We start from the raw sequence: 288,358 nt of genomic DNA on the forward strand, positions 1-288,358 counted from the left end.
TTATTTTGTCTTGCCATAAGTTAGTCTCTCTGCGTTTGTGCACTGGGTGAATGCTAATGCTAATAATGCTAATGCAAGGATAATAAAATGGCGGCTCTACAAAACATTTCAGCGTTTTACGCGGCGTGGTTTGCATTTCGCCCAGCCAATCAGAACTGGGGCACTTTTTTCCCCCAGGAAAGTACCATCTCTCAGCAGGCACTAAAAATGGGGGTAAAAGTTCCCGGCACTCAGTAGGCCTACTCTTTTTGGTGTGAACGCGACATAAGGGGTACTAACGGAACTAAACGCGAAAAGTACGGGGAAAAGTACTCCGGTGTGAACGCGGCTAATGTATAATTTTCAACTTGAGGGAAAAATGCATTCTGGCCTTCACTTGGTAGGATTATTAGAAAATAGTTACGCCATCATAATAAAAATAATATGTATTTATCAAATAAAAAAAATTAGACAAAGTTCAGTATTATATTACAATTCTAGAGTTGAATAGATCAGTCAGTCATCATAAGACACACAAACAAGCATGGTATGAACAAACACCTTTATTAACACTCAGAGCATGCACTCATGTGACATAGTGAGAATCTTCGTTACCAGGAAGTATAAAGGAGAAAACAAAACAAGCAGTAGTCATGATAGGCCTTTTAGACTGAAAGATGAAGGAAACATTGCTGGGACCAAGCTTATAAAAGGAGTCCAAATGGAAGATATTGGTTAGTTAGAATGACTTCTTTAGCTTAGAACTCTCAACTTAATTCTCTTTTCAATTTCTGTGTGTGCACATGGCCATTCATTCATGTATTTTTCAAATGGGGAAAAAGTAAGTCTCTTTTTTTAAATACGGTAGTATTATTTAATAACACAAATGCACACACATCACTTGTAAATAGTTTCACCTATGGGGAGAACATCACACACACTCACATGCGCACAAAAACACACATTTGAATATCATGTGGCAGCTGCCCTTTAATGTGGAAATGTCAATATGCCACTAAAGGATATCGTAACACACACACACACTCACGTATACACCCTCACACACCACTACAGTTAATTATTCTGCCTGGAGCCACAATAGATTGTCTACGGGATATGAGTCGCGCTGCCCTCACAGTAGCACACACACTATATCAATGAATGCACATTCACCCTGTTTGTAAATCAGGCGCTTTTGAAAGGTGTTTTATCTTCTGCTGCTTTAAAAAAACGTTTATTCTGTAACAATCCTGTGTGTCCGTCTAACGCGGGCGGGTTGTGACTCGTTAATGTTTGGAGACTATGCAGACCTGCCTGTTCAGACGTGAGTCACCATCACAGGTCAGCAGAGCTTTTAGATCTCTGTAATGTGCGCTGGTCTGTGAGCTGACACGCTGACGTCCGAGCAACACGGTGGAACGCTCCCTGACTCCATTCTGTTGGTTTAAGAGATCCGGATAGAGAGGAATATAGGGGCTTTGTCTCTGCTTGACAAACATTATTTTGATCAGCAAGGACACACAAGAGCAATGTGTTATATTAAACAAGAGGAACAGCTGGAGGCTTTACGTAGTTCTTTCAAAATGTAGAGGGGTTTATGAAATGAGTACGAGAGAAAAATGCAAATGATATACACAAAGGGTTATTCCCCATCTTTGTTTTTTATGTTAATTACCCAATTTAACAAAAAGACAGTTAAATGAAAAAGGCCATGTTGTGTTCTTTGGAGTATTCTCTTTCCTGTGTTTTTGTAAATGGTCTTCAAAGGCTAAAATCCCAAAGTTCCCTCTAGACGGAGTTTCTTCTATTGATTTCAAATTAAATGTTTTAATTTAAAAAACTTAAAACCCTGTTTTAATCAGTAACCCGTTAAGGGGAGCCTTGAACCACAGTTTTGAAATAGCTCAATACATTTTGATCCGAGAACCAAAATAGTATAACTAATAAGTACAATGCACTACTGCACATGGAAAAGAACATTGAACTCTGATGTAACACAAGTTACTGTAAACTGCGATCAAAGTGACCTCAGTGTCGTTACATCACGCAATCCAAGGAAGTCATTGTTACAAACCACAGACACGCACACACACACACTCATGATTGGTTTAGTCATGCAATCATTGTTGCAATTTGTGTGTTTGTGACAAACTCCATGTTACTTTATGCTTTTGTTTGTTGTTTGGGCAAAGGTGAGACGATCTAATATGTGTGTATCCGTAACAACTCTGCACACACTCAAGCTTGTGTGTGTGTGAGAGACTGAGAGAGCTGCCGTTTGGATTGCGCAGTGAATCCCTCTCTCCCTCGTTAGCACATGACGTGAATGACTCCATATGGCGTGGTGACGTTCATACTTCCTAGTCTCTCTCTTTCTCGCCCCTTTCCTCCCCGAGGCTTTATAGGCAGCAGTGAACCGTGAAAGGGCATTCTTTTAAACAAATACACATCTGTTTCCAGTTTCAGAGAAAACCCTGTCAGCTCTCACTGTCTTCAGTTTCAGAGAAAACCTTTTCGGCTCAGACAGGAAACCTAAACCAGTAAACAAACCTTGTCTTTAAAAAGGGTATTGCCGGTGTTTAAAAGGAGGCATTACAAACAAACTCTGTTCAGAGTGGACATAGCCGTGGACATAGCCGTGGACATAGCCGTGGACATAGCCGTGGACATAATGGACACTATTGGTAAGAGGCAGCTATTCTTTCTTTTACTGTGACCTCGGCAAACTGCCAGTCTGTAAACCTACAATTTCAAATTGAAAGTTGCCTCCTTAAAGTGCTGTTCTCATATGCTGCCTGGTTTACAAACTGTATGGGATCAGTGTTGAAAAGCATTGTTATCAACATTATACAACATAGTATTCATATTCCTTGTAATGTGTTCTAAAGGTTTTTGTGCATGTAAATGGTCTGCAAAGGCTAAAATCCCAAAGTTCGCACCAGAGGGCGTTTCTCTAACCTTGAGTTCTAGTGTTAGTACATATGGCTGTCTGTACGGGAGATCCTGTGTAAATGAATAATGTTATTTTACATTTTACTTTGAGTAACAAGGAAGTTCTTTCAGTTTGAGCGCATGAACACAAAACTACTTGATTTAATGGACTGGAGGTGTTAACATTTTTGACGATCCACCAATGTGTCATTACATTTACAAAATGCTGAATGTTTTTCTCCATCCTCACACACCTCACCATCTTGTTCTTCCTCTCAGTGTGTCCGATGGGTGGGGGGGCCACCAGGCTGTACAGCGCCCTGACTCCGCCCCTCAGCAGCTCTCCTCTCCCCCCACCTGCAGTCACAAACCTGGATCCAGCGTTCTGTCAGGTCAGTGGCTCCTCCTCCTCTGCTCACTGTACAAATGTAAACAAAAAGTGACTCAGTAAATGCTGTCAGCAGTTTTGTAGGCAAGTTATTTACATAGTAACTGACATAATGGGGTATAAATACTGTGCCTCCAAAACATTGTACTGCTGAATGATGATTCTTGACATTTTACTTTTTGCTGGCAAAATAATGTCTTTTTACACAATGAAAACCCCCATGCGTACTATTTGTTGATAAAGGAAGAGGATAAGGGCCACATGTGAGATATTTATTTGAGATCTGACCATGAGTTCATCTTCTTTTTTCTTTTTTTTCTGAGATTAAAGTCAGAATTCTGAAAAAAGTCAGATACAGAGAAAAAAGTCAAACTCCTCGTAACAATTTCAGATACAGAGAAAGAGGTCAGATACAGAGAAAATATTCAGACACAGAGAAACAAATCAGTTACGGAGAAAGAGGTCAGATACAGAGAAAGAGGTCAGATACAGAGAAAGAGGTCAGATACAGAGAAAGAGGTCAGATACAGAGAAAGAGGTCAGATACGCAGAAACATGTCAGATACAGAGAAAATATTCAGACACAGAGAAACAAATCAGTTACGGAGAAAGAGGTCGGATACGGAGGGAAAAGTCAGATAAGGCCAGGCAAGTTTATTTAAATAGCACCTTTCAACCCAAGGCAATTCAAAAAGTTTACAAAAAATGAAATAAACATAAAATAGAATAACATAGGTATACAATACATGAGTCAAAGTTACAGTGCAGTCTAATTTAAAAGGAAAAGGAAAAGCCTTCAGCCTGGATTTGAAAGCAGGATTCTGGGAGTTTGTTCCAGATATTTGGAACATAATAACTGGAGATAAGGAGAAGATTGTCAAGAGGTCAGAATCCTGAGAATTGTGACTTTAATCTCAGAACAAAGAAAAATCATGACTTTTGGTCAGATCTCAAGAAAAGAGTCACATGTTGATTCTCTTCCAGTCAATACATTATTATCTTCCTTTATTAGTTTAAAAACTGTCAATCGCATCTGTAAACAATTCTAGAGGAGAAACATTACAGCCTATTAAAAGAGCTGGTTCTATACTTCATGTCAAATATTATGTAGACATACGTTTGCCTCGATTTGTGGGAAGACGATTAGGAAAATAATAATTGCCAACATGGTGTACAAAAATGAAATGTGAAAATGTACATCATGCGAAGAACATGTATTTGTTATCTTATTCTGTGAGCAATGCTCATGCTCAGCTCTCTAAATACACATTTGTGCACAGCCCTCCCTCCACTTTAAAGTACAACACACTGTAGTTTGTAGTATATTTTCATATATTAATTGTCCTGAGTGTTTTAGTTTATTAGCTTGTAAGGTTCTTTGTATATTTAAATGTTCTGTATGTTTGTTTCATCTTATATGGATGGCTGGAAACATTTATAAAAAGCTGGTAAAAAAAGAATGGTGTCACAGCAGTGATGTGTGTGTGTGTGTGTGTTGCAGGAGCAGAAGGGGGCCCCTGTGTGTCCCGCAGAGCTGCTCAGACAGTGTGAGGAGGCCCTCAGGGGCCGAGCGCCTCGCTTCCACAGGAAGTTCACTCAGTTGCAGGATGGAGGCGGCGCCCCCAGCAGCTCCATCAGGGTGATGCAGTGGAACATACTGGCCCAAGGTACACTGCTTCAGCCTGAATAATACACACACTCGAGTTTAGGCTCAGATTTATCTACAGACAAAATCCAGCTTTACTCAGTTCCCACGGTCATGGAATTGATTTGTGTTTACTGAAATTGTTACAGTTATATAAGGGATAATGGGCATTGAGGCGCTCATTAATGAAAAGGGAACACCAGAGGGCAAAGGTGTTCTTTTTTCCTGCTTATTACCATGAGATACTAAATAAAACAACAACTTCATTCAAAATATTGATTTAAATGAAAGTTGTTTAAAATGATCCGTTGCACTGCGTACCAACAGCTAGAACTACTGCGACAACAACTTAAAATGAAGGCAGCACTGTTCGAGGTTTTCTGTAATTGTCCAAGTCTGTTACATTTTCTTACCTTTAACCAGTCCTTAAACTCTGCTAGAGCCCATACCATCTTCCTGTTTACTTCCTGTTTGTCTTCTTCTGCTGATTTCCCTGACGTCCAGCGCTCTATAGTTTAACCTCTTTCCCTTTCTTGTTTTCTTTTTTTTCTTTACTGGGGACAGTTTATCAGGAATTGAAAGTTTAGTGCTCTCTGCAAATATCAAAATGAATATTCAAAAAGTAATCCATGGATAAAAAAACTTGTTGCAGGATAGAAACTCTGGACCAATTCTGAACTGGGGTTAGAGCTGCACAATTCATTGTATTCTTATCAAAATCGCTATATGGACTTGTGTAATATTCAAATAGCATGAGGCACAATACTTCTTAAAGGCAAAACATTCCCTAAAATACCATTCTTAATTAAATATTGTTGAACTGCAGAGATGAGACCTACCAATCATATTCTACAGACTTAACAAAACATCAATCCTAAGACGACACATTCTGCTCATTTCCAGGTTCATATCAGTACGTAGTGTCTCTCCTGGGACATGACTCCATGCTTTGATGTTCACAAAGATCCTGCTTTTTCTCATACTGCCTGTGCTGCAGCACCTCTTTTCACCCTCTGTCTGAAACCAGAGCCCAGTCTGCTCTGATTGGTTAGCTGGCTGGCTCTGTTGTGATTGGCCACTATTTGTAGCACTTTATTATAATTATTATATCATATGTTTGTCCAAGAGATGCTCATTTGCAATGACTTTAAGAAAAGTCAGTAACTTTTCCTGCCTGAGAGAGGGGAAGCGTCCCGCTGTATTTCCTCCCTCCACCTTAACGGAGCCTCATTCAGCAGAGTGTGACTACAGGCGGTGTATTCTCCGGTGTGTAGGGATCGGTTTTGGCATTTGTCCCCTTTCTGGCTAACTGTTGTTCAGCTCCTCCAGGTTATCTCCACCCTAATACTCTTCCCTCCCCCCCCCCCCCGTCTGGCAGCTCTTGGCGAGGGGCTTGACAGCTTCGTCCAGTGTCCCCCGGAGGCCCTCAGCTGGTCCCGCAGGAAGTACCTCATCTTAGAGGAGATCCTCACCTACCGCCCTCACATCCTGTGTCTGCAGGAAGTGGACCACTACTACGACACCCTCCAGCCGGTCCTCGCAGGCCTGGGCTACAGCAGCAACTTCTGCCCCAAGCCCTGGTCTCCCTGCCTGGATGTGGAGGGCAACAACGGCCCCGACGGCTGCGCGCTGTTCTACGACGAGTCGCGTTTTGAGTTCCTGGACAGCGTCAACCTCCAGCTCTCCGCCATGAGGATTCCAACCAATCAGGTGGGTGGAATTTAAAGCCACACTTGGAAACATAAAAAGCGAAAATACACAATTTGTACCCAGCTCTTTGTGTTGTTAGTTTGTTTGTTTTGCAAGTGGGGATGCAATATTATTGTTTTTTATCTCTTTCAATGTTTTTCTTTAATTTAAATATATTTTATTCTTTAAATGTTTTTTAATGTATTTTTTGGGGGGGAGAGATTCCTTTTTTTAATATTGAATATTCAAAGCCCCGCACACTCAATACAAATACAATTATTTATTAAAAAAAGGACATTTAAAAAGCTTCTCGTCAGTGCGTGGTTGGCTGGTTTTACTTCCAGTCATAGTCCTTTGAGATTTCTGTATGTATATTCTTTACATTTTATTTGTATATACTGCAGCATCTTTTTGTCTCAAAAATGTTATGGTTTAGTATGGGATAAAGAAAAGTGCATGTCAAACAAATGTCCTAAAAGGCATAGTAAAGTAGGCACTAAAAGGTTTATATAATGAACTTATTGCAGGTCGCCGTGGTGACGATGCTGCGCTGCCGTAGCTCGGGGAGATGTGTGTGCGTGGCGGTGACCCACCTGAAGGCTCGCTCCGGCTGGGAGTGGCTCCGCAGCGCGCAGGGCTCCGACCTGCTGAGACAGCTCCAGACTCTGGTCCAGAAACACGCCCACGACTCTGCAGGCGCCCAGACTCTGGACATTCCTCTGCTCATATGTGGAGATTTCAACGCCATCCCGACTGAGGAGGTGTACCGACGTTTTGCCGCATCGCCTCTTGGTTTGGACTCCGCCTACAAGAGGCTCAGTGAGGACGGTTCCACTGAGCCGGAGTACACAACGTGGAAGATCCGTCCTACGGGTGAGTGCTGCGCAACCCTGGACTACATCTGGTACAGTCGGGACACACTGAGGGTGGACGCAGTTTTGGACATGCCCACAGAGGAACAGATTGGGCCCAACAGGCTTCCGTCCTTTAGCTATCCGTCCGACCATCTCTCTCTGGTTTGTGACTTCAGCTTTAAGGAGAAGGAGTGAGGTGAAGCAGAAGATGAAGGGACGACACTGAGAAGAGAAACTGTGGCTCCTGGTTGGCTTCTCTCCACAAGAAAGCTTCAGGATGTGACGCCACGTGGGAGCGATGATGGAGACAGGACACGGAGAACTAGAGGGGAGGTTGGGAATTGCAACTGGAATTGAAAAGTCTGATCACTTTACACACAGAAGTTGCGGAGATACACACTGCAAAAAAATGCAGATGCAAATCTACCTCTTCAAAGTGTAACACTATGCGATATCTGCACCAGGTTACTGATCTGGACCTTCATCAGTACTGAAACACACATTTAAAAATGTACCAGTATTGACGATAGCGGTGATATTTAAATAGTATTGGATGGTGATTGTTCTTGCATTTATATTGTGCCTTTTATAGTCCTCCTACCACTCAATGCGCTTTAACACTACCCATTCACACACTCTTTCAGACGCTAATGGCAGATCTAGCCACACACCGATGGCTATATCTTGGGGGGATTTGGGGCCCAAGGACACTTCCACATGTGGATTTAAAGAGCCGGGTATTGAAACTGTCACACACAGAGGACTGTAACTTCATTACCAAAAAAGAGAAAATACAATAAAATGTAAAGAGGAATTTGCTTGTTTTATTTTTATAATATATAAGATATTTTGCCCACGATAATTGTGTAGTGAAAATCTCATATCGTGTCATTCCTAACACAACACTAAAAACTAGTAAATGTTGTGTTTCACACTGCCATTGTACTACAGAGTGAGAATAAAGTTTTCTTGCTGTGTGGTTTATATTGAGGATGATGTTTCTTTGCAGAATAGTGTCATGTTGATTACTCGTCTCCCCAATCTGCCTCTGTCTGGTTGGCTTGCCTATCACGTGGTAGGTTGGTAATGAAAGGGATGTTCACCCCAATCATTCAGTGATTTTTAAAGGTCCCATGTCATGGCCATTTCTACTGATCATAATTCCATTGTTGAGGTCTACTAGAATAGATTTATATTGTGCAATTTTCCAAACTCACATTGGTTTCTCATACAGCATCTCTGTATAGTATGTGTATTCACCAGGTATTCACTCTCTGTCCTAAACGGCTTGTTGGAATTCCTGCCCCCCCCCTCCCTATAAGCCCAGTGTGCTCTGATTGGTCGGGACGTTGCGAGGCTCGCTGCTGCGAGGAGCGGACAGGCTTCCGGGTCGGCGATACAGTGAGAACAAGCGAAACTCATCCTGAGCACACACAAACACTCACAGCCGAAGTAAAAACAATAAGTGTGGCTTGATATTGAGTAAGAAAAAGGTTTATAGCGCTGTGAGAATGGGTCTGCGGAGAGCATTTCTCCGCCATCCCAACTCGTCTATTACCAGCGTTCAGGGAGCTCTATGCAAGTCAATGGGGACTCCCTGTTAGTTAGCCAAGGGATCCTGGTGTGTGAGGTGCTCCGCGGATTGGTCCATTTGGGCCAATCCGGTCATTTGTTGTTGATTTGGGTGTTCACACGTCAAGCAAACAATGGAAAATGAGAAATCTCCAACGAGGCGTTTTGGGTTAGCATAGACAGGTCTTTTCTGTGTTAGAGTTTTACTCGCTACAGGGTGTACTTTGAGGGGTTTTGACTCTGCAGACCGTTCACATGCATACAAACCTTCATAACACACAAGGGGACGGGTAATAACCAGAAAAGCATGACATGGGACCTTTAAAGCAGATAGTTCAGGTTTTAGTTCTAATAATTTTTAACTCGTATAGTATGAAGGAAATATGAACGAAAAAACGTAGTATAGTATGTAGAAAACTTCCAAAAACGACATATAGTATGTCGAAAATATGCAAAGAACAACATAGTATAGTATGTCAAAAATATGTTAAAACGTAGTATAGTATGTCAACATTTTCTGAAAAAAAAACATTGTGTTTAGAAAATATCAGAAAAAACGACATAGTATATGGCATGTCGATAAATATTTGTTTAAAACTACATATTGTATGTCAAAAAGGACACAGTATAACATTTAAAACATATCAGATAAGACGACACAGTATAGAATTGTTTCAGAAATGTCACTTCCACACTGTTCTTTTCCTTTAATCAGTTTAGATATTATACTGTACAGGTGTGGTATAAGGTTTATATAAAGTTAAGTTAAGAATATGGACCAACTTATGTTACTTTTTTAAATGGAATGATTGGATCACATAATTACTGTACTATTAAATACATTTTAAAGAGGCCCAATTGTGCTTTTTGGGTTTCCCTTTCCTGAAGTGTGTAATATAGGTTTACCGTGTAAATGGTCTGCAAAGGCTGAAATCCCAAAGTTCCCTCCAGAGGGAGTTTCTCTCCCACACACTCCCCCCACCTGCCTGAAACGCCATGATGATCCTTTGTTTACTTCCATAACAAAACGACACCACAATGTAACACTAGCACGTGATAGGCTAAGGGGCGGGACATCTCTAGCAGTTGACCAATAACATCAGAGCCGGCAAGCTAACCAATCAGAGCAGACTGGGCAGCACAGGCAGTATGAGTGAAAATAAAGAGCTTTTTGAACATTAAAGCATGACAACATGTCACAGTAGAAGCACATAATACAAACATGAACCTGAACATTCACAGAATAGGGCCCCTTTAAAGGTAAAAAGGTTTTAGAATTAAATGGCCTTCCAAAAGTCCTGACTTTAACTTTTGAACTATGCTGACGAATGTCAATTTCATGAAGCGGACAAATTCAGTTGAACTGCACTAATTCTGTCAAGAGGATTTGTCAAATATTTAACCAGAACCATGTGTATGGCGGAAATGCAATCAAAACATTAACATTGAGTAATGTATATGATGGACATGTTTAGAACAGCCATATAATATTCCTAGAAGAAAAACAATTCATAAATGTTTTTTGTGTCAAAGTTACAGCAACAAGAGTTAAGGAATTATTTGTAAACTGATTTAAAAACGGTTTTGTTTTTTCTAACAGTTGCATTTCAACTTTTGACTTTTGAACTGTGTGCTCAACTTAAAATAACGCAGATTAATACTTTTAATCCCGCAAATTGAAAGGCCTTTTCAATCAATTTCCAATACCAAGTTTGTTCGGGAGAGAAACTCCCTCTGGAGGGAACTTGGGAATGTTAGCCTTTGCAGACCATTTACATGCACACAAACATATATCACACACTACACGCAGGGCTCTCAAACTCAAGACCCGGGGGCCAAATCCGGCCCGCGACTTCATTTTATGTGGCCCGCAAGAGCTTGCAAAGAATATAATATGTTTATTATATGGTTACATGCATCTCGTTTTGTGACATGCGCACTGAAGAGACTTGCAATTATTTGCCCTGGACTTCTGCTTTCAGACGTAGTTAATTACTAAGTTATTATCCTATGCGATAATAATCCAATTCAGAGGCAATAATGTAATATATATTATATATAATTATATATATATATAGTATATAATATAATATATATATATATATATATAATATGATATATAATATATATATAATCATATATAAATATATATATATATATATCTATATTATATCTATCATCTCTATATACATATAATCACTATCAATATATCGATATAGCCTAATAATATAAATCATATCTATACTATTATATATCTATCTCTATCTATAGCTATCTACACTCTATACAATATATCTACTCTCTATCTATCTAATCTATACACTATATAACATCTAATATAGATATCAGTTACAAAAACAACCGGCCCTTTGAGTGCAACCTTTATGCGAATGTGGCCCACGATGAAATCGAGTTTGACACCCCTGCACTAAAGGAAAGGGAAACCCCTAAAAGGATAATAGGGCCTCTTTAAACTATTGTTGATATTTACAGGGATGGATGACATGACCCTGTGTAGATCAAAAGCACACACACACAATGAAAAAAATAAATCAATAACACCACAATGGAAACAACTGGAGTTAGGTTTCAAATGTCTTTTTATATGTCAGTAAAATCTACTTTAATACACTTTGAAACAAGAGTACAACAAAATAGAATATACTTCAAATGTTGAATATACAAACAGTTCAGTCTGAACAAACAGCTTTCTCTCTGTACATACAAATAAAAATGAAATGTAGGGGCGGGGCCAAAAAGGGCAGTAAAAAAAGTGTGCTGGCAAATTGACCCTCTGTTTTAAGTAAAGTGACCTGGATGCACAGTGGTTTCCTATTTATAGATGTTACAGTCATTTTGCATATCATTTTGATTTCCAATGTCTGTCTTTAATCATTATTTTAATTCCTTCTTGATACTTTTTGGGTGACCTTTTTAAAGACATGGCATCATGCATCAGCACTGAGTCGCATTTCCGTGCAGCCAGATAGTAAGGTTTGTAAAAAGAGGAAAACATTTGTCAACATTTTTTTAGAAATATCCGAGATGCTTTTGTCGAATAAATGTGAAAATCAAGTCTAGAGATTTCCCTAGACGCTGGAGGACACACTGTTTCAACCAATATGAGCGTGTAACAGCCTGATAGTGACAGAACTCATATTAATAATACAAATACTAGTTCTTCTTAGTTTGAATAATACTGTGCTTGGTACAAGGTATCAAAACACACAAAAAAAACAGCTCATTGTTCAGACGTTAAATGAAAAAGAAAACATTGAAATCTAAGGCGGTTCTGTTAACTTTAGCTCCGTAAACTGAATATAGTAGATATATATTTAAATATGTACATACATGACCACTTTCTGTCTGATATTGTTCCTTCTTAGAGCTCATCGCAGCTCTGCCTTCTGTCTCGCTGTTAGCAATAGTAGCACCACCCACACTTCTGCACAGTGATAGAAGTATTTAACAAAAAGAAAAAGGAAGGTTGCTGGTTGTTTAACATCAGTAGAGGCAGAAGTATAAACACATGGTCTCCACAAAAGTTGTATTACACCCCTCACTGCGTTTTACTGTGATTTCAAAGTTCATATTCTGGTAAGCGGAAATTATTTGCCTCCATATGTAGTGTTTCTACTTATTTTCAAGGTTCCCAATTGCAGTCAGTGACGGCGATCCGTTTGGAAAAGGCATACGTTGTAGTGATCGAGGTTGGTCCCGTTTACCTTTTATCCAACAAGTCCCTTTTAAAGTCTGTGTGCGTTCCTATGATGCAGAGACACTTGGAGAGGTGTCGGGGGGGTTGCAATCGGTAAAGTTTGGGGGGGGGGGTGAAGTCGAGTTTTGGGACTAAAAAAAACTGGCCCTTAAGAGTCTTTAAAGTCTCTCAGACGGCTGCTGGTTATTAAAAGAGTAAAAACAACGTCAAAGTAACTCTGAAATGTTTCAGCACTCGATCTCTTCAGTCTTTATCGTCACGTCGGGGGTGTCCAGTTGGACGAGCATCTCCACGCCGTCCGACTTGGCGTGGTTCTGCTGGACAGCGAGCGTTTGGATGTGGACTCCAGCAGCCTTCAGCTTCTCCATGGTGACGCCCCCGCTCCCCGGCGCTCCGATCACCAGCTCCGACCCGTTAAAGATGCCGCTTATGATCCGAGGCTGCGTCGTCATCGCGTGATTGGACGTCGATAATGTCACCACCCCCCCCCGCGCTGCCCGCCTGCGACACCACCAGAGTCTGTTGCTGCCCCTGCGTCGGCACGGTGAGCCTCATCACCTGCGTCCCCGGGCCCACGCTGACCGGCCCGAGGGCCCGCACCGTGAGGGGGCTCCCGAGGAGGCTGAGGCCCCCCGGGGGGCCCCCCATGCCGGGCTTGTGGGAGGTCTGGAGGTGGCACTGAGCTAGCTGGTGGGCGGGGATGGTGATGATCTTGGCCAGTTGGACGGTGATCTTGTCCCCGTTCTCTGCTGTGGCCGGGACCATGGTGGGGATGGTCTGGATCACAACCTACACAAAAAGAAAACAGCATGATGTTTTATCTTCTAGATTAATCCTTGAGTCTATAAAAAAGTTGCTCAAAGTACAAGGTGATATCTTGTTTCAACAGGGATAGGCAGGACATTTTCATTAAATCAGCATAAATATTGGCTGAAAGTAGCATTTTCTAGAATTGTTGCATGAGGAATTACTCTGCGCATTTCTTTTAAATAATTGGTTAATGGTTAGATTACTTTTCCATCAACTATTCCTTGCAGTTCTAGTTAACTTGTCTTAAACAGAAAAAAGACTAAAAACCAACAATGAATATAAAATAAAATGCAGTACAATGCCAGTTTCAAAATCCTAATATATATATATATATATATATATATATATATCTCCAATGATATAGTACTGTTGATATGGGCTAGATGTATTTATTATTATTTAACATGGGCGACAGAAAAAGGATGGATGGTTGGAATATTTCAAATAGATTGAAATATTCCAACCATCCATCCTTTTTTTAAATAGATTAAAAAATGTATTAACATATATAATGCTCTCCACACACCTTCTGCTGTGAGTTGGTGTTCCCGGCAGCGAGGGCGGAGGAGTTGGTGAGGAGGGTGGTGTGTCCGGCTGGCCCCATCATTCCTGTCTGCTGCTGCACGGCAACCGTGGAGATCTTCTGACCCATCGATGTCGTCATGACTACAGGCATCTGCATCGCCACTCGCACAGTCCTGTGAACCAAAGGAAAGGGGGCACACAGTCAGAAGTGAATCCTGGGAGAAGATGTAGCATTAGCACGTTAGCATCTCTCCGCAGAAGTCTCACCTGGGCCCGGATGCCGTGGGGATGATAGCCGTGTGAGAGTGCTGCGTCTGACTCCTGTCCGACGCTCCTGACATGGACACTATCCTCTGTAAGCCCGTTACCATGGCTGCAGCACCTCCCGTCATGGCCTTGTTGCCCGTGGTGACAGTGGCGTGGACCACGTTGGCCCTGTTGGCGCCCCGCAGGATGTTGGGCTTCTTGGAGGACGTCAGCTCGGAGGCGTGCAGCAGCATGTCTGAGGGGGGGGGGCACTCGCTCGTAGGACACGGTCTCAGAGTCCATCAGGTCCTCGGGAGAAGGCAGGTCTGCCTTGTCATCGTCGATGATCACGATGTTTTTGGGCATGTCTTTGAACTGGTACACCAGCCGCTGGCCCTCCACCTTGGCCAGGATGCCGCGCTGGTAGTAATATCTGAGGGGGGGAGGGAAATCAGGAGTTACAAGTCTATTCCAGGACCTTACAGCTCTGGTAAACTATATATTTCTTAGGGACGTCAATCCATTAAAACAATTCATCAAGCTTAATCACATTAAGATATAAGATTAAAAGAATGTGCAGTCAATTAGGGTGGTTTATCGCAATTAATGAAAAAAATAAAAAAACTATTATAAACATGGGAGTAGACAGATATGATTGATTAATACAAATTGTATTAATCAAAACAAAGATGCATTTAAGCGAATTGAATTGATTCGTCTGAAAGCTGCTCCGTCATCACATCTAGTCCATTTGCTATAAACAACCAGAATGAGTTTCATGATAACTTTGAATGTGATGCGCCGGTGAAGATGGCCGCATCGTCTTTGTGCTCCCCTCCAACTCTGCCCCTTTTCGTATGTTGTACATATTTATTTTACTTTTGCCGTTTTACTTTTAACATGGTTCGCAACATGCAAGCCGACCGCACCTACTCTGCCATACAATATAGCAGAGAGGAACTTCTTCAATTGCAAAACTTCGTGGACAATAATAACCCTCCGACAGACAATGGAGATTCGCCATGGCTACCTGTTGCTGTCCTACCTGAGAGACGCAAGAAGAAGACAAAGCGAGGGTCCCGCGCCGGGCTGCTGGTCAGACTGAGGAAACGAGAGAATCGACCCCCTCTTCCAAGTATTCTTCTGGCTAATGTTCAATCCATTGAAAATAAGCTAGATGAACTCAGAAGCCGGATTGCTTTTCAACGGGACATTAAGAACTGTAACGTGTTAATTCTCACTGAGACTTGGCTCAACCCCGCTATCCCGGACTCCGCCATTGTTCCTGATGGATTCTCTATTTTTCGTCAGGACCGGACTGCTAACTCGGGGAAAAGTAAGGGAGGCGGTGTGTGTGTAATGACTAACAACAACTGGTGCTCAGATGTGAAGATTATTTCTTCGGACTGTTCCGCTCATCTAGAGCATCTCATGATCACATGCCGGGCTTTTCATCTGCCGAGGGAATTCACATCTGTTGTGATAACAGCAGTGTATATCCCCCCGCAGTCGCTCGCCGACAACAACACGGCACTCGATCAGCTGTTTGGGATTATTGATAAAACCGAGACTTCACGGCCAGATGCGGCGTTCGTTGTGGCCGGAGATTTCAACACCGCCAACATGAAGAAGGTCTTGCCAAAATATTATCAATACATCAGCTGCCCGACGCATGGGGGAAACATACTGGACCATGTTTATTCCCCTTTTCGAAATGGATATAAGGCTCTCCCTCGCCCTCCCTTCGGCAAATCAGACCACATCTCTCTGCTGCTGCTGCCTGCTTACAAGCAGAAACTTAAAAGGGACAGACCGATAACAAGGACAGTACAGCGATGGAGTGAGGAGTCAGATGCAGCACTGCAGGATTGCTTTGCATCTACGGATTGGAGTGTGTTTGAGGACAATAACATCAACACACACACGGACACTGTCATCTGCTACATTGGGAAATGCATCGATGACGTGGTACCGAAGGTTTCTGTACGGACATTCCCAAATCAAAAGCCCTGGATAAACGGCGAGGTGCGCGGCAAACTGAAAGCGCACAGAGCTGGAGATTTGGAGGAGTACAGGAAATCTAGGTATGATCTCCGGAGAGCAATCAGCAATGCAAAGAGACAGTACAAAGAAAAGGTGGAATCTGACTTCAAAGGCTGTAACACCAGGAAAATGTGGGCGGGACTAAGGACAATGACTGACTACAAAGGAGCAGCGGGGGGGTGCTGCGGGAGTGTCTGCGTGCGCATCTCTCCCAGATGAGCTGAACAGTTTTTTTGCACGCTTTGAGAGCAGCCAGGCTATGGAGGTACAGAGGGACCAGGAGCTACACTGCCCTTTTGTTTTAAACAGGGCAGATGTGTGTAAATCCTTTAAAAGGGTTAACCCACACAAGGCTCCTGGACCTGATGGCATCCCTGGCCGTGTTCTCAGGGTGTGTGCAGTTCAGCTGGCAGAGGTGTTCACAGACATCTTCAACAGGTCCCTGCTGCAGTCTGTAGTCCCCACATGTTTCAAACACTCCACTATCGTTCCTGTCCCCAAAAAGACAATAATCACCTGCCCCAACGACTACCGCTCAGTAGCACTCACCTCCATCATCATGAAGTGCTTTGAGCGGTTAGTCAAATCATTCATCACCTCCTCCCTCCCTGAATCTCTGGACCCCCTGCAGTTTGCCTACAGAGCAAACAGGTCCACAGACGACGCCATAGCCCTCACCATCCACACTGCCCTCTCACACCTGGACCAGAGGAACACATATGTGAGAATGCTGTTCATTGACTACAGTTCAGCATCCAATACCATTGTGCCCTCCAAGCTGGCCATCAAGCTCAGAGACCTCGGGGTCAACAGCGCCCTCTGCGACTGGATCCTGAACTTCCTGACGGGCAGACCCCAGGCAGTGCGGGTGGGAAACATCACATCCTCCACCCTGATTCTCAACACCGGTGCCCCTCAAGGCTGCGTGCTCAGCCCTCTCCTCTACTCCCTGTTCACACACGACTGCGTGGCCACACACAGCTCCAACACCATCGTGAAGTTTGCTGATGACACGACCGTCATCGGCCAGATCACAGACGACGACGAGACGGCGTACAGAGAGGAGGTCGAAAACCTGACATCTTGGTGCCAGGATAACAACCTCCATCTCAACATCAGCAAAACTAAGGAGCAGATTGTGGACTACAGGAAGCAGCAGAGAGAGGGACACGCCCCCATCGCCATCAATGGGACTACGGTGGAGAGAGTCAAAAGCTTCAGGTTCCTTGGGGTCCACATCACTGAGGACCTGACATGGACTCTTCACACCACCACCATCACCAAGAAAGCTCGACAGCGGCTCTTCTTCCTCCGCAGGCTGAGGAGGTTCAAAATGGATTCCAGGATACTCTGCAACTTCTACAGGTGCACGATAGAGAGTATTAGGGGTGTTATAATAAATAATAGTTTCTACGATGCATTGCGATGCGGACGATTCGGTATCGATGCAGTGACGGAAGATAACCGATTATAGCGTAGTAACGTTGCTTCCTGATTTTCCGGCCGCGGCTTTACTATAACGTTTTTTTTTCTGTCACTTTAATATCAAATCGGTCGGTGACGCAGAGATCAGGGAACAGACGTGACAGCGGCACCAAACACGGAGCAGTCTGCTTTATCCACCAACACAAGAACACCAGTCCAGAACCAACAGCAGAAGGACCCGCTCTGAATCACTCCGTGTCGCTGCGGCTCAGAGACACAAGGATTTATGTTTTTCAAAAATAATCGCGTTACAATCATGTCAGGTTTTTGGTGGATTTAATTAAGTCTTGGATTGCAGAGTATGAATGTCCTCTAGCAATTTTTAGACGATATATATATATATATATATATATATATATATATATATACACACACGTGTGTAAAGTTTGTGAAGGCAGGAGGAAAAAAGCTTCCGCGATCACCGTCTCCTCTCCGTTCCTCCAAACCCCGCCCCCTCCCTGAAAATAATGAGTGACAGGCTGATAGTAACCTGATAGAAACTTTATTATTCACTTAATCACTGATTGAGATATGATGAAGCTAACTTAACTTCATGGGATTTATGTAACAGTAAGACAGAGAATGTAAGTGTGCACCCACATGCACTATTTTTGTTTGTATATGCTGTTGTAAATACTCCTGTTGTCTGCTGTGTTCAGACTCAAGTCCTGTGTGTGATGCCACATTCAGGACCTTCAGTGTCCTTTTTTTAACAGAAGACCATTGCTAGAAGCTGCAGCTAGACTGCAGAAGCATTAGTTTTTTGTTTTTGAGGATGGAACAACTTCACACACAGATATAGGGAGGCTAGACCTATACAATTAATTTATTTTGGTTTATAAATTAATGTCAAGACATTTATGTTATTGATTTCTGAAGCACTTTCTAAATAATAAAAAGAGAGTTCATATGTATTTACTGCATGTATGCATTGATGAAAAATAAGCCATGTGCAGTAATATAGAAAATTGAGGATGCAACGCATTGGTATGAATCGTGATGCATCGTGATGCATCACGATATCGAATTGAATCGAATCGTTGACAGGATAATCGTAATCGAATCGAATCGTGAGACCAGTGAAGATGCACAGCCCTAGAGAGTATCCTGACTGGCTGCATCACGGCCTGGTACGGCAGCTGCACCGACCTCGATCGTAAGGCTTTACAGAGGGTGGTGAAAACTGCACAGCACATCACCAGGACGGAGCTGCCATCCATGGAGGACCTTTACTCCCAGCGGCTCAGGAAGAAATCACTACGGATTATCAAAGACCCCCATCCCCCCAGCCACAAACTGTTCTTTCTGTTGCCGTCTGGCAGACTTTACCGCAGCATCCTGGCAAAGACAAGAAGATTCGGAGACAGTTGCTTCCCGCGGGCAGTGAGACTGTTAAACAATTGAACTGCTGAAACAACTTCAAAAACATTCATCTGCTACTCAGTAGTATGTATCTAATATATATCATTCCAATAACTTGTATATAGACTTGTACTGCACTATTCCACATGCTCACTTTTTTTTAGAACTATTTTTCTTTTTGTATTACTCTTGCTCTTATTGTTATTATGTTATTATGTTGCATTGTTGGAGAAGCCTGTGACATAAGATTTTCAACAACATAATTACTCTGTAGCTATGTCAGTTTGACAATAAAGAACCTTGAACTTTCTGCAGCGGAGTAACACATTAAAAAGGAAAACAGCACAAAGTTTCAAAAAAGTTTCACCAGTATGTTACCTGGCAATGCATCTTATCCTATGTTGATTTTATTCATATTTTACGTATTTTTATTAATGTGTTTTTTTGGTAAACATTCCTATTCAAATGTCTCACCATTCCTTTAACTTAAAGTGCATTGCTCTTGAAAAGGTGTACTTGCATTATTATACCAATATAATATTATTTATTTGTATTAGTACTATACTATATCAGTGGCATAAAACTGCGTTATAAAACTGAACATTGGTCTTTGAATTTTGCAGTCTACCAATCAGCTCATTGGTCTTTTTTCAATAAAATATATCTAAAGTAATGTGCAAATGTAAGTCCAATCGTTTTAAGCACGTTACAGCTTTAGTATTTACACACACGCTCACCTGAGTGCCCGCCCCATGGTCTCGTAGTTCATGTCCGGCTTGTTCTTGTGTTTGCCCCACAGCTTGGAGACGGCCTTGGAGTCCACCAGTTTGAAGATGCCCTTCTCCCTCTGGGTCCACTTGATGTAGCGGGGGCAGGTGTTCTTGTCCTGGAGGAGGTCCAGCAGGAACTCCCAGAGGTAGGTGGTGCTTCCTGCTGGAAAGCAAGCTAATTCAATGCACTGAAAACCAAAATGTATCTGTGCTCTACAAATGCTACTGGCAAAATAATTCTGTCTATGAGTGTTTATCACAGTAAGGAAAAAAATGTGTCTGACTTAAACGGTGCTTAAAACAGCATTTGTTGATATGTTGAAGCTTGAAAATACGAAATGGCCTGGGACAAACACGTTACTCTACTCTGAACTGCATTTAAAGAGGACATATTATTCTCATTTTCAGGTTTAAATGTGTGTTTTGTGCAGGGAACTTTGGGATTGTACTCTTTGGAGACCATTTACAGGCACAAAAACCTAAACAAGAACACACTACAGGAAAGGGAAAACCCCCAACAAGCATAAAAGGGTCTCTTTAATTTATACCATTATTTTCCCATTTTCATATATTGTGTTTATTATATCTTATCTATTTCAAACCAATTAAATTAATGTTTTTTAAGCTTGTAATGTTTATGAACCCTCTCCAATACTAGTAAGATATATTGTTCCGTTTAGTCTCTGAACCCTTATTCTAAAGCTTTGCATAGATCATCTGGGTGTCCCATTTCACACATCTCCATAATGTCTCATGATTGTACTTGTAAAGAAATGAATTGAAATGAAATGTAAGTTACCTTTCCCTTCTCTTGGTTTCTTCTTGATGCCGAGGTCCAGGGAGCCATTGGATATAGCCGACTGATGTGTCTTTGGCTTCCGTCCAGCTGTTACAAGAAAACATTTGAAATAGGGCTTAATCGTTTGCTTAAATTGAGTCCCTGATTAGTGAATATACACCCAAAGGTCTACTACTTAATAACTATAATCAAACAGGGTAACTCAATGTTTTGGGTTGACGTTTGCAGCCTAGCTTGTGACAGAGCGGCCAGTTGTTTTACAAACGTTTGTAGTATTTTGCAACCACAAGCTCTACATGTCTTACCCCTCCTCTTCCTGACAGGCTCGTGTCCTGGCTCTGGTTCTTCCAGCAGGGTGACCATCTCCTCGTCTTCGTCCTCGCAGCACTCCTCCGTGGATATCTCCACCTCTGTCTCTGTAATCATGTCTGGACGCATGGCAGCGTGAAGGAAGTCTGGCGTGACGATGCAAGGCCGGACGTAAGAGTCTGGTTGGAGGATATAATGGGGAAAATCTAAGAATTATGCATTGAGGCAACATTATGACGCTTTAATACCAGTTTGATAAATGATCATATAAGAGGTCAAGAAGCATTATTATTATTATTATTATTATTTCACTGGCAAAAAATGGCAAAAGGCACTTTCACACCAAGTACTTTGCCGTACTTAGTTCCCAGAACTTAGTTCATCAGAACTCTTTAGTTCCCGGAACTAAAGAGCAGATCGCGTTCACACCGGAATAAGTCCCTGAGGGAGGATTAGTCAAATGAAGCCGCTGACGTCACTTCTTCTTCTGCTTTGGGTTTACTGGCAGGCTGCAAACAACTTCACGGCGTATACTGCCACCCGAAGTCCCCGGCCGGAAGTCCCCGGAGTTGGGGACTGGCTTCAGTAGAAGCTGCTGGGACTCCCAGCAGCTTCTACTGAAGCCACGGCGGTTCTACTGAAGCCACGGCGGTGAGGTGACGAACAGGTACAGCCAGGGCCGGACCGAGACAATAAGTCAGGCCGGAAATTATACACCCAGCCAGGCCACTACCAGTTTTATTTTGTGGAGATAGAATCAATTACTTTCTGCAAGTACAAACTACAGAAAAGATAACAAGCCCCAACAATTATTATTTGACAACACAATCATGTTGGATAAAAAAAAAAATGACAAGTAACTATAATTATTTCTACATTTTGGTTGTGAAGTGTTATGAGTTAGTGTGTGTTACCTGGGCTACGGTCTTCTCTGATGCTGGAAGCTGAGTCCATGCGGAGCAGAGCCTCTGCAGCCTCGATGGTCTTGTCAGAGCAGTACACATGGTTGCCATGGACAGAAGCCTCCACTGAAACACAAACGTACAGAATCAATTAGCAAATAGTTAAAAAAAAATAAGAAGTTTGAACCCAGTGGAGCCTGTCTAAGCTAAATATATAAGTTACTCTTTAATTATCCCCACGGTAAAAGCCTCTGTCCTGCTCAAGGAAACTACACCAGCTTTCTTTCACATACCTAAGCCATAGTTTACAGAATAATAGTTTACATAATAACTTCCTTAAAAGGCAAATTAATTACTAGCAAATGAATGAATTATCCCAGTATTTAAACAGTGCATCATTCAAGATGCAACTATATGGCGCCTCCTAGTGAAATAAATAAATTCCCAAAATTGATGGCAATTTTAGTTGACAACAAATACTGATCTGATCTAAGCATTGTATGCTTTTAAAGGTCAAAGTTCACAGTGGGAAATGTGTTCATGAATTTGGCTCTTTATTTGTGAAACAAGTTAACAGTTTTTACATGGCACGTTCAATCTTTTTTGGAAGTGGCAAGATATCAGGATTGGTTCTGGATATTGAGTGACAGGAGTTATATCATCCTTATTAACTATCTAAAATATGGCATTTTATAGACACAATCTAGTTTAAAAATCATCCTGAAGCTAATGGTGAGTTGCCACGTAGGGCACCTGCTGTCGGTGTCAATCACTGGTGGGAAACACAAGATCCCGTTACACCCTGACCTGTCCATGTTTGGCTATCTCAGTGAGGCAACCGACACAGCATAGGGGAGACATGGGCTATCTTTAGATTTCAATTCCTTTCAGAAACAAACAGGACATGTTGGTGGCCATCACAGCACAGACCCTATAGCTTACTGAGCTCAGCTGCCCTTGAAAACAGGCAGCCATACTTTTATAAGACCACAAAAAGGTGTGATGTCAAAGAGCTGCAGCTTTGCTTGACCTAAACAACCACAAATACACTTCGGCCATTAGTTAGTCGTCCCAAATGTTAGTATTTTGATTTATCATTAGTTATTCAATATTAAGAAATTAATCACATAGATATGCGCATAATAAATGTGCATTGTGTGTAGGTAAAACATAGAAAAAGTACTCGAATATGTTCAAAAGTGGAAAAGAAATAGGCTTTTATAAAGACATTCAACTGTGTAGGGGCGCCAAGAATAGCAGCAAGTCCGACAAAAAGTAGTGCGGCCTCTGATGACTTCCGTGTTTACAGTCTTCATCCTTTCCCTCCAGTTCTCTTCGAAGAAGCTCACAAATCCTCTTGTCACTCAACAACCTCCTTACCTCCTATTGGCCAACTACTCGGTTGACACTCCGCCTCAGGTTAAATCTGATTGGACATGTGCTGACGTAATAGAGCCGCTTTCACGCTATTGGACCAAAGGGTAATCACTCAACAACACACCACGCCCTCTCCACACACAATGCTTCCGCCATCGAGAAGGGACAAAAATACTTTAAAATATGTTAAAAACAGAGGTGAAAACGACACAATGTTCACACTATGTGCTCATTATCGATTTGTAAATATGTATGATCGAAGACTGAAGCCGCCCGCACCAGAAACAACTACAGAGAATAAAGCGAGTGAGGCAGGCCGTCCCACGCTTCAGTCAGCAGCTGCACACCACGATAACGGAAACCCACATATATAAAAATAAAAGAAAACAACTTCACAAGAAATGTGGAAAATGGACCCCCAACACATACAATTCACAATAATAAATTAGTATGGTTAAAACTTTTTCATGACTGATGGACTTCTATTAAGGGAAAATGTGTGAAGACCGTTACAGCCCACCATTCCCACAAACTTATGACAACCACAATTAGATACACCAACACTCGTCAGTCATAACACCAAAGTAGATATTTCACGGTGTGCACCACATTTATGCTAGTGAAAATAAACCCACATGTCCTTCCGACTCAGACAGCGTGGCAAAGACGTAGGAAAGACAACATCTTTACACTTCCTGGTTGTGCAGAGCCGACCCGCAGACCGTTATTCAAGCTCACACAGCGGTGGGAAAAATCTGCTCCTACATGCAAAACACACTTCGTGCAGCCATTGTTCGGTTTGTGCAGACTGGAAAGCCCTGCGGAAGTTTTTCATATCTTTTAAATCGGGTTTAGTAAACCGTGTAGCAACGCCATGCAGGTTGCTAACCAAGGTGATCACTTCCTGATTGCCCTCCATTAATTTAGCACACTACTGAGCGGACTGAGGCGCAGCGGTCGAGCTTACAAACACACCCCACAAGTAAAAGTTATCTCCCGGATTGATTTTATAAGTACATAAAAATACGTTACCGGCTCTGATGAGCAGATCGAGCTGGTTTGCGTGCCCCTCATGCTGTGAAGTCGCCATGTTTTCCCCCTTGCTGCAGATTCACATTGACTCCTCACTGAATTGTATAGGAAGCTACAAGCTCAGATCACTCCGCCGCTAATGGGAAATCTCTTCGAATTCAACTAGACACACTACAGCGGCAGTACGGTATCCCTCCGCGGCCGACACAGGAAATCCTTCCTTCGCCCTCCCTCATTGCGTAGTGACAACGTCAAATAAAGCTGTACTGTGATTTAAATAACTCACTCAACACAAATCGAAATATCAGAGAACAAGGTTGCAGTTTGCAAAGAAATTGCCGGATAAAGGTAGTAAACTTCAACTCAAACTTCAACAAGACAGCCCTTCTAATCAACTTCTGCTCAAAACAATGATATGTATAACTGATTTCCTAGATCTCCCGTTTGTTGCTTTGTCAGAGCAGAATTTTATCTACACAATAAAAAAATAAAAACATTTTTAAGAAGCATTTTTGAACAAGTCGAATGCACTTACAACAAATAATGAAAATATTACAGTCCGGGTCATTATTAATTAGATCATTTAAATGGCTTCTTTTGCCATTCCTAATTGTCTGAGGAATTATATACTATAATTTATGAAGAGCAAAGGTTAATTATGTTGTAAAATATTATTGTCAACAATAACTCAACAACTGCTCAGTGCAAACAGTTAGCTTTTAAACAAAATATTATTTAGGTTGCTATAACTTTGTGTAAAATGTCATTTAAGGTAAGCAGACACAATTAAATGAATTACACAAAAAGAAAAAACAGTGAGCATTTTGAACACTAGTTTATTCTGCTATGGATCACTATTGTTCATCCATGGAACTGCCCCTCCCTACCTCAAGGAACTCCTCACCCCTCATACTTCCTTGCAGACCTCCCGCTCCAGCAAAGCCAACCTCCTCAAACCCCCCAGGACCAAGCTCCGTACTATGGGAGACCAGGCTTTCTGCTCGGCTGCTCCCAGACTGTGGAACGCTCTCCCCGACCACATGAGAGCACCACAGACCGTGGATGCTTTTAAAAAAGGCCTCAAAACCCATCTGTTCAATAGAGCCTTTTCCTAGACCTTTTCTTTGATTTATTACTACCCTTTTATTTATTTGTTATTGTTCGTTTTTACTGCTTTTTTATTAAATTCTACCGTGTTGTGTACTGTTTTATATTGTTCCATGCTCACTGCTTGTAGCACTTCGGGATTTGAACTCAAATATGAAGTGCGTTATAAATGAAACCCATTATTATTGTTGGTGGTAGATACCAAGTATTATAACATTTCTAGTTTTGCATGTAATCACTTCATCCATCTGCTTTAAACAGCATTTTATATTTGGATCCAGATTGAACAATACAGTAAACTATATGTACTATGTATGTATACTATATGTACAGTATCAAGTGAATACTCTGTGATCAGAAACATTTACTGATAATGATGACAATATCTTCATCCTGTTGAAAATTCAGTTTAACAATTGAAATGTGGGACAGTGAATGAATGCAGCTTGTATTACTTTAGAATACAGTGCACCAGAATGGACACTGGTCACCATTAATAAGAGATTACCGGACACCAAAATAGTTTATGTAATAGTTCATTTTCAAAAAACACCCACAAGGTGGCAGTGTGTGAACATAGAGGCCTCACAGCACACAAATATGTGATGTTGCACAACAAATTAAAGAGACACTTGAATTTATAATAATCTAATTTATCCAGTAATTTGCTTACTTATTGCAAAACATGCACTTTTTCTCTAAAACATTATTATTTAAAAAAATCATTCTCATAGAGAGTCTCACGGGTATGCAGGCGCCCTACTCGTCCTGACTCCAGCAATGTTTTATTGGAAATGCATGTGATTCATTGATAAACAAATGGTAATTGTAGGGGTTCCTATGAAGCTAAATTGGTTTCTAAAATATGCAACCCATAAATGATAACCCAGAGTAAAAGGGAACTGCGAGTCAAATATCTCAGCACGAAACAGGTAGCTTATTGACCAAGGTTTGGCAGTGGGGTGTGTTAAAGAGGCTGGATGATAGTCATTAGATAACCCACCCACAGCGCCAAAAGGATATTAAACACAGGAGTATTTCTGTCTCACCTGCCACCACTTCTGTCTCCACCTCCTGCTCATCCCCCACTTCCTGCATCTGGTAGACCTCGTCGTCGTACACCAACACCTGGGCGGAGTAGCCCTGCTCCTCAGCCATGCTGGCGCCGGGCACCTCCTCCACAATGACTGCTGGGAAGTACTCAGCCTCCTCTCTGTCCTGCACCTCTTCATAGGCCTCCTCATCTTCACACTCGCCTTCTCCCTCTCCTTCCAACTCCAGGTCCCCCTCCCCCTCTCCCTCTCCCTCCTGCAGGGGAAAGGTATGGAAGACAGCGAGACATTAGAAAAACAAGATAATACGACAGTTGCAAGAAAAGAAGAGAGAATTATGTTGTGACTGCAGTTGCAGTGTAACTCTTGCTTATGTCTGACCCAAGGTAAATGTAGCTGCGAGTTTATTAACATTTCTTTGACTTGCTATCAGTTTAAGGTAGCATCCAGTGTGTCTGTTCATTTAGTTTCTGTTTTCCGGAAAAAGTTTGCACTTGATTCTATGGTAGTTTTTGTCGTTTTGTTTTGGGATTGCTTGTGGGGCAATTGCGACGTAGCACCTTCTGAGTTTCTGTGGTTCAATAAGAAGATAGTTGAAGGATATTCATGCCATCTCCTTTTCTCTCTAGTGACATATTATTGCTAAATAAGTGTTAAAACCAGGCAATAAGGTTTAGGTTTCTGGTGTCGAGTCCGAGCCGAGTCCTCATTACCTATGCTCGAGTCCGAGTCTAAGTCACCCAAGAAGAATCCATGTTGAGTCCGAGCCGAGTCGTCATTTCCTGTGTTCGAGTCAGAGTCACAAGTCTGAGTCATCATGTATTCATCGGAGTAGATATATTTGTATTTGTTATTGTCTACATTGCTTTTTTCCTTTTATTTGCTGCATTGCTTTTATTCTGTCAATTGTATACTTATTTGTATATTTAACTACTGTCCCCAGAAAAGAACAGAAAAAGAGTGCAAGAGAAGGAGAGAGGTTTAAAGACAGAGGCTGCGTTTCACTTCGGTTAAATGGATTCCTTGCGTCCCTCACTTGCGTCGTTTCCCTGCGTCTAGTCCCTCCCACCAGGGAAGCATGGAGAGACGCAAGGAAACCACGAGAAGCAGGGAAATGAGTTTTTAGAGCAATGGGACGTCGTTTCCTCCGGAGCGTCACGTGAAGCGACGTCCGTTTGTGATGACGCCGCACAGCTGTTCGTCTGACAGCAGCTCTGTCCCCGTTATTTTCACAAACACCCCCGCCTCTGTTAGTACACATTTACTGACACAAACATTTGTATCATCTGTTGTAGACCCAAATACATTAAATAAAATAAGAACTCATTCTCAAAAAAGATAAACGCCATTCTTAAAATGTATAAACGAACAATAGTTGGATTAATATTGATTAGAGTGCACAATAGAAATAAAATAATTCAGAGAAGAAAAAGAGATATGTTATCTATCAAAACCCAGTTAGATTAACATTCATTGGATTGCACACTTTGTTTGTTTGTGTGGATATTTAGCAAATTAACATGTTAAATAGCACTTAAATGACTGACTGAATGGAAATGACAATAAATGAACATGTAAAGAAAACTGAAAAAGCGATCATGAAAATGTTTCCAATAAATGAATAAAATAAATTTTCACCACTTTGTTGTTCAGATATATCACATATTTGTAACTGAATGATGCATTCATTGAAACAAAACACAGTATAAACTGAGGAGTGAGTCCCGTGAGTTTCATGTGTTTTCTTCACTCCGCTGGGAAACTCTGCTCTCATGTCAAGAAGCATCAGATCAGTGCATGCGCTGCATCGTCCAATCAGTGAGCGATACACAGTAAGGGGGCGGAGCGAGTGTCTGAGGATTTCATCGAAGGATGGTCTGGTGGTTCCTCGATTATAGCTCCTCCATTATCGCTCCTCGCTCCTCGCTCCTCGCTCCTCCGGCAAAAATAAGGCCATTGGGACGCTACTCAAGATGGCGCAGACAAATCAACTTCCGGTGAGACCGAGACCGAGGAGCGAGGAAATGAAAAATAAGAGAAGTGAAACGCAGCCAGAGTGCTGGATGGCAGAGAATCAGCAGAAGACAGAGACAGGAAGTAGAACTAACAGGAACACCGTATGTGCTTTACAGTGTTTAAAGACTGGTAATGGAAAAGAAAATGTGAACAGACTTGGACAGCTCCAGGAAAACTCGATCAGTGCTGCTGTCTTTTTAAGTTACGTTGTTGTCGCCCCAGTTCAGCCGTTGGTACAGCAGAAGCAATACAATACTTTTGGAATCAATTCAATGATTTTTAAATTGTGAATCCAGTTGTTGGTTTATAGTATGTAGCCGTGTAATTAGCGGGATTATGTGCAGCAAGACGCTCAATGATCGACTCGCTGCACAATATTTATAGTATAAGTTTTAGTTTAGAATATAACTCTGGTCTGACCCACCTGTTGAGGGTCCTCCTCTTCAGCTGTGACATACTCCACCACCGTCCCACCATTATCGACCAGCACCACTGAGGTCATGACTCATGCTCCTCCGGTATCAGCCGTTCCAGTACCCCGTCGGTCTGCTGGACTGCACCACTTTGGAGAGCAGAGGGCCCTGGAGACAGAACACACACTTGGTAAACAACATTTTGCTCAACACAATAAAGTTTGTGATTCAGATTGGGCAAACGTGGGTTTGATGATGATTTGATAATGATAGTCTTCCTATTACTATATGTCACACCTGTCTAGTGTTCTTGATAATAATAATAAAAAACGCCCACCACCTCAAGAGCTGCTGAGAAATACTTTGACCCTTTAAAATAATGCTTTCTCACCAATATAAGTAAGCTGTCAAAGGTGCTGTTAGATTGATTTGTTAACTTTGGAGATAGCTACTTTCCTCTGTTTCCCGTCTTTATGCCAGGCTGAATGCTGTAAATAAGTGAGAGTGGTATTATCTCCTTATCTAACTTTTGGCAAGAAAGCTAACAAGAATATTCCCAAAAACTGTCAAACTATTCCTTTAAAGTATTGTGAATCCGGTTGCTCTACTGAAAGAGTTGTAGGAACATTTACAAAACTTCACTGCTCTCACTCAACAACCTGAATAATCCCTTACAACCTCCTCCATCTGTCCCAACTTCAGATCTTGTAAAAAGAGACGGCTTCTCCCGTATCTCTTCCATCTATTTCCTTCTAGCTTTGGTCCCCAGGAAGTGCCTGTCTGCTGTTACAGGAAGAAATGCACTGACAGGAAGTCAGTCCCTTGAACTAGCACGCAGTGTCCAGTGGAAGATCTAGGCAGGGCGGCCTGGAGTCATGGTAACTGTTGCTAGCAACCACAGGACCCTCAGTCCCTATTCAGGATACGAGGCAAAGCAGAGACAGACAGATATACACAAACTGATTGATGCTGTTTAAAGGGGCCCTATTATGCTACATTTCAGGTTTATATTGGTATTTTGTGCCTCTTATGTGACATGTTTACATGCTTTCATGTCTTAAAAAGTGTTTGTTTTTTCTCATACAGCCTGTGCTGCAGTACCTCTTTTCTGTCTGAAACTCGAGCCCAGTCTGCTCTGATTGGTTACACATATTTAGCCTTCAACAAATATTGTGCTTCCTGCAATTTGCCCTAGAAAAAAATGGGCTGTTCATGACTGGCACGTCCACTGTCAAGTCCGTTAGGGAACTTCAAGTTGTTGTTGTTGTTGTTGTTGTTCAGGTCAGAAGAGGTGACTAAGGAGACAGGGTTTGAAATTCTCACTGCAAGCTTCCTATTGACCAAATGCCATTACTGAGGAGAACCTATAAGTTGAAGTTTCTATTCCTCCAATTCTTTGCATCTTAGCCCTCTCTCTAGCCAGATTTTCATCAAAATGTTTACCATATTCCAAAATGCAGACTATTCTCGTTTCTATCCACTACAGTTATGCAATTATTAGGAGCTGGTTCGTGGAGATAAGCAGCAGGTGGCGCCAACTCTTCAGATGGAAAACCATTATAATTGTAGCGACAAAATTCCCAATAAGTTATGTCGCTACAATTAGGTCAACAGAAAAATGTCAGAGCCAGCTCAACCTCTTTGTTTTCTCACACAAGCCCAGCACACAACAGGTGGACTAAATACCTTAAACCACATCTGTGTGATAATTGCCGGAAGTGACCAATTACACCTGTGTGCGGTGTAAACAAATAATTATAATAATAGATGCAACGGCAAAATTAGCATTTTGTGTCCTACAATAACTAAGCAGAAGAAGAGGATGCAACAACATTACGAAATCAGAAGACAGCCAGGTGACCTGAAATGGTGAAAAACAATGTGAAAACTCAATGGATATACACATTTGTATTCGCTTCATGTATTAATGTGAGTAAGGGGACATCAATTTTTATGAAATTCCATGTCACATTTTGCGCTTATCGATACACCAATTTTTCCACTTAAGCCAAGCGGAAATGTTTTTGCGATTTCTCAAGAATTTTTTCACATTTCTGAATAATTCTACTTAGGTGTTTTTATGTTTTTGGATGAAAATTAGTATGACACTTTTTTAAACATCCACAACCTCCTGATCAAACACAGCACATCTCCCCACTTGGAAGGATTAGCAATAACTTTCTCATCAAAACATACATTATTCGTAATGACACATTTTATAGTCAAAACCCAATGTAGAATCCATCAATGACGATCTAGAGCAGTGGTTCTCCTCTGGTGGGTCGCGGATCCATTTTGAGTGGGTCGAAATTATTATTAATAATAATAATGTTTTAATTCTTTTTTTTTTCAAACTTTTATTTTGAAGGCCCGTGAAAAACAAACAATGGCAGAAAATATTATTAATATGTCGGGTAGTAATAGATGTATTTATTTTCTTCTCAGAGTGTACCAGAATGCATAGTTTATTTGTTAGTATTTCTAAAAATCTCCTGGGGGAGAATCCCCCCAGACCCCCTTCTGGGGTTTTCAGCATGTGGGCCTTTTGATGTTATACAGTTCAGCTTTGATTCCATCATCTCATTAAACCTTTTTTTAAAGCATACTTTAGTTCTGTGAAGCGATATAAGGGATATATGTAGTGTACTTCACTTTAATTCATATTGTATGCTGAAAAGCGTATATATATATTACAGCACGATTTTTTGTTGAATAGATTTGAGTGGTTCAAAATGGTGGGTCGCGATTTATTGACAAAGTAAAAAGTGGGTCCCGAGGCCTGACCAGTTGAGAACCACTGATCTAGAGGACTCTTTCATTTTGTATAAACCTACTGACCATCAACGTCCTGTAACACAGAGTGTATGAAGCCATGCTCTGTTACCCTAACTGCTGCATAATAGATGAGCCATGCTGTGCTGGTGTTCCCTCGCTACCGAGACCAACAGGATATCTGCCCGGATGCAAATCCTCTCTCTTTATTTATTCAACAGCGTGGAGCAGACACTCATGTACAGAGCTGTGTGTTGATTTGGAGAGCTAGATTCATTTGGGTGTGCAGTATGTATGCAGGGGTGATGATTAATATACATGTCAAACATCCACAGGTCTCCCAGAGGGGCATGTAACGGACATGTGGTGCTTCAGAGACCCAGGAAATCAGGACGGAGTGATAATGTATTTTAGCAGTTTCATTTTCTCTCAAAACTATTCTCCTCCATTTATTCTCAATATGTGAGAATACTCTATATTTCACCTGTTGTGTTATGCCTTTTACTCTCTGGCACAGAAACAGTGGTGCGCTACGTGTCGTTATATTGCTGTTTAACTGACAGAAGCTGTGATGTAAGCTCATGGAACAGTTGGAGATTGTGACACACTTGGCTTTTGTAATGTATCCGGAGCATTAAAGTAACTTAATTAGAAAGCCATAGAGAGATTAAGTGAAATACAGGTACAGCATGCACAGACCTGTTTGTGGTGTATGTGTACTCGGTCAGTAGAATGATTTGGCACTAAAAAAACAACATGCATTGAATGACAATAAGATCTCATAGGTGCACTGCATACGTTCTTTTTCTCTTTAATGCTATTCCAAGAGTTGTGAAGTAATGACATCTTTTTGTCGGCCGTAACTGAAGTGAGCATCCCTAGATTAAAGTCAACAGAATTTTGGAAAATTGCAGTAAATAAGATCTGTTGCAAAAACATGTTTATGACACGCATGTTCTTCAGCAGGATCATCTCCACATATTAACACCACTGTGATGATTTTTGAAGAACAAACAAACTCGGCAGAAGTAAATAGCTAACGCAATGATATAAACAAAGTACATGAAGTTTGCATCACGCCTACACCGCTAAACTAAAGGCGGACTCATGTTCGTGTGCTGGCGTTAAGTTGTCTCATTTAGCCACTTGTTAGCAGCCGCTGTTTCTAAGACATGTAAAAGCTTCAGAAGTTCACACAACACTCGCGCTTCTATTGGCTAGTGCTCCAACACATTGTACTTGATAGGCTAGGTGGCATATATCCAAGCGGTTGACCAATCACAACAGAGCTGGCCAGCTAGCCAATCAGAGCAGACTGGGCTCTGGTTTCAGACAGAGGGTGAAAAGAGATGCTGCAGCACAGGCAGTATGAGAAAAATAAAGAGCTTTTTGAACATTAAAGCATGGAGACATGTCACAGTAGAGGCACAAAATACAAATATAAGCATGATATGTCCTCTTTAAAAACCACCATCTATGAGGAAAATAGTTATGCACCTCACAACACAATGTGAAGCTAAAGGCGGGGGTCAAATGAAACATGCTGCAGGCCGAGTTCACAAATGGGTTAATAACATGCGAGCACAGACACACCCACACGAACCAAACGGACAAGATCTGTTAGGAGTAGAGTCTCTCAGGCAAGGTTGAATTGATTTAAAACAGGTATAACAGGACCTGCTGGACCACTGCTAACACATGGCTGCCTGTTCCCTTCTCAGCGTAAACATTTATGAGTGCCATTGCAGCCAACCATTGAATCCAGAAACTACAAGAAGATACAAGGAAAGTAATGAATCCTTTAAATATAGTCAAAGTCATTAACTGAGCTGCACACTTACCCTGCCCCAGTCTTACTAGTCATGTTGGTATGCCAGAAATTGAAAGTATTTTTGCTGCAATGTAAAGAATATTGGACATACAGCTAAACCACTCTTTAAAAACGTCCATGATAGGGTGGAACTACACAATTAGCTTGCTCTACTCTTGTTTTGGTTCATGGTGAATAAGTAGCAGTCTCAAGACATTACAAATTACAGCAGAGTCATCCTGACAGGCCCACTTTTCCCCCACTATGAAATCCCAACAAACACATCCAAACTAATAAGAAGGAAAACAGTCCTAACTTGCCTTGCTGCAGTAAAGTTGAAGCTTGCATCTTTACTTGGCTGCCACTTAGAATCCACCAAGAGACACCAGGAGAGTGAAATCATTCCAGTGGTCTTTTTCTTGTAGCGCAAGGAAAAGCAACAGGGCTTTTCCTGCACCCTTCTCTGTCTCTCCACCTGTATTTGACCCTCTTCCACACTTCCTGTCAGTCTGACATCCATCCATCCATCCATCCATCCATCCATCCATCTGGTCGTTCATCTCCCCTCTCTGCCTGCATGCTTGCTGCTTGTCTGTGGAAGAACCCTCTCAGGGAGAGTCAGCATTTCAGACCCTGCCCTGAGCTCAGATCACATGACAAGGGTGGAACACTCTCACACACACACACACACACATATATATAGTCACATGATCCTTCAACAACAGAGCTTTTGTTCCAAGTAACTGGGGCTGCTGGTAAAGATACAGCGCCCTGCCTTGTGCCCTGCTAACACACACACAGAGACACAAAGATGACACAACGTGCACATACATCTCAAGCATGACCTCAGGATTTACTTGACATTCACCCTCCTCATACACACATAAGCAAGTTCCACTATAATTCATGCTCTACATGATATGGTCTTGTACTATTTTTTATTTGTATTTTTGTATTATATCATATATGTTGCATTGTTGGAGGAGCTCGGGTCAGAATAATTTCATTGTCATTTCTACACTGCAGCTTATGTGCATATGACAATAAAACCTTGAATTTGAATTGAATAAATTATCTGCAGTGTTATAGTGTCTGTTGTCGGAATAAGTCTGGAACTGTACCGTTTTTTTTCTACAAAAACGCGATCTTCTTGCCTTATATGTCAGCATTGAGATGCGTTGAGTGGGGAGAAATGGCAGCAAATTGTGTTAGATTTACTTTACTCTAACATACACAAAATAATATATATAAAATGGAATTATGAGAGCCATTCAGGAGCATATTATTGAATACAAAATGTTTTTACCTTTGGCCTTTACAATTACATTTTGTGCTGAATATATTAGTCCATTAATTGAAAACCTTATCAACATGAAATGATTTGGTCTTGGATACATTGACAATGGAAACATCCCTACAAGTCCTTTATCAAGCAGAACATGCCTAATGCAAGCAGGATCAAGCCTTTCAAAATGGAACATTTTAAAGGGGCTCTGTAAGGCTCATTTTCAGGTTTCAAATGTGTATGTTGAATGTTCAAAAAGGTCTTTGTTTTTCTCATACTGTGCTGCAGCACCACTGTTCACCCTCTGTCTGAAACCAGAGCCCAGTTTAGTTATTTTGTTGAAACCCTCTGCAGAATTTCAAAAGGAAATCAACAGTTGTGGACCTGCAAATGTGTTTTTTTTAGATAAAAACAACAATGAAGGGAAGTGTATAAATGACCACCAGCCTGCCAATGATTACAGTGCATTCTGCTACACCCAGCCACCCCACCCCCCCCATATCTCTATCTCGGTGGTACCACTCCCTTCTCTCAGAGCCTAGTCTTTTCTCTTCAGGCCTCATATGATTGAGCCTCATAGTCATAGCAGAGCATAGGGCAGAAACCTTCACACAGCTTCATGTGTTGGTTTAACCTGCAGGATATACAGCTGATCAAAAGGCAGGCTGCTCAATCATTAACCAGCACTTCAGTACAGCTCACAAAACAACCTCAAAACTACCTCTAAGGCATGAAGAGCAGTAACTTAAAAAATCAAACTTAGATTTTGTTACACGTTGGTTCTATCAGCTGCATTTTGGACATTTTAAAACCATACTTTCCAGTTCTATAGTTTTACCCACTTTATTTGTTTCTTATTATCCATTTATGTATGCTCCAACGCGCTTGGTCATCTGATTTTGATTTAGAAAAAGTAATCAAAATTATAATTCCAAAAAATATAATAATACAAATTGTACACTTTCTGAATAAACGTAATAATATGCATTTTTTTAAAGTAGAATGAGGGGTGTGCATCTTTACATCGGTAATTATTATGTATATTCCATTTTGTTTAAACAAGCCATTAGAACATTGATAACGCTTCAAACAAGGTTGACAGCATGGCAGCAGCATGACCTACTTCCCACCACCTGATACTACAGTACATCACACATCAGGGTTACAATAACATGCACTCATTTCATCCTACAATGCCAATATATGTTCAGTGGGTTGACACCAAGTTTGTCAGCTTGTAGTAATGCCACTGACACATACAGATCCTTAATCAAAGCAATGTAAGATCACACAGTTGGTTGGCCGCCTGTTTGCAATCCTTACAAATGAAGAGATATGGAAGACTGTCATTTTGTCAGGCAAACAGTCACACTGTTGCAATGATACCTTTGCTCCTCACTACGCTTACCAATTAATTATTAGCCAGCTCTTGCATCATTTACGTCGTTTTATTTATTAACAAACTGTGCCATAAGACGCATTGCACAAGCACGTCGCACTCGAAAAGCGATAAGAAACAGGACATGAACGTTGACATTAACTTGGCTAATGTTAGCTAGCTCAGTTAGCATTATGAGAACAACAAGCTGTCAGAAAACAAACACAACAAACCATGTGGCTAATGCTGGCTAAAGTAAGCTCAGCTCACTTACCGTGTGGTTCTTCTTCGTGCTCCGTGCTGGTAACCAACTTAGTTTAAAGACGGTAACTTGACGTTATCTGGCTGGCTAAAGAGAGTTTGCTGTGTGTGACACCCACTCCTCCTCCCGGGCGGCTTTGCTATGATCCCGCGGCTGCTGCTCTCGACTGTCGGGCTGACGAGTCCCGCTGCTAACGGTAACACAAGCTAACCAAATGTTAGCTGTTTGTATACACAGTGAGGAGCCCGGAGCCTGCGGACAGATGAGTGTATAGTCCTCGGTGCTCTGGTTGTTTCATGTGGAGAATGCAGCTGGTAGAGGACAGGCTGCTCCTCTGTTAATGGAGACGGACTCGGGTTGTCAGTTTACTCGTTCAGGCGAATTAACCCCGTGACGTCACGCCGTACAATAAACAGTCCCAGAATAAACCGAATAAACTCATGCATTTCAGTGTCACTTTTTTATATAAAGTTGAGTTTTTTTCTTTGTTGATAAAACTAAAAGTCCTTAATAAATCCCTGTCCCATTCAGTTATAGAAGAGGATGTATATTGTTTGATTAGGAATTCATTTCCTTGCTTTTCTTCCCTTATGACAACTAAATACATTTAATAATTGTACTTCCTTTGAATATTTCCATTCAATGTCAGTTTTTACTTCCACTCCACTATATTTATAGAAGGGAATTTATGTTTTTTTTACAACAATGCATTTATTTTATAGCTTTCATATTTTAAAATTAAGATTTAAAATTAAAGAACATGATCAACTTTTAAAATGATCCAAGTCTAAAGAAACCAGTGGAACAACAACCAAAACGTTGTTTGTCTACATCTGTGCCACTATTTTGAATGCAGGACTTTAATGGAATATTTGAACATTACACTTTTGGTACTTTTACTTTCTGATAATTCCTTCCACAAATGATCTCCTAGCAGTTATCTATCTCCATCAAGTGGTCAGTGTACGGACATATCACTGTGCATTACTATGTTAACATCAATTAACACTATATGGTTGGAAACGTTATTTCGATCTCTCTGTCTGTACAAACACACAGAAAAATGTACATTAAAGTTGACTTTGAGACTTTGACTTTGAAATAATGTTATGCACAGCTAAACTGAGTTAAATTTGTTGTCACTTTATTTCACTTTATTTAAAGTGAGCACATTATCATGACAAAAGGACATCGGAATGAACTAAATATAAATCGGTATAGTAAATGTAGGCTACTGTATTCATATATAGTTAATATATTTACAAAGCTCAGCATCCCATCCATCTACAACTCTTAAGATTTGTAGGCATGTTACTTTTAACATTATTAAGTTAAATGGTACAAAATCAATTCGGATCTTTATATATTACACATTTGTTGCTGTTGAAGGTAACAATTGACACCAATATCTTCAATATATACATTTTATATACACACCAACGTATGGTTTTACTACATCTTTAAAAGTAAATATCAGCATTGGTGCCTTATGTATTACTGGTATATTTTCAAGTTTTCTTCTAGGACTGCATGACAATACTTAAGATAGTTCAAGATACATTTGCACTATGACAGAAATGCGTATCTTATGGCTATTATATTAGCTTGAAGAAAACACATGGGTGTTTTAAATCTCATGGTGCAGTTTGAAGAAAGTGTTAGGTAGATTACATTTACAATAACCCCCTCCAATCCACTTCCTTCTAAAAAAGAAAAGTCTCCATTTAACTAGCATTAAAAGCTTTGCAACAGGGGCCCCTAATGGACATAAAGGGAATAACTCCCCACATGCTAATATGATCAGAAACAGATGGGTAACATCATAAAAAGACTTCTGATAACATTTCTTAAAGGACACCTTAGCTAAACATTGTTTGCTCAGCTCCTGTTTCCATCAGTGGTCCTGGCTCGAGTGTTGTGGAAGGCACGCGTCTGTCTGTCATGACTGGGCTGCCACCACCAACATAGTCTCTGTTGCTGAAACACACAAGCACAACACCAGTTTGTATGGTACACATCAACACACTCAGTGTAAGTGACTATGTCATTTACCAGCTTGTTGTATAGTTGAAGTTAGTAGAATGGACATGGGCAGCAGCATAGAGTGAAGTGATCAATTCAATCAGGGCTTTTTAAACATTTGTTTTACTTTCCAATAAGAGATGCATATTTTCTTTTTATCTTTGATTACATTTCTTAAAAATGTTTCCCATTTTTCTTAAAGTCTCATTTTTTCATTTTTGAAAACATAAATCTAGTTGCCTTTTGTCTGAATTCAGTTCTATAAATTACACAAAATGTGGCTTTCTGAGAATATCCTCGAGATGTCCATTCTACTGACTGTCGCTCTACTCTTCTTATAGCTGTGCTGCTTTTTACCTTCTTAACTGTACTATTACATCACTGAGCAGCTTTTTACAGTCCAGAAAGACCCCTTTGGTTCTGTGGATACAGGCAGAAATACATGTGGTCAGAGCCAAATACAGGGAAGACTCAGATTGTTTGTTTTTTTAAATAATAGTTTATTTTGTATTGTGTAAATGGGACTCTCAACAATTCAAGGTGTATTTGAATTCAATTCAATCTAGCAGCATTTACTGAGTAAGTCCCTTACATGTGCACCTCTGAGTAATGGCATGCAATGTGTAAACAAATGATGTAGACATTTTTTAATATGATGCAAACTCAGTTTCTAATGTTTCTACGTAATTTGGTTTTATGAGGTGGTCTTCATAGACCACTAATTAAAAGTCCTCAGTTTTCCAAATTAAAGCCTTTCAATATAAAGATGTCATCAATAAAGATGTTAGCTTAAAAAAAAGGAGACACAGGTTGTAAGTCAACAGAAGAAATTGTCATCCTCCACACTGAATTTATTTTGGGAGGCGTGGGTCCTGTTGCCCATTTATTAGAGACTAATCATTACGTTTATTGATAATTGAATGTGACAATGTTTGTTATTTTCAAACTAACAAATCCAATTTAAGTGTGTGATCAAGCCATGTTAGTAAGCCAGCATTTACAATACTGACACACTTAAATATAGTTGATTCATTATTGGTATTAGTTATACCTGTCTACGGAAGCACTCAAAGGCAATTTAGTCATTTCAATGGAAGTAGAAAACACACATTACATCCCAGTTTAAAGATGGATCACCAGAAAAAACGCACTTGCTTTGGGGGTCCTTCCGTGCTTATGGATTTCGTGCAATTGTGCTGGCATTTAGTTTCCTTTAATTTGTAGTGTCAGCACAGTGAGGAAGTTCAGAGGGGAACTCTTCCTCACCATACCCTACTTATCCTACTCAATTACATAAGTATAATACATGTATTGTCAAACATGTGGATACATGTCTACATTGAAATGTTATGTGTTATTCAAGCCTCAGGGGAAGTAGATTTTCCAAAACAGATGATTGCAAAAGTATTTGTGTTGTTGTAATGCTGATTTCAGCCACAAGGGGCTGAAGTGCACCATGATGTTCGAAATAGGCTTTCAGGTTTTCTAGCCAAAAGAAAGAGAGACAGTAATGTTCCATAACTTGCTAACACACAATGTATGTACCTCATGTCTGGACATTTAAAGTCAGCTGGATGAAAACATAAATTATTTCTGTCCTATTCCTAAATGTTCCTGCCAAAAAATGATTTCACCCCTTTCTCCAACTATTTTAACTGTTGTTACAAAAATAATAAGGATTTCAAAAGATTATCCTGAAAAAGAAAAATAGTGTTTTAATATATTCTAAAATCATTAAAGAAGGAGAGAAAACAAATTGGTGGAGATCAGACTTAGAAAAATTGATTATCAGAATAATTTGTTCTCACTTGCCTCTCAGTGCTTCCATAGAGAGGGTTTGATTCCATACCATTTCTTTACTTTAAATACATCGACAAAGAAACAAGTGTAACTATCATGCTGCATCATAGACAACACATACTGTACGTAGGTATGTGGTGTTCAAACACTTCTGACCAGCACTTCATACAGTATGTTCTTACCTTGTCCTTCCACCAGGGACACTTCTTCCTTTACGTCATGTGTAAAATCCACAGCTTCCTCACTGGACAGCTGCTCTCCCGAAGCAGCAGGTGGCGCCACCTCCTCCGCTTCGGATGGAGCGGAGTCGCAGGAGTGGCAGTGCTCTGCCTCTGGTTCTGCGGCCTCTGAACTGACTGTAGACTCAGCTTCAGCAGCAGGAAGGACCTCCAGGTCCGACCCGGAGGAAGCTGCTGCTGTGGCCTCCTCAGATTCCATCGTCTCCTCTGCTGCTGCCTCCTCCTCCTCCACTGGTGTCTCAGCAGCAGGCGTTGTCTCCTCCTCTGGAGCAGCTTCTGCAGTGGTGGCCTCCTCACTTGGTACAGCTTCTTCCTCAGCTGGAGCCGCATCTTCAGGTGAGGGTTCTGGGGAGGAGACGTCCTCTTCTGGAGCAGCTTCCTCAAATTCAACTTCACTCACCTCCTCCACTACTGCTGCCGGTTCCTCAGCCACCTCCTCTACCATCAGGGCTGAAGCTGTAGGTTCCTCAGCCACCTCCTCCACAACCGCTGCCGGTTCCTCAGCCAACTCCTCCACCATTGGGGCTGAAGCTGCCGGTTCCTCAGCCACCTCCTCCATCGTGGTTGCTGAAGCTGTAGGTTCCTCAGACAGAAGCACCTCCTCGTCCTCTGGTGCTTCTACAGGAGCAGGCGTCTCCTCTTGGATCAGCTCCTCAGCAGCAGGAGATTCAGCATCTTCTGCACCAACCTCTGCAGCCTTCAGCTCCTCCTCGTTCTCCACAACGGATACCTCTTCAGATATGTCCTCTGGGATTGTCTCCAGGACTTCTTGCTTCACCTCCTCCAGTATGGCTTCCAAACTTTTTATGTCCTCTATATTCTGAACAGCTTGCACCAGACGCGTCTCCCCAACAGAAGCCGCTGCGATCTCCACTGAAGAGCTGGCCCAGACCTTCACAGCTGAGAACCGGTCGGGGGAAGACTCTGAAGGACAGGAAGTACTTCCTTAAATATATGTCCAAACATTCCAACAGCTCTTAGTATTTCAGCGTAAATGAGCCTCATTTGCAGTGAAGTTGTTCTATTATAAATGTATTATCCTTTATTGGAATCCTGGTAATACACAGGATTACTGTTGTACATTTGACTGTGTGTTCCAGTGCTGTACAATTTCAATTGTGAATGTCATCAATTTGATGAAATCAAATTGGGTTCTAATTTACTGGGCAAAAGTAAATGCCAGAACAACCAGTAATAAAAATGACTATGTTGCAGCCCTTGAATGTAAACTGCGAGAAGGCCATTGCAGCACTAATCCTGGTATATGAAGTGCTTGCTGTGTGAGTTCCACTTACCTTGATCATTTTCTATCTGCAGGGTCTACAGTCACCACAGGTTCAGGGAGTACTCTACAGGAGACTACCTGCCCAGTTCACACTGCTGCTGTAACCTTTTCTAGACAAAAACAGCATTTCAAACATTTTATATCTTAGTGAATGCATTAAAGTCTTTTTGGAGAGAATTGGATTGAAAGACCTCAATTTCAATACAAAAGCCTAAAAAGGGAAAATCAGATTAGCCCTTTTGTTTGACCTGTAGTGCTCTTTATTAATGTAGATTGTTTAGGTGTGAGCTGCCGGGTGTTAGAGATATCTGCTGCAGAAATGTATGCCTTCTCTCAAATAGAATATGGCTAGATGGCACTCTGCTTGTGATGCTCAAAGCACCAAATGATTGCATTTAAAAACTCAGCAGCAATGTCTTTTAACGGAAATCCGGACCCAGTTAAAATAGATAATCCCAAAATTTGATTTGAGGAGTTTCATTTAACTGTTGTCTTTCTAAAAAAAAAACACCACCAACCAAGTAACACTGCGCATAAAGAATAGTATAATATCTACACCTGGAGGAGCTCATGATAAAGCCATCGCGATTAATGGCTTGCTCCTCGGCTGAGATATAACTGCAGCCAACTCAGGATAATGGTCGAGAGATGCAAGCAGGGATTTGATAGAAAGTAAATCGTTTCTAGGTGAAACTCCAAAAAAAGGTTTTAGGATTTCTGGAAAAACACATTGACGATGAGGTTTTCTCAGCACCATAAGCCGATTAGTTCCATATTAGTCATGAGGTAGACATCTCTGCAACTCATACCAACATTAGATTGATAAATAGCACTATAGGTAAGAGAACAAATATTTACTTTTGATTTTGGGGTGAAACCTTAGAGACTTTTAAAAAGTTGTTAAAAGTATGTGTTGTTCACTAGCAAACATCCCTGAACTGCAAACAACTTCCCATGAGCCCATCTGTTTTCCTGCTCAGCTACTATAGGACACCCTAAAACAAGCTTAATAATCTAGGATTAGTCCTAACCCGTCTGCAAGGGATTAAACTGTACAATTAAGACTCAAATCTGAAGGCCATTTAAAAAAAGAAAGTTAGAGCTGTATGCATTAAGCTAAGTGCTTGCAGGTTTCTTTTTCCTTAACTTGTCCAGAACTTGCCACATCCATCTGACAGGATCTTTAGCGAGCTCTGCAAGCACGTCCCTGACATTGTGAATATTTCAGATCAATGCATTACATACAATTTGTAGGTAAATATTTCGCTTAGATTTCAGTATGCTGTCTTTTATCCCGTGTAGAAATCACACGCTAGCTCTTAACGGGCCCCATTATGCTCATTTTCAGATTAAATTGTGTCTTTTGTTTCTACTGTGACATGTTTACATGCTTTACTGTCCAAGTGTGTGGGAGAGACACTTTGGGATATTAGCCTTTGCAGACCATTAACATGCACTTAAACCTATACAACACACTACAGGAACGGGAAACCCCCAGGCGCATAATGAGGCCTCTTTAAAATACTTTGAGCAATGTGAATAAAAACAATAAACTTGACCCTCAGCTTGATCTTACAGGCACAGGAGCATGAACATGGCACAGGGATTCTCCAGGAAATTAAGCATTTCTACAGGAAGTGGGCGTTTCTACACCTACAAGATGTATGGGATAAGGGAGATGCCGAAAATAAGCATTGGACAAATACAATTATTATTCTGAACAACCCATTTAACACACAAGATAATGTTAAGCTTAAACAAATACAACCTAAATTGTTTAAACTATACATTTACCGCACAACCATAATATAGTAATTTAAAAAATGCAATAGGGAGACACTCAATTCTCATCCAGTGATGTTTTATTCTTTGAATAACTCGACTGTATTAATCACAACTTGCTCAAAAACAGGTGAATGCATTTTCCGCAGTGTTCCCTGAAACAAATTCACATTAAAAGAACAAAGTAGGAGAAGTGAGTTGGCTGGCAAATTGTGTGTTTGAATGTGCAAGAAGAAAAATGATCATAATGGGGTAGAAATTAAAGGAGATGTGCAAAAGAATTGAAGAAAACTAGTCAAGTGCTGCAGCCAGGAAAAGAGCAAACTGTTTTTTGGTCAAACGCAATGTGAGACTGTCAAAACAAAATGTGCGTCAATTGGGTTTCTCCCTGTTTGCATGATAATCCTTTCATAAGCAATGAGGCATGGGACTTAGCTGTAAGTGAGTCTTTTTTAGAGTAGACCAAGTGCAAATGAGACTTACACAATATGTCAAATGGACTACATTCATTCACCATGCGGACATATTTAGATAAAGAAAGAGGCCGTCCTGTTTTAAGGGCACTTTAGAACACCAATTCACATAAACATAACTCTTTTCTATCCCTTAAATCACCTGGTTCAACACTCCCATTAACTGTACATCTTCCAAACCATTAATTGCATTTGCTCTTGTTATTTAAAAAACAATTCCTATGGGAAATGGGTATTTCCAAACTGAATCTCAACAGCCTTATGCCGAATGTTCTGGTTTGGGTCAGAAGGTTGGGGTGATGTAAGGGAAGGAAGGCACCTGAAAAACTGGACTGATGAACCTCTATGGTAATTTATTGAGCAACTGGAAGAGAAATCTAGTGGTTCACGAGTCCTTTTTTCCTGGGCCAGAGAGGCGGGACACGGCACAACTAACGAGGAGCAACTATGGCACCGTCAGATCTTTATGCAGCCAACTCTGCAGCAGGGGCGGCCTCAGCCTCGGGGGCCACAGAGCCCGTCTCTGCCTCAGCGGGGGGGGCAGGAGGGGCTTCATCTACTGCTGCCGTACCAGTGCTCTCTGCTGCGGGAGCTTCTTCTGCGACCGGGGCCTCTACTGCGGGGGCTTCTTCTACGGGTGCTTCTTCTACGGGTGCCTCAGCAGCAGGGGCCTCTGCTGGCGTCTCCTCAGCAGCGGCGACTTCGACAGGAGCCTCGGCCACAACAGGAGCCGCTTCTTCTGCAGCTGCAGGCTCAGCTGCCACCTCGGCGACGACCTCAGAGGCTGCAGCGGGGGCTTCTTCAGGTGCGGCCTCGACAGCAGGTTCTGAGGCAGGTTCTGCGGCGGTCTCTGCGGCGGTCTCTGCCACTGGTTCTGCAGGAGCAGGCTCGGCGACGACCTCTGCGACAGCTTCTGTGACGACTTCTGCCACCACCTCTGCAGCTGGAGCCTCCTCCACTGCAGCGGGCTCAGCAGCGGGGGCCGTTACTTCTGCTGCTGGCTCTGCCGAGGGAGCTGCAGATAGGGTGAAAGAAAAACATTTTTTTTTTTATAAACACTTCTTCACTTTTTTGTCTTTATTATTGTTATGGGCGTCAGCAAAAAAATGTTTTGTGTAAAAGATCTCTGGATTATTTGCCAAAGATATTTGGTCATTAGAGTAAATTATAGCTCAAGCACAGGAAATTCAAACTAGGGCTGCCCAAGTAGGTCAAATTATAACTATCATTTCTGGTCAATATAGAGTTAAAGATTATTTATTAATGCTCACCTTGTAATTATGAAAACATTTCTCATCCAACAAGCCTACTTGAGAACTTGTCATAACCCAAATGCACTTTCAAACTTCCCACTACCCTGTCCACAAACTCACATTTTCATATATGTAAAAGGAAAGGCACGGTTTGCTGGATTTATAAACATAAAACGTATTCTTTTTAAAATGCGTCACGATTTGTTTTATTTATTCATTAATCCCACCACCCCATAATTGAAACGGAAATAGACTTCAGATTTTTTTAACACTATTGATAAACCCCTTTAAAAATAAACAAGTGGTTGATGTAATATAAGAGATGCGTCTCAGTAATCCGCTCTAGGTGACTAAGGTCAAATTCTTCCTCCAATCCCCTTAACTTCTTCTGATGACCCGTCTTAATCTTTCATGGCCCTCGAAACCCAACATATTAGGGACACAATATTAAAGTATGGCTACATACAGTCTTTAACGATATCGGGCAAAAAAGAAACACAAATAAACTAGTTATCGGTCTTTTAGTTTAGGTCTTAAAAAGCAAAGCGGTGTGTTGCAAGTGAAAGAGAAAGGTAATCCTTAAGCCCAACAGGTGATGACCTCACTGAACGTCTTTTTAAGAAACTGTTTAATTTTAGCTCATACACATGTTAAGGTTTGCCTCTCATGGTTTAAGTAGTGCAAATGCTAAAAAAAAAAACTAAATTACACTGTAATGACACTCAGTGATGTGTACTCAGATCTACGTGTCAGCACAAGTTAATGTTGATCACAATCACTTTAATCTGCATCGAGAGGTTTGTGCGACTCTGTTTAAGACATCCATTACATAATGTGATACAAACCCAGTTTAAAGCCATAACAGTTCATTCTCTGGTGCTGGATGGAGCGGAGCTTTATACTTTGACCAAAAACAAAACATTTGCAGGGCTGCATGAACACAACCGGACCAGAGAAAGCTTTTCCACATTACAGGATGGTTTGCTGCTCTAGGCGCTGAGCCACTCTATCCAGGCTTGTACCGGCTGAATAGACAAATCAATCTCAGACAGAAATCAAAACAGACAGGCAAGATCAAGCTATTGAGAGTGATCATGCAACCATGTTTGATATGTGGGCGGTGAAGCCAGAACCAACTCGGAAATGCAGCAAGATCTGCCTTATTTTGCCTTCCATATCTCAGAACAGCAGTTCTTAAAGTACTCGGTACATGTTCATTGAGCAAAATTAAACTCCCTTTATCACATATCTATTGAGTCCAAAGTTTTTTTTGTCCTGGGTTATTTCTGTCAATACCTCAAGGATACACGTCAATTCCATCCACAGTTGTGTGATTATGCAGTTGGTTATCCTAGTCTAGTCTTTTCAAATTAATTAATTCTTAAGGGACGATGAAGATTGTCTTTCCAAAAAGGACTAACTAGATCAGATAAAAAAATGTATCCAATCATTTGCGACTGATCAAATACTTGCAAAACTGATGTACTTTAAGCTTAGTGCCAACAGACTAAACTTTTATGGTGAACATCTCTGCCTAACATGATAATGCATTGCAGTAATCAAGGAGTTTGTTGTAGACTAGTTTCGGAATCCATTAGCTATTAGTTAAACGACAATGAGCCTCTGCAGGCAACTGCCAATATTTTGGGGGTGTAGCCAGCAGATATCTAGAGTACCTTCATTTTTGCACCAGTCATCATATACTGTCCAATAGCAACTTGAGATATAAGAATGTAGATGAAGTCTAAAACCTGAGTAGACAAGCCAGTTTTCTAAACTAAAGTACGCTTGAAGTGATTGTAGTCCAGTGAGGTAATATTGACCAAACGTAAACATGATTGCTTCCGATACCAATATCTATTCACGTTGCCTACAAATACTCTATTTATGTGGACATATGTTAATTGGGATTAACTCTAGTCATTGTTTGAAATGTACTTATGCATGTTACGAGATATGCATGTTTTTATACAACTTCTTGTAGAACTATTTGGAAATACAACCTAAGGAGGTTGAGTAATGGTAAGGTGTGAGTGTTTGTGCACAACTGACCTTTTGCTGTGGATTCAACGCTGACGACTTTTTCCTCAACACCACCATTGACTGTCTTGTAGGCCTGATAGAAAGAGGGCAGATATGCAAGCATTAGATTCCAACAAAGCAAATTATTAAAGCAAAAAAGATAGTAGCTTAAACTGACATTTTGTCTAACATAAAAGCTGATATACACTTGTGTTTTGCAAAGAGCCTGCTAGTTGTTGTCTTGGGGAGCAGACTTGTTCTTGTTTACTGTGTGTAGAATGCACAAAGAACGTTCTATGTCCCTTCCATTGTCAGAGTTGTGGCGATGTCTGCTCCACACAGTTTTAGCTCTCAGTATACACCAGCCAAGAAACCACATAACTTTGGATTGTTGTACCTTGTTTTTTTATTTAAATATTCTATTGTGGTTTGAACTAAGCTTTCAATGTTTGTCAGAATGTGTGACTTCTAAAACATTTTTAGGTTCAAGAAGAACTTAAAAATTGAATAAATTGGTATTACTTTTCATTACATCAATCCTACGCAGCCACCACTTGAATATGTGGTATCTCAATGTAATGTACTCTCCTTAGTACACTACCATGTTGTACACTTTAAACACTTGCAGTGTATGACTTGTGTGGTTCAAACTGCACAAGGCTGCTGTGCCCTGCAGAAACTGACAATCGTTGCTGCTAACTAGCAAGCTATAATTTGCAGTAGCAAATGATTGACTGCAACTTCCGTTATCCAAGATGGCGGTTGTTGAATGTGAAAAGTGTCCAGCATTCCACACTCAACCTTTTAAATGTTTCAGTGAGTCACGTGGATTTTACCCAGGCTTGGCATTGGGAAACACACATGTATGTTTCGGCATGTATACTTGCTGCTTTAAATAATAAAAAAGGTCATACGTAGAAAAGGGACAAAGTTATTACCCTCTAGAAATATTCCTTCAAAATCGTTGAATTACACTCAGCACTGATAATGAGGACAGATTTTGAGTGAAACTGCACTTTAAAAAAAAAAAATCACAGCAGAACCACAAAAATGCAGACCAGGCTGTTTAGAGTGGAGGAATCTCACACAGATACTCACATAGACGACTGCAGCAGTGAGGCCTCCTCCACACAGGACAATGTATGCCATGTTGCTGGAGCCCCCGGGGACCCCGAAGGCCATGTGTCGCACTGGAGCTGCTGAGAAACACAAGAGGGCAGAGGTACAGGGTTAGCTTAGAAACATGATTGGAAGCCGAAAGCAAACATTTTACTCTTGGAGTTTATATATTAAAGAATCAACCGTAATATTGGATGGAGTGCATGCACTTTACCACTAGTTGAACATATAAAGGGCATTTGCTTTTTGTCACTTGAGATACAAAATGAGCACGTCAAGAAATGATAATCAAAGAGAAACTACAATAAACATGTGGTCGTTATTGAGGCAACTCTGCCATCAGAAGTTGGACTTGGCACAAAGTCTAGTGCCTTCCGACAGCGTCAACATGTCCCTATCCCTTAATCCAGTTACACAATACAGCCCTGGTCATTAGAAGAGGAGTTGGAAAGATTTGGCAGCAGCCTGGTTAAACACCAAATTGTCCTTCAAGTTAATTCCACAAAGAAAACACTTCCCGTTTCACAATCTAAGAATTTCCTCAAAAAGATTTTTCTTTTTAATTATCTAAAAGGGCTTCAAGTCATGTGGATAAGTCCTTTGACACGCATGTCAAGCGTTACTAAGGATCTGTCAAATGCTTCTTAATAGGCTATTTGTGGTGGTAATTGCTGCAGCCGGTAAAAGATTTGCTTGCGTTTTAAAACAGGATTGACAGTGGTGCATGCAGAGAAGGTCGTAAATAAAAACCACCCTGCATCCCAAACACTGCCTCAGCCTAATCTCTTTCTACCTAGATCTCACACATACAAAGAGTGTACGTGCACACAGCTACAGTACATACATTATCTCAAGCATGATTCACGCCCTCTGTGTGTGCACGCATGTGGTTTACCCAGCAACCCGAATAGGCCATCTGAAGCGGTGAAAGAACACAATGTACAGCCCAGCACGCCCCTTTTCGTCCTTCCCATGTTCCATGTGTGTCAAATCACAACTCTTCCTGTGACTTTCCCAATGACTCCACACATTTACATACAGATAATCTTTCCCCTGTTGCAGTCACTATAGCCGGTCAAAGAGGTACAGATGATTTGAATTAGTTTAAACAATTAAAGATTTAGTATTAAAGATGACCTCTCTGACCTTAATTCAGCTTGAATGATTAATTAAAAAAGATATATACAGATGTTGGTGTTAGGCAAAAGGTAATCATTTTCTTAGCGCATTACTATTAAATCGGTTACATTTTCCCTTTAATTAATAGGTCATGGTAGCATAATGACGATGTGGAAACAATAGGGATGTTGTCGCTCCTCAGAATTACCTACAAAGAATTGATACCCAAATCTGCCGCTTCCCTCGGATAACCGCTGTCGTGGTACCACACATATTGGGGCTTTATGCTATGTCAGGCCATCAAATGCAAAGAAAGCCAGGCTTTGTCAAACTTGCTTCCTTGTACAACCATCTGCTAAAGCCTGCAAGCAGTTAGCTTAGCCTAGCATGCAGACTGGAAACTAGCTAGACTAGCTCTGTGCAAAGAGAGAAAAAAATGAACCTACCAGCACCACTAATTTTTTTATTTATTTACAAGAAAAAAAAACTTTAATAGATGGTTATGGGACAAACTATTTCTTGGCAGTGGCGGTTGAAAAAACAAAAAGGGATAAAATATACACATGTTAGTTAGCATTAGAAGTTCCCCATGGCAGATATTGCTACCGTTAACCAAAGTTCTAGCATGATTGGTTGCTGGCCCAAGTAACTTATTCCTTGAAATAGGCTACCACTTAAATTAAAAGTGACTATGGATGGAAATCAAGATTATATTCCTTTCAATAGTATGTCTGTGACTATTGATTCCTCAGATGATGCAAACTTTTTTATTTTTTTAACAATTGATCAGGAATCAATAGTCACAAATAAATCTACAAACAGATACATTAAAAACAAGAACAAACAAAAACAGAGCTGGACATTGTCCTGTTGTGGATACTGAGCCAATGTAACAGTAAGTCCTCTAATACCGATGACACAGCAGCGTCATGAAGGGACAAAGCCAAGTACAGGTTATTTATACAGGTAATCAGTTAATCCCTGCAGAGGTTCAAGCCTGTAAGAAAAATGGACACGCTCATCAGGCAACAACACACAAGATGGCCGCCATGATGACATGGGTTAACTCCACATGCATGTTGCACCCCTTTCAGCTGACATGTGCTCAGGCATGGGGGAGGGGAATGGTTATGCAGACCTGTAGGACAACCAGGTCAAAGTTTGGCCCTGTCAGACATGAAGTTTTAGTTTAACTTTTGCACAATTCAGCAATCAAGATACAACTAACTGTTGCAGGTTGCTGTTACAATGTATCTTGTGTGCTATAGCTTTGAGCAGAAATGTGTTTGGTTTTCAAAACAGGAAATTAAAGCAGCAGTTTGACCTCAGGCTAGATTCCACAAACTCAGATCCCAAAGTTAAAGGATTATCTAGGGCAAGGACTCGTGAAAAGAGAAAGTCATGACATTTACAGCCTTAAATTCTCTTCAATTTAACATAGAACCACTTTGAGTGAGGTTTAAAAATACAAATGCATTGGCAAAATAAATGTCCATGTTGATTCAAGTTTTTTTAATCAACATGGAAAAGGTTATTGGCATTAAATTGTAGTTTTTGGGCGTTTTTTCCCCCATCCTCATTTTTACGAGGGGTTGAACGTATGCATTGCATATAGCTGAACTCCATGTGGCCACTTGAAAAATTCCTAGGACAACATGTAACCAGGACAAAGAAAAGCTAATAAATCGTTATTCCTTTGCAAACACTTCACTAAATGCTTGATGATTGACTGCATGTTTAAAAAAAAAATGTAGTGCACTTGATGCAACTTGGTTATTTAACGTTAAATCACCAAATCATTCTTGTCGTGTGTGGTGCGCTCTTTCATAACCAGAGAGTGGAAGAACGGTGTGTTCCCAAAGCAGGACACACCTCCTCCCACTGCTACTCTGCACAATGGAAACCCTAAGAATGAATAGACCTCTGAGACTTTTACTAAAATTGTCAAGATTTAAAAAGGAATCCTTACTGCAAATGTAACTTATTTTTATTTTGTAACTCTGTACATGTATGTTTAACCACGTTTTCAACTGTTTGACTTGGGAGACAGTCATTCAGAAAACGTTTAAATAAATCAATTCATTTTAATCCAGAAGAGCTGGTAAATGCATAAGACAGGCCTTTAGATTTTACTTCTACACATTTGATAGCAAATCCTGTAAACTCCATTCAGAATGAACATTAAATAACAATCTTGGAGCTACTTACCATTTCTGGATGTTGGTGCGAAAGCCCTCCGTGCCAGCGGCCCGACTCTCTGCAATGCCCGTCTGCAGAACATCTTCTCTCGGCTATTAGCAGCAGGTAAATGAATGCTTGTTCGTGGGTTTCGAGCAGGTTTTAAAGATGTTTGAAGCGAGGAGGAGCACTCAGCTCAGCTGCTGTCCAATGCTGATTGCAGAGAGGACGCCCCCCTTTCCAAAACCAGGACACTAGCACCCCCCCCTGCTGGCCACATTGAGATATTACACCCATGGGTTTGCTGTGAGTTTTGCACAAGCATTCTTTAACCAGTCAATGAATGGGCATACCGGGCACAGACCCAGCGACACCCCTAGCTTTCATTTACAAAATCACCAAGAATGATACTTAAAGGCCATACGACTATTAAACAGCTGAACTGTTTAAAGAACATCCATAAACATTAATCTGTGCATCTTGCAAATTATTTATCTATAAATCACATTACATTTGCGTGTATATAGACTCTTTTTGCACTATTTCAATTTTTTTTGTATTGACTTGCACATCTCAAAACATTCTCTATAACTATTTTTTTTATGTCCTTTATATATTGATGTTGCATTGTTGGAGGAGCCTGTGACTTAAGTTTTTCATTGCCATATCTACACTGTAGCTACTGTGCACATGACAATAAAGCCTTGAATCTTGAAAATTACCACAAACAAACACAACAAGACTAAAAAGAGACCAAAGAACTACAAGGAAGGCAAAACAGCTGCAAAGAGACAAGACATAGACTCAAAACAACTACAAATACATGTTTTCTGTTGTTTTTATGTGTAACCAATGTACTGCAGGTCTCCCTTGACAAAGAGATCGTTGATCTCAATGGGATTTTTCACCTGGTTAAATAAAGGCTACAAACACAAAACAACTACGAAGAATCTCAAAAATAAACACGAGACACAACAAAACTACAAAGAGACAACAAAGAGTTTTAAAACTACCAAATCAAACAAATCAATTACAAAGAGGCTCAAAATAATCTCAAAGAGATACAAGACAACCACAAAGAGATTCTAATTAACCACAATCAAAACAGGACACTACTACAAAGAGACCAAAAAACAAAAAAGGCAAAACAGCTGCGAAGAGACTAAGAGGCTCAAATCAACTACCAAGACTCAAAATGACTATATAGAGGCTTAAAATGACCACAAAGAGACACAAACAAATCCAAAGAAACCACAATCAAAACACAACAAGACTACAAAGAGGATTACAAACTACAAAGAGAGGCAAACAGCTGCAAAGAAATACAAAGAGACTAAAATGAGGGTCAACATTACCACAATCAAAACTCAAAAAGACCACAAAAAACAACTACAGAGAGTCATTTCAAGGGACGAAACATAGAGGCTAAACAAGTTAAGGTTCCGTTTATCTTGCTTCTATGTAGCAGAGGAAGTGATCTTTTGCTTTTTGTGACAAAATTACAGATTACTCTTTGTTTTGTTTGGAGTATGTTGCACGCTGTATAACGTGAGATAATCATGTTGACTGTGCTGTGGAGGATCAGACATCCTCACGCTGGTTTGTTTCAAGTGGATTACAGTCCCATGTGGTGGCACGGATAGAGACACTGAACTGTGGTTGCATAATGTACACTGTCCCAGAGCTATTGTTGGCCTGCACCAAGCATGGTTCTAAATGGCAGAGCCCGAATAATACAGTGTAGTATTAAGATGGCCTCACCCATCAATGTGTCAACACAGATCTTTTTAGACAGCAAGTTATTGTTTTAGCTCATCAACAACATTTAAATATGTTATTTAGAAAATCTTTAGACTGAAGGGAGCAGTGTGTAGGATTAAGTGGCATCTAGTGGCCAGATTCCAGATAACAGATTCCAAATACTTTTCCAAGCGTGTAGAGAACATACTCCTAACATTTGAAAATGGTCATAAGTCGAACTGCTTGGACGCCAAAAAGTATTAAACCGATTGCCAGCATGAAGTGTATCCCAGAACACTGTATGTGGGGCAGTTTACAGTATCATTGTTTGGGAGGTTGCGACTTGAAAATGTTGAGAACTACAGCTCTGGAGCCTGAGTTCTGTTTGTCTGTCCTGGGATACTCTAGAAACGTGGCAGACTCCCAATGTAGAATCGAGAGGCCCATTCTAAGCTAACAAAAGCAACATTTTTATGTGATTTTACACTAATAAAAACATCCTAATGCACTTTGTATTTTGTTTCTGCCATTAGATCTCTATAAACCATTACACTATGGACTTTAAAGAAACATTTCAGACTTTTTAAGAGGTTAAACGTGTCTATCAAAGGTCACCTAGTCTAACATTAAGTGATAAATGTTATGCTTCATATTTATTGCTCTTTCACAACGTGGGACTCGCAAAAGAATGGTCCATAGCAAAGCAGCAGAGGAGGAGATATCCTATAATATCAAATTACCTAGTCTCTGGGTGTTTCTCAATGTTGAGTAAAGCTGCTGCAGAGCCACTATTTCAAGTATACTACGTCATCGAGTGGCGCCGAAGGACTGTTTAAATGCCCAGCATACATGTGCTACCAAGCAAGCCTCCTCGACATTGAGAAACGGCCTCTGTATAGCCCTAAAAATCCTTGACCCGCCATTTCCCATAATTCAACTCAGGCATCTTTTCTGTAGTCGGCATGCGTGAAATTGGTGGAACACCCCTTTGAAATAACTTACTCTGTATTATTGCTATACTTTGCTTTTACAGTATATATAGACTATAGTTTATAAACTTGAGATATTACCCCTTCTCCATGCACCTTGGAAGTAGATACAATTGTGCTGTAAATCTAAACTCTGCTTCTACAAACATTAAATCATAAATGATGTTGTAGTTCAAAGTAAACGGTCAGCAAAACTGAGATATTTTAACTGTTCATTCGTTTTTTCCACCTCATAGCATTTATTCATTGTTTGTGCAATGGTAAATAAGACACACATTTTTCCTCCAGATTATTATATTATGCTCATTTTCCGGTTAATATTTGTTAATCTGTGCCTCTACTGTGACATGTTTGCATGCTTTAATGTTTAAAAAGCCTTTTCTGCTCTGATTGGTTAGCTGGTCGGCTCTGCTTAGAGATATCCAGCCCTTAGCCTATCAGTACAATGTGTCAATAGAACCTCGAGTGTTACAGAATTAAACAAAGGAGTCAAATTGAGGTGTTTCAGGCAGGCTGGGGCGGAGGAGGAGTGTGGGAGAGAAACTCCTTCTGGGGGGAACTTTGGGATTTTAGCCTTTACTGAACATTTACATTCAGAAAAACCTATACAACACACTACACCAATGGCCCTCGGGCCGCTTATTGCCAACCCATGCACTACAGGAAAGGGAAAACCCCCAAAAAGCATAATAGGGCCTCTTTAAGTCTAGAGAAACACATCTACCAGATTGCTGCTGAATGTTGCACCAACGTGACACATGCATGTGCACACACACAACACACTCATGCACACACACTCAGCTGCCCGTACCTCTGGTGTGTTGCAGGATCTACAGTTGTCATCATGTGACGTCCTATGAATCATCGATTCGACACAAAATCACAACACATGTGATGCATAACGCCCACACAGCTGCAGTCATCCAGCAGACCGGTCATGGTGTTTGTCCATCTGGACACGGTGCTGTGGTGGGAAACAGCCACCCCACTGCACTAAAGTTACTCATAAAGCAACCCTCTACTAAATAATGTTTACATTCACAGTCTTTATTTCGCACCCATTGGAAACAATAAGATAAAAATATACACACATTTCAAACAAGGACGTCTCACATTATTAAAGAGTTTAAATATTAAAAGTTCTGTGTGGGATTAACTTAATTTTCCCAAAAAAAACAGTAAAAAGTTTTAGATTTGTCTTTGGTCAAAAATGTACATTATGCACAGTATGGTCATCTCTCTCACACACGTTCACACACTTAAAAACATTCTTCCATCTGAAAAGGCCTCTGTGTCTCAGCAGCAGGTCCACATGTCTTTCTCGTGTCTTCTATTGTTCGGGATTTTAAAGGACCCGTTCATGGGGGGGCTTGCAGGTTTCTTCTGTCTCCTTAGTTTGGCAGCGAGAGCAAAAACGATGTCCTCCACCTTATCCTGCTGATACGGCACTTCCTTGTCACTCGTTTGACTGTTGCCGCTATTGTTTGGAGAGTTCTTGGCGGACGTCTCGAAAAACATCATGCCATGAGACTTGGCGAAGGTCATCGACAACTCTTGGCTCACCTGGTTGTCAGCCCAGCTGGGGTCACGGAGATCACTCTTATTACCCACCAGGAACCTGGGAGCAGAAGAGGCAAACAAAGGAGGATGTTATAAGAAAGTCACTCAGAAAATAAGCGCCACAAAGATCATTTTTGAAAAACTCTACAGTAATGTCTTTTTCAGAAATCATGACCCCGATACTTAGATATACAACTATACGTATTTTCATGTTGGAACTATTTTCTTTCTACCAACATTTGAGCACTAGCCTCTGGTCCATGAGTAGATACATGCAATTATACCGTTAGTGGATGTAGTTCGGTATGATTTGTTTGCTGCTTTGTGTAAGACAAGCCATCTAGATCAGTGGTTCTCAACTGGTCAGGCCTCGGGACCTACTTTTTCCTTTGTCAATAAATCGCGACCCGAAATTTTGAACCATTCAAATATATTCAACAAAAAATCGTGCAGTAATATATACGCTTTTCAGCATACAATATTAATTAAAGTAAAGTACACTGCATATATACCTTATATCGCTTCACAGAACTAAAGTATGCTTTTAAAAAAGGTTTAATGAGATGATGAAATCAAAGCTGAACTGTATAACATAAAAAGGCCCACATGCTGAAAACCCAACCCCAGAAGGGGGGTCTGGGGGGATTCTCCCCCAGGAGATTTTTAGAAATACTAACAAATAAACTACGCATTCTGGTACACTCTGAGAAGAAAATAAATAAATGTATTACTACCCGAAATTTTTATAATATTTTATGCCATTGTTTGTTTTTCACTTTGTTCTGACAGCTTGCTGCTCCACACAGAGAGAAGAGCAAAGAGGAGATAGTCTGTGTGAATTACTTTAAATTGTGGGTAAGGGTAGATAGCTCCCATTGTTCTGTGACCTGTCAATCATCAAACCGGGGGTCATATTTAATTATGTGTTCATTTTCATCTGAAGTTGTACCCATGGATGTAAAAAGAATAGTTCTACCGCAAGTTATTCTCCGTGGGGACTTCCGGCAACAATCTTGATTCTGATTGGCCAGAAGACTCGAAAAAACATCAGCAAAGATGTTTTATTGAGAAGATGATCACTACGTGACAGAAGTTTTCAAAACCGTTTACGCAGCATCCACACGGCGGCGTGCATTGAAGCTTGCCGGTGAGCTTGTCTGAAACTCGACCAACAACCAATCACATGAATCTCCCGCCCTGGACACACAAGCACGCGTTTTGATTGGCTAGAGCGTGACGTCACCCCATTCAAAGTGAAGCTTCAACGCACGCCGCCGTGTGGACGGGCCGTTATGGTCTCCGGTACTTCCAGTCCAACGCTTACTGCATGCACAGCGTTAGAAAATCGGGCCTTCACTTATGTCTTCACTCACACATCTGCGACCCACTTTTGGGTCGCGACCCACCAGTTGAGAACCACTGATCTAGATCCATTATATTGGAGAGAAGTTCAACATCTCCACGGTCAATCCATTTCCAGATATCATGACTATGTTACAAAAGATACACTGTTTTGAGGAGTGTCACGTAGGAACTATATTTCTTTCTATCAAACTACACCCACCAACAAGTGAGCACAGGCCTCTTAAGGCCATGAGCTGAAGCTTCTTCTGCATGACGATAAAGTTGGTGGCTGTAGTTTGGTAGAAAGAACGGTTTTGAGCGGTTTCCCCCAGGAAGTTTTCTTTCTCAACTGAATTAAAACCAACAACCGTGTCACTGCGCAGGAGGAACCGGGCATCTTTGGACAAGAGGTTCTCCTGAGCTAGCTAACCTGCAACTTGTACCATTAGCTAGCTAGTTACAACGATAATTATTCGCGGGGAAACGGCTGGCAGGTGTAGTTTGGTAAAAAGAAAATAGTTCCTACATAAAACTCCTCAAAACAATCTGTGGATTGTCTCGATTAAGCGAGTCAGGATTCCTTAAAAAAATACTTTGTTGTTGAGTTTTTTTAAATGTGGTTTTTGGGGCTTTGAGAACCACAATCCCAGTGCCATCTAGGTCCAATACATTGGAGAGAAGGCAGACATCTCTACGGATAAGATCTCCAATACTTTGCAATTAACACCAAAATTATGTGTTATTTGATTTGGGGGGAAAAAGTTCACAAAAAAGGAAATATGGTTGTAGGATGGAGGACTAGAAAAGTTGTATATGATTATAAAAACGAATTCTCCTGTGTTTTATTAGGAGTAGCAGTACATTACCTAGGGATATCCTGCCCGAGGGAGTTCTGCCTGCACTCCTCGATCCACGAAGCCAGGCCGCTGAAGCTGTTAGGACGGGTGACGTCGTACACGAAGAGCACAGCGTGCACGTTACGGTAGTAGTGGTGCACCATGGACTTACGGAAACGCTCCTGCCCTGCCGTGTCCCACAGCTGGAGCTGGTGGGGAGGGGGGAGATAAAAAGGAGAAAGGGAGAAAATGACATTTAGTCAATTCATTCACATTAGGCGGAGTTGGTAGAGGTAAACATGTGCAAAAGAGGAAATGAATGAGAGGGAAGGCACGGAGAGGGAAATGAACCATGTGTTGAGACACCCCAAACCAGACCGAGACACATGCAGTGATTCATCACTGAGAGGACACAAATCAAAATAAGTTAGTCAGTTGATCTAATCTTTAGAAAGTCCGATCTCTTGTTTTGTTATGTCCTGTGAGATTATTTCTGTCTTGCAATTGACAAAGAAACCTAAAATAGTTTGCACTCATTTATGTCTTTATGCTCAAGGACCTCAGCTGGCTTCAAGGATTAACAATTTTGTGACATTTGTATTGATTCTTTTTAGCAGCAACTTCTGTTTTCTCTTAACCGTCCGGTAGGAGCAACAACTGCTTTAGTAGCATTAGGCTCTTCTGACAATGAGCTAGCCTCAAACACCTCTGCGGAGTCTGATGCAGGCCACATGTTGGCCTTTGTCATATCTCAAAAACCGACATCAAAAGAAGAGGTTCTCCTTATTTTTGACCTGGACCATCTGTAGAGTAATTCTGTACCAGATATTTTATTATCATCTGAAGTTAGGCACAATAAATGGTAAAATAAATATCTGTTTGTTTGTTTTGTTGCTGCAATCTTGTCTATAAGGAAGAGCGAGGGTCCTGACATGATCTGACATTTTTCCCCAAAAAATCTGATTTGTTTTCTCTTTGTCATACTCTACTTGAATATGATAAATTAAGTGCTAGATTCCATTTCAACGATGTGTCACTCCCGCTAAAAAAATATCAGATGCAACAGAGGCAACATGATAAATGAACATACAGAATAACAAAATAAAATAACATATTGGATCACTAGGTCTATGCTTTGAAAGGACTTCAATTTGCAACTGACTTTGAATTGGTTTAAGATGACTTTTGTATTGACTTGAGCGCCATGAAAGTTGACTTGACAATTGATCTGAATGGAGACACCTGTCATTAACTCACCTCAGGGTCAAATTAACAGCCCTGGTAGAAAAGTGACTTTGCAGAAGAAAAAAAACACGTTATCAACATCCACTTACATTTTAGAAGATATTTCTTTAACTACAAGCTCACTCTGAAAAGGAGCATATGATTTTGTCCCATTCCATTATCAAAGGTAACAAAGCGTGAAACCTCTAAAGTTATAAACACATCCTCAGTCACCGCTTACTGACACTTCCTCCATCATGTGGTTGTTTCAAAACAGTCAGGAAGTAGATCAACACCCACAGATTGAATATCATCGCATAAACAGAGTCACTAATGTGTTTACACGAGGGGCTCAAATGAAGCTTGTTGATGTAAAAGCTCACATGCCACAAGAATCAAGTATGTGATCTTCACAGTGATTTACATGCTGCGTTAGTTCTGCAAACCAGCAGCTCTGCTCATTTCCTTTCATCCAGAGGATTCTCTGCTGTTCAGTGTGGGACAAATAACTCAGCAGAGCCACACTGCAGAAAAGTACATTACTAAAGAACCTAGGAGTGTTAAAAGTAAATAAAAAAGCAGTAGAAAACATGATAAAGTCACAGTTAAAAGGCTGAGGCAGTCTCAAATAACCTGCAGGAATATTACATCCTCTATTACTTGCAGAGTTGTTCCTCAGCTGAATTGGGCCCCTGAAGAGCACTGCATTTGTTGTGATCTAGTAATGGATGGAATACTGAATGTGCTATGGAGCACAGGCCATGGGGCCCAACGTGTGAGGGGCCCCCCTGTCCTTTATTTACAAAATGTCACTAAAATAGACACGCACCTACCAGGAACAGACCTAAAATGACTACAAAAAGATGCAAATGGGATGCAAAGAGACATCAAGACTCCAGAGAGAACGATTATGTAAAAGTTCCAAACAAGACACACAAAATGATTACAAAGACACACAAAATAGACACTACAAAAAGACTGAAAACCACAGAGACACTAAATGACAACATAGTGACAAAATTACTACTAAAATACACAAATAAACTATACAGACACAAATAATGATTTTATAGACACAAAAAGATAAAATAATATAGGCCTACTGAAAACATTGGAAAAACGACCACAGACAAAAATAACTACATAATATGAAAACGACTACACAGAGACACACAACTACAAAAAGAGGCTATAACGACTGTAAAGTATGTGTCTTACTCCCATGTAGGAGAGGTGGTGGTGCCTTTTGCACTTTGTTCCCAACTTAAGAGCCAACAACGTTGATAACTAATCTGTTTATTTTCGTGTCAAAACAAAAGAACGGCGTACCATTGTGTTTCTGCATTCCTGTGCACTGTTAGTCTGTTGTATGGTCCACAGGTCTTTTTTTTTCTTTTTTTTTTAATATTATGACTTCCCTAGCTACCTTAATTCTCTCTCCGTTGATATCCAGCAGCCTCTCGCGGAAGTCCACGCCGATGGTGGCCTCCACTCTGCTGGGGAAGTCTCCGGCGCAGAGTCGGTGTGTGAGGCAGGTCTTCCCCACCCCGGAGTCTCCTATCACAAGCACCTTAAAGGTCCGACAGCGGGTCAGCATCGAGGACACACTGCCCAAAGAGCTGGAAAACTCCAGAGAGGACTCCATTTTGCCGAGGGAAATTCTCTCAAAAACACCCAAAAAGGTTTTATAAATCTGCAGCCTCACAGGGTCTAAAACAAAAAAATAAAGTAGAGCCTCAGGGGTTCAAACACTTTCTTCAGGTAGTTTAGTGTATCCTTCCGCCGGGGAGCTAGTTGCACAGTGTTCGCGGAGCTGAGCAGTGAATGAGAGGAGCCTCTAGTCTAGCTGCTAAAGCCTGGTGCCTGCTCGTCACCTGATGAACTCCCTCCCTCAGACTGACACCACCATGCTGTCAAATGAGGCTCCAGAGGCTCCTCGTCACCTGATTACTAGGTATGCTGAGTGAAGTAACTAAGTACATTTACTCAAGTAGTGTGCTTAAAGGTGGGGTAGGTAAGTTTGAGAAACCGGCTCGAGATACACTTTTTGTTATATTCCATGGAATGCTCTTAACATCCCGATAGCAATGAATATCTTAAGTGCTTTGACAAAAAATCCATAACAAAATTTCATCTGTGGAAGCCGTAGTACTGTAAAAAGTACGACCAATCATTTTAGCCGGCCCGGCTAAAATAACTGGATGGCCTACCTGCCTGTCAGCCTTCCATGTGTGCACAAACTTATTTCGTGCCCTCATTGGTCATGTGCGCGTTCGTGTGTGTTGGAGGAGGGGCTCTGTAAGGAAGTGGCAGATCTTTTCCGGTTGTGTATTTTCTAGCGCACTCGAGCTGGTTTCTCCAAAATTACCTACCCCACCTTTAAGAAAAATGTTGAGGGACTTAAGTTACTTTGCAAAATTGGATTAATGATGTAAAATATAATCAACACTTAAATCAGACTTAAGTTACACCTGGAGTAAATTCACAAGCTACCCTGCATGCAGCATCCAAAGTAAATAAAACTAGCTGCACCTTTACCAGCTTTGATAAACACACGAATGCATCAATAATAAAAACATATGATATATATTATTCTGAAATGGATCAATCTGCATAATAAGTACTTTTGACACTGCTCGGGCTGGCAGCAACGGTTTTCTTTGAAGGATCTACTTCAGACAGCTTCTCCGTTCGCAGTGGAGTCAAACAAGGCTGCGTGTTAGCGCCCATGCTCTTCGGCATCTTCTTCTCTGTTGTGCTGCATCATGCATTCAACGATCGCGTGGACGAAGACGGCGTTTTCCTGCACACGCGGTCAGATGGGAAGCTGTTTAATCTGGCCCGACTGCGAGCGAAAAGAAAGGTATGGAAGGTGCTAGTTCGTGAGCTCTTATTCGCGGACGACGCAGCTCTGGTGTCTCACAGCGCAGCTGGTCTACATCGCCTGATGGACAGATTCAGTGCAGCATGCTCTGAATTTGTACTGATCATCAACATCAAAAAGACAGTTGTTATTCCAAGCGGGAAGCGCAGTGTCGGTGGTAATGGTGAACGAGCATGTGCTGGAGACTGTTGACCAGTTCACGTATCTTGGCTCAACAATCAGCAGTGACCTGTCATTAGTTAAGGAGATCCAGACTCGTATCGGCAAAGCCGCAACGTCTTTCAGTCGTTTGCGCTCAAGAGCCTGGAGCAACAAATACCTCACCGAGCCCACTAAGACACGTATCTACCAATGTTGCGTGGTCAGCGTCCTGCTGTATGGTTCCGAGGCGTGGTCAACTTACGCGCGGCATGAAAGAGAACTAAATGCTTTTCACATGCGGTGCCTGCGCAACATCCTCGGGATCACATGGCGGAACAAGGTCACGAACGAGGCGGTGCTGGCGCGTACGGGCAGAAAGTCAATGTTCCAAACACTGAAGGTCAGGAGGCTGCGGTGGCTCGGTCACCTTCGCAGAATGCCAGATGGCCGCCTGCCAAAGGACATCTTATACAGCGAGCTGAGCGCTGGTTCCAGAGGCAGAGGACGACCACTGCTGCGCTTCAAGGATGTCGTAAAACGTGACATGAAGGCCCAGGACATTGCGACGGACAATAGGGAGAGGCTGGCGGAGGACCGGACGAAGTGGCGCCAGCAGCTACTCAAAGGTGGTGACAGACTTGACAAAGACTGGATTCGTGGACTTGCTCAAAAACGTGGACATACTGTATCTCTCTGATTGCACTGTACAATCTCTTGTAGATTTTCTTGCCAATATATATATAATATATATATATATATTATACTGTTTTTCATCAATATCAGATATACGAAACATGTCTCTGAAGTGTTTGGCTCGAAATACCAAACAGATCGTGCATTGTAGCATCCCATAAAGGTCCGTGTACGGGTCAGTAATCCGTGTATCTACCGTCCAATTGTTTTTCTTTATTAAACAAGTAAACGGAAGAGCGTCTGAGAGACGTTTTTGCTTTTTACCTTACTAAATGGTCTAATGGTCATTGGAGCGAGGCGAAACTCACAGAAGTGATTTCAAAACAAAAGCACTCGTTTTCTTGGAACGGTGATAATATTATAAACAAGGGGAAACAAGGTGAATTTAGCGATCACAACGAAAACAGCCAAGACACATATTGAGCCCAGAAAATGAATGTTATTACGGGCTGTAAATATAATAAGCCTGTGTCTAAAATGGACAACTTTTACGGTGTACTTTGTGAATAATCCTCTGTCAGAGTCCCCTCCATAGTAGCCTACATAATGCATGTTTTCTGCTATCTTTGATGAATGATACAAATAAAATGTTACCATTAGTTCTTAAGGATATTCATACTGTTTGACTGTGTATTGGTTAGCCTGCTACTAACAATACATTGAAGTACTTTTACTGTGTATTCTTTTAGTAATCCTCTGCCAGAGTCCCCTAGTACATAATGCATGTTTTCTGCTATCTTTGATGAGTGATACATTTTACCATTAGTTCTTAATGATATTGATACTGCTGGACTCAGTAGTCTTACACCTACTACCACAATACAATGAAGTACTTCTAGTGTGTTGTTTAAAAAATCCTCTGTCAATGTCCCCTCCTGAGTACAAGAATGCATGTTTCTCTGCTATTTTGAATCAGCGTTAAAACACCTTTCTTCATGAGACTTATATTGTTGGACAGAGTATTTTAAGAGGATATGACATGATATCAGCAATACTTCCAGTCAGTACTCCGGCAGCAGCATTTTACACCTTGGAAAGTCTTTAGAGACTGGCCTTCAGCAAAGTGACAAACCCTTGTGACTCTTGTTGGCCTCTTATGACAATGCTGTCTTTTAAATAGGACTATTTCTCTACTCCTAGTTCATTCCTCACAGATTCTTCCATCAGTCAGGCAGGTGTTGTATTTGGCAGGGATTTTAATGGTAAGAAGTGTGAAACTGAAACAAAATACATTTCTCCATAAGTACACATAAAACAATGATATGTTCTTAACATTTACAGAATAAATGTACTTTTTACAAGAACAGGTTATTGCAGGTAAATATGCAATGCAACATTACACAGCATTACGTAACACACTATAACACAGCAACAAGTTCTTACAAAAATAATAATTATCCTTACTACAAAATTATATTACCACAAATAATATCAAACACTTGTAGCTAAGATAATAATTAGTAACTTGACTTACTGATAATGCCACGTTTTGGGCTTAGAACGAAGGATGGATGGGGATTCTGCAGTGAGTGCTCCCATTACATGCTTATTGCTTGATTAGTGTCCATAGCTGCGTTCACACCAAGTACTTTGCCGTACTTAGTGCCGGCACATATGTCGCGTTTCCACTACACGGCCTCGCTCGGCCCCGCTCGGTATGGCTGGGCCTCGTTAGGACTGGCTCACTTTATGGCGCATTTCCATTACAGTTTAGGAACTGGGGCAGTATCTATAGTAACGCAGTGTAGGCGGAGCCGTGACGTGATCTTCAGAAGACCCCAGAAAAACAACACAGCCGTTAGCTGTTAGCACTCAGAGCTCACAGCTCCTCATATATGTTCAGAAACTAGACAAAAGTTAAACAAGTACAAACCACAGACTGCCTGTGTCATGGTGAATACAGTCGCTGCTTTATTTATGTCTGTATAGGCCGTTGTTGTGAGTGTGGACGGTTGGAGCATATACTGCGTTAGCTTAGCCAATCTCCATTTAGAAAACAAGCATTTTAAAAGGTTTTTCCCCTGCCGTCTGTCTGCAAACTTGACAAAGCATTAATTCATGGTTTTTACTAACCGGTATCAGTATGTTGTTACTTCGGCATCATTTTGAAACGTGTATTACAATTAAATCACGGTCAAATATGTCCATCTTGTTGTAGTTGTTGCCCCCTTGCCAGCGACGCTCTCTCTAGTTTAGCATACTCAGCCCGACTCAGCCTCGTTGTCTCTGGCCCTGGACCCACGATTTTATGAGGCCAGAAAAACTGTGAATTAGGACCCGCCGGCCGGTACTAGGCCAAGTGGAAACGCAACCAAAGACGGGCCGCTGACGTCACAGCCCTCTTAAACCGGGCTGCGGGCTGTAGTGGAAACGCGCCATTAGTGCCCCGGCACTTAGTGCCCCGGCACTTATTACCCCAGGGCACTAAGTACAGATCGCGTTCACACCGGAATAAGTTCCCTGAAGGAAGATTACGCAAATGAGCCGCTGACGTCACTTCGTCTTCTTCTGCTTTGGGTTTACTGGCAGACCACTTCACGGTGTATACTGCCACCCGAAGTCCCCGGCCGGAAGTCCCCGGAGTTGGGGACTGGCTTCAGTAGAAGCTGCTGGGACTCCCAGCAGCTTCTACTGAAGCCTTCCGAGTAAATCGCCAGAACGCCGACACCTCCTCATCACTCCACCGCTCCCATGTTTTTTTTTGTGTTGCCATAAGTTATTCTCTCTCCGTTGGTGCGCGGGGCGAATGCTAATGCTAATAATGCTAATGCCAGCAAATACAATGGCGGCTTCAAAACACTTTTCAGAGTTTTACGGGGCATGGTTTGCAATTCGCCCAGCCAATCAGAACTGGGGCACTTTTTTCCCCCAGGATAGTACCACCTCTCAGCAGGCACTAAAAATGGGGGTAAAAGTTCCCGGCACTAAGTACTCTTTTTGGTCTGAACGCGACATAAGGGGTACTAACGGAATTAAACGGGAAAAGTACGGGGAAAAAGTACTCCTGTGTGAACGCGGCACATGTGTAAAAGGACTTCCTGGAACTTAAGGAAGTGGTCATAGCCACAAAGGAAGTGCCATCTCTTTCAAAGTACATTTCAAAATAAAAGCTGCCTTCTAACTGCTAATACATTCTTATTTGTGTTCCATGACAGTCAATATATACGTTTTTCTGCCTAAAATAGTTGAAATTCAACGTAAACTATATCAAACACCACATGCATGGCAATTAACCCATTTTTGCCCACTATTTAAATTGACTTTGGTTGAAGTTAACAATATTGATATTATATAGATATATAGATATATAGCATATCATTGATGCAGTCTTTCTGAACACTTTTAAAATAAAATACTGCAAATGAAGAATATTTGTAATGTTCTGCAGAAGTTTTGAATTTGAAAACACGTGGCAACTTTATTAATACAGCAGATGAAAAGATTTGTGGAAGGATAAATTCTTCATTGGCTTCAATGGCTCTCTAGATAAAGGGCGTTTTATGGTTGCTTGTATTATCCTCAGATAGTGGTTTGTTTAAAAAACTAGTGACATTTTAATAAATATTGAAAAAAGGCATATATAACCTGGCCGGCTTAGCCAGTGTGTATTTCTTCAAGCACCAAGATTCATAGTTTATAAAGTACAATTCTGGGCCATTGATTGTGTTATTTCTCCAAACACATACAGTAAAAATGCCTGTTTTGAAGCCTTAAAATGGTGCAGGAAAAGGACTTTACATTGTATTATACTTAAAGACAGGACTATTCAGTTAAGAGAAGAGAAAAAAAGGAAAGAAAATTGTTATAATGGGTGATGTAACATCACAGACATAATATGAGGTCCTTGGCACTCAGACTTTAGAGGGGTCATTTTGTGATCATGGGGCATCATCACCCTTACAGCATCAAGACAATATCATATGGAGTCAGACACTGGAAGTGTGCTGGAGGCTGATGCGTTGACTGGGACTGATGGAAGGATGAGGCTGATGAGAATGAAGAATCTGCGAGGAACGAACTAGCGGCAGAGGAATAATTATATATTAAAAGACAGCAACATCATAAGAGGCCAACCAGAGTGACAGAGTGTGTCACTTTGCGGAAGGATATTTGTGACCAGCTATCCAGGCCAGTCTCTAAAGACTTTCCAAGGTGTAAAAATGCTGCTGCCGGAGTACTGACTGGAAGTATTGCTGATAATATTATGTCCACCATATCCTCTTAAAATACTCTGTCCAACAATATCAGTCTCAGGAAGAAAGGTTTTTTAATGCTTATTAAAAATAGCAGAAAAACATGCATTCTTGTACTAACAATACCTGTCTTTCTGCTATATGTGATGAGCAATACAAATTCTTTTACGTTCTTAAGAAGACTGATCATTTTGGACCCAGTAGTTAGACTACTAGCAAAGACTATAAAATACTTTTGTGTACTTTCAGAGAAATCCTCTGTCAAAGTCCACCCTGAATACCCCAGTGCAGATGCTCCTGTTGTCTCTCAAACACAAGCAGACACATTACTTTCCAAAAATGGAAAGTTATCTTGGTCCCGCTCCCCACGTGAAGAACAGGGTAGGTTTAGTGCTGCTAATGTAATGAAAATGGCTCCAGGCCCCACAAGATACGCTGTCAGCCATGTCTAAGACCTGAAGTTAGCATTGAGCTCTTCATAACACCATCAATAGAGGATTGATGAAACAATATACTTGAGATTATGAATTTAAAGGTGAGGTGCATGCATGGGGACAGTTAGGAGTTGGGTGGGAACCACTTATGGCGCATTTCCACCATGGCGCGGAGCGCGGTTTAAGCGTGCCGTGTCGTGCCGTGCCCGTTTTTGGTTGCGCTTCCACTAGGCCTAGTTACGGCCCGGCCCGGCCCGGGGCCACTTTTTCACCTCTTTTCTGGCCCGACAAAATTGTGGTTCTATCGGGGCCAACAAACAGGGCTGAGTCGGGCTGAGTATGCTAAACTAGAGAGAGGATCGCTGGCAAGGGGGCTACAACTACAACAAGATGGACATATTTGACCGTGATTTAATTGTAATACACGTTTCAAAATGATGCCGAAGTAACAACATACTGATACCGGTTAGTAAAAACCATGAATTAATGCTTTGGCAAGTTTGCAGACAGACGGCAGGCGAAAAACCTTTTAAAATGCGTGTTTTCTAGATGGAGATTGGCTAAGCTCCGACCGTCCACACTCACAACAACGGCCTATACAGACATAAATAAAGCAGCGACTGTATTCACCATGACACAGGCAGTCTGTGGTGTGTACTTGTTTAACTTTTGTCGAGTTTCTGAACATATATAAGGAGCTGTGAGCTCTGAGTGCTAACAGCTAACGGCTGTGTTGTTTTTCTGGGGTTCTCAATGAAGATGACGTCACGGCTCCGCCTACACTGCGTTACTATAGTAACTACCCCAGTTCCTAAACTGTAATGGAAGCGCAGCATGAAGTGAGCCGGCCCTGTTAAGGCCCAACGCGGCCAAGCAGTACCGAGCGTGGCCGAGGCCGACCGTGTGGTGGAAATGCGCCATTACAAGCCCACATTGGTTTGTTCATTTTGGCAGGAGTGTAGAAATCAAAAAGGGAAGCAACGGCATGCCTTTGGAATGCTGACACTGGAAGGGAAATATGATTGACCCCAAACACAATACATGTTACTATCCTTGATAATATACTGTACATTTCTTAAATGCCAAAATTGTACTTGGAAATAATATAGATCCTTTAACAACAGCAAAAAGATCATCCTTTAAAATGTTACGTCAATCAGTGAGATTTTATGGTGATTTATATATTTTACAATGGTCACATAATAGGAATTATGGATGTATAATGCTGTGGGTGGAGGGGGAGGTGGGGGTAGTGTTTTATTTAAATGGATATTTAGATAGTCAACAAAGAACTCAGGTATTTGAAACATACATTTTGGTAACAATTTTGGATATGATCATTTTCTTGAGCTTTAAACTCCTGGGGTCAAAATGACCACCAAGGATAAAGGGTGTAAAGCAAATGTGAAGATAAAGGAGGGTTAAGAATACATTATATAGCAGTTTTTTGATTTACAATATCCTAAAGTCTATTTTTTAACACACTATTGAGTTGGCTTTTTCATTACATTTAAAATATAAATTGTACCTAAAATAACACTGAGTGAAGGGTATACATATTCACACCATATGCAATCATAGGATATTTTTTGTTCGAAAGATATTTGTCCAAATTGAATACAAATTAATACAAATGCAAAACATTAAAACAAATGTCCAAAGCCATATTATAGATTATTTGATTGTGTAATTACAAGGTGAGAGAAAATAGATCCACATCGTCAAACACCACTCCTGAAATTGACTTTGGTTGAAGTTTATTATAATATTGACATTATATAAAGATCTATATAGAACATTGATTAAGCCTTACGGGTCCCTTTTAAAATATATATATTTTTTGTTTAATGTTCTGGGCTGATAGTGCCTTATTTTCAATTTGAAAACACAGGATCAATTCTTCATGGATAAAAGCAGTATCTGTTTGCTAACCTTAGATATTGATTTATTTAAATAACTACTGACCTTTGAATACACATTGCAAACATAGCCTTAAAAAGGTGCAGGAAAAGGACTTAAAATGGTATTACTTAAAGACTGGACTTTTTAATTCAGTCGAGAAGAGAAAAGAGAATAAAGGAAAGAACCTTGTTATAAGGGGTAATGTAACATTAATGACAGACATAATATGGCTAGGGAGGCTGTGGCTGATCGTGCGTTGATCTTCGGATCAGGGGGGAACTGGTTCAATCCCCACTGCAGTCAGCATGTCGTTGTGTCCCTGTCCCATGGGCTTCACCCCAAATAGCTCCTGTGAGGATTGTCCACAGTATTGAGTGTAGTCGCTTTAAGGTAAAAGCAACTAACAAGTGACATGTAGTATGAGGTCATTGGCACTTGGCATTCTGTGATCATGGGGCATCACCCTTGTACAGCATCAGGACAATATCTCTATGGAGTCAGACACTGAAAGTGTGCTGGAGGGTGATAAGTTGACTGGGACTGATGGAAAGATGAGGCTGATGAGACTGAAGAATCTGCGAGGAAAGAACTAGGGCAGAGAAATAATCATATTTTAACACTTTAATTGCCAGACCAAGAAGAAATCTATGGACAAATTATTTCTTTGCATTTTTTTATCAAATAGGACAAATAACCACAAACCATCTTTTATTTTTTTTACTGACCACACTGATTTTAAGAGCCTCTACCAACTGGTCGAGCTGGCCTTGGTAAAAGTGCATTTTCAACAATCATCATACAGTACAGTGTATGCCTCAAACTCAAATAAAACACAAACTGAAATACATTTTTTTCTTTTATGGAAGATGAGCAATATATACAACGAGATATATTCATTAAAAAAAAATTATAATTGTAAAAAAAAAAAGAAATGGAAAAAAGTAATGTAAAGTGTTTTTCATAATAAAAAAAATACTTGCTCATCTTACTGTATATGCTGAATTGGCCTAACAACAAACAACTGGCCTAACAGGCCGGCGTCCTTCGTTGCGGGAGATTTCAAGGCTGCACATGTGTATCCTCCGCGGTCTTAAAATCCCCACAATGCTTTGCGCAGGGACCAATTTCCAAATCTTTGGCGGAAATCACGCTCCATTTAAGGCGGAGCCTCGCATATGACGCACACCTGTTAGCCTGTTCCACAATTCTTCGTTTTTCGAGGCTAGGAAGGATTCTAGCCTCGCTTCTGAAGGACCTGACTCGGAAGACATGTCCTACCAAGGAAGCGTCCTCGACATTGAGAAACACCCTCTGACTGGTATACTTGTTTTAGTAAGAACTTGAAAAACAAAGGGTTAAAACGTACCTTGGTCGGACCACCGGTCTTCGTTTTTAATGTTGTTTAGCTGATTAGTTAGTTTTAAGACAAAGCAACACTTCAACCTACATGCTGAATTTAACTATTTGTTTCTTTGACTCCACACAGGGCCGGATCGTGGCATAGGCAAATGCTAAGAGTGCATCCATCCATGTTGAGTTTTCAGTTATTCTTTATATTGTGTATTCCTTGGATACTGTGTTGATAGAAAATATATATTTTGTACTGTACAATTTTCAGGCTGGGGTGGGGGGCACCACCTAAAATCTTGCCTATAGGGCAGCAAATTGTTCAGAGCCGGCCCTGACTCCACCCCTGCTTCTCCCTCATCCACTCACCTGCTGTTAGAGGCGTCGTGCTGCCCTCTACTGGTGGAATTACCTCAGTCATATTTTTGTCTTTCCAAGTCAAGTAGCGAAAGGAAACATGGATGCAATTATAGGGCTATATGAAAATGAGTAGTGTGATTTTTTTAACAATTTGCAGCAAAAAAAGATTTAAAGGTTCCCCATTATACTGTTTTTCATCAATATATAAGTCTCAGATATATACAAACATGTCTCTGAAGTGTTTGGCTCAAAATACCAAACAGAACATGCATTGTAGCATCCCATAAACCCCTCTGTTTCAAAAGTGCTGATTCTGTGTCTGTTACTTTAGATGAAAAATAAGGAGCCACTCATAAAGTGGCCAAAATCTGATCAGCTCATTGTCAGACAGGTTTAAATGGATCAGGACAAAAAGTGAGCGAATCTCTCTTTTCCCTCTACACAGAGGACACACACTTATGTACAAAATACATGAAAAGTAGATTTTGCACAATAGGTGACCTTTAATTAAAACTGTAAATACAGATAAAAAAACAGTAGATTGTTTTTTTCTTTCGTTTGGTTTTAATACAAAAATCCAGATATCATACATCGCCATCTCAGATTTCATCTTTCACATTAGAACCCAAATTAGAGGAAAAAGGGGAAGAAAAGAGATTATTGGGGGGGAAAAAGAAAAAGTAAAACAACAAATTTCAGATGCTCAGACGTTTACTTGCCTTGTAACCTGTTCACTTCCGTCACCTTGGGAAACGGGCCTGGATGCTGAACTCTGACCTCTTGGAGCAATTTTAACTAGCAGAGTTCCCGCTCTAAGTGATAGAATCCCTGTGTGCATGCAGATAAAACCATTTCTAACAGTGACAACAGCAACACCACAAGTGACTCTGCCAGGAGGCTCAGTGGAATCACTTCAACCAGATCTACAAATGATTATCATCAATAATACGTTTATTTGATCCATTATGGACAGGAAGGTGTCTACGGTATTGCTTAGATCTATCCAACTCTCAGAACTTGTTAGAATGTTAGAACAGCAGTGTATTTGAAAAGGAGCACTCCACACAACCTAGAGTTTTTAAATATGCTCCATATGAACAGACAGGGAACAATTTCCGAAGTTTAACCAGGAGCGAAAGCACAGTCTGACCAAAAAAAACAGAACAAAAACATGTGCGGTGACGTTCTTTGTGCCGGGCCTCTGCAGAGATCAGGCTTCCTCACTCACTCCATTGCACTGCCACTTGTAGATCGGCGGAGATCGGCGGTTACTGGAGCGTTACAGCAGATTGGCGTGTGGTCGCTGGATGTCCTCGGTGTGTACTTCTGTTCCTCAGTAACTCTTCCTGCTCAGCTTCCTACAGATCTGTCAGAGATCAGATCCACTCAGCTCAGTCTCCTGTCCCCCAGTGACAGCTGTGTCCTTTTAAAATTTAAATAACCTTTTTAAAATAAGGGGAACCGTTATTGATCATCGAGGAAAACCGGCAGTCCATGTCAGTCCATCGCGGTTTCTCCAGACAGTTTGCCAATAACTAAAGTGTATTTTCCTACTCAGCTTGGTTGTCAGCTTTATTTAAAAAAGAAAAAAAGAAGTAAAATGGCCATTCTGTTATCTTTCTCTTCCCCCCCTCTTTCCCACAAATATACACAACCGCACACATGCTCTCAACACACACACACACGCGCACACACAGTCCTGATTTTCACCAAGTGGGAGAGCCAGGCCATGCCAGACCCAATTTAAGCGGAGCCAAAAGAATGTAACACCCATTTTCGCTTCCTGTGACTGGCTCTTAACAAAATGGCTGCCAGGCGTACCACAAGGCTCAGTGCTCGGCCCAATTCCTTTTGTCATCCGCTGTTGATCTGTAGCATGCTCACATCTCGTTGGCTAGCTCTTCCGTCTCCGTGGAGACATCTCCGTTGGCGATCTTTGTGTTCTCCTCATACCCGGGAGGTGTGAAAGCTAACGTGTAGGGGTAAAGCTTGTGACACTCTGCACGGTACGACTCTGCATGCTCCTTACAGTCGCCCAGCAGGCCGCCTCGGAGACAATCCAGGACCTCTGTGCAGATCTGAAGAGGGGAGCAAAGAGAGGAAGAATTATAAAAAAACAGCAGTTCCATACGTTTTGAGATTTTTGTTTCTTAAAAGTATTTTTAAAGGCATAGTTCAGATTCTTTTTAAAAAGGGGTAGTTTTTCTCTAAATGTATTTTGTGCTGTTACACGTTTCCATGCTTAAATATTAAAAAAAGGGCTATATTTTTCCTTGTGCTGCAGCACGTGATAAGTGAACCGCTTAGAGATGCTTAGGAAATGTAATTTAATTACAATAGTCATATTTATTAAACATTCTCGGTGTTCATTCACATTATTGTTAGGATAATTTAATATCAGTCTTAAACACACACACCTTCCAAAAAAAGTGTTGACAAATAATTCAATTGTGTAGCTTTTAAGGCCTTTTCCTTTGTATTATTACTGACATTAGCATTGATGCGTACCTGTATGGTTCTGTTGTTGAGCGACTCATCTAGTGCAGTGGCCAGCTCTGTCGCCTTTGTTTCCGTCGATGAGTCCAGATACACCATCATCTTAGCAGCTGCAGGAGGGAGGAGTTTGTTAAAAAGGTGGATCAAACCCTCAAAAGTTAAATGACATGGTTCCAGACAGAAAAAACCTTGCAAATGTATGACCATTAAACAAGTGTTTGTTTTTTTCTTGTAAATGTACCACCTGGCCATTCTGTGTTTCTTTATTGGAATAAGACAGGCCTCTGTAATTGTTTGAAATGTTTAACTACAGTGGCTCTTATATGCCTTCATATATTGAGTATTAAATGGGAACCCGACCTTTTATAACAGATTGTATGTACTTGTGTGTGTGTGAGTCCTACCAGCCAGTCGGTGTGGTATGGAGTTGGAGTGCTTGGTGAGGTAAGCCTGGTTGAAGCTCGTTGCGTTGCTGTCTCCGAACAGCCGGGTGATCTCCTGCTTCAGAACCGTCCTGACCGTCTCCGGCAGCTCCGTGCTGTCAGACACTGAAGGAATGGAGGAGGGGGAGAGATGTGAGCAATGGTGTGAAGAATGTAGAAACAAACTGTGTAGTAGGTAAGACTAAAATGCTATGTAACAAAGTGGAACCCTCTCGTACCTCCTTTAAAGAAGCGTACTAGACACTGGTGTAACCATGGGTGGTCTGGGTCAATGGCCAACGCCCTCTTCACGGATTGGAGCATCAGCAGGTATTTTTCTGGAGAGAAAAAAAGACCAAATGCAAGGTAAGACGTGAGTTTCAACATGGTAAGAACTAAAGAAAAGTCACTGAATTTAAATGCTCTTGCCAACCTTTCCTGAAGTAGATCTCGAAGGCCATTAGGTGCGTGTCGATTTTGTCCTTGACCAGGTGTTTGAGAGGCATCAGGAACTTGACAGCTTCCTCCAGTGGATTTTCTACCTATAAACAGGAAGTGACAGCAAGGGAACACACATCAAATCACTGATTGCTTGCTATTCTATGTGTAGATATGTGTGCAGCATCAAAGACAAATTGCCTCGTCACTGACACTTTAGGTCTTTAGGATTTGTCATGCTCTTCTTTCTAACCTTGACCAGCTTGTCAGGTATTAGCTCCTCCTTAGGCCCGCCGATCTCCTCATCATCATCCTCCTTCTTCTTCTTCTGGTTCTTAAGCTGCTTCTCCTTTTCAGCAATCTTCTTCTCCTCCTCTAGCTGGGCCTTCTTCTGGGCTCTCCGCTGCTTGTTCCTCAGCTTCTTCAGTTCTTTGTCCGAGAGGTTAGCTAGAGAAGAGAACGGGGCGTTAACGTATGGATAAAAGCATTTTCTTTTTTCTTTTGGCCCAGGAAAGTTTTAAAATGTAAATAAAACCAGTGTGGGACTTACCGGTGTCGGCCTGCAACTCCTTGCTGTCGTCAGTCAGCGGATTGTCGTGCAGGCTCAGGTAGATCTGGATGGCGCTGGTGGCAGCCTTGTAGTAGAAGGGATGCATTCGCAGCACGTCCTCCAGCTTCAGTAGGTCCACGTAGGAGCGTAGCGTCATCTTCCGCATGCAGTAGGTGTGGAAATCAAACTGGTCGTCCGTGATCTCCACAAAATGCTGATAAGAGATGGGAGAAAAAAGGAGGAAGATGTAACAAAAAAAAAAATACAAGGATTTGACCTGTTCATGACATTTAATTTGGGTAGCTAAGGAGTTTTGCGCAAACATTGCTAGGAAAAATACACCAAGTACACTCCCTGATAATAAGGGCTCACCCTTTCAATCTCGTGGCACTTCTTGAGGGCATCCCCAAACTTGTTCATGGACTTGTAAGCGAGTGCACACTCTGTCTGGAACCACATGCACTGCATCTCGTTCAGGTTCTCCACTGCTGACGCTCCCTCCTGGACAAAGAAGCAAAAAACACATGCATGAGCAAAGTCAATTACAAAACAGGGGCATGCTCTATTGTCATGTGAGGTCAACTGCTGCAAACGGATTTGGCAAGTCAGTGTGTGTCACTGTGAACCTAATACTCCCAGGGATGTTAGGTTTGGCCATGTCAGCAGGATTTCTGAAAAACTACTGCAACAACTTTAGTGACATTTGTTGTAAGGCTGTAGCACGGGCAAAGAGAGAACTCTTAACATTTTGAAACGGATGCAATTCATGGATACATTAAATATTGTGCAGTTCCGTTAACCTTGTGGGACTGGGCATTTCATTTTATTCTACATTCATGCTTTGGTAAAATGCGTTTCCAAAGTAAATTCATAGGAAATGTTTTATGTTGTACATGTGTTAAAACAATTCTTTCTGATATTTTCAGAACCTTATCTCAGCACAGTTTGTACTTTTCTCACCCTAGTGAACTTGGAGCACATTTCCTCTGCCTCTTTCACCATGCCGGCCTTCAGCATGTACTTAGCACACTTGGAGTTGATGAATCTGTCGGCGGTGTCCAGAGCCTGGGCCTCGTCCATCCACTGAGCAGCTTCTTTGATGTTGCCAGCATGCTGTGGGAGGCTAAAGGTCAATACGGCAGTCATGACACTAACACAGCTACTCGGTAAACACTTGGACTAATGTGTGCCGTGCGTTACCTTGTAAATCTTGGCTTTGATGAGGAAGAGCTCGATGAGCGTGGGAGTGCTGTCGATGGCGGCGTTGATGTAATCTAGAGCCAGAGTCTGTTGGTCAATCATGTCGTAATGCTGAGCCAGGAAGTACTGTACCCAGAGCAACGTGGTCGGAGGTTCCTCTTTACCGTCATCTGCCACAGTACAGGAGAGATTGCGTAAGTTCACGTCTTTACGATTACTAAGAAAAAAACTACAGTTAACCTTGTAAGTTATGAATGCAAATGAGTAAACTTGGTTGTAATCCCTAAGATTTTATAGAAGTCAACCCCATTTTTGTTGCATTTTATCTGCAACATTCCTTTAATGGATTTAAGTTCTGAAATGTCCTCTTGTAATTATTTATTTAACATTATAAGCAGTAGAATGTACCATTCAATGCTATGGATTCATAATAACTACCTATGCAGGAAGGATTCACAAGTACATTTTCAATATGCAATTCAAATTGTTAGATATCAGCCTCGCCATTTACTGTTTGATCAAAAAGAAAACTTCTGAAAAAATATATTGATATCGAATCATTGTTGATGTTATGCTATTCAGTTGAGAGAAAGCTTGTTCTTGGCATCTCAAATTAGGAGTTGAATATGAATATGAATATGAATGTTGTTCTGGCTGATTTAGATGTGATTATTCGTGCCTGTGTCAGAAGATGGGGCACCCCTGCACATGGAGGCATTGCTGGCTCAGCTCTGCAAGCATGGCTTTATACTCTTGGGTGAGTCATTTTTTGATTCAATTGCCTGAACGACATTGACATTGCTTGGACATTAACATAAAAGGAGGTAGGGCTGCTCAATTAATCATATTTTAAATCGCAATTACGATTATGGCTTGCAACGATTACGAAAACAACGTAATCGAAATAAAACGATAATTTTTTTATTATTATTATTACTTTTTTCAAATTAAATTATTTTTTTATTGGTTTTTCAGTTGAATTATACTTAAAGTTCAGGGTAATCGACTGTTAAAAACATACTGTTCAAATTTGTTTTCTCCAATAAATGGATGTTTTCAAAGTAAATGGATAATCGTTTTTAATAATCGTGATATCAATTATTGACCCAAATAATCGAGATTATGATTTTTGCCATAATCGAGCAGCCCTACAAGGAGGCAATTCATTCAGGAAACGGTTGACCAATCATAACAGAGCCAGCCAGCTAACCAATCAGAGCAGACTGGGCTCTGGTTTCAGACAGAGGGTGAAAAGAGGTGATGCAGCACAGGCAGTATGAGAAAAATAGAGACCTTTTTGAACATTAAAGCACGTAAATAAAACATGAATAACAGAAAAAGCACAAAATACAAATATGAACCTGAAAATGAACATAATTCGTCCTCTTTAAAACAAAAGTTAAAAACTGTCTTTTACGCTACACTGCACACACAAGTTTAGAAAGACATTCATTCATTATCATCCTGATTTATTCCTCACCGTTCTGGTTGAACATTCGACAGCTCTTTAATGTGGTTTCATATCCGACCACCAACTCCTCTATTATTGCCACCTGCAAAGAGAAAGAGGACAGAGTACATTAGATCACCTGCAGAAACCTTGGGAATAACTTAAATCTAGCACACTAGAATCTTTCCTTCAGATTGACCTCGCTTGCTTCAGTGCATTATGTAAGCTGGTTCAAAGTGAGGTGAGGATAAAAGTGTCTTTGTGATTTAGATCAGTTATCCGACATGTCTTGCAGCAGTGCTGTCACCTTTTCTTTGTTGATGTACAGCGACTTCAGGGTGGTGAAGACGGGCGGGCAGCCCTTACTGAAGTTCAGCCGCAGATACCTGTCCAGACACTCTCTGAACTTCTCGCCTGCAGAAAAAAATTAAACGAGATGGAGAAGAACAGAAAACTGCACTTTGCAACACACGGGAAGAAAATAAGGTAATCACTTAAAGTGGAATAAAAACTGGGAACACAAACAGAGTGGTGCAGTGATGACGTTACCATCTCAAAAGGCTCCCTTGACTAAAAGTGGGATTTTTCAAATTTTGGAGCAATGAAGAAAATAAGATATTTGGCAAACACGTTTATTATACTAAAATGTTTTGTTCAGCAGGATAATCTAAATGTATTAACACTACTTATGATTTTTAAAGCATAACATTTAATGGGCAGAAGTAAAAAGCTAACGGTTAGTTAAAAACGACATCATGGTTGCGAATCACCACTGTTAAGCTAAAGGCAACTGATGTTTAGTCGTCTAATTTATTTAGTATCTTACGTTTTTATGACACATAGGAACTTCGGACATTCAATGTGGTGTGATAACTGATGTATTATATGTCGTAGGACAAAACCTGAAAAATGTTTTAACCACAGACCTTATTTTAGTAATCTAACCACCAACAATACAAACAAAAAAAAGCCGACTTTTGCCCTTTTCAGACCAACGCGGTTCCAGGGCCGGTTCGGAGCTAGAGCCTGATAAGCACCGTTTTTTCCTGTTCACACCGCAGCGGAGCCGCCTCTTTTCCCCGTAAACCGGTTCTTACTTAGCACGAAAAAAGTAAGAAGCAAGAACCGTATACGTCACACTTAAGTCGGAGGGGGGCGAGATTAACCTGAGCTAACAGTTTATGGCGAGAACGGCAAATAAAAGTAGTAACAAGCAGTAGCGCTGAGCAAAGTGACTAGAAGGCAACCACACACTTATAAAAAAAAAACACACTTTATAAAGTCAGGCAACACTAACCAGGCTTAGTGTGATTCTGTTTATTTGTACCTTACTTTGACCATCCGTTCGCTGTTATTGATCATTGTGGAGAGCAGGCAGACGTTTTGTATTATAGCAGCTATCGGATGGAATCAATACATGGGCTGCACAGGTTGTCATGTCCGACTATCACAAGTAGAATCATAATGAAAAATACGCCGGTAAAATGTGCCTGTAGAAAACGGCTTATGCCACAATAGGATAGCAACAAATAGTAAAGATAGTCAGTTTAGCTTCGGTTGCTATGCTAACATCACCCATTTTATACCAGAGAAACTTTCATAACAGCTTTGTGATGCCAAACAGCGTCAATTCAGACTGACACACATTCACTTAAGGGGAATTGGGGATATGTATCAGCTGCTTGTGTGACAGTCAGACAGTGAAGACTTTACAGCGGCCGCTGCCGTGAGTTAACGGGAGAATAAACTCCCGTGGAAGAGCAGCCAGCACTGCAGCGGTCGGTAAATGCCGCTGAAACACATTAATAAACAATGAACCACGGCACTCTGGAGAAAAGTATAAGGTTGGAGAAGTAGTTATTTAATTTAATCTGGCTTCGTATGATTAAAAGCAACACGATCATCGACCCAACGCATCCCCCATTGTTGTTGTTGTGAGCGCCGTTGGGGAGAAAATCAGCGACGTAAACGGTGACGTCATGACGCAGCCGCGGCAGCACCAGTCGGGCTCTGGGCGGTGTGAACAAAACGGGGGCTGAAAATAAAAACCGGTTCCGAACCAGAAGAGCGCAAGCACGGAGCTAGAACGGGAACCGCCTTGGTGTGAAAGGGGCATTAGAGACAAGGGAACTGGAAGTTCTAAAATGCTAACTCCGTTTTTAGAACTCATTCCTGCACCACGAATACAATCAAACAACGATAGCTTTAGTGAGCTGTTAGCTAATTATTTTATTGCTTGGACATGGATGACTGAAGTCACTGTTGAAGTTGATAGGAGATTATTGGCCTTACCCAACAGGAAGTTAAGGGGGAGCCGGCGAGGAACCAGTCCTTTGGGGAACTTCTCCCAGGCGTCTTCATAGATTTTTTGTCTCTCTTCTATACTGCCTGGAGTTAAAGAAAAATGTAATGTTGACAATTGTAGCTTTTACAATGAATGTGGACATTTTAATATTCCGTCAATATGGTGTTTCAAACAGAAAGCATAAAGTGTCCTACCTGGCTTCAGGGCACCTTCCAAGCCTCGGTAATAGGCCCAGTTCTCGGGATTCCTCTCCTGCAGACGGCGGTAGACTTGTGTCGCGTCATCGAGACGCTCCAACTTCAACAGGATCTCTCCTATAGAAACATGACAGAAGGGTGTTAAAGTACATAAAAAGGGTCACAATATGTAGGATTTCCACTGACAACTCAACGTTAAAGCTGGAGAAATGTATGAAGTATGAATTGGAATCTTGGAAAAAAATAAAAAATGCCATCTTCGTATCACTTCTCACAGGCAGCAGATAAAACGTGTTGCCTGTTCTGTTGAGCATTAAGATATCTCATAACATGAACAAACATCATTTTGTGTTTTCGTCCATGCTGATTCTGCTCAAGCTGTATATTCAAAGTCTGAGTAACAGAGTGCTTTGCAAGGTTATCTCGTCAAATTGCCCATCATGTTTCATATTCTTTGCCAGAACAAAGGGCAGAGATTGCTGAAGGACTCAATGTAATGGGCATATCGACTATTGTATAATAACATTATTAGTGCGAATGCTGTGCAACAGCATTCCACTATAGTTCTTCAAATCTTTATCTATATATATCTATATATATCTATATATATATCTATCTATATATATATCTATCTATCTATATATATATCTATATATATAGATATATATCTATATATATATATATATATATATATATATATAGATATATATATATCTATATATATATATCTATATATATAGATATATATCTATATATATCTATATATATATATATATATATATATATATATATATATATAGATATAAAGATTTTCAGCACATGATGGGAAACTTTCATATATTAATATTTTATACTGAAATATTCAGCTTTTTAAACTCTTTTTTTTAACATGTAACTCAATGGGAGGAACCTTCAAATCCTCTTTTACCTACACCTTACGCCAAATGCTTCTCCTTCCACATACTTTCAGCTAGAGACTTAATTCCAACTTTAAAATGATCACAAGACCTTCAGCTATCAAGTTCTTTAGATTTTTCATATATGTTATACTTTTTGAGATATTTAACTTAGTTTGGAGCTTGGTAAAGAGGCCTTCTTCAGATTTTAACATTAGTGTGTATTGCGCAGCTCGTTGTCTAGAGTGCTTTGATCTCAAAACAGAGTGGAGGAGTGCTTGAAATTCGCCCAAAAATAAACCTGCCATAATTCCCAAACCCTACACTCCTTGGACATCATCATGAAAAACGTAGGAAAACCTCTCCTACGTTGAAAAAATAAATAAAAATGAAGCAAAAAAATTAAACAAAATGTCTCTTGAGGGCATGAAGTGACAAAAACGTTCAATGTGTCTCCATTAACCTGTTAACCCCCGAGCCTGTTTTCCAGGTCTCAGGCTCGAAAATGACATTCCCAGAACAAATGACCATAACTTCACTTCTAAAAGGGGAAAATTAATAATCTTTTTTCTCAAAGCAATGATAAACCTGTGAGTTGGATGTAGAAGAGTCAGAATCAATATAGATGTTTTTTATTTTAAAGTAAATTCAGATTGAACATAGTAAAAAAATGTAAATTATTGTGTCCGTCCAAAAAAAACACATTACTTGTAGTCAAAACCACCTTTGAAAGGTAGACTAAAAGCTTTAGGAATCCAAACTATAACATATATTAAGTACCCTGTATCAAGATTGATGCAAAACAAGTGAAATTTGACCTTTTTAGAGAGATTTAGCAACAAGGAAACCACTTCTGGGGTCATTTGGGTGGATTTGACCTATCTCTGGCCCCCCTTGGTCGATTTTGATGGTTGACATCTCTTTTTAACCGCTAGAGCCAATGGAATCGAGGGAAAGTTCCACATACACACACACACACGTTACCAAATAAGAAGTGAGAGTGACACGTAGCCAAAACCGGAGCTGCGACACACTCTGGTAATGTGGAGTTACCATGGCAACGCATCCCTCGCCAAAAAACACGATGTCGCTGTAACTCAAATTGACACGGTCCGATCGCCCCCCAATCTTCACTTGTATATCAACGGTCCATGCCTTAACAGCTCTACGCCAAATCTGACATCTCACCATATGCCGTTTCCATGGAAACGCATCCCTCGCCAAAAAACACGATGTTGTCGTAACGCCTAAGAAAAGGGTCAAAACAGCACCAGACTTCAGATAATGGTTAATGGTCCAGCCCTCAACATGTCTATGTGCCAATAGTGAGTTTTCCTCAAAAGCTGTTGCCATGGCAACGCATCCCGTGCCATAAAACACGATATTGCTATTTATGACCATTTTCATAGGAGTTATCCTATGAAAATGGTCAAAAAGTGCTCAAACTTCACGTGTGCTAACAGTCCAGCCGTGAAGACATCTACGTGACAGTTTTGAGATTTCTTCAAATGCCGTTGCCATGGCAACACAATGCTCACCATGAAACACGGTTCTCATAACTTCAGTGAAAATGCTCCAAACGGCCCAAAACTTCACAGGTTTGGTAACGATGCAGCCATCAACACATCTACACGTATTATGGGGTTTCATCAAATGCCGTTGCCATGGCGACAGATCACTCGCCATCAAGTTAGTTAAAAAGTTTGCAGTTAAAATATTTTGATGCTTTTCAAAGCCTTTTTACTTTCTTTTCTTCTCTTATCACACATTCCTTCACTACTACCATAGACTGTATATATAAATGGACGTAGTTTCCGTGACGTCACCCATAGGATTCTGCAGAGTGGCCGAGAAGCCCTTAGTAGGCGGAGTCGGCCACTAACCTCTCGACAGTTACGTCAGAGTCTAACTCCCACCTGATCCAAATAATGGCAAAGAGGCAGAGCTGAGGCGGGACCTGCTGCCACCGAGCTGGAAGTTCCAGAGCTAGCTCAGAAGCTAAGCTAACATGAAATACATGCATACCAAGTTACTGCGTGGCACTTTGGTTTTGATAAAACAGTGTAGTTCCACTATATAAACGTTACATTCATAATCAAACGAGACGATCTGCAAGAGAATTAGCTATTTTTTGTTATTCTTAATGCTTGTCATTCACACGTTAATAAAATAAAATAAGTACCGATACATAGCAGAACAATTGTGGCGATGTTCAGCTTAATAAGCCTTGTTCAACATAATTTATTTAGCCAATACTACAGCGGGCTGCAGGCGAACCAAGTCCGCGTTTCGCTGCATTCCTTGATCTCCAGTTATAACGCCGGACTCCGCCCCGGAGCTAACGGAGCCACCACTGGGATAATAGGGTCCCCTTTTAACATTTGCTCCCATTTAGCATTATGGGCGTCATAGCCATAGACTATAAAAGTCTTACCCAAGGCTGAATCATAAACTAAACTGTATGTATGTATGTATGTATGTATGTATGTATATATATATATATATATATATATATATATATATATATACACACATGTATAAAGGGTTACGTCCTTAGCTGGCTAATAAGCTATATAACAAGCTAAGCTAACAAGCACACAAACACCTGATAACGGGGTTAACATGTATAATATTATCATTTTAGACTTCTTGGAAGTTCTGTTAGTACATTCAACCGCACAGCACGACATTTTAATTGTCTGGTATTTGTAATAACATTCCCTAAAAGGCACCATCACCACGAACACGGCTAAAGGGTCAAGTACAGTAACTACAACTAGCTAATGTTGTAGCCTAGCAGAGTGGACAAGTTGCTGTTAGTTGACAGTGAGGCACGTACCTGTCCATCAAAGTGACCACGCCCTAATTTATGTAAAAACTTTAAGACCTAATATAAATAAAAGGGTCGCGTTATAAAACAATTCACTCAACAATTAATAATCATTAAGGTGGAATCTAACTATATCTCGAATACATTTTATTGCATCATGGGGTAGAAACATGTTTATTTCTGCTGTAAAGTTGGGCATTTTAACATGGGGGTCTATGGAAATTCATCCTTTCTGCAGTCATCGCCTATCGGCCAATAGATGAACTGTAGTTTGTGGCACTTCCTTATTGACCTCCCGGCTCTGCCCCAGAGTTTGCCGCTTGACTACTATCTGATATTGAACTCCTTCAGCCTACTTTCAGCTACAGAAACCATTCAACTATTACATTATTCAGCTATTTCAGGACATTGAGGCTATACATTTTGTTGTTTATACCTTTTAAATATTAAGCTTCTTCACCATTTGTCCTACTCTTCCAGTTTAACATTTCAATTTCAAGTTTTCAACAAAGTCATTGCAATGCATTTGAGCTGTACACATTTTGATTCAAATAATTTCACTTTTCTGCATTTCTCCACTATGTTCAGCAACACACTTACTTGGTTTTTGTAGCTAAAAGCAGCTACAGAGACCATTCAACTAATAACATATTCAGCTTTTTCAGCTAAATTCAGCAACAAATATACACAGTTTGCAGCATTCGCACGCATTTTCAGCAGGAAATGCATTTTCTAGTTACATCTCATGTTATTACTTGGATTACGCTTTTATCCACCGCAACCTAAATACACTTCAATACCGTGGACATGCCATTCAGAGCAATTAGGGGTTGACCAAGGACACTTCTACATATAGACTGCAGGGGTTGGGATCAGCCACTGACCCTCTGATTGGTAGATCAGCACTTTGAACCCCTGAGCCATTGCCGCCTCAGTAGGTGTACAACATGCACCCAGGAAGTGCGCCGGACGCTGGTGGTAAAACTTCTGTGTCAGTCAATGACTTACATAGGGAAAGAGACGTATGTATATCAGCAAATACTTTTTTTGAAGTAAATTAGCTACCCAGTACCAACACTTTTAAAGCCTTTATTAAACCATTAGGGTCTTAAGGTTGTAAAATGCGCTAATAGTCAAATCCAGAGTTGTTTCCCTCTCCATTTACCCAACTGAGCAGTGAGAGTGCGCATGCTCTATGAGCCCAGATACGATTACTTTTGCCCCTCGAGAGGCAGGCCATTTTGGCTTTACGCACCACTGAGCAACTTTCATAGGAATGGCGTCCCGGATCCAACCACCACCCTTCTTTGTTGGACAGCTTCTCTACCCCACTAGTAAACACGCGTTTACCCTGATATGCTCGTGTTTTAACAAGAGACTTCCCAGGTGAGACCTCAGTGACCCACCTCGTGTCTCCTCCACAGCCAGTTTGTCACAGATCTGCTTCTCATAGTTGTTCAGATGCTCCAGGGCCTCCTTGTAGAGGCCTGCCTCCCTCAGCACCTGGTTCTGGTACAGCAGCAGCTCGCTGTACTCGTAGTCTACTTTGTCCGGAGACGTCTGGAGAAACAAATGGGCGTGAAATCAATATTATTAACGGTTGCCTAGTCACGCCAACCTGTTGTGTAATATGTAATATATATATATTAATATGTAATATATATATATATATATATATATATATATGGCACAAAGACAGGAAGCAGAATGGTCTTATCAGGAGCGAGCCAGAGAATGGGAGCTTTATTGTAGTAATATATTTAAAACCTTTGGGAAAAAAGACTGCCAGGCTTAAAAGCACATATTAAAGTCTTTGATCAATAATCAAGTTTGATAGATGTGATGACAAAATGACAAGAAAACCACAGTTTTTTTTAGACACAAAGGCTTCAGAGGTTCACCAGTGGGGCATTTACTCATGTATATAATGCTGTAGATCAAAAACGAGAAATCTCCTAAACCAACTCATCTCTGGGTTTAGGACTCATTCTTGCACCACTCCATTGGGTCTAACCTGTTGTGTTTTCCGGAACTCCTCAATGATCTTTGCGGCCATCTCGTAGTCTTCCAGGAGGTGATAGGCGATGGCGTAGCCGATCCAAGAGGCCCGCTGTGCTGGACGCAGCTGCAGCAGCTGGTACCGTGTCTCCTAAAAAAGAAAGAAAGATATACAAATGCAGGTTTATCTTGCCATGCTTACCTTTGATCTTCATACCTCTTACTAATAAGCATCTAAATCCCAGGCTGTGTCCCGCGAGAGCTGTTCTACATTGTGAAGCCTGGCTGTAACCTGCTGATGTGCTCAGTCCTCCCCTAAATCAGTGCCAAACTTGGTCCTGGATAAGGCAGAGCGACAGATGGGAGTGTGTATTCCACAAAGTTCTTTTATTCTCTTATTACAAAGTAAAGTTGCCAAGTAAGGGATAATGTGAAACGAGGTGGTCATTAACTAATACAACATTTTAAGCCACTTAAATTAGACTTTCACTAACTCTCGTGTGCAAGTGAGCCATGCGTATTGGGTGTGTGTGTACTTGTATCCTGAGGGAAACAGGGAAGGAGCCTGGGAGGAGCAAAAGTGAAGTGCCAAGGCAAGTTTACATAAAAATGTAAAGCAATCTGAAAAGTCATTTTTGAGCTGTGTTCCCTATACATTTTGATGAGGTCACTAGAATGATGCTACGATCATAAGCATCACAGGATCAAATCCGAAAGCACCGCTCATGAACCCCCTGTCAGCTCACCCTGTAGCCCTCCAGGTCTCTCATCTGGATCTGCAGCAGGGACAGGTCTCGGAGGATCTGCAGGTTGTCCTTGTCCCACTTCAGAGCGTTGCGGTAACACTTGATGGCTTCGTCATACTTCTTGTCCGAGCGCTGCAGTAGGCCGTAAACGTGCCAGCCTGGTGCACGAGGAGTTAAGGAATAATCTCCATTGATTCTGATGAAATCAAACTATTATTAAAAAGGTTATAAACAAGAGTTGTGATCACTAATGAAGCTCTCCTGGTTAGAGTGGACAATCAATTTGACTTAAACCTCTGTATATAATGTAATCTGTTGCAGTGTCTGTATTGTAGCACAATGTGTAGATTATAACTTCAACTTCCTATGTTTATATACATAATTGTATTATATTTGATCATTTACATGACATTTTACATGAACTACGTTTTTTTTAACAGATTATTTTATTTTTCCTTTTAAAATTGAGCAACTGTCACAAAACCCAATTTCCACCGGGATAAATCAACTATTCTTATTGTGTTAATCACTTCATAATGATTATTTAAAATAAAAGAAATACATTTTCACAAGTGATATTATGCGAACAAATTGCCCACATTTTTTTGTCTAAATAGAGCTTGACCTAATCAACATTTTTTTATTATTATATGGTTGAATTTAACTTTAATCTATAAATAGGTCAGAAACATTTCCATCACACTTCCCTGGAGGACCAATTGATCAAAATGTCTTCTGATTAATATTAATGTTGATTTGCTGTCTAGTCTCTACCACAGGTTCTTAAGCTAAAGAGTGACTGGTGAGGTTAAAAACGACAGCAATGTGTTTCCTGCTCAGAGAAGAGTTGACATTGGGATTAGGCGGCCCAGCACTATCTGCTGGAAGAATGAACAGATTTCCCTTCGGCCTGGGAGTCACAGGGAGAGACAGAAAGAGAGAAAGAAAGAGAGCAGCGAACAGAGGAAGTGCTGACTCTACTTCACAAAGAACAGAGCTCCACAATGTGTGGCATCTCAAGGTCCTTCATTTTACAAAAGACACACGAGCTCATGGTTTTACCCACTTAACCTGGAGCATATCTACTTTAATAACACACAAATGATGACGTGGGTAAGGATACAGACGTGGCTCTTGAGGTCATTGCGCAGGCCTCTTCTCACCAGGTCGTAGGCCTCCTCCTTCTTCCCCAGACAGTTCAGGGTCAGTCCCTTCATTGCCAGGGTCTCTGCAGGGGGACAGTGAAACACCACACAGTGAGAAATATGGAACATAATATTGCCTGCTTTTCATCCATCTATCCATTCAAACGTCTGATGCTTACCTCCATGCTCTGCAAACTTGGGGTTGGACAGGATTTGTTTGCAGAACTTGAGCCCGTTTCTGTACTGCTTGTGTTCGTAACATCGCTGTCAAAGGAAGGAGAAAAAAAGTCACAATAAGCCAAGAGAAGTAGAGTGACATTTCAGAGAGACAGAAGTAATGTAATACTCAAAGAAACTAGCTCAGTAGCAAAAAGGAAAAACCATGAAAGACACATTATTTCACTTTTTGTGTGCAAAAGAAACTCCCATTGGAGGGAACTTTGGGATTTTAGCCTTTGCAGACCATTAACATGCACAAATACCTATATAACACACTACAACAAAGGGAAACCCCAATAACGCATAATAGGGCCTCTTTAAAATACCATATTCAAGTCTTGAAGTAAGAAGTTTAAGAGTTGTGGTCACAAATTCAGAGCTGGTCATAGTTGTTCCCCAGCAACAATATTATAACATCCCCAGAACATAATCAGACAATTACTCCAGAATGATTACATACAACTCTGCATGTGAGCTTTTATCAGGCTTCTGCACACAGCCAAGCTTAAATGTTGAATCAGATGTTTTACTAAGACACCCACCACAGTATTACACCACTTTGAAGGAATTACCAGCTTTTTGCCCTTGAGTTATATTTAGTATGCAGTTGCGCAATCAGTAGTATAGCACCTCTCTTTTTAAGCTGATCTCCGAGTGTGTGTGAGAGCAATAGGAAGAGTAAAGTTGGCAGAGCGCATTTTGTTGTCCCACTGCACTAATGGTGAAAAAATGACGACATTATTGAACAAGGTCTGTTTTGAAATTGTGCGTTCATTCAGTCTGTCAGAGACTTTATGAGTCAGCATACCATAATAATCTAGTGAGGCTGTCCAACAACATCATCTCTGAACCAAACCATGTTCTGAACAGCGAATATGAATTGTTGCCATCTAAATCGGAGATACAGGGTCCCTCGTTTTAATAAAGTCTGACGGAAGCAGTCCTTTGTGCACCAGTAAATTCTAACAGTAAATACAGAGCTCAATCAAATGCACGTTAAAGGGTCTTTGAGCATGTTTCTCTCAGTGATTGTGATGTTGTGTTAAATGTTTGTTTTTCTTGTATTGTGTCTTAATATCTGTCCTTGTTAATGTTGCAAATGGAGCTGCTGTGACGCAAGCCAAATTTCAGACTTGATCAGACCATTAAAAAAGGTCCCATGTCATGGCCATTTCTACTGATCATAATTCCATTGTTGAGGTATACTAGAATAGATTTACATTGTGCAATTTTCCAATGTGTATTCACTCTGTCCTAAACGGCTTGTTGGAGCTCCTGCCCCCCCCCTCCCTGTGAGCCCAGTGTGCTCTGATTGGTCAGCTCGCCCACTCTGTTCTGATGAGTCCACCACCGTTACAGCGGAACATCAGTGATTATGTGTTACAATGGCGTTAGCAACCAGTAATGACACCAGTGATGACAAACAGATGAGAATGCTGCGTGGGGTCTGGGTGTCGTGTTGGCGGGACATTGCTGCTGTGAGGAGCGGACAGTGTGAGCTGGATTACTAGTGTCGTTTCCTTGTTGCTGCGTGGGGTCTGCGAGACAGCACGAAACTGAGCCTGAACTCAGCCTGAGCACCATGGACGCGGGAAGGGGGGGTGCTGAGGGGGCTGCAGCACTCCCCCCATTATTTACTTTTAACCCAATTTGAAACAAGAGAAAATGCTGTCAGCAACGTCTACAACTAGTGTCAGTTCAGGAAGGCACACATGCATTATGCACTAATACAGATGCCAGTATGCATACATACTTTAGTGGTACATTACATATGTAAATATAGTAAGATAAACACTATTAGCTGGGCTTATTCAGCATGTTCTCTACCTCATCCAAAAATAACTTTACCCCCCCCAGAGTTATCACAGAGATTCTGCCAGAGTGCTGGCTGGAGGCTGCTGGGCTCGCTGCAGTGAGTGTAAACGGTAGATTGAGGGAAAACATTTTCCAAAGGTACTGCTACAATCCCATCATGTGGGAAGGAAGTCGGTGTGGAAGAGGAGAGTCTCTAGGTTACAACTCATAGGAAGTGCTTGGAAGTTCATTGAAATGTTATCTAAATCACAATATGTTCCAGTGAAATATCCAAACTTGTAAAGAGGCCCAATTATGCTATTTATCCGGTTTATATTTGTATTTTGTGTCTCTACTGTGTCATGTCTCCATGCTTTAATGTTCAAAAAGGTCTTTATTTTTCTCATACTGCCTGTGCTGCAGACCCTTTGTCTCAAACCAGAGCCCAGTCTGCTCTGGCCGGCTCTGTTGTGATTGGTCAACTGCTTAGAGTTGTCCCACCACTTAGCCTATCACGTACAATGTGTTGGAGCGCTAGCCAACAGAAGCACAAGTGTAACATATTGTTACTATGTTTCGGAAGTAAACAAAGGAGTCCAATCGGGGAGAGTGCATTTGAAGATAAATACCCTCTTGCGGGAACACAGGGATTTTAGCCCTTGCAGACCCTTTACATCAGTGTTTCTCAAAGTGTGGTCCGCGGACCACTGGTGGTCCGTGAGTGCCCCCTAGTAGTCCGTGAGTATATTGGTAAAATTTCACATTTTAAATAAATAAATGTAAGTTTAACGCACTCTCGAGGGAATATCTCCGCAATGCAGCGAGCTTAAGTTTCACTTTCGATTGCATGATATAGCCCAGCGCAACACCTTCATCGCACATGTTCCCACTTGTTTGTACCATTTTCAGGCGATTTGTAATCTGTTCTAGAAAAACTATGTGTTTTTTTTTAGATTTCAAGAAGCGTATAAAACAAACAATGGATGTCTTTTATGAACATGTATCCATGCTGAAAGTAGATTTAGATGTGTTAGGAGTGAGATAGAGATTATTATCTAATATATGCATCCAATGAAGCATTGCATGAAGTCTGTTGATTAATCAGAGGCTGTTGTTGGGGCTGCATAAACGTTTTCTTATTTTAGTTTTGTAGGCAGACCATGCAGGCCAGCCCGATGGTCAATAAGGTTCATGTTTTAATAGCATTTTTACAAAAAAAGCCCAGGCGAGCCTAACATGTGAAAAAATGGCTTAGACCTCAGAGAGTTACATTTGGGCCTGCAACCATAGTTTTACTGTATTTTGTTTAGAAAATCGACAGCGGAGGTTTGTGTCATACTACATGCGGTGTATTTTGCATTTCTCTCCGTAGCCAATGATCTGTGAGTCTGTTGGCTCGGAAATAAACTCCGTAATAAATGTGGTCTACATTTCATAAGAGGTGTAAAAACCTGTGAGCATTTTAAATCGCATTTGAACGAAATGCTTTAATAATCTGTATTTGTATTGTTGATTTAAAAGGCCCATGTCATGCTTTTCCGGTTATTACCCGTCCCCTTGTGTGTTATGAAGGTTTTTATGCATGTAAACGGTCTGCAGAGTCAAAAACCCTCAAAGTATACCCTGTAGCGAATAAAACTCTAACACAGTCTATGCTGCCCCAAAACGCCTCATTGGAGATTACTCATTTTCCATTGTTTACTTCCGGGTACTCTGACGTGGGGATACCCAGAGGCCACACCCTCTGCCAGCATTTCACGAAACAAAGCTTCCCAAACCTTTCAGCTATTCATGCCGAATATGTATAGCGTAGGGCACTGAAGAACGATGCTGTTCCTACTTTGTTTGGACCAGAGGGAGATTCGGGTACACAACCTGTAAGTATTCATTGTTGTTTGTGTATTTATGATGTTTAAAACAAACAAGGTATCTACCACAACTGTTTAAATGGGTAAACGTTTTTCGGGCTGCTAAATTGGGATCGCGGAGAAATGCTCTCCGCAGACCCATACTCACAGCGTTATAAACCTTTTTCTTACTCAATATCAAGCCACACTTATTGTTTTTACTTCGGCTCTGAGTGTTTGTGTGTGCTCAGGATGAGTTTCGCTTGTTCTCGCCGACCCGGAAGCCTGTCCGCTCCTCGCAGCAGATCGCAGCAACGAGCCTCTCAACGTCCCGACCAATCAGAGCACACTGGGCTCACAGGGAGGGGGGGGCAGGAGCTCCAACAAGCCGTTCAGGACAGAGAGTGAATACCGGTGAATACACATACTTTACAGAGATGTTGTATGAGAAACCAATGTGAGTTTGGAAAATTGCACAGTATAAATCTATTTTAGTATACCTCAACAATGGAATTATGATCAGTAGAAATGGCCATGACATGGGCCCTTTAATGTGTGAACGAGGCGATATAGAGAAGGTTACGCTGTCATTATTAAGCTGTAATTTGTTATATACTGTTGGAGTGGTAAGCAGGCCTATTGTTTTTGGACATTTGTGGAGTTAGTTAGGTGGTCCGTGAGTGTTTTTTTTATTGGTTAAGTCCTTTGTATGAAAAAGTTTGAGAAACACTGCTTTACATGCACAAAAACCTTTATAATCTACTACAGGAAAGGGAGAAAAAAAGCACAATAGCGCCTCTTTAAAAAATCCCTCCATTAGTGAGCTTGAAGAGAAATGAGGCGTGGCTGATCCCAACTCATTGCCCTTCAAATTCAAATGCAGCACAAAGGTTGAATTTCAGACTGATGAAATACACATTTTTACTGAGATTATTGGTGCAAGGGCCAACTTTAGGTTAAAGGCCCTGACACACCAGGCCGCCCAAACTCAATTTGGTGTGTCCCGCACCGTCGGCCGCGACACGCCTTATTTGGCCTTTCATGGCCGACGCACGGCCGATTCAACATGTTGAATCGGCCGTGCGTCGGCCACAGGCAGCCGGACAAAGAAAACACTCTGATTGGCTGTTCAGCTAGCAAATCAGTGCATGAGAAGCGACACGGTTGCTTGAGAATGTCTTCCACAAGCAACACTCCAATGGCTGATAGCTCCAGTACCGCACGACAACATGTTTTCGATGGACGAGAGTGAAAATGGAACGCACACGCTATTTGTTGTTTGTTTATATCACGTAGTCTGCGGCGACGCAACAGGCGGCGTCGGCGAGTTCTCTGGTGACTGCTTGGTGTGTCAGGGCCTTTACACTAACTGTAGGGGAAAGTGTTGCCCCCCTACCACAACAGAACACAATGTAAACTCATCAAACTCCACTGCCATGCAGAAGTTGGAGACCTGCCAACTTCTAATAATGCATTTGGGCACTCGGTCTGGGAAAGCAAAAAATAAAAATGGGGTGTGGTCCACTTCTGACTACAGCCAAAGAGAAAACGGCTTAAAATCTCATACTATATTATCACATCCCCAGTGCAGAAAGGGTAATATAACAGTACATTTATTCTGTGTTTTTCCTCATACACGTTACAATGTAACCAGACTAAATCTCTTTATGCCATTTTTAACTGCAAAGACTTGAACTTAAAAAAAGTGTTTTGCGATCCACAGACTTATTGTAGATAATATTCATGCAGAGTAACGCAAGACTGTGGCACCTGCAGTACCATACATTACAAAAAAACTGTGACATGTACAAATGAAAACAACTCAGAAATAAGAAGTGCAGGCTTTTCTTTCACTTTGATAAATGTTTCCTGCATTATTGTCCAGACAAAACAAATATTGCTTTAGTTGTCATATGCCAAGAGAATGAAAATACACAAATTCTGCACCACCTGGGTTACACAAGAAATTAACTATAATTTAAGTTTTAATTGGAAAAATGCACATTTCAGACTACACAACAGTGTGGTGCAACAACGGTTCAAGGAAAATAAATGATACCTCTGAGGTATGCGTGAAAGAAAACAGACCAACTTTTCAAGATCAAGTGCAGGTTACAGGTCTGTTTGAATGAAAGAATGTCCTCTGCCAATCTGCTGATAAACAGCCACACACTGCTAGCAGATCCCCTGCCTTTCAAAACAATGAATCTGGAAAGTGACGTTAATGGGGTCGCTGCCACACTTTTTGGAAAGTATGTAGCTAGCTTTCCATGCAGAGATGCTTAACATCATACAGCAAAATACGCACGGAAGAATACTTGTTTACTGAGTTCTTAGACAGCTCCCAAACTGTCATTTCCAATTGCAATAAAGCTATGCTTACACCACACATGTTCAACGATTCCTCTGACCCAAATCAAACTGTGTGCAGTACTTGGACACAAACATGATAGTGAGGGATGGATGGATGTAGCTAGCTGCCAGAGCACAGCAGGCCTGAGGCACCTACAGATTTGCTGACAGTCACACCGGTCCTTCGTTTTCACACATGCTCTACTATTTTGACCTTAGTCAAGCTAGACCGGTTAGGGTAAGGTGTGCATCCAACGTCATCCTATGATGACAGATTAAGAGTGACAATTAGCCTAAACTACCTAAAGTCTGCTAAACCAAGATATCCAACACTAGTTGCTAGCGTTAGCCGATTAGCTAACGTCAAATGGCCAGCCGGTGTGCTGAGCTTGCATAGCTGGATAGCATGGCCCTCATACGACACAAGTCAAACTTAGATATATATTCGGGTAAAACACCTGCTATGCAATAATATAACAACAAACGTTGAGCCAAACCGCTATAAGAGGTGGTTTGAAGAGTTAACTAAAGAGCCCACACGACCGTTAAACTGGCTAGCATGTTAGCATCGTGGAGGGTAGCGTCAAGTTATGGCTTGTTGTGTGTGACAAGCGGAGCGGCCTCCTGCAACTAACTAGCTGTCCGGCTATTTAAAGCCGTACCAATTTGCTTATTAGTGAGACTGCATTTTTTTTAAACTTCAACATATCTGTCAAAATCACTACAAAGTCCAGAACAACCATTTTAGCTTCACGTTACGTTGACAGCGCATGTCAGGGCCGGGCTAGCTAGCCCATTCAATTATGCCATTTTGCTAACACACTGACGCTAGCGCTAGCAGCCGGGAGCTACACTGGCACACAGAGTGCCGCCGATTAAGCTTTTGACCCGCCAGTGTTCTGCATTAACGACACATAACGTTATGCAACGCTTTAATAATCAACTCACCAAAATCCTCTTGAAGAGAGCGTTCTCTTTCGGCGGCAAAGTAACTGTCGGCATTGTTGCGGTTGAGATCAGTTTCTCCCTCGACCTCAGCACATGTAGCTAAAGTTAGCCCGGGTAGTCAAGAGGAGTAGAGCTGAGTGATGGCTCGACTGCTCGCTTCAGCCGCTCGATTGCTCCGTCTCCTCTCACTTCTTCCTCACGTGATGACGGAAGCTCCGACACCTTTCAAAATGGCGGCGGGGGCCTTTTATGAGACGGACCCTGGCAGATTGGGATAACCAGGGGATAACTAATGTCAAATATCCGCTTCAAACATGTTTTTCAGACATATAAAATACTCTGCGTACATTAAAAAGTTGTATTTGATGGGTTTTTTTCCCCCACGTAAAGTACAACTACCTGGTTAAAAATAAAAATAGAAGCATTCCATCTAGCAATATGTAAACATTCAGAAACTTAAAATGTGCAAATGTTATGTATATTTCAAATCTATATATTTAAACGTGTCAGCAATAATGTCAACCTTTTAATATAGTATGCCAATCAGTGGCGTAACAAGGTTGTGATTGGCCCCGGTGCAAATATTGTTTTGGGCCCCCCCATCGCCCCAAACATAAGCGCACGCTCATGCGCTCACACACGCATGGACATACACTCTCTCTTGTCATTTCTCTTTTGAGCGCCGCTCTTGTGCTTTGGTTTGCTGTACATTATAAATGCAAGCTATTACATTTTGTATAATGCTGCTAGCTACAACTTGGTTACTTTGAAGACTGCGTGAACCGGTCAATGCCAAAATATATATATATATTTTTTTTTAATTGCATGGGCCCCTGGTCGGCTCTGGGCCCTGGTGTGTTGCACCGGCTGCACCGTCGATAGTTACGCCACTGATGCCAATACATACACAGTGTAGATTCAGCCCTATATTAGATATTAAATATGACAATTCACATTTGGGCAAAGACAAAGTGTTGATATGTTTCTGCGCTCAAGCCAGTTAAACAAAGAAGTTGAATGTGAATATTGGAGATATTCCAGGCGTAAAGAAAACTAGGTTCAGACATATCAAATGGATATCCAATTTGCAGAGGTGTGGACTTGAGTCACATGACTTGGACTCGAGTCAGACTCGAGTCACCAATTTGATGACTTTGGACTCGACTTGACAAAATCACAAAACACTTGCGACTCGACTTGGACTTGAACACCAATGACTCGGGACTTGACTTGGACTTGAGCCTTCTGACTTGAGGTGACTTGATCATTTAATTCAGGGGTCTCCAACACGCTGATCGCGAGATGCCGTCAGAAGAGCAGACTCCCGTCGGGGAGAGCAGAATCTTCAGCCGCTGCAACTCTTGCTGTGAATCCATGCAGGCAGGGGCGGGACTTTATTTTGATGAGCCACCATGCGGCCAATCATATGCGAGGACACACTGGGATCATACCATTATGTGAAAGAAGGGTGGAGGGCAGACGCTCGAAAGACAGCAGGTGTAGTGGTACAGGCCAGCTACACAGAGCGACGGGGAGACAGATTTAAATGCAAGCGCGTCGGAAAATGTCAAGAAATTAGCGAAAATCGAAAAAAGTAGCAGCATCTGGCTGCATTTCAATGATATTGGAGAAAGCAAAGCTGAGTGCAGGATTTGTCAAATGAAAATAACCTTGAGAGCAGGGTTTTTTTTTTTGGTAACCACTCAGGATTTATTGCCAGAGGTGGGAGAGGTTCAGATCTTGTACTTGAGTAAAAGTACCTGTGTGTAGGAATACTCGGTTACAATAAAAAGTCCTGCATTCAAAATGTAAAAGTACAAAAGTATTAGCATCAAAATATACTTAAAGTACCACCTGCAGAGGGATCTAGATTCAGGTGTTCTTTTCCCCATAGAGACCGCCTCGCTGCACATTATCCCTTGCATAAAGATAGGTTGTGGGTCCCTTATAACATGCTGTACACAGTGGAAATAAACATTCTGGTTACCTCAACATCAGGGATCTTATCCATTAAACTGCTTCTGAATCAAACCGTCACGGTAGCCTTACCTTACTGATCCCTCTTACAATAGAAGAAAACACGTTACTTTACCAGCAGAGAGAAAATAGATTATTAAATTATTAATGTGACTAATAAAGAGCAGTTTGATCATTAAGTATTATTCTGTTGATCGATGTCATTACATTTGTTGAAAAGCACATAAGGACTTGTTTAAGACTCGTTTTGTCAAAGTTTAGGACTTGGACTTGACTTGAACTTGCCCATCCTGACTTGAGACTTGACTTGGACTTGAGCGCAAAGACTTGAGACTTGACTCGGACTTGAGCGCAAAGACTTGAGACTTGACTCGGACTTGCAAAACAATGACTTGGTCCCACCTCTGCCAATTTGTCTCTCAGGGTTTCCGAACAGTAAAGTCCAACCTGTGTAAATAATCATAAAGGGAAAACAAGGTTCAAGGTTCAAGGTTCTTTATTTAGTCATACGAACATAGCTACAGTGTAGTTATGCCGATGAAAATCTTGTGTCACAGGCTTCTCCAACAGAGCAACACAAAACACAGATAAACAGAAAAAATATAGTGCAAGTAAATAGTAAATAGTAATACAAAATGAAAAATAGTTTTAAAAAAGTGAAATAGTGCAATAAGAGTCTATATGCAAGTTATTGAAATAGGATATATAGGTAAATAGATAAATATTTTTAAAATAATTTTTAAGTAGCAGCCAGATGAATATTAGGGATGTTGTTTCAACTGTTCAGGTGTTTAACAGATTTGGCTTCAATTAAATTAAATTAAATTCAAGTTTATTTATATAGCCAAAAATCACAAATCATATTTGTCTCAGAGGGCTTCACAAGTCAACAAACACCATTGGCAATGTAAAACAATGTAAAAACAACAAACGTATCTTACAAGATCAATGTGAAAATACCAACTTAAAAAGGAACATAACACAATGACACAAATACAGTTAGAGTACAATAATTAAAATTCCATAACACGAAGGCTCCATGAGGATGTATAAAAGGGGGTTTAAAACCAGTCTTAACTGTACGCTGCACCAAAGAGGAAAGTCTTTAACCTACTCTTAAATGTGTGGACACTGTCTGCCTCCCTAATCGTCACTGGAAGTTGGTTCCAGAGGAATGGGGCTTGGTAGCCGAAACTGTCCATTTGATTCTTCCGGGTACCGCATGATGTCATGCGGTACCCGGAACAAAATGGACCAATCCGGAAGAGCTATGGCCACACCCAGCGGCGCTGGCCGCACCCTCTGCCAGCCTAACATTTACTGTTGGAAGCTCTGGTTCAGTTCACAATCGATCCAGTCATGCCAATGCCAAGGACCTGTTTCCTGAAATGTGAGGAGAAATCTGAGCTGTTTGTCCTACCGACGGAAGAACCACGACGAAGTCAGTGGTTGAAATGTATTTTTAACACTGTTCCTTCAGAGGTTCGAAGAACGTTACTGTGTGCGCGGCATTTCACAGATGAAAGCTTCCAAAACATTGCCCAGTTTGAGGCCGGATATGCATAGCATTTGAAACTGAAGGACGATGCTATTCCTAGTTTGTTTGGACCGTTTGGAGCAGGGGAAGATTCGGGTACACAACCTGTAAGTTTGCATTGTTATTTGTGTATTTATCAAACAAGACTGTTTAAATGTGTAAACTGTGTCGGACTGCTAAGCCATTGACACAGTGCTAACTGTGCTAACTAAGTTGCTAGCGTTTCCATATATCAACTCTAATATCAGCAGATGGCCTTGCATACATGTATCTCATAGCAGGAGAATGTCTGCATTCACACACGAAATACTCATAGACAGTATACTCCGGGTGATTTGCCGTACGGTCAGTCGCGAAACGTAATTAGGCCTACATTATAGCTGGCGTAGCGTGTATGCTACCGAGCTAACCAACGGAGCTAGACATGGGTTTGCTCGGGAAAACATTTTTGTTATGCCAGCTACAATGAATGTAGCAGACTACCCGTATAAGATTGCAATTGTAAACACGTTCTTGCTAGCCTAATATGAATCACTAGCTTTTGTTCATAGTGGTTTTATTACACTAAACAAGCCCAGCTTACTGGGCTAACGACGTTGCTAGCGTTTAAATATATCAACTACAATGTCAGCAGATGGCCTTACATGTTTGTCATGGCAGGAGAATGTCTGCAGTCACACACGGAATACTCATACAGTATACTCCGGGTGATTTACCGTACATTGTGACAGTACATGTACATACTGCATGTATAGCTAACGAGGCTAGCTATACATGCTAGCGCAAAACAATGTATTCATGCCAGTTACAATGAATGACCGAACGTAGCAGACTACCCGTATAAGATTGCAATTATAAACACGTTATTGCTAGCCTAATATGAACCACTAGCTTTTGTTAGTTTTATTACACTACATTATAGTTGCCGTTCCTCCGAGCTAGCGTTCATATCGTGTTAGCTACCAAAGTAAACAAGAAAGCTAGGTTAGCATATTAGCTGGCAAGCTTACTGTGTTCATTAGATAGATGGATTAGATAGATCCACACTCCTACCACAACTACTACTAACGAATCTAAAACAACTAAGTTTCTCTAATATTTTGTGATTTGCATTTGATTTCGTCCAGCCAGATCCTGCCGGACAATACATGACGGGACTACCACACTGATGCATCGTCCTAAAAAGCCCCGGCTGCGATAGGCAAGATGCCGACAACGGGGAGGAATTGATGCAGCAAGAGCTCCAACAAGTCGTTTAGTGGAGAGAGTGAATACTGCTGAATACACATACTTTACAGAGATGCTGTATGCGAAACCAATGTGAGTTTGGAAAATTGCACAGTATAAATCTATTTTAGTATACCTCAACAATGTAATTATGATCAGTGGAAATGGCCATGACATGGGCCCTTTAAAATCAATCCTGGACTTAACTGGACCTGGTAGCCAGTGCAATGCTGCTAAAACAGGAGTGATGTGGTCCATCTTTTTCGTTCCTGTTCCCGTGCTGCAGCATTTTGTATGAATTGAAGGGTCTTTAATGATGAGTTTGGACAGCCTGATAAAAGGGAATTGCAATAATCCAGCCTGGAGGTGATAAAAGCATGGATTAGTGCAGTGTTGTAGTCAAGTCACCAATTCACGAGTCCAAGTCACTCTCGAGTCACCACTCTTCGAGTCCGAGTCCAAGTCCGAGTCACCAAGGGAGAGTCGTAGTCGAGTCCGAGTCCAAGTCCGAGTCACCCAAGGAGTGTCCGAGTCGAGTCCGAGTCATCATTACCTGTGTTCGAGTCCGAGTCCAAGTCCGAGTCACCCAAGGAGTGTCCAAGTCGAGTCCGAGTCCGAGTCATCATTACCTGTGTTCGAGTCCGAGTCCAAGTCCGAGTCACCTAAGAAGAGTCCAAGTCAAGTCCGAGTCACAAGTCTTCATGTATTAATCTTCGTGGATATATGTGTTGAAATGTAGCTGCTCCTCTACATTGCTTTTATCCTGTCATGTTATACTAATCTGTCTATTGAACTGCTGTGAAGCCAGTTTGGCTACAATTCTTGTAATAGGTGCTATACAAATATAAAGCTTATTACTAATATTAATATTATTATTATTATATATAAATAAACTATGTTTAAAATGAGTTACCTTTTAGAGAAGTGATTATATTTGTATGCCAATATTTTCCTATGGTAAAGTTTTCGTTTTGCACTTTTATTTTGATAGTAATAAGATCGGGACTCTTATTTTGAAGGAACTTTTACCGGTTAAATCGGTTTAAGAAGATGTGCCTGATTTTTTGCAATATTCCGATGGAAGTAGGCAGTCCTTGAAATTTGCTTTATATGGGATTTAAAAGACAAATCCTCGTCAACAATAACACCAAGATTTTTTACAGTGGTGCTGGAGGTCAAGGTAATACCATTCGAAGAAATTAAGTTGTTGGACAGTTTGTTCCGAAGGTGCTGGGGGCCAAGTATAATAACTTCTGTTTTGTCAGAGTTTAATAATAGAAAGTTGCAGGTCATCCATGTCTTTATGTCTGTGAGGCATTCTTGCAGTTTAACTAATGGAAATTGTACATCTGGTTTAATTGAAAGATACAATTGTGTATCATCTGCATAACAATGACAATTTATGGAGTTATTCCTTATGATATTGCCCAATGGTAGCATATATATGATGAACAGGATGGGTCCAAGTACAGACCCTTGCGGTACTCCATGACTGACTGTAGTTTGTAATGAGGATTCATCGTTGACAGATACAAACTGAGACCGTTTTGATAGATATGACCTGAACCAGCTTAGTGCAGTTCCCCTTATACCTATCAAAAACTCTAATCTTTGGAGTAGTATGTTATGGTCAATACTCAATAGTGTCAAAGGCAGCACTCAGATCTATGGCAAGTCCATTATCAGATGCACAAAGCAGGTCATTTGTGACTTTAACCAATGCTGTCTCTGTGCTATGATGTTTTCTGAAACCTGACTGGAATTTCTCAAATAAACAATTTGTATTTAAAAATGTACACAATTGTGAGGCCACTGCTTTCTCGAGGATTTTTGAAAGGAAGGGAATGTTTGATATTGGCCTGGTAGTTGGCCATAACCTCAGGATCAAGGTTTTTTATAATAGGTTTAATTACAGCTACTTTAAATGACTGTGGAACATAGCCTGACAGTAAAGATATATTCATCATATTTAATACAGGTGTATTAATTAGGGGTGCAATTTCCTTGAACAGCTTAGAACAGGGTCTAAGATACAGGTAGATGCTTTAGAGAGGATGAAATAATTGAATTTAGTTGGTTTTGGTCTATAGGAGAGAAGCACTCTAAGTATATGTCCGGTGTTAAGGGTGATTCAGTGCTGGCTAAGGGTAGGTGGTGGTTTATTTTGTCCCTGAGAGTTATAATTTTATCATTAAAAAAGTTCATAAAGTCATTACTACTGATGGATGTAGGAATAGAAGACTCAATGGAGCTGTGACTCTCGGTCAGCCTGGCTACTGTACTAAAAAGAAACCTGGCATTGTTTTTATTTTCTTCTATTAGGGAGGAATAATAAGCTGCTCTGGCAGTGCGTAGTGCCTTCTTATATTTTTTAAGGTTATCAAGCCAGAGTAACCGAAATTCTTCATGCTTGGTGGAGTGCCATTTCCTTTCAAGTTGCCTTGTCCTCTGCTTTATTATGCGTGTTTCATTGTTATGCCATGGAGCTAGTCTTCTTAGTTTAATTTTCTTAATTTTAAAAGGGGCAATAGAGTCCAGTGTTATTTTTAGCGCCTCTGTAACACTATCAATCATATCATCTATTTGGGGGGGCGTAAGGTTAGTAAAGAAGTCCTCCCTTGGACTGTGAGATGTTAACCTGTTAAACCCCACGGACCCGCCGAAGGGTCCGAAAATGCTACATCTGCTAGCACCAGTGTGATCTCTGAAGTGTCATTTATGAAACTATTAATGTTCCACACCCAGCTGACGGGAAGAAACTCAGCTAACTGACTATACGAAAAAAAATAAAAAAATAATAATAATAATTCCCACAAGAAGACTTTCAATGAGCCCTTAGCAAATACGGACTAATGAGATTCCACAGATTCCATGGGTATACACCCCATCACTGCAGGCAATAATTCACTGAGCTAGCAGCCAGAACATAGCAAATAAACAACATCAGTTTTCAAATCCATGACAATAATTAGCAGGTTAAATTTTACAATAATTTTTTTTTTTTTCTTTTTTTTTTGATGGAATGAATAACTATAGTGATGATTCAATGTTATAAAATGATTTTTACAGTCTGGTACCTGAAAAAGGTCAAATGGCACTGATGGAACCAGATGTGCCCAAATGTGCCCAAAGCTTATTCCGCCTGGACTTTTTTTCCCTAAATATCTCTAAAAAGGTCAATTTTCACTTGTTTTGCCTCAATCTTGATACAGGGTACTTATTATATGTTATACTTTGGATTCCTAAAGCTTTTAGGCTACTAACCCATCATTCAAGGGTGATTTACACTATAAGTAATGGTTTTTCTTTAGGCGGAGGTAAGAATTTACACTTTTTTACTATGTTCCATCTGAATTCACTCTGACACAGAAACATCTATATTGATTCTGACACTTCTACATCCATCTCACAGATGTAACCTTGCTTTGAGAAAAACGATTATTAATTTAACCCTTTTAGAAGTGAAGTTATAGTCATTTGTTCTGGGCATGTCATTTTCGAGCCTGAAACCTGAAAAACAGGCTTGGGGAAGCACTGATGGATTTTTTTCCATAAATGTTGCTACAACAGAATCTGATAGATTTCTTTTGTAGGCATTCTTATGCAGTGGCTTATAGTCTAATAACAGAACACCAACAGTTAATAAATAGTGATCAGATAAAACAGGATTGTGAGCACTGACTGATAGATGCTCAATTTGAATACCATATGTTAGAACAAGGTCGAGGGTGTGGTTGAAACAGTGGGTTGGTTGATGTACATTCTGTATAAAACCAATTGAATCTAATAATGAGGTAAAAACAATATTGAGGCTATTATTCTCAACGTCAACATGAATATTAAAGTCACCCACAATAATGACTTTATCGGTTTTAAGGACTAAACTTGATAACAATTCTGAAAATTCAGATATTAATTCAGAATAAGGACCTGGGGCCCGATACACTGTGACAATTAATATTGGCTGAATTGTTTCCAAGTTGGGTGCAAAAGACTAAGAATGAGGCTTTCGAAAGAGTTATAGTTTTGTTTTGATTTTGTATTTATGAGAAGACTTGAGTCGTAGATGGCTGTGACTCCAGCTCCTCGACCAGTGACTCTAGCAACATGAGTATTTATATGACTGGGTGGAGTGGCTTCATTTAGTGTCACATATTCTTCATGTCGCAACCAGGTTTCAGTGAGGCAACATAAGTCAATCTGATTGTCTGTTATAAAGTCATTAACTAATGCAGCCTTAGATGACAAAGATCTGATGTTTAACAGTCCACAATTAATTGTCTTGTTTTGTTGCATTAATGTACTTTTGGTGTTCACTTTTATGAGGTTTTTGTGTAGAATTCCTCTTCTTTGTATTTGCCTAGTTGGCCACTGGGTAGAGCTGGCGAGCAGGATTGGGAGTGTCTGTGGTGGAAAAGTAGAGATAATGCGTTCAGGGCATGGTTCAGGGTCAGTTGTTGTGACTAGCGCTGGCGTGGCTGTAGGGGACAGCGGACGATGGCAGGGGGCGCCAATCCCCAGGTCAGCAGACTGTCCCGATACCCCAGAAGAAGATGAGTTTGATGTTAATAGTCAGGCATGAGGATAGGACAGCACTGTGTGTTGAATATTAGCGGACAACATCTGAGAACCTGCTCTGTTTGGATGTACGCCGTCGTTGTTAAAAAGAGACCGGCGATTCCAGAAAAGGTTAAAATTGTCAATAAACCCAACGTTCTGAGCTGTGCAGGTGGACTGCAGCCAGGTGTGAAGACTAAGCAGTCTGCTGAAGCGAGCGGTGCCGCGGCCTACAGTGGGAATCGGCCCTGAAATAAAAACAGACATTCCACGGTTCTTTAGGAAGTCAAAAAGGTGGCTAAAAAACAGATTTGGTCAACTCAGACTGTTGACGAGCTGCATCGTTTGTGCCTACGTGGATTATCACTCTTTTGATGGATAACGAAAGTGTGGGCAGTAAATCCTGGAGCTTTTTCTGAATGTCGGATGTCATGGCACCGGGGAAGCAGTGTGTTGATGCATTAAAAAAACGCACAATCCTGGCTATGGAATCGCTGATAATCAAGGTTGAGGGGGAGAAGAGCGGCCGTGGGAGTGTAGACGGGGCTCCGCCAGAACCGAACAGGTCACAATCAGTATCCACAGCGTGAGCAGCTCTTACGGACCGTCCACACAGCAGCGTTAAAAAAATCTTGAAACGCTTCTGCCCATTCACTTTGAATGGGGTGACGTCACTTTGCCTCACTTTTCGCCAAACTGCATTGTGGGCAGGCGAGCGGAGATTTTCAGGATTTTCAGGATTCAAAGTTGAGCAATGTTCAACTTTTGAAGCTGAGGTGGAAGCGTCAGCCAATCAAATCCCGTGTATGCAAATCTGACAGTTCAAGCGCTAGCCAATCAAACTGCGTGTATGCTGGGAGTGACATACCGCAGGTCATTTCCTCATATTCCAAAAAATGGAGGAGAAATTAGCGGTAGGGAATCACCCGGTGCTTTATGACCAGTCCCTATTTACCTACCGGGATATAAACCGGAGGAGCCAGGCATGGAGGGAGGTGGCAGAGACAGTGGTAGGTTTTCGCCTGTTTGGGGAGTTTATATCCAGTTTACTTCAAACTTTTTTGCTTCGTATGTCGGGGGCGGGAGATTCATGTGATTGGTTGTTGGTGCCTTGCTCGCAAAAAATCCCCAAGCTTCAGATACGCCCACCTCCAAGATTTTTTTAACGCTGCTGTATGGACGGGCCGTTACCGACTGAGGCTGGGTGGTCACAGCCGGGGTCTGCTGCGGCGAGGATGTGGGATTTGTTCCTTGAAGAATGAGACCTTCAGAGCGTCTCCTGGTCACGGCCTCCTTCAGTAATCTGCGGCGAAAGGAGGACGAAGGCTTCGGCGCTGAAAGGGGTCCCCTGCTTTGTTTTCTTGTGCTCGGCTGGCGAATCCTCCGGGCCGGAGATGGAGGATGAGATGGAGGGGAGACGGCAACACGGGAAGGAGATGCTTCCAGGTGTGGCGAGACCACAGCGGCATCCGACGGATGAGCAGGAGCCTCATCAGGAAGAACAGCAAAACGGTTCGATGTCTCCAGACGAGGCCATGGTGTCGCTGCAGCAGAGCAGTTCCTTCCGCCAAGAACTACCTCGGACCAGGATGGCTGCACCGCACAGTGGGACCGATTTGGTGTGGAAGTAAGAGTGTGGGCCTTGGGTCTGGCTCCCGTTCGAGCCCAGTCAATACCCGGGTGCGCAGGGGCCACCGCCGGAGGAATGACATTGCACGGCTCCACGGCTCCAACAGCAGTAGCGATACCTGATTCGGTCACGTTGGATAGTCTATCCTCCACAGCTACCGGGCTCTCCGTCTTTGGATCAGGAACAGCACCAGCATTGGTTGTTGACAGCCATGGAAGTGTATCCGCAGAGTCCGAGGCCGCGGCCTGTGACAGCCGGGAGGACGGTGACAGGACGACAGACGCCTGCATCTGTGAGATGTGTATGGACTGGGCATGGGCGATCGATAGAAAGCTGTCAATCATTTTTCCTTTTTCCCGGACTTCTTTCTCCAGCCTGTGAATGTTACCCTCCAGTCGTGAGTACGCAATATGACAGTTCTCACACACAGCCATGCTTGTGTCATGGCCTGGCTCTTGGCCATAACAAAAAGCATGGGAAGGACAAGAATATATAGAAAAAGGTATTTATTTAACAAAACTCAATGTGGCCAAAGGCAAAAAAGAATAGGCGACGTGGCTGCTCTCCGAGGTCCGGTCCTCTGCGGGGAGAGAGATCGAGACTCTGGCTCAGGCCTCTTAATCCTCCGGTGCCAGCCACCAGGTGTCCTCAATCAGTGCGTCAGGTGTCCTCAATCAGTGCGGGCACAAGCAGAGGAGGAACATTAAAGGGCCATACACACCACAGGAGACCTTAAAGCAGGGGTCGTCACACTTGTAACTGCGAGCGTCTTTGGGGTTAACACAAACTTTTGCTGGGCGCACAAAGAGTGCAGTTCTCTGTCAGTTGTACACTTTTAACGCAATCTTTGATTCGGTGGTTTAGACAGAGTTAAAAAACGAAGTAAAAACAATAAGATCGTTTTAAAAATTAGGAGTTAAATGAGTAGAAAACGTTAAAATATCCCCACTGGTGTTATTGAGGAGGCGAGGTTGCTGCCATCTTGGAAAACACAAATGCTGAAAATTCAGTCCTGACGGCAGCAGACAGAACAGTTTGTGGCTGGGGTGATGGGGGTCTTTTATAATCCGGAGGGATTTCTTCCTGAGGCGCTGGGAGTAAAGGTCCTCCATGGATGGCAGCTCCGTCCTGGTGATGTTCTGTGCAGTTTTCACCACCCTCTGTAAAGCAGGGCGGTGCAGCTGCCGTACCAGGCCGCAATGCAGCCAGTCAGGATACTCTCTATGGTGCACCTGTAGAAGTTGCAGAGTATCCTGGAGTCCATATTGAACCTCCTCAGCCTGCGGAGGAAGAAGAGCCGCTGTCGAGCTTTTTTGGTGATGGTGTGAAGAGTGCATGTCAGGTCCTCAGTGATGTGGACCCCGAGGAACCTGAAGCTGCTGACTCTCTCCACCGTAGTCCCATTGATGGCGATGGGGGCGTGTCCCTCTCCCTGCTGCTTCCTGTAATCCACAATCAGCTCCTTGGTTTTGCTGACGTTGAGATGGAGGTTGTTATCCTGGCACCAAGATGTCAGGTTTTCGACCTCCTCTCTGTACGCCGTCTCGTCGCCGTCGGTGATCTGGCCGATGACGGTCGTGTCGTCAGCAAACTTCACGATGGTGTTGGAGCTGTGTGTGGCCACGCAGTCGTCAGTGAACAGGGAGTAGAGGAGAGGGCTGAGCACGCAGCCTTGAGGGGCACCGGTGTTGAGAATCAGGGTGGAGGATGTGATGTTTCCCACCCGCACTGCCTGGGGTCTGCCCGTCAGGAAGTTCAGGATCCAGTCACAGAGGGCGCTGTTGAGCCCGAGCTCTCTGAGCTTGATGGCCAGCTTAGAGGGCACAATGGTATTGAATGCTGAACTGTAATCAATGAACAGCATTCTCACATATGTGTTCCTCTGGTCCAGGTGTGAGAGGGCAGTGTGGATGGTGAGGGCTATGGCGTCGTCTGTGGACCTGTTTGCTCTGTAGGCAAACTGCAGGGGGTCCAGAGAGTCAGGGAGGGAGGAGGTGATGAAGGTTTTGACTAACCGCTCAAAGCACTTCATCATGATGGAGGTGAGTGCTACTGAGCGGTAGTCGTTGAGGCTGGTGATTTTTGTCTTTTTGGGGACAGGAACGATGGTGGAGTGTTTAAGACATGTGGGGACTACAGACTGCAGCAGGGACCTGTTGAAGATGTCTGTGAACACCTCTGCCAGCTAAACTGCACACACCCTGAGAACACGGCCAGGGATGCCATCAGGTCCAGGAGCCTTGTGTGGGTTAACCCTTTTAAAGGATTTGCACACATCTGCCCTGTTTAAAACAAAAGGGCAGGGCTCTGGCTCCTGGACCCTCTGTACCTCCACAGCCCGGCTGCTCTCAAATCGTCCAAAAAAACTGTTCAGCTCATCTGGGAGAGATGCGCATGCAGACACTCCCGCAGCACCCCCCGCTGCTCCTTTGTAGTCTGTCATTGTTCTTAGTCCTGCCCACATGTTCCTGGTGTTACAGCCTTTGAAGTCAGATTCCACCTTCTCTTTGTATTGTCTCTTTGCACTGCTGATTGCTCTCCGGAGTTCATACCTAGACTTCCTGTAATCGTCCAAATCTCCAGCTCTGTGCGCGATAGTGCGCGCTTTCAGTTTGCCACGCACCTCGCCGTTTATCCAGGGATTTTGATTTGGGAATGTTCGTACTGAAACCTTCGGTACCACGTCATCGATGCATTACCCAATGTAGCAGATGACCGTGTCCGTGTGTGTGTTGATGTTGTTGTCCTCAAACACACTCCACTCCGTAGATGCAAAGCAATACTGCAGAGCTGAGTCTAATTCCTCACTCCATCGTTGTAGTGTCTTTGTTACCGGTCTGTCCCGTTTAAGTTTCTGCCTGTAAGCAGGCAGCAGCAGCAGAGAGATGTGGTCTGATTTGCCGAAGGGAGGGCGAGGGAGAGCCTTATATCCATGTCGAAAAGGGGAATAAACATGGTCCAGTATGTTTCCCCCACGCGTCGGGTAGCTGATGTGTTGAAAGTATCTCGGCAGAACTTTCTTCATGTTGGCGGTATTAAAGTCCCCGGCTACAACGAACGCCGCCTCTGGCCGTGAAGTCTCCGTACTGTCGATAATCCCAAACAGCTGATCGAGTGCCGTGTTGTTGTCGGCTAGCGGCGGAATATACACTGCTGTTATCACAAAAGATGTGAATTCTCTCGGCAGGTGAAAAGCCCGGCATGTGATCATGAGGTGCTCTAAATGAGCGGAACAGTCCAAAGAAATAATCCTCACATCTGTGCACCAGTTGTTATTTATCAAGAGACACACACCGCCTCCCTTACTTTTCCCCGAGTTAGCAGTCCGGTCCTGGCGAAAAATAGTGAATCCTTCAGGAACAATGGCGGAGTCCGGGATAGCGGGGTTGAGCCAAGTCTCAGTGAGAATTAACACGTTACAGTTCTTAATGTCCCGTTGAAAAGCAATCCGACTTCTGAGTTCATCTAGCTTATTTTCAATGGATTGAACATTAGCCAGAAGAATACTCGGAAGAGGGGGTCGGTTTTCTCGTTTCCTCAGTCTAACCAGCAACCCGGCGCGGGACCCTCGCTTGGTCTTCCTCCTGCGTCTCTCAGGTAGAACAGCAACAGCTAGCCATGGCGAATCTCCATTGTCTGTCGGTGGGTTATTGTCCACAAAGTTTCTGATGTGAAGAAGTTCCTCTCTGCTATATTGTATAGCAGAGTAGGTGCGGTCGGCTTGCATGTTGCGAACCATGTTAAAAGCAAACGGCAAAAAGTAAATAAACACTGAAAAAATACGAAAGAAGGCAAAGTTGGAGAGGAGCCAAAATACAATGCGGCCATCTTTCATGGCGCAGAGTGAACAAACTCACTATTAGAATTTAAGTTGCATCTAACGGAAGCAATTTTTCCTTTATGGGGAATAGGGCACAGGTATTTCCTTAATTGGTCATACAAGGACCCCAAGGCCTTTCTTTCCCTCACACACAATCCTGCAGGCTCTCATCCTCTCAGCCCCTTTAACCCCTTGGCTGTTTTTGTCATCAGAATCAGAATCAAGTTTATTTCCGGGGCGGGTACGTTTACACATAGGCCTACAAGGAATTTTCCGTGGTGTCTAGAAGTGCAAACATAAACAATCTAAGAAAATACGTTTCAATATTATGTCAAAAAAATAATGATGATAAAAATAAGTATTTTTAGGAAACGATTTGTCATTCAAAAATAATAAAGACAAGTATTGACACCACATTTAAATATACAAAGAACCTTAAAAGCAAAACAACTACAACTCTTAAGACAATGAATATGACAGACAGTGTATTATATTTTAAAGTGGAGGACTGTGCAGTCATGTGTGCAGTCATGTGCAAAATATAGTTATTGACTTGTTGAACAAAATCTTATCTGTGCTTCTCTAAATGTAGATATAGATAGATAGATAAGATAAGAATATATAAATATAAACATATACACATATACATACCTGAACTACCACACCGCAGATCTTTCCATCCCCTCTCCTCCAGGTATCTGGAACAGTTTTGGCTTGATTCTCACCAGGCCCGAGACCTTGGGCTCCATGTCAGTGATTTTCCCTTCAAATTCAACAACATCACGACGCTGCTATGCGTAATTTGGTTATCCCTTTGAGCCTAAAAAACCCCACAACGGTTATAGTCAGTATTTAATGGTTCATCTGTTCAAAAAATGTTTCGACTTCTAGTAGCCAGAAGACATCAATATGATAACATCAGGGTGCTTTTGTCAGACTTTGGGAGGCTCCAAGAGCAACAGAAGACATTTTACAACTGTACTCACAAGCTAGGTAGCACTTCTTGTGACAAATAAACAAATGTTGATGTGAAATATTGTGCCCTATAATTGGTCTAACATTATTATTACTGTTCTCATGTAAATTGGGGAAATAAATGTAGTATTACAGTGAACAGTTCCTGCCAGTGTCAACTAGAGGGCGCCAGATTGACACAAAAGAAGTGAAACCACATCACTGCTTACAAGCAGATAGTTTGTTGTTTATCTTGTTTAGCCAATAAGCCAACTTTGTACTCACTTCCCTAACCATGTGTGTATGTATGTGTGTATATGTTCTAAATATTACATCTACATTCGTAGGTTATCTTAAACTGCTGGGGAAAGCATGAAGAGCACTTATCCCGCAGTCTGATACTTTCCATTTATATAACTCAATGAAAAAGAAAGATAAAAGCCTCTGCAAGTAATTAGAAATCTGCAAGTGTGTTTGTGACCGTGATTTTCATGGTGTTTTATTCAAAATGGGAGACAGCTTAGGCCTTGCTCTGCTGTTATCTGGTGGCCTCCTAGTCCTCCACCACCACAATGGCTCCAGCAACCACATTTATCAACTTGACACACGCCCCCCCCACACCCACACCCACACACACCCACACAAACCCACACACACACACACACACACACACACACACACACACACACACACACACACACACACACACACACTCTCTGCACTATCCCATCCCCTGTTCCCTCTCTCTCTCCCCTCCATAGTCTTTCCACTCCACATTCTGCAGCTACATTTCTTCTCCTTCTTGCTCTCCGAGAGCCAGGGAGAGGAGAGTGAATGATTCTTCCAACTCATCTCCCACTCTTTGTGACACATCATTTGCCGTTGTGATTAGAGCCCATAACGGTGCCTCTGGGGTTTGTGCAAGGCTGATGGTGTGTGTGTGTGCGTGTAAGTGTTAAGCTGAAGGAGCAAACTGGCTGTCATTAACTTGGACTTTAACGTGTGACTGGCTTGTGCTGGTGTATACCACCTGAGCGCTGTCGAGCAATAGAGACATTGTGAGTGAGATCATGAGGACCTTTTACCTGCCACTTGAGACGTGAAATAATCAATTAGTTGGTTTTTTTTTCAACCAGAAACTTTCAGTAACGTTACTTCTACAATTGTACACATTATCCTTTAGCCAGGATGTTGATAGGGTGCACAACCAACTTTGGTCTAGACTAAAATATCTCAACAACTATTGGCCGGATTGCCATACAATTTGGTACAGGCATCCATGTTCGACATATAGAATCAAGTCCTTTGACTATGGAGATCCTATAACTTTCTAGGGCAACCATGTGGCCACTCTTTTTACCTCAAAGAGGTTGTGTTTTGAGTCATGACGATTTTCACAAGCCTTGGGGAACGATGAAGCATCGGCCAATGAAGAATCCATAACACATTTGAGCAGATCAAAGAGCCTATAGATAAGTTATGTTTCACTTTTGTTGATGTTGCAAGATGGCACAACGTCTATGTTGTTTCTACAAACTGTCCAAAATAGATCCCTTTTTGAGTGCTATTCAAGTTTTTGGGTGTTTTGCACTTTATTTCTCAAATGTTAAAGTGGCCCTCTTTTGCTTTTTGGGGTTTTGAAACACCTCCATTGGACTCCTTTGTTTACTTCCTTAGCATAGTGACATCACTATGTAACACGTGCACTTCTATTGGCTAGCACCCCAACACATTGTATGAGATAGGCCAAGGGGCGGGACATCTCTCAGCGGTTGACCAATTCATTTCATACAGAGGGTGGAACATTAAAGCATAAAAGAAAATGTTTTGTTTTTGCTCCTTTTTAATCAATCGCAAAAAATGCTTGGTCGGTTTAGCGTCTGAAATGTGCCATTATTTTAATGGATATAATGATAAATAAATACAAAAAACTACACTGGCACTCAGAGAAGGCAGACCTCCCCTATAAGGCCGTTGCTTATCCAGCAATGTGTCGTGAAAATCCGGCAGTATAATACATGTTTCATTGAAAGAAGCAGCAGATTATGCAACAAATAAAGTAGTTGCTTCTTGCAGCCCTTCTGATTGGTGTTGGACATCCAGGAGTTGAAATCTTCCAGGCTCCTGAACGCTTCTATCAAGTTGCTCTACTTTTCCACACCAGTAATGAACACCTCAACATCGTGCTCTCTGGAGATGTTATAAGGTGTGTTCATGGGGGTGGATTGTAGCAAACAACCCCAACTGCAGCCTCCCCCGATCTTCCTCCTGTCCTGTCCTTCATCCTCCCTCTTCCTCTCGTTTTTCTCTGTCCTAGGTGGTGTCGCTACTGAACATGAGTAATGATGTTGTCATCTCTGCTAGTCTCCATTTATCAACGTCAAACTGGAAGCGGCAGTGTGGTGGATATGTGTGTGTGTGTGTGTATGTGTGTGTGTGTGTGTGTGTGTGTGTGTGTGTGTGTGTGTGTGTGTGTGTGGTGCTGGTGGGTGGGGGGCAGAGAGTCGAGGAGAAACAAGGTAAAGGGAAAAATGAAAGGTGTAGCAGGAATGTGGAGAGGAGAAGAGGAAGGTGGCCATGATGAAGAGCAAAGATGAAGAAATGGGGCGTGGCTTACAGAGGATGAGGAGGAGTGATTGAGTTTGAAAGGGGCGGAAAAGATGAATCAGAACAAAAAGGTCCCTGCGCTGCATGTGGTCTGTCTGTCTGTCTGCTGACACCAACAGGGAGCCCGTGATTCATCGTCGCTATTAATGCCAGACAGAATTAAGGCTCTGCTCTTTAGCATATGCAAGTCTAATTATGCAAATCAGGTCTGTTAGACAAAACATTACTACAGCAGTTAGTCAGTCTGGTTTTAGGCGCAACATGAATGTGCGTGCATTTGTCTCCGTCAGTCCTGCGACCCTGAAACGAAATGAAATGACTTGCTTGTCAGCATAACGGGTAGGATATTGATGTTGTTGTGTATGCACAGACAAAGTGTCGTTGTCGTTGTGCCCATGGACAATAACCACCAACCAATTTACAAACAAATATATTGAAACTGGGGTTATCTCTGTTCCTTAAGTGATTGGTAGGGGCTATTGTCACAGTTTACATTTCTAAATAACAAAGGGAGATAAGTGTAGTTTGAATTAAAAAAATCTCTTTAACCTGTTAAGCACTGAGCCTGTTTTTCAGGTCTAAGGCTTGAAAATGACATTCCCAGAACAAATGACTATATCTTCACTTCTAAAAGGGGTAAATTAATAATCTTTTTTCTCAAAGTAATGATAAACCTGTGACTTGGATGTAGAAAAGTCAGAATCAATATAGATGTTTTTTATTTTAAAGTAAATTCAGATTTTACATAGTAAAAAACTGTAAATTATAGTGTCCGTCCAAAAATTATTTTTTACTTATAGTGAAAACTACCCTTGGATGATGGTAAGGTAGACTAAACGCTTTAGGAATCCAAAGTACAACATATAATAAGTACCCTGTATCAAGATTGATGCAAAACAAGTCACATTTGACCTTTTTAAGAGAGATTTAGCAAAAAGAAACCACTTCTGGGCTCATTTGGGTGGATTTTCCATATCTCTGGCCCCCCTTGCTCGATTTTGATGGTTGACACCTCTTTCTGACCGTTAGAGCCAATAGAATCGAGGGAAAGTTCTATACACACCAACACGTTAACCGCAGTGGAAATAATGTCTAAAATAAGGAAAATGGTTTTGCCTGCAGGTATGAGACTGTATTGAGGAGACAGTGGGATATAAGCTGTGGCTGATTTCAACGTACAGAGAAACAACATTGAGCTGTGGAACATAGGAACCTGGGAATTTATACGCCCTCTTGAAAATATTAATTGTAATCTTCTTCACTGTTTGCCCTACAACATGTACTGTTCATAACCTTTTTTACAAGATTCATAAGATTGGCATTTCCGTGCATGTCCAGAGCAGCGATTGGTCCAGGGTTGTGTGTTTGTTTAGCATTACTGCTGACTGTTAAGGACTGTGTGGCAAGGTGGACTAAAACCCACCAAGCAGCAGCAAGCTTTTTTAGTAACATACACGTTAAAAATAACTTCTGCCATGAAACTACAGCCAGAGCTTGTATTACTAATTATCCATACACTGTCGTAGCATCACTTTCTGTCTTTAAACAGTATTTAAAGCATTTTAGCAAGCAGGTTAACAAATTAAGCTAGCCAGCACAACTTTAGAATTATCTTAATACAGAGGTGAAGTCCCGCCACTTTGCTGTGTCTCCCATGGGACCTTATTTTAGAGAAAATGTGTAGTCAACGGCAGGAAGAAAATAAAGTGTTGTAGTTCAATTAGTTTCGTGTTTAACCGGTGAGGTAACTATATCTCTCCTCTCACCAACACTCCTATTACTTTAGCTTGCTAGCTAGCTAGGAAACCGTTTTGTGACAAACTGCATCTTTCTTCACTTCTACAATAATCTCTTGCAAAACAGCAAAGTCAAGAAAGTTGCAATTTGTTGTTTTGCTTGCTGGTTGGTAAATACATCAGGTGAGTGGGATAAATCCTATTAGGCAATATTATGTAACACACTTTGTTTGGAATGAGCTAAGTTACTTAGCTAGCTAGTGATGGAAAAGCATGTTGTGCAAAAAGAGAGATGCATTTGCCTTTGGGGTTTCAGACAAAAAGGGAACCCAATGAACAACAGAAACGTTAGTTTAATATGATCAGCGAGAACATTCTCTCTTTATTGTATCTTTTTGAAAAAACAAACAAACAAAAAGTATTTTGTATTTCTCTTTTGTTAACATTTCAGAATTCTGTACAGGATAAAAAGAAATAAGCACTGCTTAAGAACAGAGTCAAATCTCAAACTAGAAAAAACAAACAAATGAAAAATAATTCAAAAAAAAAAGAAGAGGAGGTTTACAATACAAATTAGTAGTAAGACATTGTCTGAAGTGCAATGGCATAGCTCAGATGGGTTAAACGTGAAACCAAAAAACTTCAAAATAAAAATACTTCTCTATTTTCCAACAAACAGTAAATTCTTTACAGAGTAGAGACTGTATTATCTGATGTATTTAAACCTGTAAAAACATATTTACAAATAGCCATTATCTTTTATATACTTTTTCTCATAATCACATATATGTCAGCACCAGTAAAAAAACAAATAAAATAAAACAAAGAACATCAACAACAACAGTTTTTGTTAAAATGTTGTCTACAGACTTGGTCCCGATACATAATGATATTTGGAGGAAGCTTCCTTTCTTTTCCTGAAGGGATTTCAATCCATTTCATGAACCCTTAATTTGAAGAAGACAATAAAAAGGTCTCTACCTTAACACTGACCTAGAAGTGTCTCTCTACCTTCCTGCCTAGAGTTTGGAGTGGTGAACTTCAGGTGTTTTCCTACACATCACCTCCACGTCTGACATTGAAGCGACGAGCGCTGCACTGCATTTCCTGCACAAGGAAGGCTTAAACAACCCCAGAACTTAGCTAGAAGTTTGATTTCATCTCCCCCTAATAAACCTAGGGAGGGCTACAACCCCAACCCTTCGGCCTCCACACAGCGAGACGGAGGACTTCTGCTCCCGGAAAAAATGACAAAAACCGAAGTACAGAACGTCCTTCGCTGGGTGCTACAAAACGCAGCGACGCTTACAGGACGATGGCGGTTAAAAGTTTGTATTTAAAGGGTTTGGATTATACAACGTCAACAACCATGAGAACAAACAGCGTTGATGGCGAGGAGCTAGTTTACAGAGAAGAAGGCTTTTTGGTTTGTTGATTACAGCGTCGACCTCCAAACTTTCACTCTCGATGCGCTAAATACAAAGTAATGCAAGCACAAACACGCTTTCATTCATCTTTTTAACCGAGATTACAGAACAGTTAGAGAAGTAAGGTGTTATCTGACGACTAAAAACCTATCCGACACATATGTATTACTCAACCATTAGGGCAAAAGAGCGGAGAGCTTGTGGATGATGAGGAGTAAGGTTTACATGGGTTAGCTCGGAGAAGGGGAGACTTCAGTGGAAGCGCTGACTGATGGATGCTAACTGGCGTTGTCACCCCTAAAATGTGAAGTTTCTCTACGTTTATAAAACAAACTCAAGGCGTAGCAGTGGTTCATTTTCCTAGTAAAGCGCTGGAAGGGGACGACTTGTATTTCTTCACAGTAGTGTTACAGTATAGCACAGTTACGTTCTAGTTTGGAGCCAGGGCGTTTTATAGCTGCGGTACAAGAGAAGCCACGGTGGAAAGCAGGGCTACGGTGATTGACAACCAGCGGTGTCACAATGGAAGGGAAGGCTGTGCTGCGACAGAACAGATTTTTCAAAAGACAACACAAACTAAAGAAGAACTTTTTTCCTTTTTTTTGCACTTTTCAAAATCGACAAAGACACATAACCAGCATCATTGTTAGAGATAAAACACGGCAACAAATGAAACATGTGTGTGGGCTTTCCATTTTTTTTCCTTTCTTAAAAAGAAGAAGTCACTTGTGGTGCTTGAATACATTCAGTGCCCAGCGTTCATTTTGCTTCTTGTCAGCGGATGCATGCGATGTGGTTTGTGTCACAGAGGCAGAGGGTTTAATGTAATATTAGCTCCGTTAGCTGCCTCTCATCACATCCGCTCATCCTCCCAGGCTGGAGCGCGTTTGTCGGGTTGTTTACGTGTGTATATGTGTGTGCTTGCTTTAGCTGCCTTTTCTCTCCCTCCCTCTCTGCCTTTTTGCTCTCTTTGTCCTTCTCTGCATGCATACCCGTCATCCACAGCCACACGCAGGAAATGAACCCCCCTTAAAAAACGCCACCCGGGTTGGTTGCCTAGCAAAAGCACTAGAGGGCAGACTGCGCTTGTGTGGCACAATAGAGGAACATCGTTTGTTCTGTTGTGATGTTCACAATTTAAACAGAGAATGGAGAGTGGGGAACGAGTCTCCGGAGAGAAGGTGGGAAAGACGGGAGGAGAGAGAAAAGCAGGATGAGAGAGAGATGAAGTGGAGAGAACAAAGTGGGAGAGTGCAAGGCGACAGATTTGTGTGTGTGCATGTGTGTGTATATAGGGGGCACAAATCTAAGGGAGGAAATGGGAGCGCTGAGAGTGCTTTCTACTCCCTTCAGCTCCTCACATAGTTGAGAGATCTGAAGCACTGAGTTGGGTGCCACAAACACACAAACACAAATAAATTGCTGTCTTGAGAACTAGTCTTGCTTCCCCTTCATCAGTCTGCTGTGTTCAATCAGCCCCGCTGAAGCTCGGCTCAAAGCGTTGCGGTGTAAACGGGGCTCGCTTTCAAACACTGGAACATGAGAACAATTCATTTTGCGGAGAAAAAAGGGAAAGGAATGAAACATACTTCTTAATCTCTATTATGGTTTTTCATTAATATGCACAAGACTTAATGATCGCTTTCTCCATCACACACACACACACACACACACACACACACACACACACACACACACACACACACACACACACACACACACACACACACACACACACACACACACACACACACACACACACACACACACACACACACACACACACACACACACACACACACACACACACACACACACACACACACACACACACACACACACACACACACACACACACACACCACACACACACACACACACACACACACACACACACACACACACACACACACACACACACACACACACACCACACACACACACACAACACACACACACTTTAGAAAACAATAACATGCCAGTCTGCATCATGTCATCCTTTTTGTTTTACTTTCTCAGGTTTTTAGCATTTGTCCGACTTTAGTTCATCCAGTAAAAACTCATCTCCCGTTGGCTATTGGTTTGGGAAAAACTCCTCCATCCAACCATCGCTTGAGTCCAGCTCCGCCCCTGAGCCATCGCCCAATCCGAAGGCTCCTCCCCCTGAGGGCCCGCCCCCATATCCATAGGATGACATGTCCTGATTGGCTGTCCTCTGGTAGCCCGGTGGCTGACCTCCAACCCCGACTCCCCCTGGTCCGTATGGTCCACCTCCTCCTCCCCCTGCCCCTATCCCAGGCCCCCCAGGGCCAGGGCCAGGGCCGAAACCCCCCATCCCAGTCATCCCCTGGCCCATCACCCCCTGGTTCATTCCCTGGTTCATGACCATTGGCCGGGGCTGGTTGGTCCTTGGCTGACCGCCCATGTGAGGGCCCATCATCGGGCCGCCCATCCCCGCCGCTGGGTTGCCCACCCTGGGGTCCATTCCCTGGCTCATGCCCTGGCCCGGACCCTGAAAGTGTTGCTTGGCCATGCCCTGGGGTTGACCCGGCTGCATCCCATAACCCTGGGCAGACCTGAACCCCACCATGTCCCCCCCCCCCTCCTCCTGTAGTCCTTCCGATTCCTCCCCCCAAGGCCTGCAGATTCTGTCCTTGCTGCTGTGGCCAGCCACCTGCCGCCATCCCCCCGCCTCCGCCTCCTGCTCCCAGCATGCTTTGCAGTCTCTGTGCTTGGGCTTTGGCATTCGGGGGTCCTTTCAGGGATTGCTGTGTCATCGAGTTCATTAACATCCCCTGGCCTCCGTACCCTCCGGCTCCACCACCTCCGGGACCTCCGGGCATCCCTCCGACCCCAGGACCTGCACCTGCCTGCCGGGGCGGCCCCCCGGCCGGGTTGTGCTGCGGTGGAAGACCCATGGAGGCTTGGACACTTTGGCTCTGGTGCTGCTGCTGGTGGATCATTTGGCTCATGGAGGGGTTGAGCCCGTACAGGGAACCCTGGCTGGACCCCTGGTTGCCGTAGGGTAGACCCATGTCAGTTTGGGGTCCCACGGAGCCCCCCTGACCCTGGACAGAACCCATCTGGACCATCTGCTGCTGGTTCTGCTGCTGCTGCTGTAGGAGACGGGAGGCCCGGATGTTCTGGAGAGCCTGGCTCCTTGAGGCCAGATCCTGAGGAGGACCTAGGGGAGAAGATTCAGAAGAGTTAAAGATGAGAATAAAGACAATGGGATGGTAAAGAAATAGAGAGGCATATGGAGACAGAATTAATAAAGGAGTTGGACTTTGTGAAACAGCTTTGGAGTCTGTATGCTTGATTCACTTAAATCACCAACTGGCACGTAAGACGTCAGAGCGGAGGCAAAGATTTATGTTCCGTGACAACCTGTTTACTCTGGAAAGGAACACTTCTCTCCAAATTAAGTTCAAATCCGACCAGGCTAAAGTCAAACTTAACACACTAAAGCACCAGCACCTCACTTCTCCACTTTTCCCAGAGAGAGCCTCGGCAGTGCCAGAGCTGAGGAGGTCTGCCTGCTAGTGTGGAAATGGCTCCAAATCCTCTAATAAACCCACTGCTGACATCATTCCACTAATCCCTCACCTCCCAGCTCGGACTGTATTTCTAACAGAGGAGTCGGAACGGAGAGGATCACACACTCCAGACTCATGAGTAAGTAGGAAATGAGTAAGGTAATGTAACCAGACACAATTGGCACACGTATCCCACATACCTTTTCATGTATATAAAAAGCGTACAATTATGTTCTGATTGCAATGGCTTTTAAATCACTGCTGCGCCGCAGGATAGCTGAACTTACAGATACATTTCTAGGCCAGAGTTTCCTCTCTATATTATCTCCTAGATGTGCAGACAGACTCTGATGGCTATAAATGGCATTTCAGCTTGACTCTCCACCTCCTTTTCTGTATTTTTCTTCATCTCTCTATCCCCGTCTCTCTTTATTTCTCTTCCCAACCTCTTCTTCTACCTAGCAGACCATCTACCTATTCCTCTTGTTGCCAGCCTCCCCCCTTTCTCTCCCACTTCCCTCCTCTCATCCATCTCTCTGACTTCACCGGAACTCTAGGGGATCCAGGACAGACAAGTTGCCGTGGTAACAGGCAGAGCAGGAATATTCTGTAATTTTTTTTGGAGGGAGCGAGAAAAAGGGAGAGGAGAGAAAGAGGCTGAATAGCATCTGAGCGCCAACTGATGCATCTGACAGACGGACAGAGGCAGGGTTTGGTTTCAGGGTGATGCACAGCGCATCTGTTTGCATACATGTTGTATGTGTCTATCTGTGTGTGAATATGTCACAGAGTGAACTGTAAAAGCTGTTAAATGTCTTGGCTCTCCACCATGTAAACCATACTTGTTGCAGACCAAGTGTGCATGTGCGTCAGGATGCCCTGCAAAGGACTAGGAACTGATTTACCAAAAATCCATTCACTAACGTGGTCATCAATAACATGCTGGCGAATTCAGGTCAGGTCTTGACTCGTTTATTAGGAAATCTATGGGGATGGTTCCATTTTTGCACAAATTGTGTGATTTGTTGGAACGGGTGCAGGTGTTGGTGTTTCTCACCTTGGTACTGATTGACTTGGGGGTATGGATTCCTCTGGCCTTGGCCCATCTGTCTGGGGAGATGCTGCTGCTGCTGTTGGAGCTAGACACACACAAACACAATTGTTAAAAGGGTAGGTCAGAAACGTCTTACATGACTTCATCTCTATTCCATGAATCCAATATTTTGTATCGTTATGGGACACAGTTATAACAATAGGGTTCAAACCGAAATAACAGGTCAAAAGATTTTATGGACGTAAAATATTATTATCTAAAGGAGACATGTTAGACTTATTTTCAGGTTTTTTTTAGAACATGTTTTTATGTTCTGAAAACCCACTATTATTTTCATACAATTATAGATACAGGGACCGAGCTAAAGTTAGAATTTTGATATCTCATCATTTAATTCCACTGTGGTATAGCAGAAGTAAGACAGATGTTTGGTATAGCAGAGATGAGACAGATTTTTCTTAAAGAAGTGAGACAGATGTTTGGTAAGGAATAAGTAAGACAGATGTTTGGTATAGCAAAAGTGAGACAGATGTTTGGTATAGCAAGAAGTCAGACAGATGTTCGGTGTAGCAGAAGTGAGACAGATGTTCGGTGTAGCAGAAGTGAGACATATGTTTGGTGTAGCAGAAGTAAGACAGATGTTTGGTATAGCAGAAGTGAGACATATGTTTGGTATAGCAGAAGTGAGACAGATTTTCGGTATAGCAGAAGTGAGACAGATGTTCGGTATAGCAGAAGTAAGACAGATGTTCGGTGTAGCAGAAGTAAGACAGATGTTTGGTGTAGCAGAGATGAGACAGATTTTTCTTAAAGAAGTGAGACAGATGTTTGGTATAGCAGAAGTGAGACATATGTTTGGTATAGCAGAAGTAAGACAGATGTTTGGTATAGCAGAAGTGAGACATATGTTTGGTATAGCAGAAGTAAGACAGATGTTCGGTGCAGCAGAAGTGAGACAGATGTTCGGTGTAGCAGAAGTGAGACAGATTTTCGGTATAGCAGAAGTGAGACAGATGTTCGGTATAGCAGAAGTAAGACAGATGTTCGGTGTAGCAGAAGTAAGACAGATGTTTGGTGTAGCAGAAGTAAACTCAATGTTTGGTATAGCAGAAGCAAGACAGATGTTTGGTATAGCAGAAGTGAGACAGATGTTTGGTATAGCAGAAGCAAGACAGATGTTTGGTAGAGCAGAAGTAAGACAGATGTTTGGTATAGCAGAAGTGAGACAGATGTTTGGTATAGCAGAAGTGAGACAGATGTTTGGTATAGCAGAAGTGAGACAGATGTTTGGTATAGCAAAAGTGAGACAGATGTTTGGTATAGCAGAAGTGAGACAGATGTTCGGTGTAGCAAAAGTGAGACAGATGTTTGGTATAGCAGAAGTGAGACATATGTTTGGTATAGCAGAAGTAAGACAGATGTTTGGTATAGCAGAAGTGAGACATATGTTTGGTATAGCAGAAGTAAGACAGATGTTCGGTGCAGCAGAAGTGAGACAGATGTTCGGTGTAGCAGAAGTGAGACAGATTTTCGGTATAGCAGAAGTGAGACAGATGTTCGGTATAGCAGAAGTAAGACAGGTGTTTGGTATAGCAGAAGTGAGACAGATGTTTGGTATAGCAGAAGTAAACTCAATGTTTGGTATAGCAGCAGCAAGACAGATGTTTGGTATAGCAGAAGTGAGACAGATGTTTGGTATAGCAGAAGCAAGACAGATGTTTGGTAGAGCAGAAGTAAGACAGATGTTTGGTATAGCAGAAGTGAGACAGATGTTTGGTATAGCAGAAGTGAGACAGATGTTTGGTATAGCAGAAGTGAGACAGATGTTTGGTATAGCAGAAGCAAGACAGATGTTTGGTAGAGCAGAAGTAAGACAGATGTTTGGTATAGCAGAAGTGAGACAGATGTTTGGTATAGCAGAAGTAAGACAGATGTTTGGTATAGCAGAAGTGAGACAGATGTTTGGTATAGCAGAAGTGAGACAGATGTTTGGTATTGCAGAAGTAAGACAGATGTTTGGTAGAGCAGAAGTGAGACAGATGTTTGGTATAGCAGAAGTGAGACAGATGTTTGGTAGAGCAGAAGTGAGACAGATGTTTGGTATAGCAGAAGTGAGACAGATGTTTGGTATTGCAGAAGTAAGACAGATGTTTGGTGTAGCAGAAGTGAGACAGATGTTTGGTATAGCAGAAGTGAGACAGATGTTTGGTATAGCAGAAGTGAGACAGATGTTTGGTATTGCATGAACTGAGACAGATGTTTGGTATAGCAGAAGTAAACTCGATGTTTGGTATAGCAGAAGTAAGACAGATGTTTGGTATAGCAGAAGTAAGACAGATGTTTGGTGTAGCAGAGATGAGACAGATTTTTCTTAAAGAAGTGAGACAGATGTTTGGTATAGCAGAAGTAAACTCAATGTTTGGTATAGCAGAAGCAAGACAGATGTTTGGTATAGCAGAAGCAAGACAGATGTTTGGTATAGCAGAAGCAAGACAGATGTTTGGTATAGCAGAAGTAAACTCAATGTTTGGTATAGCAGAAGCAAGACAGATGTTTGGTATAGCAGAAGCAAGACAGATGTTTGGTATAGCAGAAGTAAACCAGACGTGAGGTAAAGTAGATTTGAGACGGATGTGTGCTTTCAGGACTATATTTGTGTACAGTATCTGCAAAAAGCTGTCCTATAAACAAGTCCATAACTGATCAATGTAGGAATAGGAAACCCTGATGCTCTACAGTAGTTGTTGTGCAGCTATAGAACATTAGGTTTGCAGTATTTTGGATCCCATCAGTGTAAAGTGCAGCTAATATGAGCCTGGGAAGCAGAAGGTGTATTGGCCATCTAAAATGGACGTAGGTTATCTATTTAAGAACATCCACTCAACCACAGCAGGACTGGTTCCTCTCACACCTATATTTGTGAGTCAGTGTATGTTTTCGCAGATCCAATTAAAACCAACATAGTGGGTGGTGACTTCAGAGTTCAGAACTCTTTAACACTTGATTCCCTCACAGAGAGAGAAATGAAAAGAAAACAGCACATTACCACAGCAGGCGGCATGTGGCAAAAATTAAAACACACACACAGACACACGTTGCAGAGATGAAAAGGAAGCCGTGAAGAGGGGGCTGGTTTATACATGCAACCAGACAACAGTGAGGAAGAGGAGAGGATGAGCTGCACACAGACACATATACAGACTGCATGAACAAAACCAAATAGATTTAACGCATGACAGCATGACACAGAGAAACAGGACTTGTTTTTCAGAAACAACTCCTGTTTCTCTTTTGAAGCCAGGAAAAGGCTAGTCACTGTGACCTTTCTACCTTTGCTGGACTATGGTGATTTGATATATATGAATGCACCTGCCCATTGCCTGGAAAGGTTAGATGCCGCCTATCACAGTGCTCTGAGATTTGTTACTAACTTTAAAGCACTTACTCATCACTGTACCCTGTATGCCAAGGCAGGTCTACCTTCACTTACTGGTCGGAGGCTCAGTCATTGGTACATGTTCATCTATAAAGCTATGTTGGGTAAACTACCAACTTATATCTGCTCTTTGATCTCACAGAGAGTGGCAAGTAGCTATTGCCTGAGATCACAGGATGTGTTTTTATTACATGTGCCAAGTGCTAGGACTGTTTTAGGTACTAAAGCTTTTATGTGCGCTGCTCCTATAGCTTGGAACACTATGCAACATTTTTTTAAACTGAGCATTTTGATTCCCTTGCATCATTTTAAAGCGCGGCTGGATGAAATGTTATTAGATACCTGTCACTGTAAATAAGTTGCTAATTTATACCCCTGTAATTATGTTGTTGTCCTTTTTGTTTTCTGTTGTTTTTATGTGTAACCAATGTACTGCAGGTCTCCCTTGAAAAAGAGATCGTTGATCTCAATGGGATTTTTAACCTGGTTAAATAAAGGCTACAAACAAACAAACAAACAAACAGGCCTTGTGTTTTGTTTTTCAAATCACACCACCATCATGCCACAAGCGATTTAAAGACCCTCACCTGCTCGGCCAGTAGCTGCTGCTGCTGCTGCTGCTGCTGCTGCTGCCTCTGCTCCCTGAAGAGCTGCTGCTTCTGCTGCTCCATCATGTGCATCTGCACCCTCTTCTCCTGCTCCATTGCCATCATCTGCTTCATCATGGCCGCCTGCTGCTGGTTGCCCACGTAGCCCGGAGGAGGCCCCGACCCCTGGTTGGGCCCCACCCCAGAAGCCACGCCCCCAGCAGGGTGAGGAGGCGGGATGGCGCCCGGCGGTCGGGAAATTCCCACCACACCTTGTTCCTGTAGAGAGGAGAGAAGAGGCAGCTGGTCAGATCCACTGTTAAGCAATCAAGAAAGTAAAGCGAATAGTTTAATACCTTGAGATATGTCTGCTAATTTGATTTGACCAAGAGGGTTGAAGGTGAAAAAAAATTACACCACTCATTTTCTTAAGTTAAATACACGGCTACAACTAGCAGCGGGCTAGCTTAGCTTAGCATAGTGAATGGACACAAGTAGGGAACAGCTAGGTGCAAAGATTCAACAATTAGTTGTAAGCTATTCAATTAATTGCAAAGTTTCCAATAATCGATTAATTGTTTGGATAGTTTCCTTAAAAATGTCCGCAAAAATTCTGCTATTAGAGTTTCTCGTATGTGAATATTCTCTAGGTTTCCTTACTCCTTTATGACAGTATACTAAATATATTGTGGAAAAAACAAGACATATATGTGTCTTAAGCTCGATGAAACACAGATCGTCATTTTTCTCACCGTTTCTAAAAACAAAGAAATTGATCAATTAATCAAGACAATAATATACAGATTATTGACAAATACAAATAATCCTTTATTCCAGCGAATTGGACACATTTCCAATGCTAGTGCTTAGCTAAGAAAACTGCCGTCTAGCATTAGCTTCATATTTATCATACAGATATAAGCGAGGTATGGATTTTCCAACTATAACTTTGCCAAAAAAAGGAAATTATTGTATATCCCTAAATGTTGAACAATTGCTTTAAAGTCCTATGTAATGATTGTATAGCTAAAGGGTAAGGCCAAATAAAACAAGAGAAGTGAATCTGCGTAGCAACAACTAGCAAAGCCATTTTAAACTGACTAACTCTAGTGCCGTCCTTACTGCTTTTTCTCACAGGTACAAAAGGAAAGCATATTCAGCACACTACCAGCGGTGACTCCACAGACAGTGGCACCTTTGTACAGTATGTTTCAGGCATAAAAGCGTATTCATCCCTTGTTTTGTATGAAAGCTCACAAAGACACAGTACAGCTGTTTGTGAATGGGAGTGAAACAAAAGATAGCGACAGGACTGCCTCAAGATTCAGCTCGTCGGGCCACCCCGAGTCCTCCCAATGGGGGCATTGGACGGTCCGCGCTGCATACATTATCTCCACATTAGCATATAAAGAGCACTTCCTCCGCCACTCAGCCGTATGCTAATCTCTAATAGGATGAAATGGCCTGCTCAGACCAATAGGAGGGGAGCGTTTATGAATCTATTAAAGGTTAGGCAGCTGAACGAGAGTGGACACCGTTTAGGGCCCCGCCGGCAGAGAGAGGAGAGGCCCGAGAGGAGAAGAAAGAGCGATTCACGCCCGTAAAGACGTAAGAATGCAACAACACACAGCCACCCACAGGAACAGACAGTGTGCAACAAATCACATTTAACTGCAGGGCAAGAATGAAACAGCAATAGCAGGATTACAGTACAGCACATTGTAGCACTGGCGAGAGTCTGTAACACATACTCAATATGTTTTGAAAGAGCCAAAGCCTCATAATCCGTACTGAGGCTCGGCTCTTCTTAGAAAGGAGTTAGGTGGAGATAAACCTCATATATTAGAGCACAAAAAAACCCTGTGGAGCTAACAGAATGGGCTGCTTAAGACCGGCTCACCAGACAGCAAGAGCAGACTGATCGATGCTCAGAGCTACGTGTCTCCTCTCCAGTTGGCGTGTTCTTACCGGACGGGCAGTGAGACGGTGTGAAAGGGAGCAGAGAGGGAGGAAGGAGAGGTGTAGTGTCAGAAAGGGACCAACGGGTGGCAGTGGTGATCTTTAAACATGCATATATGTGTGTGTGTGTGTGTTTGAGTCTCACTGGCCCACTCTCAGCAGATGGCTCAATCATGACGGTTCTGATCTACGATCTCCCCCCCCCACTCACTCTACCTCTTTTCTTCCCTCCTCTCTTAAACACCCCACCATCAAACTCCTTTCTCCACTCTTCCTCCGGATCTCTCTCTTTCTCTCTGCAGACAGGGGGCCCTGAGTCATGTCCGCACAATTGCCAGGGAACGAAAGTACAGAAGAGAGATGGATTTTAAAGGAAATGAGGAGGGGGGGGGGGGCGAAAGTATCGGAGAAGAAAAGAGTTTGGTTTGTCGGGGGTGGTGTGTGTGTTGCAGGGAAAAGTGGCACAGTAGCAGTATATGGTTAAAAGGACAAGAGAAAGAGCTAATTAATTAACGGTAATATTTTAGTGTTATTAGTACTTCACTGAAGCGTTGCTAACGACACCAAATTAAATGTCACGCCAATAAAGCTTATTGAATAGAAAGCAGGTAACCTCAAATTAATTGAGGATGAGAAAGAACATGTTTGAGGAAAGAGGGGAGGCAGAATGAGGGACATAAGGAGGACGGATCTGGTTTTCCCCCAAAGAGGAGGAGTAAAAGGTGGGATCGAGGGGAGCAGGTACCCTGGCAACAGTTGCTGTGGCGAGGAGCAGATGGCGCACGGAGGAGCTATGGCCGCCGCTCCTGGTCAACCTCAACACACACTCGCAAATATCCTACATTTGAACTTCGGCTCTCAATGTTTTGTTTCTGTTTATCAGTGCGTCTTCCATTCTCTCTGAATGTGGTTGAATAATGTAACAAAGAGCCGTGGCCCCTCGGACCGGCTCCTGCAAGTCCCTGAACTTCAAGAGGAATGGGTCATCAGCTGATCATGAGACTCAATGGTTGGATCCCAACTTACAGGAGGAGTAGCTTTTAAAAGCTCCAGCTATACGAGCAAATCGTTTGTAGTAGGAGGGATCAGAGAGGATGAGATGTGTCAGGGGTTGTTCCAGAGGATGTGTGTGTTTGTTTGTGTGTGCGTGCGGTGGAAGCTGTCAGCGTTATTGAGTTAGGAAGCATGGAGAGCCCAGGTGATTACATTACACACGAAGTGAGCGGAAGTGTGTGTGCGTGTGTCCATGTGTGTAAGGGAGATAGAGTGGGGGGAGAGATTTCATTCCTGGGTCTCATGGAGCGGAAACATGAATCTACTGTATTCAATGTGTGTGTGTTTTTAAAGGTGTACCTGCATACACTAGTATGGTTATAAACTGGTGGTTTGAACCAGTGACCACACAGCGCCCAGATTAACATATTACGCTCATTTTCAGGTACATTTTTGTATTTTGTGTGTTTAGACGCTTTCATTTTTAAAACAGGTCTTTATTTTTCTAATACTGGCTGTGCTGCAGCACCTCTTTTCACCCTCTGAATTGTTAGCTCTCCGGCTCTGTTGTGATTAGTCAGGCGCTTAGTGATGTGTCCCAAATGTCCCGGCCCTTAGCCTATCACGTACAATGTGTTGGAGTGCTAGCCAATAGAAGCACAAGTGTTGCATAGTGGTGTCACTATGTTAGGGGAGTAAAAAAAGGAGTCCAATGGAGGCGTTCCAGGCAGGGGGGGCTGTGTGGGATAAAAACTCAGATTTTAGCCTTTGCAGACCATTTACATGCACACAAACCTATATAACACACTACAGGAAGGGGAAAACCCGTTCAACATGGGTTTTTGAATACAGATTGTGTTCATAATCTATGATGTCATCACCTTATAACAAATGTAACAACGTTTTTGTTATTATGGTAGTTCAAGAGAATTGTACAGTTCTGGTATTTCTCTTTTTGTGCGGCAATCGAAAAGCAAACCGTTTTTTGACCACAGTGGTTTTAGAAAGGCTAATCGGCATAAATATGGCAGAATATTTAGTTAAGATAATTTTTTTTGTGAATTACCGATAAGGGATAATATAACATCACTCCTTTTATTAAATGGATCTTGACTCTTGGAGTTATGAGAAACGTTTGGATCACACGAGTCTGAAACAAACCTGTGAGCCACCACGGGAATCTACATCTACAGATAGTATTATACTAACAACATTAGTGAGGCCACATGTATCTGCAACTGTGTAAAAATACCAGCTTAAAGTCAACAGAGATGCAAAAAGGCATTCAAATGAGTTGCTTCAAAAGTCAACATTATGGATTAAGCTTCACATTTTTCGACACACACACACACACACACACACACACACACACACACACACACACACACACACACACACACACACACACACACACACACACACACACACACACACACACACACACACACACACACACACACACACACACACACACACACACACACACACACACACACACACACACACACCCACACACACACACACACACACACACACACACACACACACACACACACACACACACACACACACACACACACACACACACACACACACACACACACACACACACACACACACACACACACACACACACACACACACACACACACACACACACACGGCGGCCGAGTGTCTGTGTGCTCTCCAGAGTGGCTCACATCTGTCACCCACTTGTGTAAGAGAAGGAAGGGAGGGCGTGTGAAGGGGAGGAGGGGAGGAGGAGAGAGGAAACAGAGAGTGAGGGCTGGATGGACGAGGAGATGCTTCATTAGACTCTTACACACACTACGACTGCAATCTTTCCTTTTTTTCCCTGTATTTACGGCAGGATGTTGCAGCAGCTTTGCGGTACAGATGCATGCAGCGAGGTAAAGATTGAAGGTCAAAGGTTCACATCTCCTTCACAGCCAGCGTTCGTCAATGTCTGAACGTCCTTGAGCTTCACACTGGCTGACCTTGCACTCTGAACCTGCTGGTGACGTCTCACATGTGTAGAAATATGCAAATCATAATGCTGGATAAGACACCAGTGGTAATGGTACTTGACGCCTCACAGAGAGCGTCCATTCACATCCAGCCTAAATCAAATGCATGTGTAAATAGCATGAATCGATGTATGTAGGGCGAATAGAACTGCCATCGTTTTTCTGTCTATGCATGCAGGTTGAAGGTACCTCCACAGATAAACATAATCTACAACTTTGCTTGCATCAAAGCAGCAACTTAATATAAACACTTTTTTTTAACAAAGGTCTTGATATTTATGGAAATTGCCATGACTGTACAAATTACTTTGTATGCTTATTCAAAAACCATATCAATGTCGTCATGTCAACCGGATTTTTTATAAACAGTTGAAGGTGTGTTAGCAAAGGTAATAACTGTTAGCTCTTGCTTACTCATGTTCATTACCTAGAGCATAAACATGCATAAATATATAACGCTTAATCCGTAGGCATTATTCCTACTGAGCTGTTTACATGGCTTATTTGAATGAGTATTCTACTAAAATACATGCAGTCTTCAAAAGGTTTTCCAACGGAGACCAACCATTGGTACACCGCATCACCCTTTCATTCCTAATCCATGCTCCTGAAAAGGTTGTTTGTGATATTTGTACCAAAATATGTTGATATCTGAGTCTTTCTTGTCCATGTAAGCATGTTTCGCTTTATTTTAAACTGGTAGATGTATCTTTTTAGGCCGACCCGGAATTTAGCATCGCAAGGGCTCTGTCTACGAAAAGCCATGAGTAACTAAAGTGACTAATGGCGCATTTCCACTACAGCGCGGAGCGCGGTTTAAGCCGTTTTTGGTTGCGTTTCCACTAGGCGTAGTACCGGCTAGCGGGTACTATTTCACAGTTTTTCTGGCCCCATAAAATCGAGGTTCTTAGCGGGCCAACAACCAGGCTGAGTCGGGCTGAGTATGCTAAACTAGAGAGAGAGAATCGCTGGCAAGGGGGCTACAACTACAACAAAATGAACATATTTGACCGTGATTTAATTGTAATACACGTTTCAAAATGATGCCGAAGTAACAACATACTGATACCGGTTAGTAAAAACCATGAATTAATGCTTTGACAAGTCTGCAGACAGACGGCAGGCGAAAAACCTTTTAAAATGCGTGTGTTCTAAATGGAGATCGGCTAAGCTAACGCAGTATATGCTCCGACCGTCCACACTCACAACAACGGCCTACAGACATAAATAAAGCAGCGACTGTATTCGCCATGACACAGGCAGTCTGTGGTGTGTACTTGTTTAACTTTTGTCTAGTTTCTGAACATATATGAGGAGCTGTGAGCTCTGAGTGCTAACAGCTAATGTTGTTTTTCTGTGGTTCGCACTGAAGATGACGTCACGGCTCCGCCTACACTGCGTTACTATAGTTACTGCCCCAGCTACTAAACTGTAATGTTAACGCAGCATAAAGTGAGCCTGGCCTAACAAGGCCTAACAAGGCCTAACTATACCGTACTAAGCCGAGCGAGGCCCTGCAGTGGAAATGCGCCATTAATGAGTAGTCTCATCCAAAAACAACTGTTGATTGTGAGATGAGTGAACCGGATGTGGTAAAATGCTAACACATTTTTAAGGACTCATTCCTGCGCCATTGTATTTACAATAAAGAAAAAAAAACGTGTGGTGTACTAGAGCACATAAGTATTACACAGCACCTGACACACAACCATACCAAAACATGTAGATGAAACACAACACACACACACTAACCCCAAGCAGATGGTTTGCCAGACTTCACAGTATCAAACTATCCCCAGAGCGCCAAAGGGTAAAGAATACATCACTTTGACACACACACACGATAGGTGGAAGTAAGAAGTCAGTGTGTTATTTCTTAGCCACCGTGTTGGTTAGAACACATCCACCCCTCCTGCCCCTGCCCCACCCCCTCCAAACACACAACCCTTACTCAGTTTGTCCCTGAAGAGAGTATATTTAAACTGCTGGAGAGGAGTTTGATCCCCACAGAGGTCTGTTAATCTCTTAACATCTCTCTGCTCTAAACCCTAACTGGCCTATTTCGGAAACACACACACACCACACACACACCACAGACCACACACACACACACACACACACACACACAACACACACACCACACACACACACACACACACACACACACACACACACACAACACACACACACACACACACACACACACACACACACAACACTCACACACACACACACACAAACACACACACAAACACAACACACAACACACATCACACACACCAACCACACACACCACACACACACACACACACCACACACACACACACACACACACACACACACACACACACACACACACACACACACACACACACACACACACACACACACACACACACACACACACACACACACACACACACACACACACACACACACACACACACACACACACACACACACACACACACACACACACACACACACACACACACACACAGGATCATCCTCTAACCATAACTGAACCAAAGTGTTGGATGCTGTGAAATGCATGTAGGCACGCAGGAGTGGATCAATTTAAGTAAATGAATCCCTGCAGCATGAACGCTGTTTGGAGGCACTGTGCTTAACCAAGGCATTTCTCTACACACACAGGATGCCACCCACAGACAGCACCGAGCCTGTCAGCTAATGCTTGTTTGCAATGATGTAGCATCACATTCTTTTAATTCAAAGTTACCCAACAAAAACATTATGTTCTCTGCCAAGGAGGTTTTGTTTCTGGTTTAGCTTATTGATTAATTTGTTAAAAAGGATTACAAAATGAACTCCTGGCCCGATCTACGCGAGAGTTGGTGGAAAGGTGTAGCCTGGGTCACGAAAGAACCCATTAGAATCTTTGAGCAGAACCGAGTCATGGCACAGACATTTGCGTTATTTCTCACTTCTGGAAACGGCCTTGGAGGAGGTTGCCTCTTTCCAAATGCCTTTGTAGTTTATGTTACAAAAGCATAAAGCTTTTGATATTCACTCTTATGGACTATGGACACAAAACCTATTTGCCACAGTCGTCCCTTTGGAGTACCTCATTCAAAATTCCAATGCTTTTTGGAGTTTTCCATTTCCTGCAGTGTGTTATAAAGGTTTTTGTGCATGTAAATGGTCTGCAAAGCCTAAATAAGTTCCCTCCAGAGGGAGTTTCTCTCCCATACACTCCCCCGCTGCCTGAAACGCCTCCACTGTAGTCCATTGTGTACTTCCTTTACATAGTGACATCAGTATGTAACACTTGTGCTACTATTGGCTAGCACTCCAACACATTGTGCGTGATGTGCTAAGGAACGGGACTACTGGGCTAAACATGGTTGGAATAAAAAATGCTAAACATCTCCATGTTAGCTCTGAACCACTGTTTCTACGTATAGCATGTTGTACACTTTCTAGTCAGGACTTTGCTATCTGTATGGTCAATTCATATTCTTTTTTTTAACCTTAGTATTACCTGTTGCTCATTTGGACATTGTATAGACGCAGTTCTCAAGAGTTGCTTTGCCCTCAGCTCCACACCAGTTCCCTCTTATCAATGTTAGCACTGTGGTGGATGAACGGTGGCAGACAGCAGAATATGACGCGCGGCGAGAGGCAGCGAGCGATGAGGAGGAGGAAGAGGAGGAGGGAGAGTGAGCGGAGCGATGAGATCATTGGTGGCCGGGGAGCGATTGTGGCGAGCAGACGAGTGTACCACCCTGAGAGGGACCAGGTGCTATAGTAAATCACCCTGGAAACGGTCGCCATGGAGACCTTAAAGACACACACGTGCGCAAACGGGAAGAGATAGGCCATGTGAATGTGTGTATTTTAAAACAAGTGTCTGTGTGTGTGTATATGAGAGAGTGATGTGTTTCTATATAATCTAATCATGGCGGCTGAGAATGGTACGTCTGAGTGACAGCGAGGAGGTGGACTGCTCTTTCTTTTGTCCTGTGCGCTTTCATATCACAACCTTCTTTACTATTGTGTGTATGTTCATAAATATGTGTATCAAAGGTAATATACAAAGCTTGTAGCTAGGGGCAGTGGCGGCGCTAGGGGGTGGCTACTTGGGCTCAAGCCCCAGATGTTTTCTGAAAAGCCCCGGATGTTTCACTTAAAACATTTTTTTTTTTTGTTGAAAACGTCTCGGGAGTAATGTGCAGTACCGGAGTCCACCAGAGAGGCAGCCGCTGTGGGACAGTTCCCTGCCCTGAAGAAGAAGTGATCCTTCCTAGTGCCTGACAAGTTTTAAGTATAGCCTATAAAGTTATGGATATTATAAAGTTATTTTCATCGAAGCAGGCGCCACAAGCTGCAGCAGCAGCAGTATCAGCAGCTGACAACAATGTCATCACCAGCAGTGAAGAAATGGATGATGTTTCAGGTTTGTGAATCTAATGGTGATATCTGCACTCTGGCTGACTGAGTAAGAAGTGAAAAAGAGTGATGTAACGTTAATGTTATAGCTAGTAAACATGGAGTAACCACACTAAGTATGCCCTTATATGTTAGTATGTATACAGAACATGACAAAAAAATTATCCTACGATGTAACGTTAACCCTTCATACCTCAGTCTACTTTTAAGACACTAAAATAACGTATTGCAATTTTTATTTTGTTTTCGCGCGTGGAATTATACCGGCTCTCGTTTCAGTACACATAACGGAACCATAGCAACGGAACTGACAGGCAACCCTCTGAATCAGACTCCGATTGGCTGTGACTGCATCCACTCAGAGTGTCCTATACTCTTACACTCTTTACGTCACAAACAAAGATGGTGGATGAGAATAGATCTATAAAACCATAAGCAATGCGCCAGAATCAAGGTGAGACTATCCGCATCCTTTAAGACTCTACGCACATTTGTTTCACCGAAATAAGTAAACGACTGTATTTGAGTGAGTTAAGGCATTAGTTTGCTTCATTAAAGGGTGTTAATGAATAAGTGTTCTCCAGTGCCTTTTGTCCGCTTTAAGGTATTATTAAGGTAGGGTTAATGTTGCTCTCAAAGTGCACCAGATTGATGCTTTTAACTTCAATATTTAAAAAAAAATCTTCCTGGGGGAACATGCCCCTGGACCCCCCTAGAGGAGGCGGTGACCCCCCTAAAGGATGTTCGGTCCACCCTCCACTTGTAAAAAATAGCACTTTACCCCTGCACCCCCCCCAACAACTCCTGGGCTAAGCCCCGGATCTCCTACGATCCTAAATCCGCCACTGGCTAGGGGTAGCAGTAAACAGAGTGTGTTTGTGAGTGTGTGTGTGTGTGTGTGTGTGTGTGTGTGTGTGTGTGTGTGTGTGTGTGTGCTCACATTCGGGCTCTTCCCAGAGAGAATTCCCAACTTGAGGGTTTGAATTATTCACAGCTGCGATCAGTGCTATAACACGGCTCTTAACGGAGGTGAAGATACGCTCCACACATCCCTCCATCCTCTCATCTCAGTTTCCCTCCCTCCCTCCCTCCCGCGTTATGACAGTAAACTACCTTTTATCCATCCAGCCACCCTCCATCTCTGTGAATAACCTCCCTTTCCAATCTATCTCTCCTTTCCTTCCTCATCTCTTCCACTCATTCTTTCCACAAATCCCTCCCTATTTGTTCAGATACCTCCACTTCCATCCATCTTCCCTTTATTCCTCCCTCCTTTGTTCACCCCGAGGGTTGAACTCGCCTGCCTCATTTGCCCATTGGCGTCTCTCTATCCTCCTCCATCTGCTTTCATTTGTTTCTCTACCTGTTTCACATTTGTTTTTCTCCCTCCATCCGCCTTTATTCTCCTCTCATTTAATGTCCGGTATCAGTCCCTGCTCAGCAGCTATCACTCTGCTCCCCCCCCTCCTCTCTTTTCACCATTATTTCACTCTCTCCTCCTGATTTCCTTGACTCCATCTTAACTGAGCGGCCGTATAACCTCCACCTCTCTTTGTCTCCCCCCCTCCATCCGCCTCTCTAAATCTATCTCTGCTTCTGTCATGGCCCCCTCATTATGCCTTCTCCTCCCTCTCTCCCTCTCTCCAGAGAAGCCATTAGGTGCTGCTGTAAGGCTATCACTCTTTTGCTCTCTTTTTCCTCCTCTCTCTGCCGTAGTCTCGGGGCAATAAGCTCCCCCTTCCCTCCCCTCCGTCCCCCCGCCATCCCTCCTCTCCATCTCTCTCTTCCTGCGTGTCTTCAGGCGCTCTTGCCTCTCCTCCTTTTTTCCTCCCCCCCTCTCCTCGCATCTTCACATCCTCATCCGCTTCCATCCTCTTCGCCCTACCTCCATCTTGATTTCTCCACCCCTCCAACTGCCCCCCACCTTTCCCTCCATCCTACCATATAGTGAGATAGTCCAGTGTAGCGCAAGGCTTATATACACTCTGTACTGTATCTATATATATATATATGCGCTATACTGTCACAGATGTAGATATTTCACCAGTGAACTGTGTTTTTAAAAAAAAGGCCTTCAGGAAAACATCTGCCGCAGAAATCTGGCGGGGTTATCGGCTCTGGAGGAGGGATATAATGATGAAGAAATCCAATTTTCTTGCCCACTTATTGTATTAGAAGGGAAACATTCCCAAATCGTTCCGAGCGCCAACCACCAGCGCTATCTACGGTGCACAACCTATCCTCGCCGCCTTTTGTCTTACACACTTAGCCGCACCTGCAGCTATCTCCATCGCCCCCGACTCTGCCCATCTTTGTACGCCATTAATCTCTCCTCCTTTACCTCGTCTGCCTCTCTAATGCAGGGGGGGAGAGAGACAGAGCGAGGGGAGAGAAATATGGAGAGAGAGTGACCATTATCGGAGGCAGCATCTGCAATAATTCCACAGCAGCCTATTATCCACAATAGAGCCAAAATGGCCTTTGGTAATATGATGAAATCTGCCGTAAAAAGTAGAAATGGGACTAAAAGCGTCGGAGTGTAGAAAAACCTCCATTCCTCAGCTGCTTTATCACATTATTGCATTCTACTCATCTCTCTCTCTGTCTGCCTCCCTCCCACATTCGCTGCATTTCTGTGTCTTCCTCCCAATTCTCTCCATTTCACTCTGTTTGTCTCTTTCTCTCTGCTTGTTTGGCGATAGCCCTCCCTGCATCAATCACACACTCTGTCCCTCTCTATTGCTCTCCTCTCGTTCTCTCTCCTTCTATATGTGACTCTCCACGAGTGTTTGTCGATTGGATAAGGCCCGGTTCTCAAAAAGCAGAAAATGGAAATTCCATTAAACTAAGTGTCGGTCTCAGTCCCTTCCTAATGCAGCTAAAATCCAACTCGAACACACTCACAGACCAACAGGCATGGGTGAGCTTGGATGCAAACACAAGAGAGAAAGGACCTTCCAATCAGTAGTGTACCACGAATAGCACAGGAAAAAACAATTTGCTGTCATTGCTAACAGCTGCTGGTAGTGGTGTGTGTGTGTGTGTGTGTGTGTGTGTGTGTGTGTGTGTGTGTGTGTGTGTGTGTGTGAGAAAGTGAGTGCGCACCAGGCCCATCTCTCCCCCATTCCTTTTCTCCCCTCCTCCACTGCGCTGTCCCAAGGGAGGTGGAGAGGTGATGTATGGACCCTCTCCTGATCGCACGACTCAGCAGAACAGATGGACAGAGAGAGAGAGAGCTGTACAGTTTTAGACTGAACAAAAGGGCTCCGTGCTGGTGTTTGTGTCTGTAGATGTGCGGGTGTGTGTAGTGTGTATGTAGATTGAAGATCCGGAGAGCTAATCAATATTGTTCAAAAATCTTTACAGCTGGAATCCTGTTTCCTGTTGTAAGTATGGGGATCTTTCAACACCATGCTAGCTTATTTTCTGTGGCTAGAGATGCTTTCTGCAATCCGGTATTGTAAAATGTTGATTGGCTTGTCGAGTACCACCTGTTTCAGTAAGCAATGTTCATTCCTGCAGCACTGAAATCAACATTAGCCTAGCAGTATCACACCTAAACCTGCTGGAATCATCTTAGAGGTTTTGCAAAGGCTACGTCAAATCAGCTAGTTGATAGCCTGTCCAAGGTTGTGAAAATTAGTAACGTGTAATCTGCGCTTTGACCCCAGTAATGCTGTTTGTAGGGTTGTCGAGAATTGTTTGTAGATTCCAGGGAAGTGTGGAGTTGTAAGGTTGAAAGGAACTACAGTCAATTCCCGTTAAGGCCCGCTGCAGAGGTCATAAAGGACTCAGTTTGCATTAGCCACAGCTACTGCACAGATTGATGTTTGCTTGTTTATTCAAAGTTGATTAATACTAGTGCCATGCCCGCCCAAAAAGTTATTATTTTCAGTTTTATTAGGCGCTTTCACACCAAGTACTTTGCCGTACTTAGTTCATGAGAACTAAAGAGCAGATCGCGTTCACACCGGAATAAGTCCCTGAGGGAGGATTAGTCAAATGAAGCCGCTGACGTCACTTCTTCTTCTTCTGCTTTGGGTTTACTGGCAGGCCTCAAACAACGGCGTATACTGCCACCCGAAGTCCCCGGCTGGGTCCCAGCAGCTTCTACTGAAGCCTTCCGAGTAAATCGCCAGAACGCCGACACCTCCTCATCTCCACCGCTCCCATGTTTTCTTTTGTGTTGCCATAAATTAGGCTGGAGCCACACGAGGACGATAACGCAAACGGACCGAAATCGTTATCAAAAAAGTATTCCGTCCACACGCAACAGGCACCAGAAACGTGTCCGTTCACACGAGACCTCTCGAAAGCGCTGTAGTACATCTGCCGGGCCTGTAAGTGGCGCTGTACTTCGGCCACAAAATACACCAAAAGCAGCGAAGAAGACTTCTCGAGCATGCATGGTTGCCATGGTTGCCCTTCTGTTTATTCTCCACGCTGGATTTAGCAGCAGAGGTGGGGTTTCGCCGGTCAACATGTCCGTTAAAGTTTAAATCTTCCAGACAAAATGAGAAAAGTGCCGGTCAAAGGTCTTCTTTGTTATTTATTGAGCTTTAAAACAAATGAATAACGACTCTATATAATAATATAAGAATAATACACGGAGGACGGAGCCTCTCTTTTCCTGACAGTATTCCCTGGTGGGAGGGACTAAACGCAGGGAAACGACGCAAGTTAGGGACGCAAGGATTTAATTTAACCGAAGTGAGATGCAGCCTTAGTCTCTCTGCGTTTGTGCGCTGGGCTAATGCTAATGCTAATAATGCTAATGCGAGGATAATAAAATGGCGTCTTCACAAACCCTTTTTGGAGTTTTACGGGGCGTGGTTTGCAATCCGCCCAGCCAATCAGAAATGGGAACCTTTTTCTCCCATGAAAGTACCTGCTCTCTAGCAGGGACTGAAAAGGGGGCGAAAACTTTAAGGTTCTCATGAACTAAGTTCTAGTTCTGGATTTTTTTGGTGTGAACGCACATTTTCGGAACTATATCAGAACTATACTGGGAAAAGTACTCCGGTGTGAAAGCGCCTATAGAGAACCTAAAACGTCACAATCAACAACTGCCATGACCTAGTTGCTTCTCACCAAGACCTAGCTGCTAATGGTCAGAAAACCTTTACCATTAGACAAGGTAGGCAACTGGCTTCAGCCATTTAGAAGGGACCCAACACGCTATTGATTAATTAAGGTAAATAAGTCTAGATGAACACTTTTGGATGCTTCTCTTTCTGATCTTTCAATTGTCAGTCTGGTTGAACCAGTCTAGAGTGTTTCTTTTTTTTTGCCAACTTCTTTGCCAACCCTTCATAAAACATGACATCTCTTTGTATGCGCATGAAAGACCATTCAAACATATAGAGTAGTTATTTCTGCCCTCTTTTAAATGGCAGTGAAGCTTACGCTGCTAAATGCTCCGCTATGTACCCCAGCTAGACATAGCGGACATAGCATTAGGACTGAACGGTGCTAGGCAGGTAGTGGACCATTTTTACAGCAGAGTGTTTTCTGTTAAATGATGCAAGCAGCTACTTTAATAGGTTGATAGGATTTCTGAGAGTTAACCAAAACATGACATTTTTGGCTAAAAGAGGCTAAACTCTCTGTGGAGGTAAGGTTAGGGTCAACAGATCATGAGTGTGGTGATACTGTTTACCTGCAACCCCTTTACATTACATATAAACACTTATATACACACATATTGAATACCAACTGTTACATTTCCTAAAACAGTGTTACAAAATCAAATAACACACACAGTTCACAGTATGGGCGTCTGTGATAAATTCAGTGGCATGGTAAGAGCAAAGCACATAGCAAGAGCTGCAGAATTGCTCATCAAAGAGCATCCATCTGTTCATTTATGCTAACATATAACCTATTTGAAAGTCTACCTGCTGTGAAGATAATGGCAGACCTTCACTGGCTGACACCACGTTGCAAAGGCTCTGGTTGGGAGGCTGCTAAGCCAGACTAAACCGGAGCTCTATCCACACAAAACTGAGCCGTAAAGAGTCAATTATCTCGGTGGTGACCAGAGACCCTTCTTTTCGCCGCCTTATCATTTCCACAAAACAAGAGCAATTGAGGAGTGGTTAAGAGGGAGGGAGGGAGGGAAGCGGGTGAGGGGTGGGTGGAGGAACGACACGAGGAGGGATGGAGGAAAAGCTGTTGATAAAGGAAGGGAGCAAACAGACACCCTGAGGAGATGAAGAGAAGAAGGCAGGAGGCGGGAGGGAGGGGATGTATAGGGGAAATCATTTTTGAAGGAGTGGACTGTCGTGGGCCGACCTAGAGGGAGAAATAGATGTGTAAACAAACACTGGCTATAGGGACAAACAAGAGTGAGCCGGGGAGAGAGAGAGACAGAAGAGGGAGGGGAAGATGGAAGCAGAGTGGGAGGAAGGCACGGAGTGAGAAAACAAGCTCGACCATGTGTTTAAGTCAACAGCAGCAAGAGAAACCTCAATAGAGAAAAAAGGTGTGGGCGGGAAAATACACTCCACGGGGAGAGAGGAGACAGATGTAGAAGGGGAGCAGGCACTGTGAGATGTAGAAAGAGACGGAGAGAGGGGAAAGGGAGAGACGTATGGAGATAAACAGAGAGAAAGAAGTCAAGAGAGAGGGAGATTTTTCAGAGAGGAACGCAGACAGTGACAGTATAGCTCGGTGACAGCGTTGACTGTTGACAGCAGAATAAACGAAGTCGAGGTGGGAGGGCAGGGATGGGGTGATGGGGAATTAAACGACAAGAAGAAGAACTAATTATTCTGTGATTCCGCTAATTAGCTCTGGCTTTACTGACAAGCTCTGCAAAGGCAACAGACGTTTACCAAAGGATTCACACTACCCTGATGGCCCGGGTGGGAGGGGCCAAGGAAGGGAGGGAAATTGAGAGGGAAGACGAGGTGGGGTGCAAAAGAGAGGCAGCTACAAATATGGGCGTGGGGGGGGGGCGAGTCACAGCAAGACGGATGAACAGAGATGGACGAAAGGAAGGAAGGTGGGAGGGGTGAGGAGGTTGCAGTGATGTGGGTCTAGAGCAGTGGTTCCCAAACGGTGTGCCGCGGCACACTGGTGTGCCGTGAGGCAAGTCCGGGTGTGCCGTGGGATTTTGTGACAACCATACGTTATTATTGCAATATACAACTACACAAAAATAATTATTTTTTAATTTACTATATCAGTACTTTGTATGCACTCATTTCATAATACAGAGGCAAACTCTATACCTAAAAACAATTCTTTTAATAAAAATCCTCACGGAACCCCATATTTCGCAGGTAACGCAGTTGCAGGTGGGAATTATACGACCGTGACACACCGAAGGCTGAAGGACAACATTAAAACAAAGAAACACGCAAGAGGGAAAATGGAGCGCTTTCTTGTGCGGAGCAAACCACCAACCACCAGTGCAGAGACTGCCGACAACCCACCACCGAAAGAAAAGAGGAAAAAAACTGTCAGCAGACAGTATCATGACAGTTACCTGTCTTATGGCTTCAGTTGGACCGGGGATGGCAACAATCCTCAACCCGAGTGCGTCGTCTGTCGGGAGAAGTTAGCTAATGCGAACATGTTTCCAAGCAAGCTGAAGAGGCACTTGGAAACCAAACATCCCTTCCATGTTCAGAGAAACTTGGCCTACTTCAAAAGAGCGCGGGATCTGAACCAGAGGCAGCAAGACCGTTTGTTGGATTGTGTGAAAGTGTCTGAAAAGGCAATGGAGGCTAGTTACATGCGAGCGGAGCTCATTGCAAAGCAGAAGAAACCTCACACAATAGCGGAGACACTCATCCTCCCCGCTTGCAAAAAAATTGTAGGTGTCATGCTGGGTCCAGATGCCGCAAATGAGCTATCCAAAGTGCCGTCGTCTGATAATACAATCAAAAGAAGAATCGACGACATGTCAGAAGACATTGAGCAACAATTGACAGAGAAACTGCAGGCGAGCGGCATGAAGAACAACAGGAGGTCACGGCTCTCTGTTGAACAGGACTTGCGAGTAGCCCTCTCCTCAGTGCCACCAAGGATTCAAAAAATCTGCGCGCCCCGACAGGCACATGTATCTCACTAATTTGTAAGTCGGCAAAAATATTTACAATAGCACATGTTTCAATGCTGATTGCTGAAATGTTATATTTATAATTGTAGTTCAGGCCCATGGACAGTGCAGCTTCCTTGCATTGACAGTTCTCTGTGCTGAATTTCTGCTGAGTTTCCTTTTTTTATTGTGTGACCTGTCTGGTTTAAATGAGTGTGTTGCTGTGTGAGTGTGATGAAGCCTAATTTCATAAAGTTTCAAATTAATTGAAATATTTCGTTAATAAATATTTCATGAGTAATATAGTTGTCATTGTCACATTTTATTTGGCATTAGTAAATAATTATGCACATTTACAGATATTTTACATGATATGAGTGATAACACGTGTTATAAGGGCTATTTTGCACAATAGGTGTGCCTTGAGATTTTTTTTTGTCCTTTGGTGTGCCTTGGGCCCAAAAAGTTTGGGAACCACTGGTCTAGAGTGATCTGAAACCCGTCCGTCAAGTGAAGAAGAAGAAGAGAGAGAGCGAACCCCAGGGGATAAGCGTGACGTCTGTTTACCCATGCATTGAGCAGCTTTTACATCAACTAACAATTAAAAAGCCTTATTTAGACTCTTACCACATAATGCACACACCGGCATGTCAATGAGGGGAAGTCATCTTTAAACACTGACTGGAGTCTAATAATTGCTACTCACAGACGTGAGTGTGGGGTGCGGATGAAGGGTTTCTCGTGGTTTTATAATAATTATTAATTGCAGAGAACATGACATCCTGTTTGAGGGGTTTCTTGCCATAAGTGACGTTTGATTCTACGTTTGAACTGTGTATAACTAAGCCTTAAATAGCATTTCTGACATATAGTTTATGTTAAAGGTATTGTTGTTATATTTAATAGTAAAATTGACCAGTAACGGTTTTCTGTTCCAGCACGGCACAAACACAGTTCTTGGGCAGGTCTGCCAGTTAAACGAATCCTTTATATTATACACAAAAGTAGATTTTTTTTTCTTTCTATGCGATATAAAACAATACAGGAACATTCATCCGAAGATGTATAGGCTAAAAAAAAAACATTACAAAATGCTGGCTATATTTCAGGTTAAGTACATCAAACTGGTGCTCTTTGGAAGTCAAATTAAGGTTAAATAATCAATTGTGTGCTCTTGGGAACCTTTTCTTTCTTTAACCATTGCTTGTATAGGTATGATTGGTAATGAGACAGCCAAATAGTCACTCACACAAAGCATGGTGAACAAGACCGAGTCCTTGTTTGAAGATCTTGTTTCAATGTCATGACACGCTTTGTGGCCGTCAAACCCAATAACTTAGAGATGGATGTCCGCTGATTTCAAATGTTTGGGTAAATAAAAAACATTTCCTTGTTTCAGAGGTTATTCAAAGTCAAAAGTGTACTTTAGGGTTGTCTCAATAACAATATTCAACACTCGAAAGAAAGTGTCAGTAGTTTGCAACGTATTTCCAACCTCCTGTCCAGCAACTAGCCCGTGCAAAGGGGTAGCATTTCCCATACTTAGGCGTCATTAAAAATCTTATGAGCATCTTTCCTCAATTAATTTGATAGTGATATCTTAAAGCTTCAACAAAGCAGGATTCTCATTTATACGCAATGCTACTACTGACTTTGTCGACTGAAGTACAGAAAAATGCTGCAAGATGATTGTATTAGCTGAACCTACCTAACGTTAGCTAACTAACATTAACTTGATGTAATAGTCATTAAGTTAACACAGATGTTCTCCAGTGGAAGGTCAGGGTTAGGATAAGTTAGCTAGGTAGATTTTGGCAAACATTTCCAGGAACTCCTGTGATATGATTTATGAATATAATTTAGATATAGCTTGGTTCTTCTGTGGCCGTGAGAGAAAGGCAAAGACAAATGTAAAGAGGAAGTGTGTGTATGCTGCGAGCTCATTTGCAGTTCCTGCGTTTTACTCTGACTGTGAGTTACGCCACGTGCCAGGAACGTGGCACTCGACAAAGCATTAGTTTACTGATCACATACACACACACACAGACACGCTGCAGCTAATGGTTACCGGCAGATCCAAGCACGAGTGAAGGGGGCGAAATGAAAGAGAGGGGTTAAGTCGCTGAGTATGGAGGGATTTAGACCTCAAACAGTTAGAGGAAAAGAGAGAGAGCGAGAGAGTGAGAGAGAGAGACAAGGAGGGGAGGGCCGGGGGAGTAAAAGAGTGCAGTGAATGACTCACTAAGCGTGTAAGTGTTTAACTGTGCCATACTGGTGTTAGTGAGTGATAGGGAAATCTACAGGGACCAACGGTGAAGCAATGCCACCAGTGCGGCAGTAACTCTTGATTTCCTTCCATTCCTGCTTCTCTCCGAGGCTCAGTAGATAAAGAAGAACCTGCCGTGCAAGAAAGAAGGGAGACCCCTGCATTTCATTTCTCTTCTCTGACTTCCTATCCTTCTTCCCATCCCGGACGCTTCTTTAACAGATGAGATATCCCACCATTATTGACCCCGGCGTATTGATATGTTCCACATTTCTTTGTGTGCATGTATGTGTGTGTTTGTCCTGGGAGACTAATGTTATGCCTCCAGTTTCTGCTGCAGAGAAATCAATGACAGCACAAACCTTCCACCTTAGAAAACCAATGATGGGATGGTTAGCAACACACACGTGTTTGTCATGTGTGCACTTTGTGTGTAAGGATGTCTATGCGAGGTTGTTAGCTGATATTTGCACATCCTTTTCAGGGGGAATTATAGATACAGCCGGAAAATATGCTTACCTATCTGCTAATCCTCACTAGTGACAATGTCTTTCAAACCTGGAGGTGTTCATTAGCGCTGGCTAATGGCGAACGAGGTGGGCTAATGCGCCAGCTCCTCTCAGAGACCGGAGAGGGCCATTTGTGCCGGGCTGCTGAGATTGATTGGGGCTGGGTGAGAGCGGCATATTGTAGCGTCATTAGCCTTGCTCATTGACCATATGGAGATCAATACTTAGAGCGGCCCGAGGACAGTCAGAAACACACACACACATATCGCGTTAGCACAGAAACATTCCTCTATGGGAAAACATGGAGGGAGAGAATGCCCACACTCCATATCCACAAACAGCCCGTGGTCTCAAAAATGTTAATGATTGGACCATTAAGAGTGAGGCATGAATCAGTGGTAATGGCTACAAGAGAGGGGCCGTATTGATAAATTGTTACTCATGTACAAGCACGTACACACACAGAACAACACACGAAAACACGCAGCATGTAGCATTAGGCAACATGCAATTAGAGCATCACATCTAACTAACAGAGAACATGTCCAAGGGTTGGAAGTAAACAAATAGGTTTTTACATTGTGCCCTTCAGACATTTATGATCAGAATCAATCAGGTTGCAGGTACAATAAAAGGCGGATGAAGGTGCAATTTCACATTCATTTGACTGTGGAAAGCTATCACAGCAATTATTTACCTTCCACCTTGAGGTTTACAGTGAAAGTTAACTTTTCAAACGTATCCTGCTGTAACGTATTCGTCCCCATATTTGAGTGCATTGCTAGAATGGACAACCCTTTGTTGTTTTTTGCTGAAGCGGGGCATCACTTTTCCAATGCAGTGTCGCCGTTGAAATGAATCAAAGATGAACACACACGTCCGATGTCAGTGTGAACACACCGTTAGCGAGCTACAGATGCTAAAGGGGAAATAGGAAGGATTTCTATTTTCCTAACCAGAACGTGACTGTAACACATTTTTAGGAGGTTGAGCGAAATGTCAATCAAAACTCAGTTATTGCTTTGCCGAGTTTCAACAGGGCAGAATTCACACTCTGCCAAAGCAATCTCCCCTCAAGTCCATTTAGAGGTTATTTTGAAGCTCTCAATCATACAACATGATGCTCAGAAAATACCCAGAAAAATCCAACGGTTCCATGAAGCCTTAAAAAGAACCCTCCATTTCACGATGAAGATCAGTGGATTTCATTGAAATCTTGAAGAAAATTACAAAATTGACCTTTTGGGCACATTGTTTTCACTGGTTTGTCCAGGGTCAAGAATGGTGCTAAACAGCTGAAGCAAAATTTGTTAAACACCTGAACTGTTGAAACAACATCCAAAATATTCATCTGGCTGCTACTTTAAAATTATTTAACTATTTACCTAATATATCATATTCCAATAACTTGCATGTATACTCTTATTGCACTATTTTACTATTTCACTTTTTTAAACAATTTTTCTTTTTGTATTTTCTATTTACTTGCACTATATTTTTCTGTTTATCTGTGTTTTGTGTTGCTCTGTCGGAGAAGCCTGTGACCTAAGAATTTCATCGGCATAACTACACTGTAGCTATGTTCGTATGACTAAATAAAGAACCTTGAACATTAGCTCTATTGTTTGTCATAAAGACTGGAAGTATAGGGAAATACCAACGAAAAAAAAACACTTCAACTAATATTTGTACACTATGAGCCACTAATATATGGCTGTTGTCTTCAGTGTATAATATACTTAATGTATTTATCGGCACAACCTCTGGTCAGCAGTGATGGAACATTCCATCGCGCTGGGAACACATTTTTGCCCATTTCCATGGCAATACATTATGCTTTTCAACTTCTGTGACTCTTTTCACATAAATTAAAATCGTCCCTGACCAAGAAGCACTAAAAACTTTCCAAACTTTTCGGCATCGAGTTTAAATAGAGACCAAAAAAGTTACAAATATAAAAAGACATTACATTTTCACTGTTTACCAAATCCAGCTTGTTAGTGACATGAAATATGACACACCAACATGTATAAAACACAAAGGCAAACTAGTCTATAGAGGCAATGGAAAAGAAGTCTATTGACTGACTGATTTATCTTTCATCTTTAACCAAGGTGTATCTTGGTTAAAATACCAAATGATTCTTCTATCAAATTTGACATTAATGAATATTAGCATTTACACCAATGGATTACATTAATTCAATGGAAATGTTGCAATTAAAAGCCCAGCAAACGTTATAACTACTTTCCACCCTTCTGCCGTGTGTACCATGCAAATGCTACTTAGCTAGTACCCAGCAGAGCAGAACATCTCTTGACTTTAGGCCTTTTTCACTCTTTGATTTGCACTCTCAGCCTACAAGCCAGTATGTTTGACCACCAAATATTAAACCAGACTGGACTTAGTTTTGGAAAACACACACTTTGGTATTAAGAGGTCGCAGTCATGTGAATATTACAATACTGCAAGGTCAGTATCCATGTGATACTTAGTAGCATTTAGGGCCCGTATTTGCAGGTGAGTCTCAAGACAAAACGCCGGCTATTTCAGTCTGATCTGCAAGGAGGGAGAAAAGGAGGAGCGGGAGAGGAGGAGCGGGAGGGTAGGAGAAGGAAGAACGGAAACTAAGGCTCTAAATTTAGCCCGATGCGACATTCCAGAGAAGAATAATACTGCTTCCCCCTGCTGCTGCGAGTGGAGGAAGGCAGAGGGAGAGGGAGGCACCAGAGGTGGGACGCATGCAGGGACAAGATGATCCCTAAAACACGTGAAAAATGGACTCAACTCAAAGTGAGAGTTTTACACTGTGGTTCAAAAGAAACAATGCTGCGGTATGAAAAGTTTCCACTCATTGGCGGTGAATGTGGAAGTTTTCTGCGCCTGACTGCTCAGGGAAACTATCATGTGATTCTCGTCCTCGTATCCCTGACCTTCTGCGGAGGGAGAGAAAAAGAGAGGAGGAAGGAGGAGAGAGGGGAAGGAATTTTTGAAAGAGCAAGGGAGTGGAGAGGCAGAAAGAAGTGAAGGAAAGATGTGAGGGAGGGAGATGAGGCGAGGATAAGGATGACAAAAAAAAGGTATGAAAACATAGCCCCACTCCCTATTGCACGCACACACTGGTGTAAACACACGCAAGAAATGAGTTAATGGGATGATTCCAGCAATGTTGTCGCTTTGTGTGATTGAGGCCCCGGCTCCACGAGGACGGAAACTGGTTGAATCCGCATATTTCTCATGCGTATAGCCCTCTAAGCTCCACGACGCCGTAAGGGAAACGTAGAAACAGACCCCGCAAACGACAACGGGTCCAAAGGTGGATAGATCTGGGAACTGAGCGCTCTGGGGGGTCCAACGGGGCCGTGGAGTCGCCTATACGGTCATTCGTTTTCATAGCCCCGCCTCTCCCTGCCTCTCCCCCGCGGGGTTGCTATCGTGCTCCAGTCGCTACTGACCATGCTACAGTTCTTTGTGCAACATCTACAGGAGCTCCTCCTTGAATTCAGATTATTTATCTTTATCTCGATATGGACATAAACGCGAGTGAAGTCTAATCTGACAGGACGGAGACACGCAGCTCCTGCCGCTGTGATGCAGCGGGAGCAAAACACACACTTCAAGTCAGATCATCACCCTTAGCTATTTTAATTACCTCTCAAACTACCTAAACTAGTTATAAATATGTTCATTTTTACTGTTGGGTCACTCATTACAGGATCAGCTGCTGCATGAGACAGACACTGACGCTGTCAGAAGAGAGGAAAAAGAGACAGGCTCTGTGTATTTGATGATTATATATCATTATATCGTCGTTATTCATTTGTTTTAAAGCTCAATAAATAACAATGAAGACCTTTGACCGGCACTTTTATAATTTTGTCCGGAAGATTTAAACTTTAACACACGCTGACCGGCGAAAAACACTCTGCCCGGTTCTGTCGGCCCCCACCGCGGAGAATACACAGAAGTGCAGCCATGACAACCATTCTTCTTCGCTGCTTTTGTGGAGGAAGTTGCTGCTTTTGTGGAGGAAGTTACAGCGCCACGTACAGGCTCGGCATATGTACTGCAGCTTTTCCAGCGGTTGGAGCTAAACGGAGCCGTCTCGTGGAGCTTGACACAATCCGGTGTATATTGCGTGGGGACGGAAGGTTTTTTGCGGTTGCATTTGCGTTACTCCGATGCGTTTTGCCGTATTTGTCCTCGTGGAGCCGGGGCCTAAGGGTGTGTGTTCGTGCTCTTCAGACTCACATGACCACACACACAGCTTGGGGTACGTCACACACCAGGTAAGTGTGTGCCTGAATCAAAACACCTGCTACGCGTGTTACACATGACCTTTATCTGTCACTGTGAATAGTGACCAATAAACAAGGGCAGCTGGCATCAAATAATCATTGATTCAACACACTAACTGTTTCCACTTTTTGTCGAAAACTGACAAATATCTTTGGGGAAATTAGACTTATTTGCACACTTTCGGTTATATAAGGGTTGATAACCTGGTTACAATTTTTTTCACACACACACACACACACACACACACACACACACACACACACACACACACACACACACACCACACACACCACACACACACACACACACACAACACACACACACACACACACACACACACACACACACACACAACACACACACATCACACACACACACACACACACACACACACACACACACACACACCACACACACACACACACACCACACACACACACACACACAACCACACACCACACACACACACACACACACACACACACACACACACACACACACACACACACACACACACATTCCTTTGTGAGGAAGTTCCTCAGACTGATTTGAAGAAGACATAACCTTGGCAATTGTTAACATCTGCAATCTAACATTGAGGAACAAACTTCAAAACAACCAGAAATAAAGTCCCTGTAAGTTGGTATTTTAGGAAAACATTTAAAATATTTAATGATCACAGTATTCTTTTCTTAAACCATACTCTCAATTACAGTTTTTAAGAAAAATATAAAAAAATTGAATGGCAAAATTAACAATCAGTGCATTTTTCCTATTATGACATTATACTCATAAAAGTGATAGCTGAGATCTGGCATGGTGGTGGTCCAATAGTGCAAAGGCAAGAAACAAAACAGACCATCGGACTGGAGAGCCAACCGATTATCTAAACTAATTAAAAAAAAATGAATGAAATGCAAATAAAACCCTCAAATGTAAGTAACAACCTTTCACTGGACAAGAACACTGTGTATACTCACAACTCAGGCAAGGTCAAATTAAGGAAATTGGTCTTTAAACGACAACTGACACTTGGCAAATCATTTTTCTTTTTGCTTTGTTTGCTTTTCGAGCGTTGGTCTTTTATCTCAATCTTTGACCAATCTCATCTAGCTCTTGGGAATAAATAAAATAAGGGTATTCCTAAAAAACATCTAACTACTCCTTTAATATCACAAGCAATCATACTTTTTCTGCAACGTTGCTGTGTTCAAAGATCTCAATTAACTTGGTTGGTACAATATTATAATAATTAGACACAATTTGGAATAAAGTGGAATTATCGAGCCATTCTTTAGTGACGGCACCTTAACCGAGCTGGAGTGGTAGGCTGACAGAAAGATAAAGCAGGCGGGTGTTAACTACAAGCGCAGAGTGCAAGTGTGTGAAAAAGTCAGAGGAGGAAAGAGAGAGTGATAGAAAACAGAGGGAGAGTTGGAGTGGGAGGGGGAGGGGGGGTGGCACGTTTGTCTAGTTTTAAGCAGGAGCTGCTTGTTGCCCTTCCAGAGCGGGGTGACATAGCGGTGGCAGACATTAACAAACGATCAGCGCCACCGTGAACAGATCACGAATCAAAGCGCGGCTCAATTAAAGTCACTTCTCAGCCCCACTCTATGCGACTCCTAAACGGCACAGACCAAGGAGAGGTGGTGCAAGGAATGAGTTCTTTACAACTTGGAAATGAGTTAGCATTTCAATACAATAACACTATATAACAAAATACTTTTTTCTGTGTCATGAAATACGTTACTTAATACCCACATTTTAAAAAGTCCTGGAATTGAGTTAGCATTTGACCAATTCCGGTTTCCTTATTTCGAATTCAGCGTTTCTTAAATGTGTTTTGGCTAGATGCCTAAAATAAGGTCTGTGCTCAACAACACAAGAGACTTTGGTTTCTATGACATAAAATACCTTAGTTAATACCAGAGTCGTACATTTAACAAGGTGTTCGTATCTTTATATATTCGGGTCTGCAGTGTCAAAAAAAACAGCGGTTGATTACAAATGACTTAATGAGTAACTAACTAAACATCAACACGCAGAACATTAGCCGCCTTAGGCTTAGCGTGATGATGCGCAGCTATGTGACCCTGATGTAATGTATGTCAGTTTGCCTCAGATGTTATTTTCTCTACATATAAAAAAAATCCAATGAAAATTCCTATTTGTTGAGGGAGCCCTTGCAATGCTAACTGCTAACGGATCGTTTGTTTTTAATACCGTCATCCCTGCACCGCTCTATTGAAGCTTTGGTGAAAGTATGACGGGGAATGGTGTGTATCAGTGACCTCTTGTTACATGTAGGCAAACAACCCCTCCCCTTCCATCTCCACCATCCCTCTCTCAGGGTTAGAGCGACTGCGAGGCCCGCCCCAACGAGGTCAAAGACAGATTTACTTCCTTATCAATTGGACCAGGCAGCTGCCTGTCAAAGGAAGCGAGACAGAAAGGAGGAGAGATGAACGATGGAACGCGGGACGAGAGTCAGGGCTACAATGGGGCAAGGTCACGTTACTATGGAGATTTGACGGCAGCGTGACGTGGAAGGCGACTGTTGTGACTATCTGACACAGACGCACACATCAAGGTCTCCAGTCCGGAGAGCCAAATACGGGAAGGAGGGAGGGCAGGAGGAGAAATGGAGGGAGAGAGTGATAGATGGAAAACGAGACAGATTGGGTTATTTTTGGCTACGGCAGCAATGGAGAAAAATAGAGAGCTCGTGTGTGTGTGGGTGTGTGTGGTGTGTGTGTGTGTGTGTGTGTGTATATGTGTGTGTGCGTGTGTGTGTGTGTATATGTGTGCTGCTGCAGCCCTCCTCTGCCAGATTACAGAGTGACGTAGTGTTATCATTTCTCTGATAGGAGCTCTGCCACAAGAGGAGGAAGAGGAGGAGGCAGGGGATGGAGGGAGAGGACAGAAAGGGGGGGAGGGGTGACGAGTCTCATTGCTGGAAAAATGGTCTGATAGCCAAGAAAAGGGCAGGGAGGGAGGGAGGGAGGAAGGAAGGGAAAAGGAAAAGTGAGGCAGAGATAGAGTCATAGTGCCACACAAAGGAACGGAGTATACACAAAGAGAAATAGAGAGGAAAAAGAGGGCAGAGGGAAGAGTTGAAAGTGAAAGGAGAGGGAAAGGCTCGAAAAGAGAGAGTTCTTTGTGTGCAAGATCAGAGTGAAATAGCAAGGCGAAAAGTAAAAAAACAAGCAAGGGGGGGAAAAAGGGTAGAAGAAGGGAAGCGTAGAGGTGACAGAGAGGCGAGGGGAGAGAAAAAAAAAGACTGAAAGAATGGACAAGACACAGTGAGGTGCCCAGAGCGCCTGGTGGGTCACACAAAATGTGTGTGCGTGTGCGTGTGTGTGTGTGTGTGTGTGTGTGTGTGTGTGTATTTTTGCGTCCACATGGCAGCAGCAAGCAACATTTACAAAGAGGCAGCTGTTCCATTAGCTACTGCCATTGTGTCTAATTACATCCTGGTCTCCTTAGACACACGCTCACACCCTTACACAGACAGACACACACACAGCATATGCGCATACAAACACACAATCGCTGCCTCTCCAGCCAACCAAGAAATCCCTACCATGCACGCTAACAAGGAAAGGAACTTGGAGCGACAGAGCCCCAGCATGTGTGTGTATAAGTGTGTGTGTGTGCGTGTGCGTTAATCACAGTGTCATGCACACTCCCTTACAACCCCACCCCCCTAAACACAGGGAATACAGGCAGAGAAAAGATCCATCAGGTGTAGTAAGCTAGCATCTTTTACCACCTTACCACCCACATCACACACACACACACACACACACACACACACACACACACACACACACACACACACACACACACACACACACACACACACACACACACACACACACACACACACACACACACACACACACACACACACCACACCCACACACACACACACACACACCCACACCCACACACACACACACACACACACACACACACACACACACACCACACACACACACACACACACACACACACACACACACACACACACACAACACACACACACACACACACACACACACACACACCTCCCCCAGCCTTTGAGGAGAGGAGGATCTGAGGCTTTGTGAAATACCAAACATACCAGAGAAGCCACATGAGAGAAAAAGGCAGCTTTTGAGGAGCCTCAAAAAGACACACACCATAAACACACACCCACACACACACCCACACGGCTTGCAGTGGTAGCAGGAGTCAGGCTTTTTTACACAAACACATACACGCATGCTAAGCTAACATGATGTAAAAGCAGATAGACAACACATATTCACACAAACATTCACACACACTCGCACACACAGACTTCCTCCCTAATCAGCTCAGTGGTGTAGCATTTGGATAAGAAGCACTCCTAAGACTCCTTGACAATGGTGAGACAAGAGAGCTTACATTGTATTAAACCAGACCAACCGTACACAAGCATCCTTCAAGCTAAGCACTGCTCGCTAACCTGCCGTCTGAAATTACACACCGGCACAGAAATAAAGGAAAAGTCAAACAGGGGTACGGCCAACGTAACACAAGTGTGGTTTTCACTTAAGTTGAGCCAAAAAAGATTTGACACGTTGTGATCTGCAGAAACACAATGACATGAAACAAAGATCAACTCTGAATATCCCTTCAAAGTTTAACTTCACACCAAGAGACCTAAATGACTTTAGATTTTTCACCACCACCAAAGTACTAGCAGCAGTGCAGCACCTTTTTATATATCAATAATTTGGCCCTATTATGCCATTTCCAGGTTCATATTTATATGATGTACCTCTACTGTGACATGTCTCCCTGCTTTAATGTTCAAAAAGCTCTTTATTGTTCTCACACTGCCTGTGCTGCAGCTCCTCTTTTCACCCTCCGTCTGACACCAGAGCCCAGTCTGCTCTGATTGGTTAGCTGGCCGGCTCTGTTGCTATTGGTCAACTGCTTAGAGATGTCCTGCTCCTTTGCCTATCACGTACAATGTGTTGGAGCGCTAGCCAATAGAAGTGCGAGTGTTACATAGTGATGTCATTATGTTACTGAGGTAAACATAAGAGTCCAATGGAGACGTTTCAGGCAGGGGGGGATTGTGGGAGAGAAACTCCCTCTGGATGAAACAGTGGGATTTTAGCCTTTGCAGACCATTTACATGCACTAAAACCTTTCTAACACTACAGGAAAGGGAAAACCTCAGAAAGCATAATAGGGCCTTTTAAAGAACTAAAATCTGTATTTAAGGAAATGATATGGTTCGATATTTTGATAAATAAATGATGTTTCGGTGTGAAACTTGAATAACTACAGTTGTTTGAGGTGTTTTCACAATAATATAACAGATTTAGGAGGACATGATGACTTGTTTAACTTGTGTATGTTGAAGTACACAGGATATAATGTTTTTTCACTGTGGTATTGAACTGGTTTCAATCATGGAATATCACTGGTACTGGTATCAATCTCTACATTTTTGGTATGGTGACATCACTCGTTTGGAATAGAGTGGAGACACCCGGTTTCTTTATACTATATTGGGCGTCTGCATGGATGGACGTGTTAACATGTTTTATCTAGTGTTTTTTATCTAGTTTCATAGAGTACTACGTGATTTAGTGTCTGCACACCTCACATTGTGAAATTACATCTGCAACACAAAGTCAACAGGACGAGAGAGGGAGATAGTGAATGACAGAAAGAGAGGAGATGAAGCAGGCAGGTCACCTCGTGGAGCTTGTCATCAGCAAAACCAGACATTGTTCCCTCTGCCTCACACACCACAGGTTTCTCTCATCTCACACAGTGGGAGGAGTTTGCCTTATGAGTGACTGCATTACCATTGCTCTGAGGGCACATTGTCCATTACAGCTCATTAGTTTCCTAAATCGCTATTCATTTTCAACGGGGCACCCCGTGGTCTAATCCTGGCGCGGGGAAGGAAATGGGAGGCCGTGCAGGAGAGGAAGGAGAGAGATCGCTCATGTCATCAACAAAGAGGCTGACACTGCGTTGACGTCAAGCAAAAGCAAATACAACATCTGAGGGGATGCACCCCCCCCTGCACACTAACGACAGGTATGAGCTTGGTGAAAGAGTCGCACACACACATTCTCAATCCACATTTCCATCCCCCCACCCTGATTTATGAGCTCAACCTAGGAGATTGCTTTCCACGAGAGAAGGAGAAACATATACCAGCCTGCCTCTTTCAAAGACACACACTCTCACACACACACACTTATGCACACGCAATGTCATAAAGCCAGGCCTGCCATCCATGTCAAGGTGAAATGGAGTAGGAAAACAAATAGATGTTGCTAGTGGTAAACCACTGGTCCGGTGAGCAGCGACTCAGGGATAACTGTCGGACACACACACACTCGGATGATTTATTTTTTCCATCTACATCCAGCAATCAGCGGGACAATAAAGATGTAGAGGTGTGGAGATTGCGTCTGACCTAAAGGTGTCAAACGTTCAGGATATTATTCCGCCTTGCTTCTTTAATTGCTGATGATGTTGGACTCCACCTCCATGAGCTTAAAACTACTAACCATCCCAGAGCCTTTTTTCTATTTAAAGGCCCGGACACACCAAGCTGACACCAAAGAACTGACACAGACGGACCCCCGACTGTTGTGTCGCCTCACGTCTCCTGCGTCTTGGCCATGTGTCGCACTGGAACACACCGCAAAGACTTCAGCCGACGGCCAAGAAGCACGTACGAACTGTGCATGCGTGAGTGGCAATAACTCTCCTTACCAGCAGGCGGCGGTAGTGTATTCGTCATTCAAAAGAGGCAACAACCGGAAGACAGAGGGTGTTTCTCAATCGCGAGTACGCTTGCTTGGTAGCACATGTCTGCCGAGCATCTTGCTTCAGAAGCGAGTCAAGAATACTTCCTGGCATTCGGAAAAAGAAGTGTGGAACACGCTAGCAAGTGTGCGTCATATGAGAGGCCCCGCCTTACATCTTCCGCCACAGATTTGGGGAAATTGGTCCGTGCGCAAAGCATTGTGGGGATTTTAAGACCGCGGAGTCTACTCATGTGCAGCCTCGATATTTCTCCAAACGGAGTACGCCGGGCTCGGTAGATTTCCAAGTATGCTGGAGATTGGAACAGTACTTCGGCGACACTCGATGACGTAGTATGCTTGAAATAGTGGCTCTGAAGCAGCTTTACTCGCGATTGAGAAACACCCACTCTGCGTGATACACCGAGAGAAGAAGAACAGACTGCGTGATATAAACAAACAACAAATAGAGCGTGCGTTCCATTTTCACTCTACAACGAGAAGCTCATGGGGCTTTCCCGAACCTGTGTCGAGAGCTGGAGTTAAATGAAATCTCAGATTTGCTTCTTAATAGTTTGTTCGGGTCCCTCACTTCCGTTTCGCTTCTCATGCACTGATTCGCTAGCTGAACAGCCAATCAGAGTGATTTCTTTTGCCGACAGCCTTTGGCCGACTGCATGTTGAATCGGTGGGATTTCGGCCGAAAAGGCGTCGGCATGGCTGAAAAGACACAACGGTGCGGGACACACCAATCTGAGTAGGGCGTGTTGACGCTCATCGTCGGCCTGACGCCCATCGACGGCCAAAATCGGCTTGGTGTGTCCGGGCCTTTAGGGTAAGACTTTTGGCCAACTACAGTTGAAAAGGTTCAGGCATTCTGGGGATATATTCAGCTAAAAAAAGCTCATTTAAATCCCTGTGGTAGGCAGGTATGTCACCTAACCTGCTCCTTTTGAACCCCCGCCCACAAAACAAGCTAACGCTCCTGGTGGGGTGATTAATGGCCACAATGGAACGGCTCGTCCTCTGGGTCGGGGTAGGAGACATGGATGAGCTTCCTTAGTTTCGCAATATACTGTGCTTACTGGTCCATTCACTACAAGAGATGTGAAACTAAACAATGTTAAATCACACTATAGTGTCTGCATTCATTGTCTGTGTAAATGCAAAATGTCTATTTATCTATGACATTGTGATTCATGCATGGAAGTTTATTTCTGTGATGTGACAAAAATGGGCCAAAAGACACCCAGATGCCCTTGTGTGTGTGTGACGCAAAATAGCAGTCAGCCAAGAACCCGGTGTCAAACTGTTACTGAAGACTGATGGTGGCTCATCTGTGTTTCTGTCTATAGGTGTGTCTGTGCTGTTGTCTCTCCCAAAACAGAAACACATAACCTCTAATGTCCAGAAATAGTCTTCTGAATGATACTGTCAGCATGATCTGTGGTCTATTAGCGTCCAGCCAGCAGGCTCAGCTGCTGCCCGCTCTGCAGCCGCAGACAGTGCTGCTGTGGATTAGCCTCCATAACCGTACATGTGTTAAAGGATGTAATGCAGGTATTTAGACTTTCTGGATTTAGAGCTATACCCCTGCTGTCAACCAGAGGGGGAGCACATTTTGCTTCCTTTTGGATTATGAAATTAAATCTTGCTCAGCACAAGCACACACAGATAGAGTGTAGAGTTGACAATCCTGTCTCCTGAAAATTACCTCCACATACAAAGAAAAATGAATTCTCAATGATGTTTTGAGGAAATTATATCCACTTGTCAAGGTATTTTCAACCAGAGAGTGACTTAAGATGTCCGCCTTGAAAAGGGGAGACAGGGGGGATGACATTGCCAAAATATTTACACAGGCCGGAGTCAAACCTGCAAACTTGGTGGCGTGGTGGACCGCCAGCCCTGAAAACGTATTTTTTCCAGGGTTTCCATCCCATTTTTAAACATGTGGTTTAAATGAATTTTAACACAATTATTTGGTTAGGTTTAGTAAAAGATTATGGTCTGGGTAAAAATAAGGATGTAACTGAAATGACCAACGTGAGTCAAGTACGCTAAATGCAAGCCAATGTTGACTTTTCAATACCAGTTTTGAAAAAATTGTGGATAACATAAATTGAAATCAAAATAATTGGTTAGGTTTTATAAAAGATTTTAGTTTGGGTAATAAGTATGTAAAATAAATTACCAACGTAAGTCAAGCAAACTTCATCAATTAACTAACCACGTAAATACGTATATTTAAAGTCAATTTTGACTTTTGGTTTCGAACGGGACACGAACAGCGGATTCCTGGGTGAAAGTGCCAAGTTTGTTGATTCATTTGTCCACCCTGACATCATCCATCAACTTTTATAAGAGCATTTTTGGGATACAGTGTACCTCAAAAAAATTATCAAAATACACTTCCCTCAAAACGTGATTCACAATGAGTGTGTTGAATGGGAAAATGAAAGGAGACAAGTTGTTTTACTACCCGAGTAGGATAATTAAGACCCATCACATACCATGCCACTTTCACAGTCCAACTACATCAACTCTACCAGCATGGTGCTTTTAAGCAGTAAAGAATAAAGTGTATACTTCTAAAGGACGTTGTCTCGTCTTTGTATGCGATTTAATGTTTCAGCACAGGCTCAGGTTAATCTGACCTGTCTGAGGCTGCAGCGATATGACCACTTCACTGAACCAGAATAACGGGATGTTCAGCTGTGATAACGGTTCAATACTGTCAATAAATCAGCCAGCAGTTTATATAAGTGTGCCTCTCCTGTTCTGCTCAGGAGGATCATTAAAACAGTGTGTGTGTGTGTGTGTGTGTGTGTGTGTGTGTGTGTGTGTGTGTGTGTGTGTGTGTGTGTGTGTGTGTGTGTGTGTGTGGCCGCTGTCCTCGGTGCTGGTTCTGGGACCACCGGGGATGACGGGGGTTCTCGCTGTCGTCGATATGCTAGGCAGGATTTCCAATGCTAACAATGACAGAATGCAATCTCCACTGCAGAGGGGGTTTGCTGTTCTGCACATTGATATTATTTGAGGAAGCTTGGCAGTCAATTCAGCTGGTTTCTGTTTATTGGGCCTTTTTGGGATCCATTCTAGTACTTTCTATTTCTCTTCGTCGTCTCGGAGTGATATAAGGCTGAGGTGCTGTCCCCAACTTATTTGTATTTGCTGTCTTATGTGTCATTTTCACAAAAAGACAGGGATGTAGAAACACTTATTTTATCCTTGGCAGAAAAGAGGAAGAAGAAACAGAAATTGGATACAAGTAGATGCTTCTAATCTTCCAGGTGCAATCGAAAGTGATTTAAAGAGGCCCCATTGTGCTTTTTGAGGCTTTTCCCCTTCCTGTAGTGTGTTATATAGGTTTCAGTGCATGTAAATGGTCTGCAAAGGCTCAAATTCCTGTGTTCCCTCCAGAGGGAGTTTCTCTCCCACACTTCCCCCCCCCCCCCCCCCCCCCCGGCCTGAAACACCTCCATAGACTCATTTGTTAACTTCCTCAACATAATGACATCACTATGTAACACTCAAGCGTCTATAGAGTGCCACGGTGACGCGTCCTAAAACCCGGAAGTAAACTCCTTCCGGTTCCTTCGACAAAAAAGCAATGAAAATAGTTTGAAATAAGGTCTGTGGTTGACACACATTTAAGAGACGGATCACGTTTTGTTCAGCCGGATAATATCCACATGTCTACCCTACTTTTATAATTTTCTAATCATAAATCTAGTCGCCAGAAGCAAAATGCTAACGTTATGCTATAAACGAACTACAGCAGGGTCAACAGAGCCGGCAAGCTAACCAATCATTGCAGATGGGCTCTGGTTTCAGACAGAGGGTGAAAAGAGGTGCTGCAGCACAGGCAGTATGAGGATAATACACTTGTTGAACATTAAAGCATGTAAACATGTCGGAGTAGAGACACAAAATACAAATATGAACCTGGAAATTGGCCCTCAGTCATTAAACCATTGAGAACTCCTGTGTTACAGCATGCTTTGTGGTTTGTTCGTCACCGTCATTTAACAAATCTGATCTCCAAATAAAAAGCAGTGCGACGCCTTGCTCACATGAAGGTGCATGCCCTCCAGGCAGAAAAGACCTGTCCTTGTAAACACAAAGGCAGCGCCACTAACACACACAAACTTGTACAGGCATTGTTTACTGTACACACACACACATAAATTAAGCCACTGGAGAGAATATGCAAGCACATACAGTATATACACACTCACACACACACATTTGCTGTTGATGGCGCAGGTAAAGCTTTCCCAAGCAATTTGAACTTTGTGTGAGACTGGCAAACATCCCTGTGTGTAGGGTAAGCAGATTTTCTGCCTTCTTGCGCAAAAACTACAATAAGGGAGAGTGGGACGGAGCGGGGGGGGAAGAGGGAAAGAGAGAGAAGGGAGGAAAAACATGGCAAAGGGAGAGAGAGAGATACGGAGAATGACAATGTGTTTTAGTGCTTACCTTCAACAAAATGAAGGTAGACGGGGAAAGGTCAGAAGATATACGGGGAAGGTGAGATCTCTCTCTGTCTTGAGGATGGCAGCAGCACAGAGGAAAAGCTTTTCTCACAGCGAGGGAATGACAGTAAACCTGAACCAAGTCGCATCTCAACACAGCTTCTACTCAAATCAATCTGCTGAATTCAAGCACAAATGATGGAGGGTAAGAAATGCACTATAAAGGAAAGACTAGTGTGCTGACTTAAGAGGAACATTGTAGCAGGTAGTTTGAATTGTTGTTTCTGTTTCAAATAGTCTCCAAGGATTGGAATGAATCCAAATGTAGACTGAAGTCATCTTGTAACGAGGATGTTTCGGACTCCAAATGATATTTAAACTGCAATATGGACTGGTGAAATATCCATACTTACTAGTGCAATATTTGAGGCAACATGTGTGAAAATAGCTGAATTAAGTATTGGTGCTGCAGAGAAGTCCCGGCCTACAAACCATTTTCAAACCAACTTATCACCAACCGTTGTTTGGTTAATAAAACATTATTTTTATGGCTTTTCAATGAAAATGTGAATAATGTTTTAAAAAAATCATCATTCCCTAGAATGCCGTAAAAAAAAGAACATATTGTCTCATATCTTAACATTATCTCAACGGTTCTTATGAAAGCTTAGATAAATAAATTAGTTATACCCAAAAGCGTCTACATTTTTAAACAAAACAAATATAATTGTATTGGTGGCTTCTTCTGTGAAATTGTTAATATGATAGATGTGTAAGTCTTAAAACTGAGAACAGTTCAAGTCAATTCATTTTCCCAGCTTAGTTGAATACCCGATTCTGATTGGTATGATATCTACACTGCAGTGCACAGCTACCAAGAGTACAGCCATACACACCCACACCCCCCCCCCCACCCACACACACACCCACATGGTGTGTGTGTTTGTTTATTTGTGCAATCTGACGGGTTGTTGGGAAGCTTGAGAAATAGTGATATAAGACTGAAAAAACAACAGACGGGAGGCGCGCTAAAACAAACACACAGACACACACACATGCATGCCCCTGGTATAGAGTAAAGAGTATTCCAGTTACGGGGGTGTATGAATACATCGTGCGATCATGCAGGTGAAAGTTGTTTTAAACAATATCATCAAAAAGGGAGCTCAGTAAGCCTCACAATGACACCATTTATTGCAGATTGGATTGTGTCTGATGTATTAATTATTTATTTTCTATCTGGTAACTTTATACTATAAAATATTGGTCATCAGTTATTTTTTTCTCTTTTTTATTTAGTTTTTTAATTTGTTAAAGTGTTAACTGTGTATCATTTGTGCATGCCCTGTACTCATATCATTTTTGAAATACTACTTTTCCCCCTGCCTGAAACACCTCCAATGGACTCCTTTGTTTACTTCTGTTACATAGTGACATCACCACGTAGCACACGTACTTCTATTGGCTAGCATTCCAACTCATTGTACGTGATAGGCTTAAAGGCAGGACAACTCTAAGCTGTTCACCAATCACAACAAAGCTGGCCAGCTAACCAATCAGAGCAGACTGGGCTCTGGTTTCAGACAGAGGGTGAAAAGAGGTGCTGCAGCACAGGCAGTATGAGAAAAATAAAGAGCTTTTTGAACATTAAAGCATGGAGACATGTCACAGTAGAGGCACTATATAGAAATATGGAACTATAACTTAGCATTATAGGGCCCCTTTAAAGTTTATTTGACCAACTCTTCTAAAATAACAGCAAAATGCATCTTGCCCTCTTGAACTGTGTGTGTCCTCAGGTGTGCATCAGTGTCAGACAGTGATGGTAAATGCCACATTAGCACCTTAAAAAAAGAGACCTCGTAATATTGTCGTTAGGAAGGCTTTGTTTTCCTACCTTAAGCAAAACAACTGATTCAGTTCTGCGTGTCCGAGCTGGATAACATAGATGTTCTGTGAATCATGCTAAGTCACCTAAAAGAAATGTACCAATAACAATGATAAATGTACAAGCTGTCCTGCTCTTAAATGTGCACTGAGCGCTGATGAGGTACAACAAGTGAAAACAACTGTGTAGCTGCATGTAACAGGGATGTGTTGTTAACCTTTCACTGTATTATATACATTTGAACTGATAAACACAATATATTTTTCTAATTTAAAAAACATTGTATATATAACATCAATATGGTTTGGCAGATAATTATTTCTTTAGACATTTCATATGGCAGAAATAAGTAAAGCCTTTTTTATTTTAGAATAAAATAGAATATATACATACAATTAAATAATTAAATAAACAAAAGTAGTAATTATATGCAATAAAAACATTAAAAAAATTATAAAAACAAAATAATTTAAAGTATAATGACCAAAGAACAATCCAATAAAATAAAAATAAAAACATATTATATAAACGTGTTAAGTGCCAGCATTGCGCTCTGAGGTAGTAGTTAAACAACCTGATGGCCACATCCAAATTATACACATATTATATAATATCAGCAAAACTACGTGAAAAAAATCTGTAATAAATGTGAATAATGCATATAAACTCTTGTGCACATTCAAGTATCTTATATCAATCTATAACTAACTATACTATATATCAGTTCCTGCTTTTATTCCAATTAAAAGAGTATTTAAACATAAACTACAATAACTGCAGTTCTGGTCATTCTTATTGTCGTAATATTATTTCCCCTTAGGGATACTTAAGGTTCATCTTATCTCACATGATCTATTCAGATAAGAAATCTGAGGAACAGGTAAGTGATCTTGAGATGCGACTTACACGATAAAGATTGTAAATAAATACAAATCAATGTCTTTAGCTACCAACCAAGATAGTAAATAACAAACTATCAATCTGTCTGGTAAAAAAATGCCTTAAATATTTTTAAATATGATCTCAATGTGTTAAAAAGTTATAGAGAAACAGCAGAGTCACAGCTATAAAAGCATCCATACAGGCTGCAGAGATCAAAAGCTAGAAAAACCATTATATTTTATCTTTTTATTAAAGGGCCCATGTCATGCTTTTCCGGTTATTACCCGTCCCCTTGTGTGTTATGAAGGTTTCTATGCATGTAAACGGTCTGCAGAGTAAAAAAACGGAAAGTACACCCTGTAGGGAGTAAAACTCTAACACTGTAGGTGTTTCTCAATCGCGAGTACGCTTGTTTGGTAGCACATGTCTGCCGAGCATCTTGCTTCAGAAGCGAGTCAAGAATACTTCCTGGCATTCGGAAAACGAAGTGTGGAACACGCTAGCAAGTGTGCAGGTGTGCGTCATATGAGAGGCCCCGCCTTACATCTTCCGCCACAGATTTGGGGAAATTGGTCCGTGCGCAAAGCATTGTGGGGATTTTAAGACCGCGAAGTCTACTCATGTGCAGACTCGATATTTCTCCAAACGGAGTACGCCGGGCTCGGTAGATTTCCAAGTATACTGGAGATTGGAACAGTACTTCGGCGGCACTCGATGACGTAGTATGCTTGAAATAGTGGCTCTGAAGCAGCTTTACTCGCGATTGAGAAACACCCAGTCTATGCTGCCCCAAAACGCCTCGTTGGAGATTTCTCATTTTCCAATGTTTACTTCCTGGGTACTGTGACGTGGGGATACCCAGAGGCCACACCCTCTGCCAGCCTTTCACGAAACAAAGCTTCCCAAACCTTTCAGCTATTCATGCCGGATATGTACAGCGTAGGGCACTGAAGAACGATGCTGTTCCTACTTTGTTTGGACCAGCGGGAGATTCGGGTACACAACCTGTAAGTATTCATTGTTGTTTGTGTATTTATGATGTTTAAAACAAACAAGGTATCTACCACGACTGTTTAAATGGGTAAACGTTTTTCGGGCTGCTAAATTGGGATCGCGGAGAAATGCTCTCCGCAGACCCATTCTCACAGCGTTATAAACCTTTTTCTTACTCAATATCAAGCCACACTTATTGTTTTTACTTCGGCTCTGAGTGTTTGTGTGTGCTCAGGATGAGTTTCGCTTGTTCTCGCTGTATTTCTGCCCTACTACGACAATGACCAAAGAAGTGAGGGAGTTGTAACTTAAAGTGGTATTTTTAAGAGTTTTTTTTCATTTAAGAAAAAAGTGTATCCTGTTTTGTGTTTTATTGCTGCTGATTTTATTAATTGGGTATTGACAAAGAAAGAAACTGTCAGTTTTTGTCAAAGAGTGATGAAGACAATGGCAAACAAAAGAAGTATTTATGTGCAAACATTGCAGATTGTTACTTAAACCCAGTAAGCATTATTTCTATCATCAGAAGCATCTACAATGATGATCTTATAGAAAAACACTCCAACATATAAAAATGACTTACTTGAGCATATCTGTAACCTGCAGCCACAAATAACTAATCAAACTACACAAACAGTGTGTGTGTTCTTCTGTGTGTATATATGTGTGTGGATGAATGAGAGGGAGCCATAGTGCCGGTGGGAGAGGGGAGAGGGAGGGATGGTGGGAGGTAGGGAGGGAGTGTGGGAATAAAGACAGAGGAAAGATGGAGAGAGGGAGCTTTGCGCAACCATCAATCACCTTCTTGGGGTTCAAGTTTATTTGGCTTCATTTTTTATTTATTTTTTATCAAAAAAACAGCACACAGAGAGGGAGAGGAGCCGGGCGGGAGGGAGAGAATGAAGGGAAGATGGAGGGAGAAAAAAGCATGGGGAAAGAGGAAGAGGGGAAGGCAGGTGGAGGAGGGGGGACTAGTGAGGGATGAAGAAGAAGGCAGTACGTGTGATACTATCCATTGGTTTTAATGCACATTTTCTTTTGTAAGTAGAGCCGTTGTGGCTAAGGGGGGGGTAATTTGGGTGCAGTAAACATGTCATAGTGTCATTGAGCTAAATATCCAACCCCAACATTATTTTTGTTGGGATGTCTACGGTATATAGATAGAATTGTCAGCTAAAGGACACGTAATGTAATGTCACATTCGTAGAATCGTGAAATGCTTGGCTGAGTTGGGAAAGTTTGTGTGTCAATGAAAGGAAAATGTGACAAAGTACAAAATGGAATCCAATCGAGCGAATAAATGATGACGTACATTACGCATTTGCCGTCAACGCCAATTGAAGCGACTGAAAATGTTCTCATCGTGATTCAAGCAAATCTGAGTAAACCTTCCTCACACCAAAGTAAGTTGGGGGAAATGTGCGATCCGCTTGGATGGAAACCTGGATTGTGAGAGTTGAATGGGTAGAAAATAGGAATATAAAAAAGAGGGAGAAGATGCGTTGAGGGCAGAAAGAGGGAGAAAGCCTGTGCATAGACATTTGTATAAGGAATGTCTCAAGAACTAGAAAACGATCTCACAAATCTGGAGAAAGAGAGAAAGAAGAGCCGTAATCCGCTTTAGCTCTTCATAATTATTTTGACTATTTTTTACTCTCTCTTTCTATTTCTCCGTGTTGCTCTTTTTCCCAATCTATCATTTGTGCATCATGTGATCTCGGTCTTGTTTGTGATCAGTTTCCGTCTCTCGCTACCTTCTCTGCCCTGAAACAAAAAGCATGAGCCTGAATTCCCTGCGTTAGATAGTTCTCTTTTTCCAGTGCAGCCCACTTCTCCATGCTTTACTAACATATGACTCACAATGCCTCCTTGCCATTCAGCTAATTCATTCCTTCTCTTCTACCGTTTAATCCTCATCACTCTCTCCTTTTCCTCTCTTTCGTTGTCACTATCTGTCCATCCTGGCTTGTCAGAAGTTTTTAACCCATGCTAACAGTGCTTTCTACTCCGGTCACTGTGCGCTAGTACTGTCATTGTTAGCTTTGTTGAACCCAAACGGCTTTAAAAGTCACATTTCTTTTTTAGATTGACAAAGTTGCACTATTTATCTTAGCCAAAAACAGGATTTCTCTTTTTCTTCCTGTATACAGCATGTTTTTCTGACACTAAGCGAGGCTTGCTAGTCTGTTAGCAGTTAGTTTCCTAGCTAGCAGTCTCTTCATCACCAAGGCTCTCACACCTATTTTGCTAGGACGCATGGTGAATTATTCTATATCACTAACCGGGACCAGGTAAAGGAGAATGTTGAAGGAAAATGTAAGTATTTGCAAGAACATAGCAGTATAACCTCAAGCTTGTAGTTTATGTTAGCGCTAACAGAAGATACGAGTTACGTTCGGTAGCAATTATTACTAGCAAGCTTTTTTTTTTTACTAGTTACTAAAAGTAACAAATGATAGCCCTGAATTCATTGTATTTAAATTACAGATTATATTTATCATCTCACATTGATGGACATGTATTGTGTTGTTTTTTGTAGCAAATCATTATGTGATTGTTTTTTCTTCTATCTGCCAAGGCTCACATATGCTAATTAGCTTGAAGCTAACTGGTGCTTAATTATTTTTAATTGCGCATTGTCCCTGTTAAAATAAACAAAAACTAAAAGAGAATAAGAATGAAACCAAAATGAAGCAGCCCAAAGGAATACCACTGACTGGATTGTTGGATGGCAGAGAAGAATGAGTCTTTGGAAAAAACATTGGCGAGCTGTCCATCTTGTGTAGTGTTCGAAATCAATCTGGCAATGCTTTGTAAACATAGATTAACCATTTAGTCTGTGTGAACACGGAACAGTGTGGAACCCTCTCCCCACCCTCCCTCGTTTTTCTCTCCCGTCTTCCCTCTGCCACTCTCTTTTCTCAGTATCAGGTACAAGACTGTTGGATTAGGTTCCTTTAAGAGCGGATTAGCTGTGTCGGAGCCGTTTGAGGTAAATTGCTCCGAGGAGTCAATCTACCCCCTCCACCAATACCATCACCACCAACGCCTCCTTTTTTCCTCTGGAAGACAGAGTCAAAATCCTCAAACCTAATCCTCAAAGAGCATACCACACCTCCCCCTGTAACGCCCCCCCCCCCCCCACCCTCTGTCTGCCTTCTCCGTTTTCCTCCGCCATTCTCTCCTTCCTTCTTTGAGCCCACACAGTGGAGTGATGTAGAGTGATAGACGTGGGGATGGGTGGGGTGGGGGTTAAGAAGAAGGGCTGGAATATGAATGCAGAGCCTCCGACAGACGCACGTAGGTGAACCGTACGACTTTACAAGACTGGCTGCTATGGTCATGTGTGTATGTGTGTGTATACCTACTGGAGCATGTCACTGAACAGTGGTGAGTGGTGTTAATGGTAAGTGGCAACGTGTGTGTGTGTGTTAGCATCTGACTGAGCAGATGGGGAGGGTGGGGTGCATTTTGGGGACAAGGGCGGGGTCACATCTGTGTCGTCCCTCGACTTTGTCTTTGTGTGTGTGTGTCTCTTGGCACGGGAGCAACATTTATAGAGGCATCAACACAAACAAGGTGATGATTAGCAAGTTGGCACAAACACACCATGGTCTGAATTAACCAACTGACCTCACACACTTGCTTTTAGCCAAATGATTCTCCTCCCATCTTTCTCCAAAAGAAATTAGGCTTATATCCAATTTGTACAACATTGATAGCGATCCATTAATGCAATCTGCAGCTGAGCCTTATGCCATAATTATCTCTAAACTATACACAAGAACAACCTACCACCCACCCACCCACCCACCCACCCACCCACACACACACACACACACACACACACACACACACACACACACACACACACAACACACACACACACACACACACACACACACACACACACACACACACTACACACACACACACACACACACCACACACACACACACACACAGCACACACACACACACACACACACACCACACACACACACACACACACCACACACACACACACACACACACACACACACACACACACACACACACACACACACACACACACCTTGGAGCTGCCATTGATTTGGGCTGCAAGGTGCTGTGGGCAATGGTTGCCATGGCAACCGGCAGCCGAGCAAGGCAGCCAAACTTTGAGCTGGCACGAGGGGAGTCTGTGTGTGTTGTTTGTGAGTGTGTATATAAGAGGTAGAGCAACCAAGCATGAATTTACATTTCTGTGCTTGTGTGTGTGAGGTGCTGGCGGGGTGACAGCAGTCTGTTTAGTATGCAGCCTTCTGACTGCATCTTTTCTCCATGCCTCCCTTTGGCCCAGACACAGCATAAGAATGACACACACACACACACACACACACACACACACACACACACACACACACACACACACACACACACACACACACACACACACACACACACACACACACACACACACACACACACCACACACACACACACACACACACACACACACACACACACACTACACACACACACACCACCACACACACACCACACACACACTACACACACCACACACACACACACACACACACACACACACACACCACACACACACACACACACACACACCACACACACACACACACACACACACACACACACACACACACACACACACACGGCAGGTGCCTGCAGACATAGTGTCATGACTGGTTTACTACACATTGAGGCCTGCTGGTCAATATTGCAGGTGAGGTTAATATAAGTGAGACACACACTCACACACACACACACTGGTGATACACACTCCACCGTACAGTGTCATTCCTCTAAAACAGCAGCCTGTTGGTGGAGGTGAGTATTGATATTTCCTCCCCAACCCTGTACTCACACCCCCGGGCGTGTCGAATGGGTGGAGATGGTCTGCCTCAGTGTGTTTTCTCTGGCACTGTCGGAGCAAACCAAACAGCTTTGGTGGTGTGTGTGTGTGTGTGTGTGTGTGTGTGTGTGTGTGTGTGTGTGTGTGAGTGTGTTGTGGGGTGTGTGGGGACCCTGGGAATTGTTTTCCCTCCTGCTGCTGTTGATGCTGCTCTAACACACGCACAAGATACATAAACACACACTTATGTGCCCACTCTTATCTCATACATTAGCATAATACACTCACAATCATGCATGCTCACTGTATTATAAACACACACATGCATACAATCCTACATAACTTATATCCACACAGTTCTATCACAAGCATGTGCACACTTTGACTTGCATTAAACCACACAAATACTTCTAAATATATATATTAATTAAGAGCGTACACAAGCAATGACAAACACACAAACACACACTATTGATCCGGAGTGGTGAAGTGGAGCTCGGCACTAACAGCTGCCTCTAAGCACAGGAGAGGCTGAGTGGTTAAGGAGGCAGAGGAAAAGGGAGGGAGAGTGAGGATGAATGAAAGAGATGGGAGAGGAAAGGAAATATGAGGCGAGGAAATGAGACGAGGAGAGGAGACGAAAGGGAAAGGAATCATTAAAAAAAATGTACATGGGGAAGGGAAAGGAGAAGAAAAAAGGACATGAGGAAAGGAGGTGGAGAGAGGTAAGGAAATCTTAAAAGAGGAAAGGATGCGAGGAGATGAAACGAGAGGATGGAAAGGAAAGATAATGTTAGGAAAAGAAAAGGAGAGGCAAGTAACATTTAGAAAAAGGTAAGGATGCCAGGAGAGGAAGCGAGAGAAAATACGAGGGGAATAAATATTAGGAGAATGAAAAAGAGTAAAGGAGGCAAGGAGAGGAGGGAAAGGAAATGTGAGGAGAGAAGAAAGTAAATGGACAGCAGGAGCACTGCAGCGCGGTTTAAGCGTGCCGTGCCTAACCCGGCACGTTTTTTGTTGTGTTTCCACTAGGGGTAGTTCCGGCTTGTTTATCTTTTGTCTAGTTTCTGAACAGATATGAGGAGCTGTGAGCTTGAGTGCTAACAGCTAACGGCTGATGTTGGTTTTGTGTTTCGCATTGAAGATGACGTCAAGGCTCCGCCTACACTGCGTTACTATAGTTACTGCCCCAGCTACTAAACTGTAATGGAAACGCAGCTTACCAAGGCCTAACTATACCGTACTAAGCCGTGCGAGGCCCTGCAGTGGAAATGCGCCATTTATCTCCGCTAGAGAGATATAGAGACAGAGAGAGTAAATACACAGCAGTCACCACCCTGCCCCCCCCCCGACACACCTCCTCCACAACCTGCCTCCCCCTCCCTCCCCATCTCCAGAGCCTCTCTACAGGAACTGAGAGTGGCTCTGCTCAAGCCCTGACATGTGTGAGAGAGATGGAGGAGTGAGAGAGTGAGCAGTATTCACTTGTGTGTGTGGTGTGTGTGTGAGTGTGAGTGTGAGTGTGAGTGTGTGTGTGTGTGTGTGAGTGTGTGTGTGAGTGTGTGTGTGTGTGTGTGAGACTCAGACAGAGTGTGGGGGTGACAGAGTGAGCAGGAGATGAAATGTGTGTACGTGAGGAGGAGAGGGTGAGAGCGGGAAGGTAATATCTCCAGCTCATGGGAAAAGATGGAGGAAAGAGAGAGAAGGACATGACTTGCTGTCCCTAGTTCTTTCTCCCCCATCCTTCAAATTGTGGTTGGGAAAAGTACAATGCCGATATTAGTACTTGATATTTGGGAGTTAAACAAATTATATTAAATAAAAGGGATTTTATATATATATATATATATATATATATACACATTTATATAAAATAAAATGTGTCTTCCATAGGAACGTATAGCATGAAACACTGACCTTCCTTCCAGAAATGCCCTGATAATAGTCCTTTGTTTACTTCTGCGACATAGTGACATCACAACGTAACACTCTATTGGCTTGCCCGCCAACGCGTTGTATGTGTAAACATGTCACAGAAAGGCACAAAATACAATATGAACTGAACATTTGCATAATAGGGGCCCCTTTTAATGTGTTCTCCTTTGTAAAGCGCTTCATAACTATGTTTACAAAAGTTGAATAAAGGTTATCATTACTGTGTTTTACGTGATGCTGTTTTCTTTGTTGTATTTTCAACTTATTTCAGTTTTATGTGAAAGCACTTGCAAATCTGTTTTGAAAGGTGCTATATGAATAAAGTGTATTATTATTATTATTTGCATTATTATTATTGTTACTTTTATTATAATAATTTATAATAATAAATTGATAACTTTTAAAATATAACATTTGAAAATTGTTGAGAAGAAAAACAATTAAATCAGTCATTAATATTGGTCTAGAAAACATATTTTTCAGGTTCTAGTTCAGCACGGGAGATGTACTGGGCAACTGACTTTGCATGTGTGTGTGTGTGTGTTTGCCACCCCTGAGACCTTGTGGAGGTCAGGGTTCTCCTATGATGAAGAAAGGGATAACAAAAAGGACAGAGAGGATGATGAGAGAGGCTTTACCTCTGGAAAGAGAGGGGTGGAGAAGGTGGAAAGCAGGAGGGGCTTTGTCAGTGTGCATGCCTGTGGGTGTTTTTCAAAGCCTGTTTTTTTGTTGTGTGTGTGTGTGTGTGTGTGTGTGTGTGTGTGTGTGGGATGATGTCGTGACTCACAGGGCTATTAGCACCGGCTCCTTCGTGCACTGTAGTCTGTGTGCGACACACGAGCACCTACATGTGCTTACTTCCACACACACAGTCAAACATCCCACTCTAATTGATCAGGATGACACCAGAAGCCATCCTATGAGCTCAACATCTGTCAATCCATTCTCGTCCAATCATCACTCAGATAACCCCAGAGACCCGCCCCCGTGCTGCTAGCTTCACACAGCTGCACACACGCTTGTGCAACACGCCACATCCGTCTCACCCCCCACACACACACACACCCAACACACACACACACACACACACACAAACACACACACACACCACACACACACACACACACACCACACACACACACACACACACACACACACACACACACACACACACACACCACACACCACACACACACACACACACGACCACACACACACACACACACACACACACACACACACCACACACACACACACACACACACACACACACACACACACACACACACACCACACACACACACACACACACACACACACACACTGAGGCAACCGCAGCAGACAGGCAGTCACACCAACATCTTCCACAGACTCGTGCACGAGCCTTTTGCTTCCCGCCGCTCGCTGCTTCCTCTGAGACATCCACCACCGTGGCGACGGTAACCGCGACAACGGGCATAAATTAGCGTCATGGCGATATGCAAAGCGAGGGAGCAACAATTAAAGCTTGACTAACGAGCTTTTGAGGAGCGAGGCTGAAGTTTCCCCGAGCAGCTGCTAACTGGATTAGCCTACACACACACACAGTCACACACACACTAACAGAATCAGAGAGGAAGCGAGGATGGAGCAGAGAGACGGTGATGTTTAAGCACCACCTGTGAGACAACACAACACACATAGCCAAAGGTTAATGTACATACTCTAATGCAGACAAAGGAATCTGAATCTAAACACAGCTAGCATCACCTGCCTAAACAAAAACAAATACTACCAAGGGAATCTGCATATAAAAACAAATTACTCTGCATCAAGAAATATACATACACAGACTACTAATTCAGCTTAGTTTTGACAGAAATCAACAGACATACATACGTTGACCTGTATGGTCCAACTAATTCTCTCTATGAACTGAAACACATATTAATGATACGTAGAAATGAACAAGTTTGCTAAAGCAGCAATACATTGTTTGTATCATGAGATCTCTTTGCTAGCTATTGTTACAGAGCACCTAAACAATAATGACTGATGAAAGTATTGATAATACTGCCATTGGTTTGTCATCCAATGTTTTAGCTTTGCAAGGGGAACACTGTTGGAGAAATCTCAAAAGGTAGGGATGGCACGTCACCACTTTTTTAAATGTTAGGTATCTACTGGTACCAATCCAAACGGTCTTTTCCCCTCTCTTTACTAGCAGCAACTCTACAAGTCAGAAACGTGAAGCCAATGCAGACGTACCTTAAACATGGATTTACTCTAATATGTTATGGTTGTAAAAAGAAGTGTATAGAAGTCTATGAGAAAATGACACTGCTTCTTGCTTGAATTATTACCTCCGTAAACATTTGTTCTATTGAGCTGATGTTCTCAATCGCTATAAATCCAATGTGAAATTAAATCAAACTCCCATTTTGAATGCTGACTTTTAATTCAGATATCTACTCTCCAAGCCAAGATGACAACACTATGACATCGTCAGTTATTATCTCAGACTAGACAAAGCATTATAAGAACAACAGAAGACTTTAATCAAAACTATTTGTATTTCTTGGTAGTATCCCTAGTGAAGTGATATTGATTTGTAAAAAGGTTCAGCTTCCCCTTTAAATGTTACCACTTGTTGTTCATATCCTATGCTAAAATGAAGTCGTCTGCACCTGCCACGCACTGTGAATATTTTGCATTTTAGACACTCCAGTCTGCATTGCTCACTTATTTCCAGGCCCTTGACTTTCTTTTTATTATGCTCCATCCTCACTCTACATAAATCTCTCTCTTTCTGCATTCTCCTTTAAGTCTCTTTCTCCCTTCCCGCTCTCCAATTCTCCTCTGCTCACTCAAATAAATCTCTCCACTCCTACCCCCCCCTCCCCAAAATCTATGATACACACAAACATGCATGTGCACAGACTCACGCTCGTTCGCTCACTTACGCACACAAACACACACAGCCCTTCAGGCAGCAGCCACAATGGCCCCATATTAATAAATCTGCTCCTTTATTGGTGCTGAGTGTCTCTGGCAGGGGGAGAAAGAGAGGGAGGAGAGGGGGGGCGGAGGAGCAGGACAGGAGACGCAGAGATCTTTAGACGGGAGGAGGAGGAGGAGGTGACTGACTGTAGCCATATCATGAACGCAAGGGAGGTAGAGTGAGAGAGACAGAGAGATAAAGGGAGACAACATCGACAAGTGAATCATCAACAAGAATGCACACACACTTTCTATTGACGATAGCACAATGGCCCTGAGATAATAAGAAGAAGTGTGATCTGGCTGTTTATTTGTGAGGGTATAGTCCTCCTATTCTTCCTTAACGTCCTCCGTCCGGCGGGTTATTAAAGACACCTGACACCTGGCCAGAGCACCGGAGCGTTACAGTGGGCTGCGCTGGTCGCTGGGGCTCGGAAAACAAACTGCCAGAGGCGGGCTTTTGGTAATGACAGCAGCTAGCTTGGCTTAGCGCTCCAATCTCAGCCATCAGTCAGCTGTGACAGATTGGGGATATGAGCTAAGGAGCCGTTTAGCTTTGGTGTTTGCCGTGGTGTGTGAGTGCATGCGCTTGTGTGTCTGGGAGGAGTGGGTGTGGGGGGAGAGGCTATCAGTGCTGCTAGTGTTGCAGAGGCATCAATACACTGTCGACAGGCCATTTTCCTATGCCTATTCCCAGCCCTGGCTTGTTGCTGGGGAAACTACCGCCATTTTACCTTCTCTGGCTACACCTTAGGAAGGTTTTGTAAAACAGCAACCATTTTTCCATAATCTGCCCTGGTCAACTGTTCGAATTGAATCTGTGTGTTGCATCCATTTCACCTATACATTTTATAGAAAGTCAGTCAATGTTTCCTGTAGCACATCAAAGATTGACAAGCAAAACCTTTCAAGTGTTTCATTCTCCTCCCAAGGTCTTAGGTTGAGAGTTCTTTAACACCAGCATCCTTTAACATGGCATTCAACTCCAGCTTTCTGTTTTCATCTGAAGAATGACTCAGGAATCGGAGGGGAAACCTTTCTCCTGGTTCTACGCAGAAGCAACAGTATTGACTTCTCTTGAACTGAACCAATACAATGCAAACAACTTTGTTTCGCCCCATTGATTTACTAGAAGGCCACTAAGAGAGCACTATCCTTGGTACGTGCTTAGACCGAGTTTCTTGAAGACCGTGCCAGTAGTCATACCGTAATCTTGCAGACAAACAGTTAAACCAAACCGCAATCATAACCTCCTTGACCGAAGTGAAGAAGCAACAGGTGCCTTACCTGTCCATGAGGCTGCATGGCGCTGTAGGGCATGTTCTGGTTCAACACCTTCTGCTTCATCAGCAGCATCCTCTTCTGCTCCTCACTCAGGTGGGCCGTCTGTCCCGGGATTGGCCCCTGGGTCTGCCCCGGCCCCGCGCCCTGGCCGCCGCCTCCCCCACCGCCCATGTAGGGAGGCATCATGGGGTTCTTGACCTGATTGTTCCCTCCCATGGGGGGAGTCATCCTCTGGCCCATGTGATCGACTCCACTGCCGCTGAAGTGACTCAGCGGTTTGGTGTTGTTGTACGACAACATGGCTGCCGTGTGCTGCTGCTGCTGCTGTTTGGTCATGGCGTTCTGGTTGATGCCGTTTGGCTGTTGCTGGCCCATCATGCCCATGTGGTTGTGAGGGAGGTAGTTGTTCATGGGGGCTTTGGGCCCATTGTTTGGGGTCATCCCAGCCACTAGAGGGCCCTGTGGAGCGTTAAAGGCTTGCGGTGGGTACATCATGGGGCTGTTGGGTTTGTCTTGGTTAAAGGGACCAGAGTTATAAGGACTGGTTGGAGCTCCTGCAGGGGACCAGTTAGCTGCTTGTTGCTGCTTCTGCTGCAGCAGTTTAGCACGCTGTTGAGCCATTGCTTTTAGCTGCTCTGCTGGAGAAAGTTCTGGTGTCACTGGCCCAACAGGCTGACCTCCAGGTGCAACTCCCGTCGCTCCAGGTCCTGTGCCCGCTTGACTGACGCCCGGGCCTGGGTTCATCATGTATCCATTGGCTGGCCTAGAGACTGCTTGTGTCTGAGCCTGGGTTGGAGTCTGAGGGGAGCGAGCCACGCAGTTGTGCAATGGGGAACCTGATGCCATGGCAACGGCTGGAGACTGCTGCAAAGGTTGCTGAGGAGGCGTTCCGTTGGCAGTGGTGGCAAACTGAGGGCCTGACGACGATGGTCGGACCTGAATGGTCCAAAAACAAAAAATAATACTATGAGACTCTTGAACTCTTAAATGAATGGTTCAACACAAATCTGGAAGAAAATTAACTTGGTTAAAAATAAAGACATGTCGCCAAGTTCTTTCAAGGCTAAAAAAAAGTCACCCACCAACACCGCTAAGGCTTTCTAATTTACACATTGTCTCTTGTTTGTTCAGTCTTTACACACAAAGCAAAGTAAAGATAATGTTGTGTTGTTTTAGCGGGAGTTACTTGTCAGAATGTTGTTGTCACAAGGTTTGGTACCTTTGAATAGTGTATACTAAAGCCCCATTGTGAAGGAAAACTGATCCAGCTATTTGAGTCAGTATCGGCCCGATATTGGTTTGTTCATCAAGAAATAGCCATGAGATGCAAGCATCTTATCGTTTTGTTTTTATATTTCTGTTTTTGTACACATGAGACAAAACAAATAACTACATCAATTGTACTAAACAAATGAGATTTGCTAATCAAACAGCTTTACATATGTGGGAAGGTTATTTTTTGGAAAGAGCCAGGCTAACTGAACGTCCCTGGTTTCAATCTTTAAGAGAAACGCCTCCTTGCTTCAGTTCTGTACTTTATTAAGTAAAAACAATTTAAACATTTTTAAATAAAACTATCTTCATATAGTTTGTTTTAGGAATTATTTATATTTGTTTACTAAGTATTAATATGACTATCCATTAACAGCAAAAATACCTTTACACCTGCACATTACAATGTCGAGGAAAATCTGTTCGTAACTTGAGATTTATTTGAGTATTGCTGGAAGCCATCTGTCTTGGACCAACATACCTCACAGCTTCATTATTAAACATTCTTTTATCATAACCCCAACACACTATGTAAGCATTTCATACGTTTTTGTTTTGTGTTCTGCACATCTCACAACTTCTATTCATGTATCAAATATTTTAGATGTAAAATAAAGACACAACTGTGTACACATATTACTATGAATTGGAATCAAGAATCTTAACCACCTAAACCTGTAGAATTGTACTCAAACACACACCTATTAATAGTAGAACAAGAGGAACTGATCATTTTGCCGTGATCTCTGCTGTATATCAAAATTGCTAAAAAAACTAAACTGATTATTACTGTGCATGCAGAATTGACGTTGTCTATGAACTGTTTTTCTTGTGAATAGGCATTCAAAAAAATATCACTTTGAGACTGATTCACCTAAGCTTCTAACAACTTTGGGCATAGATAAGGGTTAAAGGGGTTACACATATTTTTTTATATATAAAATAAATAAATAATGTATATATCAATTAATGGGGAATAACGTTTACTGTTGTTAAACAAGGCCCCCAATTCATTCAATTCATAAAGAATTATTCAGGTTTTACTACGTTCACCTTGGAGACATGCAAGAAGTTTTCTTCAAGCACTAAAGGAAAACAAAGATGAGTAATCATTTGACAGATTCTCCTATGGTATGTTTATCCTTCAAGTACTTGGCCTATTTGCTGACCCTTTGAGCACTGACCTGTGGAGAGCCCATGGGCACCTGGGGTCCTCCTCCAGGCTGAGGAGGTGGAGGCAGGGCTGCTGCTGGCGGTGCCGTCGTGTTCCCAGCTGCTTCTTGTGGGCCCGGTGTATGATTGTTTGCCGGCCTGCCGAACTCCGCCTCCTTCTTGTCCTCAAAGTCCTCATTGAAGAGGTCGTGCATATCGTCCTCCGGGACAGTGTTGGCCAGCTCGTCGATCAGCTCCTGCCACTCTTGGTCATTGAGGTTGATGTCGGAGAACAGTTTGTTCTGATTGGAAAGAGACTGGGGATCAGAGGACTCCATCCCACCCCCGTCATCCAGGGGCTCCTGTTTTAAGTCTTTGAGGAGCCCGAAGCTGTCCTCAAGGTCCAACGAGCCATTCAGCTTCATGTCCGAGAGATGGCTTCCACCGTTCTTTCCAAGATCATCGGACCCCTGGCCTATGTGGTTGCCGTTGCTGTTTGTAGTGTTGTTTCCGGTGGAAGTGTTTGGCCCGCCAAGTAAGGGCTTAATGTCCATTTGAGAGATGGGTGGTACATTGTTGTTGTTGGAGAGACCCGTTAGTGAGTCCAAACCGCCGGGGCCCTCCTTCCGTACCCGTTTGGTAGTTGGCGAGTAGCTGCCTCCATCACAGATACCGTTCTGTTCACCATTGAGCGGAGATCGTGCGCTATCCAGTTTCCTCTTTACAGTCTCCTGGAGCTGTACCAAAGAAGAAAAAGAGAATGGATTAGGGGTGGGGAAGAGCAAAAGGTGGGAAAGGTTGGCAATATAAAAAACTTTTCTGTGGTCTTCAGGGTGCTAACAAGGGATGCAACATGAGATATCAAATCAATAAGGCAACAGACGGCTTTTCTCTCTACACGCATCGACAAGAGTCTATAGAATACAAGGGTTGTGCTGAATATCAAAATATCACCAAGACAAATTGTACATTCTGTTCAAATTGAAATAATGATCAGACCAGTTCTCACACAGAGCATATGCATGCATACATTGTATCGGCACAAAGTAAAACTAGGGGCAATGCAATGAGCAACCTCCTCGGAGCAGGCTGGACTCGAGGTTTTCAAAGAAGGGAGCAAAGATCAAAGAATGTTCAGTCTGTAGTACGCTCCCCATCATTAGCATCAGCCAACGGGCAGCCCAGTCTAAACACACACCCCAGTCTTAGCCTCACTGTAGGCAGCTAGCGTACAGTCCGCTAAACTTCACAGTCTCACTGCCTCTGTCAAGGCACAGACGAGATAACGACAGGGTGCTAACGAACGCTGGCTGGCTGGCAGTTAAGGTAATCACTGTCATAGACCGGGGTTAAAGAGGAGAGGCGGTGTAGAGGGACAGCAGACAGAAACTCAAGACAAAGCAAATGAGTAGGGGCAGAAAGTAGAGAAAGTGCCAACACAAGAAAGGTAAATGATCTCCTTTTATCAACAGGTGTTTACCATAAAAAAAAGTACCAATTTGATAAACCAGCGGTCTTACATTGGAGTGCCGATATGAAACAGAGTCTAGAAAACCAATATATAAGTGGGCTAGCTTTACCATTCGCTATCTATTGTGTTCAATTGATGATACAGGGCTTGCGGTTCAAAGCCCAGCTGAAACTATGAAGCATGGCAAAGGGACTCCAAATTGGCAGAAAAATGTGTAACAATAAATCTGGGGTGTTAGGAAGGTCTGGAGGAGTTCTGTCCCCCAACAACTTTTCCAATGGAGTTTTCAACAACAAGAGCTGCACTTTCAAGCTTGGCGAAAAGGTAACTTTTGGTTGCAACGGATCATAAATTCTGAATTATTTATTGCGGGAAAAAAATATATGTAGAAAGACCACATCTATTGAAAACCAAATAGTGCCTAAACACAGTATTTCGTTATTTGATACCCAGTGTGCCAACTTATCAGGTTATTATTAATTGAAACATTAGCTAGTGAGGACAAAACACTATAGCGGGGTCTAAGAGGACTTGGCACAGAAATTGAGTGAGATCGCGTAAAATATCTGAGTAACTTATAATCTTTGTGTCTGGCAATCAGAGAAATGTATGTATCAAAAGTAGGCACACTTTAGTATTCAGACTTATGGTATAGAAAGTAGGAGGCTGGAGAAGACAATGGGAATCTACAAAAGCTAAACTGTGATAAAATGATAGGGAAAGTGCATAAAATGTACCTTTCTATGCAATTTAATAAACTCTCAATCTCAATGTTACTCTTTACTCCAGTTAATTTCAAACCTTAATGAAGTTGGCAGAGAAAGTAGATGCTGTTAAAATGACGAATGGGAAGCAGGGACCTCATTTATGAAAAGCTCCCAGGGTGTGCATTTTGTGCTCCGACCCAAATCCAAGTGTGGGATTCTTTCAAAAAGACGAGCCATGTGGTAACGGCAACTTCATTGTACAAAGAATGGATGCTACAGTTCTTTTAGTATTAACATTTTATTATTTCATCTATTGTTTTATATATAACCCCTATATAATATTCTTAAGGGCTGACAAAGAGCTTTTGACATTAGATACTTACTTAATTTAATTGATAATTGTGTCTATATAGTACACATTGTTTGATGCTAATGTCTTTCTAAAGGAAGTACATTTAAATAAATTAGCAAGAGCATGTAATGAAATGTACAATGTAAACAAAAGGAGATCAAATACGTTGCATAATATAATAAAAATGTGATTCTATGTAATTCTTCAGTCAATTTACGCACACACATTTGCACAATTGCAAACATTGATTAGAGCAGTTACACACTGTGTGTATATCCTGCAGATCTACATTTCAGATTCAACAGACTTCTGTAAAGCTCAGGAGCAGGAAAATATTTTATAAAATGACTGTGGTCGCATGTGAAAGTGTCAAACACACACAAAGGGAGCACCACTGGTACATGTATGTTTGCAAATGTACGCTTAGCTCTTTGTTATTCAGATGGAACAACAGACAAAATATATTCAGATTGTATTCTGACCCTGAGGTGGACCCACTCAAGCTAGCACACACACATATGCACACACATACGCACACACACACACACATATATGCACACACATACGCACACACACATATGCACACACACACCACAAAAATATCATTTTTTTGTACCTTCTTGGTTAACTGGTGTGTGTATATGTGGGGTGGGGCTGTCAGGTTTCCCCTCTGTTCACCACTATGACTGACAGTCAGCCTAATTATATTTATGGCATGATAAACATCATTAGTATTGACAGCCCAAACTACACTGTGTGTGTGTGTGTGTGTGTGTGTGTGTGGCCATTAGGAGGAACAACTGAGGAAAACACACATCTCCACTGTCACGACACAGCTCCTTCAACTGTGTGTTTGTGTGTGTGGTCCTGCAATCAATGGGTTTAAATTATTCAGGTCTCCTGTATGCGCCTTTGGTTTGGTGTGTGTAACAGTGTCTGTGCATGCATGCATGTGTGTGTGTGTGTGTATGTATGTGTGTGTTACAGGCTTTCCCTAAATGCCAGTGACTCATGTTGATAATAACAGACTCGCCTTTCAAAGCCCACCTATAAAAACTCCCATAATTATGCAGGTGGTGACACACACACACACACACACACACACACACACACACACACACACACACACACACACACACACACACACCACACACACACACACACACACACACACACACACACACACACACAACACACACACACACACACACACACACACACACACACACACACACACACACACACACACACACACACACACACACACACACACACACACACACACACACAGATACTATTGTTCTGTACGACTAACAGCTGGGCATATTATTGATAATATATCATTATCGTGTTATAAGACTATATCTTGTCTTATATTTTGGATATCGTGATATTATCTTTAACTAGTGTGAAGGGCTGTATTATAGTAAAAATGATTACATTTTTCTAAATTAAACAGATTGTTCTAGCCGTTCTAATTTCTGCCTTTATCCACTTTATCATTATTTTACTAACTTTTTTTTCAATTTTCTGTATTTTTTCCCATCTTAACAAGGACATCAAATGCTAATTTGCCGGTTCATATTTGTGCCTCTACTGTGACATGTTTACATGCGTTAATGTTCAAAAAGTCAGCTCTGATTGGTTAGCTGGCCGGCTGATACATTTTGTGGAAGCACCAACCTTACAATGTCGTCTCAACATGGATAATAAAAAAAGAATTTGATATATTACTTTTTTTAATGTTGCCCAGCCCTACTATAAGTCATCATGTTCTAGCCTGAGGGAACAAACAAGAATAATAAAACTGTCAAACACTCTATAACTGCGTTACATTAATCATGTGTTTCTTTAAGCACAATTAGCAACCCTAATTACGGCTTTAAATTCCAGCAATAATACCTGCCATGCTCCCACAATGTGTCTAATTGTTTGATAATCACTGCAATAGAATACCTGGATGCAGAGGAAACGAGTGTTTGTGTGAAATGAGAACGAAGATACGGAAAGTCAGAGACAAAGAATTTTCAAGTAGTTTCATCAAGTGCTTAGCGGGAGCGCGGGGGAAAAGAGCATCGTGAGAAAAAAGGATGTTAAAAGAGCAGAGAAGAGAGTGGCGCTTGTTTTCTCCTCCTGCGTCTCCCTCTGTATTCTTTGACACAAACACCTGCTGACTGCTCTCTGTCGGCTCCCCCCGCAGACAGGGAGAGAATGACAAAGATACAGAGGGACAAAGGTAAGAGAGACACACACACGCATGAGGAGGAGGAGGAGGACTCATTTGTCAGGCAGATGGTCTTTTTCCTTTGAGTGGAGGAGCAACCAGAACATGAAGATGAAGAGGAGGAGAGAGGCTGAGGCAGAGAAGAGGTAGAGAGGGAGGGAGGAGGGGGAGATAGGTGGCTTGATGGAAAGGCATAGCGCGCCAAATGACAGCGGGGAGCAAACGATGAGAGGGTGATCAGAGAGGGAGGGAGAGAGATGGAACCACTAAGGTGCTGTTGTTATAGCAACCTGCTGCTCTGGTGCTTTGTGCGCTGCATCCTCCTTCCTCCTCCTTCCTACTCCTCCTTCCTCGAGATCGCTCACTTACTCCCTCTCTTTAAAGGTTGAGCATCATATTCAATTCTCAACATTTAAAAAAAACATGTTGAGACACTTCCAAATGATGGGCTTTTTTCCTACATGTTTACCAGAAGGTGTACAGCTACAACAACATGCTCTGCTCCTGATATCTATCACAGGAAGTTGTTGTAAACCCAATCCAAAGTCGCACAGAAAATGCATCTTCTTTGAAAATAGGATGCAGGCTGTGCAGCGCTTCTACGCAAAACCATCTCTCCTTTCTTTCTCCCACACTTCCATATCATCTCCTCCACCTGTTCTCTACTGCAGGGGACAGACCTGCCAATGCAACACACACGCAAACACACACCGAGTGGCTGTAGAGTGGTGCAGGAATGAGTCCGAAATTGGTAATGAGTTATCGTTTTAGCACTGCTAGGTTTATTCGTTTTGGAGTGAATGTTTTTTTTGACGAGTTTGTGGTTAAATGCCCAAAATAAGCTCTATGGTAAAAACAAGTTTACAAGATGATGACGTTTCGTATACAACGTTAAATAGTAAATATCCCACTGGTGAATGTCGGTTGCTTACCAGTGACAAAAAAAGACGACTAAACTCCATCCCACAGAACATGAGTCAGCCTTTAGCTTATCAGTGGTTACGTGAAGTCTATTTACTTCTGCCGATTGCATTTACGCTTCAATTATTATAATGTGGTGTTATTATGATCCTGCTTAACAAAACGTGTAAGTATCACAAGGGTGTGTTTGCCACAGATCTATTTTTTTTAAACCTATATATGTATGCCATTTTTATGCATTTTCTTTGTTGAGAAAAGGAGCTGGTTTTTAGTAAGCCTCTGATGGTTGGTCAGAAACAAAAATGTAAAAGCTTTTAGCTACAAACAGCAGAAATCCTTTCAGATACACTTTGATCCCAGATCAGAAAGGCGCAAACAGAGCTTTAATGCTTGCAGTAACAACTGACCTATCCACTATCCAAGGAAAGTGGAGGAATACTTAACCCACAACATGATCACTACATCAATTAGTCACGAGATCTAAAAGTTGAAGAAAACGTTCAAAATGAGAATGTTTACGGGATTATGTCAAAAACACTGTGGCAAGGGGTAAACAAATGGTCAATTTCCGGGTGGAGTATTCCTTTAAGAGAACCCCTTTGCAGATACGGGTGATTCAAACTTTGCCCCCAAAGAGTACATATGAGATTGATCCGTCAAAGAGAATGTATCATTATCTACATGTGTGAACAAATAACAGAACATACATACATTTGCTTGCTAGCATGACTAATATGGAGTCAATATAATCAGGAAGCAGAGGCGCACAAATATGAGTCATAATTGTCGAAATTTCATTTGGTATTCCCTGGTGCAGGCCAGTGTGTGTGTGTGTGTGTGTGTGTGTGTGTGTGTGTGTGTGTGTGTGTGTGTGTGTGTGTGTGTGGCCTAGCATTACTATACTTGTGCGGACCTGAATCTGTTTACACAGTCACGTGTGGGGACTCGCCTCCCTTATGGGGACAACATGGAGGTCCCCATAAGGTTAAGGTTAGGATAAGTCTCCAGGAAATGCATGTAAGTCAATGTAATGTCCCCTGAAGTGATGTATACATGGCGTGTGTGTGTGTGTGTGTGTGTGTGTGTGTGTGTGTGTGTCCACTAGACTGTGAAATGAGTCAATTAAATCAAAAAGGGCTTTAATAAGTAAATGTGTGTGTGTGTAACTGATGTTTACGGGATTATGTCAAAAACACTGTGGCATGTATCCAGATATTTTAAAGCAAAAACTGCCTGCCAATGATGCGGTTAAGTTGCAGGGTCTTTAACATGTGACCACAAGTCCATCTTTACGAACTGACAACTTTCTCAGGCTGGCTTCGGGAAATTACTCAAGGTGTGCAGCAAAAACAGTGCCAACTTTTTAGGAAGATCAAATTGAATGTATTTGTATTGAGGTGTTATTGTACCCGATAATGGGTAGGCAAACACTGTTTTCTACATTTTCATTACTACTCATGTCATTTCAGTGGAGAGAACTCGGAGGATCTGAGCACAGATCAAGAAATAAAACAGGTCTGTCCTTCATCTCAAGGGCACTGTTCAAGCACACGTCAGCAAACACCCGTACTGCCGGAGTGTCCTTGAGCAAGTACATGAAAATCATCAGGAATGTTTTTTCTTTGTCCGACCCTGACGTAAAGGCTCTGTCACTTGGATATGTTATGTAACTCACTTAACTTACGCATGTATCCCGAACCACAATCTTTTACTAAACAAGTAGTTTTGTAACCTAAACCGAAGGGACACCTTGGAGTTCCCAGTGCAATAAAAAAGTAACACCAATTGACACCAAGGGTCTGTATGCAAAGGGTGGGGAACAGGTTGAGCCAGCTGTTGTTAGCTTAGCTTAACTTAGCATAGCAAAGAAACAGGAAACAAGGCAACAGTTCGCATCTGTCTTTTTCTTCTTCTTCAATGACAGCGGTAAGTAAACTCTGTTGGTTTCTTAGGCCTAGGCTCCACGGGAACGAAAACGGGTCGAATCCGCATATTTCTCTTGCGTATAGCCCCTTTAAGCTAGACGACGCCGTAACGGAACGGTAGAAACGACAACGGGTCCAAAGGTGGATAGATCTGGGAACGGAGCGCTCTGGGGGGTCCAACGGGGCCGTGTGGTAGCCTATACGGTCATCCGTTTCTGATAATGACGACGCAATAGCCCCGCCTCTCCCCGCCTCTGCTGCTCACCCCCGCAAAAGTACACTGCACACTGAATTCAGATTATTTATCTTTCTCTCGATATGGACATAAACGCGAGTGAAGTCTAATCTGACAGGACGGAGACACGCAGCTCCTCCCGCTGTGATGCAGCGGGAGCAAAACACACACTTCAAGTCAGATCATCACCCTTAGCTATTTTAATTACCTCTCAAACTACCTAAACTAGTTATAAATATGTTCATTTTTACTGTCGAGTCATCATTACTGGATCAGCTGCTGCATGAGACAGACACTGACGCTGTGAGAAGAGAGGAAAAAGAGACAGGCTCTGTATATTTTATGATTATATATGATTATATCGTCGTTATTCATTTGTTTTAAAGCTCAATAAATAACAATGAAGACCTTTGACCGGCACTTTTATAATTTTGTCCGGAAGATTTAAACTTTAACACACGTTGACCGGCGAAAAACTCTGCCCGGTTCCGTCGGCCCCCACCAAGGAGAATAAACAGAAGTGCAGCCATGACAACCATTCTTCTTCGCTGCTTTTGTGGAGGAAGTTGCTGCTTTTGTGGAGGAAGTTACAGCGCCACGTACAGGTTCGGCATATGTACTGCAGCTTTTCCAGCGGTTGGAGCTAAACGGAGCTGTCTCGTGTAGCTTGACACAATCCGGTGTATATTGCGTGTGGGCGGAAACTTTTTGGCGTTTGCGTTTGCGTTACTCCTATGCGTTTTGCCGTATGCGTTCCCGTGGAGCCACAATGTCACAAATTCATATTAATTCACTTTGATTATTGCACGATTTTGGTATTTGTATATTATTTCTCAATGCTAGTCTTTTAACAAACACACACACAAACAGTGGGAAGTTTCCCTGACCACATCCCCGAACATTGGGCAATAGATGGACAGAACACACAAACAAAAGAGTCTGTGGGATTGAAGGACAGAAAGCAGCAAGTGACAAGAGGAAGGTACAAACAAAATAACAATTTGGCTGCCATCCCAGATGTGTGTGTGTGTGTGTGTGTGTGTGTGTGTTTGAGAAAGCGCCTGCCAGTCTGCCTTCTGTACACAGGAGGCCTGTACACCGCTGATTTGAAAACACATGTAATTCTAATCTTCAAAACAATACTTGTTGACTTAAATTCAACTTTATTCCAAATCTGTAGATTAATCGAAATTTCATGTGCAGTTGGTAAGTTAGTTAGTTAGTAAGCAAGTTATGCGTCTTTATGGATAAGCCAAAAATAAAACTATGACACCTTAAATATAGGGATTTTTTAACAGTTTCTTTAAAGCTGCATGTCCTGTTAAATTGTTACTGACTGGAGCTTGAACGCACCGTAATGCAACTCTATGAAGCCTCCTTTCACAGCCTGTGAATGTAAAGCTAACTAGCTCTCCTCTCCACAGAATAGGATTGCCTTGCATTTTATCACAGTACAGCTCTTTGTCATATATATCGTATATGATTTGTGTGTGTGTGTGTGTGTGTGTGTGTGTGTGTGTGTGTGTGTGTGTGTGTGTGGTAAGACATAAAGTGAAGGTGTGCACATGTCATCAGCAGTTTCAAACCTGCTGACCTGACAGAAAGTCGTAGTGGTCACAGAAAACCATCACTTTTCCCTCCCCATTTACCCCCATCCATCTCGGACCCCCCCGCCCCACTCAATGACAAAGACCTTGGTGTGTGTTCGTGTGTGTGAGAGAGGATAAAATTACTAAAAAGGCAGTAGTCCAAGCAGCGGTGCGTGCTAACAGACAGATTTACAAACCATTAGCATTAAACGCACAACTAATTATCATCAAAGTCGAGGACTGTGTGTGTGTGTGTGCGCACGTGCGTGCGTGTGTGTATATCTCTGCATGTGTGTATGTCTGAGTGTGTTCCTGTTTATATTTTCCAGATAAAGTGTAAGTAAGAAAAAGGGCAAGCAAAGAGAGAAAGAAAATGAGGGGACGAGAGAGGGGAAACTGTGTGTGTGTGTGTGTGTGTGTGTGTGTGTGTGTGTGTGTGTGTGTGTGTGTGTGTGTGTGGTTCCTGGCTGAGCAGCTCCTCTCTATTTATAGAGCTGCGGCTCCTTCCTGTTTCTGGAGCTGTACCATCACGCCAAGAGGGGGTGGGGGGTGAGAGTGAGAGAGAAAGAGAGTGAGAGAGAGAGAGAGAGAGGGTGGATCTGTTGATTTACTAAAGACTCAAACACGACCAGTCTCCCCTCCCACACACCCACTCACACTTCTCTCTCTCTCTCTTTCTCCCCCCCCCTCCACATCCATTATTTCCCCCCCCTCCCTCTCTTACTCAACAACATGGGCTCTGCCGGCAGCTTCAATAAAACTCCACAGCAGAGAGGGAGAAGAAGGAACAGGGGAGAGAAACAGAACTTAACAGCACTAAAGGAAGATTTGTGGGATATTTCTGTATCTCATGGTGTTGCACAACGGGACACTAATGTATAAATAATAAACGTTTGCTGACATTAAATAACAGAGCAAACGGCAACAGCTCATGACGTATTACATAATAATATAATAATAATAATATAATAATAATATTGGGAGGGATGAAACCCTCTTTAATGGTCACACATGCAGAGCACACAGCACACAGTGACATGTGTTCTCTGCTTTTAACCCATCCTAGTACCAGGAGTCTAGTACTAGGAGAAGTGGGCAGCTATTGTACAGCGCCCGGGGAGCCTTTAAGAACGCATGTGGGATCTGTGTGATTGAAACCCTTTCATTGTTTTTCTGGTTTGTTTTATTCTCTGGAACTCACAACACAAAAAGTAGATGTTCCCTTTCCTGTAGTGTGTTATATAGGTTTGTGTGCATGTAAATGTTCTGCAAAGGCTAAAATCCCAAAATTACTTCCAGAGGGAGTTTCTCTCCCACACACTCCCCCCATGCTTGAAACGCCTCCATTGGACTCCTTTGCTTACTTCCTCAACATAATGACATCACTATGTAACACTTGTGCTTCTATTGGCTAGCACTGCAACACATTGTATGTGATTGGCTAAGGGGCGGGACATCTCTAAGCAGTTGACCAATCACAACAGAGTCCGATGCAATTTTTTGCGCTCTCTTTAAAAACAAAACAAATGTGTGTGAACAATTTCTTTATAACAAAATAGCTCAACTCTAAAAAAGTTAATTCACTATAGGCGCTTTCACACCGCAGTACTTTTCCCACTTTAGTTCCGATATAGTTCCGAAATGTTGCGTTCACACCCAAAAAATCCGGAACTAAAATTAGTTCATCAGAACCTTTTTACCCCCTTTTCCGTCCCTGCTAGAGAGCAGGGACTTTCATGGGAGAAAAAGGTTCCTATGTCTGATTGGCTGGGCGGAATGCAAACCACGCCCCGTAAAACACCCAAAACATTTTGTGAAGCCGCCATTTTATTATCCTTGCATTAGCATTATTAGCATTAGCATTAGCCCAGCGCACAAACGCAGAGAGACTAACTTATGGCAACACAAAAGAAAACATGGGAGCGGTGGAGATGAGGTGTCGGCGTTCTGGCGATTTACTCGGAAGGCTTCAGTAGACGCTGCTGGGAGTCCCAGCAGCTTCTACTGAAGCCAGTCCCCAACTCCGGGGACTTCCGGCCGGGGACTTCGGGTGGCAGTATACGCCGTGAAGCTGTTTGCGGCCTGCCAGTAAACCCAAAGCAGAATCTATCTCAACAAAGCGATGAATCTGTCCGCAAAGCAGCTGCTCTTACTTGCTGTTTGGCAGGAGACCATTTAGCGCGTTCACACCGGAGTACTTTTCCCACAATAGTTCATCAGAACTACGATATATTTGCGTTCACACCAAAAAGCCCCAGGAACTAAATTAGTTCAAATTAGTTCATCTGACCCGCTTTACAGTCCCTGCTCGAGAGCAGGGACTAACGTGGGAGAAAAAAGTTCATACGTCTGATTGGCTGTGCTTTATGCAAACAACGCCCGTTTGACTCTGAATTTTTTTTTTTAAGCGGCCATTGTATTTGCTTGCTTTGGGCAGCGCACCCGAAGAGATTACTTTTGTGAAAGCAGTTATTATAGCAACACTAAATAAATCATCGGAGCGGTGGAGTGATGAGGATGTGTCGGCGCTTCTGGCGATTTACTCGGAGGACGCGATCCAGAAGCTTCTACTGAAGGCAATGTCCGTGGTTCAGTAAAGTTAGCAGACCTGGAAAACCGTCCGCAGCGCAGTCATGCCTGGAAGGTAAAATAAACTACATGCAATGCATTGTTTTAATCTGCACAATACTTGTCTCAGATATACTTGTATTTGCTCGGTAGATCGAGTTAGCAATGCTAGGTTGAATTGGGTAACACTGTTAGCAGGCCGGAACCGAGCTAGCTAATAACATCTAGCTAGCTCGCTAGCTATTCTCGGCCGCTATAAAAACGTTTTGACTCGTGAATAAGTGTGCAATGTTCTGTAATTTGCTTCACTAACTCATGGCACTAATCGTGTGTTTCAGGCGAGGTGTTTCTCTCTGGATTGGAAACTAGTTCGCTTTCCCCTCCGGGATAAAACTATAATATAACGTTAGCAATTAGCATGCTAGCTGGACATAATGCTACCTCTAACAATACATTGTAGTTGCTATCATTTCAAGTCATTTGCAACATTCATTCTACATGTTAACGGTAAAAGCTTAAACAGTTGATTACCTGCATGCCACAAAGACTGATGTTCTAATATTTTTGCACATTTAAATAAAAATGTAATTGAAATTCAATTTATTTTTCCTTTTTTTTTATTGATTGTTATAATTGTACTCAGCCATGTTATGTTAGATGTCAATCCACTTACACTGTAACTACTCTGGCCTTGAAATAAGGTTACACATCTAACTGATGTCCACTAATCCCTATAAAACAAAGTTCAAGCATACATTAAGCACAAAACAATAAATAAGGGCACTTTGATATTTATTTTTTATTTGATCCTATCTTATCTTCTACTTTACACCTGCATTTTGTACACTGTCCCTGCCTGCACCATGTCCAATGGTGTCTCTGTTGACACCCTACTAGGCAATTAAACTGATCTTGTATCTTGCTTATTTCTCCTTAGGAAAGCGGGCACGGGATGACAGCTTCCTTGACACCATCATGGCGATGGAGGACCGCCGTGCCATGGTCAGCAAGGAGAATGAGGACCTGCGTGCCAAGGAGATGCACGACGAACGGCTGCTGCATTCACACAAGGCCCAGGAACCGGACGACCAGCTGCTCATGGTGATGCCGCGCCATGCTGACTCGGCTGCGCGCCAGGTGGAGCAACAAAATACCTTTCAGGCTGGGCTTCTGGCAGTGCAAAGCGAGCTGATTAAATCCAAATTAAGAAAAACTTGTCGTCGTTGATAAACTGTACAATGACTTGTTGGGAGGCGTCTGGTGCAGTGGTCTGGTGCGTTGGTGTTCGGATCAGGGGAGCACAGGTTCAAACCCCACTGCAGTCAGCATGTCGTTGTGTCCCTGGGCAAGACACTTCACCCCAAATTGCCTACACCAGAGGCCTGTACTACGAAGCTGGATTTTCGCTTAGCCGGCTAACTTCAGGGAAATCTCGGGCTTTCCGGTCCTACGACGCTGGTTCTCTTTTAGCAGGCTAGATTTCCATGGTAACTTATGCTGAGCGGCAAACCTGCTCCGGAGCAGGTTAGGTGGCAGGCTAAGAGATCAACTCAGTGAAAGCACCGCCTGCTGACCAATCAGAGCTCCGTGTGCGGAGTTTAAAGCGATCAATTCATATTACAGGATAGAGGAAATACAGAAAAACTGCCGTTGCAGGAAAGACGGCCGCCCAAAATCAACTGACTGTGTGAACGTGAAAATTAATAGAATATCCCCTCCCATCTTCAGAGCAATCTGACTATTATAACATTAGCGTTAAGAAAGCTTACTTAAATATCTGCCACGACATAAGTAACCGGATCAGAGTAACATTAAGTACAGTCTGCGGCACTGTGAGTGCAGACGTCGATGTGTCCCATTATCATTCATATCATATCACATCATAATGTATCATATATTTCCTTATTTGAGTCAGCTTCTTGAGCCGTTTCTGGCCGTGCAACACTTACAGTGTCACATACTGTATGCAGAAGTATTATTTTAAGCAACACATTAAGTTGACGAAACACTTGAGTCAAATTCTCCTAATTAAAGTCAGATCCACTCGTGTCTTGGACGGGGCAGTGATTTCATAAACCTGTTAATGTACGCATTCAAACACTTTTTCTTTTACCAGCTGTATTCACCTTGCAGGTGCAGCTATGTGGCTTTTATCCTGGATAAAGTGTTTAAGTCATGGATGTTTAAAGTTTAACTTCTTCATATTTGACTAATATTAAAGTTCACTTTTCATTCAGGAAGTATGACGCTGCGCTGTCAGTACGCTTGTCCGTGTTTGAGATTGGTCGAATGCTCCAAATACCACCCCTTTCATGTGAACGCGCACCTAACTAGATAGGACACGGCTGGCTTGAGCGATCCACTTGATAACCAGCGTCGTAGTACAGTTTAGCCAGAGCGCGTATGTTTTGGATTGGGCCAACCGGCTAACTCAAACATATCCAGGTTAGGTTGAACCAGCTTCGTAGTACAGGCCTCTGGGACAGTTCATTTTGTATTATTGTGATTATACATATATATATATATATATATATATATATATATATATATATGATTATTCTGATACCATCATGTTTCATCGGTTATAAACTGGCGAAGCTTTATTTATTGTGGCTTTCAAAAAGATAATTTCATTGTATTTCAAAATGGCGTCCAACACAAGCACTATTTATTTATAGAAAGAGAAATGGTTAAGTTTGTTATTGCCAGTGTTGTGAGTTCAATATGTTTAATTAATTATAGTAAGGGAACATCTTAGGAGTTAGTGTAGTGAGTTTCAGAGCAGTGTAATAATTATTTGACCTAAAACTAAATGTTTTTATGAACATGACATGGGGATTTGCTAACTTTTGATTTCCCCCATGTTACACGACACAAATGGAGGCCACTATGGGCCACAACTAACACGTAGGTTTCTGTAGGGTTCATGGCAGACGGATGCAGTTGCTCTCAGGAGGATATATAATAAAGGTGTGTTAGCTGCTGAGCCTATTTAGTGTGCATACGACACACCTGGCACAGTTTATTCATTTCACACGTAGCGTAGCGCGTGCATGTCGTCGTCCAATCCTTTTGTAAATCCTTCTTAACCGCCTTCGCTTCCGAATCAGCATTGCTATTGCATTTGACTGGTCGACGATCTGTATTTGTGTTTGCTTAAATAACTCAGACGAAGCTCATGTCTGAGGTCGGAAGGTAAACAGACGCCATATACAGCAGGTGGGCGCGGCAGTATACGCGGGAGGTTTTTCTTCTTCTTTTTCTCTCGGTTTTTTGGCGGATTACAACTTTAAGGTGCATACCGCCACCTACTGTACTCGCCGTGAAGTTGTTTGCGGCCTGCCAGTAAACCCAAAGCAGAAGAAGAAGTGACGTCAGCGGTTCATTTGCCTAATCCACCCCCAGGAACTCATTTGTGTGTGAACGCGATCTGCTTTAGTTCATGAGAACTAAAAGAGTTCTCATGAACTAAAGTTCTCATGAACTATTGTGGGAAAAATACTTGGTGTGAACGCGCCTATAAACATAGCAAAATAAATTGCCAACATTTTCCAAAAATGCAGTTTGTCCAATTGCCCAAACCAAATGGAAACGTGCATAATTCACATTTCTTTGTTGCCGCATTTCCACATTTGCTTGAATTTAATAACAACTGTGCCACCTCCATGACAACTAAGAACATATCTGATGATGAAACCATAGAAGTGCAGTTCAAGGCTCCATAAGACACACAAAACCTACTTCAGGTTAGAATTCATATGTAAAACAAGTCTAGCTGCTTGTGACGCAAGAACAACAAATGTATTCTTGACCAAACCAACTTAAACCTTGGGAGTTTAATTGTATAAAATGAAGCAACAAGTGTCAAATATTGTATACATTTATGAAAAAAATGTGTTATCCAGTATAATATCCAGTTGTTGATACATTTAAATGAAAACATCTGGAGCCTGAATCTTGGTGTTGAGGGGAACTTGTTGAGTTCATCTGATTTGGCTGCGGGGAAAATTCTTTAACAATAAAGTTCCAAAAATGTAATTGGAAAACCTTGTAGACACTGTATATAAAAAAGAAAATAGATTTAGGGCTTAAAATCTCGATCAGGACATGCTGCTTATGAGTTTCTCTGATCTGTTGGAGACTTTGGAAGGAGGCCAGTAATTGTTCCAAAGCCCTATTACACTGTCAATATCACAGTAAAGCAATGAAATATGTATTCTATTACCAACAGAGGCCAATGTTCCCGCTGTAGATATGAAATAAAGACGACTACAACACAAGAGGAAAAGAAGGAGTGAAGAGAGGACTCCTGGCTTCATGGCCAGATGGTCACCAGGAGGGGTCTGACAGCTGTGTGTGTGTGTGTGTGTGTGTGTGTGTGTGTGTGTGTGTGTGTGTGTGTGTCTTTGTGGAAGTGTGCGAGCAAGATACAGAGAGAGATAGGGACAGATTGTGTCTAACACCTGTCCTCCCTGGACACAACAACAAAAGAAAAAGAAAAAAGGCAGGCCAAGATCAACGTGGGCTACATCAAACACACTCGGTGCAAGAAATAATAAAAGGTGTGAAAAAAAAAGTACAGCAGAGAAAGTATTCGGCGGAACATTTACGGAAGGATTAACACCGGTGTGTCATCATATGGAGCCATTTCACATGTGGAGTAAGACATCGGAAGCCAATAGTTTGTGTGTAATATTAGTCTTAGATTAGAGTATTACCGTCTACTGTATTTGTTTCACAGGGGCTCCTCTGATTGGCTATGTTAGCAATGTGCCACAGAAGACCACATCCGATTGGCTGCAGTCGGCTCCCGCCTCTGCCTGAGCCTGTCGTGAGGGCAGAGGGGTGCACACGCACACACACTCGCAGATTTATGGATGCTCAGTAGCAGGAACGACAGTTTCTAACCCCCCTCCCTCCTTTTTTTTTTTTCACCAGTTTTCCCTCTATACACTGTTGCCTCTGAGCCGAGGGGGGAGAAAGAGAGCTCCAGCGAGGGAGAGAGGCTGCTATGGTAACAGATCACTGTGGCAGCGAGTAGAGGGGCCCTGATGGCTACTTGGCAGCAACGGCAGAATCTCGCTGGCTGCACACACGCGTCGGTGTGAATGAGTGTGTGGTAAATGTGTGTTGTTGACCGGGAGACATGCTGAAAGGGGAAGTGTGTGTTTGCATGTGTGTGTGTGAGCCTCTCTGGGAGGAATGAACCCATTGAGCTGGTGTGTGTGTGCTCCAGATGTCCTCAGTCGTGCAGATCGATGGCCACACGAGAGGACATCCCACTGAGTTGAGTCACGACACCCGTCTCCTTACCCCTCTCTGCTCTGCCTCCATTTCTTCCTCTATTAAAAGATGTTTTAATAACCAAACACCTTCCTGTGGATTGACCAATCTAGCTTTATTATTTTGCAACGATGAGACAGCTGCAGGATGTTGTCGGAACAAAATAATGTTATTCCAGCTCTCCCTTCCCTGGCTGCCTTCACTCTCTCCTCCTCTCTCTAATTTTTTTTCTGCGAGCATAACTAGGTCATGCAGTAGTAGACTGCTGTTGCCTCGCCACTGTGCAATTCTTTGAATGTGTGTGTTTACACAGCCTAAACACACATTTCAACTAGACCTGGAAAGAACAAAGTCCAATCGAGTGTGCGTGACTTCAGGAAACAAATAATCTATGTCTCTTAGAGAGGACCTGTTGTGCTCATTTTCAGGTTCATATCAGTATGTAGTGTCTCTCCTGTGACATGTCTCCATGCTTTGATGTTCAAAAAGCTCTTTATTGTTCTCACACTGCCTGTGCTGCAGCACCTCTTTTCACCCTCTGTCTGAAACCAGAGCCCAGTCTGCTCTGATTGGTTAGCAGGCCGGCTCTGTTGTGATTGGTCAACCGCTTAGAGATCCCGCCACTTAGCAAATCATGTACAATGTGTTGGAGCGCTAACCATTAGAAGTGTGAGTGTTTTACTTAGTGATGTCACTATGTTACGGAAGTAAACAAAGGAGTCCAATGGAGGAATTTCAGGCAGGGGGGGGGGACTTTGGGATTTTAGCTAGGGATGCACCGATGCTACATTTCTTGGCCGATGCCGTTGTTAAGAATAACAATTTGGCCGATGCCGATGTTTTAATGTAATTTATTTCCACTGTTGTTATTCCACTTTCTGCCAGGAAAAACAAATAATGTTCCTCGCAAAATGGTTTCAGTTTCAAAGGCTGAGCAAGTTCGTTGTTATAACATCATAGTACGCTGTTTAGAAAGTACGCAGCAGATCACCTGCAGCTCTGCCCGCTGTGAGGGGACCGGTGAGCGGAGCAAAACACACACTAAGAGTTAGACCTATCACACTTGGCTATTTTATCTACCTCTGAATCTACCTAAACTAGTTATAAATATATGTATTCTTTACTGTCGGATTAGCGAGCTGCATGAGACGGATACGGACCGGCTGTCAGGAGAGAGAGAGAGAGGGAGGGAGAGAGAGAGAGGGAGAGAGAGAGAGAGAGAGAGAGGAAAATAGAGCGCTCCGTTCCGTGTCAACGGAACACTTTTTGCAAACTGCAAATCGCGGATCTCTGGGTGAAACAGTGAAATAGTCCCACACTGCCGACATGTTGTTTTTTTGTTTTCTTTAGTTGATGTTTTTTTTAATAACGAACTACGGGTGCCGCAGATGTTATGACGGAATGCGAGAAAAATCTGAAGTACCGACACATATGTTTTGCTTGCCAGTAGTAGAGTATAGTAAGAATCTAACCACCCAGAGTAGCCTTTATGTACAGGTTAATGCATCCACACTACACATCCTTGGTGCTCTCACTAAGGGATTTCACTTACTGTGTGTAGTTGAATTAGTCAAGTGTGCAGACTGGCATCCAACTGACACTCTGTTACTTTTGCGACACCTGTAAGAATGACTAATACATTTTGGGATGAATTAGGGCTGCACGATAATAAATAACAAATCGCCATTTTCTTTGACAGATATTGTAATTGAAATATGATTCACGATATTGAATAGATTGGTCATTTTTGCATCATGATTATTCTTATTATATTCAATGATATATTCAAAATGATCATGGTGTGTTTGTATTATAATTATTAAAAACATTTTGGGTAATAATGTCATACAATAAGCAATAGACATTGAAAAAATGAACCACTATTATCATTTTTGCATCATCACTGACGGTCTGTTAACTTTCAAAATGCAGCTCTTTTGTACATTGTAGGATTGTCAATAGAAATAAATGTGCATTGCTTAGACACTTGTTAAATTGTGGGTTTTTTTGAGGGCTCTAAATACATTAGACACCTGAATAAAATGGCAGTAAATGTAGTGATAAATAGGGAGTGATTGAGGGCACAGCCTTAGTCACGGAACTCTAAAAAACAATCACAGACAGAATCAATGGAACAGCTGAGTGGGTGAGCAGGGCCTTCAACACTGTAAAGAACGAGTACTTTTGATAGTCACGTACATTTATCTAACCGCTTCTGCACAGTGGGCCTATCTCTTCACTATACATTCTATAATTTAAGTTTAGATACATTGCCTCTAATTAGCCATTATGGTATCGCTGCTGTGTAAAGTGTGTATAGATGCGTGTTTGTGTGTGTTTGTTCACCACTCTTCCTCTGGGTACAAATCACGAGGGGAGCCAGAAGATAGAAAGACTAATCTATCAAGACTTCTACAATACGCCTCCCTATCCATCTCTGCCTCTCCATCTCTCTCACTCTTTCATCCCGTTGATCCCATCTCATGGCAGAGTGATCTTCATTTAATGCAACAACCCCTCTGTGGTGTGGTGTTTGTTACTATGTGTTTGTTACTATGTGTTTGTATGTGTGTGGCCAACAAATCCAACACACTCCCTTCCTAAACTTTATTTCATTAAATCTTTCATAACCTCCCTACTCCTGTCTTTTTCACTATATCTCCCCTCCTACCTGTTTCCCTCCCTGCATCCCCCTCCGGTTCTCCCTTCCTGCATCCTCTCTCTCTCATCCGTGCAGAGCAGGCAGACCCATCATTACCCAGCATGCAAGTATTGATCCGCTGTCCCAGAGTGCATGTGTTATTTTAAGATGCTCAGACCTGCAATCAGTGTGTTAATGATAGTTATCGCCAAAGCGACAAGCTCTGTGTGGTTATTCCAGGCCTGTGGACACACACACACACACACACACACACACACACACACACACACACACACACACACACACACACACACACACACACACACACACACACACACACACACACACACACACACACACACACACACACACACACACACACACACACACACACACACACACACACACACACACACACACACACACACACACACACACACACACACACACACACACACACACACACACACACACACACACACACACACACACACACACACACACACACACACACACACACACACACACACACACACACACACACACACACACACACACACACACAGTGTGTGTGTTGCTCTGGGGCTCATTGGGTCAAATCTGCAGTGAGGATACTTCCTGCTGTCTGTCATAAAACACACCAGAGCTGCTGCAGGTGAGTGTGTGTGTGTGGGTATACAACACAGGTATACATGCTGGCTGCAACATCCACAAACATACAGTATCCTCATAGGAGAGTTTGTATGGTATGTTATGAAAATAAGTGTTGTAGTTTTACGTGTAGTCCTACAAATGTCCAGCAACACGAGTAGTAAGTACTTTGGGTTCAAATATGTTTGTTTTTACATAAAAAATCTTGTTTAGATGCTTTTATCCAAAACAACTCACTTGTACTTCCTGTAACATAGTGACACCACTATGCAACACATGTCATGTGCTTCTTTGTACGTGATAGGCAGGACATCTCTGAGCATTTCACCAATCACAACAGAGTCGGCCAGCTAACCAATCAGAGCAGACTGGGCTCTGGTTTCAGACAGAGGGTGAAAAGAGGTGCTGCAGCACAGGCAGAATGAGGAAAATATAGAGCTTTTTGAACATTAAAGCATGGAGACATGTCACAGTAGAGACACTACATACTAATATGAACCTGAAAATGAACCCTTTGGGTCACCCGACTTCCTTGGATGCAACCCTGAACCTGCTCGCTGTATATTGCCTAACTCTCCATAATGTTTCCAATTGCACACAACATCTTATGGGGTGGATGTAGGGATGCAGTCAAAGAGACCAGGTGATGTTGTCCGTGTCCATGAACACCATGGCTATGAAGATATTAAACAGTCTGATATTAGATATTTAGGGATTGCACCCAGCCTGTTTAGATCATCTTTTTTCAATCTTGAACTGACCTAGACATAAATAACAGCTGAGTGTGTTTGTGTGTAGTAAGGCCCTGTGTGTGTTTGTGTGTAGTAAGGCCCTGTGTGTGTTTGTGTGCTCACTGCTGCACATCGGCCAAAGAGAAGTGAGGCTGTTTAGCTGAGGCTTTGACTCGCTCTGGACAAATGATTTCTGCATTTTCCCAAAACATGGCTATTTCAAATTCCCATCAACGTACGGTAACCTAGCCGCTGCGCCCAAAGACACACACACACACACACTTCTTCATGCACGCACAAACACATGCAGATACAATTCATCTTGATATATTACAGGATGCAGGTGCTGCACCCCCACCACACTATCCTTTCCTGAAGCAAATCCATATTTTCGCATACACACAAATGTGCCACACACACATTGCTTTGCCAGTATGGATAAGCCCTATTTGGCAGTGTTGAGGAAGATGCATTTCAGAGGTAAATGACATCATTACCATATAAATGACTTTCAGCCAAACACATCTGCTAATGTATGTGTGCGCGCACACACACACACACACACACACACACACACACACACACACACACACACACACACACACACACACACACACACACACACACACACACACACACACACACACACACACACACACACACACACACACACACACACACACACACACACACACACACACACACACACACACACACACACACACACACACACACACACACACACACACACACACACACACACACACACACACACACACACACACACACACACACACACACACACACACACACACACACACACACACACACACACACACACACACACACACACACACACACACACACACACACACACACACACACACAACCATGCAAATCACACACACCGCACAATTAAAAAATGACGGGGTTTGGAGCCCGCAGGATGGAGGCCAAGCCAGAGCTATTGGAGTAACAGCAATGCACCACATAGCATACAGCATGCTAGTGAATTGAAATCCAGTTACTCTTTATGACCACTTCAAATAATGAGTGTTGCTTTAATGCTCACTCATGTGTAGAAAGCTTAATTTGCGCAGAGAGGCTGAGTGTAAATATATGTTCTTTGGCGCCTTAGCATTCAGATGTATTTTAATCACATTCACACCTTTGAGTTTCCCTGGATAACACGTCTATTTACTACCGGCCACTACTTATCTTCAAGCTGGTACTTGCTATTTCATTTGTGTATTTTGTTACAATGGAGGTTGTTATTTCGCTTTCTCTTCTATCTCTTATTCAGCTGCAGTGCCTACACAAGTTGCTGTAACCACTGTATGAATTACATCATGGCTGAAACCTGGGAGACAATTTTCTGCTCAATATTGTCTGCCAAATGACGTCAGTCACCACATATAGGAGGTTTTTTTATCGGTCTTTTTAGCAATGCTTTCGTAAGAACAGGTACCGCAGAATTCCCAGGAACAATACAGAAAATGGTAGATCTAGGGGAAACATTTCCTCTACAATTTATTTTGTATATTCTGTCAAAAGGTTTAACTTCTTGACAAGATACTAACCACTAATTACATTGGAGAGCCAAAGCTGGGCCTCAACAATCATATGGCCGTCCTTTAGAAGTAATGGACTACGTACTTCCCAAAGTATGCGTACAAGGGTTGGTTGAGTTAAAGTGGACCTATCATGCTATATTTTAATAATATAGTGTAGGACCATACCTATATAAGGCATATTTATACTTTTTTTTCTTTTTCAAAATACCAAACAGATCATGCATTTTAGCCATGCCTCATTTTGCTCAATTTGACATTTTTAGCTCTGTTTTTGCAAGGGCAGATTCTGTGAGAACAGCACCATCTACAGGCCTGGCATATGTACTACAGCGTCTCCAGCGCTTTCGAACGGCAATGGCCGTGGCGGTCTCCTCCTGATTGGTGGAGTTGGCCCAATAGCCGTGGCGCCACCGTCCTGACGTCAGGACAGTGTTCAAATCTGGATCAGTTTTTATCAGATCCGTTGCAGCCCCTTTTTTTAGAGATTTGGGTATGGAGGAAAATAGAGAGGGTTGTGTTTTCTGACACTTGGTGAGTTCCCTGGAACACCGGGGACACATATTCATGTATAAAAGACGTACACAAGTGCATTTTGCATGATAGGTCCCCTTTAACTTTTAAGCTGCATTCACGTAAAACACGGTAAAGCATCTGTAGGCTGTTGTTGGCGTTGTGTTTCTATGGAGAGCAGTGTCGCCCGTCTATAAGCAGAAGCACAGTGCTCGGAGTCGCACTGCTCGAAATTGTCGCCAAGCACTGCGCTCAAAGTTAAAATGATTTCGACTTTGACCTTCTTTACCGCTGACCTTTCACTGCCCAACCAAGCAGATGACAGATGTATGTAATCAAGCTAGCATGGAGGTAACCATGGACACAAAACGTAACTATCTGTTTTCACAGAAAGGCACTGCGCCCAACCTCACGGAGTAGTAGCAATTCGCATATCATGAGATTGCAGCTCAAGGGTTCGAAAAGTTAGAGTTTTTTGGAAGTAGGTTGTTTGATTTACTTATACATAGTCATGAGTTGCTGGTCAACTGTTGGTGAATCCCAGCATCAAAGCAATACAATACATATGTTAGAGTGTACCAACAACCAACAGTCTCTTAGAAACCAGCAATTAGACCCATCCCACAGTTGTTGTTTTTTACTAACTAAGTACAATTACTGTACTTAAGAACAATTTCGAGGTTCCTCACAATATTTAAATTACTTAATACAAAAATGTTCAACTCATTAATTTAAATATGTTATTATTGGGATACCCTCCTAGCAGTTTTTAAAACTCATCACCAGCTGCAAAATTAAAGTGATGCACACGTTCATGCATCATAGTTATAATCCAAAAATCTTAAATTAAAATCTAATTCAGAAATTCTGCATGAGAAGTTCTTCTGCTATGTTCTTATGCTAATACTTTAGTTCTTTTATTTGAGTAAGATTTGGAATGCAGGACTTATTACTTGTAACAGAGTAGATACAGAAACTAACTTCTCAAAAACTCTTCTTCTGTGGTGTCTTTATTTTCCCAGCTGTGCTGCCCCTAGTGGTGAATAAAAAGGAGCCCCATCTGTCCAGAAGGGCAGAGTATTGGGTGGACAGAATGTTTTCCCATACAGTATGGTTCTAACAAAGAGCTGTGCGACCTTTCCCCAGATACAGTACCTTGCAATGTGTGAGAGGATCCTAAGTGACGGCTACAAAAGGGAGCAGAGGGGTTTTGGTGTGACACGAGACAACACTGTGATAGAAGCGCGCTACAGAAGCTTTGCAGATGGCGGCTGGCTGTGTGTAGTGGGCACTAACATTAAGCTGGCACCGGAGACACTTTCTCATGCAGCAAAAAGACAAGAGGAGGCAGGTAGGCGACGCTGACTGCAGCAAAGCCGTGATGGCCGTTATTGTCCTCAAGACTAGGACGGCTTTTATCTGCTCTCCAGGCTCACAAAGAGGGAGAGAGAAAGAGGGGAGGGGGGGGGGGGCGTAAAGAGAGAGAGCACACAGACTGCCTGCGGCTCGCTTTCAACATCTCAATGACTACACACACACACTCCCTCTCGCTTTCTCTTTTTCACCATGTTCTCCTCACTGGTCCTCCCCTCCCTCCCTATCTGTAATTCTGCCTTTTTCTCCTCCTACTCGCTCTCTATCCCCTCATGCCCCCAGGCCATAAACATCCGCATGTCACACACATGCCATGAAACACACGCACACACACACACAGCTGCACACAGACACACACACACACACCACGAACACTGAGGAACACCAGCGTTAGGCTTTGTTCCAAAGCACTGGTTCCGGGGTCCTGAGGAAGCATTCATGCAAAAAAAATGAAGTGTGTGTCTTCACGCACATACACACTCTTACCCCCCCTACCGCTGCCCAACCGCCCTCCCACCCAGACTGTCGCTTCTTAACACCATCACTTATTCATGCGAGTGAACATTAGAACAGGACTCTCCCTCTCTCTCTGTATCTGTCGCTGCATCTCTCTACAGTGTGTTTGTTTATCAGAGAAGGGAGTGCATAATAACATGGTGTGTGTGTGTGTGTGTGTGTGTGTGTGTGTGTGTGTGTGTGTGTGTGTGTGTGTGTGTGTGTGTGTGTGTGTGTGATTGGGGTGTGAATGTAGGAGATTTATATCCACAACAGCCAGTTTACTTGCCGTTTACTCGCCGATGTGTGTGTACATATGTGCGGTGTCTGAAAGAAAGAAAGAGAATGAGTGTGTGTGTTTAAGAGAAATAGAGGCAGAGGAGGAAACAGGAAGTTATTAATTATTTTAGCTCCTATTAGGAGGAACGCGTCGAGTCGATACCCCTGGAGACATGTCATGAACGCCTCTTATTGTTCTTGAGCTGACATACGACGCTACTCTCCTCCTACCCCCCCTCCATCCATCCTTCTCTCCCTGTCACATGTACTTTTTCCCTCTCTCCTCCCTTCACTCTCACGTCCTCCCTCTCGTTCAATCCCGGTTGTGACATGCACATCTCTCCTCCTGCATCCCTTCGCTTGCCTTTTTTTTTGTTGCCGTTCCTCCAGCACCACCTGTGTCAACCTTTTTTTGTCCTAATTTCCCCCTTTCTGCGGTCTTTTTCTTACCTCTTATCATTCTTCCCTCCTTTTTACCCCTCTGACATTGCCACCCTACCTCACGCTCTACATCCGACTGCTATCCAGCGCCTCCTTTCATTTCTATGATACATTTGACTTCATCTTCACCCACACAGACAAAGCTCACTCATCTCTGTTGAACTGTCACACTGTTTCTTATGTGTGTGTGTGTCTGCCGTCGGGAGAACAACTGGAAGCTCACAGCCTGCCTCGGCTCCGAAGCCGCCTCTGCTTTTATCCCCAGCTCAGTCGCAGTGACTAGAGCCCGCCCACAACCCACTAAAGCAGCCAATGAGGAGACGGCAGGCCACTTCCTCATTTCAAACAGCATGTGGTTTAAAGAGGCATTGGACAATTACACAGAGCGCGAGAGAGATAGAGAGGAAAACAGACAGAGAGACGAAGAGAGACAAAGGGAAAGGAATTCACAGTTTAGAGATACGGCTCTCACTATAAAGCAACAGCCGGGAAAATCCTGTTTGCTGTTGCTATGATGGGTCAGCATGGGTTAATCCTGACCAGCTCTGCAGCCCTGCAGCCCTGCTAATGACCGAGGTTTAGCTCACGTAGAACCCTGAGAAGGTGAACACAGGTTACTACAGGAAACCTGTTCAACACTACAAAGGTATTTGCTATTTAGAATGGGTTAAATGCTAATTAGTGGCACTTTGTAAACCCCAACTTAGGCTCCTGTTCGTAACAATCAAAGAGGGTCATATTTTGCCGCATTAACTTTGAATGAAGAAAACATGGTCAACATGACTCTATAAAGTTGCACTCATTCATATTTTTTTATTAAAAGTAGTTGAAAAGTCTTTGAGTAACATGAAGGGGTCACTTGTGGTGATAAACCCAAAGAGAACTAGGAAGGCACTCAGATAGTATAAATGAATAAATTGTGTATCAAATGCGCGTGGTTTGATTTTGTTCTATCAAATCAACGTGTTTCCTTTTAGGCCTATGATACACTCTTCCACTAAGTTTAATGACATTTGGGCAAGTATTTGTTCCGCTATCCCACTGACAAACCAAACTGAAAACACAAACTCCTGGATGGAGAAAGAAATCAACAGACTCTCCTGAGCTTTACAGAGTGACTTAGCATCTTTGAAGTCAATGTTTTGGAATAATAGCCTACAGCTTTTGTCTTTTGGTTCCGCTTCACCGACCCTTCCAGGCAAAGAAGGCAGATATTTTCAGGAGAGAAAAAAAAAAACTCAAATAAACCCACTGTGTGATACCTGTCCAGCAAGAAACAGCATACCGGTAAGGTCAAACATTGTGGAGCAATTGACATCTGAAGAGCCGGATATATCCATCAGTAAAGGGGGAAACCAACATGGAACACAGACCCAGAACAGAGTCAATGTTCTGGGTCCAAGTAACATCAACCAGACACACGATTCCAAATGATATACTTTAGCTGCTCTGCTGGGAGAGGGTCAGCCAAAACCACTTTGTAGGGTGATAATACATCTTGTTTTTCAAACCATAAGTATGAATAGTTTATTATCCTGGGCTGAGAACGTATTGATGGTTTTCAGGGAAAATAATGAAGGCCAGTGATAAGATAAGTCCCAAGATTAAGATTGGATTTATCCAAAACCAACAATGCTTTAGAAGTCCATTTCTCTATACAAGTTTACAACTTCCCTGTGCTATCTGAGCCACAAGCCCATTTGTCCGATTCCAGAGAAATAAACACTAATTCCTTATAAGGAATTGTATTGTTTTGTTTTTTAACCAAGTGTTTCTTAAACATCAGCAAATATAGCTTTTTGGGGGACTACTTTCTGCTGTGAAGGAATATGCAGTTGGTGCCTAAATCTGGAAGAGGCACCAGCAGGTGGGATTGACTTGAATATTCATCATAATAAAGTAACATTTCACCCAGTGAACAATGTTTTTGGACAACAGTTGATGATTTGGTTAGAAAACGATGGATGCTGATTGGTCGAATTGATGAAGACACTTGCCCGTCCCTCAAATTAATAAAGAATGTCAACATCCTTATACCTATTTACTTATATTCAGACTGCTAATTTCTTGATAATTGTGATTTTCTTGTGTAACAAACATTATTTAGGGGCATGAGAGTAACTTAATTCGATACGTTCAGTCCACTTTTAATGACAAACAATCCTTTTCAGGCCATTAACTTACACAAGATCTCTTAGCATCTTGCTAGCAAAAGCGCTACTCGCTAATATGCATTCAGCGGGACTCAAGTCAAGAAGATATTTGACCTTGGAATCTGTACACACACACACACACACACACACACACACACACACACACACACACACACACACACACAACACACACACACACACACACACCACACACACACACACACACACACACACACACACACACACACCACACACACCACACACACACACACACACACACACACACACACACACACACACCACCACACACACACACACACACACACACACACACACACACACACACACACACACACACACACACACACACACACACACACACACACACACACACACACACACACACACACACACACACACACACACACACACACACAACACACACACACACACACACACACACACACACACACACACACACACACACACACACACACACACACCTCTACTGTCCCCCAGACAAAGGAGGGAGTACATCCCCGTGCCCCTGGGGGAGACCTGATTCTGCACCCACCCCTTAACCCCCACATGAATGCACACAAACACACACGCAGATATTAACCCACCCCCATGCTTGACGTCCTATTTTGAAGAGCAACAAACAGGCTAGCAGACAGAAGTGGGGGGTGGGGCAATAGGGTCCCTCTATGGTAACAGGGGCATTATAAGCCAATTAGGAGTGCCGCCTGAGTGACTGACAGACAGGGTGGAGAGCACGACACGGCTCGCTGTCTGGTGTGAGGAAGGTGTGTGTGTGTGCGTGTGTGTGTGCGTGTGCGTGTGCGTGTGTCTTTGTATCAAATTGCATTCCCCTCTCTTATAACTAAAGCTTTGGGCTAAAGGGCTCTAATATGTGCACACAAACAGAGTCTAACACGCACACACACAGCAAATATCCACACGATCCCCTCCCTTGAGGTCCACCTCCTACACACGAAGGCATTCAAAAGACCTCTTTGTCTCTGTATCGTGCCAGAGAAATAGAGGAGAAAGAAGAGAGAAAGGGAGAAGGAAAGGCAAAAAAGGGAGCGCAGAGGGGAGAAAAAGAGCAGCGAGAGAAAAAGGGGTTTGCAGGGAAGCAGAGGAGGATAGAGGGAGACCTGAAAGGGGAGGGGGGAGACAGAGAGAGACAGAGGGAAAACATGGAACAGGAGGTCGGGAGGGGGAGCGCAGAGGAAGACGGAGAAAAGGATGGAAGCTGGGAGAGCTACAGACAGCCGGGCTCCAGTGCTGCTCTGAACTCGTTTGATCCAGTTCGTCTCGCCAGGCGTTCCTCGAGATACATTCCTGTGGCTGGCTGGGCGCACAGTTAGGGAGAGACACAGAGAGATACTGAGAGAAAGAGAGATACAGAGGGTGAGACAGAGCACAGATTGAGGGAGAGAAGCTTGTAGGTAAGTATAGAGTATACAGAGAGGAATAACAACAAGAGGATATTAAAGGACAAGGGATCAGCAAGCGACACAGGTTTAAAAAACAGAGAGAGAAAATGTATTCACGCAAGAGAATTTGCAGCTAAAGTTTTTGTCAAGAGCTACCTGCTACAAAAACGTTGACCCTCAAAAACTACTATCTTTCTCTTTGGCACCGATATAGGCTTTGTCACATATTAAAGTCACTGATATAAATCCATGATAAAAGCACCAAATATGAAAAAAAAAGACTTCAGCTTTGTACAGACTCAAATTGATGACTTAAAAAAGAACACCAGGGGAAGTAATGCAGACCTAAAGAGGAAAACTGTATGAATTCTATCATCAGAATGATATTGAAATTATATTACGCCTTCATGTGTTTCTTTATTGGCTCTATGTTATTTGCTAATCACTGGGCAGCCCAATCAAAGTTTTCATAGATCCAGTGGTTACCACCTTAGCATTTTGGTGTTGCTGTGATTTGGCCAAAGAAATGTCTGCTGCTGATTCCAAAGTCTTTAAAAGATGAAAAGTGACAGAGGGGTATTTTGCGAAATCTTTTATGATGACCATGATCAGCCTAAGAAACAGTAGGCTCGCTAATGTTGTGGCTTTAAAAGGTGGATACATTTTGTTGAGTGTCGCTTAATAACTTGTTTACTTATCAGCCTATTTTACATTTAATAATTTATCATTTGGAAAGCCTAGAAGAGCAACATATTTGAATGATTTGATCCTAGTTCAAGTTAGCATAGGGCTCATCCGGAGGTTAGCCTGTTCAACCGACGGAAGTCTTACGCATCCTACACACGGTTCCGTTGCGAACATCAACGGAGACGCTTCCCATTCACTTGGAATGGGGTGACGTCACGCTTTGCCGAACTGAATTGTGGTTCCGTTGCTTCGCTTTGCCTCCGTTGCTCGTGGTGAAAGTTGAGAAAAGTTAAACTTTTCAAGCGTCGACAGAAGCGCCAGCCAATCAAATCATGTGCTTTGTGTGTCCGGGGTGGGAGATTAATGTGATTGGTTGTTGGTCGTGTTAACCCCAAGCGCCAGACACACCCACCGGCAAGCGTCAACGCGACGGAACCGTGTGTAGGTTCTGTTAGGGGAGCACGCTCAAAAGTAGCACTCAGCAGTGAGATGGCCAACACGAAGTGTATATGTAATCAACCCGAAACAACCCAATCTGTTCTGATAATACATACAGAAATAAACGTTTTCCGGCCCTATCAACCAGGCCGAATGTTAAATATTGTGTTTCACAAATGAGAATGTGTGTCCTAAACTCCCAAATGTAGAAATACTTAAATAACTTTTTCAAAAATAAGTATTACATTTAAAGAAGTCGTTCCTTTTTTACATTTAGCCAAATGTCAAAGCAAACCACCTTGACTAAAGGTGCCACTGGTTGACTACTGTCCATAGTTTCTATCCCATGCTGTTGGCTGTAGTTGGTTAATCAAAGGCAGTTCACATGATTCAGTATGCTGAGTCTAAATCAGAAGCAGCCAGGGAGAAAGAGCTGTCTGACTTGCTGTTCTAAACCATTAAATGATAATTCTGGTCGATTACTTTGTACTCGCTAAGGTAATTGCCGCCATGAGTCTGACAGGGTCCGACGGGCCGAGAGAGAACAGACGCGTTGTAAACAGGCCAAAAGTTATCTAAACCCCTTCATTTGGAGATGAAACCAAAAGTGAGTGCGCCTAAATTGCTGGTAATAATCCGTCAGTGCAGAGGGAAACTGTGTGCTTTGAACAGAAGAAGTGAGGCGATGTGAGGTGACTGGAGGCTTTGATCAGACGGCCTGGTGTGCCAATGCCCAAAGAGAGCAACAGCTGTCTCAGAGCCTTCAGATCAACAACAACGACTTCAGGGTACGCTTCTACACTTCAGATGGGAGAGACCAAGCAATCAAGAACACAAGAATGTAAAATTCTTATTTACTATTGCTTTAGCATATTAATGTGTTTGTTGACATGCGAACGAACAAGATTAAAAGTCATTAATCATAATGCTCCTATTTACCACATACAATGAGTATGTAGTTAAGTAAGCTGTTGGACGTCACAACACCTGGAGCTGATCCAAGACAAAAAAAAAAGTCATGATCACTTAATAGTTTTCAATGCAATGTGGTTAATCTTGCACATTTTAACTAAACTACTTGATTAGGTTAAGTAAAAAAAACATGGTACGGTTTTTTTTTAAGGCAAGTTTGTTAAGTGACTTAATGTATAGGTATGTTACAAATGTGACGTAAGTTAATTAAGTTCAACGCTACAAAGGGCTCAAACACCAGTCTACTTGGTTAAGTCCAGTAAATAAGTTACATTTATCACATAAGTAAAGTACGGAAAGTTATTAGAATGTAACTTAGGCGAAGTGAGTTTATAAGTGCATTAAGTGAGTAGATTACATACATGAATTAAGACACAGGTCAAAGTCCAGTGTTTGTTCGAATCATACATCCGACATGAAGTCCTATCTAAGTGAACAGATTTGTTATATGTAAAAATCCACCTTAATCTGGAAGAAAATTGACTCGTTTCCTGCGACCGCTTTATGCCAGTCAGTTTTGGTGAATCATGGTGTGTTCATGCGAGTCACTCTTTCAATCATGTGAGGGTCCACCTGCTGGAGTCCCATGCTGACTCATTAACACATCCCTCTTATTTCTACCTATTCCCCTACACACTCGCAATCTCTTTTTTTCTCACTCTTCTTCCACTCACTCTCAAGACTCTCTACTTCACATCTGATGTGACAAGTCAAAATACGCTCATCGATTGAATCTGTGTGTGAGTCTGCATGTGAGTGGGAGTGGGCAAAGAAGGTCTAATTGAGGGGGTAAAGCAGAGTATAGGAAGACGGGTCAATTACTACAGGAAATGGAGAACGAGTGTGTGTGTGTGTGTGTGTGTGTGTGTGTGTGTGTGTGTGTGTGTGTGTGTGTGTGTGTGTGTGTGTGTGTGTGTGTGTGTGTGTGTGTGTGTGTGTGTGTGTGTGTGTGTGTGTGTGTGTGTGTGTGTGTGTGTGTGTGTGTGTGTGTGTGTGTGTGTGTGTGTGTGTGTGATGAACAGAGGTGGGGGAGGTTTGGTCTGTCATTACTTTCTTCCTTCAGGGTCTCCTTTTACGCATCAATAAAATGCTTGAGCTGCTATTCTTTGTCCCAGCCCCCCAGCTACCGTCTTCTACCCCCCAACCAGACACATGTAGGCTCTCTATGAGTTGCCATTAGTGTGGTTCATGCTCTTCTAGTAACCTCTGACCAAAGTACTGTACAACCAATTCACATCAACCGAGTGTAGCCCCTTGAGGGGATTTACAGTACGACAACAGACAAAAGCTGTAAAGCAAACCTTTACTTGGACTCATACAGTTTGTGACAACCTTACTTCCAGTTCCTCTTTAAAATGCCCTGAAAACTGCAAAACAGCTCATATTCACCGTATGCTTCGCCGGCTCTAGGGCGATTCCACTTTTTTGTCTTATGTCTTCGCACTTTCGGTTTCTCTGCATAGCGTTGCCAGCTTTAACAAAGCCAAATGAAAAGTTTTAAAGCTATTGATTGAACCGTTAATAAGTTATAACAGTTTTTTCCATCAAGCCATCAATTTTGAGATAGATAACTAGAAAGCTAACATTCACTAGCTAGCTTGTTAAATAAGAAGCTAACGTAAGCTAGCTAACTAGGTACACAGATAGCAAATTGTAGCTATTGATGGATAGATTGATGGATGGATGGATGGATAGGTGGATGGATAGATGGATGAAGTGGAAAGTCTTTCCAAGGGGTATTATTATTGTATTATTTTTCATAATATATTGTACATTTCAGGACAATAGCTCACATCTATAGACAGTCTCTCTGACCGGTGTTGCATTCGGCTGTCCGCATGAAAACAAACAATGTTTGCGTAAAGAGAAAAAAAAGAGCAGAAGAGAGGATTCTAACTCTGCTTATTTTCAACCTCCGCACAGCTGGCCAATCCTAGTGTACAACAATAAGACTCAAGTCCACTCACAACAAGATAAGACACTAGTCTTGTTAGTAAAGGTGCTACACATGCAGCTCACACACACACCAAACACACACACAGAGCACATCCTCCTTGCCTCTTTTCAAGACCTCCACCTGTTCCCCAAAGACCGAGGAATGAAGGGAGTAGGTTGACTCCTATTAAACAAGTTCAGAGTGACAGCAACCACAACAGTGGTTAGACTAATAATGTATTAGTACACCTCTCTACAGGCATGTACACAGGCATTAAAATGTGAGAACATGCACAAATGTCGATATGTGCGATGAGGCAAAATATGATCATATATATTAGCCTACCAGTGGCGAGCCGTCAGGGCCCTCTAGGCCCTCTGTGAGGGCCTAAGATATTCTAAAAAATAATATTTGAAAACATTAAAAAAAAAAAAGATTTTCTTTTAACTATTATTTTTTATATTTTTTGTTACATTTTTCATTAGTTTTACCAAAATAACTTGATTTAATTGTATTTAAAATAACATTTCCAAAGAAATAAATCTTTCGAATCTGCCTGTTCAGTTTCTGTTGGAATGTGAAGGGTTAAATGCCGTCGTTAATGCGAGTTACTGTGAAGACGGGAGAGCTTGTTGGTCCCTCTGTACATTCACAGAGGGCCCGCTATAGTAACTCAATGAGAGAGTAATGTCAAATGACAGTACAATTGACCAATCATATCTTCCCTCTAAATGGGTGGGCTTTATTTTCGCTGACTTTATGACAAGTTCCGCCCGCTGTGAGGTTTATACATGTGTATAAAGTGGTGCAGTGACGCGTCCTAAAAGCCGGAAGTAAGCTGCGCATGGGTTCCCTCGACAAAAAAGCAATGGGATTTCTCCATAGGATTTTGGAAAATAGCTCGAAACAAGGTCTGTGGAACGAACCTGTTAGATAAATGCACGTTTTGTTCAGCCGGATAATATCCACATGTCTACCCTACTTTTATTATTTTCGAATCAGAAAGTCAGAGGGCCTAGGTATAAAAGTCACTGCTCGCCTACACATGGGATCTCGAAGCCTTGAGACAATGCAGGTGTGTGTGTGTGTTTGTGTGCGTGTGTGTGTGTGTGGGGCAATTAGAGGAAGAGATAGGAGGACAATGCAGACAAGCCATGAAGACGAAATCAGCATAAAGGATGACAACTAGCATGGGCTATCAGATTAGCGCTAACAGTAACGCAGTATTCCAAAACAAGAGGACTAGAAGAAGACTGCAAGTTCAAATCATTTTTTAGGGATTTAGAGATGTGCTTTGGGAAGAGAAGCACATTTTTGAGGACCACACAAAGTAACTTTTGCATGGAGCACTGGTAGGTTTTTCAGTTTCTCTCAAAACCATAAGTCATGCAACTGGTGGATAAAAAAAACAAAGTTTGTTGCCCTCTGAAGAACAGATGAGAATCGCACACCAGTCAGAGGTATGTCACCATTTGTATCTGTATAGTAAGTCTGTGTGCACCCAAACAAATGACTCAATGTTGTGTACTAGATGAGAGTGTGCTTGCACGCATGTGTACATGCAGGTTGACACCATATTTTAGTGTAAATGTACACACCCGGACACTGTGTGTGTGAGTGTGTGTGGACCAGTGTCTTTAGTAGACTTGTGGTAATCCTCTTAGCATATGCTGCTCGAAGCTCAGAGCGCATTATGTAACCCCTCTAATCCAGCACCACATCAAGACACACAGCAAAAGACCACAACCCATGCTTCTTCACACACACAGTCCTAGAGAGCCAAAGACACACAATGTCCCTGGACGTTAAACTCAAGGTTTGTGTGAAATTGCTGATGAACAAACGGATTGTTCTATCTAAATACCAAGAAGTGAGATGTTCACTGTACAGAGGGACATTGATTTTCTGATTTTAGCTCCACTGTCCAGAGAGAAGCTGCTGCAGAGAAAGTGAAGCACTACAAGTCTCCTTTTGTGTGTCCCTGCTGCCCTCTTCACATATTCTCTGCATCTCCCTGATAACCTGAACATCCAAACCAAAAAGAGAAAAATCTTTCACTCTCTCCTCTGTTCCCTCTCCATTCTGTTGCCAGGGCAACAGCGGCCATCTTGCCGTGCCCCATCTGTCTTGGGTACACATCACACAGGCCGGTCATAAATGTGGAATGACAGTCAGAGAGGGGAAGCAGAGAGGGTGAGACAGAGGAGGGGATGGAGAGAGTCACAGAGAAGGATGCACAGATCTGCCCTCCAGGTTCAATGACTAAATAAAAAAAAGGTTGGCCGTCTTGGCACAACCTCGTCTTTACCTACCATCACCTTCTGACATGCTTTTAGACACTAATCAACCTGCTTTATCCAATGATCTGTTCTGTATCAATGCCAAGTTATACTTCTTCAACATCTTCATTTGATAGATGTTTTTTATATACAACATTTAACAAAAAGAGCTCCAGTTTGGCAATGCTAACTGTCATATTAACACAAGAACCTTGCCAAAAGAAAGTCTAAAATGCGCTAATATCTTGATACAAATCAGGACCTATCTGATCATCTTTAAGAACTTGATTTAACTGTTATGGGTATAATGAGGTTGGGACAAGGGATGTCACAGTACCAGAAATTCTACCAGAATAAGATTCTCATTACCCAATTGGTATTTGGTACCACTATTAGCATTTGATTACTTATTTGTGATTTTATTTGTCATTAGAAATCATAATCCCCTCTCTAATATCCATTTCATATTACTTTGAAAACGTCTCAAAACTGTATTTATTCAAGTTTTTACCATAAATAACCATTTTGCAAGGTTTGAGCAAATCTATGTCAAAGTTTACCCCAGCACAAACGGGTCTTTACTGAAACAAACTTACACACATCAGAATTTGACTACAGAGAACCTTGCTCCTGTAACATTAGCCATTAGTATTGTGCTGCCCACTGTCTGCTAACAGCTAACATTAGCCATTAGTATTGTGCTGCCCACTGTCTGCTAACAGCTAACATTAGCCATTAGTATTGTGCTGCCCACTGTCTGCTAACAGCTAACATTAGCCATTAGTATTGTGCTGCCCACTGTCGGCTAACAGCTAACATTAGCCATTAGTATTGTGCTGCCCACTGTCTGCTAACAGCTAACATTAGCCATTAGTATTGTGCTGCCCACTGTCTGCTAACAGCTAACATTAGCGAGCTATCCTTCAGCTGAGTATAACAAAGAGTCTTTGGTGTGTATGTAGCATTATCAGGAAAAGAGTAGGGTTCATTTGGACAATTTAGGAATACTGTCCTTTTTCCCAACAAAATGTCTATCTTTCCCAGAACAACAGGATGCTGCTAGCTTCAAGAACCTCAGTACCAGCAACACTTTAGAGAAACCCTCATGATTTCAGAATGTGGGCATATAACCAGTTATACCCTTAACTTCCAACATACTTGTTAAAATATCATGAAATGATACACACTTGATCAAGGCATAAACAGCCAGAATAAGGAAACCTATATCTCACAGCTTTTTTCTACCCTCGTTTTCCAAGCTCAGTTCTAATCTAATCCATGCTTTGCAGTCATGAATGGATTCAAATGAATTCAATCAACCTTGCTTGACAGTGATAACATCCACCTGCTTAAAAAAACAACAGAAAAGCATCTAGTGTGAACAGCGAAACCACAAGGTATTTCACTTCTAAAACCAAAACGATTTATCTACAGAGTGCAGCCAGTTGTGTGGACTGCAGCCTCACATTGAGTGCAAGTGAACACATGTATTGGAGCCACAATGGAGGCCGATGTGACCTCACGTGACCCAGAGCTCAGGGGGAAGTGAGGAAGTGGTTTCACTGAGACACGACTGCAACAGAAGCTGCACTGACAGAGGCTTAAACATCCACAAAAATGTGGCATTGGAGCGAAGGAAAGACGTATTAAGATGAAAAGATAGACTCAAAATGCCAATAACTGAACATTAATATGCCAGAGTGAAAAATGGCAGGCCCAGTGAGAAGAAGAGTGAATAATAAGTGTTGCTCTGGTCCTTGGCTGGGTTGGGTCGAGTGTTGGGTTACTGTACGTGCACAAATACAAATGATGAGTCACTTTCTAAAACACACAGGCACAGGCTCACACACACAGCTTTAAATATAGACTCATTATACTCAAGTCCACCACTCTCTCTGTTACCAGCCACTATAAGGGCCACATAATGCTCATATATAGGTTCATGTTTGTATTTAGTGTCTCTACTGTGACATGTCTCCATGCTTTAATGTTCAAAAAGCTCTTTGTTTTTCTTATACTGCCTGTGCTGCAGCACCTCTTTTCACCCTCTGTCTGAAACCAGAGCCCAGTCTGCTCTGATTGGTTAGCTGGCCGGCTCTGTTACTATTGGTTAACCGCTTATGGCGCATTTCCACCGCAGGCCTCGCTCGACTTAGTACGGTTTTGTTAGGCCTTGTTAGGCCCAGCTCACTTTAATGCTGCGCTTCCATTACAGTTTAGGAACTGGGGCAGTATCTATAGTAACGCAGTGTAGGGGAAGCCGTGACGTCATCTTCAATGAGCACCCCAGAAAATCAACATCAGCCGTTAGCTGTTAGCACTCAAGCTCACAGCTCCTCATATCTGTTCAGAAACTAGACAAAAGTTAAACAAGTACAAACCACAGACTGCCTGTGTCATGGCGAATACAGTCGCTGCTTTATTTATGTCTGTATAGGCCGTTGTTGTGAGTGTGGACGGGCGGAGCATATATTGCGTTAGCTTAGCCGATCTCCATTTAGACAACGCACATTTTAAAAGGTTTTTCGCCTGCCGTCTGTCTGCAGACTTGTCAAAGCATTCATTCATGGTTTTTACTAACCGGTATCAGTATGTTGTTACTTCGGCATCATTTTGAAACGTGTATTACAATTAAATCACGGTCAAATATGTTCATCTTGTTGTAGTTGTAGCCCCCTTGCCAGCGATTCTCTCTCTAGTTTAGCAAACTCAGCCCGACTCAGCCCTGTTTGTTGGCCCCGATAGAACCACGATTTTGTCGGGCCAGAAAAAGGGTGAAAAAGTAGCCCCGGGCCGGAACTAGGCATAGTGGAAACGCAACCAAAAACGGGCCCGGCACGACATGGCACGCTTAAACCGTGCTCCGCGCCATGGTGGAAATGCGCCATTAGAGATCTTTCACAAATGTCCCGCCTAGCCTATCATGAACATTGTGTTGGAGCGCTAGCCAATAGAAGCGTGAGTGTAACATAGTGATGTCACTATGTTACAGAAGTTAACACAGGAGTCCAGTGGGAAAAAATCTGTCTGGAGGGAACTTTGGGTTTTTAGTCTTTGCAGACCATTTACATGCACTAAATCCTATATAACACACTACATGAAAGGGAAAAAAAGAATAATAGGGCCTCTTTAAAGTCCTGACCAACACAAAGATGTGTCCTTGTTCACAACAAATACCTCCACTACATCTCCATGACCCGTCTCGCAAAGCTCTGAGAGAAAAGATTATTTTTAAAAGAAGCATCCCACCCCCTCTCTGCTTTTCACTTCTCTCCGTGGCCCCAGTGTGCACGTCCACGCACATGCCAAGGCCTGCTCTTTTAAACATTTTCTCAGAATTTTTGTCATCTTAAAGAGCTCTAATTACAGGCTTAAAAATGCGGGCGACTGTAGGGTACACACACACACACATACGCACACTCCCACCCTCCCAACTCACTCTGCAAGTGAACATAATTAGAGACTTGAGAAAGCTATGAATGAGTGGGGCGAAGGGGAGGTTGGAGAAAAGAGGAGATTAGAAGACATGAAAAAGTCGATTTTAGGAGTAAAAGATTGAGGAGGAACTTCAACAGAGCTCGTGCTGTTTTTACTTTTACCGCACAGATTTTTGGAGTTCAAGCTTTTACTCAAACAGATATAGGGAGTGATAAATATGCAAAATAAAATGTGCGTATATGTTTCACAGAAAGACATTAGCAACCTTTCAATACAAATAATCACAGCACTGGCATTATCTTTTTCACAACATCCATGTTTATTTATCAAGATGACTAGATAACTGAAAACTCATTATTGCCTTGACTGCAGTACTTATTCTTTAGGCATACAATTGCTGTTTTTTTCTTTCATTTACTTCCTTTTAGGCACAATTTGGGACTTACACAAAACTAAATTAATTAAAGGTTGTAGACTTCAGCGGTGCAAGGCCAAATGTAGGCAATAAAAACAATACACAGTATCTGTAACACCATATGGAGATTAATGCTGTAGGAAGTCCCTAAAACGTGTTTGTTCTTAAAGGGGATCTATTTTTTTAGTATTCCCTTTCCTGTAGTGAGGTATATATGTTTTTGTACATTCCCTCCCACAGTCTTCCCACCCCTTAATGAAACGCCTCCATTGGACGCCTTTGTTCACTTCCCTAACGTGACAACACTATACACCCGTGCTTCTATTGGCTAGCGCTCCAACACATTGTCCCGCTAAGGGTCGGGACATCTCTAAGCGGTAGACCAGTCACAACAGAGCTTTAGAATACTCTGGATTTCTTGGAAATGTTGGGATAATTCATACACAGCCACCACTGGAATGGAAATCTATATTAATGATAATATTAGTGTAACCTAAACTTGAACTGCAACTTTGCTGAAAAAACAGCATTGAATCAAAATTAATCAACATGCCAAAATAAATAAGTACAATTTCAAACTATTCTGTGCAGCCAAACAAGGTTACCCTTTTATTTAGAAAACATATGGGGAGTTTTCAAAGAACGATATGAGGATTCGACTTCGTAGAAAATGGGTTCAAACTTTAATAAACACTGAGATGGTTTCTTAAAGTGACAGTAGGTCTGAAGTGAATCAGGACTCATTATTTATTAATGTGATGTCCTTGTTTCAGTTCTAAATTTCACTTTTTCCTCACACTTTGCCCAACTTTTTTGCTGTTCACTATTCTTTACAACTGTACTTCATCACACTGCTCATCACTACCTCTCTTGATCCCCCTCTGTCTGTCTGTTTGCATGACTCTCTATTTTTAGCTCTCACTTTTGCAGATTAGGAGCCTATTTATAGACCCCCTTATGTTGTCCAATAAGAGGGCTCTCTGCGGGAGAATGGCAGCGTCACAAGGATTCACACACCTCCCACTTGGCACAAAGCCCAAATTCTTGCCACCCTCTCACTCTTTTTTTTTGTTGCTCTCCCCTCCCATCCCATCCAACTGTTCTCCTCCTTCTTTCTGCCCCGTTCCCCTCCCGCTTCTATACAGGGTGGCTGCTGGCACGGAGCCCAAGGGCTTCATGGAAACTTTACACACAGGAAAGAGCCTCGCGTCAACACGCAGCATGATGTGTGTGTCAAATCTGTATCCTACTTACAAAAATACTAAATATCTACACATAGCTACTAAAACACCCATTCCTTTAGGTGTGGGGCACTCATAACCCCTACCCTGCCCTGGTATACTGAGCAATATGCAGACAAAGACAGAGATTTTTTCCTTCTTCTTCTTAACTTTTCCCCCTTTAAAAAAAGAGGACATTACATAATTCTTCAAACACTTCCTCTCTAAGCCGAGAGCACTCTGCCGTTTTATCAGACACACACACACACACTTGACATATCCAAGCAGACAGGCAGCCTGTTCGGGCGGTCTGCATCACAGTCGCTATGACAACGGCGGGAGAACAATCCACAAAAACAGCCACTCGGGAGAAGGGGAGGTGGAGGGGGACGGACACACAAAGAGAAAGACACAGAGAGACGGACAGAGCGAGAGACAGAAAGAGAGAGAAAGACAAAGAGAGAGAGACAGAGAAAAAAAAAGGGGGGGGGGGCTAATGGGAAGCTCATGTGTACGTGCAGCTGTACTAAATCGGGCTCCGTGCCATTTTTTTGCCGTATCCCAAGTCTGTTTCCTTTACCTGCCCTCTTCAGGAGAGGAAATTCTCACAAAAAGTCTCATTTCATTTTCCTTTTTTTCCTGGTTTTTCCATGACTTCTGAGGCGCACACAAGAGGCTGGAAGATTAGGTCGCATTTTGTACAAAAAATTCTTTAAACCCCCGACAGGATCATTTTGATTCTCAGGGCATTCAGGTCCGATAATCAGAGCAGATTACGCTGCAGAGTTAAAAGGCTCCCGAACAAGAGACTGAGGCTGTCTTGCCCACTCAGGTCCAAGGCAGTTAAAGCTGATCGGAGTCTTTGAAATGTTCAGAATGTTACTTGGCACAATTAAGGCTGAACAAAGTGTCATGGTACCATGTTGTTTCCTAGAAGTCTAAATGCATTAACTTTTCCCTTTCTAGCAAAGGCACTTCCTTGGCAGTCCTTTAACAGTGTCCTTTTCTCTCCACAACACCATGTGCATGTGATTACTAATAGAATAAATCTAGCTTTGCAGTGATGCTTTTACAGAGAACAGGTAAAGCTTAGGTAAGTATGAATCAGCCACAGCAACACCTCAACACTGATGTATAATTCAGGCTTTGTCCAAACTGAAACCTGAGCACAATGCTGGCAAGAGTCAAAAGGAGCAGGATGAGAAAGAACACAGAGAGATAATACACCACAGTTGGTGAGTGGGAAATATGGATAAGTCTCAATCATGACAAGTGGAATTATATATTGCAATACCAACCTATAATATGTTGTTATTAAGTCGACATTATGGAAATCAATTGGGAACTTATTGAATGAAACAAGACTAAAGGTAATACCAAATGTGAGGCAATTTATTACAAAGTCAATAGAAAAAACTAAAAGGCATCCCCTGTAGTTGCAATATTTCAACAGTGTTTCAGTCGTCTCTGGGACTTCCACAATAGGTAAAAGTCGTTTCTTTGGCCATGGTGGATTTCCACAAAAAAAACATAAATATATGTGGTCCATTTGTAGGTAGGCCCAACTTCCTTTGCTGAAGAAGTAATTACCTTGGGCGTTAAAGGTGAACAAGTTGCAAAAGATGTTAAAGAAATTGTATTTGCCCAAGACAGAAACGGATTTTGCGTGTGGTCATAACGCACCCTAAAGCAGCGGCAATCGGCAAAAACGCTCTGCGCTGGCGTTGTGTTTTTATGGAGAGAGCGGTGGAAGAGCTATCCTCTACGCTGCGCACTACTCGGAACTATTGCAATGCGTTAAAGTCAATTATTTCAACTTTGACCTCGTTACCGCTGACCTTGCGACACGCCGCCAATCAGAAGATAGCAGTATGAAGCGGCACAAGCTAGCAGGGAATGTCACAATAGAATCTAAACTTAACTTTTTACACTGCGCAAAACAGTAGGAATTATGCTCAAGGTACTATGAATGTCTACCCCAATCGACCTAATAGTTATTTCAGTCTGGACTGATACCAACCGTCATCACAAAAATGCTGCGATGTTCTAGTAAGGTAACATCAGTATTAGTAGGATGTACAATGATCCTCTTCATAAGCTGTGAACAAATACAGAGTGTATTTCTGAAAGCTGCTTATATTTGTTACTTCTATCCATTGCCATGTCTGAAACCCACTGCAATGTACTATTTATTCTGACCGGCCCTCACTGGGTAGGCGTTGATCAGTCCTGTCACCTATATGTTCTATTTCCAGACTCTGATTCCAGCACTGCGTAAGACATTTAAAGTAAGAGAATATTTGTCTGTCTGCATACTGAGAGCAGCTTGTATTTGCAAAGACCATGCTGTTGTTTTTCGCAAAGCACATAGGTGTAATGAGCTGGAAAAGCAATGGTGTGGAAAATACACTGTTAATGTACCAAAATATTAAGCATATGTGCATGACAAAGATTAGGACTTTTCCGTCTCTCCAGGGGCCTTCATTGGCTGACAGTACGGATCCTCGAGGGGCTTTCTTTGTTATGTTTTGTGCAGCAGTCATTAAGCATCCATTAAAAAACCCAATGGCTCCTTAACTGTCAACAAGCCAAAAATAAAACAAGAATCCCACACTTGCCATTGTCAAGAAGAGGGAAAAGTGACTATTACAAAGCTTGAGAGGAGTATAATCGCTTCTTTTCACTATGTTCAGGGAAGTTCTGCATTTTGAAACTTTTCCCAAAATGAAAGACTTTTTGGGGCTTTATAACTAAAGGGTTTCGGCTGCTAACTCCACAAAGCTCACTTGACAAAACACATACAGCGTCTGACCCAAATCTGCTCAAACTCTTCAGGGAAAAAAAAAGATTCTTGGCTATTTCTGCTACCTTGCACTGATCTTGTGAGTTCCAGTGCTTCGTGTGACACACTGAAGTGAATTGTGACAGCAGAGAGTAGGGGAAACATCTGCTGGTGTTGTCTTCTCAGTAGAGTCCAGAGAGATAGGAAAGAAGGAGGACTAGTACAGAAAGCAGAGGTTGAGGAGTTACTGTGATGTGCAAAGGCTGGCAGGCAGAACCACTGAGCTGAGGAAGAAAAAGTCAGACTAAAAGGTGGAGGGGGGTGAAGAAAAATGTGAAAAGAAGAGTGTCGGAAAGAAAAAACAAGAAGCAGAGTTTAAGTAAGGACACAGTAAGTGGTAGAGATAACAGAGACAGACTAGAAGACGCCGAGACAAAAGAAAGGTTCTCAGTGACGTAGATACCAAATCTTCAAACGGAAACAAAAAACATACAACTACGAGGTCATATGTCATAACCACACAATAACATGTTGGGCATCCCAACTACGGTCCAGCATGGTCACTATTTCTAGCAGGAATGCAGACGCAACCGTCAGCGCTCTGTTTACATTCACTGCATCGCAATCATGACAAAGCAGGATTGGGCAACATAGATAAGGCAAATGTGGTCAATATTAAATAGAAAATGTGATTGGGAGCGCAAGATAAACAACTCCAGCTGCACATACTTTATGTGGGCTTTCTATTAAATTAATGTCTGCTGTTTAAATATGAAGCTACAGCCATTAGCCTGTTAGCTTTACTTGCCATAAAGACTGGAAACATGTAGCTTGTCTCTGTTTAAGACTAATACAATCAGCCTACAAGCACCTCTGATGCTCACACATTTTCATAGCACTTTTTCTACTGGGTAAGCACAAGAATAGCAACATGATAGTTGAATTAGAATAATTTGATTGGAAAAGGGGTGTTGGTAGGACACATTTTCCACTTTGGAGAGAGCCAAGCTAGATGCATCCAGTGTCTACGCTAAGCTAATAGGGCTGAAACTTGTGATTATTTATAGGGATGCTCCGATCGATCGGCCACCGATCGATATCGGCCGATACTCACTCTCTGCCGATTGATCGGTGCTCTCTAAAAATGCCGATTGTGAGAGCCGATCGCATGACGTAAAATTATGACGTAAAATACATGACACTTTTCTCTGTGCGCGGCAAAACAAGCTCGCCAAAATGGCTTCACCAGTCTGGCAGTATTTTAAGGTGTCCGAAAAAGACAATAAAATAGCGGTATGCAACGTGTGTGTGAAGCAGAAATCCTGCAGCTCCGCCCGCTGTGACGGACCGGTGAGCGGAGCAGAACACACACTAAGAGTTAGACCTAACACACTTAGCTATTTTATCTACCTCTGGAACAAGCTAAACTAGTTATAAATATGTTTATTCTTCACTGTCGGGTCACTCATTACTGGATCAGTGAGCTGCATGAGACGATACTGTCAGGCTGTCAGGAGAGAGAGAGAGAGGGAGAGAGGGAGGGAGAGAGAGAGAGGGGGAGAGAGATACCTCATTCACACCAACGCAACTCCGGTTCAAGCTCCGTGCTCAAGCTTTTCAGATTCAGAACCGGTTCTTCGGTTTAGCTCCGGCTCTTTTCACACCGCCCAGAGTCCGACTGGTGCTGCGTCATTGCGTCATCGTTTGCGTCATGACTTAACCGTTTGCGTGCCTGCTTCATAAAGCCAAACCGCGCGGAAACCCCTCACAGCTCACACCGACAACAACAACAATGGCCGATTGTGTTGAAGCGCTACTCGTTTTGGTTTTCTGCAATTGTTGGGGAATTGCTTTGGACCGCGTGCTCCCCTCCAGCTTCCTCTGTACCTCTTCGGAAGACCAGATTCCCAGTAGGTAGCTGGTCTCTTCAGTGGACCACTGCTGCTTGTTAAGTGTCTCCATCGTTGTGTACAAACTGGATAAAACGCGGGCTTTTTGTTGTTGTTCAGGAGTTGATCCATTACATTATGGAATGATCTGCAGATCATTGTCCCCATTACTTAATTGTTAAAAATGTTCAACTTAATTTCTCAAAGTCCAAGGTTATGTCTTTACAATATGTTTGGGCAGTCCAAAACACAAAGATAATAATTTGTATATGATAGAAAACAAAGAAAAATAGAAAATGCCCATAATAACTGCTACTTTCTGATATCATTTCAATGATTATCAAAAATAATTGGTGATTATATTTTTGTTGGTTAACTAATTGATCAATTGAATACTCGTTGCAGCTCTATGAGCTAAGCTAATGCTCATGTTTGCTAGCTCTAGCTTCATTTTAACCATACAGACATGAGAGTGGTATTGATCTTCTATGTATTTATAAGTATTTGCTAATGCTATTGATAATCTGTGTAACTAGTAGTAGACTTATCTTAGCTGACACTTCTCATTTTCATATACCTCTGTATTACATTTCCTGATATGATTCCTGCATTCCATTTTTGTTTTGGAAACTGTAGATCAATTTGTGTTGCTTTAATTAATTTAAGACATTGTGCTAGACATAACATTTTTTGAACTTGTTATTCATATCCGTTATCATTTTAAGCGTAGAAGAATTGCTGCTACAAATACGGCTTGGATTAACTTGTTGCTGAAAGTGTTTAAAAGTAGCTAATGGTAATCCTTGTAACCCAGACTAAGGAGTGAGCAGAAAGTGAGTGTGGTTTTGAAGAGAGCAGCTGGCGTGTTTCCTTGGTTGTGATCGTTGTTGCTGCTATTTTAGGAACCATTCAGGAAGTGATCTGCAGGCAGGCTGCTGACGGAGTATTCAGCATAACCAAACACGGCTCAATGCATCACCAACCAAAACAAGTACAACTGAATGGAACAGAAAGTGCCCACAGAGAACAGAAGAACTAAAGAAGAGTTGTACATCTGTCAGACATTTTACATCTCTTTTTATTCAGAGGTTTCAAACACAGAACATGTACTCTATTTGCTCCAGTTTCAGTAAAGATCTGAAATGTTATTCCTGGCTTCAATTTTACAAATGTGACCTTTTCTCCCCACAACAACTTCAAGAAGTTCTAAAAGATACAATCTGATATACATCTTACGTTTTGAACACTCCGGCTTCACATCTACGTTAATCCTCAACTAATATACTACGATTGTTGATAGCCTTTTTCTCAACTCTGGAGGAAAATAGTCGGTGCATTAAGTTTAATAGCAAAATTACTTGGGAAAAGCACAAGGCATTATAGCTTTGATGGTAAAGTGGTCAATTTGCCATTGCCACATCATTTTGAAATTATCTTATGATCATGTGTATGGTACTGTATTTATATAGCGCAATCCAGTCTTTACAACCCCTAAAGCGATGTACATTCTACAAGTCATCATTCACCCATTGACACCCCATTCATACAAAGCAATGTGCCATTTGCTGAAGTAAGCTAACATTCACACACCGTTGGCCATGCCATCGGGAGCAAATTGGGGTGAAGTATCTTGTCGACATGTTGACTGCAAGGGCTGGGATCGAACCCACAACCTTCCCATTGAAGAACTCGTAGCCACAGTCGGCCAGTATAAAAATGTACTTTTAGTAGTTTTTCGAAACATTCAGGGAATTGTTTTAGCTATCTAGACTCCTACACTTGTTTATATGTGAGGAGGACTTAACCTGAACTTCAAATAGATTGCAATACATTTCAATTCATTGAAAATTAAAATTAAATGTTGATTTTATGTGATTAGTGGTCTGGTATTGAATTCAGGTATCAGATAGGAACAGACAACAGGATTGGTAATACTCTACCAACATTCGTACAGTTAGTCAAAACAAATCTTAATTCAGGGCCCATTTGCATTTTTAACTGCCTCTCACTAAACAGACAATTTTCTTATCTCAAGATGAAATCAAACTAGTTAAGTGGACCCAGAGTTAAGTGAGCTTTAACTACCGTTTCCAAGGCCAAAAATGGAGCAAACAACAACGCGCAAAACATTGTTTCAAAAACTGTGATTTAATGAACTGCACAAATAAATTCAGGCCGGTGTGAGGCTAAATAAATCAGCTGACACTGACAACATCTAGCTCGGCTCTTTTTCAACCACATGTGTTGGCTCCAGGTGTGGTTTCAGGCAATATGAGAAGCCATCAGTCAATCACTGTCATATTTGTAGGTCCCACCATTGCAGTACAATAGGACTTCCACTGAAATCACCTGTTATAAATCAGTTAGCAGACAATCGGCATAGCAACCATGTCAGCCATAACTGTCTGACCACACATTTAATATCCTCCCTCACACTGTCCTGCTCTGCTTCGTCGTGTCCTCGCTCCATCTTTTCTCTCGGTATTGCCCTCTGCAGTATGATCAGATAATGTCGTTTTTTTCTTTCCTCCTGCACTGCAGCCACTGTGGCACAATTACCCCGGCTGCTGCACTAATGGCTATTGATGCAGCTGAGGGCCCCACACACACACTTGCACACACAAACATTCATAAAAAATGCATGACACTAGCTCAATAGGAAGGTGCAGGGGGTCTGGCCAGCCCTCAAAAGAACAACAAATGTCATTGTTAACAAAGGAGAGAAGAGGCGACTGATACCGGTCTCCAACATTTCGCGCAATGACAGAAAACTCAAACGAATACGGGTAAAAGTGTGCCTGAATGAAGAATCGCCAGGCTTCCTTTAAACAGACCTGTTAACGGTTATTGAACAAATATGTGTGTGTGTACAGTTCAGTGGGTATACAGTAACAGCCTGTGTCTGTGTGTGTTGCTTGTGTCTGTGTGTGTTGCTTGAGTCCGTGTGTTAGGTAATTCCCTCTTAGCGCTGGATTTCTCCCTGCCACCGACCTGCGTTTGGAGAGCTTTAGAGCGCTAAGCCTGCTAGCTGAGACTGAAGCAGGGATCACTGGAGACAAGGGGCGACGAGATGGAGGGAGGGATGGAGAAAGAAAGGCGCAGGTGGCCGGGGTGTGAATGATGGAAAGGAAAGTAGGGAGGGAGGAACGAGGAAAATATAAAAGGTCAAACAGAGGTAGGAGCTGTGTGACTGGTGGATGTAGAAATAAAAGGGGCAAGGATGGAAGAGGATCATATGATTTGGTTCAAGAAAATATTTTTTTCCAGGCGGAGGGCTTTGAAACAGATCCTGATTGACTTTGAGTTCAAAACAGACAAACAGGAAGGTAACAGGAAGGTCACCGAGTTGTTGCCTGGCACAAAGCAGGAAGCTGAAAAGTGTCCGTCAAAGAGGACGAGGTGATATTTCCTTAGCAGTCACCACTGACTAAGTGTTCTTTAACCATGCGTGCATAAAGGAGATGAGAAATCATGTTGATGAGAGGTGAATGGGTTTTGTTTGTATGGATCACAAACTAAAAGGGCTTCAGTCTGAGAAGAAAAGGAAGTCAGATAGATCAAAAAAGCGTAATTGGGTTTTCCCCATGAAACCACAACCTGTATAACCAAGTACTGTACATAAGTATCATTTTAATGCTACTTTCTCCAATATTCTGCTGCTCCTCCAGAACATTTGAGAGGGAAGTGATCTGTGTTACCCAATACTAGAAGGATACACTTGGTCCCATTGCCATAAGTGAATGAAAAGTAATGCGTATTAGTAATTTAGATCCAACATTTTATTTGGTTCTTCCTTTCGACCATGCTTGACGATTCCACCCAGTTTCATGAAAATCAGGCCAGTGGTTTTTTTCATAACCCTGCTAACAAACATAAAACAAACAACAAAATAACCTATTTGGCGTAGATTATAAAATTATAAATTGCATTGTGAAGGTAAAATCATCAGTTTCCAATGTTTTTGGGAACCCATGTCATGTTTCAGATGTCTTTGAGCTGTAAGAAATTGCACCAAGGATACATTTCCAATATGGTTTGATTAAGAGCCCCAAGCAGATCAAATGTTCTAATACTAGTATAAGTATAACAAAACCACAACCACTTTTCTACCAAACTGTACAACGCAGTTCAAACTAACTCCACCTCCACAAGCTACAACAGTAAATTGCTACTTACATATTGTTACTCATTTGCTAAGGATGTGTGTGTTCTAGCATTATCTTGGGAAAAACTAATCACATGAGAGTGAGAAAAGGAGGGAGTTGGGTGATTAGAACCACTCATGATGACGGAAATAAAAGCAGACCAGATTAACATTGGCAAGACTTGGTTAAAAAAAATGTACTGAACATGTTATTACCACTGAAGTGTTAATATTATTCTGAATTCCTTAGTAACAGAAGACCACAATAACAGGATGGTGTCGGCTAAAATGGTTAAACCAAGACCTTCATTACAATTAGGTTGCCGTGAGAAAAGAACCAGACCCAATCCACATTTCCAATCTAATAGTGTGCATATTTTCTGATACATTTTTGTGACCCTTCTGACTTACCCTAACAGACACATTTAAACAACAAGTTTGGCTGCTTTTATGCCAGAGTAAGATACACGGAACTGCCACAACAAGCAAGTTGTTGCTCGAAATGTCTGATGTCCAACAGTGGAAGTAGAAATTAGCTAATGCTGGCTACTTTCTGCCACTTGACTGCAACATTGAGCAAACATACTAACGTACAAACGCACAAACAGTAGTCCCATCTGCTGTAGACACACAAGTTTCTGTGAAACAACTCAGGTCGTCTTTAGAATCCTTCTTCTTACAGTGTGTTTCACAGTGCGCTGACGGTATATGCATGTATCCATTAACCTGTTAAACCCCATGCCTCCGCCCCCGGGGGCAAAACACAACAATATTCACGAAACTGTGTCTCAGGTAGGGATGGGTATCGTTAAGGTTTTAACGGTACTACTACTTTTATCGATACCGCTTATCGGTCCGGTCTTTTAACGGTACTCTTATCGGTTCTTTTGGAGAGAAAAATTAGGTAAACTAACTATATGTTGTATGTCAGGGACTACGGATGGAAATTAGCTCAAAGCTAAAATCCGGCATATTTACACTTGAAGCATTATTTGTCTAAAGTGTTCATTAATGTGCATTGTCCCTATTCAAATAAACAATTAAATGAAAATTAACAAATTGTGAACAAAACTAACATTGCTTTTTATTTAAATTAAATACATAATATTTCACATCAACAGAAACAACAACGTTTTAACAAATCATATTAAATAATCTGATGACAGAACTGTGAACAGAATGGCTGAAACTTTAACAAACTAAATAACTCAGTTCCCTCTAATCATTAACCCATGTTTGAATCATTGAGTTAGCTCCGTGTGTTGCTGCTAGCATACATAATATACCTGACGTGGAAACGTTACTCGTGGATGGGGCTACAGAGCTACTAGAGAGACAGTCGAACCCGGTGCATTTCTCCGTCTGAACGTGGTGCACTTTTGCAAGATGTTTAGACAAATTGCTCGTGTTACCGCCCTGACATGCTAAACTCTTATTGCACTTTAGGCAACGAGCGAGACGGGTAAAGTTTAACCACACCTCGGAGCGCGTTCTCTCCGCCATCTCCTCCGTGTGTGTGTGTTGCTGCATGTAGCAGCTATGTGTGTGTAAACTGCCCCGCCCCCTCGCACACAGGCGGGGGAGAGAGGTCTGGATTGGAGAGATTGAAAATACAAAAAATGGCGCATTTTGCAGTCTTTTTGCGTATTAGAAACGGAGTTGGCGACACTAAAACTGCAATATAATGTTTGTGTAGCAATAATACACATGACATATTTTTTAGATGTCTCCAGTACCGATAAAAAGACCGATAACGTCGGAGCTTAACGGTACCACGGTCTTTAATAATTCAGCCCCGGGGCCCGTTTAATACCGGGGCTCGGTACCCATCCCTAGTCTCAGGGCTTCTTAACATTTAACAACCTATTAATGTGGCATACACACTTAACGGGAAGAAACTCAGCTAACTGACGATATGAACAATTTTTACCGAAACAAAACACAACTCTAACGCCGAGCGTCTGAATTAGCACTAAGCGAAAGAGTGCTAACGCGCTTAGCACATGACTCACGGTAGCAATATGTTATACTTCATCGGATCTGCACAAACTAGACATCATATGAAAACTGAGATTCCACAGATTCCATTGGCATAAGTATAATTACTGTGCGACCAAAACTCACGGCAGCGAAGGCAAGCAAAGACAACACACAACTTCACTTTACGGGGCCAAAACGGCACATACGTCTTACCTTTGCTGTTTTCTGATCAAAAGTTGTGTTCAAGGGCATTAAAACGCATATAAACGCTGCTGAAGGTTAATCCAATGTCTCTGTGTCACTTTGAAATTATTACTGATAATCCATCATAACATTTATGTCAATAAGAGTAGTTTTCATATAGAGTGTATGAGAGCTGTAACCCAGCTTCCGGTTTTGGGCATTCTGGCTACGCATCACTCTCACTCCTCAATGGTAATGTTTAGATGGATTTAGGAACTTCCCCTCGATTCTATTGGCTCCAACGGTTCAAAAGAGGTGTCAATCACCAAAATCGACCGATGGGTTCCAGAGATATGGCATATACACCCAAATGACCCTAGAGGTGGTTTTTTTTTTCTAAACCTCTCTAAAAAGGTCAAATTTAACTTGTTTTGCATCAATCTTGATACAGGGTACTTATGTGTTATAGTTTGGATTCCTAAAGCTTTTTGTCTACTATCCCATCATTCAAGGGTGGTTTTCACTATAAGTAATGGATTTTCTTTGGACGGAAACTATAATTTACATTTTTTTACTATGTTCAATCTGAATTTACTTTAAAGGGGACCTATCATGCTAAATGCACTTTTTGATGTCTTTTATACATAAATATGTGTCCCCGGTGTGTCGGGGAACTCACGCAGCGTCAGAAAATAAAACCCTTTCTCTTTTCCTCCGTACCCAAATCTTTTAAAAACAGGGGTACAACGAGCAGATACAGATTTGCTGCCGATATGACGTCAAATCGGTGGCGGACCCACAGAAAGTTGCTATCAGAAACAATGCCTGACGTGTTTTGGACGTAATCTCGTCTGTGTTTACATTAGCAAGCCTCGCTAACACTCAGAGCTAACCTGTACTGTAGAGCACATGTGTTTAAATAGCAGAAAATAAAAAAAGGAACTCACCTTGTGATAAACCCGCAAGAGAAAAAGCATTTGAGCTCCATACTGTTTCAGAAATAATCCTTGATGTGGTTTAGAACAGGATGGCGTTTTATCACAGCAGAATTTAACTTTATTCGGTAGAATTCTGATCAGGCATTAGCTCCGCCTCCTTTTTTTCTTTTTTCGATCTAAGGTCCCAAAATCCGCGTTTCTCTAACAGGGCTGAAAGAGAGGGATATGAGGGATGTCTAAAATGCATGATCTCTTTGTATTTTGAGCAAAACACATCATAGACATGTTTTTATATATCTGAGACCCATAATATATGCCTTAAAATAGCATGACAGGTGCACTTTAAAATAAAAACATCTATATTGATTCTGACTTTTCTACATCCATCTCACAGGTGTATCATTGCTTTGAGAAAATAAATTATTAATTTACCCCTTTTAGAAGCGAAGATATAGTCATTTGTTCTGGGCATGTCATTTTCGAGCCTGAGACCTGAAAAACAGGCTTGGGGTTTAACAGGTTAAGACATAATAATCTATTTTATATCTTACATTTACTTGGCATAAGAGGTAGTGTAAGGCAAAAAGCTTTTTGTGACAGTGGGTGGTCAACTTCCGGATTCTCTTAACAAGGTCATTGGTTGTACTTGGTTGTAGAACAGATTCCTAATTGGTGGTCACACAAAAAAAACAGCCAAATGTTAACTGTTTGTGTGTGTTGTATGATTAAAGGAAAATGTCATATGCTACATGTTAGATGATGAAACAGAAGGTTGTTCAGTGAAGACTGAGGGCAAACATCTGTACACACACTCAAACATCTTCAAGCACAATAAATGTACTCTACTCTAAGAATACAACGCACATGTGCATTAGCTTGAGTTGGATCACAGGACCTTAGCATCTGATAACAACCTCATCTATATTTTATTTTGCTGTTTGAGTGTGTGTGAGAGTACACAAGAGGTGAAGATGGGTTCCCACCATTCTAGTTTCAATAGGGATGCTCCGATCGATCGGTCACCGATCGAGATCTGCCGATACTCACTCTACCGATCAATCGGTGCTCTCTAAACATGCCGATCGCGAGAGCCGATCGCGAGAGCCGATCACATGACGTAAAATACATGACACTTTTCTCTGTGTGCGGCAAAACAAGCTCGCCAAAATGGCTTCACCGGTCTGGCATTATTTTAAGGTGTCCGAAAAAGACAGTAAAATAGCGGTATGCAACGTGTGTGAAGCAGAAATCCTGCAGCTCCACCCGCTGTGACGGACCGGTGAGCGGAGCGAAACACACAAGAGTTAGACCTAACACACTTAGCTATTTTATCTACCTCTGGAACAAGCTAAACTAGTTATAAATATCGGTATCGGCCGATACTGATTCCGGCGATCGGCCCCAAAATTGGCGATCAGAGCATCCCTAACTTTCAATAATGTAACTGCCCTACAGATGATTCTTTAATGCTATGACACAAATATATGCAGTGACGCAAGCTAGCAGCTGAACAAAATTCTAACAAAGGACAGAACAAAAACCTGAAAAGGACGACAACTGCAGATTATCTTCATCATTACTATATTTTACGTGTGCTTTTGTACATTTTTCACATATTATAAGCAGTTGGCTACAATAAGTTTAGCCTCTACAGCAGAACCACCATTATCCATCACAGCAACCAATATTATTTCAATTAACATCTAATATTAAAATGAATAATAGCTCATTCACAGCTTGGCCACTACTCTATGTTAAACATTAATACCCTTTCAAATAAATGATATTGTTGGATATGTCTGGAAAATTCTTAATGGGGAAAGTGACTTTGTAGCATTCTTCACTACTTCCACAAGGCAAGCTGTTCTGTGTACAAGAGCATTGGCTTTACTGGGCGCAGCAAAGTGTGAATGAAAAACTCAAGTTAAAAGAAAAAGGATAATTAATAGACCCAAACATGAATGGATGCGACCTCTCAAGAAAACCTAGAAGCTTAAGAAATGACGTGTTGAGAAGGAAAATTCATTGCAGTTGTCGGGAGGAAAGAAAACTGAAAAAGCACATAAACTAGTTGAGCAAATATTTGAAGACTGAAACTTGAACATGGCCTTCTGCTATACCCTGTTGAGCTATTACCGATTATACAAATACCGACTTCTTGACAGGTAGACTACGCATGCAAGTAATAATGTGTACATGACAGAAAACCAGTATTTGGAACTAGTGTGATAAGCGTTGAGATTTATTTAACCCTCTGAACCCCACAACTCACTGACAGGTTTATAAAAAAATTTCTCTCAAATCACAAAAAAAGACACCATTTATCACAGCTAGAAAATGTAAAAACAGCAAATATCTTAAGTTTTACAAATGTCTCATGGTCCTTGCTCCCGTCAGGTGATGTAACCAAATCTAAGCCTTAAATTGCAATATTTCACGAAAAACCTAAATGTAAATGTACTATAAATAAATAGTTTGCACCAGCAAGATCCTGTAAAAGACAGTCAATTCATGGAAGCCATGATTGCCTGAGGTCAATAGTCATGCGAGTTCAAACTCAGTGAAATTACCATAATTTACGGCATTATTAGCCATGATTGGGCTATTTCTAAGAGGTCTTTTACATTGCAGTGAAAAACAAAGCCAGGGGAAGTAAAGTATGACAGTGACACAAAAACACCCTGATATTACTTGTGGTTCAGAGGGTTAAGAGATCCTTTCTTTTATCTTAAGTAACTAGAACTTTCCGGACAGGAGTTTGTCTTTCCGCCAACAGCTGAAACACAAGGACTGCTGCTCCCCTGATTATTCAAGGGTCCGTGCTGAACGTGTGTGAGTTCCTGCAGAACATGTGAACAAGCGTGGGTGGAAGGGAATGTGGCCGCAGCACTCAAATCAAAAACATCCAGAGTTTGTAGCGTGTGTGTAGGGACTGAGGGTCAAGGGTTACAAGGAGCACAAAGAACAAAGTGGCAAAAATTGAACAAAGCTCACACGAGACTAAAGACAAAAGGGGAGAGCTTGAAAGGCACGGTGTCATGAGTCGAAAACAGCATGACTGTGATGTCACGAGTGTGTATCGACGTCACTACTCTGCGTGTGTGCATACTGGTGAGTGTCAGCTCCATGCCAGCTCAGAGGTTTATATATATAGCACTTGGGCGACAGACCCAGTTGACGCTAACAATGTTATAGCCACCAAGAGCCATCTACGCTACATTAACGCTGTGCTAACGGGTGAAACCGGAGAAGCAGTGAACAGAGGGAGGGGAGGAGAGCAGAGGAAGGGAGGGAGAGGGGAAGGCCTCGGAATCATGAAAACTCAGCCGCCCACACTCCGGCCTCTGCTGCCAAGAGTGGAGCAGGACAACAGTGTGTGTGTGTGTGTGTGTGTGTGTGTGTGTGTGTGTGTGTGTGTGTGTGTGTGTGTGTGTGTGTGTGACATTCCTCGGCGAGGTGGATGCCAAAGAGCGAGCAGAGCTGAAGACAGACTGTCCTGAGCTACTGTGTTTTAGAGGAACTAACGAGCCCCTCGCTGTGCACCTCGGCCCCTCAGCTGCAAACTTGTTAGCGATTAGGTAACCACATCTGACTGGATGTTTTGTCAGAAAGTACAGGTCACATCTCGTTCTTTAAGCAACACCGTGGCCCGTTGCTGCAGAGCCACGTGCCTTTAACTAAAAGGTCACGAGTTTGGTGTTCCGTCAGGATCTCAGTGAAAACACGACTGCTACTAGGACATGTTCTGTAGTTTGTCTATGCCCTTAGGTAACTAGCCCCAAGTAGGACAATTATTCGATGTCGGGGTGAGAACTGGTTGAGCAAATATTTAAAGACTTAAACATGAACCATGCCTTCTGCCATACCCTCTTGAACCATTACTGATTATGCAAATACAACTTTCATAACAGGTAGACTAAATATTTTATATGTGTGTGCATGACAGAAAACATTTATTTATTGCTAGTATGATTAGCTTTGCCCCAGAGCCACGTGTATGTAACTGAAAGGTCACAAGTTCGATCTTCCATCAGTATCTCGAGGAAAACATGACAGCTACTAGAACATGTTCTGTAGTTTGTCTTTGGCCTTAGGGAACTAGCCAAATGCAGACAAAGTCACATCACGATAACGTGTTGGATACAGCCACAATGAAGTTTCACAAAATAACTTGTTTAAGCGATAGAAAACGTTTTTTCAGATGTATCAGATTTGTGACAGTCAATCAGTATTAGTACTTAGACTAGAATGTTGTGCTGGCATCTAGCAATTATATAACAGAACATAAATAAGAAGAACACACACAAATCTCTCCAACAACAGTGCAAGAGTGCAATGGTCATCACAGATGGACAATACCTAGTAATATCTCTTTTTATGTTGTGTGATTTAATGACTGAGATTGGCCCGCCATCCATGCGTATCATCATTAAAAGAAACGTGCATTAACAGTACTTACATGGACAAGTAATGCACTTGAGTGTTTTAAACAGTACGTTTTTTTAAATACATGCGTTTGGGAAGTAGTAAGCATACGATTGGACACACGAGACTTGGATGACACTGCACGAGTTAGTTAGTTCAAAATCTGATATTTTGATATAGTTTTGTCATTGTTAAATGAACCCCCATTTTCTTCAGTTAATCAAGGCTTGTTGGCCGTTTTTGGATTCCTTGTTCATCGTGTAGGTATGCAAGAAGAAACATTTTCTTTTATTTGACTCAACCACCACCAGCCAAACACTTACACTGTGCAATTCAGCATTAATATATTATTAATACCAATACAGCACTGTATCAATTGTAATAATGAAGTTATATAGTGTAGTACAATGTGCCCATTTTCACTTGAAATGTTTTCCAGTGCACATAAAACTTTAACATCCAACGTTTGTATGATATTTGTTTTGTCCTTTTAATTCTGTGAACCCTGCACATCCCCCTGCACACTTTACACTCCATCATTTTTTTCTGAGAATTTTTTAATAATTGACTGTACCAATTTTCAAAGTTAGATAGTGTGTAATATGTAGTAAACTACTAAATTAGTAAGGTGATTAATAAGCCTTGTGTGAATCTTGTGTTTATGTGGAAGACGCTGTTGAGCATCACTTTGTAAGTATGAGGTTTGTTTGTGTGTACGTGCAATGGACAACACAGCTTCAGTATCCCCCACGGTTACTGTAATTATGGGCTTTTGCAATGTGCCAAAGTCGGACAACTTCTTTGCTTCTTGCAATAATTGACTGCATTTTGTGGACAACAAATCCAGAGTATACACAGTGTCAAGAGTGCATAACTTCTTAATTTGCAAATGAATAATTGACTATCTCAGCGCTGTGTGATAGGGTTTCTGGCAGAAAGCATCTAATGTTTTGTAGTTTGCTAATATACTATGAAGGTTGTCAAAGAAATGGTGGGAAAGAAGGGAGAAGCTCCGAGTGTCTTTCTTCCTTTCTCAATAATAGTTATCCTATAAAAACAAACACACGCTTTCTATAATTATAGGCTTGCCCCTGCCACCATGTGGGTGTGTCTGAGAACTATTAGACCAGAGCGCAGCGTACTGGGACCATGCAGAAGACAATACCAAATGCTAAAGAAAATCACTTCGAAGGAAGTGTAAACCACGGAATTACAAGTATATTATCTCCGATGTATAACTACAATCTGCCATAGGTGAAAAAACTATTTATCAAACACTGTCCTGCTGCTTTTATCTCCAAGAAACACATTGATTTTCATGTATTTTTTTTGTTTGTATTGTAAACATTCCTGACATTTAATAAAGTGACACATATTGACACTGGAAACCAACAGAACACACACCCAAGGAGTCATCTGTGTCATTTTAACCGAGCACACTGAAATCTTCATACACAACTTCAATGGAACAGCCTTCAAGTGCACCTTCTCAACAGTTACTTCCTAAAGCAGTGTGTAACACAACACCCACAGGTTTGGGGAGGGGGGGTGCATGAGTATGTGGTGTGTGTGTAGTTACAATGCCAACACACTTGGCTTTCCTAGAATGCCTGCTTCTGTAGTGACTACATGCAGCCATCTAGCTGCAGCTCGGTTCCTCAGAGGAAAAGACCGGGAGGCTTTTTATCTCATTTCCTTTCATCTCCTTTACAATTCACGCCTAAATAACTTAAAACGCGTACCAATACCAAGCTATTGAATGGTGTGTGTGTGCATTTGAGGTGTCACCATCATTAACAGGGAGCTGAGCCGAGCAGAGGGGTGCCACTGTGTCTTTAAGCAGTAATCCCTTCATTCTCTGAGCATTTGTTGCCGGCCATCTAATGGGCGGTTCGGTATAATGTCCACAAGGTTCCACAGGGAGGTCCTGCTCTCTTACAATCTGCTGCTCTCTCCGGCTGTAGCTGGTCAGGCTTGCGTTGCTCCTAAAAAGCAACTGAGGCAGTCTCAGAAATTAAAAGTTGTTCTGATTTAGCATTTCAAAAAGGGGAGGAACTAGGCTCATTGCAGCAACAAAAGGGACAACAATGTTGACATTCCCGACATGTATCCTTTGGTCTTTTCTACAAGAAATGTGGAGTAAACAGGGGGGGGGGGGGGGGGGTAGGCACAGTTTGCAGGTGTCTGTCCTCATCTCTGTCTACACAATTTTAAAAGCTGCCCATGAATTAAAAAAATGACTTCTCACCAAGATCCAAATAAGAAACTGAACAATCCTCCACATGTTACCACTGCCCCCTACCAACAGGAAATCACTGTAGCATGCCTGTAAAACCTACTGAGCTGATAGTGAGAGTTATTATATTTATTTTAGCTAAAGCTGCATTTTTTTTTACAAGGACATGCAGATTTGTAGAAGAGAAGCCTCCTTGTGAAACGGGTCATGTGGTCACTGTTTTATTATGGTGAAGCGCCACAGTTAAATGTTAAATGTTATGAATGAATTCCAAAAAGTTGTGAATATGTTCAGTAACAATGCAGCAACCTGTCTTGCAGAACCATTTGCACCAAATATACACAAAAAAAGATAAGTTGTTTTCATGCAAAAAGAAGCAGCCAGCCTCCAGAAGTAAGTTAGAAGTTTCTAAGGTGAAAACTTGACAATTAGCATTTCCTTCAAAACGCTCTGCCTTTGAGCACAAACCAGCACTGATCTTGCAAAAATATCAAATATCAGCTGTCAGGCTTGTCATTTTCCAAGTCCTGCAGCATTCAAGCCTCAGCAGCCTGTTTTGTTCTGCGAGGGGCTGGATTCCTTTGTAAACAAAAGCACTAGTTGGCACTCTGGTTTGAAAAAGTGAAGTGTGTGTTTCCAAAGCAATTGCCAGCGCTCAGTGAACGTGTTTTCAACAAGTTTTCACAGTGGTGAACAAGTAGTAGGAGTAGTGCAGTTTATTGGGGGTCAAAGATTTTAGGGGACAGAGAGATTAAGGGGCAATGAAAGACAGAGTGTATACTTATGTTTATGTGTGAGTGAAGGGTGTCATAAGGCATTCTTGGCCGTGATTGAGAGCTCGTCCTTACCGCTATGAGCGTGTTATTCCTCTGTTCCGTGGAGGAGGCAGAGTCCGGGTCCTGCTGCTTGCTCTGCGGCTGCTTGCTGCTGCCGCCGGCCGACTTCTTGGCCCTCTGCTCCAGACTCCGCTGGTACAGGCTGACCGTCTCCCTCCGCTCTATCTCCAGCTGCTCGGCGTGCGCTTGCTGGTACCTGCTCTCGCAGGTAACGTGGTGTCTACGGCAGCCCTCTATCCGCTGCCTCAGCCTCTCCACCACCGTGCTGTGCTTAGGTATGCCCACCGCTCCGGCGGGCACCACGTTCCCGGCGCCCGGGTTCATGCTGTTGTTGATGCAGATACTGCCGTTGGGTCCGGCAGCGGGGGAGGCGAAGTCCCCCATCACTAGGCCGAATGGCTGCTATTTTGGAAGAACTTTTTCTCCCCGTCAAGCCACCACCGCCACCTCCTCCTCCTCCTCCGGACACCTCCTCCTCCACCTCCACTACCGAGTGTCCCTCTCTGTCCTCCCCCGTGAAGGGTCCCAAGCAGCCGGACAGCGGACGAAATGTGGCACCGACAAGAGCCGCCGAAGCGAGCACCAACCGGGAAGGTTTAAAGGGCTTTGAGCCGAGCAGTCATATGTTTAGGAGAATGACCGTCTCTTCTTCCCTCCTCGACAATGTTTCCAAACAAACCGCTCCCGAAAACACAAATAACACCCAGCCGGAGTGAGCCGAGAGCAAGCCCCAAACTGAACAATAACGCTGCTGCCACGCTGCTAACAACAACTCCGCTGAAAAATAACAACAATACCGCAAAGGTATGGAGGTTTGCAGGCACTCTACGGTGATATACACACACACCGTCCCGCGGAGCAGCAGCAGCAGCAACAGTCCACCCGCCGTGTTACGGTGTTGTCCTTTGAGAAAAAGTTTTGCTGCCTGAAACGAACGGGCTCCGGAGTTTCCCAGTGAACTTGCATCTCATATGGTTTTGGTTTGAAAGAAATCCCGGTGAAGATGTTGCTTAGTTGGGTGAAAGAGCACAAGCGCCCTCGGTAGTCCGGTTGTGAAGCAACTAGAGTAGCCCAGACGGCGTAAAACGCGGATATGGGAAGCAGTGGCGGAAGTCTGTAGTCACTGGCTGCTGCCGCCTGCCACCATCACAATAATCAGGTCCGCTTCTCCACCATGCCAGCGGAGTGATATCAGGACAGGAGTTGAGTAAAAACCAGCTAGAGGCTGTGAGGAGCCCGCTGAGGAACAGAGGGAAAACCCGGAGTGGATTACGGAGTGTATCCCGGTCAGGACGGGACTGGTACTACCTGCAACCCGTCCTGTGTGGTGTTCATAACACCCTATTTCCACCAACCCAAATAAATAAATATGTTGCCGTTGACTGGCTATTTTCTTCATTAGGCTTCAACCTTACTGGTCTGACTTACAAGGATTGTTTTTTTGTTGTTTTACTCTATAAATAAATAAAAACAAATACATTTACAATCAACATATCCAGAGATGCATTCAAACACATGCAGCTAAGGAAATTGTTAGGCTATATATTATATTGTAAATAAAGTAATTGGAATCATAAATTATTACTACCAGATCTGTTGAGCAAGGAAATAGGGCCTTGATTTACACTAGGATAAACATTTTCAATAGTTACTAAATAAAGTCCCATCATTGTTCTGCACACATGCATACATTATAAACTGATTACAGAGCAAACTTTTGGAAAGCTGGCAGTTTTAGTAGCATAACCTATATTTAAAATGTTGTAGTGATTTGCAGGATACCATTACCGAAACAAATCAATTGGAAGGATGTCATGTGAGGAATCAATTACGTAATTTTCTGTGGCTCATGAATGATAACAATTTAAGCAGTAGTGATCTGGCCAAGAAGGAAGCAAAGTGATACGTTAGTCATACAATCACATGAAACTCAATTTTCAATTCATATATTAAAATATACAGGTGGAGGGAAAATGGATGTTAAAATCCCTAATCGTTTGCAGCTAAATCTCAGAATCAAAAATGTAAGGGGCCACAGTTGCTTTAACTAGAGAAAAAAATATTTTTGAACAACGTAGAGTTTCACATTTCACACTTCAGGGTACTAGGTGATTTTTCTTTTAAACATGACCGCGTAAAGGTGCAACTGTAAGTTTCAGTTCCATTCAAAGACCCCAAAAATAAGGAGAAGTAAAGAATCAGTGTGCTTTAATAGCTGTTAAAAATACTCCTGCTACAGAACAGCGCAAGAAAAAAGAAAAGGAATTGTTTTTTGTTTTAGCACTTCTAAGGTTCTTCTTTTTTTTATGACAACAAAATGATTCACATCCTCCAATCAACTTGCAGGATCTAATATTTGAATAATATTGTCATATGCTCTTGAATGCACTCGTGACTGATGATTTCTTGTAATATTAAGTCGTGTTGTGAATCACAGGCATTTTTACATTACATTACATGTCACTCCTCTCCCCAGTCATGCGTGCACACACACAAACGGACAATTCTTTGAATATTATCCTCAAAAATGCATATTTTATTGTTATGTCGCAGTAGAACACATTTTCTATCTGTCATTTTCCACATCTCTGAGTGTGTCTCTTCCCCGTTTTTATTTTTATCTGCCATGTCATGAGGGATTTCTGAGTTCCATCCCCAACTGTTCAGGCCATATGTGCTCTCTGGTCTCTTGTTAACCATCCCACCAAGACACACACATACTGTAAACCGAGACATGGACCTGCACACTCAGAAACACACACTCACACAATCTACAATCAAAACAGCATGTGTCTGCTTCTTCATTGGGTGTTATTTATATATTTCTTCAGTAATAACATATTATCAATGAAGTGAAATTGTATGAGCACCACCAGTGATCAAAATAACATGTTTATCACAAATTTGTACGTGCGATAGCAGTTAGTATTCGTAAGCTTTACCCAGAGAATCTTCTTTTTCCTTTTTGTGCGTCAGAACTTCTACAGCCAGTTAAATATATATAACATTTTGATATCCCTCTCACATTGATAGTATACACCAGTGATTGCATATCTTTCGGGCTAGGGTACCTTTAAAATGAAGAAATACATTGCAATCCTTCCTCATAGGTTCAATAATTTTCCCGTACATACTGAAATTATAATACATTTAAAAAGGTTGAAAGAGCAAAACTGTATAATTTCTCAAGAAAGAAGCTAATATTAGAAGGTAGTTTGAAAAAATATAGTTCTGCTTATCAGAAATTAGTTTAATGTTCTTTTTCTAATGAGTTTAGGTTGGGAACCATTGTTCCAAGCCAAGTTTTCCTCTATATTTAGAGCAATTTTTATATACATTTCCATGAAATCAGTACTTGTACTTTACTTGGGTATTTCAATTTTCTCCTACGTTGTACCTTTAACCCAATACAATTCAGAGGTCAATATTGTACTTTTACTCCACTATATTTAGTTTATATCTTTAGTTATATATCCGGATCAAAACCGGGTTAGGGTTAGGGTGACGCGACGGTTTTGGTCCGGCCTCCTCCGGCGTCATACCCTACCAGGCGTGTTTTCAGGAGCATTTCAGAAGCGGAGCGTCTTGCGTGCCGGCTCGCAGTTTTTGTTGATTTGGGCATATTTCCTGGACAGGCTACTTTGTACAGACAAAGTTAATAATAATTGTAATATTCCAGTTATAAACAACATGAATCAAAGATGTGTTGCTGTATTTTAGTGGTAAAAAAATGCATTCATTATCATATATATATTTACATTACATTACATTACATGTTACTTGTTAGACGCTTTTATCCAAAGCGACTTACATACTCAATACTGTGGCCAATCCCCACAGGAGCAATTTGGGGTGAAGTGTCTGGCCCAGGGACACAACGACATGCTGACTGCAGTGGGGTTTGAACCTGTGACCATCTGGTCCCCATACCAAGGCTCTATCCACTGCGCGCCACACACCTCCCTTGTAACTTGTAAATATATAATTTACAAGTTATACTGACTTGCTCGGGTGTAAAAACCATTTGTTATGATGAACATTACCATGCATTCAACATTTTGTTTAAGCCATTCCAGACACTTAAGGTGTTTAATGTTCAAGACCTGCTCTACTTCAAACCAGTGGATGTTCAAATGGCATACGGACCAACAGATTCCTCCCTTTTTATAGTTCCATATTGCCATCTCATGCAGCATTGATCAGTTTTTAAAACCTTATCATTCGTATTTTATTTTTGGCACTTGATTTGACTTAAAATAATAATGCTCTGATATGCGAGTCCCCCGTTTTTTGAAGAAACGTTGTTTGAAATGTAACATTGAGTCAGTGTTTTTCTGTTTAAATAAATTGATATCAAGACATGGATATAATCGTTGTTGTTTTTGTTCACTGTGCAATCATTTTAAGTGTTACTTGTTTTAAGTGTAAGCTGGGCATAATAAAGTAGATGAATGCAAAACTCTTGAGGAGTTAATTAAAACTAACAACATATTTGGTAAGAATAACAGTTCTAGGAGTAAACACACATAAATATGTTTAACACTGGCAGGAGTCACTTAAATATCAACACTGGGGAGTAATTTCTTAAGCTACACTTAGTGTTAAGTATGTTTAACACTGGCAGGAGTCACTTAAATATCAACACTGTGGGGAGTAATTTCTTAAGCAACACTCAGTGTTAAGTATGTTTAACACTAATGAAGAGTGAATTAACAAGAGTAAATTCAGATTAACTCTACAACTCTTAGTGTCAAAACATAATAACACTATGGGTGTTATTCAATCAGAGTGTAAAACTGGAGTAACACTTATCAGTGTAGCGTAGTGTTAATTATTAACTCTTACTAGAGTTGATTTGACTCTGAAAATGTGACTCTATGTTTAGTGTAACTTTTACACTTTGTAGATAAGGACCATATGTTCACTGGCTCAGTGTTAAAATTGACTCTTTAAGTGTTAAATTAACACTCCGGATTTTACTGTGTAAGAAGATGATCTGATCAAAGTGCACCGGTCAGTTGTCATGATTAGTTAATTCTCAGTCTGCTTTAATTGCACTGTGTCACATTTCGGTTTTATTTATACATCCACATTTAGATTTTTTACAATTTTCAGGATTTTCAATTGGGTTTTCTAAACCTTTCTATTATGCAAACACTATTCTTCTCAGGTTCTGTCAACTGAATTGAACTCCTTATTTTAAGTAATCTACCATTTTTCATGAAGCTTAACATTTGTTGTCTTACAGTGGTATGGCCAAGCTTTAGCAGTCTTTCCATTGTAAAAACAATAGAGCACAGTAAGGGCAAGAAAAGCATTGGATTTGTCTGGCGTTAACAGAAGAGGAGCCAAGAAGTTAATAGGAGCAGTTTTCAACGAAACGGAATGATTCTCATGAAAAGCAGTGTTCATCAACTGAACATCCATAGAAATATTATTAATATTACTTAAGACAGTGTTTGAGCACAGAGTAAACTGTGATCCGTCCAATGTATCACAACAGCAAAAAACAGAGTATAAAACCAAAATGTAAAACTTTCCTTTTAGTACAAGACATGACAATGGCATGCAGAAAAACAGTGGCAGAATAAAAAAGATTACTACATTGTTTCTGACTGTTTCATCATTCCCCATCTGCCAGACCTGAAGCCTTGAGGATTTTCTTGGAACATCTTGGCTTTCACTTTGCTTTGTAGACGGAGACAAGGCTTTGGTTCACGTGTTGATGTTCCGGGTTGAGCGAAGAGATGGCTTCACTCACCCTGGGCGAAATAAAGGGCTCAAATAACTGTTTTTACATGCTTTTATTGCACTACACCCTAGGAGAGAGTGATGCTTTGACTTAGAAAGTACCTAACAGATTTCAGCCAGCTATTGTGGAGTTCAACAGTGGATTCATCCAACAACAATTCTTATTTTATTGTCATTTACAAACACAATGTACCAAATCTAGGAAATGTCCAATTAATTGATGTAGCCCTGCACATCAATGATTAACACTGATGCTCCTCATGGAAAGTTCCTGTGTCTTGCTTCTCAACTATTGGGTTAAATTAAGAGGGTTGGACTTTAGACAGCATATCAGAAGTGGACATAAATGCAAGAGGACGTAATCTTCATATTTTGCTCTTGACATATAAAAAAAAAATCTAGTACTGTCTAGCTAAAATTTGGAAAAGGATTTGGACCTAGGATTAGATTTTCGTCTGCGAAGTGGCATACAATATCACTATCTGGGCATACTAACATGCTTGAAGTGTCAATGATACCATGCTGATATTGAGGTAACAATGTTTACAATTGGCAATAGCTTAATTTAGCATGTTAGCATGCTAATATTTGCTGATTAGCACCAAGCACAATGTACAGCTCAAGCTGATTGGAATTAGTTATACGGTCATAGGCCAAAGTGTTGGACAAAGAGGAAAAACATTGGTCTGTAGGGTACATCTTTGGAGGACCAAGAATGTCGGTACCCAAATTCATGGCAATCCATCCAATAGTTGTTGAGAAATTTCCATCCTCAACAAAGTGATGGGAAGACTAACCTTCCTCCAAAAGCATTAACCTTCTAAGAACCACATCGCTAGCATGGTGGAGATTTAACATTGCATATTTTGGGTATTTGTATTGGTTAACCATTGTTTTTTATTTGATCATGTCAGCTCTAGTCAATTCCCTAGTATAATGCGGCTTTCACACCAGCGCTTTTCCCTTTCTAGCTCCTAGCGAGAGCTTTTCTGGTTCAGCTCCCGTTTCCCTTTTCAGCTCCCGCTCTGTTCACACTGCCCAGAGCTGCCGAGAGATTTTCTCCCACAACAACGGGGGGGGGGACTGCGTCGGGTCGACGATCGTGTTGCTTTTAATCATACGAAGCCAGATTAAATTAAATAACGACTTCTCCAACCTTATACTTTTCTCCAGAGTGCCGTGGTTCATTGTTTATTAATGTGTTTCAGCATTTACCGACCGCTACAGTGCTGGCTGCTCTTCAACGGGAGTGTATTCTCCCGTTAGCTCCAGGTTAGCTCACACGGCTCTAAAGTATTCACTGTCTGACTGTCACACAAGCAGCTGATACATATCCCCAGTTCCCCTTAAGTGAATGTGTGTCAGTCTGAATTGACACTGTTTGGCATCACAACGCTGTTATGAAAGTTTCTCTGGTATAACATGGGTGATGTTAGCATAGCAACCGAAGCTAAACGGACTACTTGCTAAGCCGTTTTCTCCAGGCACTTTTTACCGGCGTATTTTTCATTATGATTCTACTTGTGATAGTCGGACATGACAACCTGTACAGCCCATGTATTAATTCCATCCGATAGCTGCTATAATAACAAACCAAACGTCTGCCTGCTCTCCACAATGATCAATAACAGCGAACGGATGGTCAAAGTAAGGTTTCCTGCACGCCTCGACGTAAGAGACGTAAGCGACGCCGCGTCATAGCTCCAAAGCTCTTGCCTCTGGACCGACAACTTTTTGGAGCTGGAAGTGAACCGCATTCCGGAGCTATGACGCGCCGCCGCTGCGGTGTGAACAGGAAAAACCGGCGCTTTTCAGGCTCTAGCTCCCAGCAGGAGCTGGAAAAGTGTGAAAGGGGCATAAGAGATGCCATACCTTGGCCTCCCCTTGGGCAAACCCCATATTTTCCTAAGGGAATTCTATCTAATTGCACAATGAGCATTTCTACATTTAACCCAATAAGTTTTGGATATTAAACCAGAATTTGTAAGTCATGTTTGCGTGTTTGGACAATGACAACAACTTCCTTAAAAATAAAGCAAGCTTTTCATTAATGAAAAAGAACACTGTCATCAGGATCACGATGAGAAGTCCCTTGATCCTCCTTGGCTAGGATCCGTTGTCCTTAGCAGTGGTCTGTAAGCAAGAATTTACAAACTCGAAATTTCCAAATCAGAACCAAGTATTCAACTAAGCTGTGTCATACAAAAATATTATTAGACATTGAGATTGTCCTTGTTTGCTTTTCATTCTGCTCAGATTTTAGGCAAAAGAAAAGCTTTCTGCAAATATTTGGCATTGTTCTTAGCTAGCAGACCAATTCGCAAATGCAGGTAATCCACTATGGTCTACCACCATTACAGCGGAACATCAGTGATTATGTGTTACAATGGCGTTAGCAACCAGAAAATGACACCAATAAGGACAAACAGATGAGAATGCTGCGTGGGGTCTGGGTGCCGTGTTGGCGGGACGTTGCGCGGCTCGCTGCTGCGAGGAGCGGACAGTGTGAGCTGGGTTAATTTCCTGCTTGCTGCGTGGGGTCTGCGAGACAGCGAGACATCGCGAATGGACGCGGGAAGGGGGGGATGCTGAGGGGGCTGCACCCCCCCATCTGCGAGACTCCACTAGCACCTGCAACCGCCCCCCCCCCCCCGCACCCCCAAACGCGGCGCACCTACAGTGGAAGCGCGCCACAGTTTCGCCGCTGCAAGGCTCCACTAGCACCCACCCCCCCCAGCGCGTCACAGTTTTGCCGCTGAGAGTGTGTGTGTGTGTGTGTGTGAGGAGCTCCACGGATTGGTCCATTTGGGTATGGGCGCGTCACTGTAACCAGGAAGAAAACAATGGAAAAAGAGAAATCTCCAACGAGGCGTTCTGGGGCAGCATAGACAGGTCTTTTCTGTGTTAGAGTTTTACTCGCTACAGGGTGTACTTTGAGGGTTTGTGACTTTGCAGACCGTTTACATGCATAAAAACCTTCATAACACACAAGGGGACGGGTAATGACCGGAAAAGCATGACATGGGCCCTTTAACAGACTGGAGTAACAGAAAATGTAAACAAACTACAGCATGAAGAGGTTAGCTGCGGTTGTGTAGCATCACAATGTCCCTTTCTCCTGTCAGAATAAGAAGATAAAAGGTGTTTTTACTTTGACTTGCGGACAAACTGCAAGTTGGAGCTTTATTTGCTCTGCCAATGTCAGGCCACGCGATAGTGGCTGCAACTGAAAGACCCACATCAGCTGTAGTCATATAGTCTTGATAATGCCTCATCAGTGCTCCTCTTTACAGTCTTTGTTTCAGACCAGCCCGATATTAACTTATAAGGGTTGTGATCAGCCTGTCAGATCTCAAGTCCAGGCAAATCTGCCAGAGCAAATAATACGCATGCTCACAGATACATCTGGTTTCCAGGCAACCCTGCTCTGACTTATCACTGTAACTTCCTTTTCCAATCCCTTGTGCACCACAAACAATGACTACTTCTTTGCGTCACGTAGTCCAGCTAGCTCTACAAGCACAGTTTGATAAAGAGATCCAGCTGTGTGCCCCTGGATTTGTGTGTGTTTTTGCGTGTGTGGCTGTAACCAGTGCCCCGGTTGCTGCTGCCTGGCCGGCTTAGTGCTTCAGGAATGAATGGAATGTTGTCTTACACGAACACACAGCCCAAATGAACAACATTCTCAATAACTTTCACCTATTTTCACTCAGTCTTCTGTTTCCTCTCCTTCGCTCTTGCCTGATACTGACAATTTTTTTTAAAGTGACTTGGTTTTATTTTCCAACCATCGGTTGACATTACTGACATTTGGGGAGAAGTGGTTGTGGATGTTTGCAGGATTTTAGGCGGAGGAGTGTCCAAAAGTATTTTCACTTCAAAACAGCCATTGTTGAGTAAAATATGGGTTTCCTACCGTGAAAAAGCTCCAGTCTGAACTATCTCTGAAATGTAAAAAGGTACAACGGTCCTGCATATGGCTTTTAACACTTGTAGCTAACCAGTCATACCTATTAAAGTGTTGTTTTGAGAGGTTAAAGTGATTATTAAGTTATTTTAATAGCTGTTTTCCCCGGCTCTGCTTTTTCATTGTGCACTTCAACAAGGCACAAAAGATCATTTGTTCTTCACTGTCAAACAAGGGAGAAAAATATTAATTTTCTCACTGTCATGCCGGTTTGTCTGCTAGGGGGTGCCAGTGGCAAGTCTGCTCGCGACTTCAAGTGTGGGAGATAAAGAATGAGTTTACACAAAAGGTGCAAAGACGGAGAGTGTTCAGGGCCAACAACCATGCCTGTGTACCTGTTCGTCTGCGTGTTGCTCTTTTTTGTTACATCATAGAGCCAATCGAACACAAACAACCACAAAGGAAGAAAAAAGAACGAAATGTTCTTAACCTAATTTGAGGATTTCCTCCCACACTGACTTCTTCTCATACCATGTGGCTTTTTCTGTCTTCCTCTGCTCTCCCCACATCAACTTCCACAGCGTTTTTGACATTCAGACTGCAGTGTTCACCCTGTGATGACCCCCGACACGCGCTCGGTGATACCCAGGGGGGGATCGGGGGTCTCCCACCCTTCGGGCTCTTCCGGAGACTCCCCTCCCAGGAGTGGCAGAGAAAGAGAGAGAGACAAGGACCCTGCCTACTCTCTCTCTACCAGTAGAGTGGTTGCCGGGCTGTTGCACTAGACCGTCTCTAAATATTTAATGTTCGCGGCACTGCCTCTGAGAATGAGATAAAGAGAGAATCCGGGGAGTTGATATATTGATGAGCCATAGGGAGGGCACATGATTGGATGGATGGAAGGGAGGAGGAGGGGTGAGAAATAGAGGAACAAAAGGCGGAGGGAGGACATAAGGATGTGAGAGACAACCTTGCTCAAGGGCACACTGATGGTAGTTAGTGAGGAAGTGGAGGGAGTTGCTTGTTTGCTGTCCACACCCATATTTATTTTCAACCTGTTAAAAGATGTCATGACTAAAACAGGTTACTTAGTTAAAGAGGACATGTTATGCTAATTTCCAGGTTCATATTTGTATTTTGTGCTCTTACTCCGACATGTCTCCATGCTTTAATGTTCAAAAAGCTCTTTATTGTTCTCGTACTGCCTGTGCTCCAGCACCTCTTTTCACCCTCTGTCTGAAACCAGAGCCCAGTCTGCTCTGATTGGTTAGCTGGTCGGCTCTGTTGTGATTGGTCAACCTCTTAGAGCTATCACATACAATGTGTTGGAGCGCTAGCCAATAGAAGCGAGAGTGTTACATAGTGATGTCATAATGTTACAGAAGTAAACAAAGGAGTCCAATGGAAGACTCCCTCTGGCGTGAACTTTGGAATATTAGCCTTTACAGACCATTTACATTCACAAAAACATATATAACACACTACAGGAAAGAAAAAAAAGAAAAAAAGTATAATAGGGCTTTACATTTTTTACCATGTTCTATCAAAACGTTGTGTGTTATGTGTTTCCGCATTGTTTTTTAAAAACGTAACCTTGAAAGGTGGATGATGTAAAAGAAAATGTGAAGAAATCAGCAATGTCCAGAACAAAGCAATGTCAGAATCCATCGGCTAGCGTTCTGACAACGATTAGCCTTTTGGTGCAAGGGGATTCCTTTTGGGGAGTACACAGCACATATCTGGTTCAAGACTTCCTCTTCCAAAAACTGGTCGTATTTTACAGAAAGATAGCAACCTGTGAGGCCAGAACCAAGTTGGAGTTGTGAAACCACAAGAAACTAGATTTATAATTCACCAGTTACCAGGTAATAGGCTGGCTTTAAGCTAATACAAAGCTAAATTGTCCTCACATGATAGCCAGAAATTGCGATTTAGCGCATGCGTTCCACCTCTTTTGTTTTCCCCTTTGAATGTTTAACTGCAAAGTCTGCTCCAACATTATTGGGTCAATACTACATGGATTACAAATGGAAGCCAGCTAACCCGTCCTCCTTCCTTATATCAACTGACCAACATCACCATCTATAACTCAAGCAAGACTGTTGCTACTGTAAATGTTAAAAGCAGAATCCAATTTTGAGGCTTCAGCAGTCTGAAAGACAAAAGTAAGTTGATTACCTCCAAAAGTACAATCTTTTAAGTGCTGTATAAGGTCCCCTTGTGTTTCCACAGCAAGTCTTTGCTGAGCTCGAACAGAGGTCTGACAGGAAGGGGAAATGTCTCTTCTGACTGTAACTTCAGTGACAGTGACGTGACGTGACGTGACGTGATTCAAGATGGCGCCTGTGTCGGCTCGCCGCTCGCTCAGCTCTCTTTAGCTATCCTGTTTTTGTTTTATGTTTGTCAGAATGTCTCTGCTCTGCTCGTTAATGATTGCCAAGCTCTCCTCCACCTCAGACCCTCACTGGAGTTGATATTGCTGCCCAAACCTACATCTGGCAACCATAAATCGTCCCCCCCCCCTCTACTGTCGAATATTCCCACCTACCTGCGCCGGTTGCCCTGCATCCTGCCTCGCCGAAAGCGCTTTAGACGACGGGGAAAGCGTGGTGGTGCACTGGTCCATCTTAAGGCATACCTGACGGCTTCTTCTGGGACTTATCCACGCCTCGGATGTCATGGCCCTCCCGCTGCACGCCATGTGAGGGATCGGTGGATTCGCCCTGTTTTTCCGGAGCTGCGGACTCTGCTGTGCCCGCTGGCAGCTCCTCCTGCCCGACTGACTGCTCCCGGCCCGCGCGGCGTTCAACACGCACATCTTCGTCAGCTGAGACGCACTACACCTTCGGCAAGCCCGGAGCGAAAACTTTGCATGGCTTTGCTAAATGCTAGGTCGATAGCAAACAAAACGTTCCTGCTAAACGACTTCTTCACCTCTCGTGAACTGGATTTTATGTTCCTGACGGAGACCTGGGTCCACGCTGGCGAGTATACACCGTTCTCTGAACTTCTTCCTCCTGACTGTACATTCTTCAGCTCCCCCCGTGCCACCGGCCATGGTGGGGGCATAGCATCAGTGTTTAGAGCTAGCCTCCAATGCCGATTGCTTCACCCTGTAACTAGCTATGCTAGCTTTGAGTTGGAGCTTTTTGAACTGAACCCGGCCTCGCCGATACTCTGCGCAGTCGTGTATCGTCCGCCAAAGTGCAATAAGGATTTCATAAATGACTTTTCTGACTTTCTGTCCGGGATCATGGTGAAATATGATCGTGTTTTGATCTCCGGAGACTTCAATGTCCATGTGTGTTGCGAGTCCAAACCTCTGGTTAGGGACTTTTTAAATCTCCTTGATTCTTTTGGTCTCGTTCAGTCCGTGGCTGGCCCAACACACGAAAAAGGACACACTTTGGACTTAGTATTATCGTTTGGACTGTCTGTATCTGTGGATGAAATATGTGCAGCAACGCGTATCTCAGACCATTTACCGGTTCTGTTTACAACCTCCATCCCTTCCGCAGGAGTCGAATCACGTGCCCCGGCGCGTCGTCTGCGTTCGATTAACCCCTTGACTGCCTCACAGTTCTCTGATGTTTTTAATGCTTCTCTGATCTGTAAATTAGATGTGAACTGTGCTTTTAATGCTGATGAGCTTATCTCCATGTTTGACTCGACATGCACACTAATACTGGATTCTGTTGCTCCTTTTACGCTTAGACGCACCAAAGTTCTATCAGAGCCGTGGCTCAATGACTGTACTCGTGCTCTCAGACGCGCTTGCAGGCGTGCAGAGAGAAAATGGAAAAAGGATAAACTCCATGTCTCCCTAGAAATCCTTCGTGCTTGCCTTTCTGACTACCAGACGGCAGTCAAAGCAGCCAAAACAGAGCACATTTCTCTGTTAATTTCCAAAAACAGCCATAAACCTCAGGTTCTTTTTAATGTCCTCAACTCTATCATTAATCCCTGTGATGTTTCTTCTATTGTCCCATCAACTACTCTCTGTGATAAGTTTCTTACATTTTTTATTGAAAAAGTATCTGCTCTTAGGCTAGCCCACACTAGTGCTACCCCAGATCCTGCTCCTTTTCTGTGCCCTGCTGTCCTCGACCACTTTGAGCCTGTATCCCTCTCTTCTCTCTCGGATGTAGTCAAGCACCTGCGGCCGACAAACTGCACCTCAGACAGCATTCCCTCTCGCCTTCTCAGAGATGTTTTTGATTCAGTTGGAGCAAGTATTTTATTACTTTTAAACACCTCTCTTAGCTCAGGATGTGTCCCAGCTGCCTTCAAACATGCCGTGGTTAAGCCACTACTTAAAAAGAAAAATCTCGACCCCTCCATTCTCGCAAATTTTAGGCCCATCTCCCAGCTACCTTTTTTATCAAAAGCCCTGGAGCGAGTAGTCTACGCCCAGCTGCAGTCTTTTTTAACCATCCATGGAATCCATGAAAAGTTTCAGTCTGGCTTCAAACCCATGCACAGCACTGAAACAGCCCTTTTAAGAGTTTTTAATGATCTGCTCCTAGCCGCCGACTCAGGTAGCCCAGCTGTCTTGGTGCTGTTAGACCTGACAGCTGCCTTTGACACTGTGGACCATAGCATCCTGCTGTCACGGCTTGAACAGTCCGCTGGCATCACAGGCTCTGCCCTTGCATGGTTCAGGTCCTACCTGACAGACCGTAGCTTCTCGGTACAGCTAGGTGCCTTCTCCTCTGCCAAAGCCCCTCTTACCTGTGGGGTTCCCCAAGGCTCGATTCTGGGCCCCATCCTTTTTCTACTGTACATACTGCCCCTAGGTTCAATTCTCACAAAACATAATATTCCCTTCCACTGCTACGCCGACGATGTACAGATCTATCTGCCTCTCAAAGCAAATGTCAAACACTCACTACAGCAGTTGATGGACTGCTTAACAGAGATAAAATCCTGGCTGAGGAAAAACGTTCTCAACCTCAACGAGAGCAAGACTGAGGTCATCTTTTTTGGACCGCAACCTCCAGCCTCTCCGGTTGATATTCTGGGCTCTCTCAAAAAAAACATCCTCCCCTCGGTCATGAACCTTGGAGTGACCTTCACTAGCACTTTTAAATTCGACAAGCAGGTCAGCACCGTAGTCAAATCCTGCTTTTTTAAAATAAGACTATTGGCCAAAACCAAGTCGTATTTATCTTTTAAAGACTTAGAAAGGGTTATTAACGCCTTTGTAACCTCGAGACTGGACTATTGCAACGCTCTGTATGTGGGTATGGACCAGGCCTCAATTAAACGCCTGCAGCTAGTCCAAAACGCAGCTGCACGTTTGCTGACTGGCCACAAAAAGCGTGACCACATCACCCCTATTCTGGCCTCACTACACTGGCTTCCAGTTCGGTTCAGAATTGATTTTAAAATCCTTTTATTTGTTTTTAAAGCACTAAATGGGCTGGCTCCGGCCTATATAGCTGAACTCCTCCAGCGCTACACCCCAGCCAGAGCTTTAAGGTCTGCTGACCAGCTGCTGCTGGTAGTGCCCAAGACCAGGCTTAAAACCCGAGGGCACCGAGCCTTCGCAGCAGCTGGCCCTAGGCTCTGGAACACTCTGCCCCTCCATGTGAGGTCGGCCCAGACCCTAGGGGTTTTTAAATCTACACTAAAAACACACTTCTTCTCTCTGGCTTTCTAGTTAGAGCGGAGCACGACTCCTGACTTTTCCTTGTGTTTTTATTTTTATTTTGCTTTTTATATATATCTGTTGTAATTTATTGTCGTTTATTGTGATTGTAGTAATGTGTTTTTATTACATGTACAGCACTTTGGCTCGACCAAAAATCGCTTTTAAATGTGCTATATAAATAAAACCTGATTTGATTTGATTCAGAAGATACCCACTTAATTTGTGTAACTGTTTAAGCATCATATTATGGCTTGCAAATACCATGGGTGACCTACACTATGCCTGAATACATGCTGTGTAGCCTGAGACTGCTATGTGCTATATTCGCTACGCATGCTGTGTATACCATGGCTCTACAGAAAACTGGAGACAGGAACATTTTTGGGCTTTGAAGCCGAATTCACATAGTGACCACACCGTGTTATTACAACTATCAGGTCCGTCACGTGATATCATTGGTTCCCAAGAATACCTTTTCCTATAGACTTACATTGTATAATAGACGTCTGTAATTAAACCACTACGTTTTTTTTAGGTACATCAACTTTCCAGTACAAACTCTAAAATAGCCCTTGTTTGGATCATGAGGTCCTAAAAGCAGTCAAATGTATTTAGTCACAGTTTTCCTGCACCTAATTGGGCTTACCTGCACGCTCTTATAACATCTCCAGTTTTACCGGCTTCTAGCTGTGGCTTTTATTCATTTTTATAATTTTGTGATATATACTATGGGCTGTATGCTTATGCCTGTACCATGGATGTATTAACAACTCCCAATCAACTATTAACAAGTAGCGTGCTAAAGCCAAGGACACAGCCTTTTATACAAACATGGGGACATTTTTTATTTCTTTATTTTTACGATCCTGATTATGAAGCTGGGTAAGGTTGTTTAAGATGGTCAGTTGATTTATGTGTCTCATTGATACATCCAACGCTTTAGCACTACTGTCAATTGCAAACTCCTAAACATGCGGTGCTACTACAAGCACGCAAACTGTGGTTCATGTGACTAAACACGAGACCAAGCAGTTGGCAGGCGGGGTTAAAGGAAATAAGTGCACTCACTTGGCATGCAAGCTAGCTAGTTAGCCATTGTGCTAAATAACTTGACTTTTTGTAGCGTTAGAAGTCTAAGCTGACAATGTTACTGACTTCCGATTCCACCTTCGTATTTCTAAGGTATTGTATCATTTGCTATGTGTTGAAAAGCCTTGCCAGGTAATTGGAGACATGTCCAAGCGTGTTGGGTCTGAGGGGACTATCTACTGTAGACAAATAGAAACCAGCTGCAACACAACTAAACACAAAATAAACACTTTCCTAAATACTGATTAACCCTTTTCATTGTGACATGTTCTTTCAGGGCAAACTTGAAAACCAGACCATACCAAAATATTCAAAAATAGACACTGCACATCACATGAAGAAGATGTACCTCCTCCATCAGCATTTTTAGATTAGCTCTTTTACTCTGTGAAAGGTGGAACTCTCATACCTACTCTTACCCGGATTTGACTAATCAAATCTGTATGTCATGTATAAATCACTTTCTGCGTAAAATCCCTAAAATCGCTATCCTAAATCATTTAACAATTTCATTTGGGAGGGATGAACCCTCTTTAAAGGTCACACATGCAGAGCACACAGCACATACAGTGACATTTGTTCTCTGCTTTTAATCCGTCCTAGTACCAGGAGTCTAGTACTAGGAGCAGTGGGCAGCTATTGTACAGCGCCCAGGGAGCAATGGGGGTGGGGGGTAGTCCGATGGGGGTAGTCCGGTGCCTTGCTCAAGGGCACCACGGCAGGGCCCAACTGGGGCCTCTCCAAGTAGCAGTCCACACTCCATACTTTAAGTCTGTTTGGGGTCTTGAACCGGCAACCCTACAGCTGCCAGTCCAACCCCCTACTGACTGAGCCACTGCTGTTTGTGTGGGAAACTTTTGCTGATATGTCTGTCTTTAACACTAACAGCGAGGTAAATGTTGAAACTGAGGATGAACCGTACAATCTGTACTCCAGACTACTTCTTTATCTATTATATACAATTATGGCAAGCAAGCAGGTATCATTTTGTGTTATCTATCTTCATGTTGAGCATGGTCTCATGGGAATTTCAGAAATAGGTTTTGAGTAAAAAAAGAAAATGAAATCTCTGAGAAATCAATTAGGCCATCCTAATGTGGGTTTAACTCTGCTGTGTCTCCACGGCAGGGCATTAAACTCTGATGTGCTGCAATAACTGCTGCTTTTCATACAGGAATGCTATTGTTATCCACACACATTACCACAGTGTTTACTCCCAGTGCACGCTGCCGGGACCGTCTTAAACCTCTGGCTGGGAAACAAGACGTGGTGACCGCACTCGCCGGGAAGGCTGGAGAAGAAGAATCATGTTGTTTTCTGCCTGATCAGCTGTTTCAGAAGAGTCAGAGGAAAAACAGAAAGGATTGCTCCCATTGCTCCCCGGGCGCTGTACAATAGCTGCCCACTGCTCCTAGTACTAGACTCCTTGTACTAGGATGGGTTAAAAGCAGAGGCCAAATTTCACTGTGTGTGCTGTGTGCTCTGCATGTGTGACCATTAAAGAGGGTTTCATCCCTCCTATAAAATAAAAAAAAAAAAAAAAAAAAAAGACCAGGTTAAAACCAGACTTTCACTGAAAAAGCCTTGATTTTAGAAATAGGTGACAAACATATATGTTCCTATTGTTACTGTTGGTTATGTTTACAATTAGAGAGGCAGAATTCTTGTTCATGTGGTGGAATATAATAATAAAAGATGTATGTATGAAAAATACGCACCTGGGGGTGGACTATTAATGACAAAAAGGCAGAGAAAAATAATCTGCCCTGCAAACAATTCAAACACATACATACGCACATGTATACGCACAACCTCATATGTGTGTCATGGTCACAAAGGATGCTGGGTAATTATGGTAATGAGGCCATAATAAGATGCATATGCCCTCACTCATTAAGGAACAACATCTTCTTTCCTTTCAAAATATGTTAATTTCTTAAGTGCCATGCACGCACTACTGAGACATACGAGGAGATGCACACAGAGGCACAGGACTAACACATCTTAACCCCGTCTACACAAACACACAAACACACACAGAGCCCTACACTTAAGCAAACACAAATGCTTACAACGACACACACACACTGATATAGACACGAGGCATTATTTGCATATGAGACTGGTATACTGATGGACCCGTGGAAATGACGGGGATTAAATGGCTGTCATAAACAATACTGTGACATCTGATTTTATGGGAAACAAACACACACATATTCAAAGATGAACAAAGGAGAACATCAACACACACGAGGTGCAGATCTTAAAAATAAATAAAAATTAAATTATGACTGTTTAAAAAAAATCCTTGTAGGACAACATTTAAAAAAATAACCATACCAATACAACATCCTAAAAAGATTTTTCCACTTTCGCTGAACTGTCATTATCATCGCTAGATTTTTTTTTTTTATGTGGGACATCTCAGTGATCAGCAAAAACATAGACTTTAAAAATGTTTGCAAGAAACATGGAAAAAAGCATGTATGCTCCGATAGGGCTGACATGAGAAAATGACTCAATCTGGTGGAGAATAATTTAAAAAAATATTTGTTTAAGATAGAACTCTAGATTAAGTCTAATACAATAGAATGCAATCTTTTATGATCTAACGGCAGAGGTGGAACAATTACTAGTGGTAAAAGTACCAGAGTTTAGTAAAAAATCTGTTACAAGTAAAAGTCCTGCATTCAAAAAGTTACTCAAGTTAAAGTACAAAAGTATTAGCATCAAAATATACTAGACTAAGTACCAAAAGTACTCATTATGCAGATTGGTCAATTCCAGAATAATATATATGATATGTTTTGATTATAATTATTGATGCATTAAAGTGTTCTATATCGTATATAGGCGCAGCCCTCTAAGGCTATCGCTATTAGCGATAGCCTTAGAGGGCGAAGCTGGGTTACAGCACGTAACCCCAGTTATCAAAGCTGGTAAAGGTGCAGCTAGTTTGAATGACTTTGTATACTGCAGGGTAGCTTGTGAATTTACTCCAGGTGTAAATAAAGTCTTATTTAAGTGTTAATTATATTTCAAATTATGAATCCAAATCTGTAAAGTAAAGTCATTAAATAAATGTAGTGGAGTAAAAGTACATGATTTACATCTGAATTGTAGTGGAGTAAAAGTTCAGAGTATCATAAAATGGAAATATTAAGTAATGTACAAGTATCTCAAAATTGTACTTAAAGTGGACCTATCATGCTATATTTGAATAATATATTGTAGGCATATTTATACTTTTTTTTTTTCAAAATACCAAACAGATCATGCATTTTAGCCATGCCTCATTTTGCTCAATTTGACAATTTCTAGCTCTGTTTTAGCAGGGGCAGATTCAGTGAGAACAGCACCATCTACTGGCCTGGCATATGTACTACAGCGTCTCCAGCGCTTTCGAACGGCAATGGCCGTGGCTGTCTCCTCCTGATTGGTGGAGTTGGCCCAATAGCCGTAGCGCCACCGTCCTGACGTCAGGACAGTGTTCAAATCTGGATCAGTTTTTATCAGATCCGTTGCAGCCCCTTTTTTAGAGATTTGGGTATAGAGGAAAATAGAGAGGGTTGTGTTTTCTGACACTTGGTGAGTTCCCTGGAACACCGGGGACACATATTCATGTATAAAATACGTACAAAAGTGCATTTTGCATGATAGGTCCCCTTTAAGTACTGTACTTGAGTAAATGTACTTAGTTACTTCCCACCTCTTTTTAATGGCCATGTTTTGGTGACCTAGTTTATTAATTGCTATTTATAGGAGCTGAGTCTTGACTTCTTAAGGTCCTTACACACCGAGACGATTTTCGGCGTCGATAGATGTCGGGCCGTCGATGAGCGTCGTGTCGCCCTACTCAGATTGGTGTGTACTGCACCGTCGTGTCTTTTCGGCCGTGCCGACACCTTCCGCCGCCGATTCGACATGTTGAATCGGTAGGCTGTCGGCCAAAGAAAAAACTCTGATTGGCTGTTCAGCTTAGCGAATCAGTGCATGAGAAGCGAAACGGAAGTGAGGGACCCAAACAAACTATTAAGAAGGCAAATCTGAGATTTCATTTAACTCCAGCTCTCGACACAGGTTCGGGAAAGCCCCATGAGCTTCTCGTTGTAGAGTGAAAATGGAACGCACGCTCTATTTGTTGTTTGTTTATATCACACAGTCTGTTCTTCTTCTCTCTGTGTATCACGCAGTCTGTCTTCCGGTTGTTGCCTCTTTTGAATGACGAATACACACTACCGACGCCTGCTGGTAAGGAGAGTTATTGCCACTCACGCATGCGCAGTTCGTAAGTGCAACTTGGCCGTCGGCTGAAGACTTTGCGGTGTGTTCCAGTGCGAAACATGGCCAAGACGCAGGAGACGTGAGGCGACGTGAGCCGACGTTCCGTCGGGACGTGTTCTTTGTTGTTCTTTGGTGTCAGTTTGCTGTGTAAGGAGCTTAACATTCAAAAAGATACCTCACCATTGCCAAAATCGGAAATTGAAAGCCTGAAAAGTCCTTATTGATAGATAAGGGTTCATATAACAATTCATGTCAGCATCAAAACAACTGAGATTTAAGACACACACTTAACACACCAAAACATAACAATGTAAATGTCTGACTTCTAAATTTAGATCATAATGTGTTCATGACTTCAGGGCTGCATTTATGACTGCATGACACCATCCAGACATTCCGTGATTCAATAACTCAACCACACACCCGACCACACACACACACACACACACACACACACACACACACACACACACACACACACACACACACACACACACACACACACACACACACACACACACACACACTGACTCAAATCCCCTAATGATTGTTATCTGGCACTTTCTCGCCATGTCATAATGACCGAAGGCAAGGGAAACAATTAAATACGACTGTTTTTGTCTATGCAAAAAAGTAGCAAAACAAGGTGGCACCAACTGCAGCTCTAATGCCAAAATCAGTGATTTATCAAGATTCTTTGGACCAAGTTCTGTGATTTGAAAATCGGATCTTCATAATATTTTAGCTAGAATAAGTGGCACATTGCCAAACTGACTGCTATTCACAGGGTAGTTACTATCTTCACAAGCAGTCATGACAGAGAGTGGAACACCCGTAAATCTCATGAAAACGAATTGAAGTTGGTCCTGTACAGTGGTTCCAACTATTTTCTAACTAAAGCAGCTAGCTAAAAAAGTTGCTAAAAGTCACCAGGTGATGTTCTACGCTCATTAGCATTTGTGTAACCATTGCACATCAAGCTTAGAGGGAGGGAGCATGACTGGAAATACTCTAAGCAACATTTGGAATGAATAACATCATATATTTTATATGTCGGTCTGAATCATGGATGTATAAAGAGAACTTGAAACAGCGTTGGAGGCATGGTGGAGCAAAAATGGAGCAACTGTAGATTTCCACCGCTAATCCACCGCTCTTGGCTCAGTCAAATGAACGCAAATTTACAGATGTCTCTTTCGCAACATAAGTCAATGGGAAATGGGGGCTTGGTCTGAAAAAGTAGCTAAATGCCTTACTAGTTTTAAGCTAGGGGCGATCCATCTTTGCAACACATTCACAAAAAATGAGACCATTAAGAAGTTGTCTGATGCCACTTTAAAGCAGTTCAAATCAATATATTTATAATAACAATAGATTAAATGTGTGAAGGATCGCCCTCCTCTGCAGTTTTCTTCAGTTACGGAGCGTCTTTCAGCTCATTGTTTGGTTGATTCTCACAGCTCTCATCAGCATCATCATTTGATGACGCATCCGGCCGTTTTCAGTGAAAAATATGTATAAACACCCTACCTGCAGCAGCCAGACAAAGTTTGCAACTAGTTAGTTAAAAACAACCTATGTTAATGTTGTGTCTTGCCCAAATGTGGTCACAAATGTGTGGAGTATGGAAAAGGTTTTAATCTATACATAGACTCTGATACAATTCTATGGGTAAATCTGATTTTTTTTATATTCCTACAAATACAGGTGTCACTCAGGTAAACAGGATGCGCGTTGAATAAAAGTCAAGGTACTTTGACACAGGTTTGTATACAGATCTGTATTGGTTCAAGCACACCAAGAGGTAAACTGTTGTTTGGCTGAAGTCAGTCTACACAATGCAGCTAATGATGGTGGGTTGATTATGCCCCGGGCCCTGACTCACAGGGGGCCCTGAATGCGTCTGTTGTCTCTGTGTTGTGCAAACCTTTGTACTTTCAAAATGCCACCTTTTCAATTAATGAAATAAACAAACCTGTCTTAGAAAAATAACCATTATGTATTTGCCTTTTTAGTATTCTTTAAAATCTCAGCTTCTCCAAAAACTTTACAAATGTAAATTAGAGTGGATTAGTCTTCAGCCTATACAACCAGGTGTATCAAATCTTCTCTGACACTGCAGAGAACTTTCTAAAGTTCCTGATTACATCATTAGGGTTATTTCTGCTCAGGCTTCAAGACTGCAAAGCGTTTGATATCAAATGGAGACGTAGACATTGGTATATACAAGGCAGAAAGGATCTAACAGAAACATACTGTTGTGAGGAATTTTGGAAATGTAGAATCTAGGTTTTTTGGAGCTTGACCCTAAAGATCTCAGACTACTCAAGAAGTCGTTTTTCGGGCCTATACTTTGACAAGTGTACATGCTTTAATGTTCAAAAAGCTCTTTATTTTTCTCATACTGCCTGTGCTGCAGCACCTCTTTTCACCCTCTGTCTGAAACCAGAGGCCAGTCTGCTCTGATTGGTTAGCTGGCCGGCTCTGTTGTGATGAGTCAACAGATTAGAGATGTCCCGCCCCTTAGCCTATCACGTACAATGTGTCGGAGCGATAGCCAATAGAAGCGCAAGTGTAATATCGTGATGTCATTATGTTACGGAAGTAAACAAAGGCGTTCAATCGAGAAACTCCCTCTGTCGTGAACTTTGGGGTTTCAGTCTTTGCAGAACATTTCCTGCACAAAAACCTATAGAACGTGCGCCTGTTGCGAACACAGCAATATTATTTACAAAGATTGAATAGTTTAAAAAAATAATAACAATACCTGACTTTGGTCATAAATTATGTTCACTTTACTATGATGGGTTTATAATGTGTATTTGCCTCAAGCAAGATTTGTAATTTTTGAGAGATCTATTTATTATAGCTATGTTTAATGTGTTTACCCCTGTAGCACTCCAACTTGTAGTTTCTAAAACTGTGCTGTTTTGTTGATACATCAATACTGAGTGTGAGTGTGTTGTTGTGGTGGACTGTGGAGCAGGTGAGGCTGCTGATGAATCTGCTCTCTGTTCTGTCCTGTGGTTTCTGGCAGACAGAAAGACTGAGAGTCAAAATAAATGGCAGTTCAGAGTGCAGAGTCAACTCACTCAAGTATTCTTATAGGAGAGTGTGTGTGTGTGTGTGTGTGTGTGTGTGTGTGTGTGTGTGTGTGTGTGTGTGTGTGTGTGTGTGTGTGTGAGTGTGTGTGTGTGTGTGTGTGTGTGTGTGTGTGTGTGTGTGTGTGTGTGTGTGTGTGTGTGTGTGTGTGTGTGTGTGTGTGTGTGCTCCCCCCGCAGAGTATGTGTGAGTGGGATGAGATTAAGAAGAATAGAGTGAGGGAGAAGGGGGAGAGGAGACGGGAGGGGAGGTGAAGGGGGGGGGGTGAAACATGTATGGGGAAGATCGTAAACCAACACTGTAGCTTTTCATGCTACCTGCAAACCCTGGAGTGGAGTTTTACTGGAACAGGATTTATTTTTTTACTATTTATTTCCGAATTAATTTGACTAGTTTGAGTTTAATGTGAATTAGTATCCAAATTTGAATGTAAATTATTATATTACTTGATCATATTCAATTACATTAAGACTTGGAGAGTAATGGATTACATGTAACAGGATTATGTAATCAGGATTAAAAGAAAGGTAACTGTATTAAAAAAAAAGATACCTGTTATATATTTTTTGAAATTAGGCATTACTACTAGGATTAAAATGTTACCAAAAACATAAAGATCTTATTGTGAATGCTGTTAAAGGAACATATTTTATTTATTCTTTGTAAACTGTTCTGTATGTTAATACTTTAAGTGAGAATCTATACTCCTACTGCCTGAATCTGCTTTATGGTTTTCACTTTCTTTGGTTCATTTGTTCATTTTTTTTATTGAGAAGATGAACCTATATGTTCAAAAAATAGTGTGTTTGAGTTTAACTGTGTGTATTAAACTAGAACGGAGCATTTTCTGTTAGCTCAGATTTGATTTCTTTTTAAAGTGTAGTATGAGCTCCTGTGTTTCATTGTTGGTCTATAGACTACTGCCTGAATATGCTGAATGAAAGGCAGGTTTTCTTATAAGTAAAATCTCTGAGCAGAGGACACAATTTTGAGCTTAGATTGTTCTGTTGTTTTACAGAATACACTTAGGTAAAAACATTGTGATGATTTTTCTTCTTTTACTTATTTGCATGGCAATTGTGATAATCCAAAAGTAACAGAAGATATAATCAGGTTACATTACTTATATATTTATTATTGTATAGTAAATTTTCATTAATAATATTCTGATACTCAGATAAGGGTTATTGATTCATTTTTGTTACAGATAACTGCAATGGAATACATTTTTAAAGTTACCCTCGCAAAAATATAGATATATAGATCGATCATAATATTTATTTGTAAATTAATTATGATTGTTTGAGTTGAACAATTGTAAATGAATGTCAATTAGTAAATGTGAATCATGTTACTTAGGCTGTATTTGATACAAAAATGTTTTTTAGTTAAACTAGCTGAATCAGTTTTTATGTCGGAGTTGGGGCTTCATTTACATTTTATTGGATGGAAAATCATTCGCATAATTGAATTATGCTTATCCAGTAAATCATTTTTTTGTGTCAGGGAACTCACCAAGTGTCAGAAAACGCAACCCTCTCTATTTTCCTCCATACCCAAATCTCTAAAAACGGGGCTGCAACGGATCTGATAAAAACTGATCCAGATTTGAACATGTTACTGACGTCAGGACGGTGGCGCTACGGCTATTGGGCCAACTCTCCACCTATCAGGGGAATGTGGGGTTGGGCCACGGCCGGCCATTGCCGCTCGAAAGCGCTGGAGACGCTGTAGTGCATATGCCAGGCCTGTAAGTGGCGCTGTAGTCTGCCACAAAAGCAGCGAAGAAGACTTCCCGCGCATGGTTGCCATGGTTGCCCTTCTGTTTATTCTCCACTGTGGCTCTTTTTCTCCCTCCCCGAGGCAAGCGTTTGCTCCCGCTGCTGTAATTCAATGCAATCCCTCCCCGTCGAGGCAAGCACTGTAATTCTCTCCAGTTAGTCCACCAGCAGATGACAAACACCCACCTCTCCGCCTCTTCCAAGGAACGAGGGGACTGTGCGGCACAGTTTCAGTTAGGTTTTTTTTCGCCGGTCAAGATGTCCGTTAAAGTTGAAATCTTCCGGACAAAATTAGAAAAGTGCCGATCAAAGGTCTTCTTTGTTATTTATTGAGCTTTAAAACAAATGAATAACGACTCTATATAATAATATAATAAAACACGGAGGACGGAGATCTCCCCCCTCTTCTGACAGCCCAGCAGCTGTTCAGAGCACGCTCCCCTCTCCTGCAGGGGGGCGTGGTCAGCTGCAGCTCACAGAATCAGCCCCCTGCAAAAACAGTGCTGGAAAGAGCAAATGGAGCGAAATGAGGCATGGCTAAAATGCAGGATCTGTTTGGTATTTTGAAAAAAAAAACTATATTTATATACTTTATATAGGTATGGCCCTACAATATATTCAAATATAGCATGATAGGTGTCCTTTAATCATGTTATTTAAAGGTGGGGTATGTAATTAATTTCAGAAACACTTTTTGTTATATTCCATGGAATGCTCTTAACATCCCGATAGCAATGAATATATGAAATGCTTTGACAATAAATACATACAAATATTTCATCTGTGGAAGCCGTAGCGGTGTAAAAAGCACGACCAATTATTTTAGCCGGCCCGGCTAAAATAACTGGATGGCCTACCTGCCTGTCAGCCTTCCATCTGTGCACAAACTTATCTCGTGTCCTCATTGGTCATGTGCGCGTTTGTGTGTGTTGGAGGAGGGGCTCTGTAAGGAAGTGGCAGATTTTTTCCGGTTGTGTATTTTCAAATTCTAGCGCACTCGAGCTGGTTTCTCCAAAATTACCTACCCCACCTTTAAGCTGTATTTGATAAAAACAGAGCCGGCCCGACCCATTAAGCGACATAAGCGGCCGCTTAGGGCCCCGCAGCCACTAAAGGCCCCCAAGCAAAAAATGAAAAAAAATAAAAATAAAAATAATAATCTCAGTACACCGTCGCCGTGATAAGTATGTTTAATTAATTTAGTTAATATGCCTAGATTGCCTACTCTCAAAGTCATGTATTATATTATTGAGTAAAAAATATAATACATTAACCGTGCTTTACCTGAACCTCATCATGACACTAGAGAGGACGGCAGGATTGTAATTTCCCGTGTTCAGTGAATGCAACAGAGGCAAGACACCAGATCAACCAGAGAGTTGAATGGAAATAAACATCTGTCTTATTGGCTGACAGGTACCTATCCTATGAGCTGTGACAATGTTTAAAATAAACTGTCAGTCGGACTCAGAGTTTTTGAAGATGGACATAAGAAAATGTTTTCTTAAAAAATGACAATTCTCAAGTGGTGGCTCACACAACAACCCCAGAGCCTCCACTTGAGCCAGGTAAACAAGGTATGTAAATGTCAGTAAACTTCCAAGTTATGCGAACATGTAAGCAAAGCATAAATTACAGCTACGTTGACGTTACTTTGAATTGCGGGGGTAAGCTAAACCGTTAGCAAGTAGCTATAGCTAGCCAGATATATTAAATAAACACTTTGTCATACAATATAAATGTAATGTTTTTTAGCGCTACCTGGTGATTTCAAAGAAAGCTCTCTGGGAAATGTTGACTTACTGTTCGACATGAAGCTAGAAGCTACCTTACAGTACACAGTTGATCCGGAGTCCTGTCAGTTAAAGTGTTTCATAGTTAGCTTAGCTAAGCATCAACCTAGCACTGAAATATATGGATGTTATGTGACAGTATTTCTGAGAAAAAGTCAGCTGAAATGGTGGCATAGTTGCCAGTGCTTTACGTGTCGACAGCATGTTTGAACGTATTTGCAGCAGTAAATGTGGCCACTGACGTTGCCATAACAACACCTGAATTTAAATGTGCAACCTCTTTTTGTGACAGATTTTTGCATGAAATTATAATTCTTCTGAATGATATTCCTATTGACAGCTAGTTTCTATGTGAACATTATGAGATGGACAGCCAGAGAGAATAAATGAAAAACAGTTATGAAATACTATATGTGACCCGCTCTATCGAAATCAGTCGGAAGTCGCAACGGCTCATTTCAAAATAAACGTGGATTTGCGTAAAAAACTATTTTTTCGGGGTTCGGGTGTTTTGTTTGATTTTAAATAAACAAAGTCTTGGCTTTCAGAATATGAAACTTTTATTTCCAAAATCACACGATAAATACATTTTTGAAGCTTGTAAAGGGAAGATGACAGGCACCTCTCACTCGCAATCTGCTCTTCCGCAGCGCCGCACCCCCTCCCTCCGGCTGAAATTATGAATGTAAGGCATATAGTAATCATAGATAACACGGCAGGGTCCGTTACAGTTTGTTTTCATCTGATTTCAAATAAACAAAGTCTTGGCTTTCAAAATATTAAACTTGTTTCGGCAAATTTAGATGATAAATACAACTTTGAAGCTTGTAACGGCATAATTACAAGCGGAGAACGGAGTAGCTTAACGTCACAGCAGGCATAACAACAGCCGGTGTTTCTCGTGAGTGTTTTCCCCGGGAAACAAACACAATATACACAAACGCAAAAATACACAAACACACACACACACATACACACACACACTCGCGAGCTTCCCCCAGACCAGTAATCCAAACGGAAATATTTTCCCTCCGGACTATTTTGATCATTTGCTCCGCTAATAATCAATCAGATCGATGGATTCCAGAGAAGACGAAACTTTGAAGGCCTTTTTCTCAAAATGATGACTCGGTGACAGTCATTATATAATGTGACATATTTCGCTTAATATTTGGAGTACAAAAACTATCCTGATATCATTAGAAAGCTAGGAATCTCCTCTTTCCAACAGTGTATACAACTCAAAATGTGTCTCCGGGTCAATGCGACTGATTTCGATAGAGCAGGTCACATATGACAAAACAAGAATACAGTTTAAAAGGGGAGTGATTTGTAAAATATCCATAAAGAAAAATCTGTTTACAGTTCTGTTTCATATGGGTGTTGAGAGATGTATCCATAGATCTCTTAATTTTGCTCTAAAAAAAATCTTCCCGCGGGAGCATGCCCCCGGACCCCCCATAGAGGAGGTTAGGTCCACAGTGTTTAAATGCTTACTTATGCAATATGTGTGCTTATGCTAACATCATAAGACAAAAGTTGGTTCCGTGTTGTGTGTAGTGAGAACGCGCTAGACTCGAGTGAGGGGGGCCCCCAAGCCAAAGCTCGCTTAGGGCCCCCAAAAGTCTAGGGCCGGCCCTGGATATATATTGCATGGATGTAATTAGATTGATGTGAGGTGTCATGGCCTGGCTCTTGGCCATAACAAAAAGCATGGGAAGGACAAGAACATATATGAAAAATATATTTATTAACAAAAGTTTAACGTAAACCAAAAAACTAACACAAAGGAAAAGCAAAAAGACGAAGCGACGTGGCTGCTCCGAGGTCAGGTCCTCTGCGGGGGAGAGAGATTGCGGGTCTCACTCAGGCCCTTTAACCCTCTGGTACCGGCCGCCAGGTGTCCTCAATCCCAGCTGATAGACCAAAGGGAGAACCTTAAAGGAACACACACACACACACAAGAGATAACAAGGCAGGGGTCGTCACAGAGGCTACATGGACTTTATGGATGGAAATCCATAAAGTCCATCAAATTAATGTTTTGAAATATATAGATAGATTGTTGGATATAAATCCTTCCCACAGTTGAATGAAGTTTATTAAATTAGTTATTTTATTATTATTATTATTATTATTATTATTATTATTATTATTATTATTATTATTATTATTATTATTATTATTATTATTATTATATTATTATTATTATTTTGAGATAGATTTAGATGCGATAATTTGTTGAGAAGAGAAGACTAGAAGAGAGAGAATGATACAACACTCACCCTCATTCAAATGCCTTGTCTGCCCTCAGGCTGCTGAATATTTTAGAGCAATTTATTTAGTCAATGGATACAGCTATGTAACTAACACACACATTAAGCATCACACAGTGACACTGTATAAAGTTGTGCACGGACAAGGAAAGCTGGTGACCTCTATTGGCCTTGGCCGCCTTTCTATAGTCTGAGAACATACATTTTAGTTGTATTGAGTGTTTATATAACACTGTACTTTATATTTTACAGTTTCTAAGTTGTTATTTTCAGCCTGTTCTTGATGAAGAACAAAATAGCGATAACTTAACTTTAGAAAAACTTGAATATAAAAAAAGAAAGAAAATGCTAACATCATTTAATTTTAGTGTGCATTTTTCCTTTTAAAAAGGAGACGTTCTGTTTCAAAAACAACAAATGATTGAATAGCTGAACGTGAAACAGCTTACACTCGCACTGTAATATTTGTTCTGACAATGTCCTGACAAGAGATAGCGGAATTAAAACTTATCTGTAAAACACAATTAAATAGTCTATATCTCCTTCACCTTAAGATGAAAGATAATGGTTTGCTTGTGGATAAAATGCTGCAAAATTACTGTTTAAATACCAATCTTGGAAATGGTGTCTGGTAGAGATTGACAACTTTGGGGATGGAGAAAACACAGAGACTGAATAAATATTCCGCTATATCAGACAAGCAGTACAGGCTCGTTTTGGTGAGGTTAGGTCAAAACGAGATGAAATAAATTATGAACTTTTAAAAATTAATGAAGGAAAGTCTTTTTTACCCCTACTTGTTAACAGGAAGCTCCTACAGACAAACCAAAGTTATTACTCACATGGAAATATTAAAACAATACAAGTTATTTACCCATTGGATGATCTCATCTCTTGTTTGGCAGTTTGGATCGATGACCAGCAGTCAATATTGATTGAAGCTAAATGGGCTCAGCTGGACCTATGTTATTACATCAAAGTGCCTTTCCTAAGTCTCTCGAGAGGTGACCTGTTGCAGGAAAACAATGATGGAAACGTGAGTGAGAGATTGAGAGAGTACATAAAAGTAGCTAAGTAGTATTTCAAATATTTTAAATATCATGGCTGAATATATACTGAATTCAGGTATGTGCAAGAGTGATATATCTCCAACAACGTTTTACTGAAGACGGAAAATGTAAATGTTAGTAGGTAGTGCCAGGGGGCCAACAACGCTACTAGGATTCATCCTCTGGAGAACATGAATGTTGGTACAAAATGTCATAGTTCTTGAGATATTTGAGTGGATTAAAGAATATAAATAGTTCTTGCCGTTTTGATTTTGTAACTTAAAGGCCGATTGCACTTATTTTAAGTCACTTTGATAAACGGGTAAGCCAAATGTAACTTTATGTATTCATGTACTTTTTGTTTACTTTCATAACAGTGACATAACTGTGTAACATTCACGCTCCCATTGGCTAGCGCTCCAACACATTGTACATGATAGCCAAAGGGTCGGGACATCTCTAAGCAGTTGACCAATCAAAGCAGAGCCGGCCAGCTAACCAATCAGAGCAGACTGGGCTCTGGTTTCAGACAGAGGGTGAAAAGAGGTGCTGCAGCACAGGCAGTATGAGAAAAATGCACACACACACACACGTTGCAGACACTGTAGGGAGACACAAACATGCTGATGTGCTCACTACCAGTTTAGCCTGGAGATGGACAGATGGACGAGTGCTCTTTTTTACAGCCTCTACTCCCCTGCACGTGTGTGTGTGTGTGTGTGTGTGTGTGTGTGTGTGTGTGTGTGTGTGTGTGTGTCATGCCTAGCATAACACTGGCAGAGCGTTGGTGCCAAAGTGGGCATCTGGTCCGTGGACTATCACAGGGGAGTGAACCGTAACACTAATAATTAAGAGAGAGAGAGTAGAGAGAGAGCAGAGACGAGAGCGAGAGAGAGATAGAGAGTAGAGAGATGAGAGTAGAGAGAGAGCAGAGCGAGCGAGAGATAGATAGAGATATATCTAGAGAAGAGAGAGCGAGAGAGAGAGAGAGAGAGAGAGAGAGAGCGAGAGAAGAGCGAGCGAGCGAGATATATATATCTCGTACGCTCGCCTCTGCGCGCTCGCTGCTCTCTCTATACTATCTCTATCTATCTCTCTCGCTTCTCTCTCTCATCTATCTTCTCTCTCTCTCTCTCTCTCTCTCTCTCTCTCTCTCTCTCTCTCTCTCTCTCTGTGTGTTTGCAGCTAATCCTACTACTGATCTTGTTCTGGTTCTCGGATGTTGCTGCATTGCAATTATTTAGTAAACACACAAGAGAAGGATAGAAAGATCACACTGGTTTAATCATTTGACAGCAAGCGGTTGTACATCACACATGGGGTGACTCGCAGTTGCTACCTTAACACTGGCCATTACACACACACACACGCAAACTTCCCTCTAAACAGTGAAACATTATCCTTTACCAGGTATGAACATTTCTTCTTATCACCTTTAAACGCTATTGAGTGTTTTGGGTGGAACAGCTGCTGGAGTGTCACCAGCCAAGTTTTGTTGGCAGTGTCACTCTTAACTCTTTAAGTAATAAAGCTAATCTGTGATCTGCATCGGCTCAGGCCTAGGGACCCAAAGTGTCATTGGGCCCCACGTCCTTCACCTACAAAATATAACTCAAATTAATGACTAAGATAAGACCAAAGCAATTAAAAAAGAAAACTACAGAGAGACACACGATGAATACAAAGAGACACAAAACAACTACAAAAGTGTAGTAAAAGAGAAAATAAAAAAACACAAAATGACCTCAAAGTGAAACAGAACAATAACAAAGGGCAAAACGACCACTGAAAAAAAAACACTATGTAAAGACCGAAACAAAGACAAAAAAACAACTACAAAGACAAACAAAATGTCCGTAAAAGGACACAAAATGACATCAATATGAAACAAAACAACTACAAGGAAGGGCAAAACAACCACAAAAAAAAATATTACATACAGAACAAAACAACAATTACAAAGAGACAAAAAAACAAAAAAGAGACACAAAATAAGTCAAAGTGAAACAAAACAAAAGAAGGGCAAAACAACCAATGAAAAAATTATTATGTGAAGACAAAGACATAAAACAACTGCAAAGAGACAAAACACAATTAGGAAAATACATGAAATGAGCACAGACACATAAAACAACTACAAAGAAAGACGTATCACATCAAACAAATGACAAATGGGAGCAAGGTGACACAAATCCACTGCAAGATGCTTACATTCCAGACACAAAACAACATCAAAAAGAGACTGAACAACAATGGAGTCAACGTTTCTACTCCTATGTCAGAGAGGTGTTCCAGGCTTTTTATAAATGCGGCACACCGTTGCACGTTAATGGCTATCCCTTCCCCGTGAAATTGTTCCCATAAATGTCTGTTCATCCCAGCTTTATGGGGCGGGTGAATCCTCTGCCACATGCCTGCGAACACACACGACAAAACATAAAGACACTGAATTATGATCGAGCAAACAAAAAGGCATACACTGAATGTTCTGCCCTCACTGTCGTTATGAGTACAGATATGCAGACAGATAACTCCTCAACAAGTGGCAAGCGTTTATCTTCTTTAATAAGATGTTTACATCCACAAGTCAACAGAGTAAAACTGAAAGAAACACAATATACATTGAAATTAGGCACTTAGCTGTGATACAGAAATATATATACAACGGTTAATTACGTCACAAACATCACAAAATATGCATATAAAATGTTTACATGCAAAAGTGTTGTGTAATACACACTACAAAACATGTGCTAACCATACATCAAACATCAATGAATAGCAATCTACTTAAACATTGAAACCTCAAAATAGTCGTTGATATCCTCTTAGGAATATGTACAAAAGCCAAAAATACTTACAAGCAATGCTTTCAACAACATAGCAAAGAAGGATGGATGCCGATTCAAACAATAATATTCTCCTCTCTGTCCCTTTCAACCACGACTCACATGTGGGTATCACTTCCTATGTTTTTAATGTAAGTCTTTCCAATTGGCTGGTACTAACAAAAGAAGAAGAAACAAAAAGCAACAGCACCACCTGCTGGCTGGAGTAAGACAGCGTCTTAGACAGCACACTCCCCGCTTGACATCTATGAGATGTCACAATTACATTTTCTTTTGATTGTTCTTATCATTAGTGTTTGGAAGGAGGAAGACAGTGTCCGTTATGGGCCTCAAGAAAACCTTGCATGTTCCTCCAGAGGCAACCTTGACTTCTATCTTCCTGACATGCCAGAAAGCGTTTGCGAGATGTTGCACCTGCTTCCACTGGCGTTTGTAGAGGTCACTGTCTTTGAAGTCACCAGGAGGTATTGATGGAAGGTTAGGAGGGTAGCTGGTGTTAAGATGATAGGAAAGCTTGGGTCGGTGGACACTGGGATGAGAGGTCTTGTGTTCACAATGGCTGTCACCTCTGGTTGCAGCGCAAGCTTAGCCTTGCCGAACAGAAATCCAAGTTTACTTTTGCCTTCTGCATCTGTTACTTTAATGTAGGCTACAGCTGCTATGGCTTGTGTAGAGGCGTCGCAGAAAATGCAAAGCTCCCGGTGTGTTGAACTGCTCAGGGGGATGGCAGTGTATGTCCTTGGAATGCGGACGTGTTCCAGATCTTTGATAGAGTCTTTCCACTCACACCAGTCTTTAAGCTTCTTTTCGGGAAGGGGTTCGTCCCACTCGCAGGCCTCCGTTGTAAGCTCTCTTAGCAGGGCTCTACCTTTAATGCTGACTGGAGCTGCAAAACCAAGCGGGTCGTAGAGGCTAATTATGGTCGATAACACCCCTCTGCGAGTGTAAGGTTTCTCTGCCCTGGACACCTGGAAGGTGAACTCGTCAGTGGTAACGTCCTAGCTTATTCCTAGACTTCGTAACATGGGTGGAAAGTCTGCTCCAAGAACGAGGTCTTTTAAGCCTTTTGCAACATCCTCTTTTGGAAAAGCTTTCATCACTTCGATGCTGTTAGAAGCTATCTTGTGCAGCTTTAAGTTGGATGCAGCTAGCGTTTCTTGGGCCGCCTTGAGAGCTGCAACGGCCTCATTTTCCAATGGAAATTAGATGAGACCATCGTCAACCTAGAAGTGACGCTCAACTAGGTGTTTCGATTGAAAGTCACTTCCTTCTTGGTCTTCGGATGCCTTTCTGAGTGCGTAGTTCGCCACGGCAGGTGATGGACACCGAAGACGTGCACTCTCATGCGGTACTCCACTATGGGGTGCTCCAAGTCGTTGTTCCGGTGCCAAAGGAAGCGTAAGAAGTTCCTGTGATCTTCTCGTACCAAGAAGCAATGGAACATCTGCTTGATGTCAGTAGTTACTGCCACTCGCTCTTCGCGGAACCGCATAAGGACACCCAGCAGGCTGTTGTTGAGATTGGGGCCTGTGAGAAGGACATCATTTAAAGACACTCCGTGGTGTTGAGCGCTCGAGTCGAAGACCACCCTGATTTGTTCTGGCTTATGAGGGTGATAAACCCCAAAGAAGGGAAGATACCAGCATTCCTCATGTTCTTTGAGTGGGGGTGCCGGTTCTGCATGACCGCTGACAAATATATTTTCCATAAAGTCCACAAAGTGTTGTCTTGTTTCAGGTCGCTTCTTCAGCGTGCGACGAACTGAGGAGAGGCGTTGACTTGCTTTCTGTTTGTTGTTGGGGAGACGTGGTCTTGGAGAGCGGAAGGGCAACGGAGCCACCCAGCTGTTTGAGTCTTCTTGGTAGACTTCCTTCTCCATTATCTGCAGGAAGGTTCCTTCTTCTATGGAGTAGGCAGGTTTCTCGTCTGCGCTAGTAGACTGAAAGACAGTATCTGCCATGGTGTCTGCCTTAGAGTCCATCCTGTCGCGGTCTTGGCAATCAAAACTTTCCTTTACCTGCATGCTGTTTTGACATGGAAGGAAGTAGCTTGGTCTTCCATTTTCCAAGATGTTTGTCTTGAGAACATTTACATGTCCGGGGTTGTGAGCCCCGCCAAGACAGACATCACCAACAATAACCCACCCCAGAGCTAACTTCTGTGCGAATGGAGCATTTAGGGGCCCGTTGCGCTGCTCGAGCACCTTGTGGGTCTGAATAACATCTCTTCCAAGTAGCAACAGAATATCAGCCTTGGGATCGAGTGCTGGGATCTCTGTAGCAACGTCCTTGAGATGTGGATGATAGTGAGCGGCTTCAGGAGTTGGTATTTCATTTCGATTGTCAGGAAGCATGTCACATTCGATAAACGTGGGCAAAGCCAGACTGGATTGGCCATCTGCTGATTCCACTATGAAATTACTCGCTCTTCTCCCAGTCACCTTTGAAACACCTGCACACGCCTTAAGAGTGTATGGTGGAAGAGTTTTTGTCGATCCCAAAGATATCGAAGAAGGAAGATCTAGCCAGAGACCTGTTGCTCTGATCGTCCAAGATAGCATAAGCTCTGAGTCGCTTGTCATAGTGATCCTTTGGATAGACATCAACGAGGCAAATCTTGGCACATGAGTGTCCACCGGTCTTATTTCCACACACCTGTGTGCATGTAGAGGTGGCAATGGGTGAAGCTGAGCCTTGCTCCCCGCCGTGATCAAAGGCAGCTCCTGCAAACCTGTGTGTCGCCCATGGTGCAGGACCAGCGTGGAGAGCACTGATATGTGAGTTACTTTCACATTCTGAACAGTGGATTTCCATCTTACAGTTCTTTGCTTGATGGCTGGAAGAAGCACAGCATCGGAAACATATCTGATTTTGTCTCAGATAAGCCTTACGTTCTTCCAGAGACTTCTCCCGGAATAACCTGCATTTTTTGAGTGGATGAGGTTTTTTGTGGATGGGACACTCTTTGCTTGGGTCTGTAATGGTTTTTTCAGCACCTGGTGTTTGTTCGGAGCTAGCCACTTCTGTTCTGTGGACTGTGATAGGCATTTTTGATTAGTCGTGTTTTTCCAGATGCTTGTCTGCTTTGAAGGTCGTGAAGGTGGGTGGAACCATAGACATGAAACTGGGGTCATTTCTAATTTTGGCCTCATCTTTAATGAAGGTGGCGAAGACCGAAAATGGAGGGAATGACACCGAATAATCGCGTTTGTATCTGGTTCCGTGCGTCATCCATTTCTCTTGCAGGCCAAATGGAAGTTTATCCACTATGGGATGGATTCCACGTGCCGTGTCGAGGTACAGCAATCCTGGTATGTGTCCTTCGCTCTTAGCAGAGTCAATCTCTAACAGTAGGTCACCAAGGTCCCGTAGTAGATGAGGCTCCTTGTTGGTAATTCTGGGGAACTGTTATATCTCTCACAGGCTCCGCCCTCTACTGGACTCTATGGGTACTACCTTATCCCGCGTGCATTCTCCCACTGAGACTTCTATAGACGTAGCCGGCCCAGGGCGGGCCTACCTGAATGCGCGCGCATCACACCGTATAAAAGGAGGCCTCGCCTCCTGACTATCATCCTTTTTTCTCTTCAGCAGCGGAAGTGATTCCACGAGCTTCGAGACGATTGAGAAAGAGAGAGTAAAGTGTAGGACCTACCCGAAATGGGGCCCGACGCTGACATGCCCAGACTGCCAGATGATCCCGCGGCTCACACGAGAGCATCGTGGGCAGCACTTCCTGGCGAGGGCTACCCCGCAGGAGGAGTCGGTGGATCTGGAGCTCGACGTCGTGGACGTAGGCGATTCGGGGAGCGAGGTGACGTCTCCCGGTTCTTCCGATGGGGGACGAGGAGGACGCCTCGCTGACCGGAGGTCCAACTCTCAGGTCTGCGCGGATCGATTTCCCGGCGGTGATGACTCTGGCGGTGGAGCGTGTAGGCTTACCGCTCCCCCCACCGCTGCCACTGTAATAGATATGACAAGTCATGGTTGATGACCTTCCGGGTCTGTCCAGCAGAGGGCGCTTGTTGTTTGCCACTGGTGCATAATACATTAGACTTGAAGCAAACGAACAACGTCTCTGTTTCCTTGTCTGATATTTTCCCCATATTAGGTGAGTTCATCCGTGATAAATGTTATATATGTAGACTGACTGTGTGTAATATTAATGTGAAAAGCACACTGTTGGTGTGATAGTTGTTGGAGGGTATTTTTGGAGGGTTTTTCTGGGTTCTGTAATTGTTGTAGCTGTGAATGCTAGCTTTTCTGGCGCCATTAGCTATGCTAGCGCCGCTAGCTATGATAGTGCAGTTTAGCTCCAAGAAGGGGATTTTGTGTGTTAATTTGGATATGTATGTTTGTAGTGTGCATTTAAAAAGGGACATTTTGTGTGTTAAATTGGATGTATGTTTGCAGTACGTGCATTGTTAGTTATTGTTTTATGTCAAGAATCTATGTTTTGTATTATACAGTGTGCTATGTGTACCATGTGGTTGGTTGCATAATACATTAGACTTGAAGCAAACGAACAACGTCTCTGTTTCCTTGTCTGATATTTTCCCCATATTAGGGGCTCAACATTTGGAGGCGCTGCTGGGAGGTGTGTGCGTTGTGGATCGGCTGCTGCAAGAGGTAGATGTCCCCAACGCCATCCTTCATCATTTACCCAGACATTGAGAGCAGGTGGGGAACCGGCTACAGTGAGATCCTGACAACCTGAGGAGGGAGTTCATGCAATCTGAGGTGTTGCTGTATACCAGGAAAGCTGCTACCAACCCCACATACGGTTAAAAGGGACCACATCACACCGTTTAACCCATGCTCTAATGCAGAAATGGAGTCAGAGATGGAAAAATTACAGCTAGAAATAATCGGAAAATTGTGTGTGCTCCCCAGAGACACCTTGGTAGAGTTATGTGACTTTCTAATCATCGCAGGTCCAGAGCTTGAGTTTGTTACAGGCAGGAGTCGAACAGCTCTCATGACATTGATTTCAAATCACATACAGAGGGAAGAGCTTGATGAGCTTGAGGATAAGGGAATGTCTGAACTCCTTCATTTTCAAGACAAAATGTCAGAACTCCAAGCTGTTACAAGTGACGCACAAGTAAGTGTACAGGAAAGATTTGCAAATGAGGAAAAGATTAAGAAGGATCAAGAGCGGGAAAAGATAATGAAAGAAATTGAAGCCTTGCAGCTGCAGTTAGCAAGTACAACAACAGAGAAAGAGAAGAAAGTGAACAAAGAAACAAACAATATGTCTTCTAGCAAGGACACAGCACAGAGCACAGCCATCAGCCATGCACACCCCCCATGGTTTAAGGAATTAAAAATATCTGGCCAAATTGGTGAACATGGACAAAAAGATAAGCTTACTTTTTCAAGTTTAGCTCGCCAAATTGAACATGGACTAAGTAAAGGGTTTCCAGAACCTGAGATTGTGGATGCAGTGATAAGAGCCATTTCTCCTGGCATGCAGCTCCGTAGTTATTTGGAGGGGAAATTAACTTGACCTTACCAACATTGAGACGTATACTCCGTTCCCATTACCAGGAGAAGAGTGCAACCGACCTCTATAAGCAGCTCACCTCTGAGGTTCAGGGCATCAAGGAAACCCCACAGAACTTCCTTATCCGAGCTTTTGACCTGAGACAGAAGATTTTGTTTGCCTCCCAAGAAGCTGAGTCAGGTCTCAAATATGATCCATGCTTAGTGCAGAACATGTTCCTTCACACTGTGTTAACTGGTCTCCAGAGTGATAATGTAAAACGTGATCTCCAACCATACCTTGAGCAGACTGACATCTCTGATGAACTGTTACTAGAGCGGATGAATGCAGCTTGTGCCTGTGAGCAAGAGACGCAGAGTAAAAGAAAATTGTTAGGACAACAACGCCCTGTCATGATACATGCAGCTCAGTCCAATGATGCTCCTGTTGAAAAGATAGAAAAGCAGTGTGCTCAGAAAAACATAGATACAATTCCCCCTATGGTACTCTCCCAGCTCAAAGAGATAAGATCTGAGATGGCTCTACTGAAAGATCTTATCACCAGCACAAGGGCCAGATCCCACATCAGTTCAGCAATTTCCAGGTCAGCAGAGGCAGGGACTGCCACAGGGACATTGGTTCACTCCTGGTCCGGGACACAGAGAAGAAAATGCACAATATCATCAGAGCTTTGACACACAGCGCAGCGTTCCACCACCAAACCGTGGGCGTATGAGGAGATGTTTTGGCTGTCAACAGCGTGGAACTGAACACTACTGCACGCACTGTTACAGATGTGGCAGCAGCGAACACTTTCTTGCTGGCTGTCGAGCTCCAGGGCAGAGACAGGTTGGATATAATCCTTTAAACGGGGAAGGGTCGCTCGCACTGGACAGGGAGTGACCACTGACACAGTAATGTCTCAACAATGCACACATTGTGGGAAAAAGGATGAAAAAGTTACATTTAAACAATGTGCCTCATGTAAATATGTACTTTACTGTTCTAAACTATGTCAAGTGAATGACTGGGCTGTGCATCGAGAAAAATGTGCCCCGTCCCATTGCATGACCATGAACTCCGCCCCTAAAAGAGAAAAACAGACTAAAATGGGTCCGTTAGTTGGAAGAAAATACCTGATCGACTGCTACATCCAAGGTAAATTGGTTCAAGCCTTATGGGACTCAGGCTCCCAGGTCACAATTATTGATGAGATGTGGAAAGAAGTACACTTACCTGACATGAGACTAAGAGACATTTCTGAGATTTTGGATACGGCAGACAAACTTGACATAGTGGCAGCAAAATGGGGAGAACATTGCCATATGCAGGTGGGTGGAAGTCACCTTTAAACTAGCTCCAGAGAATGCACCTTCATTAGAAGTTGCTGTCCCCACACTGGTAATGAGAGGTAACAAGCTTGTTCGACCAATAATAGGCTCCAATGTCATTGAGCTCATCATAGGCAGCGAGCTGAAACAGTCAAACACTACTGACAGTGAACAGCTGGGTGATGCAGTAAGGGCAGTATTCCCTGACCTGGAGCCAACTCAAGCAAAAGCCTTTGTGAAACAGATCAGTGCTGAACAAACAGATGAATATGTTGTCAAGACAAAGAAACAGAGGATCAGCATACCAAAACATACATCTGTCCAAGTTCAGTGCCAGGTGCGGATGCAGTCACCACAAGATGATATAACGCTAGTGTTTGAGCCGGATGTGAACCCCCGCTGGGCAGAAGGGCTCGAATTCTGCGACACGCTCGTAAAGGTGAGAAAAGGCACCAAACCATCCATTATTGTGAGTGTGCAGAACCCTACTGACCATGAAATAGTGTTGGCAGGTAGAACTGTGATTGGAACTGTCCAGCAAATTCAGGCAGTGTACCCAGCCTCAATACTAGAGGGGTCTCGCCCTGCACCAAGCACGATAAATCACATCAGAGTTGAAGAGAACCAAGTTGCTAATGATGTATGGGATCCGCCTGTGAAGCTGAGCCACCTTAGTGAGCTAGAGCAAGAGAAAGTCCACCAGATGTTGAGAGAGGAGTCTTCCTCCTTTTCACAAACAGATGATGACATTGGCTGCATCGAGAACCTGCAACTAAGTATATCGCTGAAAGACACTGAACCTGTGGCAAAAAGATACATTTCTGTGCCTAAGCCATTATACAGAGAAATGAAGGACTACTTGCATGATCTGATTGCACAAGGCTGGGTTAAGAAGTCCAACTCGCCATATGCATCACCAGTCGTTTGTGTTCGGAAAAAAGATGGGAGTTTGAGACTCTGTATTGACTTCCGGGAACTGAACAGAAAAACTCTCCCCGACCGCCAACCTATTCCCAGAGTGCAGGACATCATGGATGGCCTTGGAGGAAACTCCTGGTTTTCGCTATTGGATCAAGGGAAAGCCTATCATCAGGGCTTCATGGCCAAAGAGAGCAGACCCATGACTGCTTTTGTGACTCCCTGGGGTCTTTATGAATGGATCAGGATTCCCTTCGGACTAATGAACGCCCCAGCTGCCTTCCAGCGCTGCATGGAAGAATGTTTGGTAGGGCTGAGAGATGAGATATGTATCCCGTATCTGGATGACACCCTAGTCTTTAGCAGATCATTCGACGACCATGTAGAACATGTGAGGACAGTGCTACAACGACTACGGCAGCATGGAATAAAACTGAAGCCCAGCAAGTGCGAAGTGTTCAAGAATGAGGTTCGCTACCTCGGGCGAATTGTGTCTGCTGAGGGAAGTAAAATGGACCCTGCTGATACGCTTGCTGTGAGAGTTTTAAAGGAGAAGAGACCAAAGACTGTGGGAGAGCTGAGGGCAGTCATGGGACTACTGAGTTACTATCGACAGTATATTAGGGACTTCTCTCAAATAGCTGGACCCCTCTATGCCCTACTTGAAGCAGGCCCTGGAACGGCTCACAAAAAAGACAACAACACAAGAACAAAGACAGGAAAAATGAAGAACGGAGGAGCCAGCTCACATCAGCTGATAACGTAGACTGACAAACATCAGCAGATACTGGAACAATTGATTGACTGTCTGATTGAGCCACCAATACTTGGATTCCCAGACTTCAACAAACCTTTTATCTTGCACACAGATGCGTCAAACCAAGGGTTAGGTGCAGTGTTGTATCAAGAACAGGGGGGGAAGCTATGTGTAATAGCTTATGCATCTCGCACACTGACCAGAGCTGAGAAAAACTACCATCTTCATTCAGGGAAATTAGAATTCCTCGCTTTTAAAGTGGGCGGTCACTGAGAGATTTCGAGACTACCTGATCAGCTCACCTTGCACTGTGTTCACGGATAACAATCCCCTTATCTATGTGTTGTCAACAGCCAAACTCAACGCCACAGGATATAGGTGGGTCGCTGAGCTAGCAGATTTCCATCTTACCCTCAGATATCGTCCGGGCAGAGAAAATAGTGATGCTGATGGCCTTTCAAGAATGCCTTGTGACATTGAAACGATGATGCAAGAATGTACAGAGGAAATGTTGTCTCCTTCAATCGAAGCTACAGTGCAAGGAGTGGAAGCAAGAGATACGAACACAGTGTGGTCCGTGATGGCTATTGAGTGTGAGACAGATGAGAGGACACCGACACCTCTTCCAAAGTCAACCATATGTCAAGCTCAACAGGATGATCAAAACATTGGCCCTGTGATACAGTCCAAACAGCTAGGTAAGAGGCCTGCAGGACAAGAGCTGAAATCATTCAATGCTCAGAGTAAATGCTTACTCAGCCTTGATGAAGATGGCATACTTCACAGAAAGACTGCTTTCAGGACACAACTGGTCCTACCAGAAAAGTACAAAAAAACTGTTCTGAGACAACTCCACGATGAAATGGGGCATCAAGGTGGGGAACGCACAACATCACTTGTACGAGACCGTTTCTTCTGGCCACATATGCAGCAGGAAATAGAGCACTACGTGTCTCAGAGCTGTGCTTGTCTCAAACAGAAGAAGCCCTACAGAGAGACAAGAGCTCCTCTCACCTCCATTGTCACCACACAGCCATTCGAATTGGTATCAATTGACTTTCTGCATTTAGATAAATGTAAGGGTGGATATGAATACATCTTGGTAATAGTCGATCATTACACACGCTTTGCACAAGCCTACGCCACAATGTCAAAATCCGCTAAGACAGTGGCAGATAAGGTGTTCAATGATTATGCACTGAAGTTCGGATTTCCTCGGAGAATCCACCACGATCAGGGAGGTGAATTTGAAAATCAATTATTTGCACAGCTGAAGAAAAACTGTGGAGTGATGGGCTCAAGAACCACACCCTACCACCCGCAAGGGAATGGTCAAGTTGAAAGGTTCAACAGAACGCTGCTGCAAATGCTAAAGACGCTTCCTGAAAGGCAGAAGTCAAATTGGAAAGAGTCACTGCCTAAGCTCATTTATGCATACAACAGCACTCGCTGTGATGTTACAGGCTTCTCCCCATTCTATCTCCTGTTTGGGAGGTCACCAAGACTGCCTGTTGACTTATTGTTTGGCTTGACCCCTGAGACAGGAAATGCAGACCACCAAGAGTATATGAGAAAATGGAAACAACAGATGCAAGAGGCATATGAGATCACAGCAGAAAATGCAAAGAAATGTGCTGAGAGGAGCAAGAGAACCTACGACAGCAAAGTAAGGAGTTCTGTTCTACACGAGGGTGATCGTGTCCTCGTCAGGAATCTGACACCCAGAGGGGGAACAGGTAAACTTCGGAGCCACTGGGAAGATTGTATCCACAGAGTCATCCGTCAGGTTGGGAAAGACATGCCCATCTATGAAGTTCTGCCGGAGCAAGGGAACAGTAGAGGAAGCCGGATACTACACCGTAATCTCCTGTTGCCATGTGACCATCTGCCCTTAGAGATACAGCTACAACCTGCAAAGTCAAAAAGAGAAATTACAACTAGGACAAGTAGGGACAAAGAACAACCACATCAGGACGACGATGGAAGTGACAGCGATGATGACTGTGAATATTATCACATGCCCAGGGTCCAACCTCTGCCTGTAATGCAGCCTCAGGTAAATACCCACAGAGAGGATCCCGAAGTGGAAATTACAGAAACCTCCCAGGATGTAGAACATCGGCAACAAGGCATACCCCAGCTACAAGAGGCTCAGGGCGGAGGTGATGTTCTGAATGAGGAGGACATGTCAGGCAAAGGGGCTCAAGAGGAGATTGCTTTGGGAGAGAGAACATCGGCACCACTTTCACCTGTTCAAAATGAAGATAACAATGACACTGACATTGGATTTCAGCGACCTGTGAGAGACAGACGACCTACGACATTCTTCACATACGATCAGCTAGGTAATCCAGTTTGTTGCAGTGCTAACATCGTATACTGGTACCCGCCACTGCCCTATGCTACAGTGCCAGCCATAGGTACATGGATGACGCAGTTTAACTACCAGCCTGTTGTTCCTGGGTACTGAAAGATATGCCTATACACAGACACACACACACCAGACATACTCATGGACTTTTGAAGAGGCTGAGTGATCACATACACACATATACACTTCAGACACCTATGGACTGAGGAAGGAAAGCTTGGTAGACACAACCATGTACACCACACACAATGATGAACTTTTGAAGAAGTAGAGTGCTCACACACACAACATACATTCATGGACTGTAAAAAAAACGGAGAGCTTATGAACATATGTTTGTCATACAATGATGGACTTTCTACTAAGCCAAGGGCTTAAATGTGTAAATTGAGTGTGTACACTTTTGCCAAACTGAGCAGTGAGCGTGGTATGTGTTTAATAAATGTTTATAGGTGTTGCTGACATGTAGGCCTAATATTGTGGGTTATAATGTCGGGACGACATCTGTTTTGAAGGGGAGTGTGTAATAGATATGACAAGTCATGGTTGATGACCTTCCGGGTCTGTCCAGCAGAGGGCGCTTGTTGTTTGCCACTGGTGCATAATACATTAGACTTGAAGCAAACGAACAACGTCTCTGTTTCCTTGTCTGATATTTTCCCCATATTAGGTGAGTTCATCCGTGATAAATGTTATATATGTAGACTGACTGTGTGTAATATTAATGTGTAAAGCACACTGTTGGTGTGATAGTTGTTGGAGGGTATTTTTGGAGGGTTTTTCTGGGTTCTGTAATTGTTGTAGCTGTGAATGCTAGCTTTTCTGGCGCCATTAGCTATGCTAGCGCCGCTAGCTATGATAGTGCAGTTTAGCTCCAAGAAGGGGATTTTGTGTGTTAATTTGGATATGTATGTTTGTAGTGTGCATTTAAAAAGGGACATTTTGTGTGTTAAATTGGATGTATGTTTGCAGTACGTGCATTGTTAGTTATTGTTTTATGTCAAGAATCTATGTTTTGTATTATACAGTGTGCTATGTGTACCATGTGGTTGGTTGCATAATACATTAGACTTGAAGCAAACGAACAACGTCTCTGTTTCCTTGTCTGATATTTTCCCCATATTAGGGGCTCAACACCACCGAGGCCTGTAACCCTCCTGAGATTTACGGCCCGGTGCGTCCGGCGCAGCCGACCTTCGTTTCGCCCCAGCTGCCAGAGGTATGGCGGTGTGTGGAGGCGACATGGCAGCAGCCATTTAAAACGAAGGCCCCGATAGCCGCCATGGTGGGTATCGTTAAGGTGGTGGATCGCTCGGACGCTGCCCCGGGACCGAGACACCTGGAATATCTGGATAAATTGTTCAAGCTCGGGACGCAGATGGCGGCTGCGGCTGATAATCTTGGCGTGTTGGCGTCTTCCTGATCACCCCTCAGGCAGACGCCCTCGCCCTCCCGTCTCAGGACGAGAGCGATTATTCGGACCACGCTGTTAGTCAGATGAGTAATCTGATTTATGGCGTGGCCACCGCAGCAGGGCAGATGATTTCCCTGGCCACAGTGGCGTCTCGTCACGTGTGGCCAGGGCTCACGGCCCTATCTAAGAAGGACAGAGAAGATCTCCTCGGAGCCCCCGTGTCCACGGAGGGGCTCTTTGGGTCGGTCTCCTCGGTCACCCAGCGCTTCAGCCGCCTAGAGGAGGAGAGAGTCCAGCTTAGCCGCATGCTATCGCTGGCTCCTCCTCAGGCCCCGCTACGTGCCCCCCTCGCGTTGCCATGCAGGGGAGGGAGCGTAGTGCGACAGTGAAGCGGAGGGAGAGGCGCCGGCACGGGGGTCCCGTAGCTGCGGCGCCCTCCACCTCTACGGCCCACCCCGTGGCACCGGCATACCGGCAATCACGGGGAAGGGCTGCCCGACCGAGGCAGGCTCCGCAACAGCAGAGTTAACTGCCTATTTAATGCCCAGATCCCTGTCAAAACTTTTAAAATAAAGATGGTGTTGATCTGTATCCAAGTCTGAGTGTCCTTTGTTTCCACAATACACTTGCACATGTTGATGACTGTACAAATTCCCCACTCGCCGCCCCAGCTATAGCTCCCGTTAGGGAGGAGGCTAGTGGGAGTGCGCAGATGAGAGTGATAAACCGCAGGCAGCACTGTTATAGTGCGGTGCGGGTACAGGGACATTATGGCCGACGTTTTTCTGTTAGAAAACATTCTATGCCTGAAGCTAAGACTCCAAATAATGCTGTTTACTATAGTGATAGGGGCTGCATTATAGCAACGCCTGCACTTGTAAAGAGGCGCGTGGCGGTGCGTTCAGGGGCCTTAGTAAAACACACTACGCCTGTAAAAACTCCGGTTAATGCTGTTTTCCATAGTGAGGAAAATAGCATTATGACGGCCCCCCCCCCGAGAGCGGGCCGCGGTGCGTTCATGGACAGAAGAAGCTCCGATGAATGCCTCTTTCTCTCTAAGAGGAAACAGCATTATGGCGGAGCGCGCGCTCTCACGGGAGCGTGCCGTGGTGCGTTCAGGTACCTCAGTGAAAAATCTGTTTTTTTCTCTGAGTGGAAACTGCATTATAGAAAAACGGCCCTTTCTGTGTCAGCCCCCCATGGGTCAAACTCCCTTTTATGGAGGGTTTGACGGCGGAGTGGGCCACCAGAGAGTACCACAGCTTCATAGCTGCGGCTCCGCAGCTGATTGCACATCCCCTAACACAATGTTATGGGGAATGGAAACTCAGCTGTGTACTGACAAGGTGGATGGACAGGACGCTGAAACGGGGCTATTCACTCCAGTTTGCAGCATCCCACCTCCTTTTATGGGCATGTGAGAGGTAAATCTGTCTTCCCAGGAGGAGATGGGTTTCCTCTCAGCAGAGATTCAGGCTCTGGTGCAGAAACAGGCTGTGTCTGTTGTGCATCCTCAGCACAGAGAGAAGGGTCTTTATTCCATGTATTTCCTGGTTCTCAAGAAAACAGGGGAATTCAGAGCTATTCTAGATCTCCGGGGCCTGAATCGTCATATTTCCAGCAGGAAATTCCGCATGTTAACTGTGAAACAGTTACTAGGGCTTGTGCAGCCAGGCGATTGGTTAACCACCATCGACCTGAAAGACGCGTACTTTCATGTGGAAATTGTTCCAGAGCACAGAAAGTATCTGCGTTTTGTCTTCCAGGGAATAGCCTACGAATACAACAGGCTGCCGTTCGGTTATTCCCTATCCCCACGCACATTCAGCAAATGTGTGGCCACAGCGCCTCAACCGCTGCACGCACACGGCATGAGAGTTTTCTTTTACATAGACGCCTCATAGTCATGGCTGGGTCCTGGGAACAGGCAATGTTTTGCACAGCACAGTTGATCACACACCTAACCAAATTAGGTTTTGCGATCGATTGGGAAAAAGGAGCACCCCCATACCTCGCCAACAGGCGTTGTATTTGGGTGTGGTGCTCGATGCAGACGCGCTGCGTGCCACCCTGTCAGAGAGCAGACGTGCGCCCCTTCTCAGGGCGGTGCACAGGCTGGGACAGGGGGCAACAGTGACAGCTTTAACTGTCATGCAGACTCTGGGTCTCATGGCGGCTGCTCACATGGTGGTCCCGCCGGTTACTACATATGCGCCGCCTGCAGAGGTGGTTCCCCAGCCTGCGTTTGGAGGCACAAACGACGGCTGGTGACCATCCCCCCCCCCCCTCAGTGGGGGCAACCTCCGGTTTTGGGGGTCTCCGGACCACCTCCGGAGGGGGTCTCCACTGGGACGGGTGACCTCCTACATCACAGTGTTCACGGACGCGTCCGGAACAGGATGGGGAGGGACCTGCCTGAAGAGAGCTATAGGTGGGCGCTGGGCTCTGACAGCAACCTCCTAGAGCTACGGGCAGTAGTGTTAGTCCTCCGGCATTTCATGCCCCTAATTCAGGGGAGACATGTAATGGTCAGGAGCGACAACAGCACCACAGTGGCTTATATCAACAGGCAGGGCGGAGTCCGCTCCGCCTCCTTGTTGACCACAGCGGAGGAGCTGTGGTTATGGGCCTCAGAGGTGGTGTTATCTCTGAGAGCCCTCCATGTCCCGGGACTGGAGAACAGAGGGGCCGACCTCAGGTCGAGGGGCGGCCCCCTGCCAGGCGAGTGCTTCACCCGGAGGTGGTGAAGCAGGTCTGGGCCCAGTTCGGGAGAGCAGAAGTGGACCTGTTTGCCAGCCGGCGCAACAGCCACTGTGCCCTGTGGTTCTCCATGGCCCTGAGCGACGACCCGCCCTTGGGGGTGGACGCGTTTGCACACGAGCCATGGCCAAGGAAGCTGCTATACGCCTTTCCACCGCTGCGTCTCATTCTCCCTCTCCTGGGGAGAGTGAGGCGAGAACGTCAGGCAGTCATTCTGGTAGCACCGAATCGCGTCGGGGCTCCGTGGTACTCAGAAATGACACAGATGAAGGTGGGCCAGCCCTGGGCGATCCCCCAGTTCTGGGGGGCGATGTCTCAAGGGGCAGGTGCAATCGGGGCGTTACCCACTCTGGGCCGTCCTCTTCAGGCTTGGCTCCTGAGAGGGACAGGCTGAGACAGGGTGGATTGTCTGACAGCATTATTCAGTCTATCCAGGCAGCTAGAGCAGAATCCACCACAGCCTGTTACAGGCCAAAGTGGCTGAGATTCCAGCATTGGTGTGAGGAGCGGGGAATAGAGCCCCTATCTTGTGAGTTGGGCTCTATTTTATCCTTCTTACACTTACTGGTGGACAGAGGGCTGGCGCATTCCACGGTGAAAGTGTATGCAGCAGCCATCTCGTCCTGTCATGAGGGATTTTGGTGGCAGGTCAGCCTTTAATCAACCACTGATGTCGCGGTTTTTACAGGGGGTTAGGAGACTGCGCCCTGTAGTGCACGTCTCCACCCCGCAGTGGGACCTGCCCCTAGTGCTCGAGGCTCTGGCCTCTGGACCATTGAGCCTCTGGAGCTCTCCCCTCTGAAAGCATTGTCGTGGAAAACAGCTTTGCTTCTTGCCTTAACGTCAGCCAAAAGAGTATCCGCTTAACTGCTCTGTCGGTGCACCCGAGTTGTTTACTAGTTCGGGGTGGCCGGAGCGGCGCGACACTTAGACCGAACCCCTCCTTTGTGCCTAAAGACCTAAGGAGTGCGTTCAGGTCGAGG

General features: G+C 42.5%; 6 protein-coding genes across 7 annotated transcripts in view; 1 reads left to right on the plus strand and 5 right to left on the minus strand.

The window, feature by feature from the left end:
• The window catches only part of LOC117482054 (nocturnin-like), a 15,838-nt gene extending 7,361 nt beyond the window's left edge, over window positions 1–8,477 (plus strand). Inside the window, exons 3-7 of one of the 2 annotated variants that reach the window (XM_034130040.1) lie at window positions 2,545–2,663; window positions 3,190–3,302; window positions 4,800–4,965; window positions 6,322–6,653; window positions 7,160–8,477. In XM_034130040.1, coding sequence (XP_033985931.1) covers window positions 2,651–2,663; window positions 3,190–3,302; window positions 4,800–4,965; window positions 6,322–6,653; window positions 7,160–7,681 — 1,146 coding nt within the window. In that variant the 5' untranslated portion in view covers window positions 2,545–2,650 and the 3' untranslated portion in view covers window positions 7,682–8,477. The remainder of the gene's footprint in view (window positions 1–2,544; window positions 2,664–3,189; window positions 3,303–4,799; window positions 4,966–6,321; window positions 6,654–7,159) is intronic. The other variant, XM_034130049.1, reaches the window with a different exon arrangement.
• Window positions 8,478–11,640: 3,163 nt separating this feature from the next.
• On the minus strand, window positions 11,641–36,888 carry LOC117481920 (ETS-related transcription factor Elf-2-like). The gene is given in 12 exon segments (XM_034129861.1): window positions 11,641–13,264; window positions 13,266–13,565; window positions 14,113–14,284; window positions 14,379–14,626; window positions 14,628–14,790; window positions 19,985–20,180; window positions 20,817–20,903; window positions 21,122–21,304; window positions 22,040–22,153; window positions 26,593–26,851; window positions 29,036–29,192; window positions 36,544–36,888. Coding segments are annotated over 11 exon segments (2,061 nt in total). The 5' UTR covers window positions 29,114–29,192; window positions 36,544–36,888; the 3' UTR covers window positions 11,641–13,003.
• A 6,833-nt stretch (window positions 36,889–43,721) lies between these two features.
• LOC117482106 (fibrous sheath CABYR-binding protein-like) lies at window positions 43,722–52,071 on the minus strand. Its single transcript, XM_034130117.1, has 4 exons — window positions 51,854–52,071; window positions 48,506–48,606; window positions 47,438–47,501; window positions 43,722–45,147 (listed from the first exon to the last, which is right to left on the minus strand). Exons 1-4 carry the CDS (start codon window positions 51,924–51,926, stop codon window positions 44,597–44,599), a joined length of 789 nt encoding a protein of 262 aa, XP_033986008.1. The 5' UTR covers window positions 51,927–52,071; the 3' UTR covers window positions 43,722–44,596.
• Window positions 52,072–55,578: 3,507 nt separating this feature from the next.
• On the minus strand, window positions 55,579–61,426 carry LOC117482120 (ras-related protein Rab-33B-like). Its single transcript, XM_034130118.1, has 3 exons — window positions 60,943–61,426; window positions 58,323–58,501; window positions 55,579–56,170 (listed from the first exon to the last, which is right to left on the minus strand). The coding sequence occupies exons 1-3, from the start codon at window positions 61,159–61,161 to the stop codon at window positions 55,849–55,851; spliced, it is 720 nt and encodes a 239-aa protein (XP_033986009.1). The 5' UTR covers window positions 61,162–61,426; the 3' UTR covers window positions 55,579–55,848.
• A 10,585-nt stretch (window positions 61,427–72,011) lies between these two features.
• On the minus strand, window positions 72,012–95,357 carry naa15b (N-alpha-acetyltransferase 15, NatA auxiliary subunit b). The gene is made up of 20 exons (XM_034129845.1): window positions 95,304–95,357; window positions 88,323–88,407; window positions 88,122–88,226; window positions 86,999–87,156; window positions 86,269–86,403; window positions 85,661–85,814; window positions 80,526–80,645; window positions 80,319–80,414; window positions 78,334–78,440; window positions 78,057–78,129; window positions 76,577–76,746; window positions 76,337–76,489; window positions 75,749–75,877; window positions 75,377–75,590; window positions 75,080–75,273; window positions 74,822–74,930; window positions 74,628–74,726; window positions 74,371–74,514; window positions 73,979–74,076; window positions 72,012–73,548 (listed from the first exon to the last, which is right to left on the minus strand). The coding sequence occupies exons 1-20, from the start codon at window positions 95,355–95,357 to the stop codon at window positions 73,351–73,353; spliced, it is 2,595 nt and encodes an 864-aa protein (XP_033985736.1). The 3' UTR covers window positions 72,012–73,350.
• Window positions 95,358–118,683: 23,326 nt separating this feature from the next.
• On the minus strand, window positions 118,684–240,175 carry maml3 (mastermind-like transcriptional coactivator 3). The gene is given in 7 exon segments (XM_034129709.1): window positions 118,684–119,371; window positions 119,373–119,959; window positions 121,369–121,450; window positions 125,389–125,667; window positions 176,019–176,951; window positions 178,472–179,176; window positions 238,816–240,175. Coding segments are annotated over 7 exon segments (3,480 nt in total). The 5' UTR covers window positions 239,188–240,175; the 3' UTR covers window positions 118,684–118,849.
• Window positions 240,176–288,358: the final 48,183 nt, after the last annotated feature.

Source organism: Trematomus bernacchii, unplaced genomic scaffold (assembly GCF_902827165.1).
Source record: "Trematomus bernacchii unplaced genomic scaffold, fTreBer1.1, whole genome shotgun sequence".
Taxonomy (NCBI): Eukaryota; Metazoa; Chordata; class Actinopteri; order Perciformes; family Nototheniidae; genus Trematomus; species Trematomus bernacchii.

Coding starts and splice junctions, on each gene's coding strand:
- naa15b (XM_034129845.1), bottom strand. CDS start 95,357: ATGCCGACAGTTACTTTGCCGCCGAAAGAGAACGCTCTCTTCAAGAGG. Junction 80,415..80,525: donor GGAAGGTGCCCTGAAGCCAG/GTAGGACACTTT, acceptor CTTTAACTCCAG/GCAGTATAGAAGAGAGACAA. Junction 74,727..74,821: donor CGAGATCTACTTCAGGAAAG/GTTGGCAAGAGC, acceptor TTTTCTCTCCAG/AAAAATACCTGCTGATGCTC.
- LOC117482120 (XM_034130118.1), bottom strand. CDS start 61,161: ATGGAGTCCTCTCTGGAGTTTTCCAGCTCTTTGGGCAGTGTGTCCTCG. Junction 58,502..60,942: donor TCAACGGAGAGAGAATTAAG/GTAGCTAGGGAA, acceptor CCTCCCCACCAG/CTCCAGCTGTGGGACACGGC. Junction 56,171..58,322: donor CTCGGGCAGGATATCCCTAG/GTAATGTACTGC, acceptor TTCTGCTCCCAG/GTTCCTGGTGGGTAATAAGA.
- LOC117482106 (XM_034130117.1), bottom strand. CDS start 51,926: ATGTTCTGCAGACGGGCATTGCAGAGAGTCGGGCCGCTGGCACGGAGG. Junction 48,607..51,853: donor CGCACCAACATCCAGAAATG/GTAAGTAGCTCC, acceptor TGTGTTTCTCAG/CAGCTCCAGTGCGACACATG. Junction 47,502..48,505: donor TCACTGCTGCAGTCGTCTAT/GTGAGTATCTGT, acceptor TCTTTCTATCAG/GCCTACAAGACAGTCAATGG.